At 41.1% G+C, this 288,358-nt stretch overlaps 1 long non-coding RNA gene and 1 pseudogene across 1 annotated transcript; one reads left to right on the forward strand and one right to left on the reverse strand.

Moving 5' to 3' along the window:
• Positions 1-17,118: 17,118 nt before the first annotated feature.
• Positions 17,119-17,202, reverse strand: LOC138990076 (U4 spliceosomal RNA; annotated as a pseudogene).
• Positions 17,203-96,510: 79,308 nt separating this feature from the next.
• On the forward strand, positions 96,511-210,097 carry LOC138989997 (uncharacterized). Its single transcript, XR_011466189.1, has 4 exons — positions 96,511-96,572; positions 194,348-194,431; positions 199,674-199,844; positions 209,625-210,097. It is a non-coding gene; the product is annotated as an uncharacterized lncRNA (long non-coding RNA).
• The last annotated feature ends 78,261 nt before the right edge of the window (positions 210,098-288,358 follow it).

Here is a 288,358-nt window from a genome sequence, read left to right on the forward strand (position 1 = left end):
GATTCTGCAAAACCCCCATCGTTTTGCAGTTCTCTTTCCCAAGGCAACCCGTGTCAATTTTAGTCGGCTCTGAAAACCAAAATTTTCCTCTATTGACATAGTCAATGCCCTTTTCTTCTGTAATTTTACTCATTTCTCTGAGTCTGCTTTCAGATACAATCTCTCACTTTGATGGTGAATTTGTCTCCCTCTTTCTGTCCCTCCCTCCTTCTATCCTTCTCTCCTTCCTTCCTTTCTTATTTTTAGGCTATGTTTTTAGAGGTACCCAAGTTTAGGATTGTTGTATTTTCTTAAAGAACTCTTCTTTTCATCATTTTGTAACCTTTTTCTGATTGTATTGTTGCTTCATCACTTGTTCTTTTGGATAATGATTGATATTTTTTCCAGTCTCATTACTTTCAAACTTTCTGTGTTATGATATTTTAAGAGCTGTATTTCTTATTTGATCTTAGTATTTCTATCACTTAGAAGGTAATTTGAACCCTTTTCAATGATATTTATTATTGGAATGCAGTTGTTACTGATATATATTGATAGCTTAATGTTTTGGTTTTAATCTCTTAGCTTCTTTGCTTCTTTTCTGTCTTCTGTTATATTGCCTGAGTTTTTTTTTGGTCCATTTTTTTCTCTTCCACTGCAGATTTCGAACTTGCCAATCCCCACAACTGCCTGAGCCAATTCCTTGAAATAAATTTCTCTCTCTCTCTATAAACTCGTTGTGTTGTTTCTGTTACTCTGAAGAACCCTGACAAATATACCAGGTAAGGAGTGCAAATTTGGAGAACACTCTTGTATTTAGAGGTCATTTGAGGTTTTTTTTCGGGGAGGGGGGTAGTCTTTGTTTTTTTTACCTACAACTCTGGAACAAGACACGTGCCACTGGGGTTTTCCTGGGCCTGTGAATGGGGTTTAAATTGAAGCAATCATCCACTTAATGCTTCTAGAGTCTCTAGTACAGGACCCAAAGCTCCATCTTTTGCTCTTCTGCACGTGTTAAAACCCCAGCCTCTAAGCCTTGGTGTCAATATCTCTCTGGACCGTTGTGCATCAGCAAAGGTTGCCACTCTGACCAGAAGTTCCCTCTTTTTTCCCCTGGCATCTAGAATTCTTACTTTATTTTTATGAGTTAAGCTATATTTATTTTAAAACTTTTTTTTTTTTTTTGCTATATTTTACCAGCATTTTTATGGGCTCGTAGCAGAATTGGGCGTTTATGTTATCTCATTCTGTAACGTTGCTGCAACCTGGAAACCCAGTAGCCCTTCAAGATGTTGAAGACAGCTCTTACGTTCCACCCTCAGGTTTTTTCTACCCTGTTGTCTTCACGCGATGAAGTGTCTTTTCCTGGTTGTACTTATGCTATTACAGTTTATTCATGTCTTTCTAAAGAGTAGGACCTTATACAGGCATGGGCTTCCTAGCTGTGGCCAGACCAAGAGGTCAGAGATGTTGCCACTCCATAGTCTAAACACAGTCCTCTCCAGGAGGTCTGAGGTCCCAGGGATTCTTTGGGCTAACTACAACACTACAGTGTTGGCAAAGAATAGGCTTACAAAAACCTGCATGGGGTGGAAAGAGAGTAAGAACAGCCATGAGAGGCTGGGAGGGTGCTGAAGAGTGAAATAGGATATGAGGGAGTTAAAACAAATGTGATATGGCTCTGCCCATGTATCCCTGCAGAGACATTCCACAGCCCTGTCTCGGGATCAGTGATGTAATAGCAGAAAACTTCAGGGGGACTGCCTCAGTGTTTTTTTAATTTATTTAGGTTATTATTTGCCCTTGGTCTGCTCTTTTTTTTCAGGCCTAGTTTTTTTTTTTTCCAGGCTGTTGTGTAAGTACCTTAAATCTCTGATTAGTAACCTTACTGTGTTCTGTTTGGTGTGCTTTGTTCTGATAAGCAAGGATTTTATAACTCCCAGGTCTTTTGTAGAAAGGCTGGGGAGCTGGGACCTCTAGTCAGATGGAGATAGTTGCTATGGAATATTCATTTGGTGGAGATCAGGAATCCTACTAGTTATCGCCTCAAAGTGGGGATGGGAGGAGAGGAGATGGGGGAAAGTAGGGCGGGGAGAGAGAGAGAGAGATTGATCTGGTAGAAAGAAACATACCATGTGACTTTTCTAAATTCCCTAACCTCTCTGGGTCTCAACTTCTTTATCTGTAAATAGAAAGTGTTGACTTTGATTCCCTTGTCTTAAATGATCTGAGCCCTGGTTCCTCTGGTGGAGAAAAGACAGGGATGCAGGGTCATGCTACTGGGAAGAGAAGACGCTGCATATCTTTCCTGTGTAGTTCCATGTCTCAGAAGGGCAGTTTTTAATTCCTGAAATAATAATCATAGCAAGCATTTATATGGTGCTCATGATAGTCCTGGGGCTTCCCTTGTGGCTCAGCAGTAAAGAATTCACCTGCAGTGCAGGAGGTGCTGGAGATGCAGGTTTGTTCCCTGGGTGGGGAAGATCCCCTGGAGGAGGGCATGGCAACCCACTCTCGTATTCTTGCCTGAAAAATCCCATGGACAGAGGAGCCTGGCAGGCTATGGTCCATAGGGTTGCAAAGAGTTGGACACAACTGAAGGAATTGAGCACGCACGCACACATGATGGTCCTGACGCTGTACTAAGCGCTTTACAAGTGCCTCTCATTTAACCCTCACAGCATCCCTATTGACCTAGTTACAGTTATTATATTCACGCTCGAAGTAAGAACAGAGATGTGGAGAAGTCAGGTAACTTGTCTAAGGTCACACAACTACAAGATGCTCGAGTGGGGATTCAAACACCAGCCACCCAGCTCCAGAGTTGGTGCTGGTAGCCCACACTTGTAAGAGCTAAGAGGCAGGGAGCTTAAGGAGTTCTGAGAAAGCCAGAAAGATATATTCAAAATCCTTGGAAAAAAAGAAAGAATAAAGGACAGAGAGCATGGAAGGGAGGATTTGACTTAGTCATGGTGGAAAGGCTTGGCATCTGCTGAGCTGATATCTGGAGGATAAGATGAAAGGAGAGGGAAGAGCCTGGTAGGGTGCTGCTGCTGCTGCTGCTGCTAAGTCGCTTCAGTCGTGTCCAACTTTGTGTGACCCCACAGACGGCAGCCCACCAGGCTCCCCCGTCCCTGGGATTCTCCAGGCAAGAACACTGGAGTGGGTTGCCATTGCCTTCTCCAATGCATGAAAGTGAAAAGTGAAAGTGAAGTCGCTCAGTCGTGTCCGACTCTTAGCGACCCCATGGATTGCAGCCCACCAGGCTCCTCCATCCATGGGATTCTCCAGGCAAGAACACTGGAGTGGGTTGCCATTTCCTTCTCCAATGCATGAAAGTGAAAAGTGAAAGTGAAGTCGCTCAGTTGTGTCTGACCCTCAGTGACCCCACGGACTTCCAGCCTTCCTGACTCCTCCATTCATGGGATTTTCCAGGCAAGAGTACTGGAGTGGGGTGCCATCGCCTTCTCCGCCTGGCAGGCAGAGGGATCCAAATATGCTGATGGAATACAGTGTGGTCAAAGTTCTGTGTGTCTGCAGTTCAGGGAGTGAGGAGAAGGGGGGCAAACTATGCCCACGGGAGGTGAGCGGGGCCAGCCCAGAGGGCTCCTGTATCTCTGTTTCAGGGTTTCTCTAGCTCAGCACTATTGACATTTGCCTCTGTGCTCAGTCGCGTCCAACTCTTTGCAACCCCATAGACAGGAGCCTACCAGGCTCCTCTGTCCATGGGATTCTCCAGGCAAGAATACTGGAGTGGGTTGCCATTTCCTTCTTCAGGGGATCTTCCTGACCCAGGGATCAAACCCACTTCTCCAGCGTCTCTTGCATTCGCAGGCAGATTCTTCACCACTGAGCCGCCAGGGAAGCCACTATTGACAGTTGGGGCTGCATCAGTCTTTGTGGTGGGAGCTTCCTGTGCTTTGCAGGATGTTTAGCAGCACCCTTGACCTCTACCCATTAGATGCTAATAGAATGCTCACCCTTGCCCAAACTGTGATAATCAAAAATGTCTCCAGAAATTGCCAAGTGTCCCCTGGAGGGCAAAACTGGCCCTAGTTGAGACACCCTGGATTAGATGTCTCTCTCTTCAGTATCTGCCTCTCCTCATTGCCTATAAGCTGGGCCCCCTGAATCATGGGATCACTTTCTATACATGACTGAGTCTCTTTGATCAGGTCATAGCCAAGCTTGACAGGGTAGGTGCTGCCTCCCAGAGACTGTCCTTGGAAGTTGTCATGTTCCAGTAGAGATAGCATCGGCAGAGTGGACAATGCTTAAATTAGGGCACTGGAAAACTGAAGAACTACATCAGATTCAGAGGAGAAACAAAGGGGGTTCTCTATAAGTAGGTCCTCTAGAGTTTCAATACAACCTGATACTTTCCTAGTGGGTCCCGTCCTCTTTCCACCCAAACCAATGTGACTGTGTAGAGCTTAACAAAGCAGGCCTTTTATGAAGAAAATTACCTTAAATCAAAAAGAATAGGAACAAGATCCTTGGCATTAATGGTAATAATAACCAGATTCCTGCAAAGGGCTAAAATATTGCTACTTTAGTCACTCGTTGTGGGAATTGTACTTTTCAAACTCAATATGAAGTTCTCCTGGAACTTTTTGTCATGTGTTTTCTGTGGCTGCCAAGTAACTGAGGGAGAAGGTGAAAGGGTTGTTTTGTCTAGTACATTTCTTCTATCATCAGGAAAATGAAGTTCTAGACAGTCTGCCTTTTTCCTTTGTACTTTTTTAAACGGTTTGAAGATGTTGCAAATACTACAGCCTGGTCTAATTGAGGTACCCCCAAAGCATGACCCTTATCCAGGGTCCATCCTGACCCTTTCATCTTTTTGTTGTAGGAATTCTCTGATTTCTCTTGCCCTCAACCTGGAGGACTCTCAAAAGGTGACACAATTTGATTAAAAATCATATTACCAGAAAGAGTATCCACAAAGAAAACTGTGTGTGAGCATTTTCTACATTTCTCGGTCTGTTCCACTAATTCTCTGAATTGCGACTGCCCCTAACCTCTTTCAGAACTCCTGAGCCCTAGCCTAGAGGCCAGCCCCTCAGAGAAGACCCAGCTCAGAACATGCACCTTGTCTCTTAGCCTGGAGGTCATGTGGGGCTGATCTGGGCTAGGAGGTAGAATTGTTTCCCCAGGTCATAAGTAACTTCTATTTATCCATCTCTCCTGCTGAATCATTACCCGTGTTTCACAGTCAGAAAGGTAGGCAGAGTGGTCAACCCAAAATTATAGTTAGACTTGAGGCAAAAAGCCTAAAATGCCAACAATTGCAATAATAGTGGTGTTTGTTGAGTAGTTGCTACTAAGTTAGCCTTATGTTAAGTACCCTGTACATATTATCTCATTTAATTATTACCTCACCTCCATGAGATAAGCACTATTACTGTGCTCCATTTACAGATGAGAACACTGAGCTTAAAAAAATAAATTATTGACTTCCCTGGAGTCCAGTGGTCAAGACTCTGAGCTCCCAGTGCAGGGGGCATGAGTTCAATCCCTGGTCAGGGAAGATCCCACACACCACATGGCATTGCCTCCCCCGCCAAAAAAAATTATTTGCTCATACTCACGCAACTTCTAAACAGTAGAGTCTGGGCATTCAGAGACCAAGTATTACTTGTACCTTCTCCCCTTTGCTGCCTCTCTTGACCCTTCTGGAGACTTTGTGAAGACATATGAAGGGGGTTGTTGGTGTTCCCAAAGACCTCCACCTTTGGGACACATGTAAACCTTGAGAAAGCCAGATATAAATATTTCTGAAAAAGTTGATCTCATGCATGGCTTTTGAGCTATACCACGTTAAGCATGTTCCCTGCCTCCTATTTAAAATAAAATATATAGATATTAAAGAAAGGCTTTATAGTTATAAATATCAGTTTCATTGATCACCTTCTTTATCATCTTTATGGATACTATTTATAAAGACAGTATGGATCTTTACCACTTGAGATCATGATAACCTAAGGTGATTTCTCTGGGCTTTGGTTTCCTTATTTGTAAATGACATGGACAACTTGATCTTTATAATCTCTTTTGACTCTATGCTTGGGTGTATATATACACACATGTATCTAGAAGCCTATTTAAAGACCTGGAATCCCTTACATGAGGTGTCAATTATGTCCCACTGGCTCCTATAGTGTAGAATTCTGGTTCCAGTGGCAAATCACTACTCTTGAGGATTTGCAACTGCAGTCATCTAAGCAACTGGCCTCTTGGCCCAGGAGGATGTTGTTTATACACAGTCCCCAACTCGCACTGTCTCAGGATCTAAAAACAGTGAAGGATATAAAGCAAACCAGCTGGTTTGCTCGAGGGAGTGCTCGCCTCCCTAGAAGTATTTGAATCAGTCTTCTCTGCAGGCAGAGGATGGAATTAAACCATCTTCCATGAACCAGAGCTGAAATGTGCACCGGAAGGCCTGCTACTGGAGTTACCATTCTGTGAATTTCCCTGGGGCCCGGTTGCCGTGAGGAAGGTTCAAGGGAGGAGGCACATGAAACCCAGACTGAGGGGAAGCTGGAAGGGTGATTCAACCTAGTTAATCCTGAGAGTGCCCTGTCCCCGAAAGGTAGGCACCTCACAAAGCTCAGCAGTAGTGATCTCACCTGTAGTAAAGAAGGATCCAGGGGAGGAAGCATCAGCTTATCTGGGCATGTTCACAGTATGAGAGAAACTCTGCCACAGTGTTGGAGTGACCAAGGGCTTCCTGGGTGGCTCAGGGGTAAAGAATCTGCCTGCCAATTACAGGAAATGTGGGTTTGATCCCTGGATTGGGAAGATACTCTATAGGAGGAAAGGACTACCCACCCCAGTGTTCTTGCCTGAGAAATCCCATGGACAGAGGAGCCTGGTGGGCTTACAGTCCTTGGGTTCACAAAAGAGTTGGACATGATTAGCAACTAAATGAGGAGTGACCAAGGTGGGAGTGGGAAGGCACGTCACTTATTGTCCAAACAATACTGACATAGAAGAGGGAAGAAGGAAAGGAAAGAGTAGTGGAAAGATCTAATATTGCTATAAGTCAAAACCATGGCGTTACAATCAGAGGCAAACTTTGATAAAGATTGAAAAGAGTTTATTGCGTGGTACAGAGGAGATACATCACCTACATCCTGTGGGCCAAATATGGCCTGTTGACCTTTTCTGCAAATACAGTTTATTGGCTATTGACTAGGGCGGCTTTTGTTTTACAGTGGCAGAGCTGAGCATTTTCGACAGGAATTGTATGGCGTACAAAGCCTGACATATTTACTATCTAGTCTTTCACAGAAAATGTTTGTTGACTCATGATGTAGCAGAAAGAACACATTGTTCTAAGTCCTGGGTCCACCACTTTGAATCCACACTAGCTTTTATAATCTAATTTTCAGAGTTTAATTTCTCATCTGTGAAATGGGGTACTATATGATAGAGTGCCAACTAACCACTTAACTCAGTAATTATGATCATTTATGATGCTGAATAAAATAGTGAATGTGAAATGCATGCTAAGTTGTAAAGAATTATACACATACTAAATATTATTAGGGTTGTTTTAGGAGTATCTGGCAAAAGAGAGGAGTCAAAGAAAGTTGTTTTTTCCTGAACAGAGGTAAAGAACAAATAATAAGTGATTGCAAAGCACACATGAGCCTTTTTGTTTGTGTCAGTTACCGTGTGGTTCTGAAACAATCTAAACTAGATTATTAAAGTTATGGAGAAAGAAGTAAAAACCACAGGCTTGATGATAAATTGAAGAAATCTTTTTGGTGTGAAGTACAACAGTGTATTATGGCCACCAGATGGGAAGGCAGAGTGGGACTTTGGGAAAGGAAGAATAAGAGGACAAATCCAGGTAATAGTGCATGGAGTAGCTTTATACTAACAATTATACATTGTTTATCTGAAATTCAAATCTAGCTGGACGTCCTGTGTTTTTACTTTCTCTATCTGGCAACCAGTCCCCCACACAGTGTAGTTCTGGTGGGGCAGCTGATCATAGAGCTCTGCTCGCTGGTCACAAAGATTGTGCAGATTCTAGGAAACTGAATCTTTAGCAGAGATGAATAAGGATAGAGCTGATCATCTGATGGCAATATTCTAGAAAGACCGTCAGAGTTGCTTTGTTTCATATGGGTAGTTTAGCCCTTCTTTTAATCTACCCCTTTCTGTTTCTTAAACCAGAGTTGGTTTCTGTTGTCTGCAGTCAAAGAGCCCTAACCTATATACATACATACACACACTCCAGATAGTTTCCAACAAAACTGCTGTGAGGATGGGTGGCTGGTAAAGTTGAGGGCTGATGAAAAGATTAACTAGGGACAGCTTTCTGACGGAGGATCTGGACAAAGGCAGAGTGGAGTAGGCAGGCAAAGTGCACTCTGGACCCAGAATCTGGCGAGTGTTTACATTTGCTGTCCTGTATAGCAACAGGGAGCTACTCAGGGCTCTTAAGAAAGGGAAGGATGTGATAAAAATGACATTTGATTTAAAAAATTATTTCCAAAGCTGGCTTTTAAGGGTTTTGCCTGGATAAGACGGCCAGCAGGAAAGCTGGCTGGAGGCCTGTTCTCATGGTCCCATAGACTGGGGGTCTCAGGCCCAGGTGGGGGTGGGGCAGTGAAATAGAAGGGCATGGGGAGAGAAAACGGTGAGAATCAGCTCAGAGGAGATGCCTGGATTTTAGTGACTTTTTGATCATGGGGATCATCCAAGTGAGAGAAGGGAAGAGCTCCAACTGCGTCATGAATGACAGTTACTGTGCCTGGGCGCTGCCCTGACTGTGGGCTTCCCAGGACCAGGGGCTGCAGGGCAAGCCTGTGAGGAGGGAGGGCGGCGGAAAGGAGCTGCTCTTTAGGTCGTGGGGCCCATTCTTCCAGTTGGCTCGGAGTCCCCACCCTGGGGGAGGGATGTGGTGAGAGTGGAGCCCATCCAGCAGAAAGTGACAGGGATGATTAAAGGGATGGAAAATCAGGCCCATGAAGAAAGGTTAAAGGGACTGCCGCTATTTAGCCTGGAGAAGCGAGGCGGCGACGTAAGAGGTCCCAAGTCCATGCACGGTTATTAATAGACGCGTGCTAGGCAGCTGCCGGCGCAGGCGGGCAGGCAGCACCCCTGAAGCCAGCAGGCACCTCCGCAGGAGGGGGAGGCGGGCGGGCTCCCGAGGGAGGCCGCCCCGTAATTATAAAGGCTCTTTTGTGGTCTCTGAAGTGCCCTCTCCCCTCCTCTTTGTTTTTGGCATCTGTCATTATGCTGTGCAAACCACAGCCGGGCCCCCTGACGGCCCCAATATCTGCTTTCCTGCCCACTCGGAAGGTAATGTGGCTATAAAATTGACGAGTTAGATAAATACGCGCACAAAGGGTGGACTGTGTCTAGCTCCGCGGAGCATTCTGCCTGCTCTCCCCACCCAGCCGGGATAAATCGTCCTGTCTCCGGTCCTCCCATCACCCCCAGCCTGTTCTAGTCCATCCGGGCTCCTTCTGCCGGACTGCCCCCCACCCCTGCCCCCCAGAGTTCAGATTTGCCCTGCCTCCCTGTCTCATTTGTCACTTTGGCAACTTGAGAAGTCTTCTGTTTCTTCCCAGGTCAAATCGGTTTCATTTCGCTTTTCTTTCTTTAAATGTGAAACTTCTCAGCAGGTCAGCCTGTTGCTTTGTGGGCCTGGCTGTGGCATCAGGCAACCCGGCCAGACTGTCACAGCCTCTCCCGGACGAGGCCAAGGGCCCCTGGGTCTTGGCCACATCAGGTCCCTGCTAGGGCGACCCAGGGACTCAGTGTGGAGACTGTATTTTCCCGGTGAATATGGAAGAGAGATAGTCATGGAAGGAAGGTCCATTATGACACATTTAGACACTTCAGAATTGGAGCTGAGGGTTGGGTGGGGGATCTGAGGAGGAGAGAGCAGGAAATGGATATTAGCCAGAATGTACTGATGGACCAGATAAAACTGATGGAATCTGGCTTTCAAAAAGTCCAGAACTAAAACATCTTTGGTTCTGGTTCCCTGTGTTCTAAAGGGAGAGGGTCAGTGACTCATTTGGCTGCTAGCACAGTTCCCAGAGTAGGTGAAAAGAAAGAGGAGGTCACACTCCCACCAAGGGGTTCTGTCAGGACTTAGACCCTACCAACTGCCTTTAGCCTCAACAGAAATCACATTCAGAACTGAGAAGCTCCTCGGGCGGCTGAAGGCATCAACCTGGATGGAGAAGGGATGGAGAGAAGCAGGCACGAAGGTTGCCCCACGGAGGATTCCTGGGACCAGCCGAGCCCTTCCCTAAACAAGAGAAGATACTCTGTCCTTTTCCTCTTGTGGTTGTGGGGATGTCCAAAGGGCAGGTCTGGCGCTATTGACCCCTGGGTGGGGACCAGGATGAGCACCTGGGGTCCTGAGACGGCAATTAAGTTGACGGGCTTTAGAACCAGGCAGAACTGCCCCACCATTCTCCAGCTGTCATTGCCCCCGTCCTCATCTGTGAAATGGGCATGACCACAGTGGCTACCTTCTAAGGCTACTGTGGATGTTGAACAGTACTCAGCATGCTTGACATGGAGTGGACACTCAATCCACATCAGCTACAGTTGTAATAACTTATTGTTATTGTGATCTGCTGGGTGGAATTGATGGAGCAGACGAAGGGCTGTGAACAGGAAGCACTAAACTTCTGAAACTGGATTACTCCTCCTTTAAAGGCCACCCTCTGCCCAATACTAGCCCCCTGCAGGTCCATGACAGTGGCCAGCTCCACAGGGATCAGCTGCCCGCCTTTTGCAGGGCACAGGCATCCTTGATTCTACAAAAAGCCGTGCCATCTCTGTGCTTGATTCTGCTGGAAAAATCGGAACAATCCCTATTATTTTCGGTTCCCAGACCTTGAATGTGTCAGGCTTCAGGTTCACTTCCTACATCTCTCTCTATCGCAGGATCTGCAAGTAATTTAACCTTGTTTTCACAGAGCGCAAAGACGTTCCGCTTGTTTACACTGGAGACAAATTTCCCTCAATTGACGCAATCCTATTGATTAAATAATGACTTTCTTCCTCATTTAAAGGTAATTTCGGTTGGTATCATGACATGGAGGAGGAAAGTGAATGCCTTTTCTGTCCTGCTGTATGAAGGGCAAGCTGTGAGGGTAGACTCCCACTGCTCTGGGCAGCACCTTCTCGTTTTTCCCACCTGTTCTCAAGTATTTGTGCTAGACCAGTGCAAGGATCCTGTGAGGAGGTTGTCTAAACGTGAGCAGATACTGATCAGAGACATTAAAGAGCCTGCATTTGTTTGGCAACGGATGTCAGGGCTGGGGCAGAGTAGAAGCTCCTTTGTTTCAAAAATGGATTTGAGGCAGGAGGGGGGTGGGTGAAATGGATGAAGAAAGTCCAAAGGTACAAAATAAATAAAAGGTTTTAAAATAAATAAGTCACGGGGATGTCATGTATGGCATGGTGACTGTAGTTAATAATACATCCTGCATGTCTGAAATTTCCTAAGACAATAAATCATAAAAGTTCTCATCACAAGAAAACATTTTATAACTATATGGTGCCAAATACTAACAGACTTATTGTCATGAGCATTTCACACTATATACAAATATTGAATCATTATGTTGTACAACTGAAACTAATATAATGTTCCATGTCAATTATACCTCAATAAAATGAAAGAAAATGAAACAAATTTTAAAATGGATTTGATTTGCTTTCAAGATTTTTTTTTTTAATTGGGGTATAATTTACACTGCTGTGTTAGTTTCAGGTATATAGTAAGGTGAATCTATTATATATATGTATATATTAAATGAATCTGTTTTACATGTATATATGTGCACAGATACACACACACACACATATATATACCCACTCTTTTTGAGCTTCATTGAGTAGAGTTCCCTGGACTATATACAGTAGGTCTTTATTAGTTATGTATTCTATATATAATAGTGTATATGCGTCAATCCCAATCTTCCAGTTTATCCCTCCCCTCCCCAGTAATCATAAGTTTATTTTTTACATCTGTAAATCTGCTTGCCTCTATTTCTGTTTTGTAGTAAGTTTGTTTATAGCTTTTTTTTTTAAAGATTCCACATAAAAGTGATATCATGTGATATTTATCTTTCTGACTTATCTCACTAAGTATGACAATCTCTAGGTCCATCCATGTTCTGCAAATGGGATTACTTTGTTGTTTTTATGGGTGAGTAATATTCCATTATATGTGTGTGTGTGTCCATTCCTCTGTTGATGGACATTTAGGTTGCTTCCATGTCTTGGCTATTGTAAATAGTGCAGCAGTGAACAGTTGGGTGCATGTATCATTGTGCTGCGATTCATGGGGTCGCAAAGAGTCAGACACGACTGAGCGACTGATCTGATCTGATCGTTTCAAGTTATGTTTTTCTCCAGATATATGCCCAGGAGTGGGATTGCTGGATCCTATGGTAGCTCTATTTTCTGTTTTTTTTTTTTTTTTAATGGACCCTCCATAGTGTTCACCATAGTGGCTGTACCAGTTTGCATTCCCACCAACAATGCAGGAGGTTTCCCTTTTCTTCAAACCCTCTCCAGCATATACTATTTGTAGATGTTTTGATGATGGCCATTCTGACCCTTGTGAGGTGATAACTCATTGTAGTTTTGGTTTGCGTTCCTCTAATAATTAGTGATGTTGAATGTCTTTTCATGTGCTTTTTAACCATCTGTATGTCTTCTTTAGAGAAATGTCTGTTTAGATCTTGCACCAGTTTTTGATTGGGTTTATTGATATTAAACTTTATTTATGTATCTTGGCTGTGCTGGGTCTTTGTTGCTGCACTGGCTTTTCTCTAGTTGCAGCTAGTGGGGGGCTACTGTCTCGTTATGGTGTTCAGGCTTCTCACTGTGGAGGCTTCTCTCGCTGCAGAGCACAGGCTCTAGGCACTTGGGCCTCAGCAGATGCAGCACATGGGCTCAGTAGTTGCAACTCCTGGGCTGTAAGAGCACAGGCTCAATAGTTGTGGCACACAGGCTTAGCTGCTCTGCGGCACATGGGATGCTCCCGGACCAGGGATCGTACCTATGTCTTCTGCATTGACAAGTGGATTCTTTGACCATGTAGTCACCAGGGAAGCCCTGTTTTATTGATATTGAGCTTCATGAGCTGTTTGTATATTTTGGAGATTAATCTCCTGTTGATTGCTTTGTTTGCAAATATCTTCTCCCAGCTTTCAACAGTATTAACATTGAATAAACTAGGACCTCCACATATACTGTTTTTCAAGATCATATCACATGACGTTCAGGACATGTCATTTGAAAGAAAGATTTAAAATCAAAGGGAAGGGGATGTCATACGATATAAAGGACTCCACACATAAGGGACCTAGAGATTGTCATATTGAGTGAAATGTCAGACAGAGAAGGAGAAATATTGTATGACATCCTTTACATGTGGAATCTAAAAAGAAATGATACAAAGGAACTTACAAAACAGAAAGAGACTCACAGACTTAGAGAACAAACTTGTGGTTGCTATGGGGAAGGTTGGGGGGAAGGGATTAGGGCGTTTGGGATGGACATGTACACACAGGTATATTTAAAAGGGATGACCAACAAGGACCTACTGTATAGCACAAGGAACTCTGTTCAATGTTATGTGGCAGCCTGGATGTGAGGGGAGTTTAGGGGAGAATGGATGTATGTATACTTATGGCTGTGTCCCTTTGCTGTTCATCTGAAACTATTGCAACATTGCTTGTTAACCGACTGTACTTCAATACAAAATAAAAAGTTGTTTTTTTTTTTAAAGGGAAAGGGAAAAAAAAAAGAGAAAGGAAGCATTTACATCAGGAAGAACAGCTGAGAACAGTGCATGCAAAAGAGGTGCCAAGATGCTGGTGGTCAAAGAGAGTTGGGTGCTCTTAGCTGAGCCCCTTAACTCCATCTGGGCCCAGATTCCTCATCAGTAAAATCAGGGCAGTTGGATCAGGTGATTTCTAAGGCCCGCATTCCCTTCAATGTTCTGTGATACAAAGAAAACTGGAGACTTTGTTATTATTATTTTCTTGCATTCCAGGTCCTTCCACCATGTATTCCAATAAGGCTATGTCCAAAGGATGCTGTCTGGGGTGATGGGACCTCTCTCCCATTGTCTTTCTGTGACTAGTCTCTCATAAGGCCAGGAGATACTTGGCTGACTTAGGAGTCGCACAGGATGATGTGTCGAATGTGACTGAGCAGGAGAGAGAGGGAGATGGAAAAACCAGAATCAGTTTGGTGAGTCTTAGGATCCAGGCCACCTCTGTCTAGGAAGGATGGCCTGAGGGTCAGCTCAGCTCCTTCTTGGGGTGGAGGGAGTTGAGGCTGAGGAAGGAAGAGAGAGCCTCCAGGCCTCCCAATTCCATTCTTCAAAAATGATGCGCCTTAGGAGTTCTCCGACACTTCCTGTGGACAGACCCTGTCTCCAGAGCTAAATTGTCACCACCTGGGAAGGCCTGTGTCTTCTCCAGAACTTGGTGTGGTCTGAGCTCATGGGGACACAGGTGAGTATAGCCTTCCAACCCTAGAAAAGAGTGCTTCAGGTAGTCCTGAGCTGCCCAGTTCTGGAAGGATTTGGGGATGCTTACTGTCAATGGTTACTGGCAGAGAGGGTGTCTGGGAGTGGGAGGTAAGAGGGTTTGGAGACTGTACCCGCCCCCCCCGCCCCATGTAATAAACATTCATTTACCCAATGGCTGTGAGGTCCAAAGCCAGGGCACTCCACCTGTACTATTTCCTTCCGTTCTGACAACTGACCTCTGAGGGAGGCATTGTGGTCCCATTAGATGGATGAAGAAACCGAGGCTCAGAAGAGTTGGTCATGTCCCTGACAGAGATGCAGCAGGGGATGGCAGAGTCAGTCCAGTCTGCTCTCTGCCTCCCATTAGAGGACCTTACGTTGGGCTGTGCAGAGCAATGGGCTATAGTTCTCAATCTGACTCTTGCTGGCTGTGTGGCTTAAACGAGTTACCCGACCTCTCTGAGTTGCAGTTTCTCCATCTGTTGAAGAGTTATACCTAATTTTGAGGGTGGTCATGAAACATAAAGTGGTACCATATGAAGATGTCTAAAACAGGGCTAGCCATGGAGCAGGTCATGTACATGGCTGCTTTCTTCCTCCTGCTTCAAGCTGATGTGGTTTTGTGAAGTTGACTGAATAATCAGTCTTACTCAGTTTGGGATTTTCAGGGTCTAGCAGAAAGCCAGGCATGGCATAGACACGTAATAAATATTTGTTGAATGAATGGATACACAGCACCTGTATCTGCTGATGCTAGTCACCTAGACACTTAGAAACTTCTGAACAGATGGATTTGTGACTTTTCATCTGAATGTTGGATGCCATCCTAGAATATAAGCAGTAAAAATGATCCAAAACATAGAAACATGAAATCAGTCTGGTCTTACTGGTGCAGATTCATTGGGAGAAATGTGTGAATCAGGGAAAGTCTGCACTGGGCTATATTGAAAGCAAAGTGATTTGTTATTTTCAAATAACTCCAGCCCTGTCCCCAGCTTTATTTATTTACCACCCATCCATCCATTCATCCAATCATTCAACAGAGACCTGGGGGGGCTTTTAGGGCCTCCTTTAATAAACAAGGAAGAAAGATTATCTGGAGCATGTCGATTATTTGTAGATAAATAGAAGCTTCCAAACTGCTTATGGGAGCTTGGAAACGGTTTTTTCTCAAGTGTTTTAGACATTCCTCCCATATCCTACACGCACAGTTTCTGTGCACCATCTCTGGAGAATCTTTATGTTAATTTACAGTCATAATCTTATCTGCTAAGGCAGTGGAGAGGCTGGGAGCATCTGTCTGTTGTGTGTAAGTGCGTCTGAAAGAGGAAGCACTAATGCAGGGGGAGTCTCATTCTTGAGCTTGAAAATGACCAAAAATGAGATAAGGACTTACAGGAGCAAGTGTGTGTTTTGCTTCCCTGTGTTCGTGCAATCACTTTGGTGATTTTCAATCTACCTATCCCTAGCAGCCCAGAATCTTTCTTCTAATTTGTTGGCTCCTTCTAATATTCCATGGATCAAAAAATGTAATGATGATAATAAAAGCCAAACCGAAACAAAAGAAAACTTGAGAGGTCAGCTTGTTAGAACTGTTTGTGAAGCAAGAGTTACAAGGATCTGAATGCGTTTGAGGGGACGTTCGGTGAGCACAGGACATGACCTTTGGCACCTGGACTTTGGTTCTGCGCTGGCTATTGGGGGCCTACTCTACTTCTGTGTTCTTGACTGCAAGCTGATTTCAGATTGGTGAGACATTAGTGCGTGTGTGTCTTACGATGGTAATCTGGTGGCATCCCTCTGAGGTAGGGAAGTTGGCTTCATTTTCCAGCAGAGGGGATCGAGAGGGAGACAGTGGGCGTGTGGCTCTACATGAGGCAAGGCCCTCAGGACCACGCTGAGTGAGATGGTGAGTTGCTACGTTTGTTTGCAAACGCCCACGCTGACTAACTCACCTATCATAATCTGGAAGCTGAGTTTTTTAGTACTTTGATCAGAGCTGCTGATTTCTTGATCTCTTGCAGAGAGCTTCTGGGAGATTCTGGGGTCAGAGGAGGAGAACTCAGTTAGGACTCAGACGTCAAACTTGCAGACTGGATCTAGCCCTGTGTGATTGCTTAACTCCTCTGAACCCTGACTGCAAAGCACGAGGGCTTTGTTTAAACCTGACATTTGCTATGATCTCTCTAATAACCTGTGTATCTTGGATTGACCATCTACAGGACTGGTGAAAATGGCTATGGAAGGACAGCCCACCTTCCTGGGGGGTGGGGGGGAAGATGGCTGGGGAGCTGGCCGTCCCCACAGCATCATGGCAGTATGGCATTGTGACCACAAGGTGGGCTTACATCAGGGACTTCCTGCACTATCCCTTGGCATGTGCCTGGGGTTCCAGGAGGACTCGGATGGGACGGGAGGGGCATCAGTTCTTTAGGTCCATGCTTCATTCCCCTTGGCATCCCCATTCGTCTCTGTCTTTATCCTCCTCAGCCTCTCCCGGCTGGAGTCACCATCAGCAGGCACGTCCTGTTCTGCAGCCAATTCTGACCAAGGCAGGAAATGGATGTGGAGCCTCAGCCTGCCACTGTGGGGAGGAGGGGGCTGGAATTTGGTCTCATGTTTTCAATCAGTAACAATCGTGCCTTGGTTAAACCTCAGAGGCGACGGTGCTACCACTGCTCAAAGCTGATAGTCGTGTTCCTCAGATGTGGGATCCAAAGGCTTAGGCACAACTCGCAGGCTCCTGGGTGCCTTCCTCCTGCTCTCCACTCTCCTTTGCTCAAATCCAAATGAGGACTGGGTGTGTCAGAGGCAGGCTGGCTGCCTGGACAGCACCCAACTTCCAGAATTTCTTACGCATCCCCATCCCCCATGGCATCAGCAGCCATTCCCAAATTCGCAATGGTTTGGTCTACTATTCCAGACCCTGCCCCCTCTTCCTTGAGACTCAGCCTGAGGCTGGGGTATCTCCCCCAGCAGCCTACTGCCTAGGGTCCCACTGGGGATGGACAGCACAGGGTTCCCCCAGTGCTTGGACTCTGCTGGTGTCTCCTCTTGTCTCAAGGGCGCCAGACCCTCAAATGTCATCTGCAAGAACCTATCAATGGACCTACAGTGTAACTAATATCTGCTAAGCCACAACCTTGGCAAAGGTAATATGAGAAAGGTTGTAGAGATGGGAGCGTTTGGTGTCTAAAGAGCAGAACTGAAAATGGAGAAGCCGGGGAGGGTATAGAATTTGTCAGGGTGTCTGTCCAGACGTGGGTGAACGTTGATTGTAGACAACAGTGCCAGACCCCAGACAGAGGGGAACAGGGGTCACTGCAAATGGTCCTAGGAACGTGCACTGCCTGGCCTCAGATTCTCTGCTCCTAAGAGCAAGTCCCAGCCCCTGCTGGCCACAGGGAGTCCCCCCACTCCACCACCACCCCCTAGGGTTCACAGTGGCTTACCAGTCCAGATCCCCCTGAGTCTGCTACTTGACTGAGAGAGCCAGGCTGAGTGCCCCTTTCCTGAATGTGTTGGGAAAACAGAGCTTCAGAGCACTAGAGGAGGATTCCTGTGGCCTGCCAAGTCCTCTGCTTGTCTCTACCCTACAGGCAGAGGTGGCTCCCTACCCCCACTCCCTCAGGGGCCTGGCCTCAAACAAAGGGGACAGAACTGAGTGCAAATCCAGGAAGCCTCTTCACTCCCCGCCCAGTGCCTCCATCATCCCCATGTTACATGCCCTGGCCAGGCTACTGTTGCCCCCTCTCAGGAAAAGGCTCACAGGGAAGAGTCCCTCCAGAGTTGCCTGAGGCAACCCCAGGGGCCCAGGAGGAGAGATCGCAAAGCTTTAAGGTAAAGTCTGGGAGTTAAAGTGGGGCGGGGGAGGGACAGAAGCCCACTGAGTTTCCAGAAACCCCTGTGAGTCTCGCCTACCCCCAGGGCCATGGATGGGGCAGCAGTGCCCCCTGGTGGCCACCATGTCTGGACGCTCCTCTGTCCCCACCTCCGTGGCTTGGAGTCCCCCATTGTCCACAGTTCTTTCCTTCAGTCCTTTCATCTATTCCCTTCACTTTTTTTGTTTGTTTGTTTTTGAACTCAGCTTTTGCCCTTTGCGACCTCGTTGCAGAAAACCATCTTATAGGGATAAGATGAATAAACTAAAAGTAAGTCTTCAACAGCTGATATAGTATGACGAGCTAGCACTATGGGCGGGGGTTGGGGGTGGGGGTCACCTGGACGGGAACAATATAGTTTTCATTGTACCATTTGTCTCTCAGATTACCTCCATTCCATTCCGACCCTAAGCAGCTGCACTGTCCTGCATGCTGCTCTGTGGTAGTTCTCCTCTGTGGGGACCGACTTGGTGCCTTGTTTTCACTCCTCGTTTTCACTCGGCAGAGGCTCCGTATTCCTGTGAGGGAGGAGAGGGATGGCTTTGGTAGGAGGCAGGAACAGTTGGATCTCCAGCCTGTCTTTCCCCGATGCTCCCACCTCGTGCTGGTCATGATGATCTGACTTTCTTCAGTCTCAGGGCACGAGATCCCCAAGTGTGGCTGCCTCATTCTATAAGGTGGATAAGAAGCAGCTGCCGAGGGAAGCTTGTCACCTCACCTTGGCCTCTGTAGGGTCCTGGCTTCTCACCGGGGCAGCTAGAGGGACAATGAGGTGTGTGTGTGGAGGGGAGGATGTGCCCATTCTCAGGACAGGAGGCCCCTCTCCCAACCCAGATGGGCCCCAAGAAGGAGTTGTGCTCTGCTGTGCTTAGTCACTCAGAAGTGTTCAACTCTTGTGACCCCATGGACTGCAGCCCGCCACACTCCTCTGCCCATGGAATCCTCCAGACAAGAATATTGGAGTGAGTTGCCATGTCTTCCTCCAGGGGATCTTCCCAACCCAGGGATCAAACTCAGGTCTCCCTCATTGCAGGCGGATTCGTAACTGTTTGAACCACCAGGGAAGCTCAAGAATACTGGAATGGGTAGCCTATCCCTTCTCCAGGGGAACTTACCAAGCCAGGAATCAAACGGGGGTCTCCTGAATTACAGGTGTAATTACAGATGAGCTACACAGGAAGCCCAAGAAGGGGTTAAAGGTATTGATAATAAAAGTCAGAGCAGTTTTATTTTCCTAAAAAGGAAATGCTGGAAATATTCAAATAAAAATGATGCTTATTATAGAGCATGAAACTCTCAGTCTGGTTTTCAGTCCCAACATGATTAAGCACCCACTTCCTGTGCCAGACCTTAATTTCCCCATCTATACTGAGGCTGTAGTACTCCCTAAAGATCCCTTTTTGTGCTGAAGTTCTGTGGTTCCAATTCCCTTGCTTTTGCACAGCCGGGCAGGCTAGGGTGCAGCTTTGATCTCCCCAGACTGGATCCTGTCCTAGCACCAACTCCCTCCCACCCACTCACGTGGATTCTAGGCTTGCATTTTTGCTGGAGTAATATTTTTCTGGTGTTTATTTTTAAAAGGTCTGCATCAGTGGTGACCGTCTCCCATTTGGAAAATTAACTGCTTACAGATGTTGTGTGTGGCACAGCCTTCTCCCAGGCAGTGAAACCACTGGGGCTTGGATTTCATTTCAAAAGGAAGAGGAGGGAAGCAAAGCTGTGTGTCTCTGATGTAGGTGGCAAAACTTTCTGACCTTCTATAAAATGCCCAAATGAGATTGACTTGGAGAAATTGAAGGGTGGAGAATTTCTTAAGGTTTGAGAACCCAAGTGTTAAAAAGCTCTCATTGAGATGGGTCATTTGTGGGATGTTTGTGGCTGTTGCTGCAGAGAAGGGAGGTTGGCTGTGTGGCTGGGGGTGAGCGAACCCCTTCTACTCCTGCACACACAGGGTGGGCTTCAGCCCTCATCCATCCGCTCAGCCATGGTAAGCTCTGACCAGTCCAGGCGGCAGCTTCCCTTCGGGTCCAGGATGGCTCTGAGTGAGGTAAAGGGTGTCCCAGAGCAGAGACGTAGATCCTTCCCACTCTGGTGTCCTGAGCGCACTAATTGCTGCTCTATCCTCTACCGACCCCCAACCTTGGCTCACCCCCTTAGTTTCTGCTCCTCCTACAGGCTTCTTCCATGAGGATTCCACCTCCAGGCGTCACTCCAGCTCTTACCCCACACACTCGGGCCTAAAAAGACATCTCGTGAGCTCCTGAGGGATCCCCATATAAAGCCTGTTTCTGTTTTCTTATTCACTGGCCACCCCCAACCCCCGCCTCCTCAGCAGTTTCCAAGTCCAGACTCAGAAATGGAAACTGAGGAGGAGGGTTCTCTTTGAGTGGGTGTTTGTGAGGGGTGTGTGTGTGTGTGTGTGTGGTGGGTGGAGTGTGCATGCAGTGCTCATGTATGTTGTGTCTGTCTTGATTATGGTGTATACCGGGAGGCTGTTGTGTGCGTGTGTGCATGTGTATGTGTATTGTGCATTGACGTGCCATTTGCAGCTGTGAGGAGCAGATAGGGGAATAGCATCTCTCCCCACCTGGTGCTCACCTGGGACCAGATATCATTCTCAACCTGGATCTGTGACTGCTTCCTTGTTGCCACACTTCCCTTTCTTGGTTCAATGATGTCTCTGGTCTCTGGCAGATTCCTGCTGCCTTTGCCCCATGAGAGTGACAAAGAATAAGTGGAAGTTTGAGCAGGAAAGAACCTTAGAGCCTGTTTCTAAGTTATAATGAACCTAATCACTTTCAATATGAGAAAATCGAGGCTCAATCTGTGCAGTGTGTTTGCATAACAATTTCATGCCAGTTCCAAATCAGTAGATTTAAACATGGTAGTAAGTATTATTTTGCATTTTTACTAAGATTTTCTTTATGATAGAGACCCCCCAAAACAACAGGAGGAGTATATGTAATATTCACTGTAGGCAGTTGGATGTGTGTTCAGAATATGAAGCTTTAGAAGACAAAATTCAAGTTAGATACAGTTTTTTTTAAAAAAGAAAAAGTAACAGGCAAAATGTTATGCCACTTGTTTGAAATCCTTTAAAGTAAACCTGGGAAGAGTAAATTGAGTGTAAGTTAAATTGATGATTGGAGAATAGTATTGCCTCTTGGAACATGAAAACTACTAAGAAAAGCAGTATTCAAGAATGTAAGTTGCTGAAAATATTGATACCTGGTACGAATCTTTTTTTTTTTTTACATTTATCACAAGGAGAATCATAATTCTCTTGCAAAGAAACAGCATGCAAATTTATCAATCATATATATCATTTGGAGGAGTGATGTCTGGTACTAACTGGGGGAAAAAGGGAGGAGAGAAGAGACAAAAGTCAAAGGCCACCAATGAACAATTGGATCATGTGCATTAGGGCTCCCTTTCAGTGGTTAGCTGGATGTGAGGGAAACCATCTGAGAGATACTCCTGACTGTCCAGGGTTTGCATATTAGCACCTTTGAGAAGTCTCTAATATCATAAAATATCAAAACAAAAGACTGTTTTAGGCTCCAAATCTGGGATAAAGATGAAGATATTGATGGTTACTTCCTAGGTAATCACCCAGAGAGAGTCTTTTCCTACTGTGAGAGCACTCCAAAGACTTTGAAGGACTTCTCTGGTGGCAAATCATCATCGCCTTGATGGGGAAACTGGTCAGACTACCTGGAGCTTTTAAGCTGCCTCACGCCTCTCACAGGCACAGACCAGGACACACAGATTATGCAAGTGTGCTGTCTTCCCTTCTTTTGGCCACCATCTGCTTTCTAGTTTATTTGTACTTGCCTTGCATAATGCCAAACAACTGGTTTGACTGGGTTTTGTTTCAGTAGATGCCTCTGACCAATTTGGTGTCCTGTGGAGACAGAGCCCAGTGCTGAGACACATGGCTTGCTGAGGGAACAGATTTTTTTTTTCTTGGAGACACATTTGAGTATTCCTGAATGAGATATTTAATATGAATGACCTGTAAGGATGTATTCTTAGAAAAAACAACAATCAGCTGAACCAAACCCAGACTTTCTGTAGTTCTGGAGGTTTTCAGTTCAGTTCAGTTGCTCAGTCGTGTCTGACTCTTTGTGACCCCACGGACCACAGCACTCCAGGCCTCCCTGTCTATCACCAACTCCCGGAGTCTACTCAAACTCATCTCCATTGAGTTGGTGATGCCATCTAACCATCTCATCCTCTGTTGTCCCCTTCTCCTCCTGCCTTCCAGCTTTCTCAGCATCAGGGTCTTTTCAAATGAGTCAGTTCTTCACATCAGGTGGCCAAAGTATTGGAGTTTCAGCTTCAACATCAGTCCTTCCAATGAACATTCAGGACTGATCTCCTTTAGGATGGACTGGTTGGATCTCCTTGCAGTCCAAGGGACCCTCAAGAGTCTTCTCCAGCACCACAGTTCAAAAGCATCAATTCTTTGGAGTTCAGCTTTATTTATAGTCCAACTCTCACATCCATACATTACTACTGGAAAAACCATATCCTTGACTAGACAGACCTTTGTTGGCAAAGTAATGTCTCTGCTTTTTAATATGTTGTCTAGGTTGGTCATAACTTTCCTTCCAAGGAGTAAGCGTCTTTTAATTTCATGGCTGCAGTCACCACCTGCAGTGATTTGTGAGCCTGAAAAAAATAAAGTCAGCCACTGTTTCCACTGTTTCCCCATCTATTTGCCATGAAGTGATGGGACCAGATGCCACGATCTTAGTTTTCTGAATGTTGAGTTATAAGCCAACTTTTTCACTCTCCTCTTTCACTTTCATCAAGAAGCTTTTTAGTTCCTCTTCACTTTCTGCCATAAGGGTGGTGTCACCTGCATATCTGAGGTTATTGATATTTCTCCCGGCAATCTTGATTCCAGCTTGTGTTTCTTCCAGCACAGCGTTTCTCATGATGTACTCTGCATAGAAGTTAAATAAGCAGGGTGACAATATACAGCCTTGACGTATTCCTTTTCCTATTTGGAACCGGTCTGTTGTTCCACGTCCAGTTCTAAATGTTGCTTCCTGACCTGCATACAGGTTTCTCAAGAGGCAGGTCAGGTGGTCTGGTATTCCCATCTCTTTAGAATTTTCCACAGTTTATTGTGATCCACAGAGTCAAAGCCTTTGGCATAGTCAATAAAGCAGAAGTAGATATTTTTTCTGGAACTCTCTTGCTTTTTCCATAATCCAGCAGATGTTGGCAATTTGATCTCTGGTTCCTCTGCCTTTTCTAAATCCAGCTTGAACATCTGGAAGTTCACCATTCATGTATTGCTGAAGCCTGGCTTGGAGAATTTTGAGCACTGCTTTACTAGCATGTAAGATGAGTGAATTGTGCAGTAGTTTGAACATTCTTTGGCATTGCCTTTCTTTGGGTGGAGGTTTAGTGATGGGTTCCAGAAGACCATGGGCTATTGGAGCTTGCTAAGGTGATCCATGTCCCTAGCCTACCAGGTCAAGAGCAGTGACTTCAGAGGGCAGGGGCTGAGAGGAGCCAGGTATTAGAGCAGAATGAGGGGCTGGTGGTCTTGGATATCTTGAGCATCAGTCTTTAGGGGCATCTATACATTGGTGGACCACATCAGAAATAGTGCCCCTTAACTCAGTATAGTTCTCCCAATTCCCAGTGTGTGGTGTGTCCTACAATTCAACTCATTTCTGACACTATCTACTTGGCTACACTGCTGCTGCTAAGTCGCTTCAGTCATGTCCGACTCTGTGTGACCCCATAGACGGCAGCCCACCAGGCTCCCCCATCCCTGGGATTCTCCAGGCAAGATCACTGGAGTGGGTTGCCATTTCCTTCTCCAATGCATGAAAGTGAAAAGTGAAAGTGAAGTTGCTCAGTTGTGTCCGACCCTCAGCGACCCCATGGACTGTAGCCTTCCAGGCTCCTCCATCCATGGGATTTTCCAGGCAAGAGTACTGGAGTGGGTGCCATTGCTTTGGCTACACTACCCACAGGTTGAGGGCTTAGTTCCACAAGACTGCATCCCAACCCCCTTCAGATGCTAATTGAAAGCCTAGGTTGTCATCTGTGCTTCTGAACTACCAGCTATAGTTTGCAGGTCCCACCAACCCTCTCTGTGGGTTTGATTAGTTAGTCAGTACAGCTCACGGAACTCAGAGAAACATTTTACTCACTAGATTATTGATTGATTATAAAAGGACATAACTCAGGAACAGCCAGATGGAAGAGATGCATAAAGCAGGTATAGGGAAAGGGACACAGAGCTTCCATGTCCCCTATGAGCCTGCCAGGCTCTTCTGTCCATGGGATTCTCCAGGCAAGAATACTTGGGGTGGGTTGCTGTGCCCTTCTCCAGGGGATCTTCCTGATTCAGGGATTGAAACCGAGTCTTTTATGTCTCTTGCAGTGGCAGGCGTGTTCTTTACCACTAGTATCACCTGAGAAGCCCCTTGAGCATGGCACTGTCCTTGAATCTCCATGTGTTCACCTGCCCAGAAGCTCTCTGAACCCTATCTTGGTATTTATGGAGCTTTCATTCAGATCAGATCAGATCAGTCGCTCAGTCGTGTCTGACTCTTTGCGACCCCATGAATCGCAGCACGCCAGGCCTCCCTGTCCATCACCAACTCCCGGAGTTCACTCAGACTCACATCCATCGAGTCAGTGATGCCATCCAGCCATCTAATCCTCTGTCGTCCCCTTCTCCTCCTGTCCCCAATCCCTCCCAGCATCAGGGTCTTTTCCAATGAATCAACTCTTCGCGTGAGGTGGCCAAAGTACTGGAGTTTCAGCTTTAGCATCATTCCCTCCAAAGAAATCCCAGGGCTGATCTCCTTCAGAATGGACTGGTTGGATCTCCTTGCAGTCCAACGGACTCTCAAGAGTCTTCTCCAACACCACAGTTCAAAAGCATCAATTCTTTGGCGCTCAGCCTTCTTCACAGTCCAACTCTCACATCCATACATGACCACAGGAAAAACCATAGCCTTGACTAGACAAACCTTTGTTGGCAAAGTAATGTCTCTGCTTTTGAATATGCTATCTAGGTTGGTCATAACTTTCCTTCCAAGGAGTAAGCATCTTTTAATTTCATGGCTGCAGTCACCATCTGTAGTGATTTTGGAGCCCAGAAAAATAAAGTCTGACACTGTTTCCACTATTTCCCCATCTATTTCCCATGAAGTGGTGGGACCAGATGCCATGATATTCGTTTTCTGAATGTTGAGCTTTAAGCCAACTTTTTCACTCTCCACTTTCACTTTCATCAAGAGGCTTTTGAGTTCCTCTTCACTTTCTGCCATAAGGGTGGTGTCACCTGCATATCTGAGGTTATTGATATTTCTCCCGGCGATCTTGATTCCAGCTTGTGTTTCCTCCAGCCCAGCGTTTCTCATGATGTACTCTGCATATAAGTTAAATAAGCAGGGTGACAATATACAGCCTTGACGAACTCCTTTTCCTATTTGGAACCAGTCTGTTGTTCCATGTCCAGTTCTAACTGTTGCTTCCTGACCTGCATACAAATTTCTCAAGAGCTTTCATTGGGAGGCACAATTGATTAAACCATGAACTATTGGTGATTAAACTCAATCTCCAGCCCCTCTTTCCCTCCCCAGAGGTCAGGGTAGTAGAACTGAAAGGTCAAATCCTCAAATCCCAAGGTTGGTTCCCATGGCAACCAGTACCAACCTCAGGTGCTTTTGAAAAGTCACCTCATTAACAGAAACTGGTGTGGTTGAACAGGGTTTCTTATAAGTATTGACGCGCCTTTATTGCTCTTATCACTGGAAATTCCAAGAGTTTTAGGAGCTCTGTACCAGGAACCAGGACCAAGACCAGAGATTTATTTCTTATTATAAATCACAATTTCACACTCAGGTTCCTACATAGGCAAATGTAATGTTTTCTTTGCCTGGCACTTTTTTATTTTATTTTTTAAAGCAAAGTTGTCTAGAAGTTCTATCCAAGGTTTTTTGGGCTGTGCTGGTCTTCACTGCTATGCAGGCTTTTCTCTAGTTGTGGTGAGCTGGGGGCCACTCTTCGTACAGGCTTCTCATTGTGGTGGCTTGTCTTCTTGCCAAGCTCCGGCTCTAGGATGTGTGGGCTCAGCAGTTGCGGTTCCCAGGCTCTAGGGCACAGGCTCAATAACTGTGGTGCACAGGTTTAGTTGTTCCACAGCATGTGGGATCTTCTTGGACCAGGAATGGAACTCGTGTCTCCTGCATTGGCAGGTGGATTTTTTACCCCTGAGCCACCAGGGAAGTCCTGCATGTCACTTTAAACCCTGAGCCTAGGCAGTGATGGTTGCTTCATGCTGACTTTTACAGTTGTTATAATTCTAAGACAAGTTGGCCCGATATGTTTGCTAGTTACAAACGATTAACTTTATTATTGCAAGTTAAAAATGCTTTAATATTCAGCACCCCCGACACACTCAATTTTTTGGTTTGGAGCATTACCTGTGATATATATTTTGTCTTAATCTTCAAGAAGGAGGTATAATGTTTTATATTAATGTAAAATAAACATGTAACCAAATGTTCAACAAATAATGAAAAGAATAACTGCAGTGCTTACTATGTGCCAAGTATTTTCCATATGTCATTTCATAAATGGCCAACAATGCTGTGAGATGGGTAATATTATTCCCATACTACAGAGGGGAAAATTAAGCTTCAGAAAGGATAAGTAACCTGATTTCAGGTCCTACAGCATTTAAATGTCAGAGCTGGAAGGCCCATCCAGGAGGCAGGACTATAGGGTTCCAGCAATTAACCTCTCTGCTATACTGCTTCCAAACATTAAAACAAACAGAACCAGAACGCTGGTTTGTTGAGTACTCACACTGTTAGCCTGTCTGTATGTCAGTCTGCGTGTATTCCTTGGGCTGATGCCATTAGGTGGAAATGCAGAACCTTGGTGAAATGATAATATCTTGAGTGATACTGAAGAGTGAATGTTCTCAAGGCAAAGCAGGGCAGAGAGTCTGGCTGGGGATAGGATGGTTTTCTGGGGGATCCACAGACTCTCAGAAAGGGTGTCTTGAAGAAGGCTGTGATAGGGTAAGGAGGGATGAAACCAGGGCTCTCTGGAGCAAGGTAAGAAAGTGCCTTTCTCCTGGGGAAGGTGAGGACAGGGGCCTGGGTGGAACTCAAGACTGCTGGGCCCAGGAAGGAGGGCCCTGCACAGAAAGCCTCACTCAGGTGGGGCACTGAACTCTGGCACAGTGTGAGCTGCAACTCCAGACTTTGCTCTCCAGCACCATTCAGGATGCAGCAAATGCTTCTCCATTTGTCCTTCACTCTATGTCCTCAGAATGGAAGGTGGCTGTGTTTTGATAGGAGGAGGGTTTGGGGGCTGTGCTACCACCAATATCAGAAAAGAACACTGCTTCCAAGTGCAGGCAAGATTTTGGTGGCAGAAGCCCTTTGGTGGGGAAACAAGTAACTTGTGAAAACATTCATCTCAGATAGCATAAATGCTATTTTATAAAGTAGCATTTCCCAGAAGTACCAAGTACCTATTTTCTTGCTTCTCTTTAATTTTCAGTTTCTGGTGCTAGAGATATTCAGGGATTAGCCTGATATTAAAATTTGCAACAATGACAAATATTCAGTGTCTGAGGAACATTTGCAACCTAAACAAATCATATTACTCTTAGTTTTGTCTATATGTACATCTAGATATAACACATATGAGGCATAAGTCTTATTCTTTACATGAGCATCAATCAGATAGACTTTGAATGCTGGAATTATAATCCTTTATTGAACTTTAAAAATAAAGAATGCTTTCTTTTTATAAAAAGGCTAAATATAATCAAATTAAATTCTCAGAAAATCAAATAAAAATGTCATCATTATTTAAAATTTTATATTCATAAATTATAATTTGTATTTTAGTATTAATTTTAATGGTTATTATCAATATTAAAATATTATTAAAATAAATTTAAAATATAGCTGAATATAATTTTACTTTTTCATTTTTTTACATTTTTGATGAGATTTACTCAAATGAGGCAAATTTGAATAGAATCACATTTGATATTACTCTTCTCATCATTGAGAATGAGTAGAATGAATACCAGTCAAGATTGTGATAAAAATATAAAATAAGAGAGTAAAACTTAGAAACTGAAAAGAAACAGAAAATTGCCAAAGACATGATCTGCTTACATCCCTAAAAAGTATAGAAACGACAAAAGTAAGCAGGCCTTTGTTAGACCATCCCATGTAGTTTATACACAAAATCTTACAAATTATTTACCTACTGAGGATTTAATCAGTGATCGAAACAATGGGAATGTAAAGGGGAGTTATTAAAGAAAAGAGAACTATTCATATGAGATTTATAGCTCAGAAGCCTTAGATGCGACTGTGACTGCCTAGGAGACACTGATGGAATTAGCCCAATGGGAAGGGAATGATGAATGGAAATCGTGGGGGCTTTACTGCCCTTGTGGGAGGCTGGTTCTGGAAAACAGCCTATCAGGTCTTCCTCACCACAGGAGACTATTTCCCCAAAACACAGTCCCATTCAAATGAATGGCTGTAAATTTTGTTTGGCTGAACATGGCAAGATAATTCAATATTTCATTTTATACCAGCATTCTTTCACACAGAGAAAGAAATTTTAGAAACTGGCTTTTATGTCTAAAGTTCTAAGATCATATTTTGTTCATTCTGTACAAATTACAATCAATCTTGAAAATTAGCTTTGGGTAAAGGATGTATTTATAGCCAGAAGAGGAAAATCACTTGTTCATACACAAAAAATCACACAAGCAATTGTTTGAGGGGAAAAAATGGTGACTAAGCAGCAAACAATTAATAGTATTTAACAAAGATAAGAAAATACCAACACAGAACATTGGTATGATATTTTTAAAAGAAAAATATTTGTGTGTCAATATTTAGCCAAACAAAAATGTTGCTTTTTGTGGTAACAGCACAGTTTTTACAGAAAACAGTGGAAAGTTGTTTGAGTTTTATATAAATGATTTAAATTTTTTCTACTAGAATGATCAAACATGAAAGAGATTAAAAAAGAATCTTGCTTACCTATTTTATATATAGTAATTTTTATCTGCAAATCCCAAACTCCTAATTTGTCTCTTCCCCTACCCCCTTTCCATCACAAATTTTTTCTTGGTGACTGTGTTACTGTTTTGTAAATAAGTCCATTTGTGTTGTATTTTGGATTCCACGTGTAAGTGATATATGGTATCTGTTGTTTTTTTTTCTGACTTATTTCACTTAGTAAGATAATCTCTAGATTCATCCACACTGCTGCAATTATTTCATTCTTTTTTATGGCTGAGTAGTGTTCCACTGTGTATATATACACACCACATCTTCTTTATCCATTCATCTGTCTACAGACATTCAGGTTGCTCCCATGTCTTGGCTATTGTAAATTGTGCTGCTATAAACATTAGGGTACTGTATCTTTTCAAATTATATTTTCTCTGGATATATACTCAAGAATAGAATTGCTAGATCATATGGAAACTATTTTTAGTTTTTTAAGGAACCAGCAGCAGCAGCAGCAACATACTGTTTTCCACAGTGACTGCATCAGTTTACATTCCCACCAACAGTATAGGAGACTTCCCTCTTCTGCACACTCTCTCCATCATTTATTTGTAGACTTTTAAATGACGGCCATTCTGACTGGTGTGAGGTGGTCCCTCACTGAGGTTTTGATTTGCATTTCTCTTATAATAAGCAATGTTGAGCATCTTTTTCTTGTGCCTATTGGCCATCTGTATGTCTTCTTCAGAGAAATGTCTATTTAGGGCTTCTACTTTTTTATTTTTTTGATTGGATTGTTTATTTATTTTTTGTTGTTGAGTTGTATGAACTGTTTGAATATTTTGGAAATTAAGCCATTGTCAATTGCATCATTTGCAAATATTTTCTTCCATTTTCTGTAGGTTGTCTTTTCATTTTATTTCATATTTTTTCATGCAGCTTTTGGGGGGAAAAACGCTTTTCTTTAAATGCTTCTTTAGAATTCCTTTAAAAGTGGAATAACCAAACTTTAAATGGTTTAGGGCTTTGTTTTTGTTTCTGTAAATCTTTGATAACACTATTTACAGCAAATGAAAGTTCATAACAAATAACTGAAAATTCAACATTAATTTAACTTCCCCACTGAAGACCAAGATTTGCTCTTTGTTTGAGGATCTTATGTTGTTCTGCTTAATTCTACTAATGTAGTTCATATCTTGTCTAAATTAAATCTAGTTGCTTTAACAGTGTTTCATTAGAATCCCTGTTGCAAAACAGAAGTATGATTCCAGTAAAATATAAGTGAATTCAAACAATGAAAGCAAAAACATCTGCATGAAGGAGAAGATTCGTTTAAAATACAATCTGGAAACTTGTTTCCATAGGCTATTTTCCAGCCACTGTAATTTAAGGTATTATCTTGATCAGAGCTGTATTTGAACAATTAAACCAACATATTGCTATTTTCAGTTTTCTTTATAATAACCCAGGCCAGAAAAATTAAAAAAAGTAGAACTTATGAAATCCTGGAGAAGGCAATGGCAACCCACTCCAATACTCTTGCCTGGAAAAATCCCATGGATGGACGAGTCTGGTCCATGGGGTCACGAAGAGTCGGACACAACTGAGCAACTTCCCTTTCACTTTTCACTTTTCACTTTTATGCATTGGAGAAGGAAATGGCAACCCACTCCAGTGTTCTTGCCTGGAGAATCCCAGGGACCAGGGAGCCTGATGGGCTGCCGTCTCTGGGGTCGCACAGAGTCGGACATGACTAACGCGACTTAGCAGCAGCAGCAGCATGAAATCCTATTTTCTAGATATTGTAAGAGAAACCTAAAATGACTATATTAGTGATAGCAATTTGTTTAATGAAATGAAAATATTTAGTATTTCCAATGACAACACTAATTTATCATATTTGACCACATTACTGTTGTTTGAGCTTGGTCTGTAAAATTCATGATTCATTTACAGTCTAAGAAATTTATTTGCAAATCCTTAGCAGAGTGTTTCTCCAAATTAAAGTTGCCAAATTTGTTATGACTATAAAACATTTGATTATAGCAACACAATTAGTGATTTGCTTAAAGGACAAAACATAGAGATTTTATGGAATAAACTTATAATAGTTATTTATAGTGTATTTTTTTTTATATTACCCACCTAAACATCATCAGCTCATCAAGGCATACAAACAGACATGTGCAATGACTTATCTTTGATATTTTGCCAACTTTTAGCTTGGCACAAACCATAGCTTTGCACACATTTTTCAGTTTTGATGTTATGAAAATTATATTTGTCAAGGAAGGAGGAAAGGACAGACAGTATTTAACAGTTTTTAGCTTGATTTATATCTTTTAAATGTTTAGACATATGGTATCTTGGGTGGGCTTGAGTGCTGGGCTCACTTCCAGGTGGATGTTCATGGAGCTTGGAGAAAAAGGTTTGGGAGCTCACACCTGGAGGGAAGATTAGGAAAAGAATTTGGGGTTGAACTGAGAATTCTTCCACATCTGAAGGTAGTGTAAGTCCAGTGCTCCTTGGGCTGCAGATCTGCAGGTCACAGGAGAGCAGTTCTCAATCTCAGCTGCCCAGTAGAATCATCTGGGTAGCTTTAAAAATGCTGAGGCCTAGGCCCCACTCTCGAGAGAGCTTCTTATTTAGTAGTCTAGGTGGAGGCCTGGGCATCAACAGCATTTATTTTATTTTTTAATATAAATTTATTTATTTTAATTGGAGGCTAATTATTGTAGTGGTTTTGCCATACATTGATATGAATCCGCCACTGGTGTACATGTGTTCCCATCCTGAACATCCCTCCCACCTCCCTCCCCATCATCATTTAAAAAAAAATCTCCCTAAGTGATCCTAACGTGTAGTCAGGGTTGAGAATAGCTATCAGTGGCTTGGCTAGCGTACAATGTCCTGACAGGATTTAAAGAGCTTTGCTATGGCCAAATTTTGGTTACGTATGTCAGGCCTGACAGACTGAGGGCCGAAGGACAAGGGGACAACAGAGGATGAGGTGGTTGGATGGCATCAGTGACTCAATGGACGTGAGTTTGAGCAAGCTCTGGGAGATGGTGAAAGACAGGGAAGCCTGGTGTGCTGCAGTCCATGGAGTTGCAGAGAGTTGGACATGACTGAGCGATTGAACAACAACAAACGTCAGACCTGAGTCAGGCTAAGGCTGGGCAGGGCTGAAACAAGAGGCTGTCGTGAACAGAGACACAGTGAGTGAGTCTCAAGTTCACTCATTCAATTGATGTTTATTCCACTTTCACAATATTTTAGGAACTGAGGATACATAAAGGGATAAAACATTAACTTCAAAATGGTGAACAGATGTGTAAACAAAATCAATAAAATATTACAAACATTATAGTAAATGTATATGTGGGATAGAGCAGGGTACAGTTCCACGTAGGAAGGAAAGCTAGATGAGTGGGGTCTAAAATGAGTCTTAAACGCGTGGGGTTATGGGCGGGGTGCTGGGGTGGGCCACCAGCAGCTTTTAAGGAGACTTCTTTACCTGGGCAGGATGGGAATCCCAGGTATGTTGAGAGCAGGGACAGGCCTTTGGGGACAGACTGAATAGGGGACACAAGAGTGTGGGAAGGTATTGTGAGGATGAACAGCTGGCTTCACTTTGTTTCAGAACCACTTTTAATGGACACTGGATGTGTTCTCTGAGCGGTATCTTAGAGAGTCTTCAAACTGGAGTTATTGGAGGACTTTCCAAGAGGTTTGATGCCATGGGGAGGGAATCTCTTTCCACTAATCCTCTACTCAACTTGCCCATGGAGAGTTTCTTTTGTGGGAGTGTGAACATAACCTAAGTGTGTTCGGTCTAATTGTGAAAAGTCCGGATGACTTACATATCCCAAAGTAAAGATATCAATTAGAATATATAAAGTGTTCCTAGGAAGGGAAGCATGTTTAAAATTACATCTCACATTACAAGGTCTTCCCACTTGGATATGTATGGTTCAGGACAATTTATATCATTTCTCTTTCCAACTGAGAATGAGAAGATACTTAAATTAGTTTTGGTCATCAGTTATCTAAATTATATTTTAGAGGGACTTCCCTGCCAGCCTAGTGGTTAAGACTGCGTGTTTCCAAGGCAAGAGGCCCAGGTTCTGTCCCTGATTGGGGAACTAAGATCCTGCATGCCAAAAGCATGGCCAAAATATAAAAAATTATATTTTAGAAAAGCAACTAGATGTAACAACTTTTTAAAGATACATTAATTCACCAGAAGCAGTCAGAGCCTCAATACAAAATATGTTATATATTGAAAATTACTATTCTTTCCTCAACTAGAGCTAAGTTCTTTTGCTTAGGAATCAATTTTCAGATCCTTAAGCTTCATGTGTATTTTCTCTGAAATTTATATATGGAATTTAGAAAGATGGTAATGATAACCCTGTATGCGAGACAGCAAAAGATACACAGATGTCTAGAACAGTCTTTTGGACTCTGTGGGAGAGGGAGAGGGTGGGATGATTTGGGAGAATGGCATTGAAACATGTATAATATCATATATGAAACAAATTACCAGTCCAGGTTGGATGCACGATATTGGATGCTTGGGGCTGGTGCACTGGGACGACCCAGAGGGATGGTACGGGGAGGGAGGAGGGAGGGGGTTCAGGATGGGGAACACGTGTGTACCTGTGGCGGATTCATGTTGATGTATGGCAAAACCAATGCAATATTGTAAAGTTATTAGCATCCAATTAAAATAAATACATTTATATTAAAAAAAAGCAGTGATTGAATCATCCTCTCAGCAGCTTCCAGTTCTTTCTCCTGTCCCACAGTCACCTGCCACGCTTTCTACAGGAAAACAGTACTTCACACCCTTTCAGAATCTCCCCATTGATGTGCTTACTGCCCTAGATGTAACCTCAAAGGCACCAAATAAAGGGATTATTTGAAACAATTCCAGGAACCTCCTTTAATGATTAATTAAAACCCATAAACCTGTGTTCTGGTTTTGTATCTTAGACACATTTCTCTTGAAGGTAAATCGTAGTGTTAGAAGAGGGTATTTTGACCCATTTTGTTATGTTTCAATTCTAATATGTTGCAGAGTGGGCAAGCTGGAGTGAGGGCAAAATTCGTTTAATGATCACTCATGCTTTTTCCAATCCCAGACGATTGTCAAAGAATAAATTCCATTTTCAAAAAATTTAAATTTATTTTTTAATTTTATTTTTTTAAGTCTAAATTTTATTTTAGAGTATAGTGGATTTACAATGTTGTGTTAGTTTCAGAGGTACATAAAAGTGATTCAGTTACGCATATGAAGAATGAGTCCCTTTTGAAGGAAGTTTCTAGAAGAGAGAAGCCAACAGAGCATGAAAAATATACTAAATGCTAAAAAATGGCTATTTTCAAATGTTTAACTAAAGTAGCTCCTTTCACTTATTTTCATACTCACTCTATGCCTTGTGAGAAAATAGTCTACATTTAACCAGTGGAAGCAGTTAGTGATGCTGATTCTTCTAGTCTTTTCTGGTATTACCAAATTATATATATATTTGAAACAAATATGTGGGTAAAACTTGTGTGATTTATTTCATATTATTATAAGTTAGTCAATAGAGTACTTAACATCTATATTATCAAATCACCACCTGATTATACTTATTGCTTGCTTCATCTTATTAAATATTTAATATTTTCTGTTACTATTATTGAAAATACCAAGTTATATGTTAGTTGCTAAACTGGTTAGTTTTATTTTTAAGCCGTATATACCTTTCTCTGTCATTAAATGGCCAGGAAAAATTTGAGAACAAGGTTTAATAAATTATTTCTGAATTTTAACTGTGAAGCTAATTTTTTTTTCCCAAAAACTGAACACCAGAGTTTGATAACATACACACATATTGAAGGAATACTATTAGTTTTGATCATACATGTTGTCTCATAAAAAAAATAATTTTTGCTGTCCTTTACTCTCCATTATTACAAATTAAAACAGAAATAGCACATTTATTTGACTGTTACTTAGCATAAATCGGAGAAGGCAATGGCACCCCACTCCAGTACTCTTGCCTGGAAAATCCCATGGATGGAGGAGCCTGGTAGGCTGTAGTCCATGGGGTTGTGAAGAGTCGGACACGACTGACCAACTTCACTTTCATTTTTCACTTTCATGCATTGGAGAAGGAAATGGCAACCCACTCCAGTGTTCTTGCCTGGAGAATCCCAGGGATGGGGGAGCCTGGTGGGCTGCCGTCTATGGGGTCGTGCAGAGTCGGACACGACTGAAGTGACTTACCTTACTTTTACCTTAGCATAAATAGTTGAACTCAATATATGGGTCCAAAGCTTTGGCTCAAACACAAAAGGGACATAATGACTTGAAATTGTGTCATTAGAAATTATTACATTAGTAAAAATATTTTAAGATGACCACTATTTCTATTTTCCTAAACCTTTTTTAGTATATTGACTTAAGCAAGGCAGTGCTAAGTGAATGAATAAAAGCTATACCTGCTAGCATTTGATAAGTCTTGGGAAAACATTTTTTCTATACTTTTCAAAAAATGAAAAAGCAAATGACTGTTGCAAGATAGCTGGTTTCTAATTCTTTACTTTCGGTTGTATTGAGGAAGAAGTTATTTGATTTGACACCTGCTGATCATGAAAAATGAGTCTGGGAGAATATTGCTGTGATCCTTGGCATATAACTCAGAGGAGTCGTTGAAAGAAGTGACAGTCCAGTAGCAAAACTCCTTCTGGTTCTAGCTACCTCATAATGTGGGCAAGTTTCTCAGTGCTTGCTTCTATTAAAATGAAAAAGAGAACAGAACTGATTCTTAAATTCCATTTTTTGTGGCAATGGATGTATGAAAAACTAAACCTAGTTCTTAAGAAACACATTTCTAATGAAAATTTACTTTTTATGTAATGTATTACTGTTTGGATCATTTGTGTACTAAATTACAACATAGTGACAACTCATCTGAGAAATATCTTTAACACTTAGCCTTATTTTTTTAATATAAATTTATTTATTTTAATTGGAGGCTAATTAGTTTACCATATTGTATTGGTTTTGCCATACATCAACATGAATCTGCCACGGGTATACACGTGCTCCCCATCCTGAACCTCCCTCCCACCTTCCTCCCCGTACCATCCCTCTGGGTCATCCCAGTGCACCAGCCCCAAGCATTCTGTATTCTGCATTGAACCTGGACTGGCGATTCTTTTCATATACGATATTACACATGTTTCAATGTCATTCTCCCAAATCATCCCACCCTCTCCCTCTCCCACAGAGTCCAAAAGACTGTTCTAGACATCTGTGTCTCTTTTGATGTCTCTCATACAGGGTTATCGTTACCATCTTTCTAAATTCCATATATATGCGTTAGTACACTGTATCGGTCTCTTCAAGAAAATTAGAGATACCAGGGAACATTTCATGCAAAGATGGGCTCGATAAAGGACAGAAATGGTATGGACCTAACAGAAGCAGAAGATATTAAGAAGAAGTGGCAAGATTACACAGAAGAATTGTACAAAAAAGATCTTCACGACCAAGATAATCACGATGGTGTGATCACTCACTTAGAGCCACACATCCTGGAATGTGAAGTCAAGTGGGCCTCAGAAAGCATCACTACGAACAAAGCTAGTGGAGGTGATGGAATTCCAGTGGAGCTATTCCAAATCCTGAAAGATGATGTTGTGAAAGTGCTGCACTCAATATGCCAGCAAATTTGGAACACTCAGCAGTGGCCACAGGACTGGAAAAGGTCAGTTTTCATTCCAATCCCAAAGAAAGGCAATGCCAAAGAATGCTCAAACTACCACACAATTGCACTCATCTCACACGCTAGTAAAGTAATGCTCAAAATTCTCCAAGCCAGGCTTCAGCAATACGTGAACCATGAACTTCCAGATGTTCAAGCTGGTTTTAGAAAAGGCAGAGGAACCAGAGATCAAATTGCCAACACCTGCTGGATCATGGAAAAAGCAAGAGAGTTCCAGAAAAACATCTATTTCTGCTTTATTGACTATGCCAAAGTCTTTGACTGTGTGGATCACAATAAACTGTGGAAAATTCTTAAAGAAATGGGAATACCAGACCACCTGACCTGCCTCTTGAGAAACCTATATGCAGGTCAGGAAGCAACAGTTAGAACTGGACATGGAACAACAGACTGGTTCCAAATAGGAAAAGGAGTACGTCAAGGCTGTATATTGTCACCCTGCTTATTTAACTTCTATGCAGAGTACATCATGAGAAATGCTGTGCTGGAAGAAACACAAGCTGGAATCAAGATTGCCGGGAGAAATATCAATAACCTCAGATATGCAGATGACACCACCCTTATGGCAGAAAGTGAAGAGGAACTAAACAGCCTCTTGATGAAAGTGAAAGAGGAGAGTGAAAAAGTTGGCTTAAAGCTCAACATTCAGAAAACTAAAATCATGGCATCAGGTCCCATCTCTTCATGGGAAATAGATGGGGAAACAGTGGAAACAGTATCAGACTTTATTTTTGGGGGCTCCAAAATCACTGCAGATGGTGACTGCAGCCATGAAATTAAAAGACGCTTATTCCTTGGAAGAAAAGTTATGACCAACCTAGATAGCATATTCAAAAGCAGAGACGTTACTTTGCCAACAAAGGTTCGTCTAGTCAAGGCTATGGTTTTTCCAGTGTTCATGTATGGATGTGAGAGTTGGACTGTGAAGAAAGCTGAGCGCCGAAGAATTGATGCTTTTGACCTGTGGTGTTGGAGAAGACTCTTGAGAGTCCCTTGGACTGCAAGGAGATCCAACCAGTCTATTCTAAAGGAGATCAGCCCTGGGATTTCTTTGGAGGGAATGATGCTAAAGCTGAAACTCCAGTACTTTGGCCACTTCATGCGAAGAGCTGACTCATTGGAAAAGACTCTGATGCTGGGAGGGATTGGGGGCAGGAGGAAAAGGGGATGACAGAGGATGAGATGGCTGGATGGCATCACTGACTCGATAGATGTGAGTTTGAATGAACTCTGGGAATTGGTGATGGACAGGGAGGCCTGGCGTGCTGTGATTCATGGGGTTGCAGAGAGTCAGACACGACTGAGCAACTGAACTGAACTGAACTGATACTGTATTGGTGTCTTTCTTTCTGGCTTACTTCACTCTGCATAATAGGCTCCAGTTTCATCCACTTCATTAGAACTGATTCAAATGTATTCTTTTTGATGGCTGAGTAATACTCCATTGTGTATATGTACCACAGCTTTCTTATCCATTCATGTGCTGATGGACATCTAGGTTGCTTCCATGTCCTGGCTATTATAAACAGTGCTGTGATGAACATTGGGGTACACGTGTCTCTTCCAATTCTGGTTTCCTCGGTGTATATGGCCAGTAGTGGGATTGCTGGGTCATAAGGTAGTTCTATTTCCAGTTTTTTAAGGAATCTCCACACTGTTCTCCATAGTGACTGTACTAGTTTGCATTCCCACCAACAGTGTAAGAGCATTCCCTTTTCTCCACACCCTGTCCAGCATTTATTGCTTGTAGACTTTTGGATCGCAGCCATTCTGACTGGCGTGAAATGGTACCTCAAAAGATGCTCAACATCACTCATTATCAGAGAAATGCGAATCAAAACACTTGGCCTTAAAGTCCCAAGAAACTGTTTTTTAAATTCAATTTAAATTATATATTTGTTGTGAGGAATATGATATATTGATGAGTAAGACTTTGAAGCATAACAATATTGCATTATAGTAAAATTCTGTGGGGAAGTAATGGGAATACAAGTTCCAGCAGAAAAGGAAGGACAAAAAATTTCTGTCTGTTAAACACTAAGTGATTTATGTAACTTTTTAAAGCTATAAAATGTTATTTAAAATTATATATGGTAAAATTGGTTATTTTGGGTGTCCAGTTTTAAGAGTTTTGTTGAAAGTGTTTAAAGTCACTTAATACCACCACAAGCAAAATACAGAACCAACTCATCACTCTGCCCCACCATACCCTTCCTTTGCCCTTTTATACGCAGCACTTTTGCTAACCTTTCCACCCCTGGAAACTACTAGCTTGTTCCTTTTTTTTTTGAAAATGGGGACCATGTTTATTTGTTTTTATTAAAACATATGATTTGTTTCTTTTTACATTTTTTAAATTGAAGTATAGTTGATTCACAGTGTTGTGTTAGTTTCAGGTAGGCAGCAAAGTGATTCACTTGTACATATATCTTCTTTTTAAGATTCTTTTTTAGGTTATTAGAAAAGATTGTTGGGTTCTTATTGGTTCTCTATTTTATATACAGTAGTTGTTTTAGTTGTGAAGTCGTGTCTGATTCTTGCGACCCCACGACCTGTCATCTGCCAGACTTCTCTGTCCATGGGCTTTTCCAGGCAAGAATACTGGAGGGATTGCTATTTCCTTCTCCAGAGGATCTTCCTGACCCAGGGATCAAACCTGTGTCTCCTGCATTGGCAGGCAGATTCCCTACCACTGAGCCATCGGGGAAGCCTGTATATAGTAGTGTGCGTATATTCATGTCAAACTCTGGGTTTAACGCTCCCCTCATTTCCCCTTTAGTAACCATAAATTTGTTTTCTATGTCTGTAGGTCTACTTCTGTTTTGTATATGAATTCATTTGTATCATTTTTTTAAAAAAAATTCTACATATAAGCGATTTGTATGATATTTGTCTTTGGCTTACTTCACTTAATTGCTAGTCTGTTCTGAGTCACTACAGGTTTTTTTTTTAACCTTTTGCAGGATGCCATACAAATGGACTAGCAGAATATATATCCTTTTAGGTCTTACTTCTTTTGCTAGCGTGATGCCCTGTTGATTCATCACGCTGTAGTGTGCTTCTGCTCCTTGCTGAGTGGTATCCAGTTGTATGACGAAACACAGCTTAATGATCTGTTCACTAATTAAAGTTGTTTCCAGTTTGGGTTATTCTGAGTAAACCTCTGCAGACATAGTTTTGTTTTTTTTCTTTTGTTTCTCTTGGTTAAATACTAAGTATATGGATTGCTAGTTTAAATGAAAAGTGCATATATAACTTTAAGAAACTGCCAAACTGTTTTTCAAAGTGACTGTACCATTTTGCAGCCTCACTAGATTCTTTTCAAACTTTAATTTTAATAAGTGTGTAGTAGTATATTCATTGTGGCTTTAACGTATGTTTACCTATGACTAAGAAGATGAGACGGTTGGATGGTGCCACTGATTCAATGGACATGAACTTGGGCAAACTGGGAGATGTAAGGGAGAGAGAAGCCTGGCGTGCTGCAGTCCATGGTGTCACAAAGAGTTGGACTTGTCAACTGAACAATTCACTAAACAATGTTTAGGATCTTTTTGTGTGATTATTTGGCATCCATATATCTCTTTAGTGAATTATCTGTTTAAGACCTTTGCTCTTTATTTGGAGTGGGGATTGATTTCCTGAATATTTGCACTTCAATTACAGTTTAAATCCTCGTTTTCCCTTTTTATATGGATAAGCAGCAAGCGGGCTAAGTTTGTATAGCAACTAACAGTTTGCAAAATGCCTTCTATGATACGCTACTTTTTTAATGCCATGATAACTCTAAAGCTGTCATTCCCATGGTAAGGGAAGGAAGATGATGCCCAGCCCAGAGAAATTAAGGGATTTGTTCTTTCCCACTGGTGAGTGCAAAAACTGGGTTTTACATCCATACTTTTGAACTCAGTTTTCCAAATCCAATATTTCTTTCAAATGCTATAACCCTGCCATTGCATCAGGCATGTGAGCTTGCTTTAGGGGGCAGTACAGAAGGGGGTATATTTTTCTACCAAGAGCTCTGAGGGGACATAAACTGAGAATCTCCAAATGTACTGAGTGGGAAATAGTAGCCCTGAAGTTGAGGGAGCTTTCTAGCCAGCTGATGACTGGAATCTGTTGGAAGAACAACAGGCATGCCCCGGGGTGGACCTTGCTTGGGTAAAACCCAATAGTAGGACACCTGTGTGCCCCTGGCATGTATCTGATGCCAGTGCTGCTGTTACTCTGTGCCTCTTGGTGTTGGTAGAATGCAGACAGAAGAGGGTCATGGGGAAGCTTGTTTGACCCCCAATAAGAGCAGTTCATCAAGAGTCCTCAGTATGCAAAATGATCTGCCTTTATTTTCCTGGGCCATTCCAGGAGAAAAGCCTGCCTTGGTGATGGGAAAGGGAAGAAGCTTCTGTGAGTGAGAAGGGGCTTGCCTGGCAGGAGTCTGGGTTGTGGGTTGAGCATGGAGGACCCCAGAGATCTGATGAGATGTTTACCACAACCGAATTTCTCCTGTGTTTTGGAACATTTCCTATTTCCGATATTTTGGCTCTGCAAACTTGGTCCTGGGAGGTGTAAGAAAGCAGCAGGCGTAGCGAATGTCCTGGGTGCAAATCCCTGATCCATCATGTGCTGTCTCGTGGCCTCGGGCCAGTTCAGGACCCTCTCTAGGCCCTGTTTCCTCATCTATAAAACAGGGTTAATAGACTCATCTTGCTGGGTTTCCTGTGGCACCCAGTAATGCACCCACATCTTAGATTTTCCTAGATTGGATGCTGCATCAGTGGTGACGAGCGCAGTTCTTAACAAGTGTAGCTCAACAAATGCTGCTGACCACAGGTTACAACAGGGAAGTAGCACATGTTAGTGGAATATTGGGTCAGACAAACCCACATTCAGATCCTAGCTACACTCTATTACTTGTGCAACTTAATTTCTTCCACCTCCCTTTCCTTGTCTGTAAAGTGGGGATAATTAGAGAGCGTGCCTCACAGATTGTTGTGAAAATTAAGAGGAAATGCACAGGTGGTCAGCCATGGCGAAATCACAGCTGCGATGACTGTGAACAGTCATGGGGAGAGCACTGAATGTGGATCAGGCGGCCAGGACGCAGGTTCCCAATCTGATAAATTACTAGCCCTCTGACTTGGCCAAATTACCTAAACCTCACCTTTCTGAGCCTCCTTTTCTCATCTGTCATGTAGAGATGTTGACGCTTCATAGCTTCTGGACCATTGTATAGTTCAGCTGAAGTTATATATGGGAAAGTTTGATGTCCGTGAAGCACTAACCGAATATAAAGCTTGATTATATTCTGACCCACTGTTGCCTCAACTACCTGTGTCCTCCGTGGGCTGTCAGAATCCTGGCTAAAGGCCCCTTGAGGGTTCACATGCCTTTGCGTTTAGGAATTTCTTTTCATGAGGATCTGCTGCCCCCTGGTGGATGTTATCACCATGTTGCAAAAAGCTTTCCTGAAGATTTTACACGAGCTTATTAGCTCAGGGCCTCTCTAGAGAAGCTACAGCTTTCCTGCTGTTGCGCCCCAGGACCAAGCCCCGCCTTCCTCCCCGCTCCCCTCCGCTCTAAGGACTGAGCCCCCAGCTCCTGGTATCTGAGCTGCAGAGCTGCTTTGGGGGGCTGGAGGACGCAGTATGTCTGGAAGTGCCCGCTATGACTGGCTGGTCTGTGGCCTAACTTCTAGCCCAGGGTGAGTGTGGACACACTCACACAAGAGGGTGGAACATTCCCCCAGTTTTCTTCTCGGGGAGAGAAGAGAAGCTCAGGCAGCCAAAACTCAGCCTGACGCTGGGTGAGAGAAAACTTCAGCTTCTGGGGAGAGACATTGTTAAACCACTAGAGATCTGGTGTCTAGAAAATTTAGAAAATTTTAGAAAATTCCTTTGCAGAAGGCATTTTGACATATGAAGTGCTTAGATGTGTGGGTTGGGTTGCCTGGGTTCACATCCTGACTCCTCCAAGCAAAATGCTTCTCTAAGCCTCTAAGGGAAGCGACCAACTTGCAGGCAGAAGCAGGAAGGATGCTCTTTTGTGTGTGAGGAGAAGGGATCCCGTCCTCTGAGCCTCACTTACTGAAGATGCTTGGCCTCTGGCAGCTCTCCCCTGCCTGCCTGCCCACTTCCCTCCTCTCTCCCTCCGCCCTTCAGCCCCTGGCAGTGGGCAGCAACAAGCTATAGTCAGCGTCCCTGTGGCAGAGCTGGTGAGGTGGACAGATGTGGAGAGGAACTGGGGCTGTGGGCGGAAGCATTTGCTTAGAAGCCCACCACAAGCACAGACAAGAGGCAGTGTCAGCGGGCCTGCGGCTGCCAGGTCACCCCGGGAGGGGTCACACTTTGTCCTCTAAAGCCCTCCCTGCTACCCCTACAGCCGACATCCAGCGCTTGGTGTATACTCTTGGCGGAATGAGACAGAGACTGGAGAACAGAAGCCCACTCTGTGGAGGCAGCCTGCTGAGGCCTGGTTTCCCCAGAGGAAGAAACCGCCAGGTGCAAGCCTCCCATCACCCTGCGTCCCAGCTATTGATTACACAACAACAATTATGGAAGTGTCCTGTGTTTTATTGCCAAAATGTTGACAAAGCCAAGGGTGGGAAAAGAAACTCAGAACAAATAAAATCTCCCCACTCATAGATAATCAATGTCAATATTCAAAAATTATGTTTTATTTAAAGAAATGTTAGAATTGGAATGTAGAAATGTAGAAAATGTAGAGAAATGTAGAAAATGTAGAGAAAATATAGAATTTAGAGAATATAGAATGTAGAAAACTGGAAATAATGATAGAATGAAGACCCATGTTCCTTTCACTAGATTTAACAGTTATTACCACTTGCTACATTTCCTGCAGATCCTGTTCTCTATATTTTTTGTGTGTAGAAATTGGAACATTTCACTTTCAAATATTTAGCAGGTATTTTGTAACAGGAAAGAACTACACAGCCACAATATCCTCATTACAGCAAAAAATTAACAATGTTACAATATCATCTAACCTACATTCTATATTGTACAAAATATAGTTATATTTTGTAACTGTACAAAAAAGATCTTCACGACCAAGATAATCCCGATGATATGATCACCCAACTAGAGCCAGACATCCTGGAATGTGAAGTCAAGTGGGCCATAGAAAGCATCACTACGAACAAAGCTAGTGGAGGTGATGGAATTCCAGTTGAGCTACTTCAAATCCTGAAAGATGATGCTGTGAAAGTGCTGCACTCAATATGCCAGCAAATTTGGAAAACTCAGCAGTGGCCACAGGACTGGAAAAAGTCAGTTTTCGTTCCAATCCCAAAGGAAGGCAATGCCAAAGAATGCTCAAACTACCGCACAATTGCACTCATCTCACATGCTAGTAAAGTAATGCTCAAAATTCTCCAAGCCAGGCTTCAGCAATATGTGAACTGTGAATTTCCAGATGTTCAAGCTGGTTTTAGAAAAGGCAGAGGAACCAGAGATCAAATTGCCAATAGCTGCTGGATCATCAAAAAAGCAAGAGAGTTCCAGAAAAACATCTATTTCTGCTTTATTGACTATGCCAAAGCCTTTGATTGTGTGGATCACAATAAACTGTGGAAAATTCTGAAAGAGATGGGAATACCAGACCACCTGACCTGCCTCTTGAGAAACATGTATGCAGGTCAGGAAGCAACAGTTAGAACTGGATATGGAACAACAGACTGGTTCCAAATAGGAAAAGGAGTACATCAAGGCTGTATATTGTCACCCTGCTTATTTAACTGATATGCAGAGTATATCATGAGAAACACTGGGCTGGATGAAGCACAAGCTGGAATCAAGATTGCTGGGAGAAATATCAATAACCTCAGATATGCAGATGATACCACCCTTATGGCAGAAAGTGAAGAGGAACTAAAAAGCCTCTTGATGAGAGTGAAAGAGGAGAGTGAAAAAGTTGGCTTAAAGCTCAACATTAAGAAAACTAAGACCATGGCATCCGGTCCCATCACTTCATGGCAAACAGATGGGGCAACAGTGGAAACAGTGTCAGACTATTTTTCTGGGCTCCAAAATCACTGCAGATGGTGACTGCAGCCATGAAATTAAAAGATGCTTACTCCTTGGAAGGAAAGTTATGACCAACCTAGATAGCATATTCAAAAGCAGAGACATTACTTTGCCAGCAAAGGTCCATCTAGTCAAGGCTATGGTTTTTCCAGTGGTCATGTATGGATGTGAGAGTTGGACTGTAAAGAAAGCTGAGCACTGAAGAATTGATGCTTTTGACCTGTGGTGTTGGAGAAGACTCTTGAGAGTCCCTTGGACTGCAAGGAGATCCAACCAGTCCATTCTAAAGGAGATCAGCCCTGGGTGTTCTTTGGAAGGAATGATGCTAAAGCTGAAACTCCAGTACTTTGGCCACCTCATGCGAAGAGTTGACTCATTGGAAAAGACTATGATGCTGGGAAGGATTGGGGGCAGGAGGAGAAGGGGATGACAGAGGATGAGATGGCTGGATGGCATCACCGATTCGATGGATGTGAGTTTGAGTGAACTCCGGGAGATGGTGATGGACAGGGAGGCCTGGCTTGCTGCGTGCTGCGATTCATGGGGTTGCAAGAGTCGGACACGACTGAGCAACTGAACTGAACTGAACATTCTATATTCAAAGTTTCAAATTTCTCCAATTGCCTTCAAAATGTCTTTTAGATTTATATGTGTGTTTTAAATCTGAGCTCTAGTCAAGGTTTATGCAATGTGTTGAGTTTTGTCTTTTTAGTATCTTTTCATCTAAAACAGCCTATCTCTGTGCCTTAAATACTGAGTCATTGATACGGGTACTGACTTTCTCGGAGAGTCCAGACTGGTTGTTTTGTAGAATGTTCCACAACTGACGTTGTCGGATTGTTTGCTCATGGGATTCAGGTTAGACATTCTGGCAGGAATGTTTCACTGGTGATATTGTATCGCTTCTTCTTGCCTCACATCAAGAGGCTCCTGATGTCTGGTTCTATCACTGCCTTTGGATGCTGCTTATGCATCTGAATCACCCGGGGAGCTTTCTTCTAATACAGACTCTTGGGTTTCCCACCTGGAGTTTCAGTTTCATCAGTCTGTGATTTGCTTAGCACACTGCATCATTGAAGACCTTCACAGGGATTCTGAGGGGTGGCCAGGTTGAAACCCCTGGGGTTACAGCCTTCCAGTTTCTCTTTCTTTTGTGAATTGACACTGTCCATCCACGCAGTGTAAAACCTCCCTCCCAAACCAACAGAACTGGAGTGGGGCTACCTATTCCCAGCCTCCTCCACCTCCGGGAGGCATCACGGGAGATGACTCACTCCAGCCCTTTTGCCTCAGGACACAGACCCCAGAGCTGAGATGGATCTTCTCTTTACTCTGGGTATGGATGGTGGTGGGTCTGACTGGGGTTGGGGCCAGTGTCAAGAACCCTGGAAGGAACATTTCCTGGGCATATGCCTATCTCTTGGGGTAAGAAGGAAGAGCTTATGTGATCTGAGCCCCTGAATTTTCTTCCCATGCCTGGAATGACATTTCTGGAAAGATCAGGTTGACTTTGAGATTAGGAATTTGAAGATACTCAACATTCCCTCTTCCTATTGCAACAGATTAGCTAGTAACAATTCTTATTCCCCTGACTTTGTGTGTACATACATACATACACACACACACACACACACACACCATATACAATGAAAAAGTGCAGAGGAGAATGGCTGGGGAGGAGCTACAGGGGGATGAAGACAGAAGCCAGCGAGTGTGACAGCAATCTCTAGGTATAAAAATCCAGTTGATCAACCGAGGGTTAAACCATGGTGGCGGCAAAAGGCTGATGGCTGTGCTAGGCTGTGAAGCCTAAGTCAGGCAGAATTTGGTGGCTGGCTGTGTCCCAGTCAGGTTCCTCCCTGGGTACCATGTACTGTAACCACTCAGAAGTCTTATACTCAGCAACAGAGCACACACAGCTGCAGTGAACAGGTGGATGTGTGAGCAGCTGGAGGAAGCTGTGGTCCCAGGGAGCTGTGAACTTGGATGGAGGCAGCAGAGCGGGCCAGGTTCAGCCTCATCCCTAGAGCATCACTCTGTCTCCACCTGGAGGTTGTGGAGGGCACTGGCTGGCTGGAACCCCGGAGAATCCTGGGAGAGAAACCACTTCTAAGCCTCCTTAGGATCAACAGTCTACCTGCCTGGTGCTTCTGAACTGGGAGCAGGAGGCAGCTCATGGGGTCAGATTGGCTGGAGGAGCCACATCTGGCTAGGAGAGGAGCGTGAGGCCCTGCGATGGAGGGGTTGAGGAGGAGGAGGAAGATGTGATTCTTTATAGCATTCCTGTAGCTCCTACCTCCCCACATCTGCCCCTCCTGTCTCTTATCCAAGGCTGGCTGCGTGGCACCCCTCAGGTGCATAGATGCCTTTGGAAATATTGCAGTCCAAGAAGAATATACAACCTTGTCACATATTCACATATATGCATTCACATGCACATACAACATCCCTAGTAGCTCAGTCAGTAAAGAGTCTGACTGCAATACCAGAGACCTGGGTTCTATCCCTGGGTTGGGAAGATCCCCTGGAGAAGGAAATGGCAATCCACTCCAGTATTCTTGCCTGGAGAATCCCATGGACAGACTACAGTCTATAGGGTCACAAGAATCAGACATGACTGAGCGACTAAGTGCATGCAAGCACCCATGGGCACACAACACGCATGGGAAAATGTGCATATATGAGTTAGGACTCAGGGCCAAGGCAGGTCCGGTCCCTGCTCTGCTATTTACTAGCTGTGTGACCTTGGGCAAGTTGCTTTGCCTCTCTGGGCTACAGCTGCCTTCTCTGTGAGAGTGAAGTGAGGTGGTTTCTGAGATCAGAGAATGTCAGAGATGTTAGAAAAGGTAAGAATCATCGTCCATCAATTCATGTTACAGATGCACAATCAGAGACCAGAAGGAGCTCCTTAGACCAGTGGGGAAACTGAGGACTAGATTGGGAAAGGAAGGGACTTATCCTGGGGCACTTTTAGTCATGGACCCTACCCCAAGGAGCTAGGAGACTATCTGCTCAGAAATCTCTTTAGTCTCATCCCATTTCAAGCTTCTCCAAAACCAAACTGGGGAGGAGGAAGATGGTGGATAAGCAGTGGAGAAATGGGAACACATGAAGTGAGAAATCCAGCTCTGGTCGTTTGAAGAGTGTAATGGTAGGAGGCATGAGACCGTGGGTGTGGGCAGCCTCTCTCTGTGGTTAGGAGACTACAGAAGAGAAAGTCCCTTGTGTGTGTGTGTGTGTGTATGTATGTGTAGGCAGTATATAGGTACCAAGGGGTGTAATTGTGAGGTTGCACAAGTGGCTGATCATACTATGTTTCAAATTGCTTGAGGTCAAAGTTTCAACTTCAAAAAGAATTTTGTTAACAACCTGAAGGAATTGAGTCCACATTTTTTGTTTGTGGTGTATTTCCTCTCTGAGCCATCTAGCTCAAATAGGAAGGTTTTTCTAGAAGTTCCCTGAGTGGGTTCCATGGGGTGTTATTGTATTCCTTGGAGGGACTGGGGTGGGGAATGTTTGGAAAATCCTGAAACGACCAAGATAAGGAGGTTTCCTTACTAAATGTGGGTCTTCTTAGAGCCTTAGAGCTTTGTGAGCATCCAGGTGGACCTGGTGTTCAGCATCCATCACACTGCTGGGCTTAGAATTTCAGGAGGCTGGAATTTTATGGATCACCTTTTAGGAAACACTTTAAACCCTGGAAATTTTTAAGTCATAAAAGTCATAATGATAAAGGCAAAAAAGGACTTTCTTATTGTTGGTATGAAAAACTTGACTCATGCAATTGATTTTAAGTAACATTTAAAAAGACTATATTCAAAGATGATTTTAATTAAAGACTTTGATATATTTTTTTTTCAATGATTCATAGCACTTGTGATGAGATAGCACAGGACTTCTTCCTTCCATTCTTCTGATTGAGTGGTTTTATGCTTGGTGTCTATTCTTTAACTTGGAAATTTAACATATATGTGTAACTTAAATTCTCAGGCTAATATTTGTTCTCTTCTGCCCCGACAACTCAAGGACTTGAGCATGTTTTAACTCCAGGCTTCCCTCCTGACCTATAGGCCACCGTGGTCCAACATCTTTGTTCTGTCGTACGTTTGGAAGCCCCTCAATTAGACATTATGACCATTGTTTTATACATCGGTGTTTGTATAGATTTGGTCATGTGTTAACAACTTTTCTTGCTTTCCTCATTTCTTCTTTCATCACAGACATTAGTTTTCTTACTGAGGGTTTATTGGTAACAAGCTCTGCTTTTCTTTGTCTCCAAATTTCTTTAAATCACTTTATTCTTAAAAGAAAGTTTTGTTTGGTATTAAATCTAGGTTGATGGTTATTATCTTCAAAGTTTATTTCCTTCATCTATTAGATGTGGACAGTAAATATCTTCCTTAACGACTACATCAAGAGATTCTTGGGAGGACCATATGGCATACCGATCAGAAAGCTTTAAACAATAAATGTCAGATGTTCTGTTTGTCCTCTGCTCCATGAGAAAACTTTGGAAGTTGTGTCAAGACAAAGCTGACTTTCTCAGTGAGCAAGCTCTTTGCCAGCATGTCCTTGTTCAGTGTTTCGCAGCTTTCATTGTTGTCTTTGTAAGGAGACTTCTTAGGTATTTTCCCCTAATGACTTCTCTCCCATACAATGTAATCCTACAGATATACTGCACATCTATTATGTGCTATATGTAAATCTGTGCTTTATACACAGAAAGAGTGAACATTTTTTTGTCTCCCTCAAGCCCTCATGAACCAATGTTTGGTCCCTTTGGGGTCATATCGTCTTTATAGATAATGCATGTCGCAGTGGCATTAGAAAATGAGCAGCATTTTAAAGTTTTTATTTATTTTTTATAATATTTATTTGTTTAGCTGCTTCAGTCTTAGTTGCCTCGTGCGGAATCTTTCATTGTGGCACGTGGATTCTCTAGTTGTGGCGCGCGAGCCCCCGAGCTTGCAGGCTTAGGTGCTCTGCCATGTGTGGGATCTTAATTCTCCCACCAGGGATGGAATCCACATTCCCTGCATTGCAAGGCAGATTCTTAACCACTGGACCACCAGGGAAGTCATTGAGCAGCATTTTTAAGCCACAACGTTGCCTAAGCGTGAAAGGATCAAGCTTTGGAACTAGGTAGACCTGAGATTGAATCCCTGCTCTGGCATTGACTAGCTGTGTCACATTGGGTGAGCTACTTAACTTCTCTCAGCCTGTTTTAGAGCTGAAATATGGCAACTGTTATTAAATGAGCATTAGTATCAGACCTGGAACAGAGTAACTGTTTAATACATATTAGTTATTAATGAATATTTCCAAATGAGTCTGCATTCCTTTACATTTTTTCAGTCATTTCATTATAAAAACAACACACGTTTATAATATATTTAGGCATTAAGGAAAAATAAGTTATCTAATTCCATCTCTCCCCCTCTCCAAGCCCAACCCCTTACACTGTAAGGGAGAACCCACAGGAGGAAGAGCCTGTGGGGGTGGGTGCCTGGCTCAGTGGCTCAGTGGCCCAGTGGGAATGAACTCTCCCTGAGGGGCCTGAGGGGGACTCTGGGGCTGGGAAGGCAGACAGAGGTCCTGGCAGACAGATTCTAAGGGCAGCTATGCAGAGGCCACTGCCAAGGTCTGGTGGGAATTCCCCAAATACCTGAAAGAAGTAGCCTGGAGAACTTTGCCGTTCTCTAGGAGAGTGATTCTCAAAATACGGTCCCTGAATTGACAGCGTTACTGTCCAGCGTTACTGGAGAATTTATTAAAGCTTTGAATGTTTGGGCCCCCACCCAGATCTACCGAATCAGAAACTGTGGGTTTAGAGCCCAATTTGTATTATAACAAGCCCTCCAGGTAATTCTGAGGCCTCTCAGGTTGGCGAACCATAGCTGAGAGGGCATGCAAGTGCCTGAGAGGGAACAAGTGTTCCCTCCCACAGTGTCCCCTGGAGGGCAGGCTTGCAAAAGGTTTACTAAGGAAGGGGCTGGCAGAATTCCTCTTAAGGAGAAACAGGGGTTGGAAATTTTGAAGGCTTTGAGCCAGAAGTCAGTGGTGAATGCTGGAACATTCCTCAGAGACCTCTACCGTGGCTGGATTCTGTTCAAAAGAAGCTGTTACCAAGAGTTTGGTTTAGAGATTGAGCTGAACACTATCACTGACAGAAATGTACAGGAGTGTGCCTGTGCTGAGAATCTTTTTCTGCAGAATATTACGTTTTTTTCCCCTACACAGAACTAGAATGTCAAGGCCATGCTAGTGCGTGGTTTTGGCAGAGTGTATGTTGTGTGTTTTGGCCTAAAGTGTTTCATGAGCCCAGGGTTAATTTTGTGCAGGTCAACCTGACCCAGTCAGAAGAATGTTCTAAGTGTATGTAATGTTAAGGTAGTTGAGCCAGTAATAGACTTTAATTCCTCTGCTTTGTTCTTAAAAAACAAAACAAAACAGTGGGATATAAGTTGCTTTCTTTCCACCAGCTCTTAAACCTTGGGGAAGAAAGACTGGTCAGTTAGAAATTAGGCCAGGCTACATACAGCAGGAAGCCAAAAATGGCAGTCACTTAAACACATAAGGGTTTTTTTTATTTTCTCACATCAAAGTCTGGAGGTAAGCAGTTCAAGGCCCATCGTTAGCTGTCCTCAGTCATCTCATTCCACAGAGGAAGGAGGAAAGAGAGGGCAGAGGGAAAGAGGGCGGAAAACAAAAGGGGTTCAGGGCAGCCTTCACCGTGCCTCCCAGGAAGCCCCCACAGAACTCCCTCTTACACCTCACTGGCAGAGAAATAGTTCCAAAGGCGTCTGGGAAATGTAGTTTTTTTCCCAAAGGCAATGATTCCCAATGGTAAATCATGGTTCTGTTCCTAAGGAAGAAAGTGGACTGCATAGTGGGGCAAGCAGATCACAGCCTGTGCCCTACGTGAGACGGCATCTATGGATGTACAGGATCTTCTGGAGGCTGAGGAGAGAGCACTTTATATGCGCTGAGACTTGGCTGCAGCCTCGACATATCCCGAGACACAGTCCTGTTTCTCAGCTTCTTGCAGGATGTCAGCGAGGAGACTCCCATACTGACCTGCGCTCCAAGAGCGTCTCCATCCATCGCCAAGGGGCTAGTGCCTGGTCTGGCCACTCCGTCATGTCATTCCCTGATAGCTTTGCTTGCAACGCTTGCATGCCCTCCTTCCTCCGTTTATGTGTCCTGGATCGTCCCTCTGCTTCCTCTGTGTCTTTCAGACAAATGAAGAAACCGAGGCTCAGGGAAGGTAAGCAACTTTCTTGGTTGCAGAGCTACATTGTAGAACTGTATGTCTCAGCGTCCTGACCTGTGTCCTGATGAGTACCTTCCTGCACTCCTTTTTTTCCTCCTAACTGAGCCTGATCCCTTAGAAAAAGCTGGGCTGGGAACTCTGCCAGGATTTCTGGAGAGCTTTCTTGGAATAACGGTGCATCTGACAAGAGAACGCTGTGTCTTTTCTGGTGTGCTGGTGGAGAGGTTGCAGTTAAACAAGTTCTTAGGGTGTGAGGGGCGTTAGTCCCGAGCAAAGTGTGTGAGGGACCTGGATGCAGTAGCAACAAGGGCAGAGGTGCTGAGAAACCTTTAGCTTCAGGGAGGGGCCCTCTGGGAGACCCCCTCGGCCAGTCCCACTGAAGGTTAAAGTCATCATCAGCCCTTTCCAACCCTATGTGCATACCCGCTCCGGATCCTTTCCTCACTGGAAGGACTCGCATCCCACAGCTTGCTGGATAGAATGGCTTGGGAGAAATCTGGAGCAATCGTGATTGTAAGGATTTCATTTCCTGGTGACTTGAGTCTTTGGGCCTGGAGACTGCTCAGAGTCTGAATAATCAAAGCCTTGGGCCTTGAGGGAGACTCAACAGAATTTTGCTTTAAAAATTACAATGTGTGACAACAGGGGACTGGTTAAATGAATTCAGGTATGAAGGACTGTGCAGTAGTTAAAAAGAAACAGGGAAACAGGCATACAAAGATCTCTGAGATGTACTGTAAAGTGAAGAAAACAAGCTGTAGAATAAATGTTAAATTACAACAATAAAGAACTTTCTTCCAAATGCATATATGTAAAACTGTACCAAAAAGGTGCTTTGGGCTTCTAGCAAACCAGTAAGTGCCTTGAACCTTACAGGGTTGCTTTGAGTGTTAAATGAGATAAGATACAAATGTACTTTGCAAAAGTTAAAGTGTAAGGTAGAGGATACAAAACTATACTGTGCCATTGCATCCTTGCCCTTGCTTCCAAAGTGAAAGTGGAATAAGAAAGAAGGAGAAAATGGAGAACTTGTTATACTGTTCTCATCACTTCTCATGCATTGCTTGCATACATTACAACCCTATGAAGTAGGTATTGATATTATTGTCATGCCCACTTCAGTTGAGAAACCAAAGAACTTTTAAGATAATTTCCATGGTCATCCAGCTAGCAACTGACAGTCATAACTTCAGCCCACTTATGAAGTCATAACTTCAGCCCAGACTCCAGAGCACTGTTGTCGGCTTTGATAACATGTTGCAGTACTGTGTTGTTGTTTAGCAGGGAAACCATGTCTGACTGTTTGCAACCCCATGGACTGTAGCCCACCTGGTTCCTCTGTCCATAGGATTTCCCAGGCAGGAATACAGGATTAGGTTGCTATTTTGTTCTCCAGGGTATCTTCCCCACCCTGGGATGAAACCCGTGTCTCCTGCATTGGTAGGCGGATTCTTTACTGCTGAGCTACAGGGAACCCATTAAAGTACTATGCTGCTGCTGCTGCTAAGTCTGACTCTGTGCGACCCCATAGACGGCAGCCCACCAGGCTCCCCCGTCCCTGGGATTCTCCAGGCAAGAACACTGGAGTGGGTTGCCATTTCCTTCTCCAATGAATGAAAGTGAAAAGTGAAAGTGAAATCGCTCAGTCGTGTCCGACTCTTTGTGACCCCATGGACTGCAGCCCACCAGGCTCCTCCATCCATGGAATTTTCCAGGTAAGAGTACTGGAGTGGGGTGCCATCGCCTTCTCCGTTAAAGTACTATATCTATATCGAAATGAAGTTTACCATTCCCTTCTTGAGGCAGTTTTGAGGAAGTCAAGATTTGAACCTCCAAGAATGAGTATGTCAGACTGATTCTAACCCCTACTGAGTACTTACTGTAGGCTTACACCAGGCATAGGAATAACAGGAGTTAACATTTTCTGAGCATTTGCTGTGTGCAAGACACTTTCGTTTTGCAAGTATTAATTTAATGCAAATACTTTAGGCAGGACGGTACATTTAACAATTTAGAAACGTGCAGTGCCCAGAGTTTGAATAACTTGCCCAGTGCAAAGACGCTTAAAATCTGGCCTCTACTCTCAGGCCAATATGGGAGTAACAAATGATGAAACAGTGCACCAAATGCTGTAATGTGATCTTTACAAAGTTCCAAAGGGGCTCACAGAGGAGCAGCAGTCCCTGCAAGGAGAGGATGTGACATTTTATGTGGGATCCTGAAAGGTCGAAGTGAGCGAGATTAGAGCAGGGGTGACTGCACGTGGAAGCCCTTGGGAATGCATGAGTGAAGCCTCAATCTAAAATTCTGGGTCAGAACCAAGTCAGGTGCCCACTGCAGCGCCGGCAAAGATATGTGGTGACCGCTGTCTGTGGTTGCTCTTCTGCAGATTTCCCAACCTACAGAACCGCACATCCCAGCGGGGACGAGGGCTCAGCTTCTGCCCCCGGCTCGGGCCACAAAGAGTCCCTCCTCACCCTGGACTACGTGAGTGGCAGGGGCAAACTGCGCCACAGGTAGGCTCAAATGGTAAGGGACCGTCTGGGAAGGCAGAGCGATGATTGGCGGATATGATAGATAGGTAAAGGGATATCCGGATTGGTTGCCGCCTTCTCCGCTGTAGGACAGCCGGACAGAGAATCTTCGTCTAGAGAATTTTTCAGGTAAAAACGTCTGGAGCCTTTTCTTCCAGCTACAGACTCCAGTGGCGACTTCCCGTCAGGTGTACGTCACGTTACCTGTTTGGAAACCAGATGTCCCTTAAGAGAATTATCCATTCTCCACGCCGCGCGGTCAGAGGAGCTTCTGATTGGCTGCTGTGGGATGGGGCGGGCTAGACCGGAGCCCGGGCTGTCTGGCGAGAAGCCCTGCTTCCCCGCCCTCTCTCCAGTCCAGGGAGGATGGCGCCCCCAGGTGGTCTTTTGGAGCTGTTGCCTCCCGAAGTCCTTTATTGGCTTGCTTGGTTCCCAGAGCCTTTTTAACCTAGAAAGAGAAAGACCTAGATTGGAATAGATACCAGCTAGGCTGGATGAGAGTGCAGACGCTCAGGGCTGACTTCCTGTGCTGGTTTCCAGCTTTACACTTAAGCCAGTTTCCTTTTTTTCCTGCCGGGGTCTCATCTATAAAATGGGCGTAATAATAATAACCTGCCTCAGAGGGTTACTGTGAAGTTTCAATTAATTGATATGCTTATAGGTCTCACAGTGGCAGGCACATAATAAGTACGTAATGAATGATAGCTGGTGGAGGTCTGTGAACTAGTTAGGAATGAGTGTTGTGGCGTTTGAAAGACTTGCCATTGATGGTCAGATTACTCTCTGTCTCTGTTTTTCATCTGTATGGGAGACTAAACAATAGCACCTACTTAATGAAACTGTGGATTAATTGAGATAATACTGGTAAAAATACCTAACATATAGTAGTTTATAAATGTTGTCATTATTATTATTCAACTATTATGATTACTCTTTCCCTTCTTCTGCCCGAAAGGTCACTTCAGCCTGAGTTGGCCCCTCTGAAAGAGGAATAGTAGTTTGCCTGGAGTTAGAGTCTCTAAATCTGTGACACTCATATGTGTAAAGACCACACTTGGAAAATCTCTACATCCCAGTCCTGCCCATCATTTCCATCATTCTTTTAGGCACTGTCTTCTTAAGCCCCAGCTGGTATCTGAGAAGAATCATTAAAATCATTAACATTATAATCATTAACTCTTTGGTACAGAATTGGTTTGTCAGATTATTTTTTATCTTCAAAGTTGACTCAGGTGTTGAACAGTATTTTGAGGGTGGGGAACACAGAATGACACGTGCTGATGGAGTAAGATAAGGTGCCATGGGTCTGAAAGCGAAGGACCTAAGTCAGCATATATCCTAGGGTGAGCCTGTGATGGCCCAGTGATGGTGAAGTGTGTGGTAGTTCAGGGAAGCCTGGAATCCTTGTGAGTCATGGGAAGAACACTGGACTGGGGCTCAGAGATTTGAACTCTGAGTATAACTTCATCTCTCTGGTTGTGTGACTTTGGACAAGGCACTTAATATTTTCTGAGGATTGGCTTTATAGTTAGTAAAATAAAATTGAATTTTCTTGCTTGGTGCCTGGCACATAACAAGAAATCTATGAACACTAGTTATTGTTGTTTTTATTGTTATCAATTCACCTTCAAAAATATGTTAAGGATTATGGGAGAATGGGATATATTAAGTTTTTTTAAAATTATTTTAATGATTATTATTATTGGCTAGGCCACAGAGCATGTGGGATCTTAGTTGCCTGACCAGGGATTGAACCCATGTACTCTGCAGTGGAAGCACAGAGTCTTAACCACTGGACTACTGGGGAAATCCTGTTAAGTTTTTGTCTTCCAAGAATCAGGGGTACCTGAGATCACCAGTCAAGCAAGGGTGGTTTACCTTTCTTTTTCCACTTCCTCCTTGTTATTTTTCTTCTGTTGCTATTAAAAAATCTAGCTAGCAGGGGAAGTCAAATAAGTACCCCAGTTTAATGAAGTCTTCATAATTCCTTGGATGCCTCCCTCCTCTACTATAAAACTGACCACGCCCCATCAGCTGCCTCAGATACTCCCTTCCCTTTTGGCTTAGAAGATGGGGCTCTATCTAGAGCTTAGGGCCTGTACATGGTGGTCTCCATGTACCTCGGCAGCCCCAGAGCCCTGGGGCTCCTCTTCGGATGAGGGAAGCCCAAGAGTTGAGGTGGTACTTCTGGGAGCAGGTAGTATGGGAGGGGTGGGTAGGACAGTGACATCCTTTCTCGTTATACAACATTCCTTTTTTTGTGTGATTACTATATTCAGTTTACTCTGGGATGCTATATCTCTCCCATTCTGAACATGTATGTAGAGCTGTTTCTCAGTTTAAAAGACAAAAGAGAATAGTGGGAAAATCTGGGGATTTTTGTGTTGGGCAGACTTCCACTTGAATCTAGTCCTTTACTGTATGATCTTAGAGGAGTTGCTTATTTTCATAGTTCTCTTTTTTATCCAGTGAGGGGTAATCAGAACACTACTCAGCAGCAAAAATGCATGAAGTGTTGACAGATGGAATAACATGGATGAATCTCAAAATAATCATGCTGAGTATAAGATGGCAGCCCCGAATAGTATACACTGTATGATCTTGTTTGTATAAAATTCTAGAAAATGCACACTAGTCTATAGCATCAGAAAGCAAACCAGTGGTGTGAACTGGAAAGGAGTGGAGCAAAGATAATAAAGGGTGCAAGGAAACTTGTGGAGGAGGGTTTTATAGGCGGGTATGCATATCAAAACCTACTAAGTCGCACACTTTAAGTGTGGTTTGTTGTATGTCAGTTCCTCAATAAACATCAAAATGAGGATAGTAAAGCCTATTTATAAATAATTTTGATGTTTTAGTGAAAAAAGCATGCTAAAGTGCCAAGAATACCACAAGCAATCAATAATGGGCTTTTCTATTCTCCTTCATTTTCACATATTTTAAAAAACAATAACAAAACATTAGCTTTAGCATCATATGTTTATATGACAAAGGCCTATAAGTGAGCACTAACACTTTAAGTAATAAAGGCTACAATTTTTTCCTGCTTTTTGGGGGATCATGGATATTATATATATATATTAACAATTATATATATAATATATATATTTATTTAAGGATAATATATTTATATAAAGATAAATATATATAAATATATATATGTTAAAGATTAAATGAGACAATCATGAGAGGAACTTTGAGCAGTGCTGGGCATGTAGAAACATTCAATTTTTTTTTGTTTTTTTAACTTATTAATCATTATTACAAATTTGATGGTTAGCACATAATGAGTGATCAGTAAATACTGGTTGTAATTACAATTATTTTGTTTCTGGATTGTATGGACAGGAGAGACTTGCTAGAAGATCACTGAAGTTAATTTCAAAAAAGGTTTGCCTTTCTTGAGACTCCTTGATGATGCTGGAGTTTTGTGCTCAGTTGCTCAGTCTTGTCCAATTCTTGGAGACCCCAGAACCTATAGCCCACCAGGCTCCTCTGTACATGGGATTTTCCAGGCAAGAATATTGGAGTGGGTAGCCATTTCCTTTGTATTTGGTGACAAATCATGACAGGAACCATCTGGAAGAAATGTAATTAATGTCCTTTTCAGCAATATAATTACTCACCATGACTGTTAATAAGATAATATTGAAGGTTTCTGATTTATTAATGGTGATCAGTGATTTAGTTGGGAATAAGTGGTTCCTAGTCCTAATGAAGTGGTATTAACTTTTGGGAAATAAATCTTTGCATTATATACAAGCAGCTTCTGAGAAACTTGTCAAAATGGAGATTTGTGAGGTTTACCTATGAAGATTTTGACTTGGTAACTCTGGGATGGGCTAGGAATTTGTATTTTATTATACACACCCAGTTAGTTTTGATACAGACAGGCTGTAGACCGTTCTGTGTGAAGCAATTGAGAAAACATTTGGGACCTTGGACAGCTCCTGGTGATGCTAGCTCAAGATTTTCAGGACACAGGACAGCTCCTAGCATCTCTGGCTGCATACACAGTGGGAGATAAACTTCAGTTCTCTATGGGGCTTGCCCATTTTCCTAGAGAATTGAAAAACCCAGGGTCTCTTAAGTCTGCACTTTGGGAAATGAAACATTTTGACCCCTGGTGGCAAATAAGGGGATGAGGTACACGGTATACCCTGTAGAAGAAAATATTGTAAGTCCTTAACTTGGAAATTTTGGGGCAATGGGGGCACACGTAGCCTCCAGAGAATCTGAGACTCTTTTGAGCTTGTATGCAAAATTGTAAGGAGGATTGTGGACATATATTAATATTTTAGTGGATTAGGAAACTAACTTTGTCTCCGTTTGAGGATGGAAATATTCTGGACCAACTAATTTGTGTACATTTATATACCACTTATGTACTTTGATAGACCTCTTAAGATTTGTGTGGGTGACAAGAGAATTTTAAGTTCCTCCTTGTTGTTCAAGTACTAGCAGCTATCTATATCACATTAACTATGACAACATCAGTAAAAACAAGCATGCAAACAATTCTTGAAGGCACCCAACTCTGATATCTCAAGTCGTAACTTGAAGTACTCTCAAGTGTTGTGATGGAGATCTGTTAAAGTTGGTACAGAATTGGATATATCTCATCTTGGCTAATCTGGAAACTTCATATTACTTAAACACTATCTTACTATAGATTAATGTGGGAAATTAGGTCATTTGGGTGATTAAGAAGGCTTTCCCCCCTATATATCATTTGATCTTTAAATGTTCTTATCCTTGATGGCTTTACACGTATACAAGTCATTGGCTATGGAGTATTGAGTTAGCTATTATTTGCAGACAAGGTGATGGCTATTAATAGAATTTCACTTAAAATACATCCCCAAAGTTAACCCTTAATAGTCGGCAAACCATCTCACATTCATCATCTGTGACCTATTTGGTGGTAGTCTGTAGTTTAATATTCTAATATATGTAAAGAGAAAGTCATTCTCTCAAAGGCCTAGTTGATTTGAATCATCTGTCCTGAAAGGTGCTGTTTTTTTGACTATGGAGAAGATGCTCTTGAGTCAGTGCCAATAAGATGAGAGCTACTCCAGTGGGAGAGAGGAGGCAGAGCTATGAGGATGCTCATCAGATCCTCAGAGACTAAGCTGCATTTGAGGGGGCAGCTTGTGTCCATGACTCTGACATTTTTCTTTCTCTGAGGAGTAATGAGATAGAAATTATTGACTGAAGGCTCTTGGCAGCTCAGCAAACCTTCTGAACTATCTGTGCTAATTTTGGAGTAAAGATAATCCAGATAGTTTCTTTTTTTGGCTTCTGTGACACCAGCTTCTCAGGTTTGATTTGTTACCTCCAGTCTCACTGAATGCTCCCTTTTAATCTCTTAACTGGCTGTGTATTCTTTGCTTGACCTCCAGTTCTTTCCTGGGTCCTTTTCTCTAGCTATGCTGTCTCCCTGGTGGATTTCATTTAGTTCCATTATGGTAATACCATCTGCATGCAGATGACTCCAAAATGTTAGTCTCCAGTCTTGACCTTTACTTGAGCTGTAGGCTCATAAATCAAACTGCCTGCTTGATGTCATCCTGCCTCCCTGACTTGGATATCTAATGGCATATTAAATGTAATGGGCCCACACTATACTCTTTGTTCTCATCTTTCCCCTCTCTCTAAACTGTTCTTCTCCAAGTTTCTTCCTTGAAAAATGGTATCACCTCTTCCCAGTTTTTAAAGATAAAAACCTGGGGGTCGTTCCACTCTTTTCCTCACTTGCCACATCCAGTCAGTAAGTTCCATCTCCAGGATACATCTCCAGTACATTCACTTTCCATTTCTACAACTATCACCTTCAGGTTAAACAATCAATATCTCTCCTCTGGGCCATTTCAGTGGTCTTTTAACTAGCCCCTCAGCTTTCATTTTTGTTCTACTCTAATCCTTTCTCTGAACAGCATCCAAAATAAATGATAAATTGAATCATATCATCTCCCTTCTTAATACTCACCAATGACTTCTCATTGCATTTAGTATACAATTCAGACTTCCTTCTTTCCATGGCCTTTAAAACCCTACATGATGCCATCATGTCCATTTCCCTAACTCACGTCCTTATATTCTCTCTTGCTTCCTCTGCTCCAGCCACATCATCTCCTTTTAATTCCTTAAATACAGCAAGTTTATCCCTACCTCAAAGCCTTGACACTTATTTTTTCTTTCTGGAACACTCATATTCAAGAACTGCCCATGACTGTCTCCTTCTCAATATCTAGGCTTCAGCTCCAATGTTATTTTCACAGAGAGATCGTTTATTCATGAAAGAGAGATCATTCACTTATTTTTCCTTCAGTCACTATCTCTCTGGTCTCCTGGCTTCATTTTCTTAGTATTTATCATGTACTGGGTACAAATTTTATGTAACATATTCAGATAAGCAAAAAAGTGGTAACTTACTGGCTTTTATTGGATTCCCTGGTGGCTCAGATGGTAAAGAATTTGCCTGCAATGCACGAGACCTGGGTTCAATCCCTGGGTTGGGAAGATCCCCTGGAGGAGGGCATGGCAACCCACTCCAGTATTCTTGCCTGGGGAATCCCATGGACAGAGGAGCCTGGTGGACTATAGCCCATGGGGTTGCAAAGACTCAGACACGACTGAGCAATTAAGCACGGCACTGCACAGTAATAATCATAGTAAGCTAACTACTGTCACAGACAACCTTAAATTTCAATGGCTTAACCCAATAAAGTTGATTCCTGTGCATGGCACAGTCCCATGTAGGGTGGGAGATTATGGGAGTGGGGATCGGGGAAGGGGTATCTGATCCTTTCCACTTTGATCTCTTTGGAGTGGCTGAAGGCTTCTGTCTCTGCTGCCATCAGTCACTGAGCTTGTCATGCTACTACGTCGTTTAGTGTGTCCATACCGGTCACCTAGCATCCTTTTTGTTCAAGGCAAGTTGCCTCTCCTGGTGCATCAGTGCTCTCTCAAACAGTTCTGTACCCTTCCTGAGATTAGGGAAAATCTTCTGATGCTCTCCTGCACCATTCTGTTCTGAAGGAGCCTGGTGGGTATGGTGGTGAGGGGCGGCAGGTGGAGGGCAGCTGTACTGATTTTTTTCTTCTTGAGCACACCAGCCTCCATTCTGTTCTGCCAGGGACATTCCCCTCTGTGTGAGACATTTCTTGAAGTTTTAAGAAATTCTCTACTCTTATTCCTGATGCTAAATTAGGGGGCTTCATCAACACCCAACTGAAATTTCTTTTCTGAGAGGGATCGGGAGGAAGGGCCTCTATCTCAGGAACCATCACCAACAATTTTCTCTCTAGCTTTTGTGTGCCAATTTTGAAGCTCTTCTCTTCAAGTCCAAAAAGCTTTTGATCTCTCTGTGTGGCAAGAAGACTGACCATCTCAACTCTTCTCTTTCCAAACAGTGTTTACAAATAAACTCTATGCCCTCTTCTTCCAGGCTTTGTCTTCTTGCCATGCAAAGCCAAGCGTTTTGAAATGAAACAAAGCAAGACAATATAATACAAAGCTTTCTTCAAACATCTTGATTTTCAATACTATTGTCTCTTCCATGTACACAAAAAAAATCTACATGTACACTCAAAGCCACTGAGAACAGTGCCAGTACAAAGGGATAGCTGCTTCCTAAAGGACATAAGGAAGCAAAGGGTGGAGTTGAGTTGGGGTTGGCTGTGGAAACCTCAGTGAAGGTCTCAAAACACTACTTACCGCTACCTCTTGTTGTGTATGAGCTCTCTTCCCCTCAAGAAAATATCTCCGTTGAGAGCAAAGACCTTGACAATCTTGTTTACGTGGGGCCTAAAACTGCTTGTGCGAAGCAAATATTTGTTACCTAAGCAATTTGGCTCCAATTGGAAAGTGGTAATGCACCTCTTACAAGGCAAGAGACCTGGGTTCAATGCCTGTGTTGGGAAGATCCCCTGGAGAAGGAAATGACAACCCCCTCCAGTATTATTGCCTGGAGAATTCCACGGACAGAGAAGCCTAGAGGGCTACAGTCTGTGGTTGCAAAGAGTCAGACACCACTGAGTGACTAATAAGCAATTTACTATGATTAATAAATATTTGTTGAATGAATGGAAAAAAAGGCTTTGGTATTTTTCTGAGCTTCAGTTTAGGTTAGAACTTCTGTCCACCCATCTCTTCTTTTTTCTGTACTCCTTAAAATGATTTGAATGACCTTGAATTTCCAACCTGACATGGGAGGAGGAGCTCTTAGCAGACCCTGTCTTTAGATTCAGTCATATAAATACTCCATAAATTGAATTCATGTCCTTTTCTGAACCACAGTTAGCAGGGGGGGCAGATGGATTGCTCATATAGACCTTAAGAGGGTCCCTTCTAATGATAAGAACTGAAACAAAATGAGGTTTTTTTATCCAAAAGTTAATGTAATTTAAGAAGATAGAATTAAAATATACCCATGCATTATTCTGTAACATTTTCTTCACATTATTTTAACTTCTGCAGCATGAAAATAGTTTGGGCATGGCAGTCATCTTACACAGATCAGAATGACTTAATAAAATGCCATTATGTATCATTTAAAGGAAGTAAGTGCTTTACAAAGTTTGGAGGGAGAAAAAGGAACGAAATCGACTTCTTTTGAGGCTAAGATTTCACTCCCTAGTCACAAGCAGACCCTAATATGCAACTCTCCCTTCTTCTCCAAGGCCCGCCTCCTAAAGGGCCTTACACGTGTCCAGCCTTCCCAGGCCAGCCAGCCATTGCCATTTCTCCATCACCTTGGCCATGCGATTCCCTCATCCACTCTTCTACTCTAGGACTCAGCCTCAATTCCACCTGCTCTTTGATACCCTACTTCTTCCTCCCCATCAGAGTCAACTGTTCTTTTTCCAATAGCATGCTTTTTATACCTCTGTTTAACATGTATTTCATTATTCCTTGAGTTCCAGTAGGTCAGGACCATGTGGTTCTCTCTTACTGCCTGCAAGCCTTTTGAAGACACTCCATTCACCGTGCTCCCTACAGCACTGTGCACTCCACAGGTGCTTGGTTATTAATGCTGTCATTGAACTGATGCTTAGCTGTCACATTCCAGGCACTGTCTAGGCCCCTTATATAGCTAGATAGACAAAGTTCTCTATTTGTGACTAAACAAAAGTCAATTTTTTTCCCTTTTCCATTTTTTTTGGCAACTATCTTTTTTTAAAAAAAAACTTTTTATTTTGTATTGGGGTATAGCTGATTAACAAACAATGTTGCGATAATTTCAGGTGAATAGGATAACAGGGTAACTCCACTTTACCATGTTGTCAGAAGGATCAAATGAGATGGAATGTACAGCATGGTGGCTGGTAAGTAGTAACCAATCAATCAGATCAGATCAGTTGCTCAGTCGTGTCCGACTCTTTGCGACCCCATGAATCGCAGCACGCCAGGCCTCCCTGTCCAGCACCAACTCCCGGAGTTCACTACAAAGGCTATTATTTTTTTTACTTAAAAAAACTTTTTATTTTATGTTGAAGTATAGCAGATTAATAATGTTGTGATAGTTTCAGGTGGACAGCAAAGAAACTCAGTCATACACAAACATGTATCCATTCTCTCCCAAAATCCCCTCTCAACCAGGCTGCCACTTGACATTGAGCAGAGTTCCCTAAGCCATACCGTAGGTCCTTGTTGGTTACCCATTTAAAGTATAGCACTGTGTACATGTCCATCCCCAATTCCCTGACTGTCCCGTCCCCCCATCTTTCCCCACAGCAACCATGAGTTTCTTCTCTAAGCCTGTGAGTCTCTTTCTGTTTTGTAAGTTCATTTATATCATTTTTACAAGAGTCAATTTTGCATCATTATTTTCAATTAAACAGACAGGTTTTACTTCAGTAGTATAAGACATGTTTTTTTTCTTTTTTCTTCTTTAAATTTTATATGCTGGACTTACACAGATGACTTTACTTTTTGATTATATGTCATCCCTAGATATATCTGGGGCTTCTCAGGTGGCACTTGTGGTAAAGAATCCGCTTGCCAATACAGCAGACTCAAGAGACACGGGTTTGATCCCTGGGTCAGAAAGATCCCCTGGAGAAGGAAATGGCTACCCACCCCAGTATTCTTGCCTGGAGAATCCCATGGACAGAGGAGTCTGGTCCTCTGAGCTATAGTCCATGAAGTCACAAAGAGTTGGAAATGCAGAGCAAATTTCTGCCCTATACTCACTGTTCAGAAATGAGGTGAATCCTTTATGCACATGAACACATAGAGACACTTCTTCCAATTTGGTGGAAGAGGGTAGGGGTGTAAATTTGCATCTGTGTTCACCTGCTATCTTAGTTTGAATTGCTTTATCAGGCAGCGTCCCTTTGGTTATTCATTGGTTACATATTTATTGAATAACTTCTATGCATAATACTCTTCTTATTTTCTATATTTGCTCTTGGCATAATCTAGCATGAACCATCCACTTTTGAAGGGATTAATTTCTTGCCAAATACAGCCATACATCGACTATGTCAACTTCTTAATTAAAGAATTGCCAGTTGCTAAAAAGGACAATCCCTGAAGTCTCAGTGGTTGAACCAATAGGAGTTATTCACATAAGCACACTTCAGTACAGGTATTTTGTGTAGTAGTTCAGGGACCCAGGCTTTTTCCATTTTGCGGCTCTGCTATTTCTTTGGGTTTCAGAATCCTTTGCCATGAGGGCAGGGCAGAAGCTGTGTAGAATATTTTTATAGGCCAGGTCTCACGGGTGGCTCTGGTGGTTAAGAATCTGCCTGCCAGTGCAGGAGATGCAAGAGGATTAGATCCCTGGGTCGGGAAGATGCCCTGGAGAAGGAAATGGCAACTCACTCCAGTATTCTTGCTTGGAGAATTCAATGGACACAGGAGCCTGGCGGGCTACAGTCCATGGGGTTGCAAAGAGTTGGGCTTGACTGAACATGCATGCTTGCTTTCTTGAACTATAGTACATCATAGCTCACAATCCACTGTCTAGAAATCCATCACATGGCCTCACTTAGAGGCAAGGGGGAGTGTGATAGAGAATATAGTCTCTGAGCAACCACTTCCCTGAAACAACTCTAGCCGTATGGCCTGTGGCATGAATGTTTAGTTTCTTCTGTTATCCAGGGTGAAGGGTGAAGCCAGTGAGGTCTGTCTTCTCAGACCCAAGCTTTTGGTCTCTGTTCCTCTTGTCTCCCTCCATGATCCTCCTTTCACTTCCTCCCAGTCCCTGTAGGTGCCCAGTCATCTGTCCTTCATCTGCAACTACTCTTAGGAAGGAAGTGATGGTTCTACTAAAGTCTCAGTGACAGGCGAGGCTCCATCTAAGGCTGCTTGCATTTTAACAGAAGAAAGCCTCTGTTTGATATAAGTAAAAAAATATGAGGCTCTAATAAGGGAATCTGAAGGCATGTGAGGTATTTTTGGGGAACAAGAAGCATGCAGTCCCTAAAATTAAACCACATGTTAGATCTAACCGTGTCTTTCTATGCAACCCCCCAAAACCACGGGGCTCTGAAGCTTGGGATAGGTTTCTTTATTCTTTCATTTAATTTGGAAACTTTCCATAAAGACAGGCTGTGATGGGCTAAATTGTGTACCCACCCCCTTGCCTTAATGCATATGTTGGAGTTCTGACTCTAGGTATCCAGAATGTGACTATTTGGAGATAGGGTCTTAAGAGATGATTACATTAAAATGAAGGTGCTAGGGGGTGTTCTAGTTCTAATCCAGTCTCACTGGTGTTGTTGTAAGAATGGGGGAGTGGGACATACAGAGAGCCCGAAGGGTGCGTGCATCGAGGGAATACCACATGAGGGCAGAGCAAGAGGGCAGCCACCCGCAAGTCAGAAAGACAGGGCTCAGAAGACTCCAAGCTGGCCGATACCTTGATCTTAGACTTCAGTCTCTAGAACTGTGAGAAATATTTCTGTTGTTTGAAAGCCACCCAATCTGGGGGCTTCTCTGATGGCTCCATGATAAAGAATCTGCCTGCCAGTGCAGGAGACACTATTTCGATCCTTTGTCCAGGGAGATCCCATATGCCGAGGAGCAGCTAAGCCTGTGTGCCACAGCTAAGAGCCGGTGCTCTAGAGCCCGGGAACTGCAACTATGGAGCCCATGGGCTGCAACTACTGAAGCCCGTGTGCCGTAGAGCCTGTGCTCTGCAACAAGAGAAGACACCGCAATTAGAAGTACTGCAACTAGAGAAAAGCTGTGCAGCAATGAAGACCCAGCACAGCCAAAAATAAATACATGATTTAAAAATTGTTTAAAAAAAGGCTTTAAAGCCACCTGATCTGAGCTATGTTATTATGCTATGCTGTGCTAAGTCACTTCAGTTGTGTCCGACCCTGTGCGACCCCATAGACGGCAGCCCAGCAGGCTCCCCAGTCCCTGGGATTCTCCAGGCAAGAACACTGGAGTGGGCTGCCATTTCCTTCTCCAATGCGTGAAAGTGAAAAGTGAAAGTGAAGTTGCTCAGTCATGTCTGACTCTTAGCGACCCCATGGATTGCAGCCCAACAGGCTCCTCTGTCCATGGGATTCTCCGAGCAAGAGTACTGGAGTGGGGTGCCATTGCCTATGGCAACCAGAGAAAACCAGTACACGGATTCCTCCATTTTGTACGTGAATTGGTGTTTTTAAGTGTGATAGGCAGCTAGGAGGAGGTTTGGGAGCAAGGATCCTTGGCTACAAAATAAGCACAGATGAGCCAAAAAGCTTAACAACAGAGAGAATGGATTCCATGTTTCCTTGAGAAGTCCAGGGAGTAATCTGTTAGATAGTCTCTAGAATAGTGAACTGGTGGTATCAGCTCTGAATTAACGACTCTAAAACATGCTCAGATAAATCTGTGCTTATTTCCATTTGTGTCTCTATGGACTGATTTAAGTTACATGTGAGTAACGGAAGATTCCTGCAAAATGCTTTAATACATGGAGAAGAGAAATTCTGGATAAGTATTAGTCTAAAACTTCTTGCTCTTGTTGTTCAGTCACTCAGTTATGTCTGACTCTTTCCGACCCCACAGGCTGTAGCATACAAGGCTTCCCTTTTCTTCACCATCTCCCAGAGCTTGCTCAAACTCACGTCCATCGAGTCGATGATGCCATCCAAGCATCTCATTCTCTGCTGCCCCCTTCTCCTCCTGCCCTCAATCTTTCCCAGCATCAGGCTCTTTTCCAGTGAGTTGGCTCTTCGAATGAGGTGGCCAAAGCATTGGAGCTTCAGCATCAGTACCCAGCTAGCAGTATGTAACTGGCTAACTCAAAGTTAAGGTGGCACTGTGGTCAGCAGTCAGTCTGGATCCTTGAACTGCCTTTTTTTTTTCTGCCTAAGTAGGAATAGCCTCCAGTCTTTGTTCCTTCTTGCTTCTGAAACTCAGCAATTGCCAACGTACTTTTTTAGCACCCAGAGCTGAGTTCAGGGCTTGAAAATGCCCTAGGGCCTGCCAATGCTGGGTTGGCCAAGTGTTTCTCCTTTCTTGAAGACACATCGGTGGCTCTGGGGTCTTTTCCAGGAAACAATGTTCAAGAATTCAAACCCAATCACAAATCCCCTGTGGGTGAACAGGAGAAAGCAGGCATCTGGCATCCAGAGATAGGAAACAGAAGCGACATTGTGCTGTCAAGTTGCTTTCCACAGTGCTTTGTTAGAATTCAGTTCTCTTTATCTTAAGAACCAGTCATGAGCTGCTTAATTTGAGATTTTTGGAAAGCAAATCATCCTTTTGGCAAAAAGGGGGAAAATGTGTCAACCATCTGGCTAAATCAAAGGCGTCAGTACTGGGGAGGGAGCTTGTGCATGGAAAGGTGGCAGTGTAGGGGGGAGGAAGAGCCCTGAACTGGGGTTCTAGTTCACCACCCTGCCACCAGCTGCTGACATGTCCTGGCTAATCACTTAACCTTGTATTTTCTTCACCTGTTGGAACAGCATGAGTCTCGGTGGTGCTGAGCCATTAGGAGACTTTGCTGCTGCTGCTGCTGCTAAGTCGCTTCAGTCGTGTCTGACTCTGTGCGACCCCATAGGCAGAAGCCCACCAGGCTCCCCCATCCCTGGGGTTCTCCAGGCAAGAACACTGGAGTGGGTTGCCATTTCCTTCTCCAATGCATGAAAGTGAAAAATGAAAGTTAAGTCGCTCAGTCGTGTCTGATTCCTGGCGACTCCATGGACTGCAGCCTACCAGGCTCCTCTGTCCATAGGATTTTCCAGGCAAGAGCACTGGAGTGGGGTGCCATTGGCTTCTCTGGAGACTTTGCTAACCCCATGTAAACTGTTTGCCACGACTTATTTGCAAAGGGCCTAAGACAAAAAGACTTCTTTTCTGTCCGTAGCTGGGATTCCAGCATTTATAGACATGTCTGATGGATTGATGTGTGTGCACATGTGTCTGACTGAAGTCCTAGTCTAGGGGATTGAGGGAAGCCACTGTGAGAGAACTCAGCATAGGGGGCTGGGCAAGGAGAACTTGATTTTAAAATGAGACGTGAGTGTCTGGGGACAATATGGCAGCCGAATCTTGAGTTCATCTAGACCCAGCCATCCTACCACAAAGGGGTTTTGTTGGTGAATTTTTAAGTGCCGTATTGGTATGTCCCTGGTGGTTCAGTGGTTACGAATCTGCCTGTCAGTACAGGGGACAAGGGTTCGATCCCTGGTCTGGGAACTAGGATCCCACATGTCTCAGGGCAGCTATGCCCATGAGCCACAACTACTGAAGCCTTCGCATCCTAGAGCTCATGCACCGCAACAAGAAAGGCTGCCACAGTGCGAGGCCGGCACGCTGCAGCTAGAGAAAGCCTGCAGACGGCAGTGAAGGGCTAGTGGAGCCAAAAGTAAACAAATCAACAGAGCGCTGTATCGACAAACACTCGCTGGGGACGCTTCCTCGCACAGCCAGGCGTGACACAGAAGGAACAATGCCCTTCTCATTTTGGAAGAAGGGTGTGCTCTTCCAAGGTGCAGGGCCAACTCTTAAGTCCCATGGCACCATCATAGGATGGGAACCGTGGCAGTGGCCATGACCACAGAGCTAAGTCATGATTACATATAAGCATCCTGAAAATTACAGGGAAAACTTGAAGGAGGGTAACCAATACAAGGTAAGACTTCCTGTCAACAGAAAGAGGCTTGGAGTTTTTGAAGGTTCAGTTCAGTTCAGTCACTCAGTCGTGTCCAACTCTTCGTGACCCCATGGACTGCAGCATGCCAGGCTTCCTTGTCCGTCACCAACTCCCAGAGTTCACTCAGACTCATGTCCTTCACATCAGTGATGCCATCCAACCATCTCATCCTCTGTCATCCCCTTCTCCTCCTGCCTTCAGTCTTTCCCAGCATCAGGGTCTTTTCCCAAGAGTTGGTTCTTCACATCAGGTGGCCAAAGTACTGGAGTTTCAGCTTCAGCATCAGTCCTTCCAATGAATATTCAGGACTGATTTCCTTTCAGATTGACTGGTTGGATCTTCTTGCAGCCCAGGGGACTTTCAAGACTCTTCTCTGACTCCAGAGTTCAAAAGCATCAATACTTCACTGCACAGCTTTCTTTATAGTCCAAGTCTCACATCCATACATGACTACTGGAAAAACCATAGCTTTCACTAGACGGACCTTTGTTGGCAAAGTAATGTCTCTGCTTTTTAATATGCTGTCTAGGTTGGTCATACCTTTCTTCCAAGGAGCAAGCGTCTTTTAATTTCATGGCTGCAGTCACCATCTGCAGAGATTTTGGAGCCCCTCCAAAATAAAGTTTCTCACTGTTTCCATTGTTTCCCCATCTATTTGCCTTGAAGTGATGGGACCAGATGGCATGATCTTAGTTTTCTGAATGTTGAGTTTTAAGCCAACTTTTTCATTCTCCTCTTTCACTTTCATCAAGAGGCTCTTTAGTTCTTCTTCACTTTCTGCCATAAGGGTAGTGTCATCTGCGTATCTGAGGTTATTGATATTTCTCCTGGCAATCTTGATTCTAGCTTCTGCTTCATCCAACCCAGCATTTCTCATGATGTACTCTGCATATAAGTTAAATAAGCAGGGTGACAATGTGCAGCCTTGAGGTACTCCCTTCCCGATTTGGAACCAGTCTGTTGTTCCATGTCCAGTTCTAACTGTTGCTTCTTGACCTACATACAGATTTCTCAGGAGGCAGGTCAGGTGGTCTGGTATTCCCATTTCTTTAACAATTTTCCACAGTTGATTGTGATCCACACAGTCAAAGGCTTTGGCGTAGTCAATAAAGCAAAAGTAGAGGTTTTTCTGAAACTCTCTTGCTTTTTTTTAATGATCCAGCAGACATTGACAATTTGATCTCTGGTTCTTCTGCCTTTTCTAAATCCAGCTTGAACATCTGGAAGTTCACAGTTCATGTACTGTTGAAGCCTGGCGTGGAGAAGTTTGAGCATTACTTTACTAGCATGTGAGATGAGTGCAATTGTGTGGTGTTTGAATAATCTTTGGCATTGCCTTTCTTTGGGATTAAGTTTAGGTGGATTAAAACATTCAGCTTCCATGTAATGGGATGTGTTGGAAACATGATTTTTGAACTCAGTTCTAGTTCTCATCTTCAGTATTTCTCAGAACCTGAGGACAATCCAAAGAACTCCTTACAATGATCACAATAATAGAGAGAACAATCATTTGCTGAGACACTTGCCCTGTGCCAGGCGCTGTGATAAGTGACATTCACAGTGAACCTGAAGGGTGGGTGGCAGTACATCCAGTTTAAGATGAAGAATCTGGAGAGAAGTTGGTTTCTCAGACTCAGACAGTGAGCACTGGTATTCAGATGTGTCTGCTCCCAGATCTTATGCTCTCTCTACTCTACCACAGCACAGTAAGAGATGCTTTAGAATGGCCTTTTCACCATGTTGGACTGGATGCTCAGAAGTTGTGGCCATTCCCAGACAGCTACCATGTCAGAACCCTGAGCTGAGAATCTCAGTGACAGAGATGAGCCAGGGTAAGCCACCGCACAGCCCTGCCATCATGTGTGAGACCACGCTGCAGGCTCTGTGGCACTGCCCTGGGGCAGGGGGCAGGCGGAAGTGCCCCCACTGAGTTACATTTCTGAGCATTTTTGTCATCATGACTGGACTTGAGTGAAGTGGTGAAATGGAAAGAAAATAATAACAACAGTGACAATGACAAAAATAACACCTAGCATTTATCCAATATCATTACATGCTAAGAACTGAGCAAAACACCGTATCAGTCTCTCTTTTAATTCTTACACCTTCATGAGTTGATTGCTAATATCATTATTTTAAAATTGAGGAAAAAGAGGCTCAGGGAGATTAAACCAGGTTGTTTGATGATAAAGTGCATAAGTGGGAGGCAGACCCAGACCTGACCCAGGTGAGTGGAGCTCCACTGTCATGAGCATTTCGCTAGAACTCCTATGCTTGGTGCCCTCTTCCCCTCTTCTGAATCACCCACGTCTCCCCCTTGCTCTACATGTGGGACTTTTCCCCTCACCCCTGAAAGATCACTGGGCTCTAGGGAAACTCCAGCTCTTTCCTCCCTAGTTACAACCCTGTGGGAGGCACTGTTTTCAGTCTTGCACTTTAGAGCTGCAGAGGGAAAAGTTGAGACATGTTGGTATTATTTTAAAATGTTTCTGCTATCATCACTGCTTATATTTACTCATACAGTAATTGGTCACAGAAAAAAAATATAGGTGATTTTTTTGTAACCCCAAGAGGAGCTGAACAGCTTTTATCTTGGTTGATTTAACTGTAAGCTCAGTGAAGTCATTGTGGGTTAAATATTACAAAATGCAATTTCCTATAGCAAATAAACAATGATTGGTAAATGTAATTTCCTACAATTGGCAGTTCAATGAGTTTTATAGTTAGAGTTTCAAGGTTAGAGGTTGTATAATAATTAACCATTATAGTTAATACCAAAAGCCCACAAGACACCTTTGTGTACGAACTACTGAATTTTATGGTGACAAAATATAGAAAAAGTATAAATCTGACAAAAAAGCATTCTCTCCCTCCAATCTAGCTTATGTTTGTATTCTTAGTGGCTTCAAGTTAAGTGACTGGTAAATATTTTCCAGTTCTTTCCTTATCTATGTAACAAAGTGTAATTATTAGCTCTGTACAGAGTATTCTCAAAGTCTCATGTCAACTTCTTAATCTACCAGAGTTCTATTAAAAAATTTGTGGCCTTTAGAAAACATTTTATTTTTATTTTCTCCCAGCTTGTTGAGATATAGTTAACATATAATTTTGTGTAACCTTAAGGTTTGCAACATGATGATTTGATATATTTATATTAACATATTATAAAATGATTACCACAATCAAGGTTAGTTATCCCCTCCATCACCTCAAATAATTACCTTTTATTGTGGTGAGAACATTTAAGATCTACTTTTTTAGCAATGTTCAAGTACATAATCCAGTATTGTTAATTATAGTCACCAAGTTGTACCTTAGGTCCCCAGAGCTTTAATTTTAGTCAGTGGTTATTTAAAGAACTTAGAGTCTTTAATTTTTATTTCTGTAGTGTAAATTTAAAAGACATTTTTATGTCATGTATGAAACGAGATGCCAGTCCAGGTTCAATGCACGATGCTGGATGCTTGGGGCTGGTGCACTGGGACGACCCGGAGGGATGGTATGGGGAGGGAGGAGGGAGGAGGGTTCAGGATGGGGAACACATGTATAATTTTTTTAAATTAAAATTGAATAAAAAAATAAATAAAAAAAATAAAAGACATTTTTACTTCTTGTTGAGAAACAATAACTTTGATCCCCACATAAAGGAGTTTTGGGAGTTACCCAAGGAGAAGTATTATTATTTTTCTGTGGCAGGACAGGGAATGACTTTTCTTATGGTTTCTGAAATCATGATATCCAGAGGTCCTTCCTGAAGCTGGCCCAGCAGGTCATGCAGTATGAGTACTGTGTTCTCAAAGCTTAAACCCTGTGAACAGAGAGCACTGGTGGCCATGTGCAGAGGTTGGGAACATCAGTGGTGGTGTGCATCGGGGTTGCCATAAGCTTGCGTGAGCCAGAACATGAAGCAGAGGGGACTACTGAGTCCCAGGAGAGTGCCCATACAGGCTTGCGTTTCTTGATACTTTACTCCTTTAATATATTCTGTAAAAAACTATATTGATTATGTGATCTAGACACTTTGCTAGTATTATGGATATAAAAGTAAGTATCCTCAAGTGATTTACAGTTTAATGGGGAAAACAGATAATTATTAATAAGTGAGCAGTTATGAAAAGGTGTGCTAAGTGTCGTGATACAGAAAGTTTATGATATTGGGAGAACAAAGTAGGGGCATTCAAGCCTCATCAAATGAAGGTCAGGAAGTAGCATTATCTGAGGTCTGATGAATGAGAAGAGGGAGGAGGGAGGAGTTGAGAGATGAGGATTCCTTACAGTGAGTTCTTGTTTGAAGTCCTAAGAGCAAAAGATAATGTGGTCGTAGCTGCTGGGTGTGACATAGGGAAGGGAGGAGGAGATTAGGCTGGAGGGATAGGTCGGGCCCCATCAGAGGCCATGGTAATGTTAGACTTCATTTGAAAGATGCTGAAAAGTTACTGAAGGGTTTTAAGATAGAAAATGGTGTGGTGAGAGTCACATTTTAGAAAATCTCAGTAAGACTCAGGTCTTGAAAGACTGGATCGGAAGGGGCACAGTTAGGGGCAGAGAAACCAGTTAGGAAGCGACTGCAGATTTCCAGTTGATAGATGTTGGGGGTCTGGTCTAAGGCAGTGTCCCTGGCAATGAAGATAGTTTGAAGGACTTTGAGAAGGTGAAATAGATGTGGTGAGAAATTTAATGTGGATATGAGGAAGGAGAAGAGCCGAGGGTGGCTGGTGTGTGAAAGTGCCGTATACATATTCAAGGACAAGTTCGAGGCAGGAGGATGATAGTTCAGTTTTGGACTTGCTGAATTTGGGTCCTAGTGGGACAAGTGGGATTGTTGAGTAGGAGGTGGGTTCATGGGTCTGGAGCTTGAGAGAGTGGTGTGGGCAGGTGATATAGGTGGTAACTGAAATAAGGGGAGAGAGTGATGTGGGCAGGTGAGATAAATGGTAACTACAGTAATGGGAGAGTGTATGAAGGGAAAAAGAGAAGTGAGTCTAAGGAATGAACATTTGGGTGACAGGCAGAAGAGGAAGTTCCCGTGATTAGAGTGTAGGAGGAAAGCCACGGGAGCCTGGGTTGTGGTAAAGAGTGTTCAGTAAGGGAGAGGTTAATAGTATCAAATGAAAAGGATGACTCAACTAAAATAAGGAGTGAAGAGTGCCGGTAAGAGTCAGCACAGAGGTAGACATCGGCATCTTTGGTAACAGCAGTTAAAGTGCAGTGATGGGCCAGATTCTTTTGGGATGAGGAGTGGAAAGAAGGAGAGGAAATGGAGGCAGGGAGTGTAAGCACACTCCTTCAGGAGGAGAAGGACTATATTCTGAAGAGGCCACAGGGCTAAAGGTGCATATTTTACCTCTTAATGGGAAGCAGCCAGTAGATGAGAAAGTTTGAAGATATAGGAAAGAGATGGGATAATCAATAAAATGAAGTGAAGGTGGGTGGTATCCAGAAACCAAGGGGTGGAGCTGGTCTAAAGCAAGGCAGACCTTTGTACAGTGGGTGTGAAGGAGGCAGATATGAATACAGATGTGAGCATTTTGCAGATGTGGGAGCTAGAAGTTGTGAAATGCAAGTGAGAGTGGTAGTCTTTGGTAGTCTTCTACTTGTGGGTTAATGTTAAAGAACATACCTCCTTATTTCTTTTCATGCAGTTCATGAAATAGTCAGAGATGTGATCAATGAGCTTTCTTATGATGCTTATCTTTTGTTGCTTTCGCTGTTGAAGCAGATTCTCCTGATTAAGAAAATGAGGTGGGAGAACTCTGTAAGCAATAACCCCTCAGTTCTAAGTGAAAAAAGTTAAGGGTCTTGGCAAATCCGGGGATTACGGCAGTTAACATAAGGCCTTCCAGGCTGGCTGGCCCTCCTTTGGCTGCCAGCTTAGTTTAACACCTGCCAGGATGTCAGTCATATGGGCTAAAGTAGATTGCAACCACTGACACTCTCCTAACCTTCTACCATTTAGCTTTAGCCAGAACACCTTAAAGATCAATTAAGACAATGCTTTTAAAAGCTCTTTGAAACTTGTAGATAATTAGAAATATAATGGCATTAGATGATTATGTGAGGCAACATAAAGTGGTAGAAAACAGTTATATAGAAATTACTTGTATGATTTTATTTGGGTGCCTGCCTTAACCTCACGGAAACCCTTCACATTGAGCTTCTCACTTCTAAAGTAGCCTTTTTCTACTAGTCCTGTAGAATTACTGTCAGTGTTCAAGGCAGTGGTTTTCAGTGTGACTGATCTTGTCCATTGGAAGTAATTTTGGAGTGAGCAGGACACATTTTAGTTGTTGTAATAATGGGGAAATGGTGGTCTTTGGTGGGGTGGAGAGATTCAGGAATTTTGAACATCTCACATGCATTTAATGATCCACAGAGAATTTTTCTGGATTGAATGGTAGTTGCATGTTTAGTTTTTTTAAGAAAATGTTTTCCAGAGAGTCTCTATCATTTTGCTTTTTCAGTAGCAGTGTATGAATGATCCAGTTTCTCTACAGTCTTGCCAGCGTTGATGTTGTTACTATTTCTTATTTTAGTCATTCTGATAGGTGTGTAAATATATCTAACTAGTGTTAATTTACATTTCCTTAGTGGCTAGTGATGTGAAAATCTTTTTGTATGCCTGTTTGCCATCTTCCTTGGTGAAATATCTATTCAGATCTTTTCTTTGTTTTCTAATTGGATTATTTATTTCTTTAGGGTTACAGTTGAGAGCTTTTTTGTATATTCTAGATACTAGTCCTTTGCTGGATATGTGGTTTGCAAATATTTTCTCCCAGAATGTAGCTTGTCTTTAACTCCTCTTAAAGAGTTTTTTGTTGAGGAAACTTAAAAATTTTGATTAAGTCTAATTTATTGACTTTTTTCCTTTTATGGATTCTGCTTTTGGAATCAAGTTAGAGCATTCTTTGCCTAACTCTGGATCCTGAAGATTTTCTCTTAAGTTTTCTTTCTAATGTTTATAGTTTCATGATTTATGTTTAAGTCTGTGATCCATTTTAAATCAGTTTGTGTAAGATGTAAGACTTAGGTCAGGGTTCTTTTTTTTTTTGATCTATGGATGTCCAATTTCTCCAGCACTATTTGTTGGGTTCTTTTTGCTCCTTTTCAAAAATCAGTTGGGCATATTTGTGTGGGTCTATTTGTGTATGTTTTACTCAATTCCATTGATCTGTGTTTCTATCTCCACTAGTAGCATTCAGTCTTGATTATGGTAGCTATATAATAAGCCTCAAAAATGAGTAGATGGATTCCTACCACTTTATTTTCTTTCTCAAAATGTTTTGTCTATTCCAATACTTTGTCTTTCTGTATACATCTTAAGAATAATGTTTTCTATAGACACAAAAATATCTTTCTGGGGTTTTGATAGTAATTAAAACTGTATGTCAATTTGGGGGAAATGAACAACTATGTAGAGTCTTAGAATCCACGACTATGGTGTGTCTCCCTATTTATTTATATCTTCTTTGGTTTCTGTCATCAATATTATATGTAGGTTCCAGCGTAGAAGTGTGGTACATGTTTTGGAAGATTTATACCTAAGTATTTAATTTTTGAGTGACTTTAAATGGTATTGTATTTTAAATTTTGGTAGTCACATGTCCATTGCTAGTATGTAGAAATACAGTCAATTTTTGTATGCTTCTATTGTATCCTATGGAGAAGGCAACGGCACCCCATTCCAGTACTCTTGCCTGGAAAATCCCATGGATGGAGGAGCCTGGTGGGCTGCAATCCATGGGGTCGCTAAGAGTCGGACGCGACTGAGCGACTTCACTTTCACTTTTCACTTTCATGCATTGGAGAAGGAAATGGCAACCCACTCCAGTGTTATTGCCTGGAGAATCCCAGGGACCGGGGAGCCTGGTGGGCTGCCGTCTATGGGGTCGCACAGAGTCGGACACGACTGAAGTGACAGCAGCAGCAGCAGCATTGTATCCTATAACCTTCCTGAACTCGAGGAGATAGTTTGCCAGTTTTATTTGGATTTTCTATATAGATGATTATGTCACTATAAAATAGGGACGGTATTTCTTTCTTTCTGATCCATATACCTTTTACTTTATTTTCTTGCCATGATACATTGGCTAGAACTTCTTTAAGTGTATTAGCTATAAGTGTATTGTAAGTGTTCTTATCAAGCTTAGGAAGACCTTCTCTATACCTATTTTTCTGAGAGTGTTTTTTTCTTTTTTTCTTTTTTCTTTCTTTATTTTTTTTTTAGGCAAGAATATACAATGGAGAAAAGACAGTCTCCTCAGTAAGTGGCGCAGGGAAAACTGGACAGCCACATGTAAAAGAATGAAACTAGAATACTCCCAAACACCATACACAAAAATAAATGCAAAATGAATTAAAGATCTACATGTAACACAAACACTATAAAACTTTTAGAGAAAAACACGGGCAGCATGCTTTTTGACATAAATCACAGCAAAATCTTTTTTTATCCACCTGGTAGAGTAATGAAAATAAGAACAAAAATCAACAACTGGGCTCTAATTAAACTTTTTTTTTTTTTACTGTGCTCTTTGCTTCTTTCTTTCTTTCTTTATTTTTTTTGTTTTTTTTTGCTTTAAAAATTTTTTTTTCCACCACAGGTATACATGTGTTCCCCATCCTGAACCCTTTTTCTTTTTTTAAAGTCATGAATGGGTGTTGACTTTTGTCCAGTATTTTTCTTTGTTCACAGATGTAATCATATATTTTTTCTTTTTTAGCCTGTTGATATGGTAGATTACATTGATTGATTTTAGAATATTGAACCAGCTTCCATCCCTGGGATAAACCCCACTTGATCATAGTCTGTAAGTTTTTCATATTACTGAATTCCACTTGCCACTATTGTGTTTGTAGATATTTATCTATAATTTTTCTTCTTTTGTTCTTTTTTTGAATACTGTCTTTGTCTGGTTTTGGTTTCAGGGTGATACTAGCTTCATAAAATGAATTGGAAAGTGTTCCTTTCTCTTGTTTTCTGGAAGAGGATGTATAAAATTGATGTTAATTCTTAATTAAGCATTTGGTAGAAGTTTCCAGTGAAATCATCTAGATATGTATTTGTTCTTTATTATTTCCTCTTCTGCTTGATTTGGGTTTATTTTTTCTAATACATGCATTTAGTACTATCAAATTCTCTCAGCTCTGCCTTTGTTCTGTCCCACAAATTTTGTCATATCATATTTTCATGTCTGCTCAAATATAGTTTTTCATTTTCCATGAAATTTCCTCTTTGACCTATAAATGATTTACCAGTATATTGTTTAGTTTCCAAGTGTTTTGAGATTTTCCTGTTTTATTGGTTATTGATTTCTAGTTTAATTCCATTTGGGTCACAGAACACACTCTGCTGCTGCTGCTGCTAAGTCACGTCAGTCATGTCTGACTCTGTGCGACCCCATAGATGGCAGCCCACCAGGCTCCACTGTCCCTGGGATTCTCCAGGCAAGAACACTGGAGTGGGTTGCCATTTCCTTCTCCAGTGCATGAAAGTGAAAAGGGAAAGTGAAGTCGCTCAGTCATGTCTGACTCAGCAACCCCATGGACTGAAGCCTACCAGGCTCCTCTATCCATGGGATTTTCCAGGCAAGAGTACTGAAGTGGGGTGCCATTGCCTTCTCCGGAACACACTCTATATGATTTTAATTCTTTTAAATTTGTTGAAGTTCATTTTATGAGCCAGAATAAGGTCTATTTTGGCATATGTTCTATGGACACTAGAGAGGGATTTGTATTCTGCTGCTGTGTTCTATAAATGTTGATTATATTGTTGGTTAATGGTAATGTTGAGTTCTTATTTATCCTTGCTGATTTTTTGTCTAGATGTACTAGCAATTGTTGATTGAGGGATGTTGAAGTCTCTAGATACACTTGAGGAATTGTCTATTTCTGCAAAAACTCAATCAGTTTTTGCTTTACATATGTGGCAGCTGTGTTGTTTGGTATGTTTACATTTAGGATTGCTATGTTTTATTGGTTGATTGATCCTTTTGGCAAATAGATAGGACAACAGTGGAAACAGTGGCTGACTTTATTTTTCTGGGCTCCAAAATCACTGCAGATAGTAACTGCAGACATGAAATTAGAAGATGCTTACTCCTTGGAAGGAAAGTTCTGACCAATCTAGACAGCATATTAAAAAGCAGAGACATTACCTTGTCAACAAAGGTCCGTCTAGTCAGGGCTATGGTTTTTCCAGTGGTCATGTATGGATGTGAGAGCTGGACTATAAAGAAAGCTGAGCACCAAAGAATTGATGCTTTTGAACTGTGATGTTTGAGAAGACTCTTGAGAGTCCCCTGGACTGCAAGGAGATCCAACCAGTCCATCCTAAAGGAGATCAGTCCTGGGTGTTCATTGGAAGGACTGCTGTTGAAGCTGAAACTCCAATACTTGGGCTACCTAATGCGAAGAGCTGACTCATTTGAAAAGACCCTGATGCTGGGAAAGATTGAGGGCAGGAGGAGAAGGGGATGACAGAGGATGAGATGATTGGATGGAATCACCGACTTAATGGACATGGGTTTGGGTGGACTCTGGGAGTTGGTGATGGACAGGGAGGCCTGGCGTGCTGCGGTTCATGGGGTCGCAAAGAGTCAGACAGGACTGAGCGACTGAACTGAACTGAAACATTGTATAATGTCCCTGTCTGACTTTGGTAATTTTTTGCTTTGAAATCAGCTTTATCTGATATCAAAACAGCCACTCCGTCTTTCTTTTGATTAGTATTTTGCATGTGTTGCCCTAAAGGTCCAGGAGCAAGCGATGAGAATGAAAACAAAACACGAAATCTGGTGCAGGGGGCCAGGGGACCTGTAGCTTCTACTGGACTGAGGCACAGAGTCCACTCTGAGTCCAGCTTTTATTCCTGATTGCAGACTACAAAGCTTCCTTTGATCTATCTTTCCCAAGACTCTACATTGACATAGTCCAGATCTCCTTGCTTTTACCCCAGGCCATTCCCTTCTGGGATAGTCTTGGGAACAATCAGCAAGTATGTAGGCAGTGCTCATACCTAACGCCAGCCCGGCGTTCTGAGTTCCATGCTTTCATGATCCCAGTCATACTCCCTTCTGGGTCTGGCCTTGGGATCTGTAACAAGGCTATTATTCTAAGAAAAACATGAAAAGTAATCATCAACATAGTTTCTTGATATATGCTATTTTTCTAGATGCTGTTTCTATGACATTTCTCAAGGCTGTGAAAGTGCATCATTAGAAATTCCCACTACATGCATGATGTATCTTTCCCATCCTTTGACTTTCAGCCTTTTACTTTCAATCATACTGTTTATATTTAATGTAATTTTTATTATGCTATGTTTAAATCTGTAATTTTTTCTTTTGCTTTCTGTTCTGTCTCTGTGTTTAAAAATTTTTTTTTTTTGTTATTTCTTCCTGCCTTCCTGTGGGTTATTTGAACATTTTGTAGAATTCCATTTTGATTTACCTATAGTGATCTTAAGTGTTTCTCTCTGTAGAGTTTTTTTTAGTGTTGTTTAGGTATGATGTCTCACACACACACACACAAACACTCACACATCTTATAATAGTCTGCTGGTGTCATCATTTTGCTAGTTTTGCATGAGGTATAAAAATCATGCCTTTATGCCCTTTCTCCCCCTATTTATAATGAAATGAAAGTCGCAGGTTAGTCGCTCAGTCATGTCTGACTCTTTGCAACCCCATAGACAGGAGCCTACCAGGCTCCTCTGTCCATGGAATTCTCCAGGCAAGAATACTGGAGTGGGTAGCCATTTCCTTCTCCAGGGGATCTTCCTGACCCAGGGATTGAACCCGGGTCTCCTGCATTGCAGGTGGACTCTTTGCTGTCTAAGCCACCAGGGAAGCCCCATTTAGAATAAAGATGTCTTAAGTATTTCCTCTGTGTGCATTTAGAACCATATCAGACAGTATTATAATTTCTGGTTCAACCATCAAATATAACTTAGAAGACTCAAAAGTAGAAGGAAAGAGGTTGCATTTACCTATATTTTTGCTTACTATGTTCTTTCAAAGGGTGTTTCTTCACCCCTCTGGAGAAAGACAAGGTGAGAAACACGTAACTCATCAAAGACAGTGACTAAACCTGAAATAATTTTTTCCTTGGAAGCTGCCGTTTCCCTCAGGAACTCTCACTGGATCATGTAATTCATGTTTTTATATGCTGTGTGGGGATTTGGCTTTCTGTTTATGGAGTTTGGATAAATACAGCCAGGCTACGCACTTAGCTAGTGTCTCAGCAGGCGCCAGAGAGACAAGTTCATCAAATGTAAATTAACATATATAATCTAAACATACTTCCAGTAACTGATTTAATATGTGCTCTGTTGACAAAGAATTCTCTCAGGTAATAACCATTGAATGCTTGGGAACAGAAATATAAACTCCAGCTAAAAATGTAGCTCCTGTCTCTTTGGGCAAAGAGACAAAGTGGTGTTTTGCTATTTCTTTAAAAAATTCTGGATGATTAGCTAACTAGATACAAGAAACATAAAAATGGTATGATCTCTTTTAGTTGAATTCTCATTAAAGAGAAGTTTGTTTAAGAATAAAAAATGAGTATATTAGTTCATTTCAGGATAATTATATGTAGTTATCATATATGTATATGTAGTTATCATATATGCATTGAAATATATTTCAATAAGTGAACTCACTTCTTTTGAATAATTGGCTCAGGGCTATAGAGAAACCCTGGAGAAGGAAATGGAAACCCACTCTAGTATTCTTGCCTGGAAAATCCCATGGACAAAGAAGAATGGCAGGCTGTAGATCATTGGGTTGCAAAGAGTTGGACACGACTTAATGACTAAACAATAGAGAAACCCAGTCTATTTATCTATTTATTTATTATCAAGATGTAATTGATATATTACATTGTATTAGTTTTAGGCGTATAACATAATTATTTGATACATGTATATATTCAAAATATATATTCCTTGTGGCAAGAACTTTTGCCATCTACAGTCTTAGTAAATTTCAGTTATACAATACAAACTTGTTCACTATAGTCACCATGATGGGTATTTTATCTTCAGGACATATTTATAGAAATTGTCTTAATAACTAAAAATGTTTAAAGTATGGAATATATGAATGGATGTACAGTGTTTATACTTTGAAGAACTAATAATTAATGATTAAGACTACCAACCTAGACAGCATATTAAAAAGCATAGACATTACTTTGCCAACAAAGGTCTGTCTAGTCAAGGCTATGGTTTTTCCAGTGGTCATGTATAGATGTGAGAGTTGGACTATAAAGAAACCTGAGCACTGAAGAATTGATGCTTTTGAACTGTGATGTTGGAGAAGATTCTTGAGAGTCCCTTCAACTGCAAGGAGATCCAACCAGTCCATCCTAAAGGAAGCCAGTCCTGAATATTCATTGGAAGGACTGCTGTTGAAGCTGAAACTCCAATACTTTGGCCACCTGATGTGAAGAGCTGACTCATTTGAAAAGACCCTGATGCTGGGAAAGATTGAGGGCAGGAGGAGAAGGGGACGACAGAGGATGAGATGATTGGATGGCATCACTGACTCAATGGACATGAGTTTGAGTAAACTCTGGGAGTTGGTGATGGACAGGGAGGCCTGGCATGCTTCAGTCCATGGGGTCACAAAGAGTCAGACATGACTGAACGACTGAACTGAACTGAACTGAAGACTACCAATGAGAAATCCTGACACATTGGCTTTAAGGAAAAGACAAGACAATTGTCACTGTTAGGCTCAATGTTGACGTGCAAGGAAGTTTCTCAAACACTATTATTTTGTTACTCAAAGTAATATTTTCATTTATCATGTTAGTGCCATTAATTTGTCAAGAAAGGCTTTTTTTAGTTAGAGCAAAACCAAAACTCAAATTAGAGTATATTGAATCAAAGCCTCTCAACAGTGGCATGACTGACATTTTGGGTTGGGTGATTCTTTATCATGGGGGCTGCCCTGTACAATGCAGAGTGTTTAATAGTGTCCTCTACCTACTGGATTCCAGTATCAACCAATCCTGCCCATCCCTCCCCTCATCCCTGGAGTGACAAATAAGACTGCAGGCATTGCTAAACACTCTTTGGGGACAAATCTGCTTCTGTTTGAGGACCACTGGTCTAAACTATTGGCAAATTCAAAATAGTGCAGTTAAAATGTAGAACATCTATTCTACAATGGACATGAAGGGAAAGGTGTCTTTAATTCAGAGTCAGTGATGTCTAAATAGAACATACTTGACAGCTTCTGGGGATCTCCATTTTCATGCTCATCCAAGGACTGAGTTTGGGTGATCCTAGCAGACTATTTGGTTTACATACACTTGCATTGTCCTCTTTTCCCTGGCTTGGTTTTGTAGATTACCTGTCGGGTCCACGATAACTCAGAGCAGAGTGTACCCTGTTGTATTCAACATAACAGTTCAAAGATGTCCGTGTTGGCTACATACATTGTTTGATTTAATTACTGTGGCTTTGAATAAAGAGTTTGGCCTTCTTCTTTCTGAATAAATGCTTTATTGACCTTTTCCTTGTAGCTCTTCATCACCTTAATGACACACTCACTAATTTCAAAAAGACTAATTCCCCTCAAAAGGCTAATAATTTCAATAAACTGTTTTGATCGAGGTAGGATTTGTAAGTCTTTGCCAGTTGGGCTAATTGTTCATTCAAGGCTTTTAATTGTTCCCTGACAAATTTATTTTTAAGAAGCATCTGAACTAGCCTTTATTTTGCTCATTAGGTGGTTGGCAGCTTCCCAAAGTAAGCAGGGCTTGACATCTGGTATGTGGTACTTAGTACAGTGGAGATTTTTGCCATCTCTTTGATATTACTCATTGTTCCCTTTACTTCTTTAGGCCAAGGTTTGTTCCTCCTGGGATGCTCCTTGATTTTTAACCTAGGCCGGTAACACAACTTCAGGAGCCCAAGTGAGGCTTAGGGCAGTGAAAGCCATCAACTTTTGTTTTTGCTGGGTCTAGTTGAATCATTTGGATGTAGACTAAGAGAATGACCAGTGTGGGGCATGTTCAGTCAAAGGTTTGAGTGCATAGAGGGTGCTTCAGAGGAGATGTTTTGGTCTGCCTGGGACTGAGGGGCTTTCTGGAACATGATGCTTTCATTCCTAAAGTCAGGAAAGTCCCAAGAAAATTGGAATGAGTTGGTCATCCTAGGAACATTACTGTCATCCTGGTGTCTCAGGATTTAGCAGCCTGCAAACCAACATATGACCACATCATCATCAATGCCTGAAAAATGGGTAGCTCTGAGCCCCTACATCATGACTGCAAGAAGTTAGTCCCTTGAATGTCTCCCAGATTTTTCTAGGAGTCTTCAGAGAGTGATTCATATATTCTGAGAAGTGAGGGCTCCTCTCTCTCTCCTCAGCCTCTGTTTCTCTCTCTTTTTTCCCTTCCTTAACTTTTAAGCAGTGCCCTGCAGCCTGCAAACTGCCTACAGAAGTACCTCCATACTGCCACTGTTGCAAGTGTCTGAATAAATGATCAACCCCCTGACCTGGTTTTTCTGCCACTTTGCTGAGGATAGTTTTCTCCCAAGGGAGGCCCCAAATCCTTCAGGCTAGTCACAGCCCCCAGGGTGTGACAGGTCCTTTAGTTCTTGGGTTTCCTCCTCTTTTCTCCAATCGTCTCCCCACCCCAGCTCCTTTCCTTCCATTATATTTTCTTCCCACCTGTACTTGTTCTCAGATATTCCTGCACCTATGAAATGGAGAATCACAGCCCCCAACCACACCCCTCCATGCAACACCAGTCCACGCAATGCAGGTGGATGGGGTGGGGACTTGGTCTCCCTCATCTCACTCACTCATTCACAAGCTTCTTTTCTGCTCAGCCAAGTTGCTGGGAGGATTTTCCAACCTGACCAAGAGTTTCCTCTCAATCTTTAACTGTCTAATTAAAACCAGTGTAGGCTATCCCTAGCCCCTGTGGTTGTATGGCTCAAGTCAGAGAACTTATATTCAGACCCAGAGTTACCAGAAAGCCATCTGGATAAGCAGCAGGTGGTCAGGGACACTATCCATGAGCTGCATCAGTGCTGAGTGTCAATGAGCACTGGTGTTTCAAAGCACTGAATAAGGACTGGTAGTAGTGACTCTCATTTCCCCACTAACCACTCCCATCCTAACTTGGATCATTTCACCCTCTGAAAAGATGGAAAACAAACTACTCATTAGAAGGATTTTGGCTACAAATAGTGAAAATTCGGATTCAACCTGGCTCAAACCAATCGAACATTTATTGTAGTATAGAACAGTGAATCCGTAAGAAGGACAAGCTTCAGAGTTGAATGACTCAGTGGCTCAGAAATATCAACAAGGAGCCAGGTCATCTGCATATCTGCAATATATAACTCATACATTGTTTCATCTTTGGACTAAGGAATAGTGAGCGATTTGAACCATAATCAGGAAAAAGTCAAAGCCGAGGTTTTCAATTGGTTATGTTTTGGGTTCTCAGGCTGTAAACATCAGTGAAGTCAGGGGAGAGGAAAGACATGTTTAAGAATAATGCTGTGTGCTTGGAATTCTCCACAGATACTTTTAATTATTGACCAGAAAATAGTCATATGGCCACACCTAGCTGCAGGGGAGACTAAAATTTCTACTACTGTGGCTATGGGCGGATGACTAGATGTCTCTGTCCCAAGGATTAAATAAGTGAGTGTTTGTAAAGCAATTAGCACAGTGGCTTGCACAGAGTAGACACTCAGTGTGAAGTATTGTTTCTACCTCTTAGTTAACATCAGGAGCAGACAGTATCAAAGGGAGGATGGGGTGAGAGTGGGAAGTGAGCCCTGTGCTACTTGTTAAAAAATTGTTTTATTGGAGTATAGTGGATTTACAGTATTGTGTTAATTTCTACTATAGAGCAAAGTGACTCAGTTATATGTATACATTCTTCATATTCTTTTCCGCTATGGTTTATCTTAGGATACTGAATATAGTTCTCTGTGCTATACAGGTGGACTTCATTGTTTATCCATTGTATGTATAATAGTTTGCATCTGCTAATTCCAAACTCCCACTCCATCTCTCCCTTACTCCTCCCTAGCAGTCCTGTGCTATTTTTAAAGTGAGAGAAGCTTCTTCTACACTCCTTGTGATGGAGGTATGGAAAGGAAGTAAGTTTGGCCAGAGATGGGAGGTTTACAGTTGCTCTTTTAGGTTTCTGTCTTGAAAATTGGTGTTTTAGAGATACATAGTCAAAATGGAAATGTGCTAACCTGGGCACAGGGTATAAATAAGACTGAAATGTGTTCTGATGTCTTAAAGAACTTTTATGTATATTTACATAGTGACCTGGGAATGTTTTTCTACTAAAAATTCTGAGAGAGAATTAGATACTATGTATGAAGGGCTTTAAACTCTTAGGAGGAATGGAGCTATGCAAATCTAAAGGCTGGGCATTATTAATAACAACAGTAGTTTTAATGTATGTCATGCACTTTGCCCTTCAAAAGACTGGGATTTAATGCGCACAAGGCAAGGTGGTGGAAACATGAGTTCCCAGTGGGGTAACCCGCCCTTTCCCAGTGATTAGTGCACCTCCTTTATCTGGGGCAAAATGGAGGATTAGCGGCCACTTAGTTATCTCACTGATCACTGGCCCAGAAACACTCCCCTTTTCTCTGTTTCCTTTTATCCTCTTTGCTTCTCCTCTACCAGCGGGAAAGAATACATGTCCCTTTAAGCCCCAATTTCCTTTTTTCCTCCTTTCAAATCCTTTGAGGAGTTCTGGCCCTTGCTAGAGGCCTAACTTTGACTAGCAAAGCCAGTATTTTCTCAGAGCTCCTGTTTTTCTTCTTTGAAAATGGAGCAATAGAGCCCGTCCCTGGTGTATGCTCGGAACTAGGACTCTGATCGTGCGAGGGGTGGAGGGGAGAACATTGAATCTGGAGGTAGAATAAGTGTTTCCTGCTTATTGGTGCAGCAATTTTGGGTAAGCCATGCTATGAAGTGCTTCGGCATCCACAAGGGGCTATACAAATTTTATCATCTCACAGGGCAGAGTGGCTTCCAGCTGGCCAGACAAGTGGAGATACAGGAACACACTGTAATTGATCCTACTTACAAATGCCAGAGCTTGTTTCTTTCTGCAAGTGGTTTTCCCTTCTTCAGGAGTAAGGGTGTTTCACAATCATCCCTGTATTTAACACTTCCATCAGATATTTTTTTGTGCACCTATGAAGTGTAGGGTACAACATGGAGCACTGGGTACAACAATCCCTGGCCTAGAGGAGCGTGGTCATGTGGGGGAGACAGGTAACAAACAGTGAACAGTTGGATTTGTGATTCCAGATTGTGATGTGCTATGAAAGGAACCAACAGGGCTGTGGTTGAGGACCCTGGATGTGGGATGAAGGGAGCTCTGCTGGCTTTTTCTAGGACGTGGTTCTCTGAGCTGGAAGGAACCCTGGGCATCATTGGTCTTTCCTCTCATCCTTGGTTGGACCTCTGTATAAGGATCCCAGAATCAGGAGAGCTAATCTTGTTTTAGAAGAGCTGCCCTCAACACCAGGCTTCCCAGGCTCAACACTAGGCTCAAGATGGTATAGATTCTGCCTGCAACGCAGGAGACCCCAGTGTGAGCCCTGGGTCAGGAAGATGCCCTGGAGAAGGAAATGGCAACCCACTCCAGTATTCTTTGCCTGGAGAATCCCATGGACAGAGGACCCTGGCGGGCTACAGTCCATAGGGTTGCAAAGAGTTGGACACAACTGGAGCGACTTAGCACACACGCACAGCCATTGCCCCATTGCCTCCTGTCTGGGGCTGAGAACATTCTGCTTCCTTGTCCCCTCCCTGGGATCTGCCACCTCAGTGTTTCCCACCACCTGTGTCTCCCCCACAACAGAGGAGAGAGACTCTTATCTCACCAGGGAAGATTCCTGTCTCATCTTGCCTAAGCTCCACCCTCTTTAGCCACTGAGCCAGCTTCTGGGATGCCAGCTCCCAGGCCTGCAGGCTGAGTCAATCAATGCCAGAAACAGTCGTTTTGGAGCTGCCTAGTTTTTTTTATCAGGAGGCTGATGAAGTCTGCTTCCTGCTCATGCTCGCCTCCCTGGGACAACTTGGCACCATCTGAGGTGGCCCACTCAGCACCCTCTTTCTGGACTAGCCGCCCTCCAGGAAGCCAGCTGGAAGCTTGTTGGCATTTATTACCCTTTTCAGCTTTAAAAACTGCCCACTGAAATGGACTGAGTAATAACCATGAAATAGATCCAGGCAGTGACATCTGAATAGAAATGAAAATAAAATGTTAAGTGGCAGGTGTTTACATGATCTTGCTACTCTGGGGCTCTAGTTGATCCAGGTTTGGTTGGCAAAGAGGAGGACCCCTTAAGAGGCCCTTTGGTGTTCTGAGCTGGGTGGACACCCTGGGCTGGATGTCACAATATTTGGACTCTGTTCTTAACCAGATGGAGACTTTAGGTAAATTACTTCACCTCTCTGGTCTCAGTTCCCTTAATTGTGAAATGAGGAGTATGGGCTGGATGACTTACCTAGCCCTGCCTAAATCAAATAAAGTAATTTCATATAGCATTTTCAGATACAGTTATTGAAAACAATACTTTCCAATCTCTGTCCTTTTTTTTTTTTTTCCTTCCTTTCCTTCTTTCTTTAAATAAAGAGTGGCCAGGAAAGGGAAATCAGAGGTTAGTTCTCTGCTAGTGAGATACCATGTGACTCCATAGTTTTTATAGATTGGTGACTTAAATTCTTTGTCTGAAACTGACGTATTATTTCTGCACAACTGAAAGCCTTGCCTTGATTCTCCCAGACTGGCCTCTGGCCTTTTCCGCACTGGCGTATGCTCAGTTGTATCCCACTCTTTGTGACCCCATGGTCTGTAGCCCTCCAGGCTCCTCTGTCCATGGAATTTTCCAGGCAAGAATGCTTGAGTGGGTTGCGATTTCCTCCTCCATTGGTGGGTTCAGGAAAGTGATCCAATTATTTCCCCAGTCACCATCAGACAAGGAGGGAAGCCAGGCATCAGTGGGCAGGCCAGGAATTGGAATTGTTGGCATCTGTGTAGCTGGCACACGTGCCTAGCACCACCTTCTTCAAATGCTCTTCCAGCTCTGTCCTGCTCTGTGTCTCTCCCTGCCATCCTGGAAGGAGGGAGGGCGAGGAAGGTCGGGGTCCTTATTTGTGCTCCCCAGGGCCTTGGCAGCTGGTCTAGTCCAGGACTGTGCCTTCCCACACTCTGGCCCTCCCTGTGCGCTGGAAACACTGTTCTACTACTGATCCCTTCGGTTCCAGGGATTAATTCATGCGATGGTTTCCTGCTGGGTGCATTTCTTCTCTTAATCCTGCCCAGGTTTCTACAAATACTCCCATGTCAGGTAAATTCTTTCTTGTCAAGTCCCTAACTGTTATGACATCCAAAGAGAACATAAAAAGTGACCAGGAATTAAGATAGTATTCATCTGCACTTCTTGACTATGGTTGAACTTTAGGCTCTCCAGGGAAGTTTAAAAAAGCACTGAGCTTGGGTTCTATCCCTAGAGATTCAGATTTAATGGTTCAGCGTAGAACCTAGGATTGATACGTTTAAAATATGTACAGCCTGAGTATGAATCAACCAGTACCATTGGTTGGTATTAATTGTTGGGGTTGGGGAAATCGATATCTTTTCCCTGAGAATCAGAATTATTTCCTTGGTTACAGATGTTCACTCTTTTTCTTTTCAAGTTTTTATGATATACAATTTCATACCTCCACAAAAGTAGGGGGAGGAGAGCAGTCAATATGCATGTACCCATCACCCAGATTCATCAATTGTCAAGTCATGGCCCATATGATGTATCATTTTGTGTATTGTACGTGTGTGTTTAAAGATGGCTGCTTGTTTTTTGCACATTTTTGAGTCTTTGTCTTTTTATTGTTGATTTGTAGAAATTATTTACATGTGCTAAATACAAGATTTTTTTGTAGTTATTTGATCACATATGCATGCTGAAAATAGTTTTTCCTAGTCAATGACTTGTCTTCTTTTTCTTACTAGTGTCTATTTGTTCCAGCAACATTTTTAAAAAGAAGATCCTCTTCAGCTTCTAAATTGGCTTGGTAAAATTCGTTTGTTGAAATTGATTTGCTTTATGTGTGTGCTTATTTCTGTATTCCTTATTCTGCTCCATTGTACCAATTTGTCTCTCCCTGCTCAATACCATACTGTATTGATTACTATGGCAAGGAGATCAAATTAGTCAATCCTAAAGGAAATCAACCCTGAATGTTCATTGGAAGGACTGATGCTGAACAACAGCAGCTTTATTGTTGTTGTTTAGTTACTAAGTTGTGTCCGACTCTTTTGCTTCCCCATTTACTGCAGTGCACCAGACTCCTCTGTCCATGGGCTTTCCCAGGCAAGAACACTGGAATGGGTTGCCATTCCCTCCTCCAGGGGATCTTCCTGACCCAAGGTTCAAACCCGAGTCTCCTGCATTGCAGGCGGTTTCTTTATCACTGAGCCACCAGGGAAGCCCTTAGCAGCATTTCTGGCCTCTATTTACTAGATGTTGGTCACCCCTTGTGATAATCAGAGATGCTCCAGACATTGCCAAATGGCTTCTGGGGTCAAAATTGCTACCAGTTGAGAACCACTGTCCTAAGGTGTTAGGGATAAGCTGTCACGTGACTGCATTTTAAAGCTCTTTGAAACACTTCTTTTCTGTGTGGTTATGTCTTCAACCTGGTACATACTCAGATTCATTTGGTTAATTTTGCTTTGGAATCTTAACTTTGCTTTAATTTTTAATGTGTTTTATAATTGTATAAAATATTTATATGGTTTTGAAGTCAAATGTATAAAACAAAATATATTGCAGAAATCTAGCTGCTAATTCTATATCTTCCACCTAGGTTTTTACCTACTGTGATTAAGTAACCATGAAGAAAACGTTTGTTTTGTTCCTCAGCTGTAGGTTGGTTTGCTTCTTCCTCAGTCTTCCTCTCCTTCCCTCCCTTCCTTCCTTCTCCTTGTATTCCTTTTCTTCACTTCTCCTCCTTCTTTGATGATTTTTTCCCTTTCAGTTTTATTATTCAGCTTTATTGAGATATAATTGACTTACAGCACTTTATCAGTTTAAAGTGTACAGCATAATGATTTGATTTACATACATTATGAAGTGATCACAATACATTTAGTGAATGTACCTCATCTCATATAATTACAAGAGAAAAAAAATTACTTTTCTTTATGAGGTGCACTCTTAGAATTTATTTAACCATTTTCATATGTGAAGCAATGTTAATTATATTTATCATGCTGTATGTTACATCTCTAGTACTTACTTATCTTATAACTGGAAGTTTGTACCTTTTGACCACCTTCATTCTATTCTCCCTCCCCCTACTCCCTACCTCTAGAACCACAAATCTGTTCTCTTTTTCTGTGAGTTTGTTTGTTTTAAAGTATAATGTACCTGCTGCTGCTGCTGCTAAGTCGCTTCAGTCGTGTCCGACTCTGTGCGACCCCATAGACTGCAGCCCACCAGGCTCCCCCGTCCCTGGGATTCTCCAGGCAAGAACACTGAAGTGGGTTGCCATTTCCTTCTCCAGTGCATGAAAGTGAAAAGTGAAAGTGAAATCGCTCAGTCATGTCTGTCTCTTAGCGACCCCAGGGACTGCAGCCCACCAGGCTCCTCCGTCCATGGGATTTTCCAGGCAAGAGTACTGGAGTGGGGTGCCATCGCCTTCTCAATAACTTACCTACAACACTATATTAGTTCTTGGTGCACAATATAGTGTTTTGATATTTCTATACATCTTAAAATGATCACCATTCTTTTTTTTAATATAAAAAGGCCACTCTTTTAAAAAATTTAATTAGAGCATAATTACTTTACAATATTGTGATGGCTTCTGTCATACATCAACATGAATTGGCCACAGGTATACACATGTACCCTGCCCCTGTCCTGAGCCCCCCTTCCCTACCCACCCTATCCATCTAGGTTGTCACAGAACCCTGGGCTTTGGGTTCCCTGCATCATACATCAAACTCCCACTGGCTATCTATTTTCCATATGGTAATGCACATGTTTCAGTGCTATTCTCTCGAATCATCCCACCCTCTCACTTCCCCCACTGTGTCCAAAAGTCTGTTCTTTATTTTGTTGTCTCCTTGCTGCCCTGCAAATTGCCCTGCAAATCATTGCTGTCTTTCTAGATTCCATATATATGCATTAATATATTTGTCTTTCTGACTTACTTCACTCTGTATAATAGGAAAAGAGCCACTCTTAACAGGACAAGGAAGAGGATGGGTGTGTCATCCAGGGCACATCCAATACAGCATATGCCAACCTAGAGTGTGTGTGTGTGTGTGTGTGTGTGTGTGTGTGTGTTTGAATGACTTGACGCACACTGTACAGACTCTCTAGTTACCTTCCTCATTTTGTCAGCAGTTGTCTATGTCACTCAGGGTTCCAGTAGGAAACAGATGCCTTGCAAACGGGGTAATCGAGAAGACCTTAGTAGAAGCACTCCTTGTAGTGGTGTGGGCAGAGTTAAGGGAAACCAATAAGGGATGGGGCATGATGCCAGGGCTAGGAGCCTAGGAGCCATTCTATGTGTGGCCTGAGGAGCAAGGGAGGCAGTGGTCGTGGGCGCCCAGAGAGGGTGACTTTATGGAGAGGGTTGCCTTTGTTAGCTGTGCGCACCCAGCTCAGCTGACTTGGTAGGGAGGGATTTTAAAGGTAGGTAGGTAGCTAGATGATTTTAAAATCTGATTTTCCTTTCTTCTTTCCTTCTAATACCCAAATGGTATTTCTTAATGTCTGGATCTAATTGCAGCCAAAGGGCAAGGGAATGCACTGATGTGGCATATAAATAAAGAACCCCCTGCTGCAAAGAGGCGGATGGAGAAAGGTAGAGAGTAGATTTGAAGAGTAAATGGGAAATAATCAGCACACTACTTGTTTCAACTGCTTGTATGGAGGAAGGAAATCAGCATCTATGGAGCAGTAACCATCCGCTAGGCTCAGTGCCAGACACTTTACTTATCCCATTCCTGTAATATTGATATACCGTTCCTTGTTCCTATGCCTCAGGGGGAGAAGTGGGATTCAAAATCTGTGCCATCTCATTTCACAGCTGTTCCGTGCATTCCACCATGATGACCCTAGTAACACATGCTTGGGGAGCCAAACAGGGAAGGAAAACTTCTGCTGCCTTCTGTGAACATTCTGTCTTACAGCAGAGAATGAAAAAATAGGGAAGAAGTGGCTTACTCGAGGACGATGTCTTCTGTGCATTGACGGACAGCATAGGGCTGATAAAAGCTTGCTTGCAAAAAAGGGGAACTGGAGAAAAGGGCAATTGAGTGCTTATCAATGGTTAGCAGGTTCATCACAGTCTGTCTTTGGGAAGTGAATCATTTCCTGGGCCTTTCTTCGTGGGTTCTTACCTTGTATTCATGGAGCCTTGAGGATCTATGGATGGAAACGTATTCCAATATAATTGGTTCCTTTGTGATATAATGTAGTTTATTTGTGCACTTATAGACTTTACTGACTGATGTAGACATCTCACCATACAAAAGATTAATGACCCCCAATGTGACAACGAATTCAACATTGGTTAGTAATAGAGGACTTCAGTTCTAATGAGAGTATGATTAGAAGTCTTGCATCCCTCGTATAGGGTGTGCTCAGTCGTGTCCGACTCTTTGTGACTTTATGGACTATAGTCCACTAGGCTCCTCTGTCCATGGGATTCTCCAGGCAAGAATACTGGAGTGGGTTGCCATTCCCTTCTCCAGGGAATCTTCCTGGCCATGGGATTGAACCTGTGTCTCCTGCATCTGGCCACAAGCTAGAGACAGATTTCCTCCTTTGTAAAATGATGTGGTCAGGTTCCATGGGTACCTAAGGTTCATTCTGGCTATGACACTGTTAATCTATGAAGCTGAAAATGAAAAATGTGACCATGAGGATAAATGAGAACACAGTGTTGGTTGGTTTGAGGGAATAATAAAGAGATTTTACCACAGATAAAATTTTGCATTTATTAAATTAACTTAATTACTTATCATTGCTAAATGCAAAAGGAACTATTGTTTTCCTGAAGACTAAACACAGTATCTGACTAATTCCTGTGGATAGGAAAGGTACTTTGTCATTTTTAGTATAACCACTGGGTGGCGCAATTGCTCCACATTGTTAGTAAAAACTATTCTGCATTTTTAGGTGAAGTAGGTTTTCAGGGAGGCTGCTGAACATGCAGCTTCTTAAGGAGAAATATACAATGGTCATAACCAGGAAGGACTTCAAGAATTATCTAATTCAATCCCTTTTATTTTATTTTATTTTAATTGCACTATTTTATTTTATTTAATTTATGTGGCATATAAATATAGTTTAACTGTAAGAGAATTAAGTTTTATATTGATATATGCTCCCCTTCCCCTGCTCCTTCCTGGAGGTATGTTCATACCCTGTCCCAGAGAACACTCATCGTTAACCCTTTGGGGTATTTCTTTAAGGTCCTTCTTTTGTAGTATACACATAGGTATATGTGCAGTCTTTTCTTAATGAACATTCATGCAACATCCTGATTTTGTAAATGAAGAAAGACACAGGGTAGGTTTGGAGCCAATATTGTTTTGTGGGGAGAGCCTATGCTTTAAAGTCACATAGATTTCTTAGGTTTTATATTTTGATCTTGCAACCCTTAATAGTTAACCAACCTTGGCCAAGCTATTTAGCACTCACTTAGGCCCTCATCTTGCAAGCTGTTCAGGTGGACTAAAAATGATGAATACATACAAATGCTCCTAGCTCAGCTGGCCTGGATGTGAGTATTAGTTTCCTTCCCTATCACTCTTTGCCATGTTCACACAACTCAATAGCGAAGAGCACAGTTTTCCCCATCCTTTGAAGGATGTGAATACATGGGTACGTGTATAATCATCAGTTCAGTTGCTCAGTCGTGTCCGACTCTTTGTGACCTCGTGGGCTGCAGCATGCATGTACAGCTTAATGACCTGATGACCTAGCCACAGGAGTCCTGCTGTGGTCAAAGCCTTCCCTGGTTACTCTTCTATCCAGGGTTGGGGAAAAACTGTATTTGAGGGCTGGAGGGAAACGCCAAGGGTGTAGAATGGCACAGGAGTTCAGAAAGGCTCAGTTGACTGGGGTTCAAGTTCAGATTCAGCTCAGGTCTGTAATGTGCAAAACTCCTAATGTTCTCTGTGCCCAAGTTTCTTTATCTTTAAAACCAGAAAGATGAATTTGGACTCTGTTAGAGCTGATACTAGTAAGAAGGTAAATAACCCACATAGCCAATGATGCTTTCCTTTTTGCCTTGTTTTCCAGAAAGCTCAGAGCCAGATCGAATGTGAATTGAAACCATTTTCCTTGCCCCCAGGTTTCCGGGTAAGTACTTTCCGTTGCATGGTTTTATGTTGATTATTATTTTAATGTGTGAATTGTGGATCAGTAAAGGCAATGATGAGGAGATGAGCTGGGCTTCCTGCTAATGCAGGGATGTGGGGGCTTTAGGCTTTGTCCCTTGGGATACCATGGGCAGGCAGGGATTCTTACCTCCTTTTAAAGTATTTCACTCTTGGTTTCGCATAAAAATTCCTGATAGTTCATTTGGCCATTTTAGAAAATCTTTTCAGATAAGTTTGAAAATAGTCATTTAAAAATAAGATCTCAAGGACTTTCCTGGTGGTCCAGTGACCAAGACTCTGTGCTCCCAATGCAGGGGTCCTGGGTTCGATCTCTGATTAGGGAACTAGGTCCCACATGCCACAACTAAAGATCCTGCAGGCCTCAGTGATCAAAGATCTCACCTGCTGCAACTAAGATCCAGCATAGCCAAATAAATAAACACTAAATAAATAAATAAGACCGCAGATCTTATTTGAAACTCACAACAGTCTCTGAGACTTGATCACAAAGCATCAGGCACACAGGGACATTAGTTGAACCTTGTTTTGTAAAAACAACACAACCTTAAAAACATTAAAAAACAAAGCCTAAAATAACAATGTATCTGTTTCAGTTAAGAAAGTCCTGAAAAATGAAGTGGGCTTTAGAGGAAAGAGTCGGACACGACTGAAGCAACTTAGCAGCAGCAGCAGATCAGGCAGCACAGGTCTTGAGGGCAACTTTGCAGGGTTTTGGGTTTGTTTCACTCCCAGGTTGACTGAGCCCCATCAGATGGGTCCACCCGCTCCCTGTCTCTGTCTGGTTCTGAGCTGCTCGCTAAGTGACAGCTCTTTCCCCTGCGAATATGAGTCTCACTTACGGCCACCACATGGTTCTCCTCAAGAGGACAGAGGGGCTGTGGAACCCACTTTGGAGATCAGAATTGGTGTTGCTGAGGCCCCTTGTTCTGCCTCTGTCCCTAAACTGGGAAAGGTCTCTCTCCTTGGTTCATTTCCTGCCTAAATTGACCAAAGAATCTAGCAAGGTTCCTGGGGCGGGGTCCTGGAGCTCCCCAAAGGGACCACCTCAGGGATTCCCTGGGTCCCTGATTGTAGGATTCCTGGATGGTGCTTCTGAGATACAGAAGGATCTGTTCTGCAATTGAGGAGAAAGGAGGAAGAAATAGGCTTCAGAGCAAATCTTTCAACCACTCTGCAAAGCAACTCCATCACTGTGAATTCTGGAAGGAGCTTGCTGTGGGTGAACAGGAGGGGCTGCTGCCAGTTTGCAGGTTTCCTCTCGTTCCAGGAGGTGACAGGGGCGGGGGAAGCAGCTGCCGGCTTTGGGTTTTCAACAATTCTCCTGTTCGGATGTAAAGGTTGAGTGTTCAGTGAAGAGGAGATAGGTGTTTTGATGACACAAGAAGAACTATAGGAGAATTCCTTTATAGCCCAGTAGAAGGGATGGGAAATAAGTTTGCTGGCCTCCCTTGACGAGCTTCTGTTTCTTTTCCTGAGTTAGAGACAGGCACAGGCTACAGCCAAGGCTGTGAGCTATGCTACTACTAATTTTAATTAAATAGAATTTCCTCTTATTTCTGTATTAATTGCTATTGATGGTATTTTTCAGCATCTTCCTTGCCAGTGGTCCCTCATTGGAGAGTCTTGTCTAAGTAGAACTGTACCTAAGCCATTCAGGCCCAAGCTGCCCAGCATTAACAGAAGAAAACCTGCTTGCTACAGCAGTGCTTCAATGGTTGCTATCTTGCCTCCTCAGGAAACTGGGCAGCTTTTTCAAAATGCAAAGTCAGCTAAGTTGGTGCAGTGCTGAGATGCGATTAGGAAAGCTTTGCTTTTCCATTCTGTCTTTCAATGAAATGATTTTCAAAATCTTAACAGTTTCGATGCCAAAGGAGAAGGAACAAAGCCGAAGTTGACGGGGAACCAAATAATTTTCCAAAAACAGGGGCTACTTTTACAATGAAAGGGAAGATCAGTTTTGAATTGCTGCACTGGGGACAAAGTGCTGGGCTTCAGGGCTTCAGGGCTTCGAGTGTGAAGTGTGCAGAGGACCCTGGCCCTTGGAAGGAGCCAGATGTTCTGCAAGGTCCACTCAGCTCGGCTAAACTTGTCAGTCCCGCACCAGGGCTTCTTCCCTATGACTCCAGACCTCTGACCTGCTTTTCTTAGAGTGCTTACTTTAAAAAACCTTCAATCGTAAATTCTTTCTCTGCCCCTTTGAGAGGTAAATCTTCTCCCAGCCTCTCGCCAGGGTTCTAACCCAGGAATGTCTTTCTCAAGGACCTGAGAGTCACCCCTTTGAAATGAATCATCAGGAAACTTGGCCATGATTGTCTCCCAGTCTGTGTGGGCAGATAGGAATCATAACGTCCATAGGCACCAATTAGCAAACACAGATGGATGGCCTGATTACATTGACCAACCTCCCTGCTAACTTCCTCTAGTACTTTCCCACCAGCTCATCCCGGCACGTAGCAACTCTCCTGCTTGCCTTTTTGTTCAGCCTCTCTCCCCTCTTGCAGCAAGAGTCTTGAATAAAATCTCCCTTGCCTGTTTAACTCTGTCTAGTGCAATTTTCTTTGGCACTGTTCAATCTAAACCCTCTTTCTGAGACTCTGGAGTCAGGGCCACTCTCTGTGGAGGAACCTCTTCTCAGATGGAACAGCCCTGGGAGATGCCCCGCCCCCTACTTTCATTTCCGGTTGGAGGAACCTCCTTCCGGTCCGTCTGGTTGCCATCTGTAATCCTAAAGGTGCTCCCATCAGTATTTCCTTAGTAGAGAGGACACGGGGAAAGGAAAAGAAAGCCAGCATTTGGCTGCTCCTTGGGTCTGTTCTCCTTTTCTACAGTGGTCTCTCTGTTTTGTAATTTTCTTAAACAAACAAACAAAAAATCTTCTTTTGGGGAATTCGCTGGCATCCCAGTGGTTAGGACTCACTGCCAGGGTATGGGGTTTAATTTCTGGTGGAGAACTAAAATCCCACAAACCATGAGGTGTGGCCAAAAAATTTGTAATTCTTGGATGGGGAATAAATTAGAAATGTGCTCATTGGTCTGAGAGAGAACATTCCTTGAGTGGCTGTGTTGGGATTTGAGGAATGAATATTTTGATGGCTTTACTTAGAGAAATGTGTGGGCCACGTGGGGTCCAAGTCCCACTGAGCGAGGTGCTATAGCACCTGGACTCAGGAGTCTGCCTACCTGGGCTGATTCTCCCCTCCACTACTTGATGTGTGACCATGGGTGAGTTGCCCACATAGCGCCCCATGCCTCAGTTTCCTCACCTATAAAATCTGGGCCCATCCTAGGGTTGTCATGAGAGTTAAATGCGTACTTGTGAAATGCTTGGTACAGCGTACAGCATAAAGTAAACTTCCAATAAATGCTTAGGCATAATCATTGCAATAGGCACATTATTTTTTTCCCCTGAAAGGAAGCACATGCCGTTGTTACCAAATAATCTTTGGGGAGAAACAGAGTAGGGAAGGAGATACTGCCTTTTGATTTTGTGCTTTCTTGTACTTTTTCAACTTTTTAACTCTTTACTTCTTTTATTTAAAGATTTTGATTAACTATACATTTTTATGTTTTTGGTAAATTAAGTGAAATAGCCCATTGATAGTATGGGAAGAAATACTGGTCTACAAACAGGGCTTCAATAGATCTATGCCATTTCAGAGTAAAATTTATCAATTTTAAGTTAAAAAAAATGAAAAGTAAACATGTGAAACAAATGCTAGTTATTGCAAGTCCCTTCTCTTAAGTCCATTTGATTTGATTGACTTAAATTTACATAGTAATCCACCAGCATCACCGCTGGGAAAATGCTTAATGTGTTTCAGAGGTGAACTGCCGTGCCTGGTGGCCCCATGATGTATTTTTGGGTGGAGGAAAACAATGTATTGTTTCAAACCTGATAACAGAATTTCTGCCAGAGTGGGATTGGCCTTTAGGAAAATTTACTGTTATCTTCCTTAGATATGAGGGCATGCTTCCCTCTGCTTTCCTGTACCCACTGGCTGAATCAGAAACCAAGAGAGATGGAAACTCCTTTTTTTTTTTTCAGAAGCTGGAACCATGTTAGACTCCCACAGGCAGCTGAGAAAGGAGGAGATGAGGTGCTCAGGATAGAGAAAAGCGAGGAAGTTGACCAGGGAGAGGTTCTTGGAGGAATGGTCAAAGGGGACTTTGGAATGAGGGTGTGTTTTCTCTTTTAAACACATTCTTATTTGCTTGCACCAGGTCATGGTTGTAGCATGCAGGATCTTTGATCTTCGTTGCAGCACTTGGGATCTTTAGTTGTGGCCTGAGAGCTCTTAGTTGCGGCATATGGGATCTAATTCCCCAACCAGGGATCGAACCTGCATGCAGGAGTGCAGAGTCTTCCTTGGACCACCAAGGAAGTCCCTGGAACGAGGGTATCTGATTTGAAGTTATCCACTTTGCAGCAGTGTCCCCCACAATGCCTGTTCCATGTAACTGCTCTTGTATAAGGGTTTTGGGGAAATGAAGGAAAGAAACTAGGGAGGAAAGAAAAGAATGGCCTTAAGAGGTCTGACTCAACTGAGATAATTATTCAGGGGGATGGAAACATTCAAACCTAGAGGAAATAATGAAACCTCTTGGAGAGATATTGGGAATGTTTGGTTTCCCACTGTGTGGGGATGAGGAGGGTGTAGCCATTTCTTCTAGTAGCATGGCAGAAACTTTCAATTGTCCCCCAACATCTGTTCTTGCTTTTAACCTGGAACTCCCTTAGTGTCATCACGGCACATGACTACCCTACTCAAGACTGCATTTGTTTTGCAGCTGGATGAGTCCTGTTGACCAGGCTTCTTGCCAATGGAAGACAAACAGAATGTGCAAACATGTAATTTCCATCTACTCCCTTGATGGAAAATGACTTATCTCTCATTTCCTCTTTTCCTCCTTCCATGACCTAGAACATGGAAGTAGCAGTAAGTCCATCTGACCACAAAGATAAGGACAGTGTCTAAGAGTCTTGTCGTAGCCTATGATTGCAGGACCTCCCTTTCTAGAGTTCTGATTCAGTAGGGTTGAGGTGGGGACATGAGGATTTACATTTCTAACAAGCTCTTGGGTGATGCTGATAGTGCTGGTCCAGGGGCCACAGAGGATGGGAGAACAGCAAAGTAGGAGCCTGGGTCCCTGATGTTCTTGTGGAGCAGAGTCACCCAAGCCACTGAGTTATGTCTGGATTGTTACCGTAAGAGTCGAGTGAACTTCTGCCTTTTTGGAGCTACAGTGTTTTGGTATCTCTCCCTTTTTAAAGCAGTTGTACTTGTATCTTAATACAAATATTACAGGTAAGGGTAATGTTGTATGGCTGGAGGACTTGGGGATACTGGGCTCCTGGCTCTTAAGTTCAACATGGGTGATTTTTATTTGGAAAAGTAATAAAACAAAGGTAATTACTTGTTTAATGACATAATGACTTCTTTTATGAGAGTATAACAGGTAGGCAGTGGGCTGAAAACATTCTTTCCACATCTGCATCATTGCTTATTTTCTTGCCTTGGGAAAAATGTAAACCCTTGTATGCCCTTGTGTTCTCATTTAAGTAGGGCATGCAATTTCAGTGCTGTTGTTCAAAGAGAGTTACGTTGTCTTAGAAGTCGTTGGAAAGTCAAGCATTTCCTTTTATGTACTTGTTAACATGAACATAGGGATAATGGTTCAGTTCAGTTCAGTTACTCAGTCATGTCTGACTCTTTGTGACTTCATGGACTGCAGCATACCAGGCTTCCCTGCCCATCACTAACTCCCAGAGTTTGCTCAAACTCATGTCCATTGAGTCAGTGATGCCATCCAACCAGCTCATCCTCTGTCATCCCCTTCTCCTTCTGGCTTCAATCTTTCCCAGCATCAGGGTCTTTTCCAATGAGTCGTTTCTTCGCATCAGGTGACCAAAGTATTGGTAGCAATAATAATGACCTTTGCTGAATGCTTACTAGGTATCAGGTACTATGTACTCTCTATGCATTATGTCATTTATTCTTATAGTGACCCTATGAGGAAGCATAACTATAATCTCCATTTTGCAAATGAAATTGAAGCTTGTGCTATCTGTGTGTGTGTGCTTAGTTGATCGATCGTGTTCAACTCCTTGTGGCCCCATGTACTGCAGCCCACCAGCCTCCTCTGTCCATGGAATTTTCCAGGCAAGAATGCTGGAGTGGGTTGCTATTCTCTACTCCAGGGGATTTTCTTGACCCAGGGATCAAATGCGTATCTCTTGCAAGGGCTCAAATAACAGGTCAGATTCCATTCCACATTTGCCAGATCCTAAAGTCCATGAGCTTAACCTTGGCAATATTCTCTCCCTCCCTGGTGAAAGACCATTCTCAGATGGTTTTCAGGCTCAGTGTATCAGGCCTAACATTTGTTACCAATTGGGTTCTAGTTAGTGTATATGTATTTTCAAATGCAGATATTTTATTATTTCTTCTTTGAGCAGTGGCACCTACCTTGCATAGACTGCTCTGGTTTTAGGAAACTGCTGTGGGAACTGTTAGTTGGAAGTGAGAAAAGGGCATGGAGTTTAAATAAATGTATATGTATGAATGATTCACCTTGTAGCATAGTAGAGAGTAACATAACATTGTAAATCAATGATACTTCAATTAAAAAAAAGATTCACACTTAGGTCTCGATACATTAAAAAAAAAAGAAAAAGTGACAAATGGTTTTGTGTTGCCTGGATTTAAGGCTGTGAGAATTTGCAGCTATGCAAGGTGTGGGATTCCAATACGGTGTTGGGCTTCGTAAGTAATCACTTGTCTATGGGGGCAACAGTGAGGGGCCACTTTTGACAGCAATTTCAGGCAGGGACCATGGTAGTTTTCAAAATCATATGCCTCTGGAGCACAACCAGACTCCAACAACACAGGCCAGACTGAATGGGAAGCTCTCACCACCATCAGTACAAATCCGTACATTTCTATGGAGGTCCCTCTTGGTTCTGGGCTTGTGGCTGCTGCTTTGAATTGATATTCTCTTCTTGGTATTCTCCTCAGCCTCCTGTCATTGCTTCAAAATTTGGCTGTTCTTTTTCCCATTTTTCCCTTAGTCTGTCTGTATCATAGTAAAACAATTATTGAATTAATTCATCAACACTCCATTAATTGATTAATTCCATTCTTACTTTAACAGGATTATTAGGATCGAGCATTGCCTAGAGCAGAGTATATCTTTAACTATACACAGACCCTAGGGATGAACACATTTTTGCATGATTTCAAAACTGTGAATCATTCTTCCTAAATGTGTTGATTAATCATTTGTGATAAACTGTAGGCCCATAACATCCTGTCTTTGACTTAATTCTATTCTGTATATTTCAAGGCCTTGGTGTGGGGATAAGTAAACTTTTTCAGGGCCAGATAGTAAATATTTTTGAGACCATATGGTCTCTGTTGTACCTATTTAACTTAGGTGTTGTAGTGGGAAAGTAGCCACACACAATGGGTAAAGAAATGAACATGGCTGTGTTCCAATAAAACTTTATTGTAACAAGTGGTGGGACAGATGTGGCCCATGGGTTATATATTTGCCTACCCCTGATTTAGATGAAGATAACAATTTATTCAGTGAACACTGAAGAGGACTTATAGCTGCTGAGAAAAGTTAGGGGAGGAAGAAGTAGCTGAATAGACAGGGAAGCCTGGCATGCTGCAATCCATGGGATCGCAAAGAGTCAGAGTGACTGAACTGAACTGAAGTAGTTGAACCGTGGTTTATAGGACTAAGATTAAAGCCTCGACTTTCTGGCCTCTACTTAAGATAACAAGATTAAATATGATAGGTTCAAAAGATGACCTTGAGTATATAGGATGGGAAGTCAACTTGCTGGGAGGGAATTTGCATGAAAAATTCCTGAGTTGCTACTTTGCCTTAAAGTGGGAGGCCTTGCCTGCTAAAAGAGATGACCATCGTGGGCCGTATTGAAGGTTGACCGAGTGTAGATCAGTGATGTTCCAGTCCTGCTGGGTTGTTTGTGGGTCATATCAAACCTGGAGTGGGGCTGCAATTTGGATTCCTCATTTTGAGGGTCTATTGATAAAGTGCATCTGTTAATTTTTTTATTTTTAAAAACTACTTATTTGAGCCGAGTCTTAGTTGCAGCATGGGGGATCTTTAGTTGTGGCATGTGAACAATTCGTTGTAGCATGTGGGATCTAGTTCCCTGACCAGGAATCGAACAGGGGAATCCCCTGCATTGGGAGCAAGGAGTCTTAGCTGGACCCCCAGGGAAGTGGATCTGAAGAGGGGGACCAAGATTATTAGGGACCAGGACATCATTGTCTATGGGGAATCATGAACTGAACTGGTTGTCTTTAGTCAGGAAAGGAGTAGGACTTGTATTTGGCTTAAGGGCCGTGGCACTTGCACACAGCAGCCACACAATCAGTACTTGACTGAACAATGTGCAGAGAGGTTACAAGAAGGGCCTGTCAGGCCTGGGATAAAGACGAACTTTCTAGCAGCCAGAGTTGTCTGTCAATGCAGTGGCCACTTTGGTTACTTCCAAGCCTATAGAAAGTGCCGGGCACCATAGTGTTACTGGGAGGCACTAACATTTCCCTGTGTAGGAGGGAAACCAAATTTTTTGATATTCTAACAAAATGGGCTTTAAACGAAGATAAAAGTGAGTGAGGCCAGATGGGTGATTTTTATTGTTTGTAAAATCCAATAAAAATATTCTCTGTAGTGTACAGTGTCTTTGGCTGAGCAGGCATTCAAGTATTGAGGGGAATAATAAACGTTATTTTGAACGAATTGCTTGTATCATTCAATAGGGAAGAGGGAGAGACAATAACGTAAGTACTTGCAGATTTGCCAGGTGGTCAATGCCACGTGGAGTCGTTACCAAGGCCTTTCAAGGATGGAGGGCGATTCAGAAATGTGGAGCTTTATTAGGGGCTCTAAAAGAATAGTGAAGTCCTCCCTGTTACAGAACAAACTGTCTTTCTAGTCTGTTACCCTCTGGGTCAACTTGTGGAGCATTTGCTGTGTGGCAAGAATAGGTCCACACACAGTGTGCATTGATTTGTTTATCTTGCTTACAGCAGCAGTTCTTAACCAATGGTGACTTTGCCCTCACAGGGGACATTTGGTAATATCTGGAAATATTTTGGTCTTCATAACTGAGGGAGGGGCTGGAATCCAGGGGTTGGAGGCCAGGGATGGTGTTGTATACTCTGGAATGCACAGGATGGCTCTTCACAACATAGAATTATCTAGGCCCAAATGCTAATAATGTTGACATTGAGACACCTTGTTTTATTAGGACAGCAGCTGCTAGTATCATACCCCTTTAACATACAGGGAAACTCAGGAGCTAAGTGACTAGTCCAAGGTCCTCCAGAGCTAGAAAACTGGATAATCACTGTTCTGTCTTGCCTCTTTGCTTATTTAATGATTTTATAATGTGTGTAGCCTCTAGGAAGTACTGTGTGTGGTTGGTTCTTGGAACCAGCATGAAAATGGGCTGTTTTCATTTTCAACTTTATACTTAAGAGATATAAAAATTCTTAGCAAGTAACTCAGTTCTCTCCTGATGAGTTTGTTTAGAAAATCAGACCAAAGGCCCTAGGAGGCTCTAGAGACCTGGGAAGAGAGGGCACAATCCATTTTCCTCATTGTCTATGGTGCCCTTTTAGTGGGAGACGGCAGAAAAGTTACCTGCTACCTGTGTAGGGAAGTTCAGGTGATCAGCACTTGCTCATGACAGCTGCCAGGGAAACCCTTCCATTTGTGACTTAAGAAATAGATAAAAATTCTTTTTTTTTCTCTTCTCGCTGTGGTCCCCAATCCTGTCACGACTCCCTGGCCAGGGATATGAATTTCTTCTATAAGTAGCTTGTAGTGGTAAAGTGTCCTAAGGTGCAGATGTGTTATCTGGAAGGGCTAACCTAAAGTAAGTTTCTACATTTGTTCTAGAGATCCCTCAGGATTCTTAGGAAAGGACAGAGGACAGGGGATTTCAGTGGAGAGAAAAGAAAAAGGGAAAGACAAGCATCATTTACTACAGAGGAAGGGCTCCTTTGGCTGGGACTTCGGAAGGAATGGACATGGAACCATTTGCTTACTGAATTGGTAGGAAACTGCCCCTGTCTTCTTTCTCCATCTTTAGTTCTCCTGCTGCTTTGGCTCCTTCTAGAGGCAGTCTCAGAGACTATGTATGTGATGTGCATAGAGTGTGTGATTGACCTTTGAGACACTGATACCCAGTGCAGAGCCTGGCATGATTTTATCGATGCATCCATCCAACTGGTCTTTAATGAGTGCTTTGCACAGATCCTGGTTCCTGAATTCCAAAGGCTTAAAATCATGTCTAGGAACCAGGTAAGTAAAATGAAGGCCTCACAGTATGGAGAGTGCTCAGACCAAAGTATACACAGGGGGCTTTGGGGGCTTCTAGGTCAGACTTGGATGGGGAGTGATTAGGGAAGTTCTCCTGGAGTAGAAGTTTCTTGAGTTGATTTTCAAAGGCTCAGATTTAGTTAGCTAGTAAAAGAAGTGATGGAAATGATCTCACCCCAATGGAATAGCATGTTCAAGGGTACAGAAAAGGAAACCTTGAGAGTGAAAGAGAATTATGAGGTTCAGCCATGTGAGTGTGGGGGAGGGATGGGAATGAGCCAGGAATGTGGGCAGTAGCTACGTCAATAAGAACCTTTGTGCCACGTGAAGGGCTTTGAACGTGGACCTGAAAGCCACTGAGGGCTGACATTGCGCTTTCAAAAGTGCCCTCTGGCAGCTGCAAGCAGAGTGCGTTGGAGAGGGGCCGGACTGGCAGTAGGAAATGGCGCTGCGAGCTTTTGTTACATTTTAGTTCGGAAAAGCACAAAGCACTGAGTTCATGACTCAACAGGAGCAGTGGCTAGGTAGGGACTGATTTGAGAAATACTCTGAAGTAGAATCTGTGTGGTTGATGAGTGCTTCTCTACAGATGACAGGAGTGCACTTTCTAACTCCCTCCGAAGTTGGGTGTGGCCTTGTGACTTGCTGTGGCTAGTGAAATATGAATGGAAGTGCTTTTATGGTGTCTCATCAGAGATTGTGCTGAAATGAGATTGTTGATAAAATTTTTTTAAATGAAACATTTTAGCAGAATAGGAGATCAAACCAGTCAACCCAAAGGATATAAACCCTGAATATTCATTGGAAGGACTGATGCTGAAGCTGAAGCTCCAATACTCTGGTCACCTGATCTGAAGAGCTGGCTCACTGGAAAAGACCCTGATGCTGGGAAAGACTGAGGGTAGGAGGGAAAGGGGCAATGGGATGAGATGGTTGGATGGCATCACTGACTCAGTGGACATGAGTTTGGACAAACTCCGGAGATAGTGAAGGACAGGGAAGCCTGGTGTGCTGTGCTGTATGTAGTTCATGGGGTCACAAAGAGTCGGACACGACTTAGAGACTGAACAACAACAACGAAATAAAAACAACTGAGGAACAGAGGTCTTATGTTTAAATGCTCTGCAACCAGAAGACAAGAATGAAAAAGAATGAACCCTTGTGGTTTTGTTTTTCTATGGATTTTTTAGCATTTACCTCCTGTATTTGTCTAAATCTTAACTGGAGATACTCTGCAGTACAAAGTCACACACATACACACATTCTCTTTCCATTCAAGCCAGGATATAATGTTCTAAAAGCCTTCAAAGAGAATAGGACTGGAACTTCCCCGGTGTCCAGTGACTAAGACTCTGAGTTCCCAGTGCAGGGGGACTGGTTCAATCCCTGGTCATGGAACTGGGTCCCACATGCCATGACATAAAGTTCACATGCTGCAACTAAAAATTGTGTGTGGTGCAACTCAAGAGCCCGCATGTAGCAATGAAGATTGAAGATCCCAAGTGCTGCAACTAAGACTTTGTGCAGCCAAGTCAGTAAATGTTTAGAAAAAGAGAGACTAAGACAGCTTCACTTGGGTGTGGATCTCCAGTGATGAAGGGGCATATACTAAATGATCGAAGTCGTTGACTTCCAGTGTTTCTTCTCTCCCAGTGGTTCAAGGTGTGGCCCTGCAGTCAGCTCTGCAGCATTCATGTTCTAATGAATGAGGGCTGACTTTATTTGCATCTTTCCTTTTTTCTCTCCCACATGATTGTCCCCTCCCCCCCGCAGTCACTTCATTGCTAACTGGACTGTTGTGGCAGAGAAAGAAGATCTGGCTGAATCAATTTGATTTACCTGTTCCCCAGAACTGGTGGAAGAGATTGAAAAATGACCTGGAGAACAGTCTCCACATTAAAAAAATTCAGATTATTCTCTTTCTTAGCTGGAAAGAGCAATGTGGTGAGTTTTGACTTCCCAAGTAGTTATTCCATAAGTTGTGGAATATGTCATCTTGAACCTACTGCTTGAGAAGTACTGTAGAGCTTTTGATGGCTCATAAAATGAGATGAGTCTTCATGGCGAAGGGAGAGGCTGTCTGGGATACCTGGTCTGGCAGGAAAGAAAGAAAACAAAGGAAGTCTCTCAGTCATGTCCAACTCTTTGTGACCCCATGGACTATAGCCTGACAGGCTCCACTGTCTATGGGATTTCCAGGCAAGAATACTAGAGTGGGTTGCCATGCCCTTCTCCAGGGGATCTTCCCAACCCAGGAACTGAATCTGTATCTCCTGCATTGGCAGGTAGATTCTTTAACACCAATGCCACCTGGGCTTCCTGGTAGGAAATGGTCTTTGCAAAAATTCTCTTCTGCCATCCTTTCATACCAACTGCCAAGATTTAAACTCACCAGCAGACAGAGAGATGAGCTCTGAAAGTCTCATTCATTACCGAGATTCAAAGGTACTAAAATAACCACAAAGAAATGAGATTCCTTCTTCAGATTGCCAGAGGAGGAAGTGAATGATCTGTGACTCAGAGGTATCTCTTTCAGTTAATCATGGCTGACTCTTCACTGCTTGCAATCCCTATTTATCATCATGAAACAGGGAAGAAAAATGATATATGTGACATGGAAGGGAGGGAAATAGGCTGCGTGTTTCTACATGGGGTTGCTGAGACAGGAGTCCTGAGTTTTAAAGATGTAGCACCTGCATGCAAAAGGCAGGAATGACAAATGTGTCTGAATCATTGGTTAACAAAGCTGGCCTCGCTTGGCTGATGGCCATCTGCTGGTCTCTGCCCTTTCTCATCTGTTTCACAGGTTCATTGCCTGTAGGGAAACATTGCTTAGCTTAGAACCCTGTTCCGGTCTTGCCTAATGCTTTGATAAATCACAAGAACCTTGGAATCAGCAGAAGGTGACTAGCAGAAATCTCTTTTCTGCCCTCTGTCCTGCATCTGAGTTCCCTAGAAAGCTGGCTCTACCTTGGCTAGACTAAGACAGGAATGTTCTTTCCCAACAAGGTGGGAAACAGGGAATGCAGCTTTGAATTTCAAATGAGCAGGGTCCCCTGGCCTACCATGTCTACTTCAACAAGCCCTAGAGAAACAAACGACAATTGTGCTCATTTCTGGGAACCCTCATAATACTTGGCAGAAAAATTCTTTCTTGGTGGCCCTGAATGAAAGTATGTGTCCTTGGTTCTTTTGACAAGGCATTATTCTATGTCTTTAAATATAACTGTTATTCTTACAGTTTCATTGTTGTTGTTTTTCAGTCGCTAAGTCATGTCTGACTCTTTGCAATCCCATGAACTGTAGCATGCCAGCCTTCCCTGTCCTTCATTATCTCCCAGAGTTTGCCCAAACTCATGTCCATTGAGTCAGTGATGCTATCCAACCATTTCATCCTCTGTTGACCCCTTTACCTCCTGCCCTCAGTCTTTCCCAACATCAGGATCTTTTCCAATAAGTCAGCTCTTCACATCAGGTGGGCAAAGTATTGGAGCTTCAGTTTCAGCATCAGTCTTTCCAATGAATATTCAGGGTTGATTTCCTTTAGAGTTGATATAACCTAAGGCAATAATTAAAGAGCATATATGGTTGTGACTTGTGATCCTGACCAGTGGTCTTTCCCTTTGTAACCTGACTTTTAGGTGGTGGAGGAGGTCTCTTTGTGATCTGTAGCAGCCATTGTGAACCTCGTCTTGCCTCCACTGTGGTTCTCCAATGGGTTGATCTCACTCCTTGTGGCTACTGCTGCGGCTCATTTACTGCTGTGTTATATGCAGTTGGTCCTCTCTGTGTTCGGTTTTCACATTTTCAAATTCAGTCAACTTCAGTTTCAACTGCAGTTGGTTGAATCTGTGGATGTGAAACTTAAGAATATGGAGGCCCAACTATATTCATTGTATTCCTCCATTTTATGTAAGTGACTTGAGCGTCCATGGATTTTGGCCTCCTTGGGGGCTCCTGGAAGCAATTCCCCGTATTTTGGAGGACTAAGGGAGGACTAAGGGAGGACTAAGGGAGGACTGTGCATCCTTTGTGGAGGGTGGTGGTTTGAGGATACTCAAGATGAATCACTAACGGTAAACTCCCAATAGCAAAATTATAAAGATGTCAGTGGAAATGGAAAAGAATCAATAGACTTGGTGACTGAATGGCTTTCGGTCATTTGTGGAACTGGAGTTCTATGTAGGCAAACTAAGGAGTAGCCTAATTGTGTAAAAAAGGCAAGAAGAGAAAATAAAGAAAGGGGTAGGTCAGAAGAAGAAACTCAGGGGAAGGAGATTATTTGAGGCACGGTGGAAAAGGTGATTTCTGATCTAAAATGGCTGTAGAATTGGTGAGTTGGCAATGAAGGCAGTCAATTTTGGGGCTCTGTTTGGTAGGCAGTTGGAAATTCTAGAGGGAACAGATTCAGAAGTGAGGTCAGTACCAGTGAGATAGGTTTAAAAGTATTTCATGTTGATACAGTAATAGTTAGGCCCAAGGGAGTAGATATGATTGCACAGAGAGAAGTATGCATGGAAAAGAACATATTGATAGCTTATGGTGAAGAGTGTTGGATTCGTGATTTCCGAAGAAGATTTAACTTTGGGACCAGGGACCAAGCTTGATCACTCAAGAGCTTTTGCGTAGCAGAGTTTTATTACAGGATGAAAAGGAACAGAAAAAGCTTCTGACAGACATCGGAGGGGTGATGGAGAGTGCCCCCCTCACTGGTGTTAGCAAGGGAGTTATATACTTTTTAAATTAGTTATTACAGTAAATCAAAAGAGTGTCTCAAGGTTGTAAAAACCCTACCAGATCCACTCTCATAATATACATTCTAAGATATCAGGATTAATCAGAAGGTTTTCAGGAAGGAGAAGCTGTCCTCAAGCAGGATACATTGTTGTTATATAATCCCTAGTACAGAGCTTAAACTGAATTGTTTGTGTAATCATCAGTTCTTGGCTTAAAGGAAAAAACATTTTATGTGATTAAGGAATGTAGAGAGAAAAAAAAAGTTTGTCCTTTCCTCCTCCTTGAGAATTCCAGATCCCTATCTCCTCCTTGAGAACCCCAGACCCCTTTCTCCTCCTCAGGGAACCCTGGGCTTCTTATCAACCTGCCTAGAAATTGACTCTCTCATCCACCCCACCCCCACCCCCCTTTTTAGGAGAATTATGTTGCCAAGGGAAAGGGCCATCGTTCTCGTTCCATTACTACTTCCTGTTGTGATGGGGCATTGTCCGTAAATTGTTGAGGCAACATATTCTCCTAACCCTCATATTGAGGGTCTCTGATCCAGGGCCCCAAGTAATAGTTGGAGGAGTCTGTGGCCCTTGTAGGAGGCTGAACAACCATTAGTAACTTAAAAGCTTTCAAATGCTTAGAAACAAATCCAGTTACACAGTTACAGATGCAGGGAGCAAATAGTAAAAACAGAACAATTAGAATTTTTACAATTAAGATAGTTTTCCACCATGGGGAGCTAGTTAACATTTCCCAAAGTGAGGTGACTGAGGCTTCAGGAGAATCCATAGCCTGAATCATCTTGTTCATGTGTTTAGTAAAGTGAGTAACATTAGTACTCATATTGGGTATGAATAATGGCACAAGTTCCTCCTTGTGCAGCCATTAGAATATCTAAGGCCAATCTGTTTTGTAAAACCACCTTTCTAATTTGTATTTGTTCAGCATTAAGGGCTGAAAGTTAGAGCATCAACTCATAGCATAACATCTGATCTGTAGTTCCCAGAGAGGGAATGAATATCGAAGCCAGATAATCATACAAGTGAAATACATATTTTGCCCAATGAGTTTTAAGGTGTGGCAGGTTAGTAGGCTTCTCTGGAAGTTCTGAAAATATGAAGCCAAGAGTAAAAGCTAGACCTAGGGTGTGTCTACCTATCCAGCTAGGGGAAAGTCATGCTTATAGGTAAGAGCCACATATCCAGTAGATCCCGTTTAGTGCAAGCCAGCATGACTGAGGGATCCAGTCCCAATCAGTGCCTGGCCAGGCAAAAGGAGGACCTGAACTGGAACTGGAAAACACAGGAATGATTACACTGCGTATTTCTTGAGGCAAAAATCCCAGTTGTTTCTAATCGTTATAATTAAGTTGTTGGCTAACTTCTGGGGATGGCTCTATTTGTTCCCTGCATATGGGAGCATTAGATAGTAGGCGTCCCTTTTTGGGAGTTAGCCATATGACCTCATCTCATATTTGATAAACATCAGGTAGAAAACCACCAGATCTAGACCCATCTACCTTCTTATGTGCAGCAAAATAGTCATTAAACCAATATAATGTATAATCAAAGTTGAAAGTCACATTATGTCCATAGTTAAGGTACAATATGTTATACCAGTCCATCTTAGGATTGTTAGATGTCATCACAGAGTTGAAGAAAGTCCTTTCCTTGAAGCAGAAAATCCATCATGGGAAGTCTTCAATTGATGAGGAGAGGAGTGCTCCGCAGACCCAGCAATTAGACTGATTGTGGAATGCAGCATAGGAATGAGTCCAGGATAGGAAGGTGCTGTCTTGAGGGTCAAACAACAGACTCAGAACTTTCGGAGTTAGCAGAAGCAAGCCCACCTAGATTCTCAGGCCCATCTCAGTTCCTGGCTCAAACAGTGGCTTGTTTGACACAGGCTGGGTCAGGAGTTAACCTCCTGGTAATGTCTGTTGAAAAGCTGAGTCACATAGTTAATTTTAAGCCTTCAGGATCTATGACAATATCTGTGCACAAAAACAGTCTGTCATAGAAACACCTCTTTCTTCTTAGGGGTAGTTTGAACCCTCATTAAAGCTATGGGTAAAACTTTAAACCAACTGTCTTATGTTTCCTGAGTTAGCTTACGCAGATGTCTCTTAATAATGTCATTAGCTTTTTTTCTACCTTTGCCAAAGATTGGGGTCTTCAGGAACAGTGTAAGTGATATTCTATTCCTAGAGCTTTCAACACCCCTTGAGTTAACAACAGCTTTGAAAGTGGAGCATTGTTGCTCTAAAGAGTTTAAGATCACACTTACATCGTGAGAAGTCAGTACGGTAAGATTTTGCCCATTCATTAACCTCTGGCTTTAGTGGATACTGTTTTTGATGTGAAAATAGGTGAGGGTCATTGAGCTTGATAAAGACAGGAACAGCATTTTGTGCTCAACCCACAGTTTTTCCATCAGTCCACACTCTAGGATTTACAGTTTGTTCCATTAAAAAGAGCTGGTTCCATATTCATGAAAACAGAGGCCTAGACCTTGTTGGGTATATCCCTCCCCAGAAGGGGTGAGGGAGACTATAGCATGATTAGAAACTCGTGAGAAAACAGCACAGAGTCCCAGTTGCCACTTAAAGGATGACTGACATAATGTGAGAGTTGGACTGTGAAGAAAGCTGAGCGCCGAAGAATTGATGCTTTTGAACTGTGGTGTTGGAGAAGACTCTTGAGAGTCCCTTGGACTGCAAGGAGATCCAACCAGTCCATCCTGAAGGTGATCAGTCCTGGATGTTCTTTGGAAGGACTGATGCTAAAGCTGAAACTCCAATACTTTGGCCACCTCATGCGAAGTGTTGACTCATTGGAAAAGACTCTGATGCTGGGAGGGATTGGGGGCAGGAGGAGAAGGAGACAATTGAGGATGAGATGGCTGGATGGCATCACCAACTCGATGGACGTGAGTTTGAATGATCTCCGGGAGTTGGTGATGGACAGGGAGGCCTGGCATGCTGCAATTCATGGGGTCGCAAAGAGTCGGACATGACTGAGGGACTGAACTGAACTGAACTCAACTGACATAATAATGTTTGGCTCATCCAGACAATCCCATTACAGTAGTGGATTGGGAGGGAAGTGGGTCAGGGGCTTTGGTGAGCACAGAGAAAGTTGCCCCAGTGTCCAAAAGAAATCGATTGGTTGACCCCCCACAGTTATTAAAACCTGGGGTTCCTCAGGTGTAATTAGGACGGGAACTTGTGTGGGGACCCCCGGGCACCTTCAGTCCAGATTGTCTTGAGAATCTGACCCCTGGGTCTATACCTCGGATGGCAGTCTCTTCTCCAGTATGGTCCTTTGCAGATCAGACCTGGAGCCAGGGGGTGGCTTAGATGCCTGAGGGCAATCCCACTTGAGATGCTCCTCCTTTCTACAGTAATAACAAGTCCATCTCAGCTGGGTTCCTCTGGGCATTTTTCCTCAGGCTGTTTCAGAGCAGATCTAACAGCCATTGTTGGGGCTTCAGTCTTTTGCCTGATTCTTTTTTGCCTCTTATTTTCCTCCTTATATTCTCTACCACAATATACCATCTGAGCCAGCTGTAACAGTTTTTCAAAAGACTGATTTGGTCCAAACGCCTGTTTTCGTAACTTACAGCAGGTATCTGGAGGTGACTGAGTGAGAAATCTATCTTTTAAGATCATTCCTCCTTCTGCACTTTCAAGAATGACATCAGTAAATTTGTGGAGAGCCTCCCGTAGTCTATACTAGGAGTTTATCAGGAGTTTCCTTCTGTCTCTGTTCGATGTCAGCAAACTTAACATAGTTTAAAGTCTTAGCATGTGCTCGCTTGAGTCCTTCAAGAATACATCTGACAAAGTGGCTCTGTTATAGGAACTGCTTGGCTCCTAGTAGGAAGGAGGGCTAGTTCCCTCTTTCCCCTTATCTCACGTTCAAGCCATTCATCTCCAAAAGTAGTAGCTTCCTCCAAAACTCGAGTTCTTGAGTCAGGAGTCAGCGTCTGTCCCAAGACATGCATTCAGTTCTGTTCAGTTCAGTCGCTCAGTCGTGTCTGACTCTTTGTGACCCCATGAATTGCAGCACCCCAGTCCTCCCTGTCCATCACCATCTCCCGGAGTTCACTCAAACTCATGTCCACTGAGTCAGTGATGCCATCCAGCCATCTCATCCTCTGTCGTCCCCTTTTCCTCCTGCCTCCAATCCCTCCCAGCATCAGAGCCTTTTCCAATGAGTCAACACTCTGCATGAGGTGGCCAAAGTACTGGCGTTTCAGCTTTCGCATCATTCCTTCCAAAGAACACCCAGGATTGATCTCCTTTAGAATGGACTGGTTGGATCTCCTTGCAGTCCATTACATCTCTCCAAAGAAGGTCATAAAGTAAAGCTAGTCCTGTAAAGGCTTCTATGTACTTTCTGGATCCTCTTGATAGTCTCCACTGCATTTGGTACTGTTTGAATTTCTACTGAGACTGAGGCAGCCCCTCCTGGAAGGGTGCCCTGATTCTCAGCCTTTTCAGTTGGGGACCCCAGATACAGGGGCAAAGTAAGAGGACAGGAGGGAGCTGAATTTCACACCCAAATCTGCACCCTTAGGACATAAGTCTGACATGTCTTGCAGAGAGATAAAGAGCAACACATATGGCACTTCTACCCATTTCTCTTGTTTTCTACCAAACTGGTCTAGTTGTAAAACTGTATCATAATTAAGAGACCCTTCAACAGGCCAGTGTTCCCCATCTTCCAAAGGATACTGTGTCCATTCAGTGTCACAGAAGAAGGTCACGTGTCTTTTTAAATTCTGGGGATCAAACTTGTCCTAGTTTTATTTATTTATTTATTTTTAAAATATAAATTTATTTATTTTAATTGGAGGTTAATTACTTTACAATATTGTATTGGTTTTGCCCTACATCAATGTGAATCCGCCACAGGTATACACGTGTTCCCCATCCTGAACCCCCCTCCCTCCTCCCTCCCCGTACCATCCTTCTGGGTCGTCCCAGTGCACCAGCCCCAAGCATCTAGTATCATTCATTGAACCTGGACTGGTGATTCATTTCATATATGATATTATACATGTTCCAATGCCATTCTCCCAAATCATCCCACCCTCTCCCTCTCCCACAGAGTCCAAAAGACTGTTCTATACATCTATGTCTCTTTTGCTGTCTTGCTTACACGGTTATCATTACCATCTTTCTAAATTCCATATATATGCATTAGTAAAGGAGAGGTTCTGGAACTGCTAGCTCCCATCTGTAAGAGGAAAAGAAGTGGCATCCACAGCCATGGCTTTTTTTTACCAGAAGCATCCTTCCCTGCTCTAGATGTGGGTGTAGATCTCCACCAAAGCTTTCCTTCCCTGGTTGGACTTAGTCTGTCTCTTAGCAGTGCAGGCGTCTTACTCATCCCTCCTGGTTCTACCACTGAGGTGGGGTGGAGATGCACCAGGGGGAGACCTGATGACATCCCAGATTGATTTAGTTCCATACCACCAAGACCTTTGTTTGATTTGCCCTTTTCTCTGATGCCACCCACAGTGTAACAGAGTAGCTTTCCCGGAATGTTTCCCAAGCTAGGACTACTAGAGGAAGCATCCATCTTACCTGTGCCTGTGCCCATTCCTGAGTACAGTCCTGACCTCAGTAGAAGCAGTGAGTCACTGACACATTACTATAGCAAAAGAAGTGGTGGAGGGTTGGCTAGCAAGGAAAAAGTGATTTTTGTCCTCAGGCTCCTAGGACCAATCCTTGCAGTTCATTTCCACGGAGTCCACAAAAGAATATCTAAGGAGTTGAGACAAAAGCCATCAGAGAGCCTCCAACGGTCCAGTAAGAGCTAGTGCTACCAAAGGAAGAAGCCTGTTGTACTTCCAATCTGAATAGATCCTGCAATTCCCATCCTGTGTCCTCAAAAACCTCACGGTCACCAGCAGTGCTTCTATCCATATAGACAGGAGGCACAGCCATGACAAAGACTCATTTTCAGGTCGCTGGCCCCTGAGGCAGGCAGCCAAGCTAGTAACCTCTAGCCTGAGAGACGTTCCTGGAGCTAGAGTTCCACCTTGCTGCATATGTGCTCCTAGTAACTTTCTAGCAAGTCTAGCAAGGCTAAGCACTTCCATACATGGGGTCTAAGTAAAAGTACACAATAACAGCATGGATCATAAGTCCCTTGGAAGTCTATGACCTGACAGATTAGGTTAGTAGTTCTAATTCCCTATGTAATTATGAAGTGGTCAAAGAGACCAGGAAAAGCTGACCAAGAAAGGAAAGTTTGGTCCACATGCTTTGCCCATTTCTGGCTGCTCCCTTGCAGGGATGTTGGGTATCTTGGCATTGGCAGGTTGGATAAAACCCTGATAAGGCTTCTCTTTTTGGGGCTGCCTTCAGTCATTATGAGGCCCTGTGAAACCGCAGAGCAGAGCTCAATGAGCGCTTCGCACAGGGCGTGTCATTCATTCACATAAGCACACAGTAGAGTTAGTAAAGTAAAGCAGAAAACTTGTGTACTGAGAAAGCAGAGAGGCTAGAGCTCTGAGTGTTCTTACCTTGTTCTGAAGATCCTGGACGAGCCCCCAAGATGATAGCTTACAGTGAACGGTGTTGGATTCGTGATCTCTGAAGAAGATTTAACTTCGGGACCAGGGACCAAGCTTGATCACTCAAGAGCTTTTGTGTAGCAGAATTTTTTAAGGTGTGGAAAGGAACAGAAAAAGCTCCTGACATAGACATCGGAAGGGTGATGGACAGTGCCCTCCTTGATAGTGTTATTCAGATTAGTGTTATTAGTTATTCAGATCAGATCAGGTCAGATCAGTTGCTCAGTCGTGTCTAACTCTTTGCGACCCCATGAATCGCAGCACGCCAGGCCTCCCTGTCCATCACCAACTCCCGGAGTTCACTCAGACTCACGTCCATCGAGTCGGTGATGCCATTCAGCCATCTCATCCTCTGTCGTGCCCTTCTCCTCCTGCCCCAATCCTCCCAGCATCAGAGTCTTTTCCAATGAGTCAACTCTTCGCATGAGGTGGCCAAAGGACTGGAGTTTCAGCTTTAGCATCATTCCTTCCAAAGAAATCCCAGGGCTGATCTCCTTCAGAATGGACTGGTTGGATCTCCTTGCAGTCCAAGGGACTCTCAAGAGTCTTCTCCAATTAGTTATTACAATAAATCAAAAGAGTGTCTCAAGGTTGTAAAAATCCTACCAGATCCACTCCCATACTATACACATTCTAAGATATCAGGATTAGTCAGAAGGTTTTCAGGAAGGCGAAGCTGTCCTCAAGCAGGATACATTGTTGTTATATAATCTCTAGTACAGAGTTTAATGGAGAAGGAAGTGGCAACCCACTCCAGTGCTCTTGCCTGAAGAATTCCCATGGACAGAGGATCCTGGTGGGCTACAGTCCATGGAGTGGTGGAGAGTTGGACACGACTAAGCAACTAACACACACACAGATTAAACTGTGTTGTTTGTTGGGTAATAATCAGTTCTCAGGTTAAAGAAAAAAAACATTTTATGTGACTAAGACTAAGGAATGTAGAGAAAAAAACAAGTTTGTCCTTTCCTCCTCCTTGAGAGCCCCAAACCCGTTTCTCCTCCTCTGAGAACCCTGGACTTCTTATCAACCTGCCTAGGAATTGACTCTCTCAATATGAAATATTTACATTTGAGGACTGGGAGGAGAAAGCTGCCAGGCCATGGAGACTGAGAAGGAACAGTAGAAAAAGGAGGATGTGAGGATGCAGGGGTGGGGGTGGGGGAGAACAGTTTAAGGAGAGGATAGCTAACTAAGTATTGCAGAGGGATCAAATAGGAGGAGGACTAAGATGACCATAGTGTTTCCACCTAGAAACATATTGGAGATATCTTTTCAGTGAAGTACTTGATCTGGAAGCATCATTCTTGGGAACTGAGAGGTGAACAAGTGATGGAGAACAGTGAGTAGTAAATGGTGTTTGTGTATGATGTTGTTGGGTGGAAGGAGAGTTGTTTGATGTGAGGATGCATGGAAAAGGCGTCTTTGATGTGTCTGCTAAGTTGTGTCTGAATCTTTTGTGACCCTGTGGATTATAGCCCGCCAGGCTCCTCTGTCTATGGGGTTTCCCAGGCAAGGATACTGGGGTAGGTTGCTGTTTCCTTCTCCAGGGGACCTTCCTGACCCAGGGAGGGACTGAACCCTCAATCTCCTGCATTGGCAGGTGGATTCTTTACCCCTGAACCATATGGGAAGCCCAAAGGCCTCTTACCCTAAGGGATAAAGAGAAGAGGTGAACATTCAAGACAGGGTGCCGCCGCCGCCAAGTCGCTTCAGTCCTGTCTGACTCTGTGCGACCCCACGGACTGCAGCCTACCAGGCTTCTCCGTCCATGGGATTCTCCAGGCAAGAACACTGGAGTGGGTTGCCATTTCCTTCTCCAAGAGAGGGTGAGGGGCTGCTTAATGTGACAAAAATCCAGGACGAGGCATGAAGAATGGGAACCAGCTCTTTTGTTTTGCCAGGCAAAGGGGGCCACAGCAGGCTAATGCTAAGATTGTATCCTGACCGGGAGGGAGTAGTGAGGAGCTTTGTGGTAATGGTTCAAAGAGGAGGGCGTGATCAGCTTGTGGACATTCTTCTGACTGGTTGGTGGTGAGGTGAGTGGAAGTCGGCATCTTTCTGGTTCTAACCAGTCTGGTGTCTACTTGCTTGTGGGCTGTGTACAGATAACTTCTTTCACCTGGTGGAGATTTCAGAATCTGCAAAACAGCTCAAAAATATTGCTCAATATATATCCCTTGAGAGGGAACCAGGACCCTGCCCCAAGGCTGCATTATTGGTTTTGGTTTCTGTGACTGCCCTTATCTGCTCATCCCTTCCCTTCCTTGATTTGAACCTTGAAGGTCCCGGAGGCTGAATGAAACCTGTGTGTGTGTTAATCACTCAGTAGTGTCCAACTCTTTGTGATCCCATGGACTGTAGCCCACCAGGCTCCTCTGTTCATGGAATTCTTCAGGTGAGAATACTAGCATGGATGGCCATTCCCTTCTCCAGGGGATCTTCCCAACCCAGGGATTGAACCCAGGTCTCCTGCATTGCAGGCAGATTCTTTACCATCTGAGTCACCAGGGAAGCCTGAATGAAGCCTATTTCCTACAAACAAGAAAGGGTTGAGGGTGGGAGACACAGAAAGATTTGTGCCCAGGAGCCCCACAGGGTTCTATTCAGTTTCAAACCAAAGCCTTGGGATTGCTGTTAGCACAGGAGAGAAGTTGGGATTCGGCCTCCCTGCAGACTAGAGAGAGTCCAGAAGAGCAGATGAAGGAATGAAGTTACTTTGAGATGAAAGCAGGGGGAGGTGAGGGAGAGAACGTTAAGTTTTTCAGTGAAGTAGGAGGCTCAGAAACAAGGGGATGGGGTATTTGAAGATTCGAGTAGGCTGGATTGAAATTGCTGCCATATGGAGCAGGATAGACAGTTAATAAGGATGAATAAAAGGATTAGTGAGCAGCTGAGGCGGAATAACAGAGATTTATAATGGAGCTGGTCAGCTGGCTTTTACAATTTTTGACAGCTTGGGAACAGGAGTGGATAAAATGGATGATTAGGTTTGCGCAGGGCTAGAAATTGGCAAGATTAGAGATACTGTAGTTTGGGATAGATCTCGGAAGAGGACTTCAAGGTGTTTCTCTGAATCTATTGGATTGGCCCCAAAGTTCAACTTTTGGGCCAACCCAATATATTGAAAAACATCCCCCAGGATGGGTCACTGAGAGAGGCCTCAGAATCTTGAATGGTACAGCACAGATGAGCTCACTAGCTCTCTTTCACTTGAGAACTTCTCCGAGAAGGTCTTCCTGGTAGGGTACCTTTCAAAGGTACGATTTCATGGGAAGGAATGAGGAAAAATGAAGAGCCTTGCTAAGAGGGTTAGGATAGTATTGAGAATCAGACACATTGAGGACCCTGGAACTGCAGGGTCTCCCAGATGGAGTGGGCAGCTCCTTGGCCTGTAATCTCTGTCAAGAACTGCATCATGTAATCTTTTCTCTGAGGCTGTGAATTAAACACAGAAAACTTAGATGCGTGCCCCAGGTTGTCTGGTTTGGGAGTAAGAAAATGAGCCAGGATTCCAGCTGAGGTTTTTAGGACACCAAAGAGCACGAACCAGTCACTGCCCCCACACCATCCTCTTCCTTCAAACTATCAAAGGTTCCAGGAAGAGAAGTCTCTGGTTGGTCTTGAAGAGGTCTTGAACCGTTAGACCCTTCCTGTCATCTGCTCATCAGGGTGCAGATTCTCCAACACAGTAAGCGTGGAAAGGAGTGTAGCTACCCTTCTGTAAAGCAGGCCCAGTAACCAGGGAGGTGATTGTTCCTGGTGTGGTGTAAATTCCTCATGACTCATTTTTTTGGAGAATGCTTCTTCAAGTTGGCTTTTCAGCACTCTTCCCATAAACTTGGCAATTTGTGTCTAAACATGTTTAAGAATGTTCTGAAGTGTCTCTTGTCTACTTAATTCCACCTTCTGATTGCCTCTTGGTGGAAGCAGAATGGGTTAGAATTTGAGTAAGAGAAGGACCTGTTATTCACTTGCCTTCCTGGGGAGATCTGACAGAAGGCGCTCTGCACTGTGTCCCTAGCAGTGACAAAAGGCCTCAGAGAGGGGAAATGTGGTGGTAGCTGACAATGAGTGAGCTGAAGATCCTCAAAAAGGATGTATCCTGAGGGACCACGGGAGCTGAGGAGAGCTGCGTGCACAAGTAGTGTGGGGAACAGGAGCCTGAAGACAAATGTAGGCCCGAAGGCTGCAGTTAGAGGCTCGTATGCCTTAAAAAACCAAACCAGTGCCCCTGGGGCTGTGCTACGCTCAGGCAAGGCAGTGTTTTAGAAGATGAATAGCTGGCCTCCTTTCATTTCTGAGCTTTATTTTGCTCAGACCTGGGAATGGAGCAAACAGTGTGAAGGAAAGACTCCCAGCAGCTACTGTTGGTTAGTTTTTTAAGTTCCCTGTTGTGGTAAGCAGCCTTACCACAATAGCCCCCAATGATCTCCACCTACTGGTACTCAGGAGTGTGGGCTGGACCTAGTGATGTGCTTCTAACAGCTCCCCACTTCTTTCTTACATCATTGACTTGTTTTGTTTTTTATTGTATTATTCTTATGAACATGCTATGATATCTCCTGTCTTAAAAAAGGAATCTTCTCTTGAGTCCACTTTCTCCACCAGCTGCCACTTCATTTCTGTGCACCTGCTGTAACAAAAATCCTAGAAAGTGATATCCATACTCACTGTCTCTAATTCCTTGCCTCCTGATTTCTCTTCAATCTACTTAGTGGGGCTTTTTCTCAAATCCTTCCATAGAAATGGCCCTTATCAAAGTTACCTATGACTTCTGTGTTGTTATACCCCATGGCTGTTGTCAGTCTTCATCTTTACTTGAACTCTGAACAACATTTGGCACGTTTGTTCACTCCTTGCTCTCTGATACACTTTTCCAGCTTGGCTTTCAGTGTACCATCCTCTCCTGGCCATTCTTCCTTGGCTTCCTTTGCTGGTTCCTTTTCTTCTCTCAAATCTCATTATGTGGGAGTATTCTAAGGGCTCAGTCCTTGATCCTCCTGTTTTTCTCTCCATATTCAATTCCTTGGTGATCTCATCTAGTCCCATGTCTATGAATGCCATCTATATGCCAATGATTCCAAAATTGATATGTCCAGTTCAGATTTTTATACTCCAGATTCTTATGTCCATCTGTCTACTTGGCGTCTACACTTGGATGCCTAATTGTCTTCTTAAACTGAATCTGTTCAAAACTGAGTTCCTGTTCCCCTGATTGTTGCCAAACCTGTAACAGGTGTAGCCTTACCCATCTTAGTTGATAGCAATCCATTATTCCATTACCTAAGCCCAAAAAATTAGCATTAGATTCTTCTTCCTCTCACATTCCATTTTAAAGAGTCAGGGAAATCCTGAATCCTGTTGGCATTATCTTCTTCTTCTTTTTTTGAATTGAAGTCTAGTTGATTTACAATATTGTGTTAGTTTCGGGAGTACAGCAAAGTGATCCAGTTACATATGTATTTTTAGATTATTTTCCATTATAGGTTATTATAAGGTATTGCATATAATTGCCTGTGCTATGCAGTGTTTATCTATTTTATGTAGTTTCTGTTAATCCCAAACTCCTAATTTTTCCCTTCTTCACTCCCTTTCTCCTTTAGTAACCATAAGTTTGTTTTCTATGAGTCTGTTTCTGTTTTGTATATAGATTCATTTGTATTTTTTTAAGATTCTACATGTAAGTGATATCATAGAATATTTGCCTGTGCCTGACTTCACTAAGTATAATATTATCTAGGTCCATTCATGTTATTGCAAATGGCAGTGTTTCATTCTTTTTTATGACTGGCTAGTATTCCATTGTGTGTGTGTATATATATATATATATATACACACACACACACACACCACATCTTAAGCCAATTGTCCATTGATGGGCACTTAGGTTGTTTCCTTGTCTTGACTTTTGTAGAGAACTCTGCAGTGAACATAGGGGTGCATGTATTTTTTCCAATTATAATTTTCTCTGGGCAGGTACCCAGGAGTGAGATTGCTGGATGACGCAGCACCTCTATTTTTAGTTTTTCTTAAAGGGCCTCCGTACTGCAGCACACAGGGATGCACCAACTTACATTAAAAAGTGTGGGGTCCCCTTTCCCCACACCTGCTCCAGCATTGTTATTTGTAGACTTTTTCATGGTGTCCTTTCTGACAGGGCTGAGATGAAACCTCATCGTGACTTGGCCTTGCATTCTCTGATAGTCAGGTTGAGCATCTTTTCATGTGCTTGATTATCTGTATGTCTTCTTCTGATATTGAGTTGTATGAGCCTATTGGCCTTATCTTTAGGATCTTTCCGGAATGTGACCACCTTTCACCAGCTCCTCTGCTTTCATCTCTTGCAAGGGGCTCCTTGTTTCTACCCCTGCTTCTCTACAGTCTATTTCTGATATGACAGCCAGATAGATACTTTGGAGAGATTATGTCACCTCATTCTTAAAACATCCCCAAAGCTCCCACCTATTTCTCATATATGTCCTTTAAGTGGCCTGCATGATCTGATTCCTGTCACTTCTACGATCTTGACTGTTACAAAACTCCTCTAAGTGATGGTTTCCTCATCTGAAAAGTGGAGATGAGTATAATTCTTAGTTTATAGGATTGTTATTAGGATTAAATAATACATGTAACAGTAAAACATGGAAATAATGATTACCATTATTAGTAATTTTAAATAACATTAAGTTTAATGCCCTTAGCTTGGAATATGAGTTCATTTACATCTTTCCCTATACTGTATTTCTCATGGTTCTCCCTTCTCTGCTTCTCCGTTTTCTTCCTTGTAAAATTTGTAAAATGGAGTTAAGTTCTGTCCTTGCTCACAGAGATGAACATAAAAGTCCTCTTACTATAGAAGGGTTTGTAAAAATAGAAGATATTATCATCCTGTTCCCATGGACTTAAAATGTTCCTCTTTCTTGTATCTGCACTAATAACAACAAGGGACTTTTCCTTCAGATGATTTACCTGGGAAATCCTCCTCTACAGAAAACCCATGTCGGTTGCTCTGGCAACATCAAAAAGGGAATTGGCACCCAAAGAAACTGTTTAAGTACTGCCCCTGTGCAGATGGGTACTTGATTTGACAACTTAGAAAACAGCAAAGACCCTTGCTTCTCCTCCTCATGATACCATTTGTCCTTGTCAATTCTGTTTGATTAATTGATGTTCTAGCAGAAAAGAAATGCCACTCACTGTGTGTTCTTCTTGGTGTCTGAAGTTGCTGAGGCTTGTTTCTCTCATTTAATTGAGATGCTTCCCACACAAAAGAAACTAAATCAGCTTGTTGGATTTCCAGAGAATAGTCATTCGCTCATGGGCCTAGAGCACAATCATCTCAGTGCCAATTGTGACACAAAAGGGAAATGTGTCATTATACAATCATCTTCTAAAAAACATGGTATAATATTTGAATTCAGTACATGGTTGGGTCTGTGGAGACGAAAGATGTTGTCCTAGAACTTTGTGGATGGGCCTCTGGCCCATCTGCTTGAGGTGCCCTCTGTGGTTCCTATATGAGGCCTCCACTCCTCTTTATCCTGCCTCTTCATCTTTGTCCATCAGGGTTGTCTGTATTGTTGGAGCTGGACAACTTAGGTCAGGGGAGGAAGAGGGAAGAGGTCCTGAAAAGAAGTGAGACTCAGCCATTTATAGGGATCACCCAGCCTACTGTCTTATTAGTTCTCTGCAGCCACGAAATTAAAAGACGCTTGCTCCTTGGAAGAAAAGTTATAATCAACCTAGACAGCATATTAAAAAGCAGAGACGTTACTTTGCCAACAAAGGTCTGTCTAGTCAAAGCTATGGTTTTTCTAGTAGTCATGACAGATGTGAGAGTTGGATTATAAAGAAAGCTGAGTGCCGAAGAATTGATGCTTTTGAACTGTGGTGTTGGAGAAGACTCTTGAGAGTCCCTTGGGCTGCAAGGAGATCCAGGCAGTCCATCCTGAAGGAAATCAGTCCTGAATATTCATTGGAAGGACTGATGTTGAAGCTGAAACTGCAGTACTTTGGCCACCTGATGTGAAGAACTGACTCATGTGAAAAGACCCTGATGCTGGGAAAGATTGAAGGCAGGAGGAGAATGGCATAATAGAGGATGAGACGGTTGGATGGCATCATCTCCTCAGTGGACATGAGTTTAAGCAAGCTCTGGGGGTTGGTGATGGACCGGGAAGCCTGGTGTGCTACAGTCCGTGGGGTCACAAAGAGCCAGACACAACTGAGCAACTGAACTGAACTGATTTTAAATTTGAATAGAAGTCTAGGGTATGAACAACAAAAATAAAAATCTGGTTCAATGAACAGAGGTAACAGAACATCATCAAATACTTTAAGGCAAAGTTGATCCATATTATATGTAGCAATTGATTAACTGTTATCGTATATATTGTATTTGGCTTCCCTAGTGGCTCAGTGGTAAAGAATCTGCTTACCAATGCAGGAGATGCAAGTTCAATCCCTGGGTTGGGAAGATCCCCTGAAGAAGGAAATGGTAACCCACTCCAGTATTCTTGCCTGGAGAATCCCATGGACAGAAGAGCCTGGTGGGCTACAGTCCATGGGGTTGCAAAAGAGTCGGACATGACTTTGCAACCAAACAACAACAAAAAAGGTATTAGGTCAGAAATTTACCTTAGCCATCTATTTGAGGGGCCTGGGTACTCTGGAAAGCATTATGCATAATGATGTAGTATGGTAGGAGAAGCGTGACCTCCACACTCCAGCTTCATCACACCAGCTGCAAGTCTTTGGGATAGATGTTGAACTTCTCTGTGCCTCAGTTTCATTTTCTGCAAAGTGAATGATGTGATAATAATACTTCATAGAGTTGTTGTGAGGGTTAAATGAAATAATGAATGTGAAATGAATTGGAATGGAGTTAGATTCTTTGACCTTACATGCTTTCTGGACCACAGAAGGGTGAGATGCATATAATAAGTCCATGATAATGGGATTCCTTCCGCCTAGGTATAGCATGAAAGAAAGTAGACAAATAATATAAATGTAATGCAAATGACTGAGCGACTTCACTTTCACTCTTCACTTTCATGCCTTGGACAGGGAAATGGCAACCCACTCCAGTGTTCTTGCCTGGAGAATCCCAGGGACGGGGGAGCCTGGTGGGCTGCTGTCTATGGGGTCACACAGAGTCAGACACGACTGAAGCGACTTAGCAGCGGCAATGCAAATGATTAAAAGTGCTATAAAGCAAAATGACTAGGAAAACAAAGAAATGAGATGATTTTTCACTTAGGAGTAATCTGGATGCTTTGGGGAAGGTAGAATGAGTAGATGGAAGGAGAGGTGGAAGGACTTTCTAGGTGGAGGAGGAAGCAAGAACCAGTGCCTGGGGTCTGGAGAACACAGGCTATGTAGGGTAACCTTATTAGTATGGTTTTCCAGGAACAGTCTGTCTGAAAGAGTGTCGGAAAAGAAGTCTAGAGTCCAGTTAGGTTGAGATTGAATGCTGGGTGAATAGTTTGGGTTTTATTGTGTTAAAACATTGGGAGCCATTGAAGTGTTTTATTTGTTGTTCTTAGCAGGTGAGTGACAATGAGGTTCTATGCTTTAGAAAGATGATTCTGGCTCTAGTACATCTGAGGAGTGATAGGGAGGGAGACTGCAATATTCTACAGGACAAATGATGAGGTTGGATGTAGGGGAGGAAGCAGATATGGGAGATGTTGCTGAGGAAGAATCAGCAGAATTTGGCAACTTATCAGATGTAATGACTAAGACTCGGATAGGCCAAGCTTAGATTAGCTTTAAAGTGACTCGGGTGCCTGAATGATCCAGAAGATGGACAGACTAGGGACCTGTGGTGGTTAAATGACTAATTCGTTTCACTTCTGGGTCAGTGGTGGGAAAGGTTAGGGGAAACTGGGCGAAACAGAAAACTGTCACCGGCCCCAGCCCCCTGGATCTGTAACTCTGGACCAGGGATGGGGAGGCGTGGCGCTCATACTGTCCAACTACTCTGGGAGATGAAATATGAGTTTCCAGCCTTCCCATTTCTGTCCAAGGTAGGAATCAAATTCTGGCCCTGTTCAGTCTTCCCTTTGCTCTCCAGAAGCCTGTCTAAGCCCAGAGCTTTGCCCAGCCTTGAGTGGTCTGTGAGCGAGTTGGCTCGGACAGTCAAGGGGAGGATGATTCTTTGGTGTCTGCTGCAGTGCCAGCCCCAGAGTCCCGGCCCCAGGGCAGCCACCAACATCAGGGGGCAGGCATACCTGTCAGCCAGGAGTTGGCATATAGAACTCAAAGAAGTAAATTTTTTTGATTATTATTCTTTTCCCCTTTGGTTCCACTTACCATCATTATCTCATTCTTCAATAAGAATTTCTTGAATGTCTGCCATGCTTAGGGTGAGAACATCATTCTAATAGGAACCAGACATTGCCCTCAAGGACCTTACATTAGACTCTTATGTGCTTGATACCTTTTCCTGTTAGTAGAAAAAGAAGTGCCCTGGGAAAGTTAACAGTTGATCACTGGCATTATTTCTGGCTAGAGCCTGCTGTCTGTTAATTAGTCTCCCTTATTTTATGAACAAGAAACAGGCTCAGAGAGGAGGTCAGGCTCAAGGCAAAACTGGATTTAGAACCCATGTTTTCTAGCTGTGTCTTTTGAAATTCCTCTTTGTCTCTGTGAAGGTGAAAACCCCAGAATAACTTATCACAGAAAGATATTTAGCATAAAATTTATTTCTTTAGAGGGGGGTGTCAAGGATTGGTAATGCTAAGTTTGTTTAATTTATTTTATTTTTGAAATATTTTAATTGATTTTCATTAAAATTGTATTGTACATATTTAAGATATACAATGTGATATTTTAATACATATATATAGTGAAATGATTATCATGACCAATTAAAATATTTGTCACCTCCCATAGTTACCTTTTTCTGTGTGTGTGTGTGTAGTGAGAACACATGAGATCTACTCTCTTAGCAAAATTTAAGTATATAATGCATTATTATTAACTACAGTCACTATGCTTTACAGTAGGTTTCTAAAACGTGCTCATCTTTTAACTGAAAAGTTTGAACCCTTTGATCAATATCTCCCCTTTTCACCCACAACTAGCCTCTGGTAACCTCCATTCTAGTCTCTGTTTCTATGAGTTTAACTTGTTTTTTTTCCTTAGATTCCTAGTATAAGTGAGACTATGCAGTATTTGCAATATTGTCTTTCTCTGTCTATTTTACTTAATGCAATGTCCTCCAGGCTCATCCATGTTGTCCCAAATGGTACAATTTCCTTCTTTTTTAAAGGCTGAATAATATTTTACCTGTGTACCATATTTTCTTTATTCATCTGTCAATACAACTTCACTTGTTTCCAGATCTTGGCTACTGTGAGTGATGCTGTAATGGACAGGGGAGTACAGAAATCCCTTTGAGGTAGTGTTTCATTTCTTTTGGATATATACCCAGACATAAGATAGCTGGATCATATGGGTGTTTCACTTTTTGAGGAATCTCCACATTGTTTTCTGTGATGACTGTAGGAATTTACATTCCCACCAACAATGCCCAAGGATTCCATTTCTCTGCATTCTCTCTAACCCTTATCTTTTGGCTTCTTAATAATAGCTGTCTTAGGGAGCGCAAAGTGCTGTCTCATTGTGGTTTTGACTTTCCTAGCATAAGTTCTCGCTTCTCACTCCCCCTCAATGCACATGGCATGAATGAGACAGAAGTATGAGTTGAAACAGATGAGAAGAGGGGAGCAGTACATTGTGTGGGTGAAGTGGAAATAGTAGAGAATGGCTCTGGATGCAAAGACCCACCCCAGATATGCCACTGAAGCCTGTTGATTGTATCTAGAAGGATGGGCCTAAGAAAATGGTTAACTCTGAGAGTGACCGTGGTAGAAGAACGATTCTTTGTGTTTGTCTTTTGCTGGTCTGTAATTGTTAATTTCCTAGACTAAACACGCTTTGTTTTGTTGTTTTGCTACTTTACATCCCAGGTGGCTAATTGCTAAAAATCCACCCGCCAGTGCAGGAGACACGAGAGACAAGGGTGTGATCCCTGGGTCGGGAACATCCCCTGGAGGAGGGAATGGCAACTCTTTCAAGTATGCTTGTCTGGAGAATCCCATGGACAGAGGAGCCTGGCAGGCTACAGTCCATGAGGTTGCAAACATACATGCAATCCAATCAATCAATCACTCTACATCCACTTTTTCTCTGAGAGAATGCCTCTCTCCCTGGATCTCAGTTCATGCACTTTGGGTAGGAATCACCTCTACCCCTACCTGGCAGCACTGGGGTAAGCATGGATTCAAGCAGGTCATCATATTCTTGGTCACATTCATTGTTTCTGAGATGGACTTGTCCTATTTAGAGCCAGGAAAAATGAAATAGGACATCTTCTGTAACTTCGAGAAGAGAGTCAAGCTCTCTTGATATTGTACTTGAACATGAATACTCTCACTAGGCCCCTCTGTGGGGATGTGAAATACCTCCTTAAAGTTAAAAATTATTAGGAACAAGTTGATAGTTTTGTGAGCTCTATGAAAGAGGATGAGGGAAAATTTAAATCATATTCTGTGAGACAGGCTGAATAACTTCTCAAGTGGAAAATGAGCATTTTCTCTTCGAGTGGATTTCAATATACAAATACCTGGGCAATCCTGGAATGCCCTCAGGGAGTTGGACCAGGGCCTAGCCTGGGTTAGTGCTTAATAGTTTGTTTTAAAGAGATAGTACAAATCCCATTTACCAGTGAGTCTGTCACATAAACTCTGGCACAGATTCTTTATTAAGATTGTTCAATGGAGATGCAGGTTTTTAGTCCATAGGAAATCAGGTCTGTGCCTTAGGGCAATTTCAGAGTTATTTTTTGGGGAAAATATTATGAATTCAAAACTATCTAGCTAGAAAATTTTAATCCTGGAGAAAAGGAGAACGCTGGGATAGCTGAACTTTTCTCTTCAACCCAGATTGCTTCCTGTATCTCTTTTTCATCTTGGTGTCCTTACAGTGCTCAGGTGCCATGGAACCTCCTAGAACCCAAATTATAGTCTTGAAATGCCAGTTTTTATTAAAAGAAACTCAAATTCTTAAGGAAGTGATTAGCCTTAACTCAAGGTCAGCATCTCATCTTAGGTTCTCTAGGAGCAGAGCCTGAAAAAGGGAGTCTGGTGCTTGTGATTCATCAAGAGACTGCCCTTTAGGAAAATCTATGAGGGAGAGAGGGAATTTGGCTAAGGAAGGGGAAGAACTGTAAAGTCTCAGGTAAAGTCTGATCCATTTGTGTGTGGAGGGAGAAGGGCTCTGGGATGCAGATCAGATGCAGTGTCAAAAGACAAGCGCCAGCCTTGGATACCCCTGAATCAGGCAGTGGATTGATGTACACTGTGTGTGGGAGGGCCCATAGTCTATGTTAGGTGACTCCTATCAGCCGAGGACAGTTCTCAGGAGAAGTAGGGTAGCTGTCAGTCATTAGTAGCTGTCCTTATCAACACAGGATGCTAGAACAGAGTACCACAGACTGAGCACCTGATAAACAACAGATATTTATATTTCATAGTTCTGGAGGCTGGATGTCCAAGATCAAAGTACCAGCATAGTTGAATGCTGTTGAGAATCCTTTTCTGATTGCAGACTGCTGGTTTCTCACTGTATCCTTACATGGCAGAGAGCAGGCAGAGAAAGCAAGCTCTCTCATTCCTTTCGTGCTCAGTCATACCTGATTCTTAGTGACCCCATGGACTGTAGCCCACCAGACTCTTCTGTCCATGAGATTTTTCAGGCAAGAATACTGGAGCGGTTTGCCATGACCTCCTCCAGGGCACATTCCTTTTATAAGGGCATTAATCCCATTCATGAGGGTTCCACTTTAATGACCTTATCTAATCCTCATTTCTCCCCACAGACTGTACTTCTTAATATCATTACGCAGGGGATAGGATTTCAACATATGAATATTAGGGGGACACAAAACTTTCAGTTCCTAATAGCAGCCAACACTAACTTCAGCTGTGCGATGCTGTAATAATATAATAGTGTGCACTCAGTTGTGTCAGACTCCTTGTGACCCCATGGACTGTAGCCTACCAGACTCCTCTGTCCATGGGATTTCCCAAGCAAGAATACTTGCCATTTCCTCCTCCAGGGGATCTTCCCACCCCAGGGATCAAACCCTCATCTCTTGTGTCTCCTGCATTGGCAGCAGATTCTATACAGCTAGTGCTACCAGGGAAGCCCTTGGGATGGCTATTGTCGTCGTTGTTCAGTCACTCAGTTGTGTCCGGCTCCTTGTGAGCCCATGGACTGCAGCATGCCAGGCCTCCCTTTCCCTCACCATCTCCCAAACTTTGCCCAAGTTCATGTCCATTGCATGGGTGATGCCATCCAACCATCTCATCCTCTGATGTCCTCTTCTCCTGCCCTCAATCTTTCCCAGCATGAGGGACTTTTCCAATGAGTTGGCTGTTCACATCAGGTGGCCAAAGTATTGGAGCTTCAACTTCAGCATCAGTCCTTCCAATGAGTATTCAGGGTTGATTTCCTTTAAGATTGACTGGTTTGATCTCCTTGCTGTCCACAGGACTCTTAGGAGTCTTTGCCAGCACCACAGTTTGAAGATATCAATTCTTTGACGCTATGCCTTCTTCAGAGTCCAGCTCTCACAACCATATGTGACCACTGGGAAGACCATAGCCTTGACTCTAAGGATCTTTGTTGGCAGAGTGATGTCTCTGCTTTTCAACACACTGTAGATTTGTCATAGCTTTCCTGCCAAGAAGTAGTCATCTTCTGATATGACTGCAGTCACCGTCCACAGTGATTTTAGAGCCCAAGTAGAGGAAATCTGTCACTGCTTCACCTTTCCCCCTTCTGTTTGCCATGAAGTGATGGGGCTGGATGCCATGATCTTAGATTTTTAATATTTATTCTTGAGCCGGCTCTTTCACTTTCTTCCTTCACCCTCATCAAGAGGTTCTTCATTTCCTCTTCACTTTCTGCTGTTAGAGTGATAGAGTTAGAGTGATCTACTGTTAGATCTGCGTATCTAAGGTTGTTGATGTTTCTTCTGCCTCTCTTGATACCAGCTTGTAACTCATCCAGCCTGGCATTTCTCATGGTGTGCTCAGCATATAAGTTAAATAAATAGGGTGACAACAGACAGCCCTGTCATACTCCTTTCTCAATCCAGAACCAATCAGTTGTTTCTTACAGGGTTCTAACTGTTGCTTCTTGACCTGCAAACAGGTTTCTCAGGAGACAGGTAGGATGGTCTGGTGTTCCCATCTCTATGAGAGCTTTTCACAGTTTATTATGATCCACACAGTCAAAGGCTTTAGTGTAGTCAGTGAAACAAAGGTAGATGTTTTACTGGAATTCCCTTGCTTTCTCTATGATACAGTGAATGTTGGCAATTTGATCTCTGGTTCCTCTGCCTTTTCTAAACCCAGCTTGGATGTCTGGAAGTTCTTGGTTCACGTAATGCTAAAGCCTAGTGTGCAAGATTTTAAGCATGACCTTACTAGCATGGGAGATGAGTGCAATTGTCTGATGGTTTGAACATCTTTTAGTACTGCCCTTCTTGGGAACTGGGCTGAGGATCGATCTTTTCCAGTCCTGTGGCCACTGCTGGGTCTTTCAGATTTGCTTACATATTGAGTGCAACAGTTTGATAGCATTGTCTTTTAGGGTTTTGAATAGCTGTACTGGAATTCCATAGCATCTACTAGCTTTATAGACAGCAGTGCTTCCTAATGCCCACTTGACTTCATAGCCATATAAAAGAGATCTGGATGGGGCACCAATAGCATCTCCTCAAGTTAGGAGATATACAGTATGAACTTAGAACAACTTGAATGTAAAGCAAGGAAATTAATGAAACTTACTGCGTTTGTGCTAAAAGAACTCAGGAATCCACTTAAACAGGCTTCCACTAGCCAAAATGAGATTAGTTTCAAACATATAAAATGTTAAAAACCTTGAGTTTATAAAGATTAAACAACAACAACAAATTAGTAACTATTATTACTCGCCTGGTATATAAAGGGAGAGAACCAAGTGTCTGTCCTGCCCTTCCCTGAAGAAATGTATTCAGGTAACCAAATAGTTGATAAAGTTCTTCTTTTAAGAATAATTCCAGATAACAAATTGAGAAGGTCCTATCACTTCATGGGAAATAGATGGGGAAACAGTGTAAGACTTTACTTTTGGGGGGCTCCAAAATCACTGCAGATGGTGCTGCAGCCATGAAATTAAAAGACACTTACTCCTTGGAAGAAAAGTTATGACCAACCTAGATAGCATATTGAAAAGCAGAGACATTACTTTGCCAACAAAGGTCCGCCTAGTCAAGGCTATGGTTTTTCCAGTGGTCATGTATGGATGTGAAAGTTGGACTGTGAAGAAAGCTGAACGCCGAAGAATTGATGCTTTTGAACTGTGGTGTTGGAGAAGACTCTTGAGAGTCCCTTGGACTGCAAGGAGATCCAACCAGTCCATTCTGAAGGAGATCAGCCCTGGGATTTCTTTGGAAGGAATGATGCTAAAGCTGAAACTCCAGTCCTTTGGCCACCTCATGCGAAGAGTTGACTCATTGGAAAAGACTCTGATGCTGGGAGGGATTGGGGGCAGGAGGAGAAGGGGACGACAGAGGATGAGATGGCTGGATGGCATCACTGACTCGATGGACGTGAGTCTGAGTGAACTGTGGGAGTTGGTGATGGACAGGGAGGCCTGGGGTGCTGCGATTCATGGGGTCGCAAAGAGTCGGACACGACTGAACGACTTCACTTTCACTTTTCTACCTCAGATCAGACTCAAATCTAATCAAGCCTCTGGATTCAACTATTAGTTTGCAGAAAGGGACAGAGAGCCATATTAAATGATATTAATAGATTAGCAAAATCTGGAAAGAAGAGAATTCCACAGGACAAATGATCTTATTTCTTTAATAAATGCATTTTTAAAGGAAAATAACAGAGGAAAGCAGAACATATAGGGTAAAAGATTTTAGAGTCTTTCTAGGTGGCACAGTAGTAATGAATATGCCTGCCAATGTAGGAAATGCAAGAGATGCAGGCTCGATTCCTGGGTCAGGAAGATTCCCCTAGAGTAGGAAATGGCAACCCACTCCAGCATTCTTGCCTGGAAAATTCCATGAATAGAGGAGCCTGGCAGGCTACAGTCTTTGGAGTTGCAAAGGGTCAGACATGACTGAGCAGAGAATAGAACAACCAAATGAAATGTGTGTACCTTATCTGGTTCCTAATTTGAGAAAATCAGCTATAACACCACCACCAACAAAAAACATTTATGGGACAATTGGGGAAATTTTAATATTTCCTGGATATTTAATTTATTAATAGTAAGGATTAAGAGATTTTGATTTGTGATGATTATAGTTTTTTTTAGGGAAAAAGTAGTTGTATATTAGAGATTGGTACTGAAATATTTATAGATAAAATGATGTATTTGAGATTTGCTTCACAATAACCCAAGGTAAGAGATATAAATGGAACAATACTGACTGGCTAAAAACTGACAATATTGGAACTGGGTGAAAGATACCTTGAGATTTATAATATTATTATTTTAATTTAGTGTATGTTTGAAATAGTCCATTGTTAAATAAATGAAAATAGATTCCAAAAGGATTATAGTTTTAAATGTGAAAAGCAAAACAGTAAAAATTCTAGAAGATATAATAGAGTATGAATATATGACTTTGAAATAAAAAAAGAAAGCACTAACCATTTAAACTATAAAACAAGAAAAGAGAGCACTAACCATACAAAATTAGGATTCTTTGCTCATTAAAATAAACCATTAGGGAAAATGCAATGGCAAACCATTGAGTAGGAAAATATATTTGAAACATATATTATTAACAAATAACTCATATTGACATAAAACAAAGTACTCCTACAAGTCAATAAATAAAAGTACAATATATAATTAATACAAATCAATAAAGAAAAAAAAGAAAAAACAATTCAAAAGAAACTGGACAAATATTTGAATAGGACTTTTTCAAAAAAGGATATCCAGTGTCGAGTAAAGAATAAAAGTTGCTCAACCTCATTAGTCAAGTAAGAAATGTGAATTTAAATCATAATGGTTAATTTCTTTTATCTTTTTTGGTGGTGATTTAAGTCCTATGGGTTCTGTGTGAACAACTAATAATTTATTCAGAGCTTTTTAAATAAAGTCACTCATGCGACTGATTCATTTTTCCCTTAGAAATTGAGAAATTGCATAATGTAATATTTTTACACACCTACCAGAAATTTGTCGTTGCTGTTGTTTAGTCACTAAATTATGGCTGACTGTTTTGCGACCCCATGGACTGTAGCCTGCCAGACTCCTCTGTCCATGGGGGATTCTCCAAGCAAGAATACTGGAGGGGGTAGCCTATCCCTTCTCCAGGGGATCTTCCTGACCTAGGAGTAGAACCAGGGTTTCCTGCACTGCAGGCGGATTCTTTACCAGCTGAGCTACCAGGGAAGCCCCTGACCATTGATAATTCTTAGCAAAACTGTGAAACAACTGGAACTTTCGCATGCTGCAAGTGGGAAGTATAAATCGGTGCAGGCACCTTAGAAAATTGACAGTGTCTGTAAAAGCTCAATATACATGCATACCCTCTGACCTGGCAGTTCCACTCCCAGGTATATATACCCAACTGCAATGTGTATAAATGTGCACAGAATGTTCAAGAATATTCACAGCAACCTTATTCTTAATCAGAATCAAAGCAGAAAACAACTCGCAAATCCATCAATAGTAGAATGAATAAATAAATTATGGTATATAATACTACATCTTAATAAGTAAGGAATTAATTTTTCATCTTTTCTACATAAAAGCAATAAGACCATAGTTTTTCAAACCTCTACTGAATATTAGTAGATTAGTAATTTACTGGAAGACATTATATATATCCACAAACAATAGCATGACAAAAAATATCCTTTGGACAACAACACAAGGAAACTAACAAAGCCTTTTATTCACTGTAATTTCATCCCTCTGGTTGGGTCCTTTATAGAGGACTTAAGGGTACTTAAAGCAGAAATGGTTTCTTCTTTATTATCATTATTCTTTCTTTTTTATGTCTCCTTGTGCTCAAAAGATTTTGAAAGTAGTAAGCAGAGATTTCCCTTCTCTTATGGTTGTAGAAAGAATTTACTTACTGAGTTTCTGGAGCTCCCTCCCCTGCCCCAGTCTGTTAACAGCTGCTCACTAAGGACAATAAGAATTTGTATTTCGCCATTCTTTCTGGGGAAATTTCTGGAAGGCAGATAGAACTGAGATATTTCAAGCCAGTTCTCAGACACCTACTTGTCTAATATAACCTATTTTAATATTTTGTTCCCATACTTCCAATGTCCTCTTAGGTCTCCCCACTAAAGGGAATCATAGCACTTATCATTTAGCTAAGAGATTATTTATTTAGGGTCTGCTAAGGTCCATGAGGTCTTCACAGGTGGCTCAAGTGGTACAGAATCCATCTGCCAATGCAGGAGATGCAGGAGACGTGGGTTTGATCCCTGGTTTGAGAATATCTGCTGGAAAAGGAAACACAACCCTTTCCAGTGTTCTTGCTGGGAAAATCCCATGGACAGAGGAGCCTGGTGAGCTACATGGGGTTGCAAAGAATCAGACACGACTGAACGACTGAGCACTGAAGGTCCGTGAAGACTGAAATCAGTCTTGTCTATTTCATCCACTGCTGGCTCCTCAGTACCCAGTGAAATATCTCATATGCAGTAGGTGTTGAATGAAATCAGGTTTAATGGAACTACCCCCACCTCCCCAAATCAGGCCAGTTTTATGCTGAAGTTCATAATGAATTTATTCTTATTCTTTATACACAAGTCTAAGAAGCTTGCTTGCCTGGTTTCCAAATTCACAATTGATCAAAAGTCAGATTCAAATGTAAATCAGTTATTTATATCTATATCCATGTCTATATTTCAGGTATTGGGTGGGAAGAGAAATTCCTAGATTTAATACAACCTTGGAAAGAAATCTCTCCTACTATACAAAACCTGTTGACTTGGTTATATTTCTGTGTTGCAATATCAAGCATCTATAGTTTTCACTGTCTTATTATTTCATGCTCATTGTTGAGGATAAACCCTCAATGTCAGTAAGCTTCTGCTAATCCCAACAGTGAAGACCTCAGGATATATCGTGTTTCTGGGGGTAACTACTTACTCAGTGTTTGACTTTCTCTTCACCATCCCTAACATCAGTATCACCTCTTGCTAAGAAAGAATCACAAGCCCAACTCCAGGTCTACTGATCAGAATCTGCATTTTATCAGGACCCTCAGATGATGCATATTTACAGTAGAATCTGAGAAGCATTGCTGGAGACCATCATGAACACTTTTTTAAAAATGTTTTTCTTTGATGCGGACCATTTTTAAAGTCTTTACTGAATTTGGTACACTATTTCGTCTGTTGTTTATGTTTTGGTTTTTTGGCCCTGAAGCATGTGGGATCTTAGCTCTCCTGAACTGGCAGCCCCTGCATTGGAAGTCGAAGTCTTAACCACTGGACTGCCAGGGAGGTCCCTAATGAACACTCTTGATGAGGTTAAAGTTACTGCATTTTGGAAAAGCCCATTTCATCTTAGCAGATTCTTAGAAGAATGATACTGAGCTAAAACCTGACTTTTTATTGCTTTCCATTTGTTCCTGGTTTCACATCCAGGGCCGTATGTCCATTTCATTTTTTTCCCATGACAATTCTTTGAAGATCTCAAGGCAGCCTACCATCCCTGAGGGTTTTCCAGGCCAGTGTCTCTTAGAATTTATGTCAGGGATTATCAGTTTTGTAAAATGTTTTGTGGAAACAAATGGTTCACTGCTACATCAATTGCAACTGTGTGTGATTTTGGAAGCTTTATTTGAAGTTCTGAGAAGTAAGGAAAACATTAATTTGGCTTAATCCATTTTTTCTCAACCTAATTTGTTCAGGAAAACTTTCCTACTCATATAACAACTGGCAGCATCGTCAAGATTTGAAGAAGGAATTTTGGGAAATATGGTTGTCAGCTGGAGCCTCTTCAGCTGCTCTGTGGCAGGCTGAATAATAGTTATCTAGGTTCAAAGGTCAAAGGTTATCTAGGGTCAAATTCCTTAAATCCACAAGTGTTACCTATATGGTAAAAGGGACTTTGCAGATCTGATTAATGATCTTGATATGGGGAGATTATACTGGAGTATCTTGGTGGACCCTAGATGTAATCATAAGCATCTTTATAAGAGGGAGGCAGAGGGAGATTTGAGGATAGATATAGGTAGATTTCCACAATGGAAGCAAGAGATTGGAGTGATATGAGGAAAAGGTCCCTAGCCAAGAAACGAGGTAGGCCTCCAGTAGCTAGAAAATGCAAAGAAATGGATTCTCCCATAGAGACTTTGGAAGGTACTAGTCATGCTGACACTGTTGCTTTAGTCCAGCTGAACTCCTGGACTTCAGCTCTCCAGAATGGTAGAAGAATGTACATTTGTATTGGGTTAAGCCACTGTACGTCAAGGTTGTATATTGTCACCCTGCTTATTTAACTTATATGCAGAGTACATCATGAGAAACGCTGGACTGGAAGAAACACAAGCTGGAATCAAGATTGCTGGGAGAAATATCAATAACCTCAGATACGCAGATGACACCACCTTTATGGCAGAAAGTGAAGAGGAACTCAAAAGCCTCTTGATGAAAGTGAAAGTGGAGAGTGAAAAAGTTGGCTTAAAGCTCAACATTCAGAAAACGAAGATCATGGCATCCGGTCCCATCACTTCATGGGAAATAGATGGGGAAACAGTGGAAACAGTGTCAGACTTTATTTTTCTGGGCTCCAAAATCACTGCAGATGGTGATTGCAGCCATGAAATTAAAAGACGCTTCCTCCTTGGAAGGAAAGTTATGACCACCCTAGATAGCATATTGAAAAGCAGAGACATTACTTTGCCAACGAAGTTCCCTATAGTCAAGGCTATGGTTTTTCCTGTGGTCATGTATGGATGTGAGAGTTGGACTGTGAAGAAGGCTGAGTGCAGAAGAATTGATGCTTTTGAACTGTGGTGTTGGAGAAGACTCTTGAGAGTCCCTTGGACTGCACGGAGATCCAACCAGTCCATTCTGAAGGAGATCAGCCCTGGGATTTCTTTGGAGGGAATGATGCTAAAGCTGAAACTCCAGTCCTTTGGCCACCTCATGAGAAGAGCTGACTCATTGGAAAAGACTCTGATGCTGGGAGGGATTGGGGGCAGGCGGAGAAGGGGATGACAGAGGATGAGATGGCTGGATGGCATCACTGACTTGATGGACGTGAGTCTGAGTGAACTGTGGGAGTTGGTGATGGACAGGGAGGCCTGGCATGCTGCGATTCATGGGGTCACAAAGAGTCAGACACGACTGAGCGACTGAACTGAACTGGAGCCACTGTTTGTAATTTGTAACAGTAGCATAGGAAACTAACACGCTCGTCATATCACTGCCTACTCAAACCCTGCAATGACTCTCAATTACCCTTAGGAAAGAAAAATCCAAGCTCCTCAGTGTGGCCTACAAGTCTGTACCCAATTCCACAAACCCTTAGGCCTGAGCCCTTCTGGTTTCTCTTGTGCATAGTGTTTAAACTGCACTGCTCTTCTTTCTGTTGCTTGAATCTGCCGCATTCAGCCCTGTGTCATGGCCGTGCACTGCTAAGCCCTCTGAGGCATCTGTTGACCTACGTATTACCTGTTCTTCCACTGCTCTGAGAAGAGAGCCCGCATATAGACAGCGCTCAGAACACATTGGTTGTTGAATGTATAGGTGGATAATCAAACATGAATGTGGTTTCGACTTTCTTCGCCATCCTGATTGCTTCCTTTGGATTATGTTCTGGCTGGTTTATGTCTTTAAAATTATGATTCCCAGGGCTGACTCCAATAGTACAGACCTGATCTGACCATTGCCAGGCAAAGCTGAGATATTTCTTGAAAGCTTTAAAGAGCTTATATTTCATTTTTTGTGTCTGAATTATTTTATAATACATTTTTTTTAAAAAGGAGCAAAGTCTGAACCTGTTTTTAAAAACACCAAACTCAGATGGTATTAACACTGACGTCTTCCCCAGACATCCTGTCTAAAGTTGTAAACTACCTTCCACCAACATTCCCTGTCTCTTTTTCTGCTTGATTCTTAATATGCACCCCCTAAGCCCCTACGTATTTTGCTTATTTTTCTTGTTTGGTGTCTGACTCCACTAGAAAATGAATTTTATGTTCATGAGGAGATTGGTATTTTTAAAAAACTGCTGTATTCCCAGTGCCTGAAGACTGAGTACCTCAGAGTAGATGGTCAATAAATGCTTATGAAGTGAACGAACGAGTGAGTCAACCAACCAATTGCATTTATCCAGTCAAATATTGGCTAAAAATTATTTTCAAAATTATTATTCTTTTAAATTATTTCTAGAAAGAAAGACTTTCAAGAAAATTCATTTTCTCTTTTTCCCCAGATTGTATTTCTTCTGTTTCCCCTGCTGTTCTGTGTTGCTAATTAATGGAACGTGAGTGGAGGAGTCAGGCCTCCCTCCCACGTCTGCTCCATTAAACCTCTCTAACCTAATTCTCTCTGCTCTTTACCCTTCTGGCTGTGACATCGATGCCAAGACGACATGGAATGCCATGTGTTGAGGCTGGCAGAGTCTCTATCAGTCTGGGACCCTGTGCAGTTTTATGGAACCAAATAGGAAATGCTTTGAACTGTATTTGAGGGAGAAACTAGACTGCATGTGAGCCTGTTATACATCTTTGGGTGTATTTGAGGCAATAGGTAGTCTACCCTAACAAACAAATGTGCACAAATAAATAGTCTTCACCTATTAAAGCAATTAACACGCAAAAAAGGCTAAGACAGACGAAGGATAGTATTTTCATTATCATCTTTATTTTTCCTGCATCCTATCTTTGAGGTCCATACTTACACATGACAGTTTGAGGAATGGGTTACTGGATAACTAGGTCACCCCTAAAGGATATCCTTAAAACCATTTATTCTCTCTTTGAGGTGGCAGGAAGCAATATCCCTGTTTTAGCATTTCTCCCACATCAGGGTGATTTATGGAAGCCTCTGAATTCTTGAGATTGCAGCAATGTTTGGCCGTTCCCCAGGTGCCAGTACATAGTCTTTAAAGAATCAACCATCTTGCAGTTCCCCTCACATGCACCCTCATTAGCAAAGGCCTGTGTCAGCACTGTGAACCTTAGATGCCTTTGGTGAAAGATCAAATCGATAATCTGGTGTGTTCAGCAAACATAGATGGAGGAGGTTGGAAGCAGAATGGATGATGCCCATTATAGTTGACACGTGCATTCTTTACAACATTACACATGCATGCAATGTATAATCCATGCAATGTATAATCCATGCGTGTTCAGTTGCTTCAGCTGTGTCTGACTCTTTGTGACCCAATGGACCATAGCCTGGCAGTCTCCTCTATCCATGGGAGATTCCCAGCAAGAATACTGGAGTGTGTTGCCATTTCCTCCTCTGGGGATTTTCCCCACCCAGGGGTTGAACCCGTGTCTCCTGCATCTCCTGCATGGCAGGCAGATTCTTTACCTGCTGAGCCATTGGGGAAGCCTGTATAATCCATACTTCAGAATATATTTATGTCTTTCCCATTATTTGTTTTCTACAATATCTCATTAGGTGGGTTGGCACATATTATAGTTCCCAGTTTGTAGGAGGAACTGAGCTTTAGAGGCATTAAAGAGAGAACCCTTTTTGGGGGTAACAAGCTGCTATGGAAGAAATGGGGCAACATCATTAGATGATGCTGAACTGGCATGACCTGCATGAACATCTCCCTTCACTGGGAAGAGGGATAGGTCTAGGGTCAAAGTCGGGATGAGATGGCTTGGCTCTAGGGGGATGTGAACATCCTGAAATCACAAACAGCCTTTATGTGTGCCTGTGTGCACTGTATTGGAAACAGTCCATAGCCTTCAGCAAACTTTTGAAGGGACTGCTGCTGCTGCTAAGTTGCTTCAGTTGTGTCCGACTCTGTGTGACCCCATAGACGGCAGCCCACCAGGCTCCCCCATCCCTGGGATTCTCCAGGCAAGAACACTGGAGTGGGTTGCCATTTCCTTTTCCAATGCATGAAAGTGAAAAGGGAAAGTGAAGTTGCTCAGTCGTTTGACTCTTAGCGACCCCATGGACTGCAGCCCACCAGGCTCCTCCATCCATGGGATTTTCCAGGCAAGAGTACTGGAGTGGGGTGCCATTGCCTTCTCCACTGAAGAGACTACACACCCTCAAGTGGTTAAGAACCCCTGTACAGGTGTACAGGTGTTCTGTAGCTGTAAACTGTCTTGTGTTCTGCAGAAGCAATTGATATCCAAAGCCTTGCTATGGGAAAATAGTGCTTTTGTATAAGTGGAAAGGGCCATAGAATCTTCTCAGGCAGAATTTATATCTGTCTTATAGATATTTACTTTACAGCAGAAACAATATGAGTACCCATCCCCATAATCCCAGAGAATTCCTTTGGCTCCACAGGATCAGATTTACTATTTTGCCAAAAAATAATAAAGACAAGCTTGCCGTTTTTAGAAGAAAATGCTTAGCATTAACAAAATCCTGCGGATCCATCCTAGGTAAGGTGTATGAGGCTCAGAAAGCTTTTATTTTGTACATTGATGTTTATACAGAGGGAAGGCTGGCTTACCAAGTTCCTGAAGGAAGTCACAGTTGCTGGGATATCAGATGAAGGAAATAGGGACTTAGGCTGTTATTTTATAAGCATTTCTTTGCTTAGAATTTCAGAGGGGTTGTCAAGGTCATGCTCACAACTCTGACTATAAACATGCCTGTCCTAGGGACAGTTTACACATTTTTCTGAACCAGGTGCTTAGCCAAGCATAGACCAGGAATGAAACCATCACCCTGGGAGGGTACTATGCTAGGGCACAGGGCCTGCTGAGGGACGAAGTGTGAGGGAAAGGAGAAATAGCTCTTAGAGTTGTCCTAGAATTGGGGTCATTATAAACTTCACTTTTTTTGTCTTGAAATTAAACATTAAGCTTGCTTGGTCACCAAGGGCAAACCCTGAAGGCTGTTGCTGGCACCAGCTGGTGGTTTGGTATTTTGGCCCTAGGAGCTGACTCTAGGGGAGTTCCTTTTCATAGCTCGGAAGTGAAGTAACTGAATTCTCAGCACAGTGTTGATTTGGGGAGATCATTTTGGTTTGCACAATTTGGAGTTCTGAGCACAGCACGTAATCGGAGTGGCAGTGACGAGGTGAGGAACCTGAGGAGGCTGCCTATTCTTTTTTTTTTTTTTTCTGATTTTATTTTATTTTTAAACTTTACATAATTGTATTAGTTTTGCCAAATATCAAAATGAATCTGCCACAGGCATACATGTGTTCCCCATCCTGAACCCTCCTCCCTCCTCCCTCCCCATACCCTCCCTCTGGGTCGTCCCAGTGCACTAGCCCCAAGCATCCAGTATCGTGCATCGAACCTGGACTGGCAACTCGTTTCTTACATGATATTTTACATGTTTCAATGCCATTCTCCCAAATCTTCCCACCCTCTCCCTCTCCCACAGAGTCCATAAGACTGTTCTATACATCAGTGTCTCTTTTGCTTTCTCGTACACCGGGTTATTGTTACCATCTTTCTAAATTCCATATATATGCGTTAGTATACTGTATTTATGTTTTTCCTTCTGGCTTACTTCACTCTGTATAATAGGCTCCAGTTTCATCCACCTCATTAGAACTGATTCAAATGTATTCTTTTTAATGGCTGAGTAATACTCCATTGTGTATATGTACCACAGCTTTCTTATCCATTCATCTGCTGATGGACATCTAGGTTGCTTCCATGTCCTGGCTATTATAAACAGTGCTGCGATGAACATTGGGGTACACGTGTCTCTTTCCCTTCTGGTTTCCTCAGTGTGTATGCCCAGCAGTGGGATTGCTGGATCATAAGGCAGTTCTATTACCAGTTTTTAAGGAATCTCCACACTGTTCTCCATAGTGGCTGTACTAGTTTGCATTCCCACCAACAGTGTAAGAGGGTTCCCTTTTCTCCACACCCTCTCCAGCATTTATTATTTGTAGACTTTTGGATCGCAGCCATTCTGACTGGTGTGAAATGGTACCTCATAGTGGTTTTGATTTGCATTTCTCTGATAATGAGTGATGTTGAGCATCTTTTCATGTGTTTGTTAGCCATCTGTATGTCTTCTTTGGAGAAATGTCTATTTAGTTCTTTGGCCCATTTTTTGATTGGGTCGTTTATTTTTCTGGAGTTGAGCTGTAGGAGTTGCTTGTATATTTTTGAGATTAGTTGTTTGTCGGTTGTTTCATTTGCTATTATTTTCTCCCTTTCTGAAGGCTGTCTTTTCACCTTGCTAATAGTTTCCTTTGATGTGCAGAAGCTTTTAAGGTTAATTAGGTCCCATTTGTTTATTTTTACTTTTATTTCCAATATTCTGGGAGGTGGGTCATAGAGGATCCTGCTGTGATGTATGTCAGAGAGTGTTTTGCCTATCTTCTCCTCTAGGAGTTTTATAGTTTCTGGTCTTATGTTTAGATCTTTAATCCATTTTGAGTTTATTTTTGTGTATGGTGTTAGAAAGTGGTCTAGTTTCATTCTTTTACAAGTGGTTGACCAGATTTCCCAGCACCACTTGTTAAAGAGATTGTCTTTAATCCATTGTATATTCTTGCCTCCTTTGTCAAAGATAAGGTGTCCATATGTGCGTGGATTTATCTCTGGGCTTTCTATTTTATTCCATTGATTAATATTTCTGTCTTTGTGCCAGTACCATACTTTCTTGATAACTGTGGCTTTGTAGTAGAGCCTGATCATGAGATGGGATCTAGGACATTCTAGTCTCACTAAAACACGCAGATGAGAGGCTCAATAAGAATAGGCAGGAACCTGAGGAGGCTGCCTATTCTTATTGAGCCTCTCATCTGCGTGTTTTAGTGAGACTAGAATGTCCTAGATCCCATCTCATGATTGCTGGCAATGTGGTGAATGGGTCAGGTTTTCCCCTCAGGATGTAGAAATATGTTCAAGACACTGAAGTGAAATGGAAAACACGAAGAGGCTATCTTCTTTATATTTCTCCCTTCTTCCTTCACTCTTTTTTAAATTTAAATTTGGCCATGCCGGGTCTTAGTTGCAGCGTGGGAAATCTTGGTTGCAGCATGCAAACTATTAGTTGCAAAGTGTGAGATCTAGTTCCCTGACCAGGGATCAAACCCCAGCCCTCTGTATTGGGAGCGTAATCACTGGACCACCAGGAAAGTCCCTCTTCCTTCGCTCTTTACCTATGGATTGTAATAATGGTCATCTCGGCATTCATCTCTTTGCCTTTCTAGAACTTATCGTGTTTCAGCTACAAATAGGTTACCGTGACACTGCAGGCAGGCCTGAGCTCTACCCATTTTCTGTGTCTTGAGCTCTGTTGTTGGCCAGGTTCTTGCATGTTTTGCTGCTGCTTAAAGAAAAGAGATTGGGATTCAAAATCCATTTACCCATTGAAGATAGGCATGTATGTGTGTGTATTCATATGAACATTGCAATAAGGATTTACTGCAATGGAGTAAATGGAGACCCTGGAGACAGCATAGAGATAGGGCACTGTCTGTGGGCTCATTCTTTAGTTAGAGGACATGGGTTCTAGTCCCAAATACTCTCTCCCCACCCCATGCTAGCTATGTGGCTTTGGCCAATTCAGTTAAGCTTTTTTAGCCTCAATTTCTTTTGTATTTAAATGTATTTAAAATCGAGTGCCTATTGTGTAATTTGGAGAAGGCAATGGCACCCCACTCCAGTACTCTTGCCTGGAAAATCCCATGGACAGAGGGGCCTGGTGGGCTGCAGTCTATGGGGTCGCTAGGAGTCGGACACGACTGAACGACTTCACTTTGACTTTTCACTTTCATGCATTGGAGGAGGAAATGGCAACCCACTCCAGTGTTCTTGCCTGGAGAATCCCAGGGATGGGGGAGCCTGGTGGGCGGCCGTCTGTGGGGTCGCACAGAGTCGGACACGACTGAAGCGACTTAGCAGTAGCAGCAGCAGCATTGTGTAATTATCAAGACCAGATGAGGTAATGTCTTATTCAAACATAAGATGGTGTTTCAGTCAGGAGAGTTTAGGTTATGTTGTCATACCAAACATTCTTGGAATTTCAGTTGCTGAAAGTAATAACTTTTTTTTTTTCTCACAGTTCATGTCCGGAATGGGTTGGATGGTTGGCAGGGGGACTCTTCTCATTGAAGTTTCTCAGAGAGCAAGCTGATAAAGATTCCATCTTCTCGTGTTGCTACTGTCTCTGTGTGCAGTGACCATGTGCTTCCATGATTAGTGCATTGGGGAAGGAGAACACTAGAGAGTCAAACACTGGCAATTACGTACATAGCCTGGAAGTGCCATTCACTGCTGCTCTCATTTCATTGGCAAAAATATGTTCTTATGTAACTTTAGAGGAGATGGCAGTGTCATCCAACAAGAACCTATTGAACTTTAGTAATGCCAAAAGCATAGGTGGATTTGTGGAGATTTGTTGGTCCTAAGATGTACCATGTACCTTTTCTCCCTTCGTTTTAGTATCTCTGAAGTTGAGATGCATTTAACAATTAATATCATCTAATAATCACCAGAAGCCATTCTTTCAAATTCTACCTCTGAAACCAGAATGCAGTTGACAACTGGTGGTATCCTGGATGTGATGATGATATGGCATTATTGCTATTCTTTCCAAATGCTTGGCCTTCCATGATCCAGAGGGACCATGACTGGGTGGGGCCTATAATCCCAGGAGTACTAGATAATGACCTAATTACTATTGTGAGATGTAGGCTAAGCCCTTTCTCTCAGTTCATTCACTCAGTCATGTCTGACTCTTTGTGACCCCATGGACTGCAGAACACCAGGCTTCCCTGTCCATCACCAGCACCTGGACCTTGCTCAAACTCATATTCATCAAGTTGGTGATGCCATCCAACCATCTCATTCTCTGTCATCCCCTTCTCCTCCTGCCCTCAATCTTTCCCAGCATCAGGGTCTTTTTCAATGAGTCAGTGCTTCGCATCAGGTGGCCAAAGTATTGGAGTTTCAGCTTCAGCATCAGTCCTTCCAATGAATATTCAGGACTGATTTCCTTTAGGATGGACTGGTTGGGTCTCCTTCCTGTCCAAGGAACTCTCAAGAGTCTTCTCCAACACCACAGTTCAAAAGCATCAATTCCTTTATGGTCCAACTCTCACATCCATTCATGCCTACTGGAAAAACCATAGCTTTGACTAGACAGACTTTTGTCAGCAAAGTAACGTCTCTGCTTTTTAATATGCTGTCTAGGATGGTCATAACTTTTCTTCCAAGGAGCAAGCTTATTTTAAATTTCATGACTGCAGTCACCATTTGCAGTGATTTTGGAGCCCAAGAAAATAAAAGTCTGTCACTGTTTCCATTGTTTCCCCATCTATTTGCCATGAAGTGATGGGACTGGATGCCATGATCTTCACTTTTTGAATGTTGAGTTTTAAGCCAGATTTTTCACTCTGTTTCACTTTCATCAGAGGCTCTTTATCCTTTTCCTTTCATGGCCTTCCAGGTCATTGCCTTGAAACACCAGATATTGTCTTCTCTCTCATTCCTGGTTTCCTCACCTGTGGACTCCTTGAGTGTTCGCTGTGCACACCTGTTCACTTAGATGATGATGGCTGGTTAGAAGCAGGAGGAGAGACTGAGGATTGTGCAGGCTGGGTAGGGGGCTTGAAGGGGAGTAGGGAATAGAGGGGAGTGTGAGGTATATCTTAGCCTGAAGCCATCTGAGGGCTGAAGTAGGGAGAAGAAAGCACAGGTGTTCTCCATGGCTTCTTCTCAAATTTTGTGGGTTTCCTGGCCTCTAGCTCATATATCATAATACTTTATGCATATCTCTGCAAATAACATCATTTTTGGCAAGAAGATTGAGATTAACCTTCCACACTATTCTCATTTGCAACCCAGGCAGCCTGTCATGTACAATTTAGTATTTAAATCCTCTCAATTAGAGCCAAGATAATGACCTTTATGGGAATTAATGGCTGGGTAACAACATGTCCTTTTGGGGAGCTTCATGGCAACACATTCTAAGTTAGACCCGTCTCTTGGGCATTCATATCTGCTTATAGACCACCCGGGGCTGACCCTGCAGCCAGAGAGCCCTCTTCTGTCAGGCTATGGTTGCCAGTGGAGAGTTTGGGGTAATGTGCTTATCCAGAGCCTCCTTGGCTTGTGTTCTGACTCAGATTTCCTAGGTATTGACACTTATTTTCCTCTCATCTCTGCCTCTAACTTGATTCACATGTTCAAGTTTTGTTGGAGGCCACCTTCCAATACCATTGCATTTATGAGTCACTCCCTGGTGACTGCTGGGTCTCTACATGGCGCTGTGCTTTACCAACTCCTTCCCTACTCCACATGCCCTGTGTGCTCCCAGGGAGCTGCATCTCAGGCTTTGCTTCAACCTTCTCCCTGGCCTCAGGCTGCTGCCAGGTCCTAGCCTCCTCTTGTTGACTCCAGCTGGCTTTGCTCTAGCTTCTTGCTGCTGCTGGTCCTTGAGGATATGGAAAGTCCCCACCACAGGGCACAGAAGCCCTGCTGCTGCATTTCCAGCCTTGCTGCCTCCACCTGATCCTGCCGTTTTGCTCCACCTCTCCTCTCAGTGGAGACAGTCCTACCCTGGCTCAGTCAATAACAAGCCTCCGTGGTCATGAGGGCTGTTAACCATCTTGCTCCCTTTCTCATTCTTTTTTTTTTTTTTAATTAAAAGTATTTCTTTTATTATGTTCCAGTATAATTTCCAATGTTGTGTTAGTTTCAGGTGTATAGCAAAGTAATTCAATTATACATATACATGTGTCTATTCTTTTTCAGATTCTTTTCCCATATAGGCCATTATAGAGTATTGAGTAGAGTTCCTTGTGTTATACAGTAGGTCCTTGTTGATTATCTAATTTATATATAATAGTGGGTTTATATTAGTCCCAACCTCCTGCACCTTTCCCCTTTGATAACCATAAGTTTGTTTTCTAAGTCTGTGAGTCTCTTTCTGTTTTTTAAAATAAGTTCATTTGTATCATTTTTTGTAATTTCACATGTAAATGATATCATATGGTATTTGTATTGATAATATCTAATAACCGTCACAACATACTCATCCATGTTGCTACAAATAGCATTATTTCATTCTTTTTCATGACTGAGTAATATTCCATTGCATACATGTACTACAACTTCTGTATTCATTCGTCTGGCATTGGATTTTTAGGTTGTTTCCATGTTTTGGCTATTGTAACTAGTGCTGCTATGAATATTGACATGCATGTATTTTTTCAAATTAGAATTTTCTCCAGGTATATGCCCAGGAGTAGGATTGCTGGATCATATGGTAGTTCTACTTTTAGTTTCTTAAGAAATCTCCGTAGTATTCTCCCTAGTGGTTGTACCAATTTACAGTCTCACTAACAGTGTAGGAGGGTTCCCTTTTCTCCACACCCTCTGTAGCATCTATTGTTTGTAGACTTTTTGATAATCCCTTTTCTCATTCCAACATGTCTCTTTTCAATGGACACTTGATTGATGTCACAGAAACGTTAGCATTGGACAGCACTGGGCTCAAATATTGGTACTACCATTTATTTTACCAAAGTTGGTTTCCCTAACTATAAAAATTGAGTATGTTGTTGTTTAGTTGTTAAGTCATGTTGGACTCTTTTGTGTTCTCATGGACTATAGCCCACCAGGTCATATGTCCATGGGATTTCCCAGGCAAGGATACTGGAGTGGGTTGCCATTTTCTTCTCCATGGGATATTCCTGACCCAGGGTTTGAACTTGCATCTCCTGCATTGGCAGGCAGGTTCTGTATCACTCAGCCACTAGGGAAGCCCCAGAATTGAGTATCAGTTCAATTCAGTTCAGGCACTCGGTTGTGTCCAACTCTTTGAGACCCCATGAACTGCAGCACACAAGACTTTCCTGTCCATCTCCCACCAACTCCCAGAGCCCACTCAAACTCATGTCCATCGAGTCAGTGATGCCATCCAACCATCTCATCCTCTGTCGTCCCCTTCTCCTCCTGCCTTCAATCCTTCCCAGCATCAGGGTCTTTTCTAATGAGTCAGTTCTTTGCATCAGGTGGCCAAAGTATTGGAGTTTCGGCTTCAGCATCAGCCCTTCCAATGAATATTCAGCAGTGATTTCTTTTAGGATTGACTGGTTTGATCTCCTTGTAGTCCAAGGACTCTCAAGAGTCTTCTCCAACGCCACAGTTCAAAAGCATCATTTCTTTGGCACTCAGCTTTCTTTATGGTCCAACTCTCAAATCCATACATGACTACTGGAAAAACCTTATTTTCCAATTGAGTATAGCAATACCCAATTAAGCACTCAGTATACAGTTCATGAACACTGACTATTGGCATATTATTAGTATAGGAAGTGGGGTAACTGTGGTAAAGTCCACAGAGTTTAGGGCCAAGCAGACCTGAGTTTTAACTTTTGCCTTACTGCCTAACCAATGTCAGTTTCAGTTTCTGACTCCCAGCCTGGTGCTCTTGCCGTTTCTTTGGGCTGTCTCTCCATAGTTTCCTTTTCATGTTGGTAGATGGGGACTGAGCCAATGCCTTGGACAGACTATTGTAAACTGCTAGATCTAAATAAAGAGGTGTTTATTATTGCAAGGAGGAGGACATACAAGTAATTGATCTCAGTCCATCCTCTTAACAGAAGAATACTGGCTCTCTGTGGCTCCAGGAATTCTCAGTTTTCCTTGGCTCAGATTCTGTTTTGGAGAAGAGCTAGTGCCAGGGTCAAAACTGACTTCTTATTGGCCAAGAGTGATGGAAAAGTTAATAAGGTGCTTGGAAGAAAAAGTGCCCTTTGTCTCTGGACAAAGAAAGAGGGAAGAACCATCATTTGATTAGGATAGAAGGAATGAACTCATAGGACTTAAGAAATTTGTAACCAGATTGTCTCTTTGCCTGGCAAGCAAGCCAGTGACTTAGCAGTTTTCTCAAGTCAGCAGAAGGAGAAAGGCTGAGAATGTCAGAGATCAAGACTCTGAAGGGAGCAGGTTATCTTTTTGGGAGATTTGACAGCAGTTAGGCTAGAGATAGGTTTAACATGGATAATTGAAATTCACATATAATCCTAAGCAGCAGCAGTGATTGCCTTGATTTTATCTTGTTCCATTCTTCTGCCTACCTTGAGGGAAGCTGCAAATAAACTTTGGAGGATGAGCTTAAAGATGAGCTGGCAAAGCAGAAGAGGGGAGCTAGTTAACCAGAGCCCTGGGGTTTGAGCTGGAAGAGCAGTGGGTGCTGGAGAGAGGCACCAGGACAGCTCATATCCCTTCCTCCAGGCCCCAAACATGCAAAGGCTAATTTCTCCTTGGTTATTTGGGTCAGATGGGTTCCCAGGCACACAGGACTTGTATACCTCTTGTCCACCTTTTGAGGATTAGTAGAAATACTTGTTCCCATTGGAACACTCAAATTCCTGAAGTGTGCTGCTTTAACTGCATCATAACGTGAATTGTGTTTGGGATGGGCTGGGGAGCATTGCCTCTTAAGAGCTTTTCTATGAGCTCCTTTTAGAAGGAGAGAAATCACTGTTCAATCATCTTTTTGCAAAACTCTGCATATACATTTATCCCAAGTGTATGAAATCTCCCTCCATCTCGGATTCTAATTTAGTCCTCTAAGAAATTCTGATAGCTCCAAATTTGTAACTCTCAAACCTTGTTCTTAAAAATAGTTCTATAATTTCTCTACAACATGATAGAATTTGCAGAAATTCTGGTTGTGTTTCCTGGCTTTCCCCAAAGGCCTTTCTTCACCAGGGGATGCAAGATAGAGAGTGAGGGCTGCATGATGATAGGGAGGGCCATCCCCAGAGTGCTCCAGGAGCAAAGGAAGAAGAAATACCTGCCAAATGCACAAAAAGAAATAGGACAAGAACTCCGGGTTAGAAATCACAGCGCTCAGTCCCGAGGGGTTGGGAACTTGCTGTACAGATGATCTCACTGTGAGAGTTTCAGAGACTCAAGGGGGTTTATTAATAGTTGGGGCACTGAAACCTCTGCTGCTTGTAGCAGTGACCTTTACAATAGCAGGTTTGTCTTTTAAAATATCTAGAACTTGTGCTTAATGTTCTTTACTGATTTAAACCAGGCAAGGGAGCAGTAAATCAGATTATCATCATCCTCAGGAAGGAGAGCAATCTGGAATGTTAATTTTCCAGCTGAGGTTACTGGAAATTTCTTTTCTGTTTATTTATTAAAGGGAGAGAATTAAAAAAGGAGGAAAGCCAAAGGTAAGAGGTTTTTTTTTTTTTTTTTTTAATTCAGAGAAGCATGTATTCCAGGTTTCCATTCTTGACACTTGGTGAGTTATTAATTTCTTGTCTCTTGTATTTGCCTTAAAGTTATAAAGATCCAGAGAATCTCTTTCAGTGGAACAGGAGATTTTGTCCCTGTATGGCATATGGACCCTGGGGATTCCTAAAGGGCTATTAGCCACCCCATAATCAGAGAAGAGGTTTCTAGATGGCAGGTCAAATGTAAGATCACTGTGTTTCATAGCTACTTAACTGTGACTATATTAGAAAATGCCTTAATTGTTTTTTTTTTTTTTTTTAAAGTAACATATGGGGTTTTGGCAGATATGTTTGCCTTTTCCCTCTTTAATTGTAATGTGGAATATTCTTGCCATTTAGGAGGGCTAGTAGATATTTTCCCTTCCCAAGGTAGTTTATTATTGGAGTTTACCCTTTGTGTCATTACTGTCTGTATGTACAGTGTGATACATACTCTATGAACTCGATCTTCTCAGAACCATGAGAGTTGAGCAGCTTCTCTGGTGGTGAGGGTACATCAGGGTGGAGACCTGCTCTGGGAAAGGGTCTGGAGTTGGGTGCCAGAGAGACCCAGACTCAACCTGGCACTGCTGCTCGCTCACTCTGTGGTCTTAAAGCCCATGAGCACTCGGAGCTTCAGCTTCTCACTTTTAAGCATGGGATAATGGCACTGACCTTGAAGAATGGTTGTAAGATTGGATGTGTATGTGTATGAAGTGCCCAGTGTGGTATCTGACTGGTTAGTCTTGGATTTCATGGCTGTACGTTTGGCCCAATCCAACAATAAAAGTCCTGCTAAATCCCCCCAGTGACCTGATTTTGTGAAACTGCTGATTGAAGCTAGAGGGAAGAAAAATAAGTCTATTATGAATGGAGCAATCATGAACTCAGAATTCGAAGTCCCCTCAAAGAACCTGAAGTATAAACTTCAGCTCCCTTTTGTGGGAAATGCTGTAGGAGTTTTAAACACAGGCTCTGAAGCTTTCCCTGGAATCACAAGAATTGTAGGCTAATTACAGTGTCAGAGGAGTGTCTCATGAGTAATGGCTGCATTCTCTCATGACTCTTGGGATAATTAATCAGCATAACTTAGTGAGCCTTCCACGGCCTTCTTTTCTCAACAGTGACAACTTGATTAGTTTGGACATAGAATAATAGTTTGGTACTTAAACAGCACTGGCTTCATAATGCTCATTTTCATGATTCTCATTTTCTTCTTCTTGAATTTTTTGAAACTTTTAATTATTTAAAAACCTGAAAATTCCTTTAAAAAATTCATAGAGCATCTTGAGGCTCTAGTTTTTATCATTTATGTGCTATCATTAATGGATAAAATTTTATTCCTCGTAGAGGGGACACAGCTGTGCAACAGCTATCAAATTCTTTTCTTATTGCTGGGTTCTTCCTGGGCTTAAATATTTGAGGCAGAGCCAGTAGTGCATTTTATCAAGCTGATAACAGGGGCAGATTTATGTAGAGAAGAGAGCACTGGACTTGGATTGGCCAATTGGTGCTGGTTTATCTGGGGCTTTCCCTGTCTTTGCCCTGAAAATCCTATATCCTAGGAAACCTCTCAGTCTTAGGTCAACAGCCCAGGCTGTTCTGATTGTGGAAGTTTCATGTCCAGAGAAACTTAGGAAAACTAAAGATTTGAGTTCTAGTCCTTGCTCTGCTGCCACATAGCCATGTGACATTGGCCAAGTCACTTTGTTGAAAAAATTGAGGGATTGGATCATATAACCCCACAAATCCCTATTAGGAGTGCCCCTTTGGCTTAAGAGGCAGCTTATTATTGGAATTTACCCTTTGTGTTATTATTCAAGGTTTTCCTTTCTTCTAAGAAACCAGTATCCAGTTTGTTTTGAAAGGCCCTATAAATGAATTCAGGCTCCGAATTGGGTAAACTTGTTCAGAATGCTTCTGGATCAAATCAGGTATGGAGGTAGTTGATGCTGATGATATTGTGGTCTCCTGAAGTAAGCAGGTGCTGCTATTGTTGATGTTATAAACCAAACACCCGGGGCAAGTATCCTACATTTCATGACCAGGGAGGAAATCGGCTGTGATTTTCTGTTTTAGCTAACATGGAGTAATTCTCCACTAGTGAGGTTGAAGCCTTGGTTGTAACTCTGCAACCAAGCCTATTTATAAATTGGAATAAATGTTTCCAAACCAAGATCAACCATGTGCACAGAGCTGGGGTGACACTGATGGTTTTGGGGCACTTAGAATGGGGGGTGTTGTTCACGGTGGACCAATGATCACTCGATGTGAAAATAACTTCCCAATTGCCCATCATGTGCTTGGGATCCAGACACAAATAAGACTTGGCCCTGCCCTCCAGAAGCACTCTGTCTTGTGAGGGATGTGGAATAGTAATTAATTATTAAATACAATATGGAAAGTCCTGTAATGGAAGCATAAGCAGAACGATATGGGGGAGTGAGGAGGAAGCAATTGACTCCACCGTTCTGCTGCGTATGGCTGAGGCATCCCCATCCCCAGTCTGCTGGCTCATGCATGTGTCTCCATAACCCAAAGTGTGGGACCCAAGATGCCCTGAAGTTGTGGTTTTTTTCTTTGAATAGGATAGAATGTCATCATTATCATTGTTACTGTTCAAGGCAAAAAATAAAGATAATAAGAATGATTTGACTTTCCATTGAGTTTTCCTGAAATCTCATATGTAACTTCTTTCCATTAAGCTTTTCAACTTAATAGCTGATGAAATGGTATGCGCACACATTATAAATATGTCCTTTTAAAATCTAATTACTCTCTGTAATGGGAGATAGCAAAGAAATTCGGCTTCTGTCATTTTGAACTGTTGTTCAGCTTTTAAATAACAGTAAAATAATGACTCCAACATGAAGTTTCCAGTTAAATGAGCCTCCCATGGTTAATAGTGTAGTGATTATTGGAATAAAGTGCTATAGGACACTTGATTTTATATCTTACATTAAGGAAAACTTGACTTTTGTGTTTAATAACGAGAAGTTTGAAACTTTAGAGAGTGCTTTTTCCCCTAGTAACAGGGAGCATTTCATGTATTTTTTGATTTCTCTTCATTACATCCTTGAAAGAAGGGAGGAAGAGGTGTTGCATTGTATGTTTTGTAAACTAGGAAATTGCAGCCTTGCCCAGTGATGTACAGCTGATTAAGGAAAAGCCTTTTCTCTGCTCCCGTGTCTCCTCGCCTAATGTCCTCACAGCAGGTTGTGCTGTTTTGCTGTGATCTTCAAGATATCTCAGGAAGTCACATTTTCTGATGAAAAAGTTCACTTGCACTTGTGGAAACTCAAAACCCCATGGGGGCTACTCCTCCAGGTGTCAGTATAGCTGAGATTATATTATTTTGAAAATTTTATAGCAGCATTCTTCAGGTCTTCACTCCCAACAGCTAAGCTTCTGGAGGAATCAGACTCCTTTCTTTAAAATAGAATGTTTGAATTCAAACCAGGTTTCATGGTGCAAGAGTACTTGTTGCAACAAAACTCCAGCACATGTCATTAAGGTTGGATACAGCCAGGAAGCCTGGTGCTAAACAGTGAGCTAGGTCTGACAGCTGAGAAGGGGTGGGAAGAATTGGCCAGAGACTATGGGACCTGGATCTTTGTGCTGACTCTATCATAAATTTGCTGAGTAATATTGGGCCTCACGGTCCTACCTGTTTGTAAAGTGAAGGAGCTACATTGTATTGTCCAATAGTGTAACTATTTAAATTAATTAATTTAATGAAGTTAAAAATTTAGTTCTTCTGTTGCACTAGCCATATCTCAAGATATGGCTTGATAGCCACATGTCACTGGTGGCTGCCGTAACAGACAGTGTAGACGTAACACATTTCCATCACTGCAGACAGCTCTGTTGGAGAGCCCTAAATGAGATTGTATCAGTGGCTTCCCAAATGTGTTTTAGTAAGTCTTCAATATTTTGTAGAAGTTCCTTAGAGGCTCTGAGAAGAGTAAGGGAGAGCCTAGCAAGCAACTGGAGCTCCGAGCATCCACCCTGTCTTCATTTTCACCTGCTTTAAATCCAATGGGTGGACGCGTTCGTGCAGGAGATCGGCTCGCTCCGCGCGCTCAACCTGAGCCTCTGCAAGCAGATCACCGACAGCAGCCTGGGCCGCATCGCCCAGTACCTCAAGGGCCTGGAGGTGCTGGAGCTGGGCGGCTGCAGCAACATCACCAACACCGGCCTCCTGCTCATCGCCTGGGGCCTGAGAATAAAAAAAAAAAAAAAAAAAAAAAAAAAAAAAAATGGGTGTAGTAATTTTGAAACACCTTTGAATTTAGGTTCTTTTATCAATTTATAACTGGTCTATCTCCACTCTGTTCACCATTATAACTCTAGAGGAAGAGAGGGGAAAGAACAGGGCAAATGTTCTAATCAAACAGAAAGGGGAAGAAAGAAGACCTGTCCCATCCAGCCTGAGGAGCTGTGGGAAGCAGAAGGGGAATTGGGGAATGGGAAGGAAGGCGCGTATGTTCGGTCTCTCCTCACTGGCTGAAGAACTGTAATGGGGACTGAGTTGGTAGTCGAGGGGAGCTGGGCTTTTGGTGGTGCTCTCATTCAAAGCCCTGGGACGTGTCCTTGAGGTGTGGCCATTGTAAGCTGAGTTGTCATTTGGTGACACTGAGAACCTGAATAAAGCAGAAGTTGGCTCCTTTCTTTAGGGAGCCTGGCTGGGAAGCTTGCTGGAAGTGGGAGGGGGTGGTGTGGTGTAGGTGGTCATGTTGCTAAGGCTGCAGGATAGGAGTTTAGGGTCAGAGGAATTACTGCTAAACTTTAGGGGCCCAGCAGGTCTGGTAGGAGCTGAGATGGGGCCAAGAGAGAAGGGGGATCCTGGCCCTAGCCAGACCGAGAAAGAATAGCTTGTGAATTAAGAATGTCTGCTGTAGATTGGCAGTTGTGGAAGCTGGTGGAATGCCTGGGTGGGGTTGTGAGGTTGGGCAACCATACTTCATGTGAACCTGACCAGTATACACCCAAGAACTAGCATGGGGTGTTGGTGGAGGGGGAGGGCTACCTGGTCTCCATCCCAACCTCCAATGTCACAAAACCCCATATGCTCCCTGTACACCCAGACACCTCCTGGGGAGGGCAGAAAACCAGAAAGGCCGAGTCAGTCAAAATGAGACGAAGTTAACTCAGTCAGTCAGTCAGTTCAGTCGCTCAGTCGTGTCCGAGTCTTTGCGACCCCATGGACTGCAGCACACCAGGCCTCCCTGTCCATCACCAACTCCCAAAGTTTACTCAAACTCATGTCCATTGAGTCGGTGATGCCATCCAGCCATCTCATCCTCTGTTGTCCCCTTCTCCTCCTGCCCCCAATCCCTCCCAGCATCAGGGTCTTTTCAAATGAGTCCGCTCTTCGCATCAGGTGGCCAAAGTATTGCAGTTTCAGCTTCAACATCAGTCCTTCCGGTGAATATTCAGGACTGATTTCCCTTAGGATGGACTGGTTGGATCTCCTTGCAGTCCAAGGGACTCTCAAGGGTCTTCTCCAACACCACAGTTCAAAAGCATCAATTCTTCGGTGCTCAGCTTTCTTCATAGTCCAACTCTCACATCCATACATGACCACTGGAAAAAACATAGCCTTAACTAGATGGACCTTTTTTGGCAAAGTAATGTCTCTGCGTTTTAATATGTTGTCTAGGTTGGTCATAACTTTCCTTTCAAGGAGTAAGCGTCTTTTAATTTCATGGCTGCAGTCACCATCTGCAGTGATTTTGGAGCCCGAAAAAATAAAGTCTGCCACTATTTCCACTGTTTCCCCATCTATTTCCCATGAAGTGATGGGACCAGATGCCACTTTCTGCCATTAGTGTGGTATCATCTGCATATCTGAGGTTATTGATATTTCTCCCAGCAATCTTGATTCCAGCTTGTGCTTCATCCAGCACAGCATTTCTCATGATGTACTCTGCCTATAAGTTAAATAAGCAGGGTGACAATATACAGCCTTGACGTACTCCTTTTCCTATTTGGAACCAGTGTGTTCTTCCATGTCCAGTTCTAACTGTTGCTTCTTGACCTGAATACAGATTTCTCAGGAGGCAGGTCAGGTGGTCTGGTATTACCATCTCTTTCAAAGTTTTCCAATGTTTGTTGTGATCAACACACAGTCAAAGGCTTTGGCATAGTCAATAAAGCAGAAATAGATGTTTTTATGGAACTCTCTTGTTTTTTGGTGATCCAACAGATATTGGCAATTTGATCTCTGGTCCCTCTGCCTTTTCTAAATCCAGCTTGAACATCTGGAAGTTCATGGTTCATATACTGTTGAAGCCTGGCTTGGAGAATTTTGAGCATTACTTTACTAGCGTGTGAGATGAGTGCAATTATGCAGCAGTTTGAGCCTTCTTTGGCATTGCCCTTTTTTGGGAATGGAATGAAAACTGATCTTTTCTAGTCCTGTGGTCACTGCTGAGTTTTCCAAATTTGCTGGCATATTGAGTGCAGCACTTTCATAGCATCCTCTTTTAGGGTTTGAAATAGCTCAACTGGAATTCCATCACCTCCACTAACTTTGTTCGTAGTGATGCTTCCTAAGGCCCACTTGACCTCATATTCCAGGATGTCTGGCTCTAGGTGAGTAATCACATCATCGTGATTATCTGGGTCATAAACTTAAACGCACTTGTTCATTTCTTCATTTCTCTGCCCTGTCTAAGCAATGTGGTGTCAGGACTTTGGGGGTGGCTTTGTTGATCTGAGGTCTTTTAAAAATCAGCTCCATTACAACAAATGTTAAAAAGTTCTGTCTTCTTTGCAATGAGTATAGAATAAGTAAATTTTTTACTCTAAACCTTAATTGTTGGCCTTCAATTAAACATTTGGAAAAAAGAATCACTTACTAAAATAACATTGAAACTCATTGGATAAGATGACCTCTACAGTTTACTTTCTCTGAATCTTTATGATTATTTTATTCTAAGATGCTCAGAAAGCAATATAGCCACCATACACCATATCAGTATTTAATAAATCAGCCAGCAAGTGTTCTAAGTAGGGGTCCTGGGGGATGATATACTGCTTATGATTGTATATGTGTATAGACTAAGCCTTGATGCAAAATATATTTCTTACTGTATTTCATGGTCAAAGAAGTTAGACAATGCTTGTCTAGATGGGGAGAGAAGACATACACACCCGTAAATGAGCTTTCCTAGGTTTCACCCTCTGTGGGTAATTGATTACATCAGCAATGCCAGCTGAAAATTCTGTCATTTTTTGACATAGAATATTGGGTTTAAGGCCCTTGTGAGGCCCAAATGCACTCCTTGACCTTGAATTTTCCCACTAAATTTCCCCTTTTCAAGCATTTTCTTTTTGTATATGTATATTTGAAGAGATTTATATTACTTGCAACTGAAAGTGCCTTTAATAAGATAAGAAGGGAGATCTTGGAGCAGGGAGAAGCTTTGAAAGGCTTGCATGAAGGGCTAAAGCTCTGAGAGTGGAAATGAAAGCCAGTCTCCTCTTCATCTCATTTGAGATGCTCTGAATCTAGCCTCATGTTTGCCACCGTATTTTCCTTTGTCCTCATCATGCCCTCTGGGCTCCTCTTCATTGTTTCCATATGTCTCACCAGTTCCCACCGTTTCACCTTCCAATTTATATTAATTCCTCTACTTTGTCCAATTTCTGCTTCCTCCTCAAAGGTCACCTCCAAACTCTGAATTTCTCAGGGAAGCAGCACTGATGTTGGGTCAAATCCTGTTTCTTCCAGTTACTAGCTTTGCAATTTTGGGCAAATTGCATAAAGTATATGCCCTGGTTTTCTCATCTCTGAAGGGGGTGGGTAATAATAGCATCTACCTGTTAGGACTGGTCTGAAGATTAAGTGCTTGTAACAGCAGCTGGCTTGGTGAACACAATTTTCTGTCATCAGTTCTGCATTTGCCTCTGTCACTATTAATTGCCCCTTTCTCCCTCACTACTTGGTTCTAAGCTTCTCCCGTTTATTTATTAGTACTGTGGCCCCTCTGTCTGTAATTTCCCATTTTCACAGAATCCAGCTACTTCCCTTTTTGGTAACCAAGATGGTATTGGCTTAGCTTCAGTCTTTGACTCTTCTCTCCTTGTCCATGGTTTCACACAGATTTGCAGCTCTGGGGTCTGATCACACCTGCAGGTTCTTTCAGTGTCTTGGAATTAATTAATCTGGGCCTTGAACAGATGTAAAGCTGCTCTTTCGGGATCTTCTCATTCATTCTCTGCTTCCCTTCTTTATTGATGATGTATGCTCTGCTCTGCAGAGTCAGCATCATTTTCTTAGCAGCAAAGAGGAAAGCAAAATAGGATTTGAGTAGTTCTGCCTTCTCCCTGTGACTGAGTACCATTATATTTTCTGGCTCTGAGATTGCACCTATTCCCTTCTCATGCATAAATTAAAAATGCCTTTATGGCTTCTCGGTCTTTCTGTACAGACTTCTCTTATACTCTATGCATCTGAATCATGCAGCTGAATCATTGCAGCATGCCTGTGCTTCCTCCAGGACTTGTCCGCCTGATTCTAGCTTTGACTCTTTAACTCCTACCAATGGACGTATGTGCTTCGGCTTCTGTATTTTGCTTGGTTGTAGATCTGTTTTGTTTTTGTTTGTTTTGTTACCCTGACCTTCTTTGTCCTTTAGTTCAGGGTTCAGATGCCTCGTCCCCCTTGGAAGTGTGTCCTGATTCAGAACTTTGGTCCTGGTATGGCCTGGGTTTCTTGGGGAAATAGAAATAAACTGAATCTTGGAATGTGGTGGGTGGTATATTAAATACTGTGTTAATGAGGTTAAGACCATACAAAGTTCTAAAGCTGATCTTTGGGCTCTATTGACTGTGATTTGAGCCTTTCTTTAGGGGAAAGTTGTTGGTCTCAGTCTTTTTGAAATCAGGAACTTACTGCTTTCTGAGGCTATAAATTTCATGTCACTGAAAGTGTTCAAATGAAGAGCAGATTTCTATTTAGGTTATTGAAATAAGATTGGATGGGAGATGAGAGCCAGAAGGCCACTGGATTCTCTGCTTTACAGAAGATTGACCTTGAGGATACCTTTTCCCTTTTAAAACTTGTCTTGGTGCCTAGCCCAGCACCCAGGACAGATTGGACTTAGAGTGGATGCTTGTTGTAGGGTGTATGTTGTCCCAAGTTTTAAGGTCCAGGCCTTCTTCCAGGCTCACTTCCCATGTGAGACTCCAGATATACTAGACTGTTTCCACTCCCTTAACTATGTATGTTCTCTCTTACTTCCTTGTCCTTGAACATATAACTTCATGTTCTTGGAGTTTGTCCCCTCTCATCTCCCCCTGCCCCCCTCCGCTTTACACTTGACTCTTTTTTTAAAATTCATTTTTAATTAGAGGATATTTGCTTTACAATGTTGTATTGGTTTCTGCTGTATAACGATGAATTAGCTGTAAGTATGCATATATTACATATATCTGGGCTTCCCAGATGGCTCTAGTGGTAAAGAATCTGCCTGCCAGTGCAGGAGATATAAGAGACATGGGTTTGAGCCTTTGGTCAGGAAGATCCCCTGCAGGAGGGCATGGGAACCCACTCCAGTATTCTTGCCTGGAGAATTCCCATGGACAGAGGAGCCTGGCAGGCTACAGTCCATGGGGTCACAGAGAGTCGGACGTGACTGAAGCAGCTTAGCACACATGCACATGCATACACCCCCTCCCTCGTGAGCCTCTCTCCCACTCCAGCCTCACCATCCACCCATCTGGGTTGTCACGGAGCACAGAGCAGAGCTCCCTGTGCTATACAGCTGATTCCCACTAGCTATCCATTTTGTACATGGTAGTGAATATATTTCAATGCTAGTCTCTCAATTTGTCTCACCCTCTCTTTCCCCTACTGTGTCCACAAGTCCTTTCTCTACATCTGAGTTTCTGTTCCTGTCTGGCTAACTCTTAACTTGACCTTGGGACAGTCTGGCTTTGGTGTCTCTCAGTGTCGTCCACCACATGCTGGGCTTACCTTGTGGACTCACAGGACTCACCTCATGGTGCTATCAGTTCAGTTCAGTTCAGTTCAGTCGCTCAGTCGTGTCCGACTCTGTGTGACCCCATAGACGGCCGCCCACCAGGCTCCCCCATCCCTGGGATTCTCAAGGCAAGAACACTGGAGTGGGTTGCCATTTCCTTCTCCAATGTGTGAAAGTGAAAAGTGAAAGTGAAGTCGCACAGTTGTGTCCGACTCTTAGTGACCTGATGGACTGCAGCCCACCAGGCTCCTCCGTCCATGGGATTTTCCAGGCAAGAGTACTGGAGTGGGGTGCCACTGATCCTCTCCTATTCTCTCTCCCATATGAAATGTCCCTCTTTCTGGGGCCCAGGGACTGTGTCTAATGCCTTTCATTTCTCCAAGTGTCCATCACAGTGCCTGGCAGACTAGGAGTCTAATCAGTGGTTGCCAAATGAGTTGTGACTCTGGTTTCCAGGTCTTGCAGACCAAACATGTTTCTGTTGCTTGATTTATTTCTGTCTCTGATCCTTCCTTTGTGGGGCTGAATTAGAAAGAACTTTGAAAGGAAACATAAGTGATGATACAAGAAAAATTGCCTTAGTGCATTGGAGACACCAAACTACCCAGCATTTCTTTTTCAGTCAATATGTGCAAGAGAGAGAGAGAAATTGAGCTGTGCTGGGCAATCCTTATCTGCTTTTTAGTGTGACTTGGCAGAATCAAATTATTCTTTCCATTGCACTTCAGGGAGTAGAAGGATGCCTTAAAATTCAGACCAGTACTTTGGGATATCAGAGCTGGACAAATTTTTGTCCGAACAGATAGACAGTGGATGGAATAATCACTCAGTGGGCATTGGGACTTTCTCTGGGCATCAGTTTAATTAACAAAATTTGTTATAAAGCTGTACTTTGGCTTCTTTAATGCATATGCATATCATTCCTGAATCAAATTTATGAAAATGTATTGGGGCGGTAAGTATTTAAAAAACTTTGGGGAATAAGTCAGAGTTGAAAGTTCCAAACAAGCATAATTATTATTGCATGCATGTTGTGTTCAAAACCTTGGCGCTCCTGGGAAGGGGCTGACTTCACAGAATAGGCTGACTTCCTGTTAATTAAAGGAAAAACAAGCGTGCTGACAGAGTAGTTCTCACCTCTTCCTGGGCTGACCTTGGGAGACTCACTTCAGCTTTCTGGACCTCAGTTTCTCAGATGAAAAATTAGGGATTTGTTCATCTTCAGAATCTCTCCAGGTTTTAAAATCTGTAAAGAAGGTACATCTGCTTTTCTTCTTTCTGAGGATCTGTACCTGAATAGTAACTTTGTGGCTGAAATGATAAACTTCTTAAACACAATTTATGCAATGACTGTTTATTGAACACTTACTTTGTGCTGGTCCCTGAGTTTATAACAAAATCTCTGTTCCTGAGTCTTGAAGAGGGCTTGGCAAACTTTTTCTCTGAAGGGCCAGGTAGTAAATATTTCTGGGGGCTACCCTGGTGGCTCAGATGGTAAAGAACCTATCTGCAATGCAGGAGAGCCAGGTTCTGTCCCCGCGTCGGGAAGATCCCCTGGAGAAGGGAATGGCAATCCACTCCAGTATTCTTGCCTGGAGAATTCCATGGACAGAGAAGCCTCACAGGCTACAGTCCGTGGAGTCACTGAGTCAGACACTACTGAGTGACTAAAACTAAATAAGTATTTTTGGCTTTTCAGACCAGTGTCTGTCACAACTATTCAAATCTGCCTTTGTAGTGGGAAGGCAGCCTCTGGCAAAATGCAATTGAGAGGGTGTGACTTTGTAAATAATCTCCTTATTTATTAAAAAAAATGGGATGATGGGCTTGATTTGTCCTGTGGGCCAGTTTGTAGATTTCTGATTTAGAAGGTAGAGGTATTCAGTAAATAGATTTCTCTGAGATAAAAGATTTTGCACAAGCTAGGTATTTCCTGTTCCACGGAAGTTAAACATTCTAGTTTTTAAAAAAACTTTGACTTTAATAAGAAACAAAAAACAAGGAAAACAGTGAATGTCAGCACATAATTAATCACCATAATGGGGTGCAGGTTTTGCCATGCTAGAATTTAGGGCAATTTATCTGAATCAGGTTGAGGATTGGGGCAACCATGACCCGTCCTAAACTGCATGGTGACGGGCAGCTGAGAATGTACAGATTTGCACAGAAATTGGTCACCTTGAAATGACTATTAAATGTATGGCATTTGGTGACATATAATTGATCAATAATATTCTTACAATTTCTGCTTTGCTCCTGTTCAGTCACTCTTAGTTTATAAAAACTTTCTGTAATTGGAAAATGAGTCAGAACCAAGAAAACAAGTTTCATCATTTAAAAGTACATTTCGGGAAACTTGAAAGGCATCACTTATTTGTCACCAATGCAGAGAACGAAAAGTAAAAAAAAGGTTCATTTGCTTTGTGGTGCCAGGCTTCCTAAAAAAGCAACGTAAATTTAACAATACTCTTTTGTGCAAAAGTGTATTTGCAGACCTGTCCAGGAGACTTACGATTAGCAAAGAAAACAGTTCTACTATGCAGAGGTGATTTTGCTGCCGTAAAGTATACTGGTGATATTGCCTTACTCTGCAGTCATTTTTAGTCCTTTGCCTTTGTGGCAAGTTGGTCTGGTGCAGAGGGAGGCTAGTGTGTCCTTGGCCATGCTTTTCTGTTGGCCTTTCCCTTACACTTTGTCTGCATCAGCCCTACTGGGCAGATGGAGAAAATAATTATGACCCTATCAGTGATGTCTCTGGACAAAGGGCAAGTGCCATTTAGACCCTCCGTGGACAGAGCCCTAGCAAGCAGATACGTAATACTATTTCACTCCAAGAGAATTAGCAGCAGGATTTTTAGATGCATGTGAAAGGCAGATAGTTAGACCCCTTTATCATATACAGACCCATGTAATATAATTGTGTTGTTCTTTCCTTTTGCTCCAGTGGTCAACAGTAGGCTACCCAAGGATGCTTAGCAGCTTGTTCAAGAATCCTTAGGTAAAGAGGGAAAGAAATGGATATTTATTGATTGTCTACTATGAGGGCATTTTATGTACTGAATCTCACTTAATCTTTAAACACCTTATGTGGTAGGAATTATTATACCATTTGCCTTAGCAGGAAATCAGGGCTCAGAGAAGCTAACGAGGTTAAATGACTTGCTCCAAGTCATGTTCCCAATAACTAACTGACCACGGATTTAACTACCACCTGGACTCCAAAACCTCTTTCTACTCTATGCTATTTCAAAATGTTTTGATCAGAAATAGCCAACTTATTTTGCTAGCAGTTCAAAGAGAGAAATAGAATTGCATTCTTGGTACACATTGATATCTAGTGCAATGCCTTCCATTCATAGGCTGGGAAGATAAGGGCCCCATGAGTGGTTCTCAACCTTGGAGATACATTTAGGGAACTTGAAAAAACTACTGGAGTTCTGTCTCCTTCCCAGTGATTCTGATTTGATTGTCCTGGGTTGTGACTTGGGCACAGATTAAAAAAAAAAAGAATAGAATTGCATTACAATGTTATATTAGTTTCTCTTGTACAATGAAGTGAATCAACTATATGTACACATACATCCCCTCCCTCTTGGACCACCCTCCCTTCACCTGCCCCCCATCCTGCCCATCTAGGTCATCACAGAGCAGTGAGCTGAGCTCCCTGTGCTATACTCTGATTCCCACTGGCTATCTGTTTTACACACGGTAGTATATAAATGTCAATCCTAATTTCCAAATTCATCCCATATCTCTGCTCCCCTCCTCATATTGACATGTCTGTTCTTTGCTTCTATTCGTGCCCTGCAAATAAGTTCATTTGTTCCATTATTTTGGGATTCTGCATATATGTGTTAATAGACAATATTTGTTTTTCTCTTTCTGACTTACTTCACTCTGTATGACAGAATCTAGTTTCATCCATGTCTCGACAAATGATGCTATTTTGTTCCTTTTAGTGGCTGAGTAATATTCTATCATATATACATACTACCACTTCTGTCTCCATTCATCTGTTATTGGATATTCAGGTTGTTTCCATGTCCTGGCTATTGTAAATAGTGCTGCAATGAGCACTGGGGTGCATGTGTCCTTCTGAATTATGATTTTCCTCTGGGTATATGCCTAGTGGGATCGCTGGGTCCTTTGATAGTTCTATGTCTAGTAGTTCCATGAGATGTTTGTATATTTTGGAGATTAAATAAAAGCTACCCAGGTGATTTGAATGTAAAGCTAACTAGGATTGAGAGCCACTGGCCTAGACAGGCTGTATTATATGACATGATAAGGTGGACATCATTTGAATGTGGTTCATGAGGGACTTAAATATACACATATATACTATATATATATATATTTTTTTTTTTGGTCTGAGAGAGAAAAGAGATAATATTTGGAGTTTCTGGTTACAGCAGCTTTTTGTCCAAATCACAGCAAATTTTATGGCTTAATATGAATTGCACTGGTGATTTGACACCCTCCCAGACTGTGTCCCTTAGGGACCTATAGTGTATAGTTTTAAAGGATTTTAACTGTGAACTTGGGATTTAACATTTAGGATTTTATCTTAAGAAGAAAGCATGATATTCCAACAACAAAAATGATGGAATGTACAATTTCAGAAAGGTCAAGAATAAATAATATCAAGCTTGGAAATAATTTTCCTTGATTTTTAATTCTGGAAGAAATTTTGAATTTAATAGAATATAAGTGTGGATGGATTCTTGGTGTAAGGACAGAGGGGAAAATCTTACGTGAATTCTGAGACCTTAAGAAAAACCTGATATATGATTCTCATTTTGTGGCTTTGTTCAGCTCTTTTCCACAAGCTCAGCTGGAAAAGATAATAGCTATGGAAACAAGCAAACAAATTGTCCTTGGATTGGTGGCAGAGACTGGTGCTTTTCAGGAAGGGTGGGTTTTAGTTAGGGAGCCAGTGGTGTGGCAGTTTGTAGTTTGCAAAGCATATTTACATATATCCTGTTATAGAGTGATTGTAAAGTAGCCCCATTTGTTCAGTTTTTCATGTATCTGTGTCCTGTGAAATGTGATTTTAGAGTCTACCCCCAAACCCTTGAATTCAGGCTGGTCTTGTGGTTTAGTTAGCTAACAGAATGTAGTGTAAGTAATGTGCCAGTTCTGTCCCTAGGACACAAGAGAACTTTGTTGCTTTCTCTGTCTCTGTAATGGGAACAAATCTGGACTTGGCTGTTGGAGATGAGAGGCCACAGGAAACAGACTAGTTATCCCCATGATGCCGTGCTAATCACCAAAGCCCAGTGCCAAGCACGTGCTCAGACCATTAAAACTGTCCCATCAAGTCCAGCCAAGATCAGAAGAATGCCTAGCCTTCTCATGGACCCAGGAGAAATAACAAATTAAGTTATGCATTATGCAGCAGAAACTAACACAACATTGTAAAGCATGTATATTCTAATTTTTTTTTTTTAAAAGACAACAGATACACATCCTCAGAGGTAAGGGATGTGGGTTCAATCCCTGGGTTGGGAAGATCCCCTGGAGGAGGGCATGGCGACCCACTCTTGCCTGGAGAATCCCCATGGACAGAGGAGCCTGGGTGGCTATAGTCCATAGGGTCACAAAGAGTCAGATACAACTGAAGCAACTACTGAAGAGACTTATAACACACACACACACCCTCATGTGACTGTAGAAAGGATTAAAATGATCCCTTTGTAGATGAAGAGACTGAGGTTCTGAGAGGTTACATTTCAAAGATATCCCTCCATTGTAGAAAGGGTGGAGGTGTTCAAAGTCTACACAGGCTTTCAAACCAGGGAATCCCTGGTTCTGATATCTGCTAGTTGTAAAACTTTGGGATGATTAAGTTTTCTCAGTTTGTTTCTCTGTCTCTAACGTGGGATTAACAGGATCTTGCTTATAAAGTTGCAGTGAGGATTAAAGAAAATAATCTATAATCTGTGTAAAGGGTGAGTTTGTTATAAATTATCTGGAAGTTATAGCTTATGATGATGATGATAATGATAATGGTGATGAAACTACTCAATATTACATATTCAGGAGGGGTCAGGGACATGCATTCAGGTCTCTTATTTGCTAATACAACAAACTTTCTGTCTCCTTGCCCCCAATCTCCCTTCCCTTTTCTCCTCTGTATTTCTCTTTCCTATTGTTATCTCCTCTGATGTGTTCTAAGAACTTATTTTATGTTTTGAAGCCACCATCAGCTCTACTGTATTTTTAAAAGTCTTGCTTTGTCCTTGAAGTGTCTTCTCCTCACCTTGCAGAAAGCTTATTTACTCTCAACAACAATTTTTATGTTTTGCGTAGCTCTCAATGGCCCATCTCTGTGTATTTGAGAATACAGTTTTATTCTTGCATTTCCACTTATTGCAATAAAATTAACTCCTTGGAATAAACATTTTAGTCCTTGTTTTAAATGTTATGTCTATTTGTTTATTACTTCTCCACATTCGGATGAGTTCTCCTCTAGAAACCAGTGAGCGAAGATGCTGTGCAGGACATGGCCCGCGTTTGTAGGTGGGCAGTGAACACCACTGAACTTGGTGTTCACTAGGAGCAAAGCTGTGCAGCAGAAAAACAGTGCATCTCAGAGTCCCATTGTCTAAAATCCTGGAGAGAAAGGAAATATATATCAAGATTATTTGTGGAAATAATTATTCAGTACTGCTGGCTTCATCAGAAGGTCTTTTAGCTAAAATTTGGAAGCCTACTATTAATCAAGTTGCCTTGGGAAAGATCACTACTTCCCTGAGGATCCCCATTTTAGCATCGAAAAGCAGATGTTTTGCTAGCTAAGAAACAAGCATTTTTTAACAGCAACATGCAGAGTTTAGTCAGCAAGAAACACCAAGTTTAATTTATGGTCATGGCTGTATTTTTCCCTCTTGGAATTATTAACTAAAATGATGCTAACAAGAACTAATCTCTAGGCTTCTGAGGTTGCTGGTCATTTTATTTTAAATGAAGGTTTTCTGACTATGATGAAACTTGTTTATCTTCCAAAGTTCATATATATATATATGTGTGCATTGTACAGATAATCTTTAGTTTGATTACACTGTTCATTTTGTAAATATCTTTCTGTATAAAATGAAGCTTTTCAAGAGAATTTTATGTATATACTGTACTTATTAAATAGGAAATACCTGTTTAAAAAAAAATAAATGAAGGTTTTCTATCATTTCTAATTTTAACCTGGTTTAACTGTTAAAAATCTGATGATTCAACCTATGGTATTCTGGGTGCCTATGCATATATGTGTGTATACCATCTAATTATGGTCTAATTATACACCCGGATTTAAAAAAAATCAGTAATTTTGGATCTTTAAGCATAACTTTTGAAAACCCTACCTCTGGATGTATGGCTTACTACACTCATACTTTCATTGTTTATATCCATTTCTATATATGAATTACCTTGGAAATCTCTTTTGGTGGCAAAACTGAGTGTTATTTTGAGTTAAAAATGACTTAAATAGAATATTCTAGATTTATTTAAGAAAGTGATGGCTAGTAAAACAATCTGTTTGAAGAAAGAAATAAAGCACTGATTTAGGTTGTGGTTTAAGATTAATTTTTTGGTTGTTTTTGTTTTTTGCCTTTCATACGTAATTGTTAAACAAAGGATACCAATGACATAGAGTTGGAAATGTGACTTGGTACATGGGCACTTTTTTTTTTTTTTAATAGAAAGATTCATCGCAGCACTGTTTATAATAGCCAGGACATGGAAGCAACCTAGATGTCCATCAGCAGATGAATGGATAAGAAAGCTGTGGTACATATACACAATGGAGTATTACTCAGCCATTAAAAGGAATACATTTGAATCAGTTCTAATGAGGTGGATGAAACTGGAGCCTATTATACAGAGTGAAGTAAGCCAGAAGGAAAAACACCAATACAGTATACTAACGCATATATATGGAATTTAGAAAGATGGTAACGATAACCCTGTATACGAGGCAGCAAAAGAGACACTGATGTATAGAACAGTCTTGTGGACTCTGTGGGAGAGGGAGAGGGTGGGAAGATTTGGGAGAGTGGCATTGAAACATGTGAAACGTCATGTATGAAACGAGATGCCAGTCAGGGTTCAGTGCACGATGCTGGATGCTTGGGGCTGGTGCACTGGGACGACCCAGAGGGAGGGTGTGGGGAGGGAGGAGGGATGAGGATTCAGGATGGGGAACACATGTATACTAATTAAATAATTTTCTATTAAAAAAAAAAAAGAAAGATTTAAAAGTGCATGAAATCTTGCGATGTGATCCTTGGTTGGTATGTGGCTATAATTTCAGCTTTATACTGAGTGTTGGAGCCCTTACGGCATTTCATCAGACGGTCATGCTCTCACTGTTGGAACCCTTCCAGTGAGGGGGCTCATTACTTGAAGAGGCAGCATCCGTTATGGCATCACACGTTTTGTTATAAAGGTTGTAATTAGCTACTCAATTCCATTCTCCACAAAGCACTTTACTAGTTTGGACACAGGAACAGAACTGATTCAAAATCTGAAAGTAGGCCCAAGGGTAGAAACCCAAGGCTGTTTTGTGCCCACCATTCATAGTCCTGTTGCTCTTTGTGGACATCAATAGAGTCAGCACACATTTTAGTTTTTTTTCTGATATGTTCCTGTTAACCTAGAACTCAGCAGAATAGCTGGACACATAGAGTGCTGTTCTCTGAATTTAACCACAAATAGGAGTTGAAAGTGAGGTGGCAGTTCTCTGTCTGTGGTTGGGCTTGAAATGGTACCAGACAAGTTTGGTGTATCCAGAACTTTGTTTTCCTCAGCTTTTAAAAAAACTGTTTCCTGAGATGAGCAAGCTATAGATTCAGAGGTTTATTTCTCTCTCAGAATGTCAGCAGTAAAGCCCTTGTTTGGGGGGGAGTGCCAACTGTTCATGAGATTTCTTCATAAGGCTAAAAAAAAAGTATAAATGGATTCTAGGGTAGCTCTCTGAACTACTTTTAGAAGTTAAAGAAGGAAATCTTAGTACCTCACCATTGTATAATTTAACCTTTTTTCTTTGTGTTAGAGACTTGCTAGGTATTAATAAATCCCATTTCCTTTTCCTGGACACACAGAAAGGCTGAATTTACCATCATCCCTTGCATTTGGTTTGGGGCCAATACCTGGGTTTCGTTCAGTGAAATATGGTTGGGAGTAATGTGTGCTATTTGTAGGCCTAGTCATAAAATCTTCCACGTTTGTCTTTCCCTTTCTGGGAAAGGCCATGTGTTGGAGATGATAATATCAAAAGCTACAAGGGGACAACCTCTGAGTCATTTAGTTCAGTTCTTAATTATTCCATAATTACTTCTTACATCAAAGCCATTATCACTTTATTTATGCAATTAAAACTTAAAGACCCTCCTTATTTCTTTACCTTATTACATAGGTATTTTAATTTTGTAAGTGAAACAGGAAATAAAAAACATGGGAAGTTGGGAATTTTTTAAAAAATGACATAATTCTAAAGGAAATGACCTTTTATATTTGAGATAGAGGATTGGGGAAAAAACTAAAAAAATTTAATGTTCAAAGGTTGGATAAATGAAATACTGACAAATTGCCTTTCAAAGATAATTTTGATTTGAATGTTTCTAAAACTTGATTATATGCTCCAGTATTAAAATCAATGCTTTTTTTTTTTCAAATGCTAAAGCAAATGATTCCTGAAGGGTCCACTTTGTTTTCCAGTATAGCTTAAAATTGAAAGGAAAATATTAGTGCAGTAAAGCATGTACTACTGTAATAGAATTTTCCCCTCCATTTACTGCAGTGGCAGTGCTTGAATGGAGTGGTATGAAAGCCATATACGATATATTATTTTTATACATCTTAATAAAAATATCATACATTTTTTTCACCAGCTTTTTTCAAGATTGATGTATCCTGATCAATATGATACGAATCTTATTGAGAAATCACAGGCAAGATACAAGATAAACACACTTTCAATTTAAAGTACAGTTTCTCCTGGTAAACAGTTGGCAATGACTAATCTGTAGGAACCTTAATTACTCAGTAGAATCCATGTACTTACCTGGAATGGCACCAGGCTTCCTGCTCATCCACGTCCGTCTGCCCACTCGGTTGATGCCTCTACTTCATAATATGCCAATATCCGCCTCCACATCTCCACTTTGGAAGCATTCTTTGAATATTCTTCTTAAAAAATTGTTTATTTATCTATGTTCGACCGTGCTGGGTCTTCGTTGCCGTGTGGACTTTTCTTTGGTTGCGGCGAGTGGGGGCTGCTCCTTGGTTGTGTGTGAGCATCTCATTGGGGTGGCTTTTCTTACAGGCTCTAGGGCTTTGGTAGTTGTAGCAGGTGGGCTCAGTGTTTCGGTTCTTGGGCTCTAGAGCACAGACTCAGTAGCTGTGGCACACAGGCTTAGTTGCTCCACGCCATGTGGGATCTTCCCTACCAGCGATCGAATACCACTGAGGCACCAGGGAAGCCCCTGAATATTCTCATTTTTGTGGCTGCTATGCAGTTGGTTTTTTATTTATTATTATTTTTTTTGGTGAGCATGTCTAGAGCTTAATTAACCTTTATTACTTTGAAATCTGTATCCATGCTTAAGTTTAATTTATGTCTTTCTGCTTTTGAATTTTCAGAGATGCACATTTGGATAACAATGGGAGCATTTAGGAAAATCAAATAATTATCCCAGCTTGGCCACTACGAAGTTGCATAATTGCTAGCAAATTATTCTACTTCACTGAATCTCTATTTTACTGTCGGGAGCTGACAGCAATTACCACTATTTACCTCCAAGTAGATTATTCATTTTGATATTTGTCTTTTAAAATGGTAGAAAAGAGGATTATGGCTGATAAGAAGACTATAAAAAAGACAATGTGATGTGGAGCTTTGCATCAGGAAATCTGGGTGTGAATCTAGGTTCTATCATTTATTGGTTTAAAATCTCACACAAGTTATTTAATCTCCAGGCCTGTTTCTTCAAATATGGAATAGGATAATCTTACCACTATCACAGGATTGTTATGAGGATGAAATAAAATGCCTAGCACAGAAGTGGTCTATAGGAAGAGCTCAATAAATATTTGTTAACTCAAGAAATTAGATGTAAAACTTAAATTCTCCTGCAAACGGCATAGAGCCATGTGGAGAGTGACACCACCCTGTAAATAGACCACCCTATAAATAGTTATCTCTTTGTTGATCCAGGGTGATTCATATTTATGAATAAATGAATAAAGAACTCTGATTTAATTCTATCATTTCCCTGTCATTAAGAGTGGAGAAAGAAAGAAGGAAAGGATCTTTTGATTAGTATAATTACAAGAAACCCAGAAGTCAGAAGTCCTGCCAAGTCATACTCTGCTCCAAGCCTGCTGATAGAATTCATTCTGTTTGGAATAAAATCTGAAGTCTTTTCTGTGGACTACAAGTCCCTGTAAGATGGGTGGTGGGTTAGCTTCTTCTCTCTCCTCCTTACTCCCTGTAATCCAGTTCCACATGTCTTCTTGCTGATTTGGACCACTGAGCTCATTCCCATCTAAAGCCCTTTACCATCCCCTGCATGGAACATCTTTTCCCCTTTTCCCGGATTTTTGGGTAGCTGAATCATTTCCATCATCCCAGTGATTCCTTTAAGATCATTTCCTCAGTAAGAATAAGATAGTCTAAGATAGTCCCTTCCTCGACCAACCCTGTTACCTTCTATCCCATGAACCTACATATTTTTCTTATACGATAATAAATATATCAGACAGCACTGATCATCTTCTAACTTTGTCTTACGTATAGATTCCTTGTTGTTTAGTCACTAAGTTGTGTCCGACGCTTTGCGACCCCTTGGACTGCAGCCCACCAGGCTTCTCTGGTGATGGCATTTCCCAGGCAAGAATACTGGAGTGGGTTGCCATTTCTTCCTCCAGGGGATCTTCCCGATCTAGGGATTGAACCTGCATCTCCTGCATTGCAAGTGGATTCTTTACCACTGAGCCACCAGGGAAGCATAGATTTCTTTACTTATTTATTATTTGTCTCTCTCACTGAAATATAAACATCCGAGAGTGCAGAGGATATTGTTTTGCTCATTGCTATTCCTCGTATCCAGAACAGAGCTCAGTACAACAGGTCCTCAAAAATATTTGTTTCAGCAATGCATTTACTGTATGGATTGACGTTACTATTTTGACAATATTATTTCCTATTGACCTATGTTTTAATGCTTTCTCATTAAAGCATTAAAAGGTTCAAATCTTATGGACTCAGAGGTAGAAACACTTAACTAGCTGCAATTGCGAGCTTGATGAAGGAAGATACTTTTAGAAATACTGAGTTTCCTGTTGGTAAAGAGAATGGGCTTATAGGAGGGAGGTGTTGACTTGGGACTCAAGATCTCTTTAGGTGCCAAGAGCCATCAGCAAATTGGAAAGGTCATGATGATTTTTGCCACAGAACTAGGATGCTGTGCTAGGCTGTGGGACAGAGAGAAGAGTAATCCTGCTAGTCATTTTAAGAGTGAAGACTGGAGACTAGGATGAGCTAGAGTAAGAAATGGTGAATATATATATTTAAAATATTCATTCATTCATTCATTTGGCTGCCACCAGGTCTTTTTGGGGCATGCAGGATCTTCAGTTGGGGCATGTGGGATCTAGTTCCCTGACCAGGGATCGAACTTGGGACCCCTGCATTGGAAGCATAGAGTTTTTACCACTGGACCACCAGGGAAATCCCTTGGTAAATGTGTTTTGGTCATGAAAGCTGTGGACAGATCTGCCCACGATGATCCCTAATGCCATCATGCTGACCCATAGAGTGGCCTTGTGATCCTCTCCTGTGGGTGGACATTGTCTGTCTACATTCTTTCCTCTTTCCACCCTTGTGCCCTTCCATTCCTATTTTTTTTCTAAAACCTTTATCTGTGACCATGTTATTTTCTTCTTTTATGATATTTTATTATTTCATTTTAAATTTGTTTAAACATTTCAAATTCTCGGCAAAGAAATGTATGCCTAAGGTAATTCAAATCATATAGAAGAGGTTCTGATTCTCTTCTTTAAAGACCAACTGGTTCCCACCCCATGTGTCACTTTCTCTCGCTTGTTTCCTTGAGGGCAACTCCTTTATTTATATTTTCAGTCCTTCTGATGTTTAAGGTCAAAACTCTAAAGAGGTCCCATCTAACAGAAATGTAATGTGAGCCACATCTATAAATTCTAAATTATCTAGTAGCCACATTAAAAAAGCAAAAGCACACATATAAAGCTGATTTTAGGAACATATCTTATTTAACCCAGTATATCCAAAGTATTATCACTTCAACATGTAATTATTTTATTAATGAGATATTTTACATTTTTATATTATTTTCAAAATTTGTGGTGTAAATTATACCTACAGCATAAGTTGTGGTACAACTTATACCTCAGGTTGCATTAGACACATTTTAAGTGCTCAGTCTGGAGAAGGAAATGGTAAGCTACTCCAATATTCTTGCCTGGAGAATCCCACGGACAGAGGAACCTGGTGGGCAATGGTCCATAGGGTTGCAAAGAGTTGGACACAACTGAAGTGACTTAGCATGCACGCAAGTGCTCAAAGGCCGCACATGGCTGATCTGCTATATTGAACACTGATGCTCCAGATAACGTATACCAGATAGTATTTTTTGATTTATAATATATAGTGTACTATTTATTTTTCATGATATATATAATTGCTCTTTGATTTGAAAGATAAAGTTGCTTAAACACTACTTGTTTCTCCTGTTCTCTTCCTAATGTTTATGAATACACACACACAAACATAGAGTTGTGTATCTGTATATATGTATGTAATTTATACTTATAATTTCAGGTCTTTTATTCGTTATCTTTTATAAATTTAAGTAATATGTAAATTTCTGATTCGTCAGCTTCAGTAACATCTCAGTTATGTCTCTTGACCCCTCACCTTCTACCACATTCTGCACATTTCTGTCCTTCCTCTTGGCTCCATCTTTTGTCAGCCAGTCTTCAGTAGAGCCCAGTTTGTAAATATTTACAACTGATTCTGCAACTGGGTGTTTTAATCCTGCTAGAAAATTATATAGTCAGGGAGGGACTCTCTGTGTAATTTTGATTAATATTGATGGAGATATAGGCAACCATCTGAGAGCTGAAAAGGCATTCCCTTTCTGTAGGCCAATAAATTATGTAGTAATGGTTTTTGATAATGGAATGAAGTATCAAATGCGAGTTTGAATTGGGACTTTTATTATTTTATGAGGCCATTCTTCGAGATTAAATATAGTAAGGAAATAGATTCACATTTGACATGTAAATGATTATTCCTCCTGCTGAAGACAGCTGGTTCTTTATGGGTCAGGGTTATGTTCTGCAGAAGACCAAATGCCAGATGTCCAGAGGCAAAGGAAACAGAATCGGAAATGGCATGTGTGTTTTGGTAATATTGGGGATTAATGTTCACAGAAAAGAGATTTGCAGGTACTTTTGTGTTTAAAATTAGAATTTGATATATTAAAATTATAAAATAAAAAATTTTAAATTGAGCTATTACAGTCCGATCTAAAACTTCTACTTACTATTACTCTATTTATAGATCTAGTAAATGTTACCAGTCACTCTTAATAAAGAGTTTATTAATTAACTTGATTATAGTCCTTTAAATATTTTCAACTTTAATGGATTTTCTCTTCTTAGAACTAAATGTCTATAACAAGTAAATTATATTTCAAGGTACTTAAAATTCTCTGGTTGTTTAATAAATAAAATTTATAAATATTGTAGTTCTCAAGTTTTTCTAATATATTTTAGTAGTATATACAAACATAGGCAAATTCATTTATTCCTTTTAAACTCTAAGTTTGAAGCTCAGTTATTCAATTACATATTTTATTTGGTTATATATTTTAATCTGTCAGTTGCTTTGAAGTGCCAGATTTTCTAAGCAATTTAAAAATATTGGGACCATGGATTTGATTACTATATCATCTCTATTTCCTGTCTCAATATTCTGGGCATTAAAAAATCCTTAGCCACTGAGGACAGGGTCACCATCCTGAGCAGACTGGGGTTACTTTTCTGGCTAAGAAGGCTAGGAAGTGTAATTGGCCAGAGATTTGGAGCTGGGGCTACAGTTATTCAGAGAGGTTTTCCTCATGGCCATGTTGAGTCTTGCCCAAGACCCTTATCCATCAGTGTTATTGTTTTTTTTGCAGCCTAATTGCCTGGAGTCCGAGTTAAGACCTTCTTGATTCTTATGTGACATATTTCAATCTTATTGTTTTATGTAGGTAGATGAAATTCTATAATTCCTACCCAGGTTGCTTTATCACTAGATGGGAATCAATTAACCAATTCAAGGTTCACGTCTATCCTTAATTCTTTTCTTCATCTCTCCTAACTGGCAGAGCCAGGACACCTAGGAATTAAAAAAATTTTTATTTATTTTAATTGGAGGCTAATTACTGTACAATATTATGGTGGTTTTTGCCACACATTGACATGAATCAGTCACGGGTGTACATGTATCCCCCCGTCTCAAACCCCCCTCCTACCTCCCTCCCATCCCATCCTTCAGGGTTGTCCCAGTGCACTGGCTTTGAGTGCCCTGTTTCATGCATTGAACCTGGACTGGCAATCTATTTCACATATGGTAATATACATGTTTCAATGCTATTCTCTCAAATCATCCTATCCTCGCCTTCTCCCATAGAGTCCAAAAGTCTGTTCTTTATATCTGTGTCTCTTTTGCTGTCTCACATACAGGGTAATCGTTACCATCTTTCTAAATTCCATATATATATGCGGTAATATACTGTACTGATGTTTTTCTTTCTGACTTACTTCACTCTGTATAATAGGCTCCAGTTTCACCCATCTCATTAGAACTGACTCAAATGTGTTCTGTTTAATAGCTGAGTAATATTCCATTGTGTATATGTACCACAACTTCCTTCTCCATTCGTCTGCCAATGGACATCTAGGTTGCTTCCATATCCTGGCTATTGTAAACAGTGCTGCAATGAACATTGGGGTTCACATGTCTCTTTCAATTCTGGTTTCCTCGGTGTGTATGCCCAGCAGTGGGATTGCTGGGTCACTTGGCAGTTTCACTTACAGTTTTTTAAGGAATCTCCACACTGTTCTCCATAGTGGCTGTACTAGTTTGCATTCCCACCAATAGTGTAAGAGGATTCCCTTTTCTCCACACCCTCTCAAGCATTTATTGTTAGTAAACTTTTTGATAGCAGCCATTCTGACCTGCGTGAAATGGTACCTCAACGTGGATTTGATTTGCATTTCTCTGATAATGAGTGATGTTGAGCATCTTTTCAGACTCATAGGAATTTAAGTGAATTCTATACATCTTACATCTTTACCTGGCTCTTCAGTTACCAGACTAAGGCCATGCTAATGTACAGGATATAGTGGTTTGTTTTTGGTAAATACTTCAGAAGTCATGATTTTCTTTGTATATCACGGAAATGACCATTGTGCTGGGAAAGATTGAAGACAAAAGAAGAGAGTGGCAGAGGATGCTGGGACCATTGTGTTGGAACTTGCAGTAGAACTTTCAAGTCAAAAGAGCTGCCATTCCCCTGAAATGGAAGCCTCAAAGAAGGGTGAGCTCCTAGAATTTCAAATGCATGATCAGGGGTTGGAGGAACACAGTCATGGGATACCTGCTTTGGGGGAAGTTGGGACTTTTTAGCTTCCACAGCCCTTTATTCTCTCATAAATAAGAGTGAAAAACAGAGGCGATAAAATTTTTAGGTCTCTTATTTTTCAGACTCTTTCCCTATTAACCCAGCATATACTATTATTATTTATAGCTTCTTAAGTAACTGATGTGTGCCAGGTCACAGGATGTTTTAATCTCTATGGAGTAGAAGTTCTTTCCGTTGCTGTCCTAGTATGTCTACCTATAATCTACTAATCACTACTTGTTATTGAAGAGAGAATAGCTAATCTCCCTGGTCAGTGTCTGAAATATTCCTTGGGTCACACTTTCCCAGGGGGTAGAGTTATATAGCCTTGACTAGACAGACCCTTATTGGCAAAGTAATATCTCTGCTTTTCAATATGCTATCTAGGTTGGTCACGACTTTCCTTCCAAAGAGTAAGCGTCTTTTAATTTCATGGCTGCAATCACCATCTGCAGTGATTTTGGAGCCCAAGAAAGCTGAGAGCCGAAGAATTGATGCTTTTGAACTGTGGTGTTGGAGAAGACTCTTGAGAGTGCCTTGGACTGCAAGGAGATCCAACCAGTCCATCCTAAAGGAGATCAGTCCTGGGTGTTCATTGGAAGGACTGATGTTGAAGCTGAAACTCCAGTACTTTGGCCACCTCATGCGAAGAGTTGACCCATTGGAAAAGACCCTGATGCTGGGAGGGATTGGGGTCAGGAGAAGAAGGGGACAACAGAGGATGAGATGGCTGTATGGCATCACTGACTCGATGGACATGAGTTTGAGTGAACTCCGGGAGTTGGTGATAGACAGGGAGGCCTGGCGTGCTGTGATTCATGGGGTCGCAAAGAGTTGGACACGACTGAGTGACTGAACTGAACTGAGAGTTATATAGGACTCTGAAATGCTTTCTTTTCCTCTCTGCACCTTCCCTTTCTGCACTCTGCACCCATGGGCTTCTCCCCTGTCCCTCTGGGTGAGTAAAGCGGGCTGGGCATACTGTTCAGGCAGTTTGGTATGCAGACTCAGACTCTGCTCAGACAGCTGGTCATTCTCAAGTTCAGAGGCCAGGGAGAAGAAAGAACCTTGCTTGAGCTCCTCACCTTCTTCTCCAGTCCACCTTCTAGCAGAGTTGGGGTTTTGGGCGCTTGTTCAACTTTGATAAAATTAGCCTTTGTTTCTCATTTTGCTATTGGTTCTTGTGGGTGTGTTTCTTTTGGTTGAGGACCTCAGAGTGATAGATGGAGAACAGAAGGATTTAAAACTCTGTTCCTATGAGTCCTCATATTCAGAAGGATTTAGTAACATGTTTTGCTGTTGTTCATTTGCTAAGTTGCGTCCTACCCTTTGTGATCCTATGGACTATAGCATGCCAGGCTTCTCTGTCTTCCACTATTTCCCGGAGTTTGTTCAAATTCATGTCCATTGAGTCAGTGATGCTATCTAACCATCTCATCCTCTGCCTCCCTCTTCTCCTTTTGCCTTCCGTCTTTCCCGGTATCTTTTCCAATGAGTTGGCTCTTTGCTTCAGGTAGCCAAAGTATTGGAGCTTCAGCTTCAGCATCAGTCCTTCCAATGAATATTCTGGGTTGATTTCCTGACTGGTTTGATCTCCTGGCAGTCCAAGGGACTCTCAAGAGTCTTCTCCAACACCACAATTCAAAAGCATCACGTTTTCAGTGCTCGATCTTCTTTATGGTCCAACTCTCACATCTGTACATGACTACTGGTAACATGCCAAGGTTACATAAACTAATCAATAGTCAAATAGGGTTTGAAATAGACTTGTCTCCCAAACCAGGGTGCATTTCACACTGCCTCATGGCTCCTGAACTAGTGCAGGTTTTGAACCACAGGGGAGTGATCATGATACTTTCTGTGGCTGCTACTTCTTACGGGATGCAGGTCACACTGTAGACATCTACTCACTCACTGGTTCACAACATTTTGACTCTCAAGACTTATTTACACTCTTAAAATGATTGAGGATTCCAAAAAGCTTTTGTTTGTATGGGTTGTATCTTTCGACATTACTCTGTAAGAAATTAACACTGCAACTTCTGTTAACACTTGATGTTCCTTTCATTGGCTGACCTTGGTGGCCTGATTTCGACCCTACCAACCTCTGTCTCTGTCATAGCATCTCACCTCGGGATTGTAGTGTGTGTATGGACATACACATGGGCATCTACTGTGCATACTGCCCATGACATTTGCTTCTTGGCATTCTGGGGACATGTGAGCAGATGGGAGTATGGCTTGACAATCTGTTCAGGTTGTGCCTCCATACACTATGCATGTATATATATATACATATATACACTCTTTACTTGAGAGGGTGCCATTTAAAAATTTTGCTTAAGGATGCTTTGTGTGTTAGAGGCAGCTCTGAAGTAGAGTGATTGGACTAGTTCTTTTGAAAGAGGACTGTGACATCAGTATGTATTGAATGGTTTGGAATGGCGAGGAGTAAGAATCAAGCAGGTCAGTTAAAAGGAATCTAGCTCAGAAAAATTGAATTCAGATGATTTATGCTTGTAAAGTGACCTATATTGCCGAACCATTCCTGCAGGCTTGTCAAATTGCTGAGCTAACATGGAACATAAAGTTGGGGATTCCCTGACAATTCTACGTTTACTTTCTTAACCTTAAGTTTACATTACCTTTAGCTTTCCCATTTAACCACATTATAATTTATTACCCCCTATTTTCCTCATGGTTAATCTATTAGTTATTAGCCCTCAGGGACTTTTGGTGCTTGAGAGCTGCCTGGAGTCTTAAAGACATTTTGCTTGTTTTAGTTTCTTACTCAGAGGGAAACGTGCCCAGAGCAGTGGTATCACTTCTCTCCAGTGACCTTCACGGGCTCAGTGACTGATCTGAGGATGAATGAAATTTGAGAGCAGCTCTGTATTCCCCATAGATAAGAGGCTTGTTTGCTTCACAAGCTTGGCTTTGTGAAATACCTCCCTGTCCTTGCGTCCAGTCACTGTGACTTACAACTAGGTTTAAGGCACCCTGTGGTGATAAGCAGAAGTAGAAAAGCTGTGAAATCCGGGTGGTATGCCATTTAAATCAATTAAATGGTACTTAAAAATTGTTGCTCTCTCTAACCTTGGAAAATGGAAGACTGTTAAGGAGAAAAATTTACTTTTATTATATGAAGGAAAAAATTTACTTTGTATTTCAAGCAATATAATCTTTTTGGTATTGTTTAATATATATATTAACAATCCACTGTCTTCTTGCAAAGCCTGGCCACAATTGATTAGATTAAGCAATTTGGCTCTTAAAAGTTAAATGAATTATTTATCAATTATGGGTTGTTTCCAATAAGTAAGCATTTTTTTTTCCGCATTTAAAATCTTTGTAGATAATTTGTGATTCTAAGTCAGCTACAAGGTGAGTCAGCAACATACACTGGAATATGATTACTGTGTGATTAGCAGCTTGATTTCAGGATGATCCAACCTGCATACTTGGCAGGCATCGAGTATTTTCTAATACAGTGTCAGGCACACTCACGTGCTTGTTAAATTTCTTCCTATGTGATGAGTATACGAATCTTCACAGTAAGCCCTGGTGTCCCCAGCAAATTCCTTGTGCCCTCTGCTATCAGGCATACTATTGATGTGTATGTGGGGTCCCCAGCCACTGGGATCTAATGCCTGATGATCTGAGTTGTAATTGATATAATAATAATAGAAATAAAGTGCACAGTATATGTAATGCTCGTGAATCATCCTGAAACCATCTCCCCCTGATTCCTGGTCTGTGGACAGATTTTCTTCCACGAAGCTGGTCCCTGGTATCAAAAAGGCTGGGCACTGCTGGGACTATCTACTCATTCAAACAGAAGAAGGAACAGTTTTCTTGTTTACTACTGCTTTCTGGGTGTTATAGGCTGAATTGTTTTCCTCCCAAATTCATTTGTTGACATGATAGCCTCCAGTGCCTCAGGTTGTGATCCTTTTTGAAAATAGAATGTAATTAGTTAAGATGAAGTCATACTGGAGTAAGGTTGGCCCCTAATTCAATATGATTGTTATCTTTATATATTAAAAAAAGGACATCTGGACACAGAGATATGCACACAGGGAGACTCTCATATGAAAGTACAGGCAAAGGTTGGGGTGATACTCCTGTAAGCCAAAGACTGCCAGCAAACCACTGAAAGCTAGCTGAGGGTATGGAATGGATTCTTCCTTCCAACTCTTAAAAAGGAACCGACATCCTGATTTTAGACTCCATAACTGAGACAGAGATTCCTGCTGCTTAAGCTACCCAGTTTGTGGTTCTGTGTTACTTACTGCAGCCCTGGGAAACTAATACACTGCATTTGTGAAAGGAGCAAAATCAACAAAGAAGGAATATTTCCTAGTGCTGTGCACTCCTTTCACAGCGTCCCATGCTTTATGTGCTGTCATAATTCTCACTCTTCTATTACCTTTATCATAGTACCTCATCTTTTCTAGTTGGAGAAATTGCATAAAGCCTTTAGTGTCTAGAATGGGTGGCTTTTGCATAGATTAATGAATCTTAGAAGTGCAAAGACTTACTAAGTGGCCTTGGAATATGTTTAGAATGTCCACCTCTGGCAAATTTGAGAATTTTCAGGTTGTATGCATATCTTTTTCTGTAATCCTGGAAGTAAAAGGCAAACATCTAAGAAATGGTGGATATTTTAGCATACTCAATAAAAAGATGAAAGACAGCAAAACTACAATTAATGAAAAATCAAATTGGAATGGAGGACCTTATATGTATAGATGAATGTTTTATTCTATGAATAATGAGAGCTACAAATAACTTCTGAAGGGAGTGACATAATCAGTTATTTAAAACTTATTTTTCTTTTTTTTTAATTGGTAAAGAATCTGCCTGCAATGGAGGAGACCCGGGTTTGATCCCTGGGCGGAGTTCAATCCCTGGATGGGGAAGATCCCCTGGAGAAGGGAATGGCAACCCACTCTAGTATTCCTGTCTGGGAAACCCCATGGGCAGAGGAGCCTGGTGGGCTACAGTCCGTGGGGTGGGAAAATAGTTGATTTTCAATGTTGTGTTAGTTTCAGGTGTACAGTTATCCATACATATAATATACATTCTTTTAAAAATTCTTTCCTCATATAAGTCATTACAGAGTATTGAATGGAGTTCCCTGTGCTATAAGTAGATCCTTATTATCTGTTTTATATATAGTAGTGGGTATATGTCAATCCCAGCCTCCCAATTTATCTTTCCCCTCCATCTATTCCCCAGGTAGTTATTTAAAACTTTATTTTGAAATAAGTAGGAAGATGCAAAGAAATATCCTGGGAGATCCAGTATGCCCTTTATCCAGCCTCTCTTAATATGAACATCTGTCATAACTATAGTGTAAAATGAAAACCAGGAAATTAACATTGACATAATCTGCTTATTCAATTTCACCAGCTAATATATGTACTAATTCATCTCATTTGTGTGTGTATGTGTGTATGTGTTGCTATGCAATTTTATTACATTTGTAGCATAGCATAACCACAATTACAACCAAGATTTTTCACTGTACCATTACTGCAAGATTTTCTCATGTTAGCCTTTTATAACCTTACCCATCTCCTCCCTTACCTATTTCTAAGCCCTGGTAACCATTAATCTCTTCTTCATTTATATAATTTTACCATTTCATAAATTTCACATAAACTGAATCTTGCAAAATACACCCTGTGACCTAAACTTTTTAAAAATGAATTTTTATGGAGTAGAGTTGATCTACAGCGCTGTGTTAGTTTCTGTGTGTGCAGGCTCAGTTGCTCAGTCATGTATCCCATAGACTGTAGCCTTCCAGGCTCCTCTGTCCATGGATTTCCAGGCGAGAATACTGGAGTGGGTTGCCATTTCCTGCTCCAGGAATCTTCCCAACCTAGAGATCGAACCTGCATCTCTTGTGTCTCCTGCATTGCCAGGTAGATTCTTTACCGCTGTGCCACATGAGAAGCCCATGTGTTCCGCTGTACAGCAAAGTGAATCAGATACAGATATTTATATCAACTCTTTTCTAGGCTCTTCCCCATACAGGGCATGACAGAGTACTGAGTAGAGTTCCGTGGTATATACAGCAGGTTCCTATTAGTGATCTCTCTCTATATATAAATAGTATTTATATGACAAACTTTTTTTATTCAACATAATTTTGTTGAGGTTCATTCCTTTTATTACTGAGTAGTATTCCATGGGCTGTCTGTACTATAATTTGTTCAAGCATTCACTTATTGAAGGGTATTTGGGTAGTTTTTGGTTATTGAAAACAAAGCCCCTATGACATTTGTATCTGAATTTCTGTGTGAAAACAAGTATTCATTTCTCTGCTGTATATGCCCAAGAGTGCAACTGTGAGGTCTGTTGGTGTAAGTCTATTGTTAGTTTTAAAAGGAAATGTCAAACTGTTTTCCAGGGTGGCTCTACCGTTTTGCATTCTCACTAGAGATCCCACTTCTCCACATCCCCCCCTAGCTTTGGTGTTTTCACAGTTTCTTTTATTTTTAGTCATTCTGAGAGATATAATGATATCTTATTGTAGTCTTAATCTGCATTTTTCTAATGACTTATGTTGTACACCTTTTCATGTGCTTATTTTCCATCTGTATATGCTCTTCTGTGCAATGTCCGTGCATACCTTTTGACCATTTTTGAGTCGAATTGTTTGTTTTTCTATTGTTAAGTTTTGAGAATTCTTTATACATTCCAGACACAAGTTCTTTGTTGAGTATGTTACTGTGAATACTTTCTTCTGGTCTATAGTTTATCTCATCATACTTTTAACAGCATCTTTTTCAGAGCAAGTTTTAAATTTTGATAAAATCCAATTTATCAGCTTTTTAAAAAATGTGTTGTGATTGTAGTATCAAGGATGTGATCATTTTTATATTTTTGAAAGTAAAGGATGAAAAGGAGAGCACTAAGTGAGGTGAAAGGTAGATAGTTGCAAGGCTGTTTCAACAGTACACGTGCAAAGCCGGTGTCAGTAAAGCTGAAGAGAAGAGAGTAAATAGTCCTATCAGGTATAGATGTAATAGGACTTAGAAAGCAGTCATATATTCAGGCTAGGGTATCAGGAGACATTTGGGGTTTGGGTTTATATAATGCAGTGGATAGCTTTGCCATTACCCAGAATTACATAGGAGAAGGCGATGGCACCCCACTCCAGTACTCTTGCCTGGAAAATCCCATGGATTGAGGAGCCTGGTAGGCTGCAGTCCATGGGGTCGTGAAGAGTTGAACACAACTGAGCGACTTCACTTTCACTTTTCACTTTCATGCATTGGAGAAGGAAATGGCAACCCACTCCAGTGTTCTTGCCTGGAGAATCCCAGGGACGGGGGAGCCTGGTGGGCTGCCGTCTATAGGGTCGCACAGAGTTGGACACGACTGAAGCGACTTAGCAGCAGCAGCAGCAGCAGCAGAATTACATGAAGGAAGAGCAGGTTTGAGAGAAGGGGCTTGGATGACCAAGTATGAGATTAGACACAAAGAATTTAAGGTGCCTAGAATATCTTTTTCTATCCATTTACTTTTAACCTTCCATAGCTTTATTTTCTTTTTACATTTTATTTTGCCAAATTTTAAACCTATCTAAAAGTTAAAGTAATCAGCCAGTAAACACCCACATACCTATCACTGAGATTTATCAATTATTAACATTTTGTTTCATTTGTGCTCTCTCTTTAAACATACATTTTAAAAATTTTATTTTGGAATAGTTTTAGCTTTATAGAAAAGTTGCATCTAATGTATGGAATGGAGAAGGCAATGGCAACCCACTCCAGTACTCTTGCCTGGAAAATCCCATGGATGGAGGAGCCTGGTAGTCTGCAATCCATGGGGTCGCTAAGAGTCAGGCATAAAGTCACTTTCACTTTATGGGACATCCAAGGTGAAATATTTAATGGATGGATAAACAGATGGGTCAGAGAAGGCAATAGCACCCCACTCCAGTACTCTTGCCTGGAAAATCCCATGGACGGAGGAGCCTGGTAGGCTGAAGTCCATGGGATCGCTAGGAGTCGGACACGACTGAGTGACTTCCCTTTCACTTTTCACTTTCATGCATTGGAGAAAGAAATGGCAACCCACTCCAGTGTTCTTGCCTGGAGAATCCCAGGGACAGAGGAACCTAGTGGGCTTCCATCTATGGGGTTGCAAAGAGTCGGACACAACTGAAGCGACTTAGCAGCAGCAGCAGCAGAGAGATGGGTCTAGACCTCAGATGAGTATTGGAAACTAAAGACACAGGCTTAAAAGTTGTGACATTCAGGTGTGCTTGAGGCCATGGGAATAAGTGAAACCACCCGGGGAGATGCTGTGATTTTAATTCTGTGTGTTAGATCAGAAGACAGTAGTGGGCTTCAGTGAACCATAAAAACAATCTGAAAACTGATAAATTCCATATTCTCTTTTGTTATCAAAAGGTTCTGGAAATCTGGAAAGGCAAGAATCTTTCAGTTTCTTCCTTTGGAAAGTGGATTCAGAGAATGATTCTAATTTATTTGAGTCATTGAACCTTAAACATATGAAGGACATGTCACTAGATAGGTCCCTGACTGACAGAAATAGTATGGACCTAACAGAAGCAGAAGATATTAAGAGGTGGCAAGAATACACAGAAGAACTATAGAAAAAAGATCTTCATGACCCAGATAATCACGATGGTGTGATCACTTACCTTGAGCCAGATATCCTGGAATGTGAAGTCAAGTGGGCCTTAGGAAGCATCACTATGAACAAAGCTAGCAGAGGTGATGGAATTCTAGTTGAACTATTTCACATCCTAAGAGATGATGCTGTGAAAGTGCTGCACTCAATATGCCAACAAATTTGGAAAACTCAGCAGTGGCCACAGGGCTGGAAAAAGTCAGTTTTCATTCCAACCCCCAAGAAAGGCAATGCCAAAGAATGCTCAAACTACCGCACAATTGCACTCATTTTACACGCTAACAATCCACTCCAGTGTTCTTGTCTGGAGAATCCCAGGGACGGAGGAGCCTGGTAGGCTGCAGTCTGTGGGGTCGCACAGAGTCAGACATGACTGAAGTGACTTAGCAGCAGTAGAAGTAGCACACGCTAGCAAAGTAATGCTCAAAATTCTCCAAGCCAGGCTCAACAATACGTGAACCATGAACTTCCAGATGTTCAAGCTGGTTTTAGAAAAGGCAGAGGAACCAGAGATCAAATTGCCAACATCCGATGGATCATCAAAAAAGCAAGAGAGTTCCAGAAAGACATCTATTTCTGCTTTTTGACTATGCCAAAGCCTTTGACTGTGTGGATCACAATAAACTGTGGAAAATTCTGAAAGAGATGGGAATACCAGACCACCTGATCTGCCTCTTGAGAAATTTGTATGCAGGTCAGGAAGCAACAGTTAGAACTGGACATGGAACAACAGACTGGTTCCAAATTGGGAAAGGAATATGTCAAGGCTGTATGTTATCACCCTGCTTATTTAACTTATATGCAGTGTGAGAAACGCTGGACTAGACGAAGCACAAGCTGGAATCAAGATTGCCGGGAGAAATATCAATAACCTCAGATATGCAGATGACACCACTCTTATGGCAGAAAGCAAAGAAGAACTAAGGAGCCTCTTAATGAAAGTGAAAGAGGAGAGTGAAAACGTTGGCTTAAAACTCAACATTCAGGAAACAAAGATCATGGCATCTGGTCCCATTGCTTCATGGGAAATAGATGGGGAAACAGTGGAAACAGTGACAGACTATTTTTTGGGGTTCCAAAATCACTGTAGATGGTGACTGCAGCCTTGAAATTAAAAGATACTTGCTCCTTGGAAGAAAAGCTGTGGTCAACCTAGACAGCATATTAAAAAGCAGAGACATTACTTTGCCAACAAAGGTCCATCTAGTCAAGGCTATGTTTTTTCCAGTAGTTATGTATGGATGTGAGAGTTGGACTATAAAGAAAGCTGAGTGCCAAAGAATTGATGTTTTTGAACTGTGGTGTTGGAGGAGACTCTTGAGAGTCCCTTGGACAGCAAGGAGATCCAACCAGTCCATCCTAAAGGAAATCAGCCCTGAATATTCATGGGAAGGACTGATGCTGAAGGTGAAACTCCAATACTTTGGACACCTGATGTGAAGAACTGACTTATTGGAAAAGACCCTGATGCTGGAGATTGAGGGCAGAAGGAGAAAGGGACGACAGAAGATGAAATGGTTGGATGGCATCACCGACTTAGTGGACACGAATCTGAGCAAGCTCTGAGAGTTGGTGATGGACAGGGAGGCCTGGCGTGCTGCAGTCCATGGGGTCACAAAACGTTGGACATGACTGAGTGACTTAACTGAACTGAACTCTCTAACTCATCTTTGTATTCCAAACTTATAACATTAAAAGAAAATGGGGTTTAACATCCTAATTTGGAAAAAGAGAAGCATTTCAGTCTGTTACATTTATGCAATGCCACATGAGGTAAATCAAAGAAAAATGAAAAAGGCAACTTAAAAAATGTAATAGTTGCTGGAAAGAGGTATTTGAAGATCAGCTTTTGATCAGCATGTGCCATCTAAGCCTTTAATTTTTAAAATGCTCAAGCACAGTAATCTATTTTCATGCTGTGAGTGAAAGAAAGGGGAAGATTATAATTCTTTTAAAGAGGAAGACTGCTGCTTGTGGTCTTGGAAAATAATAGCGCTATGTTCTGAAGCTGGAAGCCCACCCTTCCCTTAGCACCGCAAGCTGTGCTTAAAGGAAAAGAAAATATGCAAGGAAGAATACATCACACTATATTTAAAAGGGATTTTTTGTTAGCACTGTGGCCAAAGAACCTTGAGATTCTGGAGTAGACAAATGGGTTTTCAGGTGTAGTGGTCTCTCCTAGGTACCCTCGCAAGCCCACATGGCCTCCCTGTCACCGCCTTCCCCTGCCCTGGGTTCCTCACAGAATGTTCCCTTGTACTCTTGGCTCCCCTCCATCAACAGAACATGGATGGATTCCTATTTGCCTTTCTTTTGTATCAGGCTGTAAAGAGTTTTGGGTCAGGAAATCAGAGTTCCTCTTGCATATGACACTGTAAAATACTAAAAAGAGGCGATCAAGTGTGAGCAATCAATCTGCAGGGTAGGCTGTGTGGGTCTCCAGGTGGACTCTTAGGGGAAGTAGAGATGCGTGTGATGTCCAGCAGGTGGCAGTGTGAGCACATGGCAAGGCCAGTGCTGCTGCTGCTGCTGCTGTCGCTTCAGTCGTGTCCTACTCTGTGCGACCCCATAGACGGCAGCCCACCAGGCTACTCTGTCCCTGGGATTCTCCAGGCAAGAACACTAGAGTGGGTTGCCATTCCTTCCCCAATGCATGAAAGTGAAAAGTGAAAGTGAAGTCGCTCAGTCGTGTCCGACTTTGCCATCTCATGGACTGTAGCCTACCAGGCCCCTCCATCCATGGGATTTTTCAGGCAAGAGTACAGGAGTGGGTTGCCATGTCCTTCTCCAGACAAGGCCAGTAGAGGTACTAACAAATTAACAAATCCTAAAAAAGTCTTTGCATCTGATAATTTGTAGAAGCATCGCTTGTCTCTCTTCCATTGGTGGCTTATTTTGAAAGGCTGAGCTCTTTGAATAAATGAGCAAACTACGCAAGGTGAAGGGAAATAACATGCTTGACAGCCATGTGATGGCAAGTTTGTTTGCCTTAAGCACTTTGTTGGGAGAATGATCAAATAAGGACAAGGCCGTGGTTTTGATCTCTGTAGAGGCCAGTTAGGTTTGTTCTATTGTGTGGCCAAGGGTTTCATTTGACATATGTTTAACCACCTGAAAATGTCTGTTTTGCATATGGGAGTCAGTGTTTAAGTGTTGCTCAGTCAAAGAAATTCACTAGGGTTAAAAAAAGATTGACCTCAGAGTCATGCAGACTTGGGTCCAAATTCCTGCTCCATCACACAGTGGCTGTGTAACCTCAGTAAGTTTCTCTCAATCCTTCTTCCTGTTGCCATAGTGCTGCGTGAAGGTGACAATGTAAAGAAAGTGCCTGGCATTCTGTAAGTGCTTGAGCAAGAGTAGCTAGAAATAGTAATGATGTGAAAATCCATTGACTGTTCCCATGGCAACTTGCCCGCATTCTTTGTATACCAAGGAGAGCCTGGTTTTGTCCTGGTGCCCTGTGAAGATACAGTCATTTCTTTGCTTCAGTGGAGCATCTGTTTAGAGCCTTATCCTTTCTCCTCTTGCTGGTCTCAGGCTACAGAGAGGACCCTGAAGTGGAGGACGGTCTGGGTTAGCAAGAGCAGGTTAAACGTACAGTGTTAGCATATTGCTGTGTCCCATGGCCAAATATAGATGACCTTTGGATGATCTCCCTGTCTGCAGAACTATGAATGGAATATGAGATACCTAGGTCAGGTGACTTCTCCAAGGGAAGAGCACCAGATTCCTTGCCCTCTGATCCCTCACACACACTGTTATTTAGCAGACACTCCGAACCTTTGTTACATCCATGCTGTTCTTGTAGGGATCAGTTCTCCATCTCAGTGCATAGCTCCACCATCCATTCAGTTTTGAAAGCCAGGCATCTAGGAGCCATGCTGGGTATCTCTGTCTCTGCTTTTTGAACTGTTCACCCAGTCTTGTTCAGTTTTATCTTCCAAACATCTCTTAAGTCCATTCCACGACTTATTATCTGTATTACCATCCCTCTTGTCCACGACATCCTAATTCCTTCGAGATCTCTACAGTGAACTCCCAGTGGTGGACCTGCATTCACTCTGTCCCTTCACTAGTCCCTAAATGGCAACCCACTCCAGTACTCTTGCTTGGAAAATTCCATGGACAGAGGAGCCTGGTAAGCTACAGCCCATTGGATCCCAAAGAGTCGGACATGACTTCTCTTTCACTTTCACTTTCTCTGCCCTGAAGTTAGAGTGGTCTGCCTGCTCTCTCATTGCCTACAGGGTCAGGATGAAACTTTTGACCACTGCTTACAAAGTCCTGCCTGGTCTGCCTTCATTTCTCAGCTGCAATCGTCTGTTAATAGTTCCTTGGGTTTGCTACTGTCATTTCCACCTGTGGACACTTGCCTGTGCTTTTCTCTCCTCCATTTCATTGTTAACACTATTAACCTTTCCTCGGTTCAGATAGTCTTAGGAATTCTTTTTTTTACTACCCCAATTAGGCAAAGTAATAATAATGAAACAGCAAATCCTTATATAGTAGTTATCAGGCACCAGTCCTCTCTAGGTTAACTCAACTTATTTAATCTTTATAACAACCCTGTGTAGTAGATATGCTACTGTTACCCCTGTCTTACAGATAAGCAAACAGAAACATAACAAGGTAGTACACCGACTTGCTCAAGGTTATCTGCCTGATTAGTGGTAGAAATAGTGCTAGAAGAAGTGCTAGAAGTCAAACCAAGGGCAGCTGGCTGCAGAGCCTGCCCTGGGTCTCAGACTCTTCTCCATGGTGACAGGCGCTCACAGCACCGTCTCCTCTGTAGCACCAAATACAGGTGCAGGTTTATGTTTGGTTATGGGAGCATTTATTTCCCTGAAGAGACTGTAGGCTCCATGAACACATTTGCTTTTTGCTCTCCTGGTAGCCTTTGCCATTTGGGGCCCACAGTAGGAGCTGAATAAATGCTTGGATGAGCAAATACACGTGGATGGGAACTATGGACAAGGACTGCTCGGTGCTTCCACATCCAGGCCAGACACGCTTTACATGATCTAGTTCTCAGGACAAGCTAATGAAGCAACTCTGTCTTCATCTTTCAGCTGAGGAAGCGTAGGACTAAAGAGGCCAAGGGACCTGCCTGAGGCCAGGTCTGAGGCAGGATGTGATCCACGTGGTCTGACATCAGAGCTCAGCTCTCTGCACCTTGCCCTGTTGCTTCTTCTTACCTTTTTTCCTACCCTCTTTTCCTTCCCTTCTCCTAACGTTGTTTTCTCCTTCTCTTCTTCTAGGTCCCTGAACAAGATCTTCTATTCTCAGGATATGGGAGGCATCAGCACAGTAGAAAACGAAGCTGACCATCTCTCAGGAGGCAGGTAGGCTACGGCTACTTAGTGCCAATATTACTTCACTTTGAGCTCTTAATGGTTGCAGACATTTTCAGTATATTTAGTAAGTTTATTTATTTTGTTGCATTTGGTCACACTGTTATCAGAAGGCAGGGATTTTTACATTTTTTTATCTGCAGGTTTCAGAACACTGTGCCATCATGAGTTCATCTTTATGCCAGATGTGGGAGAGCAGGGGGGCGGTGCTTTGTTTTGGCAGGAAGACACCGAAGAATAGCCCTGGTGTCAAGAGGCTCACATTCTTGTGGGGAGAGACTGACATACAAACAAAATGCCAGGGAGCAGTGTGTCATATGGATGGGGGTAGGGGGAGGGTGGTGGGCTCTGGGAAACCTTCATAGAGACATCTGCTCCACAGACCTGGGTGCAGGGCTCTGGACTTCCTGCTCAGGGCTAAGGTTCCATCCTTGTGAAATTTACAATCTGGAGGGCAAGAATTGTTCAGTAATTACAGATTATAATTCATATTATGAAGGAAAAGAGCAGGGTAGGATGAGAGAGAATCACAGAGCCGTGATTCAGTCTGGGGAGATGGGAAAGGGTTTCAAGAGGATGAGGCCCTGGAGCTGAGCAGGGGAGAAGGAGTGGGTATGAGGCCCACTAAGGACAGGAGTCCAGGAGTCTCGAAGCAGGAGCTGGTGCTCACATGAGGCAGGAAAGGCTTGAGGTTGGAGTAGCACAGACGGTTGGTGTGGCTGGAGTGCAGTGACCAAGGGGGATAACGTGAGGGGTCAGATCAGGCAGGGCCTCGCAGGCCATGGTCCGGGGACAGATTTCACTCAACTATGATGGGAACACAATCACTGAAGGTTTTATGGAAGTGAGTGCCATAATGGGATTACTGTGTACAAGCAAGGATGGTTGCATTTTGAAGAATGAATTAGACAGGGACAAACAGGAAAGTGGAGGGAACAGTTGGGTGGAGGTTTGAGTCTGTTAGTAGTTTGTAGGATACTATGGCTAGAATGTGGCTCCTCAAGGGGATTTCAACAAGCAGAGGTGGTTGGACTGGAAGGGAACAGAATGTCCAAAATCAGGGAGCAGGAGGAAGCAGGGTGTGGTAGGGAAGTGGCTCTGCAAGGAGCAGAGGGAGGGTGGTGGTGAGAGTGCTGGGCACTGCAGTGCCCCCAACTCTGCCAAGAAGATAGAATTGGGAGATGAAGGTACTAAGCATTTAAAGCAGATCTTTAACAGATCAGCTTTGCTTTGCAGAAAGAGCTCTCCTGGGGTGCTCCAAGGAAACTCAGTGGGAGGGGAGATTGGAGCTTGGTGGTTATTGAAATCGCCCAGGGACAGGAGAGATGGTGTTTTCCCAGTAGTTGTCAACAGTGATAACTATCACTTATCAAATGCCTTATGACATGCGAGCCATTGTACCAAGTACCTGACATCTGTCATTTCTAATCTTTGTCACTGAAATTCCCCACCACACGTCCTCTAAGGGGAGCACAGGGGAGGAGAATGCTCTGATCAGATACCCCTTCCTAGCAGCCATGGAGCCTCTCAGCACTGTAGCATTCTGTTTCTATAAGGAAATCACTGTTCTTTGATGAAGCAACTCTTCTAAAGGCAGTAGAGCTGAATGCATTGAAGAAGTGAGATTTGAACCCTAATCTCTGTGATTCCAGAGACCATGTTCTTTCCCTTGTATCAAACAGTTCCTTATATCTCTAGCAAAACCTGTGGTGATGTAATTATTTATGTGAATGTTTTCCTTTCTCTACTAGAATTTGCACTTGTTGAGAACGAGCATGCATGCTAAGTCGCTCAGTCATGTCCAACTCTTTGTGACCCATGGACTGTAGCCTGCCAGGCTCCTCTATTCGTGGGATTCTCCTGGCAAGAACACTGGAGTGGGTTGCCATGCCCTTCTCCAGCAGATCTTCCCGACCCAGGGATCGAACCTGTGTCCGTTATGTCTCTGGCATTGGGAGGGGCTTCTTTACCACTAGCTCCACCTGGGAAGCCCTTGTTGAGGACAGACTGTGTATTATACATTCCTGCACCCCCAGTGCCAAGCACGGGAACTGGCATGGGGTAGGTATATTTTGACCAGAAGAACCTATATAGATGTGGTGAATATACACAATGGAATATTACTCAGCCATAAACAAGAATGGAAGGTCCCCATTTGCAGCAACATGGATGGGCCAAGGGAATACTGTACTTGGTGAAGTAAGTCAGACAGACAGAGATAAATACTATACCACTTACATGTGGAATCTAAAAAATAATATAAATGACTCTACAGACAAAACAGAAACAGACTCACAGACACAGAAAACAAACTTATGATTACCAAAGGGGAAAAGGAGGCAGGGGATAAATTAGGAGTAGGGGACTAGCAGAGACAGGCTACTTACACAGAATAGATAAGCAACAAGGATTCACTGTGTAGTGCAAGGAACGATATTCAATATCCTATACTAGCCTGTAATGGAAAAAAATCTGAAAAAGATAGCTGAATCACTTTTCTATAAACCTGAAACTAACATGATATTGTAAATCAAATCCACTTCAGTTTAAAAACCTCTATTGCATAGAGGGTAGTTCTCCTATTAAGAATCTGAAGTCCTCTTTCATTGCCCACTTGAGTGCCTTGTCTGTTGCTGTGAGAAACAGCACAAGAGAAGAGCAGCTGGCCCATGTTTCTGTGTTTGTAAAAGTCGTCAGTCCTAATGGCTGCAGGGAATACAACCAGAGGAGAAAACCCCATGTTCTGTGCCGACTTTCCTCCAAACCTGCTCACACTGATGCCAGCTTCCCTAAGTCCACAGGCCTTTAGTTTGAGGTCCTTCACTGTGAAAGCATCGGCAGGGCTGACAAGTGGAAAATCACATGGTAAGTTTATTGCGAGGTTGTGGGTTATAGGCATCTTATGGGATATGAGAGTTCACATTACTGCAGAGATGCAGGTTTGCTGAAAGAAGAGATGGTAATTGTGCAGCCAATTAAAATTCACACTGCGTAACACCAACATTTTCTCCCAGTGCTAGCTGACAGTAGGTTTTAATTATGCAGTAATAAAAAACCCCCAGAAAAACAGCAGTAAATTACAATCTATTTCTGTGAATGATCTTAGTCCAATAGCTAAAATCTACAAATTATATAAAGCAAATATTTCAAATTAAATCACAGAATGTTTGTGGAGCTCTGTTTCTGCATAAGGCATCAGCATATTTTTAATTGCCACCTTGCCATAATGGTTAGAGAGCATGATCATTGAGTAGGGGATGGGGGACAAAGTGGAATTGGCATGTAGGGGAGGGCCTAGGAGTGAGAAACCAGAAGCTCTGGGACAATAAAAAGGAATTTAAGGGAATTCCCTGGTGGTCCAGTAGTTAAGACTTAACCTTACAATGCAGGGGGTATGGGTTGGATCCCTGGTTGGGAAGCTAAGATCCCGCATGCCTTGGGGTCAAAAAACATAAAACAGAAGCAATATTGTAACAAATGCAATAAGGACTTTAATAATGGTCAACATTTTTTTTTTTTTTAAAGGAATTTGCGTGTCAGGGCCAGTGGAGGTCTTCCTTGGCTCCTTGCAGCGTCTGGAATCAGGCAAGAGTAAGAGCTCTGCACTGCTGGCCGGGCATGGAGACGAGGGATCAGCTGTGCCCAAGGCTGGGACCACAGTTTGTTCACTTGCTCAGAGCATAACCTGTTGATGTTGGGGGCTCCAGGCTGCAAGCAGGGCATGGCTGTCTCAAGCATCTTATTTTCTTGTCCTCTTAGCAGTTCAAAACCCCTTTTTGAAGAGTCATGGTGGAGCCTGAAGCTTATAGACTTTTGGGATCCTTCAGAAAGAAAATAGTACAAAAATATCTTTTCTTTTGCAGAGTTTATAAAAGTATATTACCTTGCCAGGACTTAAGTTTAATTGATGTCACATAAATCCATTTTTATCTGTGATCCTTGGGTTCTACACTCTTGCAAGGTGTAGAGTGTCTTGAAGATGTTTGTGAACTTCATGTAGCCAAGAAAACCCATGGCAGGCAAGGAAAGCAGCACCTCCGGCCTGTCACTCACTCGGCTGTACACGTGGGTCGGGATGTATCTAAACCAGCAGCCGTTTCTTGAGTGTTTCCTTTGTGCCGGGTGCTGTGAGCAAGGCCAGTGCTTTGATGCTTCATACTTTAGCGTAGCCTTCATACTCTAGCATAATAGCTTTCATTTCATCCCTTCCCCAAATAATGTTAGCATTAACTAGCCACTTTAAAGATTTTTTTATTTTATTTTGGAGCATAGTTGATTAACAATGTTGCGTTAGTTTCAGACATATGACAAAGTGATTCAGCTGTACGTATACATTTATCTGTTCTTTTTCAAATTCTTTCCCCATTCAGGTTATTACAGAATATTGAGAAGCATTGCCTGTGCTATACAGTGGCTTGTTTCACCAGCTACTTTGAATGACAGAAACTGGGGTGGAAGGAACACTTTCTTAAGGGCCTATGTATGAATTTGCTGTTGTAGACTTTGCATTAGCAAGGGGTTGCAGGGGGTGCTTGCATTTTTTCCTGACAAGATCTTGGTACCCTGTGACAGTGCCCACGGTGGCACTAGAAGGGCCTTGGCTTTTTGGAATATCCTGGCACGTGCCCTGCCCTCTCTCACCCACCCCCGGCTCCTACAACCAGTATCAGTGGCTGAAAATGACCATGATTACGTAGATCCTAGTCCTTAACCAGGACAGTTCATAGGAGTCATCTGAGGCCCTTGATAAAAGTGGCTGATTTCTGGAGCTCTCCTGACTTCCTACAACAGACATTACAGAGACAGAGCCTGTGAATTTGTACTTTTAGCAAGTACTTTAGGTGTTTCTTAACACCAAGCAAGTTTGGGTATCACTGAACCAAAGAACATGTGAAACACTTTCTAAGGTAATAAGGGAATGTGAGTTTTCACTGGGTAAATTAATTGAATAGGTAGGAAAAGAGGGAGTGCCATAATATTCCTAATGATGGGTGATAAGTAAAAAACAGAGATAATGTAATCATGCATTTATTGCTTGCCAGGTACTACACTAAGCATCTAATGACTAAATCATTTAATGCTCCCCACAGATCTTCGAGGTAGAGCCTTTTTAACCTCCCTTTTACAGAGGGAACACATAGTAACTTGCCCAAGTCATGTAGAGGATGAACTCCAGAGCTGAACCTTGGCAGCAGGATGCTGGAGCCCATATGCTTTCTGCTATTTTTTACAGACTGAAATATTGTCTAATCTGGAGAAGCTACACCGCTCAATATGGAGGTTAGGAGAAGAGCCTAGAACACTCTGCCAGCTGCAATGGAACCCCTTAAAGACACTCTGGTTCAATATCCAGGGTCCTGAGGCTGCTGTGGTGTGGAAGGCAGTGAAGTGGAATATCATCAGGGTGAGTTTGGATCTTGTGTGTGAGACGCTGTGGGCCTCCCTGAGCAGTTTGCTGCACTCATGCCCTTGATCAAGTGAGAGGGGGTGTGGCCCTGGGTGACAGAGGCACCTGGGGGCAGTGACAGGAGTGGTGTTGTGTACAAATCCACCTACTGGGGAGGGTGATTAACAGGGTGGCGTGGTATCTAAGAGCCTTTGTTCCCTGTGTGAGTGCGTCCGTTTTCTTTTTTAAAAATTGTATTTGTTTATTTTTAGCTATGCTAGGTCTTTGTTGCAGTTTGGGCTTTTTTCTGATTGTGGCGAGGAGGGGCTAGTCTCTGGGCTTCAGTAGTTGTGGCTCCCAGTCTCTAGAGAACTAATTCAATAGTTAAGATGCTTAGATTTAGTCACTCTGCAGCATGTGGGATCTTTCCTGGAACAGAGATCAAACCCATGTCTCCTGCATTGGCAAGTGGATTCTTTACCACTGAACCACTCAAGAAGCCCGACTGTGTCCATTTTCTATTGATGCTGTAACAGATTACTATAAACTTGGCAGTTTAGAGTAACACCCACTTATTTTCTCAGTCATGTGGGTTGGAAGTTTAAGTAAAGTGTGGCCCTCTATTTAGAGCCTCACAAGACTAAAATCCAGAAGTTGGCTAGTTTGGGCTCTTATCTGGGAGTTATGGGGAAAGTTCCACTTCAAACTCATTCAGGTTGTTGGGTGAATTCAGTTTCTTGCTATTATAGAATTGAAATTCTTATTTGCTTAATAAGTGACTCCTTTCATCTTCAAATAAAGAGTGGCATATCAAGTTTTATCACCCTTTGAAACTTTGATGACTTATCTGCTACCAGGCAGAGAAAGATTTCTACTTTCAAAGTCTTATTTGATTAGGTTAGGCTCACTGAATACTCCAGGATAATCTCTTTACTTTAAATGATCAGTAAGTGTCAGTTGCTCAGTCTTGCCCGACTCTTTGCGACCCCATGGATTGCAGCCCACCAGACTCTTCTGTCCATGAGATTTTCCAGGCAAGAATACTGGAGTGGGTTGCCATTTCCTTCTCCAGGGGATCTTCCCAACCCAGGGATTGAACCCGGGTCTCCTGCACTGCAGGCAGATTCTTTTACTGAATGAACTACAAGGGAAGCCCCAAATGATCAGTGGTCTATCTGATTAGTCAACTGATTAGTTACCTTAATTACATCTGCCATGTAGTTATATAACAATGCAAATTACATAGTCAATATTTAGTGAGCAGAGGCCTTGGGGCCAAAATTCTGTCTGGCACAGTGATCTCAGGCAAGATCTCTTGGAGTTAGTGGCCTAAAAGAAATGCCGGTTTTCATAGATATGTGATATGTATAGAAACCAAGATATTTTGCTCTAACAGAAGGAGTTATATATTATTCTGAAATTCTGTGTTCCATTCCAAGACAGCATACATTTTCCAAATAATGACTTGAAAGCTAAGAATGAGCTAAAATATTTTCTTTTGGAAAATCTGCTAAAATAATACCAGAAGCAGCATGCATCATTTATCATGCCCATCCTCCACCTACCCTCCCACCTCCTCACTCACCAAGTTGATGTGAAAGTTTTCAAAAATCCTTTTCATTAAATTCGGGAGTGTAAAGCTAATAGACTATTAACCAGTGATAATGCCAGACTACGCTTTAATATGTCCCCCCCACCAGAAAAAGCATACCTCTAAGTGACGCTATTTAAAAAGAGTATTTGAACCAGTGTCTAATTTGAAGAAAATGAATACCTTGAGAAATAACATGGATACCATATAATTTTTCAGTCAAAAACTGTCAAACAGAAGTTTCCATTTACTGCAATTTTTTTTCATACTAATTTACTCTATTTGTCTTCCACCATGTCCTTTGTAGAAGTTTATTGAGTTTCGCACTCTTCTGTAAGTTATTGGAAATGAATGTGGTCTTTTATTCTATGTACACTCCAAAGAACATGCTGGCATTGAACAATGACAGTAAAGATGGAAAAAATGAAAAACTAAATGTAGTTCCAGTTTCCAAGATTTAAATGCATCATATTTTAAGGTTGGCACCTTCATATACATGCTATTTCTTGGTAGTACAGAGAAAACAAACAAGAAGCTTAATTTTCCTGAGTACAAAACAATGGGGAAAAAAAAATCTATTTTTAATTAGCTTGGGCTGATATGAATGATGAGAGCAATGCAGACTCTGTATTTTATTTGCATTGTTTTTACAGTTATACAGCGATAAGTGACCTTGAATTCAGTATAATGAATGAGCCCTTTAATCAACTTTTATATGGATGATCGATTTGAAAATTTTGCTTAGCAAGATAATCCAGAGCATGCTGTCCAGGATGCATGTGTCTGACAGCTTTGTGCAGCCCATTTTGGGGCAAGGAGTAGTGTAGTGTTAGTCGCTCAGTCATGTCTGACTCTTTGCGACCCCATGGACTGTTGCCTGCCTCTGTCCATGGGATTCTCCAGGCAAGAATACTTGAGTGAGTTGCCATTTCCTTCTCCAGGGGATCTTCCCAACCCAGGGATCAAACCTGGGTCTCCTGCATTGCAGGCAGATTCTTTACCACCTGAGCCACACAGATTTGATGGGGCAAGTAGACAGAGGTGATATACCTATGTTCTTCTGTCACTTCTGTGGTGTGATCCCACTTACACTGAGTATTTTAGTTTTAGGAGAATTGAAGTTATTCATATTCCTATGAGTTCCTTTTAGAAACATTAGAAAATACAGATAAAGAAAAAAGAAGAAAAAATAATTCCATGTCACAGATAGCCTCTTTTCCTCATGGTGTGTGTGTGTGTGTGTGTGTATATACACATATATACACATATGTATATACACATATACACAAACATATATCATCTATCTACATACTTTCAGATTTTAAAAAATACACATGTAGATTAATTAAGCTATGTACTATGTTGTATATATACTCTGTGTCTTCAGATAGTAGCTGGTGTCTTGTGATAATGTTTACTGTGATTGCTGATTATAGTCACAATTCTGAAAATTTAGTGTTGGCGAGTTTTTGGTTGTGATCATTTGAGCCCTGTGCTTCAGTGATCCATGTGCTCATCCAGCATTTCAGCATATTCCAAAAGGCTGAATGGATGAGTGGGTCAGAGGCTGAAACATACTTAAACTCTAATTACCAGTTCAAAACAGTGTTTTTGGATTTCCCCAGTCAGTGCTCCAGGGCTCCATCTCCTGCTACAATTTGATTCTGTAGGGCTTTCAAAAGTCACTCCACTTAATTCTGCAAATCCTCAGAGGATGATAAGCATCACAGATGGAAAAACAATCTGATATTTGTTGTCAAGAGACAACAAATTAGCCAGGGTTAGAGTCAACACCCCTTCATTCCAAGTCTATGGCATCTCCTGTTACTTCACTCCAGCTCTGCCTCAGGAAAGGGAATCTTGTACAAATATTTGCATGCTTTATGCAACCAAGAGAAGTTACTCTGAAGTAAATAAAACTTCAATGATCATATCCTAGCCTTTCCCCCAGAAAACATTTACTTTTCAAAATATGTCCAAACATATTTCGAAAGCAAATCTTTAATCCTATACAACTTGAGCATAAAAATATTTCATAAAAATATTTAAACCTCTTTAAATATTTTTAAAGAGAATGAAACTATGAATTATAAACAAAAAGTAATTTCACATAAGAAATACAACAGCACTTAGCTGTTAAAGCAGAGGAATGTTGCCCTTCAAAGGGCGTTTCTATGAGAGGATTTGTTTTTGTTGTGGTGAAGCTGTTGTTTTCGCAACTATTTTGAAATTCATCCTAGCTTCAGGATCAGTTTATAAGGTATACTAGGAAAATACTCCTATTACCTGATAGTCTCACTACTGGTATTTGAGCAGACCCAAATGTATTATCCACCTTGAACATCTATTTCCGTTCTCTCCATGTAATGTTTACATCTTAAAGACAAAATGAAGTAAGAATAACTCTTCCATGATGGTGATTTGCTATCCTAGAGGCTGGGATAGCCTCTGTTTAAAGCAATGTAGACCATGTGTAAAGACCATTCTGAAAGAGAAGTTCCATAAATGTTCTGAGCAAAGCCAACAGTGCCTGTGAGAACCGTGGAGACATATTCTACACTGTCTACTTTGTAGGAGATAAAAAATGGGATGTTGAGTTCTGGCACATTGTTCAAACGATCAGTTTCTATTACTTTGTATGTTGATCTAGCATATATGCTTTCCGTATTATTAATAATAGCTGTCATTCTTTTACCTGACAAATTAACAGTGAGAATTTCTTTGCCACTAGAAAATATATGAGGAGTTACTCTTTTGGAAAGATAGTAAGGGTTGAATAATTGAACAACAGGGTTGTATTGAAGCAATATAGTTTCTGCTGTACTGAGTTCAAGAATCAGCTTTTTCTTTGTAAACATTAAAAGTTTGTAAATGAGGTACATGTAGAGAGCCAAAAATCAATCTATATTTAATCCTTCCAGTCACTGTTAACAGACGTACAGTCCCAGGAAAGAAGGGAGAAACACAGAGATGTACAGAAATGTAGGGGCGGCATATAGAAATGCAAGCAGAGTGGGGGAATCGAGAAGTGTCTGCCTATGCCTTTACATTCTTCCCTTTTTTGTATTTTGGCCAGGACAAGGCAAAATAGACTGGATCAGAGGATCAAAGGCTGATGTTAGAAGTCTTTATGTAGGCACTAGCTCTTATTAAAAGATGGGCAGGTAGAAGGATACGTGGATGGGGGCAATCTTTGTGCTACTTACAATATAAGGAAGATTGAAAGTCCCTGTGAAACCTGCACTTTCTACACTGATTAGTGAAGTCAGGAGTAAAGAATATTAAAAAAACAAAAAAGACGTATGAATTTTTTTTTTAAAGAAAAGAGGTCATTCATATATAAACATAATATTTGGTTTTACTACAATGCATAGTGATTATTTCGAGGAGATGACCCACAGTATTCATATTTTTTGTTAAAAATGTCTTCATTATAATAACTGGAGGACTGAAGATGAACAAATACTCGAATAACTGCTGAAACCACTGAATATTTTACTGAAATGCAGTCTTTCCCTACCATCCTGAGGAGCAATAGACAAGGATTTGTAGAGTGATTTATTTCTTAGTGATCCTTTTCTTATGTAGCTTAGATCACAGTTCAACTTTTGTCCTTGAATAGAATATAATTTTCAAAATGAGGTTATTATATACACGTATGCAGATATATAGTATATGTAATAATGTTCTTTCTCACTTATTGGATATCAATAAAGGCCTTTTCCCCCAAGGGGGACTATGTTAAGTTGCAAATACTTTTAATATATTAATTTGCATGAAATGTTACCATCTATTGACCAAAGGTATCATGCTTTAGAAGAATATTAAAAACAACAGAGCTTATTTTTTGCATATGACATTAGATCCTCAGTTTTATTTCTGATGGTGTTGGTAATGAAACAGCAAAAAAAAAAAAAGTCATTTAGTTGCCCCTCTGTAGAGCACATCACTTGTGGTCTGGTCTTGAAGTGTTCTTAATTAGACAGACAACCTTGTTAAAGGGAAATGGAAATAGCCAATAATTGTGCATGAGATCTAATGAAGGCATTACTGAGGGAACCAAGGAAGATATATTTCTGGACAAAAAAGAGCAGTTACTCCCTTTGTGTGACATTAGTTTCTTAAAGGAATGAAAAAAATTAGATTTTGAAGAGAACATAGAAGTTCAGTTTCAAATAATTTCAAATAGTTTCAAGAACACCCGAACTACTTGGCTTCGATTTTTTGCAAGCATGTCTTTAAGCTGGTTGAGTAAATACTGGGAATGACTGAGTGGGATATTTCAAATCAAAACTGGGTTTGAGAACTAAGGTTTAGGACAAGAGAATTAGAAAAGGATCTTAACTCCTACATAAAACAAGGCACCCCAGTGACACTTCTCACAACCAAGTGAATCAAACCAATGTAAGCAGTACCCTCAATGCTACAAACACAGACACATGCTGGATAAAAGCAAAATAACAATAAGATAATAATAATGAAATCTGAGCTTAAAAGGTGAATACCTAAGCAGAAAAATGGAGAGGGAACTCAAAGCCAGAGCAACAGAACAGAGTATATGGACTTAGGCTACAGAGAGTTAGAGGGGAGCTCTTGCATAAAGCATGGAAGATTGGATGGCTACTGCATCCATAGAAAAGAGATGAGAAAACTAAGGAAGTAGCATGGAAATTTTCTGGATGCCTGGTGCTATAAGTAAGGTTAAAAACAAAAGTCAGTTACAAGAAATCAAATTTAACTTATTTTACTATTACAGTGTTAGAACTAGAAGCTGAGAAAGTATTAACAAAACTGTTTTGAAGTCCTCAGAGAAGCAAATAGTAAACCACTAAATGTGGATTCTTCCATAAAACAGAGCCCTTAAGACATCTTAGAAAATACAACCCTCACTGAATATGAGTCCATAATTAAAATGGTAATTATGTGAGAAAATTATGCATCAGGACAGAAAATTAGCTGGTGCAAGATAGAGGAGAATTAGTACTCCAAGCAGAGAAAACAGAACAATCTGAAAGATTCTATACAATAAGTATAATTAAAGGACTTTTGAGCTTAATGAAGGAATAGAAACTGTAATAAATATGAACTGATGTATAGAAAAAGAACATGTAGATTTGAAAAAAATTCAAGTAGAACCTCTAAAAATAAAAAAAGTTGTTAAAATTATAAACAATACATGACTTAAATAACATATTAAGTACCAAAAGGAGATAACTGACCAAGTGGAGAGGGATCTGAGGAAGGTACTAGTGGGCTGAACCTAAAGATAAAAAGAAAGACAGACTAAGTATTGGCTAAGAATCATGGAGGAGAGAATGAGAAGGCCCAGCAGAAAGATGGGACAGAGGCAATAATTTAAGGTATAATGCCTGATTTTTTTGTAGAATTGAAGAAATATATTAATGCCCAAGTGGAAGAAGCACACAAGTTCTAAAGAATATGAAATAGATGTACACACAGACATCCTATGGTGAAAACTGCAGAACCATTTAAGGCATAGACAAAAATGTAAAAGCAGCCAGAGAGAAAAACTAATGTCCTGCTGACAGTTATCAACAGTAGACTGCAAAAGAAAATAGAATAACAGGTAGAAAATTTTAAGGGAAAAATCACTGTTAACTTAGAATTCTAAACCAAGTTAAACTATAAGAATTAAGATAAAATATAGACACTGTCAGATGAAGAGGAGCAGGGTGTTTATGACTTAAAGACTCTTACCCTAAGAACTACAGAAGAATGTACTTCAGGAGAGAGGACATTGAACTCAGAAGGACTTGCAAGTGAAAAAGCAATGGAGAACTAATATTGCTGAGTGTGTTGATAAATCTGAATAAGCACTGACTATAAAAATAAAATTCACTTAAGTGACAGTTAAAGTGGAAGCAACATTTCCAAAGTAATATTATGGAATATGAGGGAATGGTGCAAAGGAAGAGTGGAGTGTATATTGTTTGCTGCTGCTGCTGAGTCACTTCAGTCGTGTCCGACTCTGTGTGACCCCAGAGACGGCAGCCCACCAGACTCCGCCGTCCCTGGGATTCTCCAGGCAAGAACACTGGAGTGGGTTGCCATTTCCTCCTCCAATGCATGAAAGTGAAAAGTCAAAGTGAAGTCTCTCAGTCGTGTCGGACTCCTAGCGATCCCATGGACTGCAGCCTACCAGGCTCCTCCGTCCATGGGATTTTCCAGGCAAGAGTACTGGAGTGGGGTGCCATTGCCTTCTCCATATATTGTTTAGGAGGATACATTAATTTCAGTCTCTAAGTTATGTTTTCATATTCAAAATGTGAAAGTAAAAAGTAAAAAAAGTATAAAGAAATCAAGTCAGCAAGCCAGTAGTGGGAGACAAAGGAATTAAGAAATTCTGTCAGACAACAATAGGAAAGAAAGAAGAAAAAAATTGAAAACAAAACGAAGAGGTTAAATGGTTATATACGTGAATTTTATAGAACTTTCAAAACACATATACATATTTTATAATCATATCAGGCATATTAAGGATTATAATCATATGAGATAGGTGAAAATTACAGAGGGAAATGGGGAAAAAAAACAAAAATTAGGAGTGTGAAACTAGTGATAATTTACTGAAAAATGTGATTAATTCAACTCTTTGTCCTTGATTTAAATTATGGAGAAGGGAAAGTCAGATGAAAGAGATAAATTCAAGAATATGAATAATCATAATAATTGTAAATAGATAAAATTTGTTGAAATACATCATTGAAAGGAAACATTTTTTCTCTTTATGAGATATAGCTAAAATCTGAAAGAAAGACCTGGAGGGATGGTACGGGGAGGGAGTTGGGAGGGGAGTTCAGGATGGGGAGCACGTGTACACCCATGGCGGATTCATGTTGATGTGTGGCAGAACCAATACAATATTGTATTGTATTGTAAATTTTGTAAAATTTGTAAAATATTGTAAAGTAATTAGCCTCCAATTAAAGTAAATAAATTTAAATTAAAAAAAAAGAAAGTAAAGAGATGGAAAAAGAACATATCAGACTAATAGTAACTGAAAGAAACTTGGCATAAGAACATTAACATCAAACTAAATAGATTTAAGGCTTCCCTAATAGCTCAGTTGGTAAAGAATCTGCCTGCAATGCAGGAGACCCTAATTCGATTCCTGGGTTGGGAAGATCCAGTGGAGAAGGGATAGGCTGCCCACTCCAGTATTCGGGCCTGGAGAATTCCATGGACTGTATAGTCCATGGAGTCTCAAAGAGTTGGACATGACTGAGCGACTTTCACTTTCAAATAGATTTAAAGTCACAGAACAATATTAGGAGTAAAAGATAACTGTGGATAAGAGAGACAGTGTACCAGTAGGCTATACCAAGAGTGACATAACAAATGCACTATATTATAATGCAGTTTCAAAATATAGAAACTAAAAGTGCACAGAAATGCAAGTATAAATTGATAAAGTCCACAGTCATAGTGGGAGATTTAATAGACTTCTTTCACAATAGGTAAGTAGAAAAACATATAGAAGGGTGGATGAACACATTCAACAAGCTTGACTTAATATTTAGACAGATATAAATATACAGATTTAGATATATCCCTGCCCCTTAAAAATATAGACAATGCATGTTCTTCCAAATACAGGCCAAATATTGATAAATACTAACCACATACTAGGTCAAAAGTGAAGTCTTAATATAGTCCAAAGAATACTATCATATAAATCATGTTCTCTGGCCATAATTATCCTTTTTTTTAACTAATAAAAATATATCAAAATAGTAAGTAAAAAGCCCTCAAAATCAGCAACCCCATGTATATGGAAACTAAACAACACACCTAAACCCCAAATAGTGATCCTATGCAAGGACTTTTCTGTTTTTGAGTAATGGTTAAGTTCAAGGGCTTCCCTGGTAGCTCAGAGGTTAAATCATCTGCCTGCAATGCAGGAGACCTGGGTTCGATCCCTGGGTCAGGAAGATTCCCTGGAGAAAGAAATGGCAACCCACTTCAGTACTCTTGCCTGGAGAATCCCATGGAGGGAGGAGCCTGGTAGGCTACAGTCCATGGGGTCGCAAAGAGTGGGACACGACTGAGTGACTTCACTTTCACTTTAAGTTCAAGGATGCCCAGGAAGGCATAAAATGTAATAAAATCCAGGTATGCATATATAAATCTCTGTTATCTGGCCTCAGAGTAATCTCAAGTATGTGTTTCTGTTTCCACTTTTACAGATGAAGAAAATGGGGGTCAGTAACTTGCACGGAGTGACACAACTTATAAGCTGTGGAAACAGAATTCACCTCCATTTTCTTTAACACTGGCTTAGAGAGAGACATATAACTGGAAATTGCCTGTGAAGAGAAGAGATGGAATGGCTAATCTGTACAAGAAACCTAAGAGAAGGAAATGTAGTTGCTTCATTCGTTGGGCCATTATTCAGGGAGTCAATATGTAGAGCTCACAAGTAAAGGCACGTGAGCTCCTTAAGGAGTTGACGCTGGGTAATCAGGCTTTCCCAGAAGAGAGAATAGGGCTATCGCTTGTTTTAATAGCATTTTGTAAAATTTAACTCATGTAACAAATATTAGATATTATCATGAATGTTAAACGTTGCCCAGAAGTCCCTGTGCTTCCTGGAAGCTTTAAGGAAAATCTACATTATTTTAGTGGTAAATTTCAGATAACAGAGTAGCATGAGCACTTAACTAGGAGATTTTCATTATCTCCCTGGCCTAGAGAGTAAAATAAAGTGATGCATAGTGAACTTTGTGTGTGTGTGTTTGTGATTAAAGTAATTCCTTTTTTTAAAATTATGTAACCATTTTTAAATTGAAGTATAGTTAATTTACAATATGTGTTAGTTTCAGGTATGCAGCGAAGTGATTCAGTTATACACAGTTTTTTTAAAAATTTTATTATTTATTATTATTTTTAATTATTTAATAATAATTATTATTATTTTTTTATTTTTATTTTTTACTTTACGATATTGTATTGGTTTTGCCATACATCAACATACATCCGCTACGGGTGTACACGTATTCCCCATCCTGAACCCCACTCCTACCTCCCTCCCCATACCATCCCTCTGGGTCATCCCAGTGCACCAGGCCCAAGCTTCTTGTATCCTGCATTGAACCTGGATTGGCGATTCATTTCTTATATGATATTATACATATTTTAATGCCATTCTCCCAAATCATCCCCCACCCCCACAGAGTCCAAAAGACTGTTTTGTAAATCTGTGTCTCTTTTTTTTTTTAATTTTATTTTATTTTTTAACTTTACAATATTGTATTGGTTTTGCCATATATCAAAATGAATCTGCCACAGGTATACATGTGTTCCCCATCCTGAACCCTCCTCCCTGCTCCCTCCCCATACCATCCCTCTGGGTCGTCCCAGTGCACCAGCCCCAAGCATCCTATATCCTGCATCAAACCATCTGTGTCTCTTTTGCTGTCTCGCATACAGGGTTGTCGTTACCATCTTTCTAAATTCCGTATATATGCGTTAGTATACTGTATTGGTGTTTTTCTTTCTGGCTTACTTCACTCTGTATAATAGGCTCCAGTTTCATCCACCTCATTAGAACAGATTCAAATGTATTCTTTTTAATGGCTGAGTAATACTCCATTGTGTATATGTACCACAGCTTTCTTATCCATTCATCTGCTGATGGACATCTAGGTTGCTTCCATGTCTTGGCTATTATAAACAGTGCTGCGATGAACATTGGGGTACACGTGTCTCTTTCAATTCTGGTTTCCTCGGTGTGTATGCCCAGCAGTGGGATTGCTGGGTCATATGGCAGTTCTATTTCCAGTTTTTTAAGGAATCTCCACACTGTTCTCCATAGTGGCTGTACTAGTTTGCATTCCCACCAACAGTGTAAGAGGGTTCCCTTTTCTCCACACCCTCTCCAGCATGTATTGCTTGTAGACCTTTGGATCGCAGCCATTCTGGCTGGCGTGAAATGGTACCTCATTGTGGTTTTGATTTGCATTTCTCTGATAATGAGTGATGTTGAGCATCTTTTCATGTGTTTGTTAGCCATCTGTATGTCTCTTTTGGAGAAATGTCTATTTAGTTTATACACAGTTTTATATAGCTACTTCTTAAGATTCTTTTCTATTACAGATTATTACAAGGTATTGAGTATACTTCCCTGGGCTATATAGTAGGTCCTCGTGGTTTGTCTATTTTATATATACTAGTGTGTGTCTGTTAATCCCAAACTTCTAATTTTTCTCTCCACTGACCTGCATCACCATGATCTCCTTTGGTCATCATAAGTTGGTTTTGTATTTATGTGAGTCTATTTCTATTTTGTAACACATCAAAATTTAAAGTAAGATAACAGTATCATGTTGTTGTTTTTTAAGCATTTTTGAAGACTATATTTTACCCCACCTAGAGATAAATAGGTATCCTTACCTCCTCTTCTTCTAGAAGTAAATGGATTTTCTTCTAGCTGTCTTTTTCAGAGTGTAGGTCTTTTAAATGTCCTGACAATGCTGTCCTTTCAATGGGCCAAAAGTTTAAGCTCCTGTTCTCCCAGACAGCCATTGGTCCCCAAAACTCTAGTTTTGTGGTGTTAACATTTAATCCCAGGGCACTTCTGGCTGCTGAGTTTGCCTACCATTTTGGTTTCAGCATATTAATTTTATAAGTTTTGGGGATTTCTGTTTCTTTCTTGTAAGCTGAGCAATGCATTTGAACTTGCATTTGCATTTTTTTATCCGGTGTCTAGATTTTCTGTGGCAGGTGGGCTTTTCAGAACTTCTAGTCTGACAAGTGCATATCCTTAAAGCATTCTCCTTACTGCAGTTAGAGTGAAATTTCCAAATATGAGTCTGACCATATCTCAGATTACTGTTCAAAACTCATCAATGACCTCAATAAAGCCCATATTCTTCTTTTCTTCTAGGATGGTTAATTTATTTCTTTTCTTTTTAAACTTTTAAAGTTTGTGTTAGATGTAGCTGATTAACAGTGTTGTGATTGTTTCAGGTGAACAGTGAAGGGACTCAGCCATACATGTAGAGGAGCCCACGATGCTCCTCTGTCCACGTGATTTTCCGGGAAATATGTATTCATTCTCCCCTAAACTCCTCTCCCGCCCAGGCTGCCACATAAGATTGAGGAGAGTTCCATGTGCTATACAGTAGGTCCTTGTTGGTTATCCATTTTAAATATAGCAGTGTGTACATGTCCATCCCAAACTCCCTAATTATCCCTTTCCTCATCCTTCCCCCTGGCAACCATAAGTTCATTCTCTAAGTCTGTGAGTCTCTTTCTAAGTTCATTTGTATCATTTCTTTTTAGATTCCACATATAAAGGATGTCATACAATATTTCTCCTTCTCTGTCTGCCTTATTTCACTCAATATGACAATCTCTAGGTCCATCTATCTTGCTGCGAATAGCATTATTTCATTCTTTTTAATGGCTGGGTAATATTCCATTGCTATATATACTACATCTTCTTTATCCATTCCTTTGACTGTAAGCCCACATTCTTGAAATGGTCCGTCAGCACCTGGGCAATCTGGAAACATCTCTATCCTCATCAGGTGCCTTCCTCTCTTCACTTCAGCCTGAGGTGGTATTTCTTTCAGCCTCAAGACTTTCACATATACTTCTCTCCTGGATCACTTTCCTTGAATGCTCTCCTGTATCACACTTCCTGGGTCACTTTTCTTGAATACTTTTATCTAGTTAACTTTCTTGCTAGCATCTAAGTTCCATGAGGAATGGGGTCATCTTTGTAGGTTCCTTGCTGCATGCCACATGTTCTGATATTTTAGACCTTCCACAGTATTTGTTGAATGGTGTGGTTTAGTTGCTAAGTCGTGTCCGATTCTTTGTGACCCCATGGACCGTAGCTCACCAGGCTCCTCTGTCCATGTAATTTTCCAGGCAAGAATACTGTGGGTTGCCATTTCCTTCTCCTTATTCCCCACCCAGGGATTGAACCTGGGTCTCCTGCGTTGCAGGTGGATTCTTTACCAACTGAGTCACCAGGGAAGCTATGATTCCCATAGGAATCATTCAATAAGTGAGCTACTTGTCTTCATCTTTACACTTACTTTTCCTCCTCTGTTCATTGTCTTTTGAATAGGACCATGCATTATCTTTCAGGCTAGAAACTGGAGCCATTTTAGTCTCCTCTCTCTTTTACACTACCACTAGTAATCAATAATCTTGCTGAATATCTAAGAAAATTATTCTTTCTTTTTAGTCTTGCTACCACTATCCTGCCTGAGTTCATTATTGCTTACTTAGATTATTACATATATTTCCTAACTGAGTAACATGCTGTAGCTTGGCTCCTGCAAACAAATCTATTTTCCTTCCCTTCTTTAAGTTCTTAAATGTTTGCCCACTAATGCCTTAGTCTGACATGCACATTTGTTGTGTTCCTTCTTCATCTCCTATCCCTCTCTATTCCACATGCATCACAAGCTTGAGCTACATTAATCAAACTTTCATAGAGCACCTATTATTTGGCAAGCTATATACTAGAAACTGTAACCTACATCACTTCAGTTACTCCTCTGAAACTCTGAGTTTGTATTTTCCCCAGGAGGGAACAGAGATGTAGGGAGGAATGACGTGGTCTCTAGATCATGTTGCTGACCTGTGGCAGAGCCAGGACTGAAAGCCAGATCTTCTGAACTCCAGGACCCATCTTCGTTCCCTTAGTGTGTTTCCAGGAAAAAAAGTTTGAGAACATCTTGGAGAAGAATGAAATCTACCATTGAGTCACTGAGGCAAATGGCAAGATGATGTCATGGTGATATAAAAATCAGATGGCAATTAAGAGATGCATCTTTAAAAGGTCTTCAAGGAAGCTTTTTGTTATTTTCTGTTTTTTTTTTTTTTTCTTTTCTGGTTTCTCTCCACCTCTTCCTTTCCCAGTCCATGGAAACAAAATCAAATAATATTCCTTACCCCAACCCTAGACAAAATTAGAAGATAGGGCTTTTTAAAACAAACAAACAAACACTTTTTATTTATTTTAGAATATAACCAGTGAACAATGTGGTGATAGTTTCAGGTAGACAGCAAAGGGACTCAGCCATACAAAAACATTTATCCATTTAGAGGGCAGGTTTTATATGAATCATTTTGAGATGTCTTCTAACAGAGTTTAGAATTATATTTTCCTTGACTTTCAGTCTTCAGATTTGCTTATTACTGTTTGATGCTCATGTTTTTTCCGTCAGTCATATGGAAGGAGCACCTGGGATCTATGTGTGCCCCCAGTTTCCTTTCCTGGGTATTTCCAGACCCTGTGGGGAAGCAGTAAAGAATCTGCCTGTAATGCAGGAGACATGGGTTCAATCCCTGAATCAGGAAGATCCCCTGAAGGGGGAAATGCCAACCCACTCCAGTATTCTTGCCAGGAAAATCCCATGGACAGGGAAGCCTGGTGGGCTATAGTCCATGGGGTCGCAAAGAGTTAGACATGCCAGCACAGATGCACATGTACATGTAGAGCCTAAATAGCGGTTCTTAGAGCTAGGATCTGGATTCCCTGAGCCAATCCATTTACCTACTCCTCCTTGTCATACCTCTAAATAACTACTGAATTCTTCATTTCTTCTCCAGCTTCCCAATAGCCTTTTTAACCACTGACTTTGACCATCTCAGATTTATCCTGCACATTATTTCCAGAGTAATCTGTTTGAAGCACAAGTATAACTGTGTTATTTCTTTGCTTAAAAAACAAAAACAAACAAACAAACAAAAACCGAACCTCTCAGTGGCTCCTGGTTAGCACAGGGTAAAAGTCAAATAGCTCAGCATAGCCGATACCTGGCCCTGCCCCAGCTTTCTCTCACAATCCAATGACATTGAATGAATGTGGTTTCTTAAAATGCTGACTTTTTAAAAAATTTAACTTATTTTGTAATTAAATATAGTTGCTTTACAATGTTGTGTTTCTGATGTACAGCAAAATGATTCAGTTATATATAGACATACAGTAAGACCTTGTTGTTTATCCATTCTGTATATAATAATTCACATCTGCTAATCCCAAATTCCCAATGCATCCCTCCCCTTGCCTAGCACTGGCAACCGCAAGTCTGTTCTCTACATCTATGAATCTGTTTCTGTTTTGTAAATAGGTTCATGTGAGTCATATTTTAGATTCCACATATAAGTGACATCATAATGTATTTTTCTTTCTCTTTCTGACTTATTTCACTAGTATGGTAATCTCTAGGTCTCTCCATGTTGCTGGGCTCCCCTGGTAGCTCAGTTGGTAAAGAATCTGCCTGCAATGTGGGACATCTAGGTTTGATCCCTGGGTTGGAAAGATCCCCTGGAGACAGGATAGGCTACCCACTCCAGTATTCTTGGGCTTCCCTAGTGGCTCAGACAGTAAAGAACCTGCCTGCAATGCAGGAGATCTGGGTTCAGTCCTGGGTTGGGAACATCCCCTGGAGGAGGGCATAGCAACCCACTCCAGTATTCTTGCATGGAGAATCCCCACGGACAGAGGAGTCTGGTGGGCTACAGTTCATGGGGTAATAAAGAGTTGGGCATGACTGAGTGACTAAGCACATCCATGTTGCTGCAAATGGCATTATTTCATTCTTTTTTATGGCAAGGTAGTATTACATTGTGTATATGCACCACTTCTTTATCCATTCATCTGTTAATGAACTTAACTGCTTCCATGTCTTCGCTAATGTGAGCAGTGCTGCTATGACCATAGGGATGCATGTTTCTTTTCAAATTAGAGTTTTATTTGGATATATGCACAGGAGTGGGATTGTGGATCATATGGTAGCTCTATTTTGAGTTTTTTAAGGAACATCCGTGATGTTTTCTATAGTAACTACACCGATTTACATCTCCATCATTACCGTAGGAGGGTTTCTTTTTCCTCTATACCTTCTTCAGAATTTGTTATTTGTAGACTGCAAAGAGTTGACTCATTGGAAAAGACTCTGATGCTGGGAGGGATTGGGGGCAGGAGGAGAAGGGGATGACAGAGGATGAGACGGCTGGATGGCATCACTGACTCAGTGGACGTGAGTCTGAGTGAACTCCGGGAGTTGGTGATGGACAGGGAGGCCTGGCGTGCTGCGATTCATGGGGTCACAGAGTCAGACAAGACTGAGCGACTGAACAGAACTGAGACTTTTTTAAGATGGCCACTCTGACTTGAATGAGGTGGTGCCTATTGTTAGTTTTGATTTGCATTAAGGAACCACTTTTTATACTTCTTCAGACAGATGGTGGGATTGGGTTATTTTGTTAGACACAGTTACCCTGTGCCTAATATTTCTGAGAATATTTCAAAGATGAATGGATTTCTAACTCCCTGGTCTCAAACCTGATCTGATGCAGCTAGGAGAAGCAGGCTGTGACATCACACAGTGTGGTACAGAAACCACCAAAGCAGGGTCAGAGGGTCAGGTGGGGACTTGAGGACTCTTTCATTAGGCCATGGGTAAGTTCATGGAAAATATCTACAGTCCCAGGAGACTCATTCTTCAGCCACTGTAACAAAGACATTCTGAAGAGTTCAGTGCTGGTACCTCATTAAAGACTGCATTTAGCTTGGGTTCATTCTCCCACTCCTCAACTCCTGTTCATCCAGCAGAACTTTGAAATATTGTAAATGTCCAGCCCTTGCCAACATAATTCCATTACAGATAACCAGTGAACCCCAAACAGCAAAAGCAGAATAGGCAAAGCTTCAGATCAAATCGCTATCATGAAGGAGAAGCTTGAGTTAATTTCATGAATGTGTGGATAAAGAAAAAGAGAAACTAGAACAATTAGAGAGGAGGTGTCCTCTAGACAAAGGACTCCTAACAGGAGTTATGCCCCTAAAAGACATGGACATGGAAGACAGTATTTTAAATAATAATTCAAAAACATTCTCCTAAAATAAAAAAAAGAACCAAATGACCATGTTGAAAAGACTATACTCGGGGTGGGGTGAAATATAGCTGTCTAGATCAAGATATATTCTGCTCAAGTTACACATTATATCAAAATTATCAAAGATTAAAAAACAGAAGTTAAAATACTGGAAGTACTTTTGGAGAGAAGAAGCAATTCACCTTTAAGAGGTCAGTGCCTGGAATAGCTTCAGACTTCTTCCCAAATGTAATTCTAGGAGACAACAGAGTAGCTGCTACAGAGTTCGGAAGGAATATGTGGCCCCAGATATTATAATTGTCCAAGTTTTCATTCATTTATAAGGTAGCAAGTAAACATTCTTAAATATGGAAGAATTTATGGAATATGATCCCTATGATCCCTTTGTAAAAGTACTCCTTGACAAAAACAAAACCGACACAAACCAAGCCAAACAAAAACCCCAGAGAATCAAAAGGTCAGTCAGAGTACTGAACTCAGAAATGGAGAAGATATGACAAAGGCACATATAGGATCATTGACTCCAAAGAAGTACGGACCTAAGATGAAACACCTAGGGGATTATGGTTGTGAACGGAGTGGAAATGTTACATATTTTAGGGCAGAAAAACAGTAAAACACCAAGATAAACGTGGAGGTAGGGAAAAGAGAAAGGAGGAGGGAAGAAGGGAACAATTTTAACATTTCATCCTCCGTAACAGGGTTGATGTGAACTAAAGCTGAAACATGAAGTTAAGAATAAGGAAAATATAATAGTCATTTATCGGAAGTTCAGCAATTTCCTTTCGTTTTGTTTCAGATAATTATACTTCTGTTAAATTAATGTAAAATTATACTTAATACTCCCAGTTAAAATGTTATATATGTTCCAGTCCTATTGTCATAAAATTCTTTCTGTCCAACTCTGCTCGCCTGTCTGAGTGGCAGTATGTTTAAGGCAGAGCTTCTCAACTTTATTGTGTCTATGAATCACCTGGGGTCCTTCCTGGAGTGTAGGCTTGGGGGAAGGGCATGAAACTCTGCATGTTGAGTAAGTTCCCAAGTGCTGCTGGCTTCCCAGGTGGCGCTGGTGATAGAGAACTCACCTGCCAATGCAAGAGGCATGTGAGATGCAGGTTTAATCCCTGGGTGGGAAAGATCCTCTGGAGAAGGGTGTGGCAACCCATTCTAGTATTCTTGCCTGGAGAATCCCATGGACAGAGGAGTCTGTTGGGCTACAGTCCATGGGATCACAAAGCGTCGGACACGACTGAAGTGACTTAGCGTGCACACACACACTCAAGTATTGCTGGTGCTGCTGCTGCTTGGACCTTACTTTGAGCAGCAAAGGAATTTAGGCTGTGAACACTGACCTGGTCCCAGATGGCCTACACTGGATTGCTGGAGCCACTGCTGCTGCTGCTAAGTCGCTTCAGTCGTGTCCGACTCTGTGCGACCCCATAGACAGAAGCCGACAGGCTCCCCCGTCCCTGGGATTCTCCAGGCAAGAGCACTGGAGTGGGTTGCCATTTCCTTCTCCAATGCATGAAAGTGAAAAGTGAAAGTGAAGTCGCTCAGTCATGTCCGACTCTTAGCGACCCCATGGACTGCAGCCCACCAGGCTCCTCCGTCCATGGGATTTTCCAGGCAAGAGTACTGGCTGGAGTAGGGTGACATTGCCTTCTCCGGCTGGAGCCACTACTTGCTAGTTATTTGACTTTGAACAAGTCACCTTCTGTACCTGGATTTTCCAGTCTATAAAATTGAAGTTTTACAGACTATTATTCCCAACAGTAATCTGTAAAATGACCATAGATTATTATTCTCAACAATAATCTATAAAATGAGAATAATAATAATGCCTGCTAACAAAAGTTAAGTATGATAAAAATTCCAGTCAATCCTAAAGGAAATTAACCTTGAATATTCATTGGAAAGACTGAGGCTGAAGCTGAAGCTCCAATATTTTGGGCACCTGATTCTAAGAGCTGACTCATTGGAAAAGACCCTGCTGCTGGGAAAGATTGAAGGCATGAGGAGAAGGGGCGACAGAGGATGAGATGGTTAGATGGCATCATTGACTCAATGGACATGAGTTTGAGCAAGCTCTGGGAGATGGTGAAGGACAGGGAAGCCTGGCATGCTGCAGTCCATGGGGTTGCAAAGAGTCAGATACGACTGAGTGACTGAACAACAGTGTGATAAAAATTGATTATTGTCACAAACCCTGTTAACCCTGGACCAGAAACCTAACTTCTCCTGACTTCAGTTTCCCCCTTTGTAAAAATTGCTACCTCATAGAACTGTGTGACAACTAGAAGTAATTTATTTAAGATGCCCTTCATGGTATCTAGAATAATATAGATAATCAGTAAAGGATAATTACCTATATTTATTGTTATTATATGTTATAATGTAATAATACTTACTAATCATATCTTCTAATAACGCATATAATCATAGATCTACCAATCCATTTATTCACTCACTCACATTTTATTTATTCATTCTATAACTAAGTTTTGAGTTTTTCCTCCTTCAGGACATGCTAGTTCAAGCACTAGGATTATGTCATAAACAAGCCATAAACAAGACAGTCTAGAGGACCTTTCAGTCTAGTAGGAGAGAAGAAGCAAAGACATCATATGCAAAGCCATATTTAAGTGTTGTGAAGAAAAACTAAAGCAAGATCAAGGATGGAAGATGATGCTTGGGGTAAGGAGAAGGATTATTAGGCAAGCGGTCAGGACCAGTCTCTTAGAGGAAGGAACAACAGAGCAGACACCCAGATAAGGTGAGGGAGCAGATCCTGAGAAGTTCCAGGGAAAATATTTCCATCAGAGGTTCTTATGAGGTTGGGGGTCAGTGTTTCTAGTTCTGAGAGAATGTGATACAGTGCCAGGAGTAAGAGGCAGGGCCAGATCAGTATTTTCCAAACCGAAAGTCACAGTTCATCAGTGGGTTGCAAACGGCATTAACAATGAACTAAAAAGAGAAAAGGATGGGTCAGGATTCAAGGTATCACAGTGCATAGTAAGGGTAAGTGTTGCTTTGTGGAATTAAATATATGTACATGCATGTGTGTATGTGCTAAGTTATGATTTAAAAATGAATTTCTTACTTTAAGTATGGGGCAATAAGTTTCAAATATAGAGGACCAAATTATGTTGACCCTTGTGGTCTGTGATAAAGTGCAAAGGTTTTATTTAGAAAGGCAAGACGCCACAGAAGGAGTCTGGCGAGCAGAGGACAGCCACACTGGGATGGATGTATTGAAGTTCTTTGACTTCTGAGTGGAAAGCTGACTGAGGGGAGCAAGAACGAGAGAAAACAAGGATAACTTCTTGCCAAATCACCTCTTACCTATAGCACTGTGGTAGGCAGGTAGTGTCTCCCTGCGCCACCAGAGATATCCAAGTCCTAGACCTTGGAACTTGTGCATATGTTATGTTATGTGGCAAAGGGGACTTTGCAGATATGATTAAAATTGAGATGCAGAGAGTATCCTGGATTATTTGGGTGGACTCAGTCTAATCACAAGAGTCCTTAAATATGGAAGGGAGCAGCAGAAGAGAAAGTCAGGGTGATCTGATATGAAAGACACGTCACCTGCCATTTCTGGCTTTAAAGATGGTGGGAGAGGCCACGAGTCCATGGATGTGGGGGATTTGTAGCTGCTGGAAAATACAAGGATCCTAGAGCTTTTGGAAAGCAACTTGACACTTTGATTTTAGCCTGGCATGGTCTGTGTTGGACTTGTTAACCTACAGAACTGTATGACTATACATCTGTGTTTTTTAAGCCCCTGCATTCGTGGTAATTTCTTCTGGGAGCAATACAAAAGTGGTACAAGCATGTTGCCTCTTAAACCCATCTTCACTCCCAGCCTCATCACAGACCTCTTCAGAGCACTGACATGAGGTCTGGATTTAAGTTCCCTCAGTTTCCCTCACCGCCCCACGGGTTCCCCACAGAACTCTCTGTTCCTTCTGCTGTCTACCCTGTGTCTGGTTTCCATTCTGCATTTCCAGCACCTTCTCTCAGTGATTCTCAATAGAGATGCCCAGCAGTGAGGGAACACTCAATCTGAAATCTTTTGTGGTCAAAAAGAGATAGAATTAAGTTGAGGAAAATGAGGAAAGAACTGAGGTTGAGGGAGGCTGCACCTAATTTCTTTCACTTTTGAATTTTCATTTTAAAATGTTAAGACAAGTGGATTATCTCATAGCTGTTGGTATTCCATGATGAAAAGTTGATGATTAATTCACTTTGGGTTTATTATAGCAAAGGGCAATGATTTAGTTTGTCCAAATTCAAATATAGGGCGGAGCTAGTTGCTTTTAATACATTCTGTAAATGTGTGGGCAGTACTGCAGCCAAGTTCTTTGTGCTGTATCACCACTGGCTGGATCAGTGTTACTCAAATACTCTACTAGCCATATGGTCTTCAAATAGAAATGAGATGTCATCATTTTTACTATGAACGGCATCATTAGATTGATCTAATGAAAAATATAAGGGATAAATGTTTCATTAGAACTTATTCAGGAAAGATAATGTCTAGTATTGAGGAAGTTTTTTCTAATTTTGACAGTTTTCTCACACAAAGAACTCTTAATCCTCACAGAGATCTTGTTTGGCAAGAAGGACAGCTGTTCATATACTCTGCAGATGACAAGCAAGGGACTCTGGGAGGTTACTAGATCTGCCCAAAGTAAGTGGCAGAAACTAGAACCCAGGTTGTCAGATTCCTAATTAGCATCTTCACCAATTCCCCTTGATATCCTAAAAAGCTTCACCTTGTTTGTTTGGTATTTTAGTAGAAATGATCCACCTGAGGTTGGCCCTGACACTCTGAAACTCCAATTTTTAAATATTTCCAACCATTCAAATAGAGATTTGTAACATCTACAACCTTGGTACGCAGTGAATAATAAGTACAGTTTAACCACTTCTTGCTGGTTAGGGTGTATTATTATCAATGTTGATTATTGTATTGTGAGGTCCTTAAAAACCATTCGGGTTGTCAGTGCCTATCCAATGTGGTTCTGCACTGCCAGCCTTTTATTATTCTATTGTCTTTTCTCCTCAATAGTTTTTGCCTTCCCAGGACAATGGCTTCTATTAATAACACTTGCTTGTTTTCTTCTCAAAGAAAAGTTGCCCGAGGGACACATCTCACCTGTGGAGCAAGGTGCACGGACTTTGTGACAGTCTGCCTTATTGAATTTGATACATCCTAGATGGTTCATGTTATCAGAAGTCTGGCTATAATACCGTTCACATTGGATATTACTATGAAAATATAAGTAACACTCTCTTGAAAAGAAGATTATATGGAGCTCGTTTATTTATTTGCTGTCCTGGGTCTTCTTTAGTTGTGGCTCTCAGGCTTCTCTTGCTGGGGTGTGTGGGCTTAGTTGCTCTACAGCATGTGGGATCTTAGTTCCCTGACCTGGGATCGAGTCCACATTCCCTCATTGGAAGGTGGATTCTTAACCACTGGACCACCAGGGAGTCCCTATATGGAGCTTATTTCTAAAATATTGCTTACATTTATTATCTCATAGGAATCTGATGACAGATGTTGAATACATCAGATGATGACACATGCAAATGCATGTGACAAACGGGGCACCTTGAAATCTGTCCTCATATAAGATTTTCTTTTATGGAGCAGCAACTAAGTAACAGAGTTTAAACAATATTACAAAATAGAACAGGATAATGTCAACTTAATAGAGTGTTTTAATTTTTTATTCCTATAAATCCCTTATGCAAGTCTTAATAACCTTTAATCATGTTCCACTCTGCCATTATAAACAAAGTACTAATTTGTTATTTGGTAAATAGATCAATAGTATTTACATGTTAATCTTAGAATACAAATTCTAGGGCATTTTTTCCCCTCTAAAGCTGTTTGAACTTTACAGCCACCTTATTAGTTCTTATTTAAAAATATTGAAGCAATATTACCAGGAGAAATTTCAATTTTGTATGAGATAGTTCGTTGACTATATTAAGTACTCATGCCCAGGAGAATTTTGATTGAGAACACTGTTAAAAAGAAAAAATAAAAACCGTGTAAATTTGCAAAAGAAAGCAAACGTCATATTACTTAGCAAAACGTAATTTAATAATTTAAATTCCATTGATGGCAGAAGGGTATTTCTTGGGGAATTTGCCTACAGTGGAAAAGAGAGAGCCTGAATGGACTTGATTCTGGCCTGTGTGAATCACACCTGTTGGGTGGTGACAGAGTAGGCTCGTTAGCTCTCAGTGCCATTTGAGCTGTGCTTCTTACTCCTGCTTGAAATCGCTTGAAGTCTTCCCCATTTTTTACCACCTCTGCTGCAGGACTAGTGCTGAATACAGTGCTGAGATGCAGGCTTCCACTGAAAACTGGTGCATGACCTTGAAAGGATGCTGACACTTACCCTATCTTAGACACATATAAGTGTCATCTGCAAGTGGTTTTCTATTATGCTATTGAACACATCTCTTTATTGACTCATATCCTCTTAGACCTTCTTGCAGGGCAAGCTCTAGTGTCTTACTGACTGGGTTTAAATATAGGCTTTTCCGCTTAGTTGCTTTGAGCAAGTCATTGAACGACTCTGGGCTTTAGTTTCCTCATCTAAATAAAAAAAAGATTATGTCTCATAATTTTGTCATGAAGGCTAGGTGAGTTAATAGCTATAAAGCACTTGGATCAGTGCCTGGTACAGTAATAAATATGGAATATTAATAAGTATCAGCAATTAATGGTATTGGGCTACAAAATCTTTGAGGTCACTGGTTTATTTAAAATCCACAATATCTGACATGACATACAGAGGAGGTTCAGTATTTAGGCTGAATATTTATGTAGTATATTTTCTAAGAATCGAAAGTCAATGCTGATACTAAAATTTTATATTTTCTAGTCAACCCATTAGGAAACAAATCACTGTCAGTAAAAGGTCAGGTTGAAAATATCAGATTAAAGATACAACCCCCGAAGAGCATTTATATAAAAATGTTTATAGCAGAAGCTTTGTTTCTATTGAGAGAAAATAATATACCTTGATATGTATTTATAGGCAAAATTCTTATGACAAAATACCTATCTTAATTGTTCACCTGTTTTTGGCTATTCAATGAACGATTTACTACTAATGACTGAAACTCTGATCAAGTATTTCACATCACTTTCTGAGTGAACTGACCACCATTCTTATCCCTACCCGAATCTGGCAGTCCCAATTTCCCTCACCCTATTCTACTTTTTCCCATATGGACACAAAGCACCTTATTATATTATATTCTATATGGTTTAATTGTTTGTTATTTAGCATCTATATTCTTTGGCTAGAATATAAGCTATATGAGGGTAGGTATCTTTGTTTGGTTCACTAATGAGAGTCCCTTGGACTGCAAGGAGATCCAACCAGTTCATCCTAAAGGAGATCAGTCCTGGGTGTTCATTGGAAGGACTGATGCTAAAGCTGAAACTCCAGTACTATGGACACCTCATGAGAAGGGTTGACTCATTGGAAAAGACTCTGATGCTGGGAGGGATTAGGGGCAGGAGGAGAAGGGGACGACAGAGGATGAGATGGCTGGATGGCATCACCGACTCGATGGACATGAGTCTGAGTGAACTCCGGGAGTTGGTGATGGACAGGGAGGCCTGGCGTGCTGCGATTCATGGGGTATCAAGGAGTTGGACACGACTGAGTGACTGAACTGAATGTATCTTAAGTGCCTGGAATAGCACTTGGCTTGATAGTATTTAGACTCAACAAATCTTTTTTTCTTTTTTAAAAATAATTATTTATTTTTAAATTGAAGGATAATTGCTTTCCAATATTGTATTGGTTTCTGCCATACATCAACATGAATCAGTCATAGTTATACATATGTCCCCTCCCTCATGGCCCTCCTTCCCACCTCCCACCCTATCCCACCCCTCTATGTTGTCACAGAGCACGGTTTGAGGTCCCTGTAGACTCAATAAATCTTTATTGGATGAATGAATGAACTGATTCCATAGGCTTAATTATCTAAAGCTCTCCCCTCTCTGTAATGAAAATAGTCTTAAATCTGAGGGCACGGGATTTCATGTATGCCCTTTCATTGGTTATACCACCTTTACCCCTTGTCAACCAAGTTATTCATATCAGTTCAGCTGAAATGAAATCTTCCCTGATAAAAGTGAAATTAGATGTTGCTAAGATTTAATCCCCAAACATAAGCATAAATACTAAAATAGCACTGGAACACAGTGTTTAAAGAGAGAGTATAACTGTCCAAAGCATTTTATGTCAGCAACAAATCAAAATATCAGCTTCAAGGTATGCCACGGGGCTTAATTTTATTTCTCTTGCTAAGAAAGCTGCAGCCATGTAAACCTATTTTCATTTCTCAGTAGGCAGTCACTGAATTTCTTGCATGGATCTTGAAACTCTGGAAAGGCTTAATAAACTGTGTGTATATGTCTGTGTATCTCTCTGTGTGTGTAGTTAGAGATAGAGGAGGGTGTTGTGCTAGGCCAGATTCCAAGTTTAGAGTGGCTTACTTCTTACAACACAGAGTCATATGGAGCTACCCAATATCTTATACTTAACTTCTGATTTTGTTCTAGTCTTAACTATACAGCTTGGAGTTAATTATATGTAGGTAGAAATAGAGGTGGGCTTCCCCGGTGGCTCAGACAGTAAAGAATCTGCCTGTGATGCAGGAGACCTAGGTTTGATCCCTGGGTTGGGAATATCCCCTGGAGAAGGAAACAGCAAGTCACTCTAGTATTCTTGCCTGGAAAATTCCATGCACAGAGGAACCTGACAGACTACAGTTCATGGGGTCACAAAGTCAGACACAACTGTGCGACTGACAGAGGTAGAGGTACAGATAGCTAGAGAAAGGGAGAGATGAACAGACCTTCAGTGTGGTGTTTCGTGAGTTTTGATAAATGACCCATAAGAAGAGATGGCAAGAATGCACAGAAGAACTATACAAAATAGATCTTCACGACCCAGACAATCACGATGGTGTGATCACTGACCTAGAGCCAGACATCCTGGAATGTGAAGTCAAGTGGGCCTTAGAAAGCATCACTACGAACAAAGCTAGTGGAGGTGATGGAATTCCAGTTGAGCTATTCCAAATCCTGAAAGATGATGCTGTGAAAGTGCTACACTCAATATGCCAGCAAATTTGGAAAACTCAGCAGTGGCCACAGGACTGGAAAAGGTCAGTTTTCATTCCAATCCCAAAGAAAGGCAATGCCAAAGAATGCTCAAACTACCACACAATTGCACTCATCTCACACGCTAGTAAAGTAATGCTCAAAATTCTCCAAGCCAGGCTTCAGCAATATGTGAACCGTGAACTTCCTGATGTTCAAGCTGGTTTTAGAAAAGGCAGAGGAACCACACATCAAATTGCCAACATCCGCTGGATCATAGAAAAAGCAAGAGAGTTCCAGAAAAACATCTATTTCTGCTTTATTGACTATGCCAAAGCCTTTGACTGTGTGGATCACAATAAACTGTGGAAAATTCTGAAAGAGATGGGAATACCAGACCACCTGATCTGCCTCTTGAGAAATTTGTATGCAGGTCAGGAAGCAACAGTTAGAACTGGACATGGAACAACAGACTGGTTCCAAATAGGAAAAGGAGTTCGTCAAGACTGTATATTGTCACCCTGTTTATTTAACTTATATGCAGAGTACATCATGAGAAACACTGGACTGGAAGAAACAGAAGCTGGAATCAAGATTGCCGGGAGAAATATCAATAACCTCAGATATGCAGATGACACCACCCTTATGGCAGAAAGTGAAGAGGAACTCAAAAGCCTCTTGATGAAAGTGAAAGTGGAGAGTGAAAAAGTTGGCTTAAAGCTCAACATTCAGAAAACGAAGATCATAGCATCCGGTCCCACCACTTCATGGGAAATAGATGGGGAAACAGTGGAAACAGTGTCAGACTTTATTTTTCTGGGCTCCAAAATCACTACAGATGGTGACTGCAGCCATGAAATTAAAAGACGCTTACTCCTTGGAAGGAAAGTTATGACCAAGCTAGATAGCATATTCAAAAGCAGAGACAGACATTACTTTGCCAACAAAGGTTCGTCTAGTCAAGGCTATGGTTTTTCCTGTGGTCATGTATGGATGTGAGAGTTGGACTGTGAAGAAGGCTGAGGGCCGAAGAATTGATGCTTTTGAACTGTGGTGTTGGAGAAGACTCTTGAGAGTCCCTTGGACTGCAAGGAGATCCAACCAGTCCATTCTGAAGGAGATCAGCCCTGGGATTTGTTTGGAAGGAATGATGCTAAAGCTGAAACTCCAGTACTTTGGCCACCTCATTCGAAGAGTTGACTCATTAGAAAAGACTCTGATGCTGGGAGGGACTGGGGACAGGAGAAGAAGGGGACGCCAGAGGATGAGATGGCTGGATGGCATCACTGACTCGATGGACGTGAGTCTGAGTGAACTCTGGGAGTTGGTGATGGACAGGGAGGCCTGGCGTGCTGCGATTCATGGGGTTGCAAGGAGTCGGACACGACTGAGTGACTGATCTGAGCTGATGTGATCTGATGATCACATTAGTAGTGAAGATGCAGAAATTTGTCACTCTATAAAGTTCCCATGTGCTTATTTCCAATTAATTCTGCAAACTATAGGCAAATATTGCTTTGATTTCAATCACTTTAGGTTGAGTTTGAATTCTTTTGAATTTCATATAAATGGAATTATGTAGTGTATACTCTGTGTCTGGCTTGCTTTGCTAAATATAAAAATTTTAAATTCATTCACATTGATGTGTTCAGTTCAGTTCAGTCGCTCATTGTGTCAGACTGTTTGTGACCCCATGGACTGCAGCACGCCAGGCCTCCCTGTACATCACCAACTCCCAGAGCTTATTCAAATTCATGTCCATTGAGTCGGTGATGCCATCCAACCTTCTCAGCCTCTGACGTCCCCTTCTCCTCCCACCTGTAATCTTTCCCAGCATCAGGGTCTTTTCCAAGGAGTCAGTTCCTCACATCAGGTGGCCAAAGTATTGGAGTTTCAGCTTCAGCATCAGTCCTGACTGGATGGATCTCCTTGCTGTCCAAGGGACCCTCAAGAGTCTTCTCGAACACCATAGTTCAAAAGCATCAATTCTTCAGCACTCAGCTTTCTTTATAGTTCAACTCTCACATCCATACATGACTACTGGAAAAATCATAGCTTTGACTAGATGGACCTTTGTTGGCAAAGTAATGTCTCTGCTTTTTAATATACTGTCTAGGTTGGTCATAACTTTTCTTTCAAGGAGCAAGCATCGTTTAATTTCAAGGCTGCAGTCACCATCTGCAGTTATTTTTGGAGCTCCCCAAAATAAAGTCTGTCACTGTTGCCACTGTTTCCCCATCTGTTTGCCATGAAGTGATGGGACTGGATGCCATGATCTTAGTTTTCTGAATGTTGAGTTTTAAGCCAACTTTTTCACTCTCCTCTTTCAGTAGTTAATTAAAAAATTTTAAGTGGTATTTAGTTGTATAAATATACCCCTACTTGTTTATTCTGTATCCTGTTGATGGGCATTTGGACTGTTTGCAGTTTTTGGTTATTATGTAAACAGCTACTAGAGGAAGTCTTTTTGTGGACACGTGGATGTATTTTTTTGTGAACATACGTTTTCATTTCTCTTAGGCAAATATGTAGGTGTAGAACTGCTGTGTCAGGGTAGGTGAGTTCTTAGCTGTATAAGTAACTGCCAAGCTTAATGTTAAAAGAAACGCAAAACTGATGCCTTTTTATTACTGTAGTAAATGTGAGAGCTGGCTGGCTGCATTGTACAGCTGAATTTTAATGCAACAAATTTTCTTAGTTTAATAACTTCTATGAATTTTTAAAAATAAACTGAATCTAATTGACATACTATCACATAAGACTTAAGTTTTAATTCAAATACAGGGTAAAATACTGTAAATGTTTTTTTGAGTTGCCTATATAATATGTTGGAGAAGGTGACGGCACCCCACTCCAGTACTCTTGCCTGGAAAATCCCATGGACGGAGGAGCCTGGTAGGCTGCAGTTCATGGGGTCGCTCAGAGTCGGACAGGACTGAGCGACTTCACTTTCACTTTTCACCTTCATGCATTGGAGAAGGAAATGGCAACCCACTCCAGTGGTCTTGCCTGGAGAATCCCAGGGACAGGGGAGCCTGGTGGGCTGCCGTCTATGGGGTCACACAGATTCGGACACGACTGAAGTGACTTAGCAGCAGCAGCAGCAGTATATAATATGTTGCATCCGTAAGGACATATATCTGGTTAAAACACAATTCTGCAGAATGCTTCTCTAGGTCACTTTATCTTGACCATAATAGTTGGGAAGGATCCAGCCAGTAGAGGTTTCCATATATACCAAGAACTCTTTCGAGATGTTATCAATGGTGAGTTGAGAAGACTAGGCTCATAGTACATAATGAGAACTGTGGGAGGACAGAATTTTCTTTTACTGCAGTTAGGAATGTGATTTTATTTATTTACTTTAAAATTTTATTGATGTATTACTGGTTTACAATGTTAACTTCTGTTGTACAGCAAAGTGATTCAGTTATGCATATACATACATTTGTCTTCATATTTTGCATATGATTTTAGACAAGTGCCAAGGTCATCACTGCTGTTCTGTGGATTGGTATATTGAAGTTACTTGTCAAGTAGGAATTTTTAAAAATTAGTAATAGTTATGGCAGTGATGTATATATCAATAGATGGATGTTCAGTACCTAAGAAGCACCCAATGAGGTTATTTCTAATTGTATCCCTCTTCCTCCACTGCTCCCAGGGATAGCTATAATCTTGAATTTTGTGCTTAGCATTTCCTTACTTTTTTTAAATAGCTTTACCTTCTATGTTTTCATATAATATATAGCTTATATTTGCACAATTTTTACATTTGTATGAAAGAAAGCCTATCATATTTTCTGAGACTTGCTTTGTTCACGTTTAATTTTAGGTTTATTCATATTGGTGCGTGTGGTTATAGTTCATTCATTTATTTCTTTTTTTTGAACATTTGCTAATTCATTTCTGTTCTTGGTAAAAATTAGAATCATTTCTAGTTTTCCTTTTCTTTGCTGTTAAAAACAATGTTGTACAAAATACATTTATACATGTCACTTGGTGAATATGTAAGTGCAAAACTCTCTCTAGAGTAGTCTTTGGAGTGGAAATTGATAGGTCATGTGGATTTCTATTTTCCTAGATTTTTTTTTGTCTAGACAAGTTGTTTTCTGCCAGACAAGTTATTTTCCAAAATAGTCATATTAATTTAAACTCTAACTGATAGTGTATTAAAAATTCCCTTTGTGTCAGCAGTTCTTATTGTTTGCTTTTTAAATTTTGTCAGTTTGGTACATTTAAAATGGAACCTCATGGTTTGATTTACATTTTTCTGATTACTAATGAGAGTAGAGTGCTTTTTCTAATTTTCTATTTGTGTTTCTACTTCTGTGAAGTGTCTGCTTGTTTATTGCCCATTTTTCTAACAATTTCTCTTATTATTTGTAGATTTTCTTTTTTAACTCTTTGTGGGTTACATATGTTGCAAATCACTTCTCCCAGTCTTAATCCTAAAGATAAATTCAACCAGTGAAGTATATTCGCTCAGTTGTGTCTGACTCTTTGAGACCCCATGGACTGTAGCCTACCAGGCTCCTCCGTCCTTGGGATTTTCCAGGCAAGAATACTGGAGTGGGTTGCCATTTCCTTCTCCAGGAGATCTTCCCGACCCAGGGATTGAACCTGGGTCTCCTGCATTGTAGGCAGACGCTTTACCGTCTAAGCCTCAATCAAATAAATCAGTTTTTTCCTTTGGAATTTGCACTACTTTGTCCTGTTAAAAAAATTCTTCCTTGTCTGGAGTTCATTAAGAAATTCAATTATACTTTCTTCCAGAAAATGTTCAAGTTTTCTTCTTTTAATTTACAATCTTCAATTTAATTTTATTTTTTTCCATATGAAAAGCCATTTGTTTCAACACAGTTTACTGTATGGTTCTTCCTGTTCCTTCCATGCAAATAATGTTTGCATGTATGTGTTAGTTGCTCCGTTGTGTCTGGCTCTTTGCAATCTTATGGACTGTAGCTCCATGATTCCATGGACAAGAATACTGGAGTGGGTAGCTATTCCCTTCTCCAGGGGATTTTCCCAACCCAGGGATCAAACCTGGTCTCCTGCAGTTGCAGGTGGATTTTTTACAGTCTGAGCCACCATGCATAATTTTATTCTTGTACTTTCTGCTGAGTTCTTTTGGTCTATTTTTCTTTTCCTATGCTAATATCACATGGTCAGATTTGGTTACAAAATACTAAGCATCATTGCAGCAATGACTAACTACTCTTTAAACAATTCTCTCCTTTGTAGTCTTTGAAAAAGTTTGCACAAAATTAGAATGAGTTTGTTCTTTGAACATTTGGTAGAAACTTGCCTGTAGAGCCATCTGGGTATGAAGATCCTCAATTACTGATTAAATTCATTTTGTTAGAGGAATTTTCAGGCTGGTATAGTGTTAATATTCTTTTATATTTTCATTCTCTGTTGCATCTGTAGTTGTGTTATTTTAATAACATTTTAGTTTAATTGTGCTTTCTCTTTTTTTCTTTGATTAATATTGCTAGGAATGTAAGTTCAGTATTCTTTTTAAAAAACCAACTTGTGGCTTATTTAGTTTTCTTCTTTATACCTTTATTGTCTATTTAAGTTAATTTTTGTTTTTGTCCTGATTGTCTTTATATGGATTTCTTTGAGCTTATTGTCTTGTTCTTTTTCTTTTTTAAAATTGAAGTATAGTTGATTTATAATGTTTCAGGTGTATAGCAAAGTGATTCAGTTCAGTTCAGTTCAGTTGCTCAGTCGTGTCCGACTCTGCAACCCCATGAATCGCAGCACGCCAGGCCTCCCTGTCCATCACCAACTCCCGGAGTTCACCTAGATTCACGTCCATCGAGTCAGTGATGCCATCCAGCCATCTCATCCTCTGGCGTCCCCTTCTCTTCCTGCCCCCAATCCCTCCCAGCATCAGAGTCTTTTCCAATGAGTCAACTCTTCGCATGAGGTGGCCAAAGTACTGGAGTTTCAGCTTTAGCATCATTCCTTCCAGAGAATACCCAGGGCTGATCTCCTTCAGAATGGACTGGTTGGATCTCCTTGCAGTCCAAGGGACTCTCAAGAGTCTTCTCCAAGACCACAGTTCAAAAGCGTCAATTCTTTGGCACTCAGCCTTCTTCACAGTCCAACTCTCACATCCATATATAACCACAGGAAAAACCATAGCCTTGACTAGACTTTGTTGGCAAAGTAATGTCTCTGCTTTTGAATATGCTATCTAGGTTGGTCATAACTTTCCTCCCAAGGAGTAAGCGTCTTTTAATTTCATGGCTGCAGTCACCATCTGGAGTGATTCAGTTATATATAAATATATATGTGCACAAATTTTTTTCATTTCACTCATAGGTTATTGTAAAATACTGAATATAGTTTCCTGTGCTATACAGTAGGTCTTTGTTAATTATCTGTTATATATATAGTAGTGTGTATGTGTTAATCCCAAACTCCTAATTTATTTATATATTATTCTTTTCTAATGATGTGAATGCTTAGACTATTAGTTTTTAGCCATTCTTATCAAGTAATAGAAGCATATCTGGCTATCCATTTGTTTCAAAGTACCATTTTAGCCATATCTTGGAAGTTATGATATGTGGGAATTTTCTCTTTTGTTTAGCTATAAACATTTTTTAATTTCATGTGATTTCTTTCTTACCTTTTATTTCTTTAACAACATTCAACACAGATTTTTTTTGTGTGTACCTACTATATGTCAGTCTTTTCTAGAACTGGAGATTTTGTTATGGTAGTATGGATCAGTGGTGGCTTGCTGCAGGGTTGGGGGCACTGAGGGTAGCAGTACCTGCAAGGGATCTTTAGAAGGAAGTCACCATTATCTTCATTACCTTAACCATAGTTTGGCCCCAGGTAAATAGCAGGGAGGGAACACAGCTCCACCCATCAACAGAAAGTTGGATTAAAAATTTACTGAGCATGGCCCTGCCCATCAGAACAAGACCCAGTTTCCCCCTCAGTCAGTCTCTCCCATCAGGAAGCTTCCATAAGCCTCTTATCCTTCTCCATCAGAGGGCAGACACACTGAAAACCACAATCACAGAAAACTAACCAAACTGATTACATGGACTACAGCCTTGTCTAACTCAATGAAATTATGAGCCAGGCCGTGTAGGTCCACCCAAGACAGACAGGTCATGGTGGAGAGTTCTGACAAAATGTGGTTCACTGTAGAAAGGACTGGCAAACCACTTCAGTATTCCTGCCTTGAGAACCCAGTGAACAGTATGAAAAGGCAAAAAGATAGGACATTGAAAGATGAACTCCCCAGGTCGGTAGGTGCCCAATATACTACTGGAGATCAGTGGAGAAATAAGTCCAGAAATTATGAAGATATGGAGCCAAAGCAAAATCAGTACCCAGTTGTGAATGTGACTGGTGATGGAAGCAAGGTCCAATTCTGTAAAGAGCAATATTGCATAGGAAACTGCAATGTTAGGTCCATGAATCAAGGCAAATTGGAAGAGGTCAAATAGGAGATGGCAAGAGTGAACACTGACATTTTAGGAATCAGCAAACTAAAATGGACTGAAATGGGTGAATTTAACTCAGATGACCATTATATCTACTACTATGACCAGGAATCCCTTAGAGGAAGTGGAGTAGCTGTCATAGTCAACAAAGGAGTCTGAAATGCAGACTTGGATTCTATCTCAAAAATGACAGAACGATCTCTGTTCATTTCCAAGGAAAATCATTCAATATCACAGTAATCCAAGTCTATGCCCTGACCAGTAATGCTGAAGAAGCTGAATGGTTCTATGAAGACCTACAAGACCTTCTATAATTAACACCCCAAAATGATGTCCTTTACATTATAGGTGACTGGAATGCAAAAGTAGGAAGTTAAGAAACATCTGGAGTAACAGGCAAATTTGGACTTGGAGCCAAACAGAATCAAGCCGGGCAAAGGCTAACAGAGTTCAGCCAAGAGATTGCACTGGTCATAGCAAACACCCTGTTCCAACAATACAAGAGAAGACTCTACACATGGACATCACCAGATGGTCAACACTGAAATCAGATTGATTATATTCTTTGCAGCCAAAGATGGAGAAGTTCTATACAGTCAGCAAAAGCAAGACTGGGAGCTGACTGTGACTCAGATCATGAATTCCTTATTGCCAAGTTCAGACTTAATTGAAGAAAGTGGGGAAAACCACTAGGCCATTCAGGTATGACCTAAATCAAATCACTAACGATTATCCAGTGGAAGTGAGAAACAAATTTAAGGGATAGATCTGATAGACCGAGTGCTTGATGAACTTTGGTTCATGACACTGTACAGGAGACAGGTATCAAGACCATCCCCAAGAAAAAGAAATGCAAAAAAGCAAAATGGCTGTCTGGGGAGGGCTTACAAATAAATAGCTGTGAAAAGAAAAGTGAAAAGCAAAGGAGAAAAGGAAAGATATACCCATTTGAATTCAGAGTTCGAAAGAATAGCAAGGAGAGATAAGAAAGCCTTCCTCAGTGATCAGTGCAAAGAAATAGAGGAAAATAATGGAATGGGAAAGACTAGAGATCTCTTCAAGAAAATTAGAGATACCAAGGGAATATCTCATGCAAAGATGGGCTCTATAAAGGACAGAAATTGTATGGACCTAACAGAAGCAGAAGATATTAAGAAGAGGTGGCAAGAATACACAGAAGAAATGTACAAAAAAGATCTTCATGATACAGATAATCACGATGGTGTGATCAGTCACCTAGAGCCAGACATATTAGAATGTGAAGTCAGTTCAGTTCAGTTCAGTTCAGTTCAGTTGCTCAGTCGTGTCTGACTCTCTGCAACCCATGAATCGCAGCACACCAGGCCCCCCTGTCCATCACCAACTCCCAGAGTTCACCCAGACTCACGTCCATCAAGTCAGTGATGCCATCCAGCCATCTCATCCTCTGGTGTCCCCTTCTCCTCCTGCCCCCAATCCCTCCCAGCATCAGAGTCTTTTCCAATGAGTCAACTCTTCGCATGAGGTGGCCAAAATACTGGAGTTTCACCTTTAGCATCATTCCTCCCAAAGAACACCCAGGACTGATCTCCTTTAGAATGGACTGGTTGGATTTCCTTGCAGTCCAAGGGACTCTCAAGAGTCTTCTCCAACACCACAGTTCAAAAGCATCAATTCTTTGGCACTCAGCCTTCTTCACAGTCCAACTCTCACATCCATACATGACCTCTGGAAAAACCATAGTCTTGACTAGACGAACCTTTGTTGGCAAAGTAATGTCTCTGCTTTTGAATATGCTATCTGGGTTGGTCATAACTTTCCTTCCAAGGAGTAAGCGTCTTTTAATTTCATGGCTGTAATTACCATCTGCAGTGATTTTGGAGCCCCCCAAAATAAAGTCTGACACTGTTTCCACTGTTTCCCCATCTATTTCCCTTGAAGTGATGGGACCAGATGCCATGATCTTCGTTTTCTGAACGTTGAGCTTTAAGCCAACTTTTTCAGTTTTTTGGGCTCTACAATCACTGCAGATGGTTACTGCACCCATGAAATAAAAAGATGCTTGCATCTTGGAAGAAAAGGTATGACCAACCTAGATAGCATATTAAGAAGCAGAGACATTACTTTGCCAACAAAGGTCCATGTAGTCAACCCTATGGTTTTTCCAGTGATCATGTATGGATGTGAGAGTTGGACTATAAAGAAAGCTGAGTGCCGAAGAATTGATGCTTTTGAACTGTGGTGTTGGAGAAGACTCTTGAGAGTCCCTTGGACTTCAAGGAGATCCAACCTGTCCATCCTAAAGGAAATCAGTCCTGGGTGTTCATTGGAAGGACTGATGCTGAAGCTGTAACTCCAATACTTTGGCCACCTGATGTGAAGAACTCACTCATTGGAAAAGACATTGATGCTGGGAAAGATGAGGGTGGGAGGAGAAGGGGATGACAGAGGATGAGATGGTTGGATGGCATCACCGACTCAAAGGACATGAGTTTGAGTAATCTCTGGGATTGGTGTCGGACAGGGAAGCCTGGCATGCTGCAGTCCACGGGGTTGCAAAGGGTTGGACACGACTGATCGACTGAACTGAAATGAAGTGAGGTGGTTGGTACCTGCCCATATATCTTTGGCTTATCTTGTGGTAGTCGCTTGCAGACAGTTTCTATAGATGTTAATGTTTTCCTGCATCTCTCAGCTTGAGGATGTTCTCTAGCTACAGAAGTAAGGATGGCCATGTGGGAAGTCTAGAAATACTGCAGAATTAGTACCCAGAGGTATGGGATAATTATAATCCACGCCTCACTTAGTCTTTCTGGACTTTGGGATGGAGCCTGTTTCTCCAATGGTAACCTGCTCAGGATCACTGGCTTTCTTCCCTTTCCTCCTTCATTTCTCAGCCCTGCACTGTGTTTTTTGGTGTTTCCTTTCATGAACTACTTACATTCATCTCTTAATTTAAGAGTCTGCTTAAAACAAACATTCATGAAAGTTACATTCTGATGGGGAAGACAAGAAACAATAGATGTAATAAATAAGTAAATTATACAGTATTTTACAAGGTGATAAATATTACATGAAAACAGTAGAGCAGGGTAAGGAGTTCTTTGGATAGGAGATGTTTTGCAATTTTATTTATTTGTTTACTTACCCCTGTCTTGCGGTTATTTCCTAGACCTTCTTCCTCACCTGGAACCATATGCTAGTCAGACATGAGTAGTGACTGAACTGACTGACTGACTGAAATGATATCATAATAGTATATGTCTTTCTCTGACTTATTTCACTTGGCATAATGCCTTCAAAGCCCATCCATGCTGTTACTAAAGGCAAGATTTGACTATTTTTTATTGCTGAATAATATTCCATTGCATGTATATGTCATAGCTTCTTTACTGTTTCATCCATTGATGGCTACTTAGGTTGTTTCCACATCTTGGCTATTGTAAATGGCCCTGCAGTGAACGTGGGGTGAAGATGTCATTTTGAGTTACTGGTTTTGATTTTTTTTCTGCAATTTTATATGGGGTGGTATGGGTAGGCTTTATTGAGACAGTAGCATTTAAGCAAAGACTAAGGAAGTGACAAATTTGGCCATGTGGTGTCTGAAGATTATGCTTGGTGTATCTGAGGAACAGTAAAGACGTCAATATGCTTGATGAACAGCATGAAACCTGGTAGGAAAGACGGATAAGACGGTAGTATAATCAGCTTATGTAAAGTGTTTTAGGCCATTAGATGCAATTTTGGCTTTTGCTCTGAGTGAGATGCAGAGCCATTTTGGTTTTGTGAAAAGAAATGACATGATTGGCTGTAAATTTTAAAAGGAGCACTGGGATTGGTGGGGTGGGAACAGTCTCTAGAGGGCCAAGAGTAGCTCAAGGAGATATGTTTAGAGGCCATTATTACATTTCAGATGATTGATGAAGTGGTTTGCTTGAGAGTAGGAGCAGTAAAGATGGTGGGTGGTGATTACTCTGTAAATATTTTGAAGGTAGAGCCAAATGAATTTCCAAATGATTGATCTATGGGATGAGAGGAAAAAAGGGATCAAGAATGAATCCAATTTAGGATGTACAAGGCTATGGATGGAGCAATATTGAGGGAGAAAATTTCAGACATGTAACTTTGAGGTGTCATAATATGGATATTTAAAGCCCTGAGACTGTGAGTGGAAAGAAACAAGAGTAAAAGTCAAAGATCTAAGCCACTGGTCACTCCAACATGAAGAGACTGATGAGGGGAGGAGGAATTTGCAAAGTAGATTTAGAAGGAATGATTAGAGGGGTAGATTATGGTGTCCTGGGAGCCTAGTAAAGAAATAAATATCAATACCATGGATTACTTATAGTAGATGAGGAATGAGAACTGGAGGTTAAATTTTCCCCCAGTTTTATATAACTGATATACAGCACTGTATAAATTTAAGATGTACAGCATAATCTGACTTACATATACTGTGTAAAGATTAATGTCTGGTTGACATCCATCATCTCATACAGATACATATGCTATATAGCAGTTTTCCTTTTTGCCTATTTTCTGTGGAGTATTTTATTCTGGAGTTGTAATTAGGCATATGGTAGCCCTTCTCATTTTATTTCCTTGCCACTCTGCCTCTGTTTCATATTTCACTTAAAAATTCTGAGGAACATACTGTGTAATACTATTAGTTCTGTTTATGTTTATCTAATTTGCTCTTGACCCACTCATATTAGTCAATTAAGCCAGGCTATGCTGTGGAGACATATAAATCCTAAACTCTTAATGACTTTAAACATCAAGTTTATTTTTCATTCACACAAGTTGCTCTGAGTGTCTAGCAGTTCTGTAGAACAGCTCCCTTTCACACTGGGATCCAGGAATCTAATTTGCTTACATTTTGTGGCTTTTCCATTTCAGCATAGGGATTCAAGGCTTGCCACAGCAGGAAACAGAGAATATGGAAAACTTACGCCTGTTCCTGCTTCAGACTAGAAGGGACACATACAACCTCTGCTAACATCCTGTTAGCCAGAAATAATCACATTGGCCACAAACTAATTTCAAAAGGGGCTGTAAAATTTAGAGGAACACGTGGAATAATAATAATGACCTCTGTAAAACATTTGCTTTAAATTTCTATATTAACTTAATGATTTTAATTGCCATATAAATGTATTAGGAATACAAAGTTTTATGTACAGCCTAAAAATGTTTAGGCTTCTCTAGTGGCTCAGTGGTAAAGAATCTGCCTGCCAATGCAGGAGACATGGATTTGATCCATGGGTTGGGAAGTTCCCCTGAAGGAGGAAGTGGCAACTCACTCCAGTATTCTTGCCTGGGAAGTCCCATGGACAGAGGAGCCTGGCGGGCTACAGTCCACGGCTGCAAAAGAGTCTCACATAACTTAGTGACTAAACAACAACAATAAATGATTATAAAAAAATTTTCTGTATAACTCCACCCAGGTTAAAAACATTATTAGCACTCTAAAATACAGCATTTACTTCTCCTTATCATAATCTTCTCACCTCCAAAAGCAACCATTTTCCTGACTTTGATGATAACTGTTTCCTTACTATTCTTTATAGTTTTCCACTTATAAATTCCTCCCTAAACAATATAGTTTAGTATTGCCTGTTTCAGACTTTATACATACTGTATGTATTTTTTAATTAAAAAGTGATTTATATATTTGTTTGTTTTCAGTTGTTTTGGATTTTCATGCATACACACAGGCTTTTTCTAGTTGTGATGAGGTGGGGCTACTTTCTAGTCGCAGTGTGTGGTGGCTTCTCTTGTTGTGGCTCATGGGCTCTAGAGCTCTGGCTCAGGAGTTGTGGTACATGGGCTTAGTTGCTCCATGGCATGTGGGATCTTCCTGGACCAGGGATTGAACCTGTGTCCCTGGCATTGGCAGGCAGATTCTTAACCACTGGACCACCATGAAAGTACCCCCACTTTTTTTTTCCTTAACTTTTTTTTTACGTCCTATGATTCATTTATGTTCTTGCTGTAGACGTAGTTTGTTCATTCCCTTTGTCAGCTATTGATGGCCATTTAAATAGTTTCCAGGTTTTTAGTTTGTTTTGGTATCATGAACAATGCTGCTATAGCCATTCTTGTATCAGTTCAGTTCAGTCGCTCAGCATATCTCCAGTAGCATATTGGGCACCTACTGACCTGAGGAGTTCCTCTTTTAGTATCCTATCATTTTGCCTTTTCATACTGTTCATGGGGTTCTCAAGGCAAGAATACTGAAGTGGTTTGCCATTCCCTTCTCCAGTGGACCACATTGGATGGCATCTTGGGTGGCCCCACAGGGCATGGCTTAGTTTCACTGAGTTAGATAAAGCTGTGGTCCTAGTGTGATTAGATTGACTAGTTTTCTGTGATTATGGTTTCAGTGTGTCTGCCCTTACCGTCTTACTTGGGTTTCTCTTACCTTGGACGTGGGGTATCTCTTCACAGCTGCTCCAGCAAAGCGCAACCGCTACTCCTTACCTTGGACGAAGGATATCTCCTCACCGCCGCCCCAACCCCAGCAAACTTCTTTTGCCATAAACATTCCCCTCACAAACAGGTCTCAGATAACAATCCTTCCCATGTCCTCAAGCTGCAGCCTACATGCTCATCCTGGAGCATTTTTTGTAAAGATCCTTGAACAAATGTCAATGGTTACTTTATAGATTATTTTCTGGGCACAACTGCAGAAGGCTTTGTGCTTTCTCATGCTTCTCTCAAGAACAATAAGCACCTTAACATTCTTTCCAGCTAACTCAACTGAAGAAAGGAAAGAACGAGTCAGAATCACAAGAGGTAACTCCTTCATCCCGGGACTGTGCCTGTGGGATGAGGAGAGGGGGTTGGGGCCGTGCCTCCATTTTGTCAGTAATGCCTAACACGGCTCCTGACAATTCATGATCACTTTAAATTATTGACTAAGGCTAGTGTGGATCTATGGGAGCAAGTAATATGATTTCAGCTCCAATCCAATTGAGAGTAAACTTCTGGTTAAGAATTTTCAGGCAAAGTGATCATTCCTCCTCATCTCTGATGGGTGAGCTAATGGAAAAGAAATAGGCAGATAACTTTATTAATATTTCCTCCTTGTGTGGTACCTTTAAAAAATTCCAGTTTATTCTTTCACTAAGGTGTTAGCTGTAGGGGATTTTAGTTTTTGTGAGAGTCTCTGATCCAACTTCCCACTTGATGTAGTCCCTACATGTATCCCTGTTCTTTAGTCACACAGCCTGGGAAGCATGAAGCTATGGACCTCTAGGGATCAGCAAATGTTCCCGTGACAGATACTGACATCAGCATTTTATTCCCTCTTGGATTCTGCTTTTTATTGCTGTCTCAGCCTCTGAGGATTGCTCTCAATTTCTTGTCAGTTCCATGCAGTTGTAGAGGTGTCTTTCTTATTCTTTCTTTCTGCTTCCCCCCAAGGAAGGAAATTCAACCTGGAGAGATAAATATTCAGTCCCATGAGGATTTTAAATGAGATCTGATGGTTCATATAGTGTAATGATGTTTCATATTTAAATGAAGTATTATTTTCTTAAATAAGCTTTAAAGTAGATTCAAGATAGTCATTATAAAATGTCACTCTCCCTTGTTTTTGGTTTTCTTGACTCGGAGGGAAATTATTTGGGTTAAGATTAGAAATGTCCATGTGGGTGGGCCATATGGGCCAGAGGGAAAAATACTTGAAAATTAATAATAAACAGTGAGGGAAGTTGGCTGAGAGGGTGCTACCTTCATATTGCACTTATTTCATCTTAGATGCTGATAAGAGGAACTAGAAAAGGTAAATATTTTGATCACTGTTGAAGATGATTTTATAAACTGCTTGCTTAAATTTAAAGATGGAAGCAATTAGAATAGAATTTATTTTCTTTGGAAACAGTGTTTAATATATTATTTAATACCTATTTAACAAATAATAAAATATGTACAATTGTCTTACAGATCCTGTTGACTAATATGTGAACATTATTTGCCAGCACAGTGGGTCCCTACTCTATATAATTTAACAATACATAGGAATTATTGGTGTGGAGAACTTTTATTATTGATGCAAAATGACCAATTTTGATTTTTCAATTGTTCTTAGCTAGCAGTTGAAATTTATTCTTATTTTAAAAGGAATGTCTCTGGCTGTTTAAATGCTGTTTAAGTTCCACTTTTAAAAATAAATCCATTAAACAGTAAAGTTCTTCATATGTTTTCATCTAAACAAAAGTATATAAGTAGAGATTATTTTTAATAATTATAAAGCACATTTTTGAATCTAGATGCAATTGCTAAAAGATAATTCTGATATTATTATTTTAATTGTGTTTTACTGATTTCTATTACCTAAATTGTATAATTTAAATATTTAATGTATAAATATATATGAATTTTTAAGAAACAATTTTTCATAAATGGAAGGCAAATGTATAAACCTTTATTGTATAATACCACTATTTCAGGTTAAAAATGATTAGACTTGAAGCTCAACAGAAAAATCATCTTTTATATAAGAAAAATGAATTTTAGTATATTTTAATAATTTCCTTTTCAGTTACTCACCCACAAATTAAATATTAAATAAAACATTCACCTTGTAACCTAAGTTTAATTTATAAAATATGCCTGTAGTATTGTTACATCTACTGTAGACTTTAACTATTGTTTTTGGTTGGGTTATACTATGACTTAATAATTTTGCAGTGTTGACTTGTGTATAATATTTCACAGATTTTTTGGGTAGCACTATCCTTTAAAGAATTTTTTCCATATTAAGAAGTTAAGTGAATTAAAAACGAATGCTAGTATTTATTTTAAAATAGCCAATAAAGCAAAATTTCCTTTAATGAGTTTTAAATGAAGCTATAAATTTTTTCTAGTACTGGTTTATACTACTTCAGCCAGGACATAGTATATTAACAGTAGAATTTTTATACCAGTGGAAGGGACATTGTTAGGAATTTTATATTCTAAAAATTATTAAGTGTGAAGAAAGCTTCCTGTTTAAATGTTATCTAAACTCTACTTTAAAAAATAAATCCATTAAAGAATATTCCTATTGACAGAGGGCGAATTAATCTCCAGTGATCATTCTCCCACTCTTCTTTATAGAAATAACATCTCCCAGCCAAAGCTGTAACAGGGTACATGGCCATACAACTTGATCGCTTTTCTCAGCCTTTCTGACAATCAGATGTGGGCTGTAGGCACTATTCTGCCACAGGTGAGTGTGCAAGTGATATGTGCAGCCTTCTGGTCATATTCTTTGTAAAGGAAACTTCTTGCCCTTCATTTTCTCTTCTTCCTCCTCTGACAGTCTGGACCAGGCAGATACGATGTTGCAGAGCAGAGCTAGTTCTTGATATGCACAATAGGGTAGCACTCAAGGGACATCAAGACAAGAAAGAAGGACCTGAGCCCTTGGAGACCTCATGGGGCTGAACTTGCCTTTCTGCCTAGTGCTGCACTGAGACCACCTACCAATTCTAGACTGTTAGGAGAAAAAGGACTTCTCTCTTGACTGCATCCATTGAGCCACTGATTTTTTTTGAGTCTTATAAATATAGATGTTTAGTCTATATCCTAACTAATGCATCTAAAAATAGGCTAATACATCTTCTGTATCTTTCCAATTGGATAAGGTCACCATCACTCTGTGACTACTGAGCACAGGGTGATGGCTAGTGAGATTGAAGAACTGAATCTTTTATTGTATTAAAGTAGTTAATTAATTTAAATTTATTTATTTTAATTGGAGGATAATTACAATATTGTGATGGTTTTCATCATGCATTGGTATGAATAGGCCATAGGTGTCCATGGAGGGGCCATGGAGGTCCCTTCTATCCTGAACCCCCTCTCACCTCCCTCCCCACCCTATCTCTCCAGGTTGTCACAGAGCACTGGCTTTGGTTGTCCTGCATTATACTGTATTTAATTTTAGTTCATTTAAATTTAGATAGCACACATAGTTAGTGGGTACCATATCAGACAACACAACTCTAAAATTTTAGACATTATGCATATAGCTAATAAATGAAAATCTGAATATTTATCAGGTTAAATTTTTACAGGGACAAAAACATTGTTTACAAAAATATTTTTTAAATGAAATAATAGTGGACTCTTGAACAACACAGGTTTGAATTGTGTGAGTCCACTTATGCATGATTTTTTTTTTTTCCACTAAATACATACTACAGTACCGCATGATCTGGGGATAGTTGAACCTATAAGAGTAGAGGAGAACTGACTGTTAAGTAGAAGTCAGAGAGCTGACTATAAAGTTATACATGAATTTTTGACTTCATGGACAGTCAGTGCCCCTAACCCCTGAGTTCTAGGGTCAAATGTACATTTGATATACAATATCGTGTTAGTTTCAGGTGGATTGCATAGTGATTTGACATTTGCATAAATTACGAAATGATCATGAAAATAGGTCTAGTGTTCCCATACAAAGTTACTACACTGACCACATTTCTTATGTTATTATTTCATCCAAGTGGCTTATTTTATACTTGTAGGTTTGTACCTCTTAATCTCTTTGACCAGTTTTGCTTACTACTCCACCTCCCTCTCTTCTAGAAACCACCCGTTTGTTCTCTGGATCTATGAGTCTGTTTTGTTCTGTTTGTTGACTGGTTTTGTGTTTTAGATTCCACATATAAGTGAGATCATATGATATTTTTCTTTGTCTGACATTTCACTTAGCATAATATCCTCTGGATCCATCCATGTTATCCCAGATGGCAAGAATCACTGGGATACAGATACCTTTCAAAATACTGTTTTTGTTTTATATGGAAAATACCCAGAAATGAAATTGCTGGATCTTATGACTGAACAGATGGCAGTTCTATTTTTAATTTTTTGAGGCACCTCCATACTATTTTCTGTAATTGCTATACTGATTTACAACCCACCAACAGTGTACAACAAAGGCCTGTCTAGTCAAGGCTATGGTTTTTCCAGTGGTCATGTATGGATGTGAGAGTTGGACTGTGAAGGCTGAGCGCCGAAGAATCGATGCTTTTGAACTGTGGTGTTGGAGAAGACTCTTGAGAGTCCCTTGGACTGCAAGGAGATCCAACCAGTCCATCCTAAAGGAGATGGGTCCTGGGTGTTCATTGGAAGGACTGATGGTGAAGCTGAAACTCCAATACTTTGGCCACCTCATGCGAAGAGTTGACTCATTGGAAAAGACTCTGATGCTGGGAGGGATTGGGGGCAGGAGGAGAAGGGGACGACAGAGGATGAGATGGCTGGATGGCATCACTGACTTGATGGACGTGAGTCTGAGTGAACTCCGGGAGTTGGTGATGGACAGGGAGGCCTGACGTGCTGGGATTCATGGGGTTCCAAAGAGTTGGACACGACTGAGGAACTGAACTGGACTGAACAGTGTACAAGGTTTGCCTTTTCTTTGCATCCTCACCAGCCCTTGTTATTTGCTGTCTTTTAGAATATTTAGTGATGGGATGGTATCCGATGGATTTGATTTGAAATTTTCTGATGATTAATGATGCCAACCATCTTTTCATGTGTCGATTGGCTCTCTGTATGTCTTTTTTGGAAAAAAATCTCTATTCAGGGTCTCTGCCCAATTAGGTTGGTTGTTGTTGTTGTTGTTGTCTTTGATGTTGAGTTGCTGATGTTGAGTGCTGCGATTCATGGGGTCGCAAAGAGTCGGACACGACTGAGCAACTGAACTGACTGACTGACCATTCAGTAGTCTGCCTTTTCATTTTGTTGATAGTTCCTTTTCGTGCAAAAGTGATTTAGTTTGATACAGTCCTATTTGCTTATTTTTGGTTTTGTTTCCCTAGCCTGAGGTGACGGATCCAAAAAAATAATATTGCTAAGACCAATGGGATTAGTTAACTTCCAAATTTCCTTGTTCTTTTTGATACAAGGGGGTGTACATGAAAATTGATGATGAAACATTTTGAGTTTGGTTACTTCTGTCAAGGCAGAAGAAATTTTCTCTTACCTGTCTAGGTTCTTCTGGCTGGTCTAAGAATTAAACTGATATGAGACAGATTAGCAAGAGACAATCAAACACACGTTTAAGAACAAGGAGAGACTCAGGAGAACTGAGTAACTTACCAAAATGGCTAAAGCCCTTTACCTTAAATATTATCGTCAGCTAAAAACAAAAGAGGATGTTGAGAATGGGGAGAATCAGTTATGGGAGGTGACCAGGAAAAGCACAGTAAGCAAGAGTAAGATTGTTATACATATTTAAGTCATTCCCCGCTGGTAAGAATTACTAGAGATTTTGTCTAACACTTGGAAATGAATTGTCTGAGAAAGCCCATGTACTGACAAAACAAAAGACTTTATTGAAAAGGGGCACTTGAATGGAGAGCAGCAGGGGAAGGGAGCCCAGGAAAACTGCTGTCACGTGACTCACAGTCTCACGCTTGATAGCAATGAGCTTAGCTTTTCAATGGTTGTCTCTGGGCAATCATCTTGCCTGTTCCCATATTTGGTCTGCCTTGGGATCCTTCCTGGTGGTGTGCACATCTCTTAGTCAAGATAGATTCCAGCATGAGTGTTTCTGGGAGGTTGGCAGGACCTCTTATGGGCTGGCATCTCCTCCCTCCTATTGGCCCCTCCCTAATTCTTTGGGCTGGTGGTAGCTTCTCAATTCTGGGACCTCCTGTTGTGGCATAGCTCAAGCAAACAGTTATTTTTGTGCCTGGCCAGAGCTGGCAGTTTTGGTCAATGGTTCCCTATAAATACACCTCAGAGTTGGGCTTTGGTGAGTTCTCCGTAGGTATCTGAGGATTCTCAGACAGATTGGGAGATGGATCAGAACATCCTGAAGTCTGAATTAAAACTAATGCTCTCTCTCTAAGACTGCACTGAGGCTATACCTGAGGATGGGAATGAAATCAAACCTCTCAGAAACTGAAGGGATAATCAAACTGTTCATATTCTCAGTGGGAAAAAACGTGATGCCAGAGCAACGGTTAAGGTCTTAGATTAGTTTGAGCTCATACAAGCTCTGTGTCTGCTAGTTTTGTACTGTATTTTAAGAAATTTTCAAGATAAATGGTATGCCTTATGATTAAATTCTAGCATGAAATATTAGATAAAAATTAGATAATCTTGGAAATCACGGAAATCATTTAGTTCAGTTTCCTTATTTCAGAATAGTAAAACAAATCTGGTTTCAGTTTTATAACACTTTTAATTATGGTAGCATCAAAACACATAATGAGCAATTTGCTCTTTTTTAAGAGTCAGAATAAAAATAAGCAACAATGTACTTTAATTAGATATAAAGCAGTTTCTGATTAGAGTGTTTTGGATTATTAGAGTTAAAACTTTCTACATAATATTTTAAGCCATTTTAATTTCAAATAGATGACAGATAAACATAACCAGTATGCTGTATTCATTTGAAACACATTTTGTAATTTTTCTACACAGCAGAAGTCTAGGGGTGAACATCCATGATTATTACCATTATATTTAAGATAAATTTAACATAATAACCTAAAATTATGATTGTTATTCCCCAATCCCTAGTTCAGTTCAGTTCAGTCATTCAGTCGTGTCCAACCCTTTGCAACCCCATGGACTGCAGCATGCCAGGCTTCCCTGCTCATCACCAACTCCTGGATTTTACTCAATGTCCATTGAGTCGGTGGTGCCATCCAACCATCTCATCCTCTGTCATCCCCTTCTCCTCATGCCTTCAATCTTTCCCAGCATCAGGGTCTTTTCAAATGAGTCAGTTCTTCACATTAGCTGGCCAAAGTATTGGAGTTTCAGCTTCACCATCAGTCCTTCCAATGAATATTCAGGACTGATTTCCTTTAGGATGGCCTGGCTGGATCTCCTTGCAGTCCAAGGGACTCTCAAGAGTCTTCTCCAACACCACAGTTCAAAAGCATCAATTCTTCGGTGCTCAGCTTTCTTTATAGTCCAACTCTCACATCCATACATGACTACTGGAAAAAACATAGCTTTGACTAGGCGGACTTTATTGGCAAAGTAATATCACTTCTTTTTAATATGCTGTCTAGGTTGGTCATAGCTTTTCTTCCAAGGAGCCAGCATCTTTAATTTCATGGCTGCACTCACCATCTGCAGTGATTTTGGAGCCCAAGAAAATAGTCTCTCACTCTCTATTGTTTCCCCATCTGTTTGCCATGGAGTGATGGGATCGGATGCCATGATCTTAGTTTTCTGAATGTTGAGCTTTAAGCCAACATTTTCACTCTCCTCTTTCACTTTCATCAAGAGGCTCTTTAGTTCTCCTTTACTTTCTGCCCTAAGGGTGGTGTCATCTGCATGTCTGAGGTTATTAATATTTCTCCCGGCAATCTTGATTCCAGCTTGTGCATCATCCAGCCTGGCATTTCACATGATATACTCTGCATATAAGTTAAATAAGCAGGGTGACAATATGCAGCCTTGACATATTCCTTTCCCAATTTGGAACCAGTCTGTTGTTCCATGTCTGGTTCTAACTGTTGCTTCTTGACCTGCATACAGATTTCTCAGGAGGCAGGTCAGATGGTCTGGCATTCCCATCTCTTTAAGAATTTTCCACAGTTTATTGTGATCCACACAGTCAAAGGCTTTGGCATAGTCAAAAGCAGAAATAGATGTTTTTCTGGAATTCTTTTGCTTTTTCCATGATCCAGCGGATGTTGGCAATTTGATCTCTGGTTCCTCTGCCTTTTACTCTTCCTAGTAGAAGTTTTAAAAAATTTTTAGTATAATTTCTTATAATTTTTTTTCTTTGGATCTCCTTTTGGAAAGAGCATAAGGGTAAAAAAAATTTTGTTATTAGGCTAAAATACTTTCTTTGCCTATGTTAAAACTTGACACTTTCAATAACTATGGACCCCATGAAATTAAAAGATGCTTACTCCTTGGAAGGAAAGTGATGACCAACCTAGATAGCATATTCAAAAGCAGAGACATTACTTTGCCGGCAAAGGTCAGTCTAGTCAAGGCTATGGTTTTTCCAGTGGTCATGTAAGGATGTGAAAGTTGGACTGTGAAGAAAGCTGAGCACCGAAGAATTGATGCTTTTGAACTGTGGTGTTGGAGAAGACTCTTGAGAGTCCCTTGGACTGCAAGGAGATCCAACCAGTTCATTCTAAAGATCAGCCCTGGGATTTCTTTGGAAGGACTGATGCTAAAGCTGAAACTCCAATACTTTGGCCACCTCATGCGAAGAGTTGAGTCATTGGAAAAGACTCTCATGCTGGGAGGGATTTGGGGCAGGAGGAGAAGGGGACGACAGAGGATGAGATGGCTAGATGGCATCACCGACTCGATGGACAAGAGTTTGGGTGAACTCTGGGAGTTGGTGATGGACAGGGAGGCCTGGCCTGCTGCAATTCATGGGGTCACAAAGAGTCGGACTGAGTGACTGATTTGAACTAAGGTCCATGTAGTCAAAGCTATGGTTTTTCCAGTAGTCATATATGGATATGAGAGTTGACCAAAAGGAAGGCTGAATGCCAAAGAACTGATGGTTTCAAATTGCAGTGCTGGAGAAGACTCTTGAGAGTCCCTTAGACAGCAAGGAGATCAAACCACTCAATCCTAAAGGAAATCAACCCTGAATATTCATTGGCTCCAATGAATGCTGAAGCTGAAAGTCCAGTACTTTGGCCACCTGATGGGAAGAGCTATCTCATTGGAAAAGTCCCTGATGCTGGGAAAGATTGAGGGCAGGAGGATAAGCGGGTAACAGAGGATGAGATGGCTGAATGGCATCATTGACTCATTGGATATGGGTTTGAGCAAACTTCGGAAGATAGTGAAGGATAGGGAAGCCCAGTGTGCTGCAGTTCATGGGGTTGCAAAGAGTGGATCATGACTTAGTGATGAGAAACAGCAACAATATGATAACATAATCTTACAGAAGTTGGTAAGACCTACTTGGTCTTATTCTGTGACCTATAACAAAGTGTGAGTGGTGTTTTTTACAACTAGTTTTACAAGTACATGATTGTTTTCAATATTGCTAAAAATCCTCAAAAATACAATCCTGGTCAATACTATTACTTTAGAAATTACACTCTTAAACTCAAAGAACAAAAGATGGAAATTAAAACTTTCCTTTAGAAAATGTCTTAAAAAGCTGTCACTGAGTCAAAGAAGTAATTTGATAAAGACAGTAGTCGACTAGAAATAGAAACTGCTATTTAGCTCCTGGAATAAAGCCCTGGAAACAAGCAGCTACACAGCTACATTTTATAGACTTTAACTGGGCTATTAGCTTTATTGTTCAGAGAATATTGATTTATACAAAAGAATCAGCAACCTTAACTATTTCTTGGATGAAATGAACAATTATTTCATATTAAAACTTAAGAAAAAATTACACAATTCATTTAAATTCATGGTACTGCCTTGGTAATTTTCATTACACTGATTTGCAAATATAACTCATTCCTGAAATCCCCTTGTCTGGCACTTACTTCTTAGCAAAATCTAATAGTACAGAATTTCACTAAAGTCTCATGTCACAATGATTTCTCTCCTTTTCTTACTTGGGGAAGATTTTGTTCTCAACCTACTTTAAAGCAGTCAGGAAAACAAGTGATTAAAGCATATCCAGTGACACAGCATCCTTAGTTTTGTAGCATAAGTTGCTCTCCTAAGTTATGTACAAAATATTCATTGTAAATTTATTGTAAGGGGACATATGCATTGAAATTGGCACACTATAACTCAGAAATGTGAAGAAAACCATCTATCTTCCTTTATTTTATAGCTGATCTCATTTGTTCTCAAACCCTTCTGCTCATAAAGGGAAAGAAAAGCTTAATTTTTCTATTACAAGTAATCCCATTTTCCTTCAGTTTAAACCAGTTTTTCAGTAAGGAGATTGACAAATGCTTCAACATCTTTTCTCCCTCCTTTTCTGGCCTTTGCAAGATGGTTCTCATCTTGGGAAATAGAGAACGGTCCATCCATGCATGATGTTGAATGACAGCCCATGCACAATTGTTTTTCTTCTTTTGAGGTATTTATCTTGATAGTTTCTGGGTAGCAAAGCCTGATGTCATTGCTGTCTTTTATCTGCTGTGATGATGGTCCATGATGGGTTTGATTCTTGTTTCGTTTGTTTGTGTGGTTAAGTGCAATGATAGCTTTTCTCTTGGGTGACTCTGTCATTCTCCTGATGACTGTGACCTAGCTTCAGCTCTTGTTGGCAGTGGTTTCCCTGGTTTTGGCTAAGCTTCCGGTTTGCTCATTTTCTTAGACAGACTCTCTTATGAACATTCTGCTACAGATTTCCTCATCTTCTTTTTGCAATAATCTTATTAGAGAGCTCACTAGCTAGAATACTCAGCTATTTTTTGCATTCTTCCTGGGACCTGCTGGGAGTTTTCATCCTCAACATACCTGGCATAGGCCGAAACACAGCATCCTGATTCTGTTTGCTTTATGTTAATGCAAGGCCTTCTTCAAGATGGTCTCCTTATAGAGTCTCAAATGGGAGTGATGACACAGAACCCTCTGCTTTTGGCTTCTCTGGCCTCTCTGGGATCTTCCTACCATTTTCCCTTAGAGTTGGCCCCAGTGCAGAAGGTACCTTGGGAACAGAGCAGGAGACAGGAGGACACTCATGAATAACCTCTCATTCCTTTCTCTCTCTACTTGATCCTTTCCTTTTGGCCAGAAGGGCTTTATTCTTAGTCCTCTTGTCTTGCTGGGACTTCCATTAGTTAAATCCTTCTACTTTCTTCTGTGGATTTGCTCTTTTTAATGGGGACAGAAGATGGTTAAGGATTGCAAGAAAAGAAATCAAAAGGGAAAATATATCAATAGATATTTAAAAAATGCTCATTACATTCTTCAAAATATCCTTAAAATTTCATGGAATGCTATGCCTATTTTTGAAGTAAACAGCCAGTGAGAGAAATTAAGGGAAGTGAGATACAAGCTTATACCTTGGTTTCCCTGCTGTAGAAACACACCAACTAGGAATATTTATTGGAGTCCCTATACTGTGCTTGAAGTTTGGGGAATAGTAACAAAGCACAGGACATTGAAACCTATCCTTAAAGAACTTATCATGTAGTTATGGAGATAAGACTGATGTGCTGTTGATTAAAGGTGGCAAATGAATGCTTAATGAATCAACACTATTATAGTACATATACAAAGTGATTGATTTTGGCTGAGCTGGTGAAAGAACATTTAATTGAAGGAGGGGGTGAAATGTCAACTGATTTTAGAGATATGATAGGACTCATATTGGTAGAGTAAAGGGAGGATGGTGGTCTAAGGGAAGGACATGACTATAAGAAATGTATGGAGGAGGAAGAAAGCTCATTTGAGAAACAAGTAATCTAATTATTTTAGTCAATCATCTATGAAAACAGTACTTGATAAGACTGAACAAAAACTTTGAGATGTCATATTTTGAGACGTGGCTTGATTTCCCCCTATTAACAGTTTACTGAAACACGGCACTTGGAAACAGTTGTGACCTGAAAATAAACTCTGTCAGTGCAGTAAGGTGGCTGCTATGAACACACACACATGTCCTAGGGTAACTTGGTGGTCAGGGTCCAGGCTCCAAACAACTGGCTCTTGTTTTAACAAGGCTTCAATGCTAAGAGTAAATATGGAAGGAAGCCAGGTATCTTTAAAGTAAGTAGAGTACAGAATTCAGAATTTGTACTGCTTGAAGACCAGGTGGTTACAGGGGGAGTTTGTTAGTGGTGGCAAAAGCTATAATCCAAAGAAAGACTTGAGAATGGCAAGAAGAAAGGGCTGTATCCCTGAGGGAGTCATCAGGATAAGGACACAGGCTTGCTGGACAGGAAGGGTCCCTTACACTCTCTGGAAATCTCATCCAATCTCAAGGCTTATGGATGACACACAAGTGTATATGACTTGATCCAGGCTATGCAGTTTACTGGAAAGAATAGAATCTGGAGTTACAGTTTACTAGAATCCAGACAGTGTCAGTTTCAGCATTGGTTCCATGTTTGGGGTCAGTAACTTTAATATCCATTAATTAAAAAAAAAATAATGGAGATGAAACCTCATAGTTAAAGAGTCATGTTGAGAATTGTTGGTAGATGTGATTATATATGTAGACCATCTGGTACATAATAGACATCGAGTAAGTATTCATTTCTCTTCTACTTACTGATAGCATTTTCTCATTCTCAAATACTTAGTTTTTTTTCACCTAGATGCCCACACAGTATCTCAGATCAATTGCCTTCTGTTGAATTCATTACTTTCACTCCCAAGCCTGTTTTCTTCCTATTTCCTATATGCATGTATGGCACTGCCACACTCCCTGTTGGTAAGCCTTTTATCCAGAGGTTATGAAGGATGCAGCATTGGGATGAGGGGCAGGCAAGATATGTTAACTATGCAAATGCAGGGTCAGATTTTATCTTTATTGAAAATCTGTTGTTTTGTTCTTAATGCATATTTTGCAATAAATTTTATTTTAAAAATATTGCATTAAAATATCACTTGATTACTGAAGTTTAAAAACCAAAGTGCATCCTTAAACATTTCTTACCTGCCTCACCCTAGTCTAGGCCCTACAGTAATGCTCTTCAGTAGTGCTCTACCTGGAGAAACAGTGTGTTTGTTCTGCATATAGATCTTTAAAATTTGAAATGGTTTGCCCACATTTAAAAATTAGGAGAGGTCATGTAAGAATGCAGATTTCTGACTTTTCTTGAAAGACTCCAAGACCTGGCAACACTAGATCTGCATTTCCCGTGACAGCAGTTGGATAGAGATGAACAGTAGCGACCTTCTGTAGAAAGTCATGAACTCTCTAGTTTGGCACAGTCCTCCCATTTCCTCTTGTGTGTATGTACCAGTGTGTTCCTACGCTTTACCTCTGTACTTTGTTTTTTTTTCTTCTCAGATCCCTGATTATTTTCCTCCTTCTTCATTCATTCCTTCCTTACTAGTGTTTTTTTTTTTTTTTTTACTGAAAATGAGCCTTTTAGGAATGAATACAGATTGGTTTGTATTAAAACTTATCAACTGCTGAAGAAAAACCTGTGGCTGGTCCATGAGGCAGCCACAAAGGGGCCCACATAAGGCTTTGGCCAGTGAGGGAGCCCCCCTCCAAAGGTGAGAAGGGAAGGGCCCAAGTCTTCCTCCTTGCACATCAGCAGGGATGCTTGCGTCCTGCTCAGGTGCAACCCCTGGGCTCAGAGATTTGTGACAGAGGCCCAAACACACAGCCCATTCTTGTGGAATGACACTTTTATTGGTGTTAGCTGGGGCAAGAGGTTAATGATTACAGAGCCAGAGCCTGGGCCAACCAGGTCATGCATCTAGCCCCAAGTTGGAAAATAATTTTCCCCACTAGAAAATGCTTGGGATAATAAATAAAAATAAATGATGCATAGATCTAGAAAAATTTCTTACAAACTGAACTATTGCACAACAAATCAATGTGAAAATAATATATGCAAGTAATATAAAATATATTTAAGTACATTGCATCAACATGTTTCATAATTCATAAATATATTTCACCTACTTGCTGTTTATAATAATCTCTGGGTTCTGGAATTAGATGATTTCTTACCAAGTGACTATTTAATTCTACTTTATTCTTTAAGTTACTCATCTATCCTTCTTTTTCTGGCCAGCTCATCTCCGTGTTATGCTGGCTTATGTTTATAGGATCAAAAAGTAGTAGAACTTTAAAAGAATTTTTTTCAGTCTTTCTCTTTGATTACAGGCAAGAAAGCTGAATACAAGAAGGTTGAGACTTGTCAAAGATCATACAATTAATAAATGAAAGACAGGTGAATGGCTAAAAGAGTTGTGGTATACACACACACACACACACACACACGAATATTACTCAGCCATAAAAAAGAATGAATTTGGGTCAGTTAAAATGAGGTGGATGAACCTAGAGACTGTTACAAAGAGTGAAGTTCAGTCAGAAAGAGAAAAACAAATATCATATGTTAATGCATATATATGGAATCTAGAAAAATGATACTGATGAATCTATTTGCAGGGCAGGAATAGTGACTCAGATGTAAAGGACCATCTTGTGGACACAGCAGGGGAAAGAGAGTATGGGATGAATTAAGTGAGTAGCACTGAAATATATACATTACCATGTGTAAAATAGATAGCTTATGGGATGTTGCTGTATAACACAGGGAGCCCAGGCTGGTGCTCTGTGATGACCTAGAAGGGTGGGATGAGGAGGTCGGTGGGAGGGGGGCTCAAGAGGAAGGGATATATGTATATATAAATGCTATGTAAATAACTCTTAAGAGTATTCTTTACCAGCTGAGCCACAAGGGAAGCCCAAGAATACTGGAATGGGTAGCCTATCCCTTCTTCTTCCTGACTCAGGATCCTCCTGACACAGGAATTGAACTGGGGTCTCCTGCACTGCTGTTTTTAATAATCTCTGGCTCATAGTTTCATTGAGGCAGCTCAATGAAACTATGAGCCATGCCATGTAGGGCCACCCAAAACAAATGGGTCATGGTGGAGAATTCTGAAAAAATGTGGTTCACTGAGAAAGGAATGGCAAACCACTTCAGTATTCTTGCCTTGAGAACCCCATGAACAGTATGAAAAGACAAAAAGATAGGACACTGAAAGATGAACTCCCCAGGTGAGCAGGTGCCCAATATGCTAAGAGAAATAACTCCAGAAAGTATGAAGAGATGGAGCCAAAATTAAAACAATGCCCAGTTGTGGATGGGACTGGTGATGGAAGTAAAGTCCAATGCTGTAAAGAGCAATATTGCATACGAATCTGGAATGTTAGGTCCATGAATCAAGGCAAATTGGAAGTGGTCAAACAGGAGATGGCAAGAGTAAACATTTACATTTTAGGAATCAGTGAATTAAGATGGACTGGAATGCGTGAATTTAACTCAGATGACCATTATATCTACTACTGTGGGCAGGAATCCCTTAGAAGAAATGGAGTAGCCCTCATAGTCAACAAAAGAGTCCAAAATGCAGTACTTGGGTGCAATCTCAAAAACAATAGAATAGTCTCTGTTTCCAAGGCAAACCATTCAATATCACAGTAATCCAAGTCTATGCCCCAACCAGGAATGCTGAAGAAGTTGAATGGTTCTATGAAGACCTACAGCACCTTCTAGAACTAACACCGCCCCCCCTCCCCCGCCCACCCCCGCCCAAATGTCCTTTTCATCATAGGGGACTGGAATGCAAAAGTAGGAAGTTAAGAGATACCTGGAATAACAGGCAAATTTGCCTTGGGGTACAAAATGAAGCAGGGCAAAGGCTAACAAAATTTTGCCAAGAGAATGCACTGGTCATAGTAAACACCCTCTTCTACCAACACAAGAGAAGACTCTACACATGGACATCACCAGATGGTCAACATTGAAATCAGATTGATTATATTCTTTGAAGCCAAAGCTGGAGAAGCTCTATACAGTCAGCAAAAACAAGACTGGGAGCTGACTGTGACTCAGATCATGAACTCCTTATTGCCAAATTCAGACTTAAATTGAAGAAAGTAGGGAAACCACATTCAGGTATGACCTAAATCAAATCCCTACGATTACACAGTGGAAGTGACAAATAGATTCAAGGGATTAGATCTGATAGAGTGCCTGAAGAACTATGGACAGAGATTCATGACATTGTACAGGAGGCAATGATCAAGACCATCCCCAAGAAAAAGAAATGCAAAAAGGCAAAATGGCTGTTTGAGAGAGTCAATTCCTAGGGAGGTTGATAAGAAGTCCAGGGGTCCCCAAGGAGAGAGGGGTCTGGGGTTCTTGAGAAGGAGAAAGGGGTCTGGAATTCTCAAGGAGGAGAAAAAGACAGACTTTTTTTCCCCTCTACATTCCTTATTCTTAGTCACATAAAACATTTTTATCTTTAAGCCTGGAACTGATGATTACACAACTAACAACTGGGTTTGGACTCTGTCAGTTCAGTTCAGTTCAGTCGCTCAGTCGTGTCTGACTCTTTGCAACCCCATGAACTGCAGCACACCCAGGCCTTCCTGTCCATCACCAACTCCCGGAGTTTACTCAAACTCATGTCCATCAGTCAGTGGTGCCATCCAACCATCTCATCCTCTGTCGTCCCCTTCTCCTCTTGCCTTCAATCTTTCCCAGCCTCAGAGTCTTTTCCAATGAGTCTGTTCTTCACATCAAATGGCCAGAGTATTGCAGTTTCAGCTTCAGCATCAGTCCTTCCAATGAATATTCAGCACTGATATCCTTTAGGATGGACTGGTTTGATCTTCTTGCAGTCCCAGGGACTCTCAAGAGTCTTCTCCAACACCACACAGTTCAAAAGCATCAATTCTTCGGCACTCAACTTTCTTTATAATCCAACTCTCACATTCATGCAGGACTATTGGAAAAACCATAGCTTTGACTAGACAGATCTTTGTTGGTAAAGTTATGTTTCTGCTTTTTAATATGCTGTCTAAGTTGACTACAGCTTTGCTTCCAGGGAGGAAGCATCCTTTAATTTCATGACTGCAGTCACCATCTGCAGTGATTTTGGAGCCCCCCAAAATAAAGTCTGACACTGTTTCCATTTTTTCCGCATCTATTTGCCATGAAGTGACAGTACCAAATGCCATGATCTTCGTTTTCTGAACATTGAGTTTTAAGACTTTTTCACTCTCCTCTTTCACTTTCATCAAGAGGCTTTTTAGTTCTTCGCTTTCTGCCATAAGGGTGGCGTCATCTGCATATCTGAGGTTATTGATATTTCTCCTGGCAATCTTGATTCCAGCTTGTGCTTCTTCCAGCCCAGCTTTTTTTCTCATGATGTACTCTGCATAGAAGTTAAATAAGCAGGGTGACAACATTCAGCCTTTATGTACTCCCTTCCCGATTTGGAACCAGTCTGTTGTTCCATGTCCAGTTCTAACTGTTGTTTCCTGACCTGCATATAGATTTCTCAAGAAGCAGGTCAGGTGGTCTGGTATTCCCATCTCTTTCAGTATTTTCCACAGTTTGTTGTGATCTACACAGTCAAAGGCTTTGGCGTTTGACTGTCAGAAGGGGTTAACAGAGGATGAGATGGTTGGATGGCATCACTGACTCAATGTACATGTGTTTGAGTAAACTCTGGGAGTTAGTGATGGACAGGGAGGCCTGGCGTGCTGCAGTCCATGGGGTCACAAAGAGATGGACATGACTGAGAGACTGAAGTATACTGAACAGCAGAAGCTATTAAAATGTTGTAAAACAGTACCGTGCATCGAGGGAGGAGGGAGGAGGGTTCAGGATGGGGAGCGCGGGTATACCTGTGGCGGATTCATTTCGATATTTGGCAAAACTAATACAATATTGTAAAGTTTAAAAAATAAAATAAAATTAAAAAAAAGTTAAAAAAATAAAATTAAATTAAAAAAATGTTGTAAAACAATATCTTCCAATTAAAAAAAGAGAAATTAGACCCAAGCCCATATCTTTGAAGATAAACTTCACTACCCCTATATCCTATATTAATGGTTTTTAAAAGCCTCTCCTCTCCTCTTCCTGCAACCCTGTAAGGCTAACTCAACCATTAAACCACTGTCATGGTAAATTTTCAGTTGTAGTAAAATCATCTTTGTTTTGGGTTCCTTGCCCCAGAATACAACAATTTTGGCTAAAAATCCTTTGATGCTGCAGAGAGAACAGAACAAAATCCCCAGGGACAGCTCGTTCAGCTGAGTGTGTTTTGGTGTGATAAATGACAAAAGATGAAAAAGGAGGAGGAAAGAGGACAGGCACTGCTTCACCTGACTCTGTATGATCTTTGCCTGGGGAAAAGTCAAACCAGTTTGCTCCACTGAAGCCAGGCCACAGCTTAGATTCCCTTTCCTATTTTCTCTTGGGTTAACAGCTTAGAAAAGTATTATTTAGGACCTGGAGAGCTTTCTTTCTCTTGTCATAGGTTTCACTGGGGATGGTGTTATGCTGTATACTTTCTAAATATCCTTTAAGTCAATATTTGTTAGTGGGGACTGAACTCTTAGGGCTGAGGGTGACCCTTGTACATTACTGCCTAAGAATCTGTGACGGTGTGATGTGTTAGTCTTTACCAGTTATTCAAACACTAAGCTAGATATTACTGTGAAGGTACTTTATAGATGTGATTAAAGTTGGTAATTGGGCTTCCCCGGTAGCTCGGCTGATAAAGAATTTACCTGCAACGCAGGAGACCCCAGTTCGATTCCTGGGTGAGGAAGTTCCCCTGGAGAAGGGATCGGCTACCCTCTCCAGTATTCTTGGGCTTCCGTGGTGGCTCAGATGGTAAGAATCCGCCTGCAATGTAGGAGACCTGGGTTCAATCCCTGGGTTGGGAAGATGCCCTGGAGGAGAGCATGGCAACCCAGTCTAGTATTCTTGCCTGGAGAATCCCTTTGGACAGAGGAGCCTGGTGGGTTACAGTCCATGGTGTTGCAAAGAGTTGGACACAACTGAACAACTAAGCATAGCACAGCACAAAGTCGATAATCACTAGTCTTTAAGTAATGAGATTAATCTAGATAATTTGTATGAGCCTAATTCAATCAGTTGAAAGACCTATGAGCAGAGCTGAGGCTTCTCTGAATAAGGAGAAATTCTGCCTGTGCAACGTATCTTTCCTGAGAGTTTTAGCTGGCCTTTCTTGACAGCCTGATGTATGGGTTTCAGACTTGTCTAGATAGCACCTGTAATTGTGTGAGCTGGTTCCTTGTAGTACCTGTTAACACATATCTCCCAGTCTGTTTCATTGGTTGAATCTGACTGATAAGTGGAGAAGATAGAGAGGTACCTGGATGGCGTTTTTCTGTGTGTAGCATTGGCGTCTTGAAGATGCTATAGCTGAGCATTGGGGTGGGAAAAATGGGTGTGCTTAGATGCCAAATCTTAGTACAGATGCTTTTGTAAAACCAGTCGAAGGGTTTCTAACTTGGAAGAAGTGGTTCATAGTGACTACTAACCATGAAATAAAATTTGATAGGGTGTTAGGCATGTCCTGTCTTCTAACTCTCCAAAGTGAGGTAAATTTTTATAGTTTTCAGACTTCAACAACTGAAGTTTCTCAAGTTAATAAACCAAGCTCATTTTCTAGTTGTGGATGTTATGGACAAAATGTCAAGAAATTGCATATTTGAGAGGCCGGAGATAGAGGTTGGTGGATTTCATTGTGCTTACTCTGGAGATCTCATTTCGATGACAAGAAGTGCTCTATGGAACATTAATAATACTCAATCTTAATTGTCAGAGCATTTCCCAACAAAATGCTTTCTTTCTCCAGCCTCCTGCTTTCTGATCAGGTCCCAGCCTTTCATGATATTTCTTTTACAGAAGTACATCTCAGTGTTCCTCCACCTGGGAGAAGAATGTTAATTGAGTAGGGCTCAGGGCCTCAACTCAGGCTAGCTAATTGGTATGGAAGCAGTGTGTTCCTGCTCCTTGCATGGCTGAGTTAGCAGAGTTAGGTCTGTGTGACTCATAAATCATTTTAGAATTTTAGCAGAAATGGCATCTATAAAGAAGAAATAGATAAAGGATAGAGAGATCAAAATTTAAAAGTGCACTATGAAAATGAATTGAAAATGTATTAAAATGTTGAGGAAGAGGCTGACAAGGTATTAACAAATGAATTAACCTCATATTTTATCAGAGTACATCTACTTTGGGCTTAATTTGAACATTGTTATGTTCAAATTCAGAACTCTAGAGCTAGAGTTCTGAAGGTCTGTTTCTTTTATAATGTCTCTTAGAAATGTTTGTCAAGGGCTACCAATAATATGTTTAAAGCCAGTGCTTTACACTTGTGATTTTGCAGAAAATACTCATCAACAATCATTTCTAAGGGACATTATGAAAGAAACAGGCATTCAGAAGTCTAGCTCTCTATATAACATGTATCTACACACATAGATTGAAATATTTGTATATACTTATATACACATATGTGTATCTCTCTTTCTCTATTGACACATATCTCTTTATAATATATAGGTTTATAGTGAATGAATTTTATTACAGTTCTTTCTGAAATTAGTTGTGGTGGGAACACTTAACATGAGATCTACCCTCTGAAAGTTTTTCCTGTGTCCCAGGAAGGCCCCCATAGGGTCCTGCTTGGTTACATGGGGAAAAAAGAAGTCTAAGATGTATAGTAGTTCTGAATGACCATCTCTCAGTTACAAGTTATCTTGTAGTTTCTGTATTTTAGTGATTAACATTCTCTTTGTTGGGGTTATTACTGTGATGCATGTTTAATGTCAATCATGGTGGTGGCAGGGTATTTCACTCGCTTATTCTCACTGGAGCAAATTGGAAATAAAAATTAACCACCAATGACTCACACGATAAAAAATATTGTGCCAACTTTCTTAATATTGTTAAAACTTAAGTAGCTTTTTGATAAATACTCGAACTTTAAAGCATTTTAAAGCAACCCGTTGAGTTTCTGATACTTATAGTTTTTTTTTTTTTTTTTTTATTTCACATTTGGCATTTTTCCCTCCTTTATTTCTACTATAAAGATCAGAAACTCAGTTGTCTCCTTTATACTTTACTAACCTTCAGTTGGCCTCAAACCCAGGTTGGTTTTCCCTTCAGTGCTCAATTCTGGGTATTTGTTTCCTTTCACCTTAGGGGATTGTCTGCCTTAATAATTCCAAAGAAATTGTGATATATTTTAATTTTGGGGGGTAAAAAATCTTCATAATCAAACTTTTTCCAGTTATAGATGTAATTAAAAAAAAATTCTGGGAGTAATTCTGGTGGAGCAGAAATTCTGAGAATGATTCTTTCTAAATCTCCCCAACTCTTGTTTGACTTCTTTGAAGGACAGAAGCGGAGTGTAATGTTAATAGTTCGTTTCCAGTTTACCCAACAACTACACTCCAGGCTCTCAGTAAAGGACTTTCCTCAGTAAAGAATCCATGAAAAAAACCAGAATGTAAACATTGTATATAAATGTGCACATCTGCATACACACAGGATCATGGGGATTAGAGAAAATATACCTACACAATTATAGATAACTTAAAGCTAGGAAAAAGTGCTACCTTCCCCACTTATATCACAGTCTTTCTTGGTGCATATCAGAAGAAGACAAATATATTTTCAAAGAGTTTTGCCAATAGAGAGAAAATAGGACTAACATTTCAGAAGGGATTTTAGGTTAGCCAGGGGGAGGAATTATTTTTAGAATTTTTAGAAAGTAGAACTAATTATTGTTCAAGAAAGTAAACTCTCCACTGGGTAATTTTAAGACTAGCCCTAACTATAATTTGTTTTACATCATTTACATGGAAACCTGGGGAATGATTAAAAGATCTCCAGCTAATAGTTCATGCTAACATGAATATATAATTTTTCCACTGGTACACTGAGTACTTATTTTTCTAAATCAGAGCTCTGTTTATAAAAACCATCACCTTTGTTATTGAAATATCACTAATTGGAATTAAAAATTAGGAATTGTCCTAATAAGACTATGATCATTATTCAAATCTAGTTACTCTATTTAGAGAAGGTTAACATTTGAGAATTATTTTTAATACAAACTATTCTAATTGATTACTTTGAAATATAGAGAATGGCATTAAATAAATAAATAGTAGGAATTAAAAATACGTCTGTTCTTTCCAACTGCTGTATAATTAACTTTTGCTTATTCACATTCACAAATAAGAATAGTAACAGCCTTATAGTACTTAGATGGAATACTTTAAGTTATTTTACTTGCAGGATTCTGCTTATCTTCCTCCTTGATTTGCTTAGAAGAGAATTAAAGTTGGCTTGCATTTGCTGGCTACATGAGAACTCTTCTTACGCAACAAAACAAAACAAAACAAAACATAACTCAGAACCATGCTAAACAACAGGGAAACATTAAAAGTTGAGTTAAAAATCATCTGGGGATAATCAAGCATCTTATTTAGGAGACTCAGTGACAGAATTTTTGTGCTTTGTTTTGTGTGCCTTACTAAGATGTTCATTTCAGGGCTTTAAAAATTCCAGAAATAAATTCAGATCAGGTATTTTTCCACTGGATGAGTAACGGTTGGTAATTTGGATTAGAATGTCCTAGAGTTCCCAAGAACGTTTTTGCCTATGTTTCACCTTTGATTCTCCCTTCTTTTCTTCTCTCCATTTCTTACTATTCTTGCAGGCTATTTTTACCTGTCTTGTGAACCCAGTAATTGTGTGAACCCTTCAAGTTTCCAAAATAGAGTCATTCAGACTAGGTTATAGGAAAGGAGAAACCTGAACAATTTAAACTTTAGATAATTCCCTAACTGTTTACTTAAATGAAAATACTTCCATTATATACATTTCAATATGTACACATTTCAAAGTTCTTTCTTTTGAGGTACTCTCGGTACCTGTGCTCCGTAAGAATTATTACACTTTTCCTTGTGACATAAGATGCTTGCTATTCCCACGTTGTTGGGAATCCATGGTACAACAGATGCTGAGCAAAAAGGCCCTGGGAACACATAGCCCCTGATTAATACTGCCCATAGACTTCCCCCAAAGAGTACAGAAACCTAGCACACTTCCTCAAGGTACATATCCTGCCTCAAGTGCATTTGATGGGCTAGAAAATAAAACAAAGACAGGTCATAATAACAAGATAAGTCACTACCATTATACTCTGTCTGCTTGGTTCTAAGATGGTAAAATTTTATATTTTAACACATATATGACTGGGCTACATCATAAAATTGATGTATACATTCATTTTGGTAGTTTCTATTTTTCCTTATTTTTCTCTTATAAAGCTATTTGTAAACTGTTTCCTTTATAATCCATGGAACCTTAAAATTGAAGAAATATGTCATCATACAAAGACGCAAAGAAGCCAGAAGAATGCCAACGAACGAAAACAGTCTTTTAGAAGTTTTAAGTCCTGTGTAGGGAGGACTAGAGAATAGTGTCCTGACTATAACATTTCAGCTTAGATTTATGGTGGATGTGGTTGTCTAGAAAATTATTCTTTTCTAATTTAATCAGTGTTTATTAGATGCCAGCAATATGGCAGACACTAGAGTAGGCACTAGTTTTATAAAAGTGAATAAGATCAAGTCTACACATTCTGAAATAAAATTTATGGTTTTAGTTTTAAAAAATTGCCTCAGTGTTCTATCTATAAAGTTCCTAAATAGTAAGTAAATATCTGAAAGAACATAGCAAAAGCAATTTAATGGGATATAATAAAATGTAAACCAACTATATAGTGCTCTTTAACCTGGAATCAGAGTCAAGAGTTTAACAGTAATGAATTTATGACTCATTAGGACTAAGAGATTGTAATTTTAAAAAGAACATGACATTTAGGTGACAGTTTAAAAGGCATTAAATCACGGTGTTCAACCTTGTATTTCACATATCTTTAAAAGGGCAACAAAAATATTTGTAACAATGTGACTTGTTCCATTTTTCCTGTTAATATTTGTAACAATTTATTGCCACAGTGCTGATGAATTAAACTATATTGATTAAAGGTTATTTCAATTGGAGACTTCAAAAGGACTTTAAAAGGGGCTGTTCTTATAGACTCTATATTCTTAAAATCTGTTTATTATTGCCCTTTCTTTTTCCTGTTTAGGGTATTTTCTTTAATATAAGGTCTTGTTAATAATCATGAGTTGTGGGAAGCAAATGCTCTAATAATGAAATTTGCTTAAGTAAATTTTGACAGCCAGTTACATTTATTCGAAGTGTAGACTGAGACTATGAAAAAGTGAGTACATCTTAAATCTGGGCTAGTGAGAGATAGGATAAAAGGATAAAGTGAGGGGTGGGGACTTTGATGGTAATGCATGAGGATCCAACCACTAGAGGCAGAAGATCAAAGGAAGAGTGGGTAATGTGTTTAGAGGGTTTCTTGTATGACTGATCCCCTAGAAGGGTTGTCTGTCCACTTAATGCCCTTACATGCACCCAGTTTGTGCTGGATCAAGGTTAAATCCGCAAATGCCACATAATTCTTGAATTTATTGTGATGGGGACTAGGAGACCAGTGACTGCTACTCCTGGTTCTATGGTTTTCCAAAATATTCCATCACCCTAGGGTTTATTGTGGGTGCAGCAAAGTGCTGCCATTAGGGGAGATTGTTGTCTGGGCCAGGGTGGTCCTTTCTGTTAATATACACACATGAAGAGATAAGTTGGTCTCAGAGACATGCATCGTGAGTGGGCCTGGGGTGCCTTCACCATTTTGGATGTAGCAGGAAGGAGACGATGAGGCTGTGTTGTGCTGGTTTCTCTCTACCTATGTTATAGGGGAGGTCCAAGTATCATTATTTTGAAGTAACATTATGGAGACAGGGGTTAGAGCTAGGGTGATGATATTAAAATAGGAAGAGGGTGGAATCGAGATATGCCAATCTGTGTCGCAAATGCTAGTGTTGTTTTTTGAGGCTAGAGGATCAGAATTCAATAAGTTCTTCCATTTCAAACACCTTGCAGAACACAAAGATTTTTTGATAAAGGTTGGTTTAAATTTCTTCTACTTTCTCTCCTTTTTTTGAGTTTTTTTTCCTTTTTCTTTTCCATAGGAAATGCTGGTTTTCAATCTGGCAATAACAGTTTTCTCTATATCTATGTCTATCTCTAGTACATCTTTAGCTCTACATACATAAGACTTAAAATTTTTTTAGGGTAAAACAAAGACCTTTGTTTAAGGAATGTGGTTATATGCTACACTTAGATGGGCTGAAAATAGACCTCGTATGTTATTTAGGCAGGGATGATGCTCTGTTTGGGGATTCCCAGGTGGCTCAGTGGTAAAGAATACGCCTGCAATGCAGGAGACTTGGGTTTGATCCCAGGGTTGGGAACATCCCTTGTAGAAGAAAATGGCAACCCACTCCAGTATTGTTGTCTGGGAAATCCCATGGACAGAGAAGCCTGGCGGGCTACGGTCACAGGGTCTCAAAGAGTCGGACATCAACATAGCCACTGAGCATGCACACACACGCACAGTGCTCTACTGAAAATATCACAAAGTGTTTTGGGGTGAAAGGATACCCAGAAAACACTCTAAACCATTATCCAAATCAGTTGATGATAAAAAATAAATTCTTTATAGAGAAAACAATATCTCTGATATTTCAGTGGCAGCCGCATTCTGTGAACTGCTGTTTATATTTCTTTAAATAGCAGCATTATTAGGAGGAGATAGAAATTATAAATCACCTCTGCCATTTTACAGTTATTGGAGTATACACAATATCCATACATGTAAAAAGAAAAGGGTACTAAAAAGTATTAATGCACAGAGTCAGGATTAAAGGTAGCAACCTCTTGTGATCGATATTGTTAACTTTTGTCCTTTAAAAAATTGTGGTAGAAATATATACAACAGAATATGTACTCTTTCAACCATGGTAAGTGTACAATTCAGTGTGAATACATTCACAGTGTTTGATGTTGTTACATTTTTAAAATTAAAACTTTGGAACTAATTGCTTTCAATCAAAATTTTGTGTTCCTATCTACTGGCTGAAGGAAAGGATGGAAAAACAAGATTAAAAAAGTGGATATGAGATTGAGGAATAAACAAAGTTGATTACAATTTTAGATAAAGGTTTTGTTTGTTTTGTTTTTACTGACACTATAATTTTTATTTTCTTCTATTGGTTTCATAAAGTCTTAAAACACTATCCCCAAATCAGGTGAAGTGAAAAGCAATTACATTTTGTAATACAGAATGTTTTTTGAAATTTATATTTCTTCCCTTTTATGACTAAGCTCTTAGAAAAATATTGCAATAACACATCAGATATACGTTATATTTAAAAGGAGAGTTCACTACTGTACCAAAACTTATGATAAAATTTTTGGCTTTAAACTGAGAAGATATGTTAGTGATCACCAACTCTGAATTCCTCATTTTATAACCAAGGAAAATGAAGTCCATAAGGATTTATCTTTCTATCTACCCATCGATTTGCCTATAACATGCTTTGTTTCAGAAAGTATTTTAAAGTGGTGTACAAGGATACATAAAAGACAGAAAGATAAGAAATTGGATATAGGTAAAAAAGGCAAGTGGGAGAAAAGAGAAGGATCATAAAAAGAGTAGTCAGAACTGAAACTGACTCAGAAATGCATACTATTAAATCCTAACCGTTTGGTGAGGTAAAAGTCTCAGACTAAACTCTAAGTGCTCTCCTGGTCAGTATAGACAAGGAAATCTGATGAGCTAAAGAATTCAGTTATTCCAAAGATAAAAGTGATCTAATTGTTCAGAAGATGGACCACTATATACAACACAAGAAAGAAATGTTTCCCTAGAGTCTTATGAAGAGGGCCCATTTTCTAAATTAGCAACATCTTCAAAGCTTTCACTGTGGGAGACAGAATAACAAATTCCTAGGACTGTTTCTCATGCAAGCTGATTGGGTCTTAGCTGGGCCATTCAGTAAGAGTTCTCCAGGAGTGATATGAAGCCTACTCCTTCAGTTCTGGGAAGGATGCTGGTGTGTTGAGTCCCATGAAGGGCAGCTACAGCTTCTTTCTCATTTAGTCATTAGGGACTCAAACTATGCTTTTCCAGGTGGTTGAGAAGAGAGCTATAACTTGGCATGGTAAAACTTCTGGAACTCAGCTGTCCAATAAATCAATGTTTTGCAAACCTACTTTGGGCATGTGAATCTTCTGGGTGCTTGTTAACAAAGCAGATTTCTTATCTCATGTTTATTGGTGATTCAGAAAGTCTAGGCAAGGCCCAAGAATCTGCATGTGACACAGGTGTGAAGAGCCATACTTGGAGAAATTCTAGATCATCTTTTCTCAGAAAGGGGATTGGTCACTAGATCTTTGTGTGGTACATCCATGCTTCAGTTGAAGTCTTTATGGGAGCTTTCCCCTCCTTGTTTTCTGTCTTTCCATCTTTCTCCCTCTTCTCCTCAAGCTCCATACATTTTAAATAATTACTGATTTCAGAGCTGGACAGAGCTCTGGTTAGAGCTGAAATTTCCTAATTTACCCCAGGCAAATGCACAATATTAGCAATTTCCTTAAAGCTTCTTTGCAGTGTTATTGAGAAAATGGGGAAGGGAAAACTAAGGGATTTACTTGGTATAAAGAGAAACCTGACTTCTCTGGGATTAGGAGTTTTTAATTCCTGATCAAGCTTTCCTACTTTCTGTGGCTCCATTTCTCCAAATCTTTATGGCCATTATAGAAGGAAAAGAAAACAAGAAGAATGTTGAGTGGTGTAGGTGAGACACAGACTCCTGGTGAAGAGGAATATTTTGTCCCTGATAATGTTTAGACTTGTCAACACAAGATGAATTTTTTTAAAAAAAGGGGACCAATTTTAGTCAAGTTTCTGAATGTTTTTAAATTCCTTGCAGATACTCCCTTATTGCCTATACCAAGGGTGGACAGCTTTCTTTCCTCTTCCTATGGTATATTACATTTGAGACATTATTGTAGCGTATCTGTTTGGGAGCAGGGGGCCAGAGGAGAGAGATTGGAGCAGGAAGAGAAGGCTTCATTCCACTGCTTTGTTCTAGCCTTGCTTCTCAGTCTATGGTCTTTACACCAGCAGCATCTGGACATCACCTTGGAACTTGCCCAAAGTGCAGACTCTCTGCCTCCTTCTAGATTTACTGAATCAGAATCTTCATTTTAATGAGATACCTAGTGATTCTTGCACATTAAAGTTTGTGAAGTATTAGGATAGTGCCTCTCAAAATTTTGTGAGCATTAGAATCCCTTGCTGGGTGGAATGCTTTTTAAAACAGATTCCAGAGATTCTGAGTAGGTCTGAGATGGGACCCATGAACTTGCACTAATGAGTTCCAAGTGATGCTTATAATGGCTATTCACACATTGAATAATGAAGGTCAAAAACAGTGCTTCTTCTTTGTTTTTAGTAGACTTTATTTTGAAAGCAGTTTTGGGTGAACAGCAAAATTGAGCAGAAAGTACAGAGATTTCCCATATACCACTGCCACCCCAGAGCTTATTATTAACATGCCCTACCAGAGTGATGAATTTGTTACATTTGGTGAACCTACACTGACCTATCATCACCCAAGGTCCATGATTTACTTTAGCATTCACTCTTGGTGTCGTATATTCTTTGTGTTTTGACAAATGTATTATGATATATTTGTGTGTGTGTGTGTGTGTGTGTATACACACACCATTGTAATTTCATACAGAATAGTTTTACATACAGAACATGTTGTGCTGTGCTGTGCTTAGTCACTCAGTTGTGTCTGACTCTTTGCCACCCCATGGACTGTAGCCCGCCAGGCTCCTCTGTTCATGGGGATTCTCTAGGCAAGAATGCTGGAGTAGTTTGCCACACCCCCTCCAGAGGATCTGAACCCAGGTCTCCCACATTTCAGGCAGATTCTTTACCATTTGAGCCACCAGGGCAGCCCAAGAATACTGGAGTGGGTAGTCTATCCTTTCTCCAGGGAAACTTCCTAACCCAGGAATCAAACCAGGGTTTCCTGCAGTGCAGGCAGATTCTTTACTAGCTGAGCTGCCTGGGAAGCCCACATACAGAATAGTTTCCACTAAAAAATCCTCTGTGTTCCACCTGTTCAACCTCTTCTCCCCCTTAATGGCAACCACTGATCTTTTTTCCTATTTATTTAGTTTTACGTTTTCCAGGGTCATATAGCTGTAATCACACCGTATGTAGTTTTTTAAGTTGGATTCTTTTTGGTTAGTAATATGCTTTAAATTTCCTCCATGTCTTTTCATGGCTTGATAGCTCATTTCTTTTTAAAGCTAATAGTATTCCATTGTCTAGATGTACCACAATTGATTTAACCAGTCACCTACTGAAGAACATCTTGATTACTTCCAAGTTTTGACAGTTATGAATGAAGCTGTTGCAAACATTTATGTGCAGGTTTTGTGTGGACATATGTTTTCAGCTCATTTGGGTAATTATCAATGAGTGTGATTGCTGGATTATATGGTGAGACTAAGTTTAACTTTTTAAGAAACTGCAAAACTACCTTTCAAAATGGTTGTACTATTAATATTTTGTATTCCCACCAGTGATGAATGAGAATTCCTATTGTTTGATAGCCTCACCAGCATTTGGTGTTGTCAGGGTTTCACATCTTCGCCATTTTGATAATCTATAGAGGTATCTCACAGTTGTTTTCATTAAGACTTCCCTAAATGACATGTGTGGAGAAGGCGATGGCACCCCACTCCAGTACTCTTGCCTGGAAAATCCCATGGACGGAGGAGCCTGGTAGGCTGCAGTCCATGGGGTCGCTAGGAGTCGGACACGACTGAGCGACTTCACTTTCACTTTTCACTTTCATGCATTGGAGAAGGAAATGGCAACCCACTCCTGTGTTCTTGCCTGGAGAATCCCAGGGACAGGGGAGCCTGGTGACTGCCGTCTATGGGGTTGCACAGAGTCGGACACGACTGAAGTGACTCAGCAGCAAATGACGTGTGATGTGGTGTGTCTTTTTGTGTGCTTATTGGCCATCTGTATATCTTCCTTGCTGAGGTGTAAAAATCTTTTGCCCAATTTTTAATTGCGTTGTTCAGTTTCTTATTTTTGAGTTATAAGATTGTGGATTGAAAAAAAAATGCACCAATTGAGAACTGCGAGTTAAGTTTTATTTGGGGCAAAATGAGGACTATCATCTAGGAGACAGCCTCTCAGACAGCTCTGAGGAACTGTTCCGAAGAGGCAGTGGGGGAGGTCAATATACATGTGATTTTGGTGGAGGGGGGTCCATGCAGTAAAAGATTGCTGCTAATCATGAGGGGCAGATGTCTCCATTAATGATTTGAGCATTTTTCTGGATATGAGATGGTGCAAGAAATTGGGCTCATAAAATCTTCTCCTGAAAATAGCTATCTGGAAGCCTGTCCTGCCAGTTTTTCCCAGAGCACCAAGTGGCTCATTCCTGATCTCCATCCTGAACTCCTTTCAGGGTGTGTTCATTGTCAGCAACTGCAGTGGTGAGTGACTTCATTCTTATAAAAACAGATGGCAAGTAATAATTTTCAGTTGGCAGAGTTCTTTGTATATTTTGGATAACTGTCCTGTATGTCTTTGGTAAATGTTTTCTCCCAGTCTTCTCGTTCTCTTGATAAAACATTGCTTTTTAAATGGGCCATATAGAATCATCTAGAGGATTTTAAAGATACTGATTTCTTGGAACTCATCCCCACAGATTATGATATAATCAGTCAGCATAGGGTCAGGAAATCATAATTTTAAAAAGCTTCCTCAAGGGATTCTTAAGTAGTTCAAGTTTGAGAAGCACTGTCCTAGAACCCTGTTACTCAAACTTGGGTGTACAGCGTAATCACACGGCAAGTTTTCACTTTGTAAGTACTGATGCCTGAATCTCACATCCAGAGATTCTAATTTGATTGGCATATGGTTCAGTCTAAATGTTCAAGGTTTTTAATGGTCCTTGGGTGATTTAATGTGAATCAGAGTTTGAGAACCACTGCCCTAAAATGAACTCTTCAGTAATGCCAGAGCTATCAACACAGGCAATGCCTTGGAGAATTATGAAACATCCCCCATTATGTGGAGGAATTAGTCATATGGTGTCTCTTCCTCAGTTTGTCCCATGGCATATAGTTGGGGGACAGAATATGGGCTCTTTGGCTAAGTGTTGTTGAACTTTGCATTCACACAGTCACACAGATACCAAATTCCTAGTCACTAGGACAGGGAAGACAGGTTAGTATCACCGCTTGATGATGGTACAAAAATGATTACCATGTGGAGGTAAATTGTCTTTTCTGTACTTCACTGACAAGAACAGAAAACACTTAGACATTACTACTTGATTTCTTCCTTTCCAGCTTTGAGGAGACCCAAAGGACATAACCATCCACATGGAGGACTGTGGGCAATAGAAGATGGGCTGGGTTGAGAGGACAGTGGGAGATGTGATGAAGGGAATAAGATGATAGGGACCTGATGATCCAGAGGCAGCAAATGTTCACAGGGAAGAGAACATGAGACTCCCAGGGGTGGCACAGTGCCAGAAAATATGAGATGATGGATAATTTTGGCAAATGCTTTTGAAAGATGAAAATGAAGGTTTAAATTAATTTGGGGGAATTGCTTTGTTAAGTGCTACATCATTTATGACCTAGATCACATATGTTGTGGATTTATGAGCATCACATTGTTATGAGAAGATGAAACAAAATGGAAGAAAAGATCTTGAAACTCTAGTCCTTCTCAAGGAGCTTCTACTTGATGCAGCCATTGAGTATCACTGACTTATAAAGAAAGCTGGACCCAGAAATGTTAAGTGACTCATCAGTGTTAGTCAAAGACAGAGATGAAATTTGTATTTTTTTTCTGACTCCAAAGCCCACCGTTTTTCACTCCACCCTGTGCTGTAGACTTCATAATGACTGTTACTACTTATTGAGAGATTGCTACATGCAAGGCACAAGGCAGTGCGTGTTAAACACATTGCTTCATTTAATCTTCAACATTTCTGAGAGGCATGCAGTGTTCTCCCCATTATACAGATGACAAAACTGAGAATTAGAGATTTTAAGCAACTTAACCAAGTCATCTAGCTATTACATCATGGACCAGGGTTTATATCGATGTCTGTCTAATTCCTAAGAAGTAATCCTTCCATCATATGATACTGATTTTTGTAAAAAATAATAGAAATTCCATAGCCACTTTGACCTACTCTGTCTCTGTTTCACTCACTAGGTCTAGTTTCTAGGTCATAGAAGGGATTGAGCCCTGACTTTCAACCCCAGTTCCCATCTCGTGCTTCCTCTTTTGCTCAAGTGTCAGACATGTTGGATGATAAATAAGACTTGTTCTGTTCTCAAGGGCCCCAGCCTGTGCTGACACTTTGGAGGAAGTGATGCTGCTTGGTTAGTATAGATTTCCCCCTACTTTTTCCATTGTTCTTAGAGACATTTGGGGAAAAGACACTGAGTAGTAAAGTGGCCAGGGGTCATATCCGTCATGTGCAAATTTTTTGGTAGTCTATTTTGTGTAGGGCACCTGGTAGGAGGCAAGATATTTAAAGAGGTTTGAGATAAAGTTCTGACTTTCAAGGAGCCTATAATTTATTTAGATGATTAGAGCTTTTGATCCAAACAAAATCCCCCTACCCAGTACTAGTTATATCAGGATACCTTTAAACTTCTCACATATGCCTAGTAGACTATTTTAAAATATTAAAAAAATTCAGTTGCTAAATGGAGCACCAGTATAAAAAACATAAAAGCAAAGCTGTTTTGATTGAAATAGTGGGATATGCCTGGAACCCCATGGGCCCAATCTCCTTTTTCTCATCTGGTAGCTTCTGAGGCATCTCATCAACAGCCTCTTCCAGGGAACACATGTAAAACTCTGTGAGGTGCTTGGAAAGATCCTGGATGCACATTCAGAAGACCAGAATTGTATTCCTTACTCACTGATAACCTTAGCAAACCCTTTAGTTCAATCATTAGGAAGCTTCTGGTTCATGCAAGTGACTCTGTTTCTGAATTTCAGGTTGTCTTCTGTGGGCATTGAATATTTCTCAGAGGGAATGTGACTTGGGAAGATCTCCAGCGTCCTTTACCACTTTAGCATCATTCTGTTTATTCTGAACACTCAAGACAGCAGTGCAGAGGAGCAGAGGTTTCACATTCCTCAGCCCCGAGTCAGGGTTGTTCTTTCTTTTACGTTCCAGTGATACTGGGAAAGGGAGGCAATACGTGCATTTTCTATACTCTCTCTTGCAGCTACTCAGGCTTTTTTTTTTTCCCATTCAGAAACAAAAATCTTCCCCAGTATTTATCCAACATTAATTTATTAACCTCACTTCTCTTTCCCCTGGTTTCTAGGAGCATTCTAGCAACTTGTATCATCTGCTCACCTCGTCCAGCTCAGTGCTTCATATCTTATAAGGACCCTGGCTTTTGGTTCATTGTTTCCTCCCCCTGCTTAGTCCTGACAAACTGTAGGAGTTATTTGAGTGTCTATGTGGTCGGTCTAGGCAGTACCTAGCCTCTGAGTTTTTAATGTCTTCAATTGCAGTGTAAACTGCAACCTATTTCATCCTCCTGTTTCAATGATCACGTTGGAACTGCTTGCTTTCTTAAGCTTTACACTCTGTTACGCAGATAAAAATTTGACAGTCACATTCCTTCTTTCCCACCAAACCTACTACACTCCCATCAAACCTGTTCTTAGATATGGTCACCCTTGCCAGTGCTTTGCTTTATGTCCTTTAGCCTCTCCTGTCCACAGTTGTTTCCCTTTCTAGCTCAGACAGTCACTAGCGTCACTCTCCTTAATGCTCGTGCATAAGGATCTGTCCCCTCTGTTTTTCTTCTGTCTGTTAAGGCAGACGGGACACTTCCCCCACTTCTTCCTGTGGTTAGACTTTACCTGAATTGAATTCCTGACTTCTGTTCTTGCATTGCTCCTTTCAGGAGAGGAGGAAAGACTTACCTGACTGGTGAATTTTGAAGAGGCTCTAAGCATGCTTAGTTCAGCTCCTTCTCGATCCTCTTTGGGATTTGCCTGCTTGCAGAGAAGGAGGACACACAGTTGTTTCTGAGCTCTGCCTGCCTACAGAGAGCTTACATTCTGCTCTGCTTCTCTGAGTTGGAGGAGGGGTGGGGCTCACATTGTTTCTGCTGCCTCAATTTCAGTTCGTTCTGCAAACTAGCCTTTCTCATGAAAGGTTGTCATGTAGTGCCTCCGCTCCTTCCAAAAAATTTAAAAATTAATTGTTCCCATCTCTGGCTCAGTCCTTAAATATGAATTCTCTCCATCTTTACTCAGCTGGCCAAGTGCAGCTGGAAGCAAATCATAAGCTAGTTCATTACTATTGTAAATCCACAGTGGAGCCTTGATGGTGCTGGGCAGTCCTTCCCTTGCCATTAGGGGGCTGCTTTCTTCTCTTCCTCCTGACAGGTCCACTCACATTCCCTGATTCTCCTAAGAGCCTGGTCTGCCCTGTCCATGACCAGCAGTTGAAATCATCCCCTGAATATCAAGAAGTTAATAGACATGAAGGTTCTTACATCTCCATACCTGTAATATTTTCTATCACTGCCCATCTTCTCTTTCTTCCCTCACCTCCTAAAAGAAGCATTTTCCCCTGGTTCCAGGGTAATTTCTACATTCGTCTCTTGATCCTATCCTTTTGTTTTCTGTCAAGTCTTTATGTCATTGATTGATCCCTCTCTACTTTCTCTCCTCTTTGCTTGCTTTGTAAGAGTGTATTCTGGAGACTAAAAACATTTGAGCCTCTCATCCTGGAGCAAAGAAGTCTGTCCCATGGCTCTGTGTACCTTTCCAGTTACAGCCAACTCTTGGCTCTAGTCTGTTCTAGTTCTCTGTCTTTTTGTCCTACATTAACATTTCCATCTACTTCCATCAGGTTTTTACTGCCTCCTTCCCTTTACCCCAACATATATTAAATCAGCCCTTACAAAGGTCTATGCACATGGTTTTAACTACCAGCTGTTTAGGAAATGGTCCCAAACCTCTATCTCCAGGTCTCTTCCAACTGTGTATACTCAGAGGCAACAAAGGCTATTTTTCTGAGCCCCACCAACACCTCAAACAAAGCAATGTTCCAAACCCAACTCTTATCTCCTCACTAATTTTCACTCTTTTTCCCCTTCTTCTCACCCTTTTCCCACTCTTTTTAACAGGTTTTTCTATCTCAGTTAATGGCAACTTTGCCATTCCAGCTTCCTAAACCAGAAACTGTAAAATCACTCTAGATTCAGCTTTTTTTTTTTCTTCCTGGCACCTGCTCACCCTCCCACCTGGCTTCCTGTTGTTTATTCACTATTGTAGAGTCACTGAATCAAACTGAATATTTTAAAACAGATCTCAGTTTTGTTCTTTGACTCTTCATTTTTACTGCCATGGCCCAGTTAGAACCTCTGTCTTTTGCCACAATTGCCATGGCCTTCCAAATGGTTAATCTATCTTACATGGCTGCCTCTCCCTCAATCTGTCCCTCTTAATGCTGTAAAACAGCATCGTTTTTGAAATGTAATCTGACCATGTTGTTTTTACACTTAGAACTCTTTCCTGGTTTTGCATTGTCTCTGGAATGAAAGACCAAATTCCTTTTCATGGCAAGTAATACCCTTCAGCATGCTGATCTCTGTCCACCATTAATGGTGTCTTTTTCCATAATTGCCCCCACTCACACCACTGCAGTGCGGCAGTGTGGGATGCCTTTCTTTCCGTGCGTATCAGCAGAACTCCTCTTTATCTTTCAGATCCTAGCTAACGGGTTACCTACTCATGGAGGTCTATAGATCTGCACATACTTACACTCTGTGTTGCATTACTTTACACATGGATATCATTTTCTAGACGGAATGCTACCTGGGGGCTATCACGGCCTTTATCTTTGCAAACACAGTGGACACCATGTTTAGCACATAGTCAACACTCAGAAAATGTTTCCTGAATAAAACTGCAATATGCTAGAGATTGATGAAACACTATGACTAAAGGGAAATACACCAAATATAAAAATAATCTATGTGTTCAACTGATAGAATCTCAAGTGACTTCCTCTATCTTCTATAATTTGGTAAAATTGAGTTTAAACTGAAAAGAAGTATAAATATTAAAGAGAAATGTTATAGAGGGTAAACCCATAGCGAATGTACTTCCAAGCTAAAAGTTCTCAGGGAAAGTTTAGGAAACGTAGGTAACTTAGATGTTGGGCTCAGGGATTCAGAAAGATAAAATAAGGAAACAAATAAACAAAACAATGAAGTAATCAGTTGAGAAAGATAAATTTAAAAGAATCAGAGGCTTACCTGGCAGTCCAGTGGATAAGATCCCATACTTCCACTGCAGGGGGCACAGGTTCGACCTGTGGTCTGGAAACTAAGATCCTGCTTGCTGTACAGTGCAGTCAAAGAGAAAAACAAAAAATCATTCTGTATATGCTTTCTTCACTTATTCATTAAAAAAGCCTACATCTTTTATCATTTATATCCTACCTTTTCCCAGTGTCTTTAAATGAGTTTATAATGAAAGATTAAGTAAATTAAAGTTCTTTAAAAAAAAAAAATGAGGCATAGTGATCTTAGGTGGCCATGGCAATGGATGTATTGAACCTAGCCACTAGACTGTGAGGGCTAGTGGCTAGTGACAAGGCCCTGGTTTGTCTGCTTTGTAGAAATGCATTTCAACAAAGAGATGGAAAGCAGTAAAACAAGGAAAGAGTATAGGAGGAGGAAAAAAAGAGTACTTGTGAATAGACACACACAGGCAGGCTCAGAAAGACAGAGAGTCATGCCTTCATGGTAGTTTAAATGACCTATATGGGGCATTTCTTCTGGGTTTCCCCTGGCCAGTCATCTTGCTCTGCCTGGCTCTCAGTCCATATTTGGTATAATTCAGCAGCTTCTCCTGTGCATGTACATCTCTTAGCCAAGATGGATTCCACCACAGAGACCTGTGGAAAGTTTGACACCACCTATTATGGGGTGGCACGTCTCACTTTTTAGCCCCCAAGGAACCTTTCTGTGCATGAATAGTTGGAAAGATCTTTTTGACCTTAAGAATGAGAAATATGTGGTCTCTTTATCTTTTATTTGGGCAGGACTCAGGTCCTCTGCCCCTGCCATTATTTTTATCTTGGAGTATCTGTCCACAGGGGACAGCTTCTCAGCCTGGAGCCCATCTATCTCGTGTCTCAAAAGGAAATGAAATCTAACCAAGTAAAATGAAGGCAAGCATTATATTGCACATCAAGTTCAAGCTATGAAGGTCTTTGTATTGGCTAAAGATGAGTCACTGATTTGGCTTTGACCTTTCTAATGATCAATGGGAGAGAGAAAATGATAAGATCTATTTGTTGTTCCTGTTTAATTGCTAAGTTGTGTCTGACTCTTTTGCGATCCCATGGACTGTAGCTCACTGGGCTCCTCTGTCCATGGGATTTTCCTGAAAAGAATACTAGAGTGAGTTTCCATTTCTTTCTCCAGGGGATCTTCCCAACCCAGGGATCAAACCCAGGTCTCCTGCAATGGCAGACTGATTCTTTACCACTAAGCCTCAAGGAAAGATTTTAATGACCACAAAACACAGACTCAAGACATTCACTTGGAAATGTATATTTTGTCTTTTAGTACACATTTTCACAAAGGATGATGTGTTGAAATTAATGAATGAAATTTTATCTAACCTCATAAAATGAATTTGCATCTTTGCTTGATCTATTTACCCTACTACTTCCTGAAGTAGGTCCTTGGAGAATGTCGTGAGATGAATACTTTTGGTATTGCTAATGGTTTTCAAAATTCTATAGGATAAATATACCAGAAAGATCGGACCCAGGTGGCACTAGTGGTAAAGAATCTGCCTACCAATGCAGGAGACACAAGAGACTCAGGTTCCATCCCTGGTTGGGAAGATAACTGGTGTAGAAAACGGCACCCACTCCAGTATTCTTGCCTGGAAAATTCCATCGGCAGAGGAATCTGGCAGGTTACAGTCCATGGGGCTGCAAAGAGTTGGACACGACTGAGCAACTGAGCACAGCACAGCACAGCATACCAGAAAATAAATTCCATTGTTAGGTTTGATAGTTTCTAATAAGAAATTTAATTTTTGATTTCTTAGGATATCTAGGCTATAATGTTTACTGGATTAAAAAAATTGTGAGGAATAAAGCATTCACTTTAATGATATTTGGAAATATTTTGGAAAATGACCTTCTAAGCTCAAAATTTCCTGTTGTCCTCAGCTTCCACAGTGGAACTAATAACTGTAGTAGATACTCAAAAAGCACAGGTCCCACTTAATCATCTGGGATTCAGGGCTGCCTCTATGAAGGCTCGAACAGAGTGAGTAGGCTTATAGTTAAAGGCAAACTTACAGGTTCTTTACTATTGAAGGAAGAAATTATAGTGGAATTGAAATGCTCTATTTTCCCATTTGTATCTGAAGGAAATGTTCGAAGGGGAAAAAGGCAATATCCAAAGGCTGAGTACATTACGCTTTTTGAGTGTGCTCCAGTAGAAACATAATGTCAAGTATATTGATTTAACGACCAAATCACTGAATGTAGAAACTGTAATTAAATATACTCTTGAGAACATAATTAGGGAGGTAGTACTATTATTTAATGAATAATGAGGACCAAAATTTTTGAGTAATAAAAACAGGGAAAAGAGCTTTTGGATAGATACTCTTTTCTAAGAATCCAAGTTTCTCTTTATTAAAAATAGTTCTCAAAACAAATCTGTGAATTTATTTCCCATTGAGAGATTTCCCTCCTCCTTAGTTTGCTTTGTCTTGGAAGCTGTTGAGTTTTCTTCTTTTAAAATCCCTCTCATCTTTTCACTAAGGTTTTTATACCAGCCTTTTTGTATCTTCCTGGACTTTACAACTATCTTATTGTACCATCTGCTGCCTCCTACTTGAATCAACAATGTTAACAGATATGACTTCTGCATTCAAGATAATAGTGTATTTGGGGGTATGTCTTCAATCTCATTCTTTTCCAGATATAACAGATTTGATAGCTACATGCTTCTGACCTGACAGCATGGCCCTAATATTTGAAAAGAAAGCTGAACAGTTGTTCATATATCTTGTGTATCTTTGTTATTTGATATGGAACATACTTATAAACTGGATTATCAATATTCTTAAATAGCTAAGTATCCATATGATTTTGAAAATATTTTGATAAGTGAAAAAAACCCTCATGTTCTAAGGCAATGCACAATTTTTCTTCAAAACACACAATTTTTGTTTCTAGTAATATCACAAATAAGAGTGGCAAAGGGAAACTCTACACATTGTAAGCTAAAGCACTCTGCTTCAATTTTTGTGCCATTGATTTTTCAGGCCAAATCAAGGGAAAAACATTGCATTTTGAAATACCTGAATATATTCACATGGTAAGTTATTTATTTAAAATCAGGGTAATTTAGTGGGTTACACTATATGTCAAGAGCCACATTACAATGCCATAAAACATCTCATAAATCACAAAAGAGGTACCAAGAATAAAGGGATGGCAAAGGAAATCTTAAGAGACATTGTAATAGCACATTTGGCAGTACAGATTGTTGAGTTCTGAACAGACCAGAATGATGCAGTTTTTGCCAACAATAATAGGGAGGAAAAATACTTTCCATGGTAAATCCAAGTACTAAAAGAGTGGAGCTGTATGGCTATTAAAGAGCCCATGGAGACAACTTGAAAGCACGCTTATTTCTTGTATATTGCATTGTTAGAGGTACTTACAAAGATTCACAGGTATCTACAAACTATCAGGTTTATGATAATGGGTAAGGTAAATTATTTTTAACTTATATATGTCTCAAGGAACTTCACACAACAACATTTCCAAAGAGTCTAAAATTTTTAACAATCTATCAGTTTTCTAAATGTGGTATATTAGTTAGCTTTTGTTGTGGTACCAAACAACCCCAATTGTTTAATGACTTATAAAAACAAATGTTTATTTTAAAATTGTATTGTAAGAGGGCTGCAAGTTAGCTGAGATGTCTTGGCTGGGCTCAACTGGGATGATTACTTCTATATATCTTCTCATTCTAGGACCTGGGCTGAAGGAGCAGCTGCTAACCAGGTTATGCTATTCTCACAGCAAAAGGCAGAACACAAGAGAGACAGAGCCTAGCCATGCAAACATAATCTGTATCTGATGGAGAGTGGCTTAAGCCTGCTCACATTCTATTTGCAAGAGCAAGACACAAGACCAAGTCAAAAGTCAGTGGGGTTGGAAGTACATCCAACCTATGGTTCAGATCAGATCAGATCAGATCAGCCGCTCAGTCGTGTCCGACTCTTTGTGACCCCATGAATCGCAGCACACCAGGCCTCCCTGTCCATCACCAACTCCCAGAGTTCACTCAGACTCACGTGCATCGAGTCAATGATGCCATCCAGCCATCTCATCCTCTGTCGTCCCCTTCTCCTCCTGCCCCCAATCCCTCCCAGCATCAGAGTCTTTTCCAATGAGTCAACTCTTTGCATGAGGTGGCCAAAGTACTGGAGTTTCAGCTTTAGCATCATTCCTTCCAAAGAAATCTCAGGGCTGATCTCCTTCAGAATGGACTGGTTGGATCTCCTTGCAGTCCAAGGGACTCTCAAGAGTCTTCTCCAACACCACAGTTCAAAAGCATCAATTCTTCAGCGCTCAGCCTTCTTCACAGTCCAACTCTCACATCCATATCCTATGGTTAAGAATGGCAAATGTAGGGAGAAAATGAGTAATTAAGAACAGATAATACAATCTAATACTTTTGATAAAAGGTACTGTTGGTAAAAATTAACGTTTTGTGGAAATTTCTCTAATAAAAGTCTGTCAAAGTTCATTGATAATTTCCTGTAGTATAATCTATTAATGCAATTTATTCTAAATCCTTATTGTCTTCCCTTGCTTGAAGCATTTGATAATCTCCTCCTTGAAACATTTTCCTCTTTTTGATTTCTATAGTATTTTTCTTGATTCTCCTCTTATCTATCTGAAGATCTCTGTATGTCTTCATTAATTATCTTTCTTCCTGTGGTTCTAGAAATAAGACTTTACCACTTGATCTTTCAATGGCTTTCTTATTGCTAACCAATTTCAACACCAAAAACTCCTATGATTTCAATGATCTCTTTCATGTGGAAATAACTCAAATGACTTTCTCTAGTCCTGACTTTGTACTTCTACCTGCCTTCTGGGATCTCTTCCTGAATGGCGTTTGACACTTTGAATTCAATATTGTCGTTAGAAACTTATTGTCTTTCCATCTGCGTGTGTCTGTCTGGATTTCCCTATTTCTCTTGGCAGCACCATTTTCTAGGTCATTCTGACTCAAACGTACAAGTCATATTTGAATCTTCCCTTCTTCTATCATCCAATCAATAAATGCTAAATCATAGACTATTTCATCATCACATGTTTCCCATAACCATCCACTTACTTTTCCAACACCATCATTCTTCATTCCAGCCCAACCACTTCAAAATAATAGTCTACTCTCCTTTCTTCTACTTCCTTTATCTTCTTATTTGTCACCAAGTTTTCCAGATCAGAGCTCATAGAACTTTCTAGTTACCCCCAATGTCTAAATCAGCCACAAATTTACTCTGATATACAAGAATTTTCACAGTATGTTTCTATCTTAGCTTTTGGGGGTGACCTTCTAAAAGTTAAGGTTCACGGAAGCGCCTGTCAAAACAAGCAACTTGATATTACTTGAACACATCCAGTTTTTCCAGAGAAGTGGAAAACCTTATCTTTTATCTGCTGTTTTTCTTTCTCTTTCTGGTGTATACTCCTGGCTTCAATTTTGGTTCAAGTGCTGCATGTGGTCTTAAAGTTCAGTCTCAACCAAAAGATTCCTTCTAAGAACTTTGTTCAATAGTACTTGGTTTTCATCTCTCTAATGCATAGATTTGCTATGTGTTCCAGTGACTTATAAAATTATTCCTTTATTGAGACTACTGTTTTTTGGGGGATGGGGAGCAAGTAGATATTACTGGTAATTCCTATAGCATCTAGCTCAGAACTTTGTATATAGTAAATTTATAATATTAATAAATTAATAAAATTAATAATTTTAGAACTTGAACTCAGGAGGCAGACTGACTCTCTGGCACTATAAAAGTTAATTATAATTATTTTTGTTATTAAATCTTCATTAAGTGCTCACAGAATGTGGTTACATTTGAAAAAGTCTTATCTTATTTCCTACCTTGTTTATAAAGTAATTATAAATGAGAACAAGCACATTTAACATAGGGATAATTAAGAAATGGTTTATCTTCTTATTTACAATGGACATTCATTATAATCCTTTTTGTTGGGAGTTGGGGGTAAGATCCATTCTTTGCACTAAGTTAATTTCTGTCTTGGGTGTTTAAAATTAGCTTATACAGTAAAGAAATTTCTTGATGTAAATTGTTTCTGCATCTTGCAAAAGATCATTAAAGTAGCTGAATATCCTTAGAAGATAAATATAAAAAGAAATAATGTATTTTTACTATGACTTGCTCAACAGTTCAACTTATGTAAGTTATTATTCTTTCTGAATAGTTACCTTCTACATAACTGCCTTGTTTCACAGTGAACTTAGTTATGCAAAAATAGGTCAGTAGGGAGAGTGTGGGCTGATCTACTATTAATTTCAGTTTTTAAGATACAGACATTAACTTCTAGTGTTTGTTATAAATAGTAATTAAATTATATAATTTTTAGAAATGTTAATATCTCAGAGTCATCATACTACATTAACACAGTTGGGAAATAATGGTATTGATGTCAGAAAAAGAAGTGAATGTGCACTTAAAAATTTGTTGAGATGGTAGATCTCATGCTAAGTGTTTTTACCATAGAAACAAACAGACAAAAAGGTCAGAACAAAATAAAAATCCTAAAGGGATGTAGCTAAAATTTTAGAGGTGATGGATATGTTTATTACCATGGTGATATGAGTGTATGCATATGTCCAAGCTCATTAAATTGTTTATATTAAATACATGCAGCTTTTTGTATATCAATTATAACTCAATAAAGTTTTAAAGCAAAACAAAACAAAAACATCTTTAATAGAATCTGAAACATATTCAGGATATAGTAACAGTTTCCAGGAATCCTGAGAAGTGAGTGAAGGAAAAATCAGTATGATGGCCTAAAATGAGAACAGGCTTTGGAATAACATTTTGTACATATCCAATTAAACTGTGTGCAGCACAGAAAAAGATAAAAGTTTCCCAATTCATTTTATGCTAGCATAACCTTGACTGCAAAACCTTCCAAGCCAGAATAAAAAGAAAAACAGAGACCATTCTCATTTATGTGTATTGTTGCAAAAATTGTTAATAAAATGTTGGCATGTTAAATTGAACACCAAAAAAAGGATTAAAAAATCATTATACTCCTATGTGTTTTATTAAATTTGAACTTTTTTGGAATAAATATAAAGTTTGTCAGTTTCCCACTGGGTTTCTTGCTATTAAACTTTCAAAATATTTTTGTGGTTAACTGTCAAAAATAAAGGTCTCACTTTTGTTTTTAATTCCTTCAGTCCCCTTGTGTTTGGCAATTACTACAAAAAAACTGAAAATGACATTGAAATTTATTCCTTAGATCTCTAAATAACACCTAAATTTTGTATGCAAATGTCTTTTTAACATAGTGAGTTTTAAAACTTTTTTAAACGCAGAGGTTTTGCCTGTTCTTTAAAAATCCTCAAAACAAATATGCAAATTAATTAAAATAGGGATGGTAGGTGGTTAGATGTTTATATATTTAAAATAACTTGTGTTTACCTCATTTTATGAAAACAATCCATCTGAGGTATTTTTGCTTGTTCAAGTTGTACAAGAGACAAAACCAATATAAAAATCACTTGTATGGGTATAAAACATTAAGTATAGGTAATAATTCAGCCTTTATTAGTGACTAACCTTGTTTCTATAATGTAGTTATTTAGCCACCTAGAGTCTTGAATTTCTTATCTATAAATGAAAGATGAGGACTGGATGGTCTTTTTGGTTCCAAATCCTAATGTTTTTAAAACCCCAAACCAAAATTATTCTGTGAGTAGGATCCATAGATGGCAGTACCATATAATAAACACAAGAGAAGGAAAATGTTTTATGAACCTGTTCAGATGAGGGAAAACACATAATTAAATAAAACTCATCTGTTTTGGGGTTTCAAAAGAAAAGAGAAAGCAAAAGTGAATGGTCATCATCACTTAATTTCTAGCTACATAAGGTAAAGATGGGAGAAGAACTAACATTTTCTTTTTCTATATAAACAATGTATTGAAGAATAAACAATTAGCAGATTTCTAAAGGACTTAGAGACTCCAACTCTGTTAGAAAACTGGATTTTGAAAAAGGCACTGGAAATAATGTACCTACTGAAAGTAAAGTAGAAACCCCAGAAAACAAAACCTTAAACTGAAATGACATTTAACTGTGCAGTGAAAACTTATCAGGATGATTTATAGGTAAAAATATGTACCTGACCTAGTAAAAAAAAATCTGCACTGTAGGATATTTTGAAATTGACATTCTTTTATTTTTAGATGGCATAAAGTATCTTAACCTAGGGCTTCCCTGGTGGCTCAGTGCTGAAGAATCTGCCTGCCAATGCAGGAGGCTTGGATTCAGTCCTTGGGTTGGGAAGATCCCCTGAAGAAAGAAATGACATTCCACTCCGGTATTCTTGCCTAGGAAATTCCATGGACAGAGGAGCCTGGCAGGTTACAGTCCATGGAGTCGCAAAAGAGTTGGACATGACTTAAGACTAAACAACAAAAAAAACCCTTAAGTTTAATTTTTTTTTTTTACTACTCTTGGAGGACAGCACAGTGACTGGCTTTGAAAGTGTGTCAAGGGATTGTTTGATAGCATTCTACATATCCATGGTAGTGTGGGTGGTTTTAGGAACTTTGAGGACAAATGTAATCTATGAAGACTGAGATTTCCAAATAAAGTCACAATTCAACCCATGCTTTTTATTACCAATATAATCACCCAATTCTTATGGATTTGGAATTAACAAATTAAATTTTCATTAAGGAAAAATGCCTTGAAAACTGTATTTGAATGTGCTATTAATATCTTACAGTGCATTTAAAATCAGAACATATATAATATATAAGACCAGGAAAGAGTTTTTTCCTTTCAGAATGCTTTATAAAGAACTTTCTCACATTATAAATTATTATTACCATGATGAAACTGGACAAATAGCCAAGAAGCTGTTACTCATAGAGTATGAATTGTTCAACCCTAATATTTAATACTACCAGCCAGGGAAAATGACTAATGTTCTTCACTATAATATGCATTCAGAGGCTGCACAAGGAGGAACTTCACTCAACTTTACTAAAACATCAGTGATGTTATAATGTAAGAAAATGAAATACATCTCAACAGCAAAAGAGATAAGTACCTATTATCCATGCAATTCATATTCCTAACAATTACAATATGGGTGTCGGGGGCTAAAATGTCTGTAATTCATACATTCAACAGTCATTCTTTAACACCGTCTGTTCCTAGATGTCAGAGCAAATGTGGAAATTTTATGTGGGGTAATGCATTGCCCTCTGATTGTCTGCAGTCTCATTGTCAGGTAGACATGTATAGCTTGAAATAGATACAAGGGCAGAGGACATAGTGCGACATCAGAGTGGAGTTGGGGAGTTTCCTGGAGGTGAGTTATGGGCATCACATGCAATGTCAGGGAAAAACGAGAACTAGGAGTCTAGAGGGACGGCAGTGGGAGAGGCAGTGTTTCTCATTGAAAACAGGGTAACCTTCATGGCTCCTTCCCTAACAATGAGCTTATAGTGGACACCTTAACAGGCTTTATCCCTCCTAAGCCTACCTCTTCCGGTCTTCCCATTCTCTGTTGCTGGTCATTGCTTAGGGGTCTGGTTCTGGCTCTCTGTCAGCTACACTGGGTGTTTGTTTCTTAGGTTTCACTCATACCTACAAGCTTTCTTCCAGTCCCCACTACTCAGCATTCTCCACCCAAGACAGTCAGGGGATCAGGGGCCAAGCTCGTGTGTGTGTGGCTGTGTAAAACTAAAAACATTTGCTTAATTAAGAAAGCAGCACTAAAATTAATCAGGGTTGTGAGGTGAATGTGAGAGAACAATTTGATCTTACATGGACAAGAAAATGCATCTGAATTTGGTATGATAGAAAATACCTACTGAAAGATACGGAGCAGAAAAGTGATGTAACGAATGTAATTTTCTCCCAATGTCCGTTATTTGGAAGTGGCACACTGGATAGGAAACTTGTCATCTGGATTAGACTAGTAGCTCCTTGAAGGCGGGGTTCTTCAATTTGCTCTCAGGGGTCTCCTAGGAGGCCCGAGTTCCTAATCACTCAGTAAATACTGGCTGATGGAGAGAGGTAGTTCTTAAATTGTCTACTTAGAAATAATTTTGTCTCTTATGAAATTGTATGAACCTTTCCATTTTTGTTTCCAGTCTTTCTCTGAAAGGGCAAAAAAGGACACAAAATTAAAGAGAGCTTATGCAGTGCTTTTTATTTTTTCCTGTATATCCTATTAACTTTTAAAAATACTTAAGACATATACTCCTCTTTGAAATAGGCCTGTGCTGTATGCCTGTGATTAAATTTGTCTTCATTCATCAAGAGTTTTGCATTTTCCATTTATTTCTTACATTTTAATCCAGTTCTGACTAGGGAAGAGAGCCTTGAATGAACCTGAGATTACCTAATTCAAGTCAGGCATATAAATTGTCTTGATTTTCAAAAATAAAAATACAATAGATGTAGTACCATAATCAGGAGCAGAAGGTAACAAAAGTTCACATTAAAAATTTTGCAAATGATTCTGATGGGCTTTTTTGTATTATAGAATGCTTGCTACCTGAAAATATAAATAGGGACATGTTTTGATGTTACTATAGTGTTTTATACTTTCAGCATTTCGCTTCACTTTAAGTCGCTAATATGACCTTAGGAGAACCTGTCTCTTGTTAATTGACAACTATTACAGAGGCATAGTCCACTTAATTTTCCTCTTATTATTAGTTTTTATTAGGTTTGATGTTTGAACACCACTATACAAGTTCAAATATTACCAAAAAATTAGGTAGAATAGCAGTATTTAAAAATTATTTCAACTTTACCTCTGAAGACCTAGTTTTTTTTACCATGTCTGCTGCTGCTGCTGCTGCTGCTAAGTCGCTTCAGTTGTGTCCGACTCTGTGCGACCCCAGAGACGGCAGCCCACCAGGCTCCTCTGTCCAGGGATTTTCCAGGCAAGAACACTGGAGTGGGGTGCCATTTCCTTCTCCATGTATATAATGATACAAAAGTAACGGTGGAGACTTTCCCCGTGTTTTTCCAAATTCAGATGACTAGTAAAGTGGCTTGTCTTAAAGACACTTAGTTGATGCAAATGATTATGATCTAGGAATATCTAAAGTTCTAAACTGTAATCATGGATAAAGGAGAGGAAATAAACTCTTTTGAATTTAGATGTCCTTGTCTCATTCATTCACTGCAGATGGTGACTGCAGCCATGAAATTAAAAGACGCTTATTCCTTGGAAGAAAAGTTATGACCAACCTAGATAGCATATTGAAAAGCAGAGACATTACTTTGCCAACAAAAGTCCGTCTAGTCAAGGCTATGGTTTTTCTTGTGGTCATGTATGGATGTGAGAGTTGGACTGTGAAGAAAGCTGAGCTCCAAAGAATTGATGCTTTTGAACTGTGGTGTTGGAGAAGACTCTTGAGAGTCCCTTGGACTGCAAGGAGATCCAACCAGTCCATTCTGAAGGAGATCAGCCCTGGGATTTCTTTGGAGGGAATGATGCTGAAGCTGAAACTCTAGTACTTTGGCCACCTCATGCAAAGAGTTGACTTACTGGAAAAGACTCTGATGCTGGGAGGGATTGGGGGCAGGAGGAGAAGGGGACGACAGAGGATGAGATGGCTGGATGGCATCACTGACTCAATGGATGTGAGTCTGAGTGAAC

This window comes from Bos mutus, chromosome 11, assembly GCF_027580195.1.
Source record: "Bos mutus isolate GX-2022 chromosome 11, NWIPB_WYAK_1.1, whole genome shotgun sequence".
Classification (NCBI taxonomy): domain Eukaryota; kingdom Metazoa; phylum Chordata; class Mammalia; order Artiodactyla; family Bovidae; genus Bos; species Bos mutus.